We start from the raw sequence: 269,556 nt of genomic DNA on the forward strand, positions 1-269,556 counted from the left end.
GATTAAAAGGGGAGATCCCTTCAGAAAGACAGAAACAATAGCAAAGACAAAAAACACTTTTGGAATCTGCTTTTAGTCAACACATAAGGAAAGGGTGCACCGGTCCTGGAAATACTGCAATACCAGGTCAATGCGTGGAGTGGACAGAGCAAGCTCTATTTCCATCTCCCTGTTCTAAAAATCCATTTAATATATGGTCCCCAGATAGGGGACGTATCAGATATTAAACTGATAAGAACAGATACTACACTTGATCTTAGCCAAAAGGCCGAGAAGCGATAACCCGAACGGGCCGCGCGTTGCCCGAGCCTGCCCGATACTGCTGTTCAGCCCTTGCAGCGATTCAGCCTACTTCTAGGCAATTCCATGGGGCCCTGCAGGCTCACACACTCACAGCTACACGGGAGGTGAATAAAGGCCGGAGAGGAAGCCAGACAGGATTTGCTTCTTTTGCTTGCACCACAATGCAGTGCTGAAAGAGGAGGAATCTACATAAAAACGCCTTCCTGGCAACGCCCAAATGCCCTGCTGCCATGCAGATAAACACTGGCAGCGGCAGCAAGTGCATGCCCACAGCCACCCCTTGTTCCTTCACACCTTGTATCAGCTGTAATCCAGTCCAGTCCAGTGCTGCCTGCTGAGCAGCACTGACCAACACTGCCTGGGCCCAGGCTTTTATCTCTGAGGCCCCATTATGATGTCAGAAAGCTGGCTCTGGAATCCTGAGGGCTCCACTATGACACGTGCAAAGTTCCGTCTGAACTTTATATAAGACGGTGAGGCTCAGTCAGTCACTCAGTGTTGCCTGAGAGGGCAACACTGCAACAGCCGGCCGCCAGGCTGTCTTTTTTTTGCACAGCTAGTTGCCTCCAGGAGGCCACAAGAGGGAGACAAGGGACTGCAAAATGGAAAATAGGCATCCACCAACTTTACAGACAACTTCTCCTTGCTCCTACAACCTCCATCCTTGCACAGTTTGTTATTCTTCTAGGTAACATAGTAACAAATCCAAATTGCTGCTCTCTTTGTAGGCAAGCAAGGCTTTGTTGCAACTGCAATTCTTACTTCTTCTTGAAATGTAGGGACGACAGTACATTCCATCACATCCATCTAGTGTACACAGGTAGGTCCATTGTGGCGGGCAGGCGAGCGGGCGGGCTGCTTTATTGGCTGTTTGCTGTTCCCCTACTCCACTCCACTATTTGACTGTTGTGCTGCATCAATCAATCAATCAATCAATCAATCAATCAATCAATCAATCAATCAGTGGCTGGCTCAGGTGCAGCTCTTTAACTTACCTAAAAGGGAGGGCGGAGAGAAGACAAGGAAGGTGAATGAGGTGTTCCAATGTGAAATGCCGGAAACACAGAAACACAGACGACACACAACAAGAGGTGGCAATCTATTCATTAATTGCATTTAATCAATGAGCTCATTATCACTCATGCATTGTCCAACAGGTGTTGAAATAATGGGATTAAAAGGGGAGATCCCTTCAGAAAGACAGAAACAATAGCAAAGACAAAAAACACTTTTGGAATCTGCTTTTAGTCAACACATAAGGAAAGGGTGCACCGGTCCTGGAAATACTGCAATACCAGGTCAATGCGTGGAGTGGACAGAGCAAGCTCTATTTCCATCTCCCTGTTCTAAAAATCCATTTAATATATGGTCCCCAGATAGGGGACGTATCAGATATTAAACTGATAAGAACAGATACTACACTTGATCTTAGCCAAAAGGCCGAGAAGCGATAACCCGAACGGGCCGCGCGTTGCCCGAGCCTGCCCGATACTGCTGTTCAGCCCTTGCAGCGATTCAGCCTACTTCTAGGCAATTCCATGGGGCCCTGCAGGCTCACACACTCACAGCTACACGGGAGGTGAATAAAGGCCGGAGAGGAAGCCAGACAGGATTTGCTTCTTTTGCTTGCACCACAATGCAGTGCTGAAAGAGGAGGAATCTACATAAAAACGCCTTCCTGGCAACGCCCAAATGCCCTGCTGCCATGCAGATAAACACTGGCAGCGGCAGCAAGTGCATGCCCACAGCCACCCCTTGTTCCTTCACACCTTGTATCAGCTGTAATCCAGTCCAGTCCAGTGCTGCCTGCTGAGCAGCACTGACCAACACTGCCTGGGCCCAGGCTTTTATCTCTGAGGCCCCATTATGATGTCAGAAAGCTGGCTCTGGAATCCTGAGGGCTCCACTATGACACGTGCAAAGTTCCGTCTGAACTTTATATAAGACGGTGAGGCTCAGTCAGTCACTCAGTGTTGCCTGAGAGGGCAACACTGCAACAGCCGGCCGCCAGGCTGTCTTTTTTTTGCACAGCTAGTTGCCTCCAGGAGGCCACAAGAGGGAGACAAGGGACTGCAAAATGGAAAATAGGCATCCACCAACTTTACAGACAACTTCTCCTTGCTCCTACAACCTCCATCTTTGCACAGTTTGTTATTCTTCTAGGTAACATAGTAACAAATCCAAATTGCTGCTCTCTTTGTAGGCAAGCAAGGCTTTGTTGCAACTGCAATTCTTACTTCTTCTTGAAATGTAGGGACGACAGTACATTCCATCACATCCATCTAGTGTACACAGGTAGGTCCATTGTGGCGGGCAGGCGAGCGGGCGGGCTGCTTTATTGGCTGTTTGCTGTTCCCCTACTCCACTCCACTATTTGACTGTTGTGCTGCATCAATCAATCAATCAATCAATCAATCAATCAATCAATCAATCAATCAATCAATCAATCAATCAGTGGCTGGCTCAGGTGCAGCTCTTTAACTTACCTAAAAGGGAGGGCGGAGAGAAGACAAGGAAGGTGAATGAGGTGTTCCAATGTGAAATGCCGGAAACACAGAAACACAGACGACACACAACAAGAGGTGGCAATCTATTCATTAATTGCATTTAATCAATGAGCTCATTATCACTCATGCATTGTCCAACAGGTGTTGAAATAATGGGATTAAAAGGGGAGATCCCTTCAGAAAGACAGAAACAATAGCAAAGACAAAAAACACTTTTGGAATCTGCTTTTAGTCAACACATAAGGAAAGGGTGCACCAGTCCTGGAAATACTGCAATACCAGGTCAATGCGTGGAGTGGACAGAGCAAGCTCTATTTCCATCTCCCTGTTCTAAAAATCCATTTAATATATGGTCCCCAGATAGGGGACGTATCAGATATTAAACTGATAAGAACAGATACTACACTTGATCTTAGCCAAAAGGCCGAGAAGCGATAACCCGAACGGGCCGCGCGTTGCCCGAGCCTGCCCGATACTGCTGTTCAGCCCTTGCAGCGATTCAGCCTACTTCTAGGCAATTCCATGGGGCCCTGCAGGCTCACACACTCACAGCTACACGGGAGGTGAATAAAGGCCGGAGAGGAAGCCAGACAGGATTTGCTTATTTTGCTTGCACCACAATGCAGTGCTGAAAGAGGAGGAATCTACATAAAAACGCCTTCCTGGCAACGCCCAAATGCCCTGCTGCCATGCAGATAAACACTGGCAGCGGCAGCAAGTGCATGCCCACAGCCACCCCTTGTTCCTTCACACCTTGTATCAGCTGTAATCCAGTCCAGTCCAGTGCTGCCTGATGAGCAGCACTGACCAACACTGCCTGGGCCCAGGCTTTTATCTCTGAGGCCCCATTATGATGTCAGAAAGCTGGCTCTGGAATCCTGAGGGCTCCACTATGACACGTGCAAAGTTCCGTCTGAACTTTATATAAGACGGTGAGGCTCAGTCAGTCACTCAGTGTTGCCTGAGAGGGCAACACTGCAACAGCCGGCCGCCAGGCTGTCTTTTTTTTGCACAGCTAGTTGCCTCCAGGAGGCCACAAGAGGGAGACAAGGGACTGCAAAATGGAAAATAGGCATCCACCAACTTTACAGACAACTTCTCCTTGCTCCTACAACCTCCATCCTTGCACAGTTTGTTATTCTTCTAGGTAACATAGTAACAAATCCAAATTGCTGCTCTCTTTGTAGGCAAGCAAGGCTTTGTTGCAACTGCAATTCTTACTTCTTCTTGAAATGTAGGGACGACAGTACATTCCATCACATCCATCTAGTGTACACAGGTAGGTCCATTGTGGCGGGCAGGCGAGCGGGCGGGCTGCTTTATTGGCTGTTTGCTGTTCCCCTACTCCACTCCACTATTTGACTGTTGTGCTGCATCAATCAATCAATCAATCAATCAATCAATCAATCAATCAGTGGCTGGCTCAGGTGCAGCTCTTTAACTTACCTAAAAGGGAGGGCGGAGAGAAGACAAGGAAGGTGAATGAGGTGTTCCAATGTGAAATGCCGGAAACACAGAAACACAGACGACACACAACAAGAGGTGGCAATCTATTCATTAATTGCATTTAATCAATGAGCTCATTATCACTCATGCATTGTCCAACAGGTGTTGAAATAATGGGATTAAAAGGGGAGATCCCTTCAGAAAGACAGAAACAATAGCAAAGACAAAAAACACTTTTGGAATCTGCTTTTAGTCAACACATAAGGAAAGGGTGCACCGGTCCTGGAAATACTGCAATACCAGGTCAATGCGTGGAGTGGACAGAGCAAGCTCTATTTCCATCTCCCTGTTCTAAAAATCCATTTAATATATGGTCCCCAGATAGGGGACGTATCAGATATTAAACTGATAAGAACAGATACTACACTTGATCTTAGCCAAAAGGCCGAGAAGCGATAACCCGAACGGGCCGCGCGTTGCCCGAGCCTGCCCGATACTGCTGTTCAGCCCTTGCAGCGATTCAGCCTACTTCTAGGCAATTCCATGGGGCCCTGCAGGCTCACACACTCACAGCTACACGGGAGGTGAATAAAGGCCGGAGAGGAAGCCAGACAGGATTTGCTTCTTTTGCTTGCACCACAATGCAGTGCTGAAAGAGGAGGAATCTACATAAAAACGCCTTCCTGGCAACGCCCAAATGCCCTGCTGCCATGCAGATAAACACTGGCAGCGGCAGCAAGTGCATGCCCACAGCCACCCCTTGTTCCTTCACACCTTGTATCAGCTGTAATCCAGTCCAGTCCAGTGCTGCCTGCTGAGCAGCACTGACCAACACTGCCTGGGCCCAGGCTTTTATCTCTGAGGCCCCATTATGATGTCAGAAAGCTGGCTCTGGAATCCTGAGGGCTCCACTATGACACGTGCAAAGTTCCGTCTGAACTTTATATAAGACGGTGAGGCTCAGTCAGTCACTCAGTGTTGCCTGAGAGGGCAACACTGCAACAGCCGGCCGCCAGGCTGTCTTTTTTTTGCACAGCTAGTTGCCTCCAGGAGGCCACAAGAGGGAGACAAGGGACTGCAAAATGGAAAATAGGCATCCACCAACTTTACAGACAACTTCTCCTTGCTCCTACAACCTCCATCCTTGCACAGTTTGTTATTCTTCTAGGTAACATAGTAACAAATCCAAATTGCTGCTCTCTTTGTAGGCAAGCAAGGCTTTGTTGCAACTGCAATTCTTACTTCTTCTTGAAATGTAGGGACGACAGTACATTCCATCACATCCATCTAGTGTACACAGGTAGGTCCATTGTGGCGGGCAGGCGAGCGGGCGGGCTGCTTTATTGGCTGTTTGCTGTTCCCCTACTCCACTCCACTATTTGACTGTTGTGCTGCATCAATCAATCAATCAATCAATCAATCAATCAATCAATCAGTGGCTGGCTCAGGTGCAGCTCTTTAACTTACCTAAAAGGGAGGGCGGAGAGAAGACAAGGAAGGTGAATGAGGTGTTCCAATGTGAAATGCCGGAAACACAGAAACACAGACGACACACAACAAGAGGTGGCAATCTATTCATTAATTGCATTTAATCAATGAGCTCATTATCACTCATGCATTGTCCAACAGGTGTTGAAATAATGGGATTAAAAGGGGAGATCCCTTCAGAAAGACAGAAACAATAGCAAAGACAAAAAACACTTTTGGAATCTGCTTTTAGTCAACACATAAGGAAAGGGTGCACCGGTCCTGGAAATACTGCAATACCAGGTCAATGCGTGGAGTGGACAGAGCAAGCTCTATTTCCATCTCCCTGTTCTAAAAATCCATTTAATATATGGTCCCCAGATAGGGGACGTATCAGATATTAAACTGATAAGAACAGATACTACACTTGATCTTAGCCAAAAGGCCGAGAAGCGATAACCCGAACGGGCCGCGCGTTGCCCGAGCCTGCCCGATACTGCTGTTCAGCCCTTGCAGCGATTCAGCCTACTTCTAGGCAATTCCATGGGGCCCTGCAGGCTCACACACTCACAGCTACACGGGAGGTGAATAAAGGCCGGAGAGGAAGCCAGACAGGATTTGCTTCTTTTGCTTGCACCACAATGCAGTGCTGAAAGAGGAGGAATCTACATAAAAACGCCTTCCTGGCAACGCCCAAATGCCCTGCTGCCATGCAGATAAACACTGGCAGCGGCAGCAAGTGCATGCCCACAGCCACCCCTTGTTCCTTCACACCTTGTATCAGCTGTAATCCAGTCCAGTCCAGTGCTGCCTGCTGAGCAGCACTGACCAACACTGCCTGGGCCCAGGCTTTTATCTCTGAGGCCCCATTATGATGTCAGAAAGCTGGCTCTGGAATCCTGAGGGCTCCACTATGACACGTGCAAAGTTCCGTCTGAACTTTATATAAGACGGTGAGGCTCAGTCAGTCACTCAGTGTTGCCTGAGAGGGCAACACTGCAACAGCCGGCCGCCAGGCTGTCTTTTTTTTGCACAGCTAGTTGCCTCCAGGAGGCCACAAGAGGGAGACAAGGGACTGCAAAATGGAAAATAGGCATCCACCAACTTTACAGACAACTTCTCCTTGCTCCTACAACCTCCATCCTTGCACAGTTTGTTATTCTTCTAGGTAACATAGTAACAAATCCAAATTGCTGCTCTCTTTGTAGGCAAGCAAGGCTTTGTTGCAACTGCAATTCTTACTTCTTCTTGAAATGTAGGGACGACAGTACATTCCATCACATCCATCTAGTGTACACAGGTAGGTCCATTGTGGCGGGCAGGCGAGCGGGCGGGCTGCTTTATTGGCTGTTTGCTGTTCCCCTACTCCACTCCACTATTTGACTGTTGTGCTGCATCAATCAATCAATCAATCAATCAATCAATCAATCAATCAATCAATCAATCAGTGGCTGGCTCAGGTGCAGCTCTTTAACTTACCTAAAAGGGAGGGCGGAGAGAAGACAAGGAAGGTGAATGAGGTGTTCCAATGTGAAATGCCGGAAACACAGAAACACAGACGACACACAACAAGAGGTGGCAATCTATTCATTAATTGCATTTAATCAATGAGCTCATTATCACTCATGCATTGTCCAACAGGTGTTGAAATAATGGGATTAAAAGGGGAGATCCCTTCAGAAAGACAGAAACAATAGCAAAGACAAAAAACACTTTTGGAATCTGCTTTTAGTCAACACATAAGGAAAGGGTGCACCGGTCCTGGAAATACTGCAATACCAGGTCAATGCGTGGAGTGGACAGAGCAAGCTCTATTTCCATCTCCCTGTTCTAAAAATCCATTTAATATATGGTCCCCAGATAGGGGACGTATCAGATATTAAACTGATAAGAACAGATACTACACTTGATCTTAGCCAAAAGGCCGAGAAGCGATAACCCGAACGGGCCGCGCGTTGCCCGAGCCTGCCCGATACTGCTGTTCAGCCCTTGCAGCGATTCAGCCTACTTCTAGGCAATTCCATGGGGCCCTGCAGGCTCACACACTCACAGCTACACGGGAGGTGAATAAAGGCCGGAGAGGAAGCCAGACAGGATTTGCTTCTTTTGCTTGCACCACAATGCAGTGCTGAAAGAGGAGGAATCTACATAAAAACGCCTTCCTGGCAACGCCCAAATGCCCTGCTGCCATGCAGATAAACACTGGCAGCGGCAGCAAGTGCATGCCCACAGCCACCCCTTGTTCCTTCACACCTTGTATCAGCTGTAATCCAGTCCAGTCCAGTGCTGCCTGCTGAGCAGCACTGACCAACACTGCCTGGGCCCAGGCTTTTATCTCTGAGGCCCCATTATGATGTCAGAAAGCTGGCTCTGGAATCCTGAGGGCTCCACTATGACACGTGCAAAGTTCCGTCTGAACTTTATATAAGACGGTGAGGCTCAGTCAGTCACTCAGTGTTGCCTGAGAGGGCAACACTGCAACAGCCGGCCGCCAGGCTGTCTTTTTTTTGCACAGCTAGTTGCCTCCAGGAGGCCACAAGAGGGAGACAAGGGACTGCAAAATGGAAAATAGGCATCCACCAACTTTACAGACAACTTCTCCTTGCTCCTACAACCTCCATCTTTGCACAGTTTGTTATTCTTCTAGGTAACATAGTAACAAATCCAAATTGCTGCTCTCTTTGTAGGCAAGCAAGGCTTTGTTGCAACTGCAATTCTTACTTCTTCTTGAAATGTAGGGACGACAGTACATTCCATCACATCCATCTAGTGTACACAGGTAGGTCCATTGTGGCGGGCAGGCGAGCGGGCGGGCTGCTTTATTGGCTGTTTGCTGTTCCCCTACTCCACTCCACTATTTGACTGTTGTGCTGCATCAATCAATCAATCAATCAATCAATCAATCAATCAATCAATCAATCAATCAATCAATCAATCAATCAGTGGCTGGCTCAGGTGCAGCTCTTTAACTTACCTAAAACGGAGGGCGGAGAGAAGACAAGGAAGGTGAATGAGGTGTTCCAATGTGAAATGCCGGAAACACAGAAACACAGACGACACACAACAAGAGGTGGCAATCTATTCATTAATTGCATTTAATCAATGAGCTCATTATCACTCATGCATTGTCCAACAGGTGTTGAAATAATGGGATTAAAAGGGGAGATCCCTTCAGAAAGACAGAAACAATAGCAAAGACAAAAAACACTTTTGGAATCTGCTTTTAGTCAACACATAAGGAAAGGGTGCACCGGTCCTGGAAATACTGCAATACCAGGTCAATGCGTGGAGTGGACAGAGCAAGCTCTATTTCCATCTCCCTGTTCTAAAAATCCATTTAATATATGGTCCCCAGATAGGGGACGTATCAGATATTAAACTGATAAGAACAGATACTACACTTGATCTTAGCCAAAAGGCCGAGAAGCGATAACCCGAACGGGCCGCGCGTTGCCCGAGCCTGCCCGATACTGCTGTTCAGCCCTTGCAGCGATTCAGCCTACTTCTAGGCAATTCCATGGGGCCCTGCAGGCTCACACACTCACAGCTACACGGGAGGTGAATAAAGGCCGGAGAGGAAGCCAGACAGGATTTGCTTCTTTTGCTTGCACCACAATGCAGTGCTGAAAGAGGAGGAATCTACATAAAAACGCCTTCCTGGCAACGCCCAAATGCCCTGCTGCCATGCAGATAAACACTGGCAGCGGCAGCAAGTGCATGCCCACAGCCACCCCTTGTTCCTTCACACCTTGTATCAGCTGTAATCCAGTCCAGTCCAGTGCTGCCTGCTGAGCAGCACTGACCAACACTGCCTGGGCCCAGGCTTTTATCTCTGAGGCCCCATTATGATGTCAGAAAGCTGGCTCTGGAATCCTGAGGGCTCCACTATGACACGTGCAAAGTTCCGTCTGAACTTTATATAAGACGGTGAGGCTCAGTCAGTCACTCAGTGTTGCCTGAGAGGGCAACACTGCAACAGCCGGCCGCCAGGCTGTCTTTTTTTTGCACAGCTAGTTGCCTCCAGGAGGCCACAAGAGGGAGACAAGGGACTGCAGAATGGAAAATAGGCATCCACCAACTTTACAGACAACTTCTCCTTGCTCCTACAACCTCCATCCTTGCACAGTTTGTTATTCTTCTAGGTAACATAGTAACAAATCCAAATTGCTGCTCTCTTTGTAGGCAAGCAAGGCTTTGTTGCAACTGCAATTCTTACTTCTTCTTGAAATGTAGGGACGACAGTACATTCCATCACATCCATCTAGTGTACACAGGTAGGTCCATTGTGGCGGGCAGGCGAGCGGGCGGGCTGCTTTATTGGCTGTTTGCTGTTCCCCTACTCCACTCCACTATTTGACTGTTGTGCTGCATCAATCAATCAATCAATCAATCAATCAATCAATCAATCAATCAATCAATCAGTGGCTGGCTCAGGTGCAGCTCTTTAACTTACCTAAAAGGGAGGGCGGAGAGAAGACAAGGAAGGTGAATGAGGTGTTCCAATGTGAAATGCCGGAAACACAGAAACACAGACGACACACAACAAGAGGTGGCAATCTATTCATTAATTGCATTTAATCAATGAGCTCATTATCACTCATGCATTGTCCAACAGGTGTTGAAATAATGGGATTAAAAGGGGAGATCCCTTCAGAAAGACAGAAACAATAGCAAAGACAAAAAACACTTTTGGAATCTGCTTTTAGTCAACACATAAGGAAAGGGTGCACCGGTCCTGGAAATACTGCAATACCAGGTCAATGCGTGGAGTGGACAGAGCAAGCTCTATTTCCATCTCCCTGTTCTAAAAATCCATTTAATATATGGTCCCCAGATAGGGGACGTATCAGATATTAAACTGATAAGAACAGATACTACACTTGATCTTAGCCAAAAGGCCGAGAAGCGATAACCCGAACGGGCCGCGCGTTGCCCGAGCCTGCCCGATACTGCTGTTCAGCCCTTGCAGCGATTCAGCCTACTTCTAGGCAATTCCATGGGGCCCTGCAGGCTCACACACTCACAGCTACACGGGAGGTGAATAAAGGCCGGAGAGGAAGCCAGACAGGATTTGCTTCTTTTGCTTGCACCACAATGCAGTGCTGAAAGAGGAGGAATCTACATAAAAACGCCTTCCTGGCAACGCCCAAATGCCCTGCTGCCATGCAGATAAACATTGGCAGCGGCAGCAAGTGCATGCCCACAGCCACCCCTTGTTCCTTCACACCTTGTATCAGCTGTAATCCAGTCCAGTCCAGTGCTGCCTGCTGAGCAGCACTGACCAACACTGCCTGGGCCCAGGCTTTTATCTCTGAGGCCCCATTATGATGTCAGAAAGCTGGCTCTGGAATCCTGAGGGCTCCACTATGACACGTGCAAAGTTCCGTCTGAACTCTATATAAGACGGTGAGGCTCAGTCAGTCACTCAGTGTTGCCTGAGAGGGCAACACTGCAACAGCCGGCCGCCAGGCTGTCTTTTTTTTGCACAGCTAGTTGCCTCCAGGAGGCCACAAGAGGGAGACAAGGGACTGCAAAATGGAAAATAGGCATCCACCAACTTTACAGACAACTTCTCCTTGCTCCTACAACCTCCATCCTTGCACAGTTTGTTATTCTTCTAGGTAACATAGTAACAAATCCAAATTGCTGCTCTCTTTGTAGGCAAGCAAGGCTTTGTTGCAACTGCAATTCTTACTTCTTCTTGAAATGTAGGGACGACAGTACATTCCATCACATCCATCTAGTGTACACAGGTAGGTCCATTGTGGCGGGCAGGCGAGCGGGCGGGCTGCTTTATTGGCTGTTTGCTGTTCCCCTACTCCACTCCACTATTTGACTGTTGTGCTGCATCAATCAATCAATCAATCAATCAATCAATCAATCAATCAATCAATCAATCAATCAATCAATCAATCAATCAATCATCAGTGGCTGGCTCAGGTGCAGCTCTTTAACTTACCTAAAAGGGAGGGCGGAGAGAAGACAAGGAAGGTGAATGAGGTGTTCCAATGTGAAATGCCGGAAACACAGAAACACAGACGACACACAACAAGAGGTGGCAATCTATTCATTAATTGCATTTAATCAATGAGCTCATTATCACTCATGCATTGTCCAACAGGTGTTGAAATAATGGGATTAAAAGGGGAGATCCCTTCAGAAAGACAGAAACAATAGCAAAGACAAAAAACACTTTTGGAATCTGCTTTTAGTCAACACATAAGGAAAGGGTGCACCGGTCCTGGAAATACTGCAATACCAGGTCAATGCGTGGAGTGGACAGAGCAAGCTCTATTTCCATCTCCCTGTTCTAAAAATCCATTTAATATATGGTCCCCAGATAGGGGACGTATCAGATATTAAACTGATAAGAACAGATACTACACTTGATGTTAGCCAAAAGGCCGAGAAGCGATAACCCGAACGGGCCGCGCGTTGCCCGAGCCTGCCCGATACTGCTGTTCAGCCCTTGCAGCGATTCAGCCTACTTCTAGGCAATTCCATGGGGCCCTGCAGGCTCACACACTCACAGCTACACGGGAGGTGAATAAAGGCCGGAGAGGAAGCCAGACAGGATTTGCTTCTTTTGCTTGCACCACAATGCAGTGCTGAAAGAGGAGGAATCTACATAAAAACGCCTTCCTGGCAACGCCCAAATGCCCTGCTGCCATGCAGATAAACACTGGCAGCGGCAGCAAGTGCATGCCCACAGCCACCCCTTGTTCCTTCACACCTTGTATCAGCTGTAATCCAGTCCAGTCCAGTGCTGCCTGCTGAGCAGCACTGACCAACACTGCCTGGGCCCAGGCTTTTATCTCTGAGGCCCCATTATGATGTCAGAAAGCTGGCTCTGGAATCCTGAGGGCTCCACTATGACACGTGCAAAGTTCCGTCTGAACTTTATATAAGACGGTGAGGCTCAGTCAGTCACTCAGTGTTGCCTGAGAGGGCAACAATGCAACAGCCGGCCGCCAGGCTGTCTTTTTTTTGCACAGCTAGTTGCCTCCAGGAGGCCACAAGAGGGAGACAAGGGACTGCAAAATGGAAAATAGGCATCCACCAACTTAACAGACAACTTCTCCTTGCTCCTACAACCTCCATCCTTGCACAGTTTGTTATTCTTCTAGGTAACATAGTAACAAATCCAAATTGCTGCTCTCTTTGTAGGCAAGCAAGGCTTTGTTGCAACTGCAATTCTTACTTCTTCTTGAAATGTAGGGACGACAGTACATTCCATCACATCCATCTAGTGTACACAGGTAGGTCCATTGTGGCGGGCAGGCGAGCGGGCGGGCTGCTTTATTGGCTGTTTGCTGTTCCCCTACTCCACTCCACTATTTGACTGTTGTGCTGCATCAATCAATCAATCAATCAATCAATCAATCAATCAATCAATCAATCAATCAATCAATCAATCAGTGGCTGGCTCAGGTGCAGCTCTTTAACTTACCTAAAAGGGAGGGCGGAGAGAAGACAAGGAAGGTGAATGAGGTGTTCCAATGTGAAATGCCGGAAACACAGAAACACAGACGACACACAACAAGAGGTGGCAATCTATTCATTAATTGCATTTAATCAATGAGCTCATTATCACTCATGCATTGTCCAACAGGTGTTGAAATAATGGGATTAAAAGGGGAGATCCCTTCAGAAAGACAGAAACAATAGCAAAGACAAAAAACACTTTTGGAATCTGCTTTTAGTCAACACATAAGGAAAGGGTGCACCGGTCCTGGAAATACTGCAATACCAGGTCAATGCGTGGAGTGGACAGAGCAAGCTCTATTTCCATCTCCCTGTTCTAAAAATCCATTTAATATATGGTCCCCAGATAGGGGACGTATCAGATATTAAACTGATAAGAACAGATACTACACTTGATCTTAGCCAAAAGGCCGAGAAGCGATAACCCGAACGGGCCGCGCGTTGCCCGAGCCTGCCCGATACTGCTGTTCAGCCCTTGCAGCGATTCAGCCTACTTCTAGGCAATTCCATGGGGCCCTGCAGGCTCACACACTCACAGCTACACGGGAGGTGAATAAAGGCCGGAGAGGAAGCCAGACAGGATTTGCTTCTTTTGCTTGCACCACAATGCAGTGCTGAAAGAGGAGGAATCTACATAAAAACGCCTTCCTGGCAACGCCCAAATGCCCTGCTGCCATGCAGATAAACACTGGCAGCGGCAGCAAGTGCATGCCCACAGCCACCCCTTGTTCCTTCACACCTTGTATCAGCTGTAATCCAGTCCAGTCCAGTGCTGCCTGCTGAGCAGCACTGTCCAACACTGCCTGGGCCCAGGCTTTTATCTCTGAGGCCCCATTATGATGTCAGAAAGCTGGCTCTGGAATCCTGAGGGCTCCACTATGACACGTGCAAAGTTCCGTCTGAACTTTATATAAGACGGTGAGGCTCAGTCAGTCACTCAGTGTTGCCTGAGAGGGCAACACTGCAACAGCCGGCCGCCAGGCTGTCTTTTTTTTGCACAGCTAGTTGCCTCCAGGAGGCCACAAGAGGGAGACAAGGGACTGCAAAATGGAAAATAGGCATCCACCAACTTTACAGACAACTTCTCCTTGCTCCTACAACCTCCATCCTTGCACAGTTTGTTATTCTTCTAGGTAACATAGTAACAAATCCAAATTGCTGCTCTCTTTGTAGGCAAGCAAGGCTTTGTTGCAACTGCAATTCTTACTTCTTCTTGAAATGTAGGGACGACAGTACATTCCATCACATCCATCTAGTGTACACAGGTAGGTCCATTGTGGCGGGCAGGCGAGCGGGCGGGCTGCTTTATTGGCTGTTTGCTGTTCCCCTACTCCACTCCACTATTTGACTGTTGTGCTGCATCAATCAATCAATCAATCAATCAATCAATCAATCAATCAATCAGTGGCTGGCTCAGGTGCAGCTCTTTAACTTACCTAAAAGGGAGGGCGGAGAGAAGACAAGGAAGGTGAATGAGGTGTTCCAATGTGAAATGCCGGAAACACAGAAACACAGACGACACACAACAAGAGGTGGCAATCTATTCATTAATTGCATTTAATCAATGAGCTCATTATCACTCATGCATTGTCCAACAGGTGTTGAAATAATGGGATTAAAAGGGGAGATCCCTTCAGAAAGACAGAAACAATAGCAAAGACAAAAAACACTTTTGGAATCTGCTTTTAGTCAACACATAAGGAAAGGGTGCACCGGTCCTGGAAATACTGCAATACCAGGTCAATGCGTGGAGTGGACAGAGCAAGCTCTATTTCCATCTCCCTGTTCTAAAAATCCATTTAATATATGGTCCCCAGATAGGGGACGTATCAGATATTAAACTGATAAGAACAGATACTACACTTGATCTTAGCCAAAAGGCCGAGAAGCGATAACCCGAACGGGCCGCGCGTTGCCCGAGCCTGCCCGATACTGCTGTTCAGCCCTTGCAGCGATTCAGCCTACTTCTAGGCAATTCCATGGGGCCCTGCAGGCTCACACACTCACAGCTACACGGGAGGTGAATAAAGGCCGGAGAGGAAGCCAGACAGGATTTGCTTCTTTTGCTTGCACCACAATGCAGTGCTGAAAGAGGAGGAATCTACATAAAAACGCCTTCCTGGCAACGCCCAAATGCCCTGCTGCCATGCAGATAAACACTGGCAGCGGCAGCAAGTGCATGCCCACAGCCACCCCTTGTTCCTTCACACCTTGTATCAGCTGTAATCCAGTCCAGTCCAGTGCTGCCTGCTGAGCAGCACTGACCAACACTGCCTGGGCCCAGGCTTTTATCTCTGAGGCCCCATTATGATGTCAGAAAGCTGGCTCTGGAATCCTGAGGGCTCCACTATGACACGTGCAAAGTTCCGTCTGAACTTTATATAAGACGGTGAGGCTCAGTCAGTCACTCAGTGTTGCCTGAGAGGGCAACACTGCAACAGCCGGCCGCCAGGCTGTCTTTTTTTTGCACAGCTAGTTGCCTCCAGGAGGCCACAAGAGGGAGACAAGGGACTGCAAAATGGAAAATAGGCATCCACCAACTTTACAGACAACTTCTCCTTGCTCCTACAACCTCCATCCTTGCACAGTTTGTTATTCTTCTAGGTAACATAGTAACAAATCCAAATTGCTGCTCTCTTTGTAGGCAAGCAAGGCTTTGTTGCAACTGCAATTCTTACTTCTTCTTGAAATGTAGGGACGACAGTACATTCCATCACATCCATCTAGTGTACACAGGTAGGTCCATTGTGGCGGGCAGGCGAGCGGGCGGGCTGCTTTATTGGCTGTTTGCTGTTCCCCTACTCCACTCCACTATTTGACTGTTGTGCTGCATCAATCAATCAATCAATCAATCAATCAATCAATCAATCAATCAATCAATCAATCAATCAATCAGTGGCTGGCTCAGGTGCAGCTCTTTAACTTACCTAAAAGGGAGGGCGGAGAGAAGACAAGGAAGGTGAATGAGGTGTTCCAATGTGAAATGCCGGAAACACAGAAACACAGACGACACACAACAAGAGGTGGCAATCTATTCATTAATTGCATTTAATCAATGAGCTCATTATCACTCATGCATTGTCCAACAGGTGTTGAAATAATGGGATTAAAAGGGGAGATCCCTTCAGAAAGACAGAAACAATAGCAAAGACAAAAAACACTTTTGGAATCTGCTTTTAGTCAACACATAAGGAAAGGGTGCACCGGTCCTGGAAATACTGCAATACCAGGTCAATGCGTGGAGTGGACAGAGCAAGCTCTATTTCCATCTCCCTGTTCTAAAAATCCATTTAATATATGGTCCCCAGATAGGGGACGTATCAGATATTAAACTGATAAGAACAGATACTACACTTGATCTTAGCCAAAAGGCCGAGAAGCGATAACCCGAACGGGCCGCGCGTTGCCCGAGCCTGCCCGATACTGCTGTTCAGCCCTTGCAGCGATTCAGCCTACTTCTAGGCAATTCCATGGGGCCCTGCAGGCTCACACACTCACAGCTACACGGGAGGTGAATAAAGGCCGGAGAGGAAGCCAGACAGGATTTGCTTCTTTTGCTTGCACCACAATGCAGTGCTGAAAGAGGAGGAATCTACATAAAAACGCCTTCCTGGCAACGCCCAAATGCCCTGCTGCCATGCAGATAAACACTGGCAGCGGCAGCAAGTGCATGCCCACAGCCACCCCTTGTTCCTTCACACCTTGTATCAGCTGTAATCCAGTCCAGTCCAGTGCTGCCTGCTGAGCAGCACTGACCAACACTGCCTGGGCCCAGGCTTTTATCTCTGAGGCCCCATTATGATGTCAGAAAGCTGGCTCTGGAATCCTGAGGGCTCCACTATGACACGTGCAAAGTTCCGTCTGAACTTTATATAAGACGGTGAGGCTCAGTCAGTCACTCAGTGTTGCCTGAGAGGGCAACACTGCAACAGCCGGCCGCCAGGCTGTCTTTTTTTTGCACAGCTAGTTGCCTCCAGGAGGCCACAAGAGGGAGACAAGGGACTGCAAAATGGAAAATAGGCATCCACCAACTTTACAGACAACTTCTCCTTGCTCCTACAACCTCCATCCTTGCACAGTTTGTTATTCTTCTAGGTAACATAGTAACAAATCCAAATTGCTGCTCTCTTTGTAGGCAAGCAAGGCTTTGTTGCAACTGCAATTCTTACTTCTTCTTGAAATGTAGGGACGACAGTACATTCCATCACATCCATCTAGTGTACACAGGTAGGTCCATTGTGGCGGGCAGGCGAGCGGGCGGGCTGCTTTATTGGCTGTTTGCTGTTCCCCTACTCCACTCCACTATTTGACTGTTGTGCTGCATCAATCAATCAATCAATCAATCAATCAATCAATCAATCAATCAAGTGGCTGGCTCAGGTGCAGCTCTTTAACTTACCTAAAAGGGAGGGCGGAGAGAAGACAAGGAAGGTGAATGAGGTGTTCCAATGTGAAATGCCGGAAACACAGAAACACAGACGACACACAACAAGAGGTGGCAATCTATTCATTAATTGCATTTAATCAATGAGCTCATTATCACTCATGCATTGTCCAACAGGTGTTGAAATAATGGGATTAAAAGGGGAGATCCCTTCAGAAAGACAGAAACAATAGCAAAGACAAAAAACACTTTTGGAATCTGCTTTTAGTCAACACATAAGGAAAGGGTGCACCGGTCCTGGAAATACTGCAATACCAGGTCAATGCGTGGAGTGGACAGAGCAAGCTCTATTTCCATCTCCCTGTTCTAAAAATCCATTTAATATATGGTCCCCAGATAGGGGACGTATCAGATATTAAACTGATAAGAACAGATACTACACTTGATCTTAGCCAAAAGGCCGAGAAGCGATAACCCGAACGGGCCGCGCGTTGCCCGAGCCTGCCCGATACTGCTGTTCAGCCCTTGCAGCGATTCAGCCTACTTCTAGGCAATTCCATGGGGCCCTGCAGGCTCACACACTCACAGCTACACGGGAGGTGAATAAAGGCCGGAGAGGAAGCCAGACAGGATTTGCTTCTTTTGCTTGCACCACAATGCAGTGCTGAAAGAAGAGGAATCTACATAAAAACGCCTTCCTGGCAACGCCCAAATGCCCTGCTGCCATGCAGATAAACACTGGCAGCGGCAGCAAGTGCATGCCCACAGCCACCCCTTGTTCCTTCACACCTTGTATCAGCTGTAATCCAGTCCAGTCCAGTGCTGCCTGCTGAGCAGCACTGACCAACACTGCCTGGGCCCAGGCTTTTATCTCTGAGGCCCCATTATGATGTCAGAAAGCTGGCTCTGGAATCCTGAGGGCTCCACTATGACACGTGCAAAGTTCCGTCTGAACTTTATATAAGACGGTGAGGCTCAGTCAGTCACTCAGTGTTGCCTGAGAGGGCAACACTGCAACAGCCGGCCGCCAGGCTGTCTTTTTTTTGCACAGCTAGTTGCCTCCAGGAGGCCACAAGAGGGAGACAAGGGACTGCAAAATGGAAAATAGGCATCCACCAACTTTACAGACAACTTCTCCTTGCTCCTACAACCTCCATCCTTGCACAGTTTGTTATTCTTCTAGGTAACATAGTAACAAATCCAAATTGCTGCTCTCTTTGTAGGCAAGCAAGGCTTTGTTGCAACTGCAATTCTTACTTCTTCTTGAAATGTAGGGACGACAGTACATTCCATCACATCCATCTAGTGTACACAGGTAGGTCCATTGTGGCGGGCAGGCGAGCGGGCGGGCTGCTTTATTGGCTGTTTGCTGTTCCCCTACTCCACTCCACTATTTGACTGTTGTGCTGCATCAATCAATCAATCAATCAATCAATCAATCAATCAATCAATCAATCAATCAATCAATCAATCAGTGGCTGGCTCAGGTGCAGCTCTTTAACTTACCTAAAAGGGAGGGCGGAGAGAAGACAAGGAAGGTGAATGAGGTGTTCCAATGTGAAATGCCGGAAACACAGAAACACAGACGACACACAACAAGAGGTGGCAATCTATTCATTAATTGCATTTAATCAATGAGCTCATTATCACTCATGCATTGTCCAACAGGTGTTGAAATAATGGGATTAAAAGGGGAGATCCCTTCAGAAAGACAGAAACAATAGCAAAGACAAAAAACACTTTTGGAATCTGCTTTTAGTCAACACATAAGGAAAGGGTGCACCGGTCCTGGAAATACTGCAATACCAGGTCAATGCGTGGAGTGGACAGAGCAAGCTCTATTTCCATCTCCCTGTTCTAAAAATCCATTTAATATATGGTCCCCAGATAGGGGACGTATCAGATATTAAACTGATAAGATACTACACTTGATCTTAGCCAAAAGGCCGAGAAGCGATAACCCGAACGGGCCGCGCGTTGCCCGAGCCTGCCCGATACTGCTGTTCAGCCCTTGCAGCGATTCAGCCTACTTCTAGGCAATTCCATGGGGCCCTGCAGGCTCACACACTCACAGCTACACGGGAGGTGAATAAAGGCCGGAGAGGAAGCCAGACAGGATTTGCTTCTTTTGCTTGCACCACAATGCAGTGCTGAAAGAGGAGGAATCTACATAAAAACGCCTTCCTGGCAACGCCCAAATGCCCTGCTGCCATGCAGATAAACACTGGCAGCGGCAGCAAGTGCATGCCCACAGCCACCCCTTGTTCCTTCACACCTTGTATCAGCTGTAATCCAGTCCAGTCCAGTGCTGCCTGCTGAGCAGCACTGACCAACACTGCCTGGGCCCAGGCTTTTATCTCTGAGGCCCCATTATGATGTCAGAAAGCTGGCTCTGGAATCCTGAGGGCTCCACTATGACACGTGCAAAGTTCCGTCTGAACTTTATATAAGACGGTGAGGCTCAGTCAGTCACTCAGTGTTGCCTGAGAGGGCAACACTGCAACAGCCGGCCGCCAGGCTGTCTTTTTTTTGCACAGCTAGTTGCCTCCAGGAGGCCACAAGAGGGGGACAAGGGACTGCAAAATGGAAAATAGGCATCCACCAACTTTACAGACAACTTCTCCTTGCTCCTACAACCTCCATCCTTGCACAGTTTGTTATTCTTCTAGGTAACATAGTAACAAATCCAAATTGCTGCTCTCTTTGTAGGCAAGCAAGGCTTTGTTGCAACTGCAATTCTTACTTCTTCTTGAAATGTAGGGACGACAGTACATTCCATCACATCCATCTAGTGTACACAGGTAGGTCCATTGTGGCGGGCAGGCGAGCGGGCGGGCTGCTTTATTGGCTGTTTGCTGTTCCCCTACTCCACTCCACTATTTGACTGTTGTGCTGCATCAATCAATCAATCAATCAATCAATCAATCAATCAATCAATCAATCAATCAATCAGTGGCTGGCTCAGGTGCAGCTCTTTAACTTACCTAAAAGGGAGGGCGGAGAGAAGACAAGGAAGGTGAATGAGGTGTTCCAATGTGAAATGCCGGAAACACAGAAACACAGACGACACACAACAAGAGGTGGCAATCTATTCATTAATTGCATTTAATCAATGAGCTCATTATCACTCATGCATTGTCCAACAGGTGTTGAAATAATGGGATTAAAAGGGGAGATCCCTTCAGAAAGACAGAAACAATAGCAAAGACAAAAAACACTTTTGGAATCTGCTTTTAGTCAACACATAAGGAAAGGGTGCACCGGTCCTGGAAATACTGCAATACCAGGTCAATGCGTGGAGTGGACAGAGCAAGCTCTATTTCCATCTCCCTGTTCTAAAAATCCATTTAATATATGGTCCCCAGATAGGGGACGTATCAGATATTAAACTGATAAGAACAGATACTACACTTGATCTTAGCCAAAAGGCCGAGAAGCGATAACCCGAACGGGCCGCGCGTTGCCCGAGCCTGCCCGATACTGCTGTTCAGCCCTTGCAGCGATTCAGCCTACTTCTAGGCAATTCCATGGGGCCCTGCAGGCTCACACACTCACAGCTACACGGGAGGTGAATAAAGGCCGGAGAGGAAGCCAGACAGGATTTGCTTCTTTTGCTTGCACCACAATGCAGTGCTGAAAGAGGAGGAATCTACATAAAAACGCCTTCCTGGCAACGCCCAAATGCCCTGCTGCCATGCAGATAAACACTGGCAGCGGCAGCAAGTGCATGCCCACAGCCACCCCTTGTTCCTTCACACCTTGTATCAGCTGTAATCCAGTCCAGTCCAGTGCTGCCTGCTGAGCAGCACTGACCAACACTGCCTGGGCCCAGGCTTTTATCTCTGAGGCCCCATTATGATGTCAGAAAGCTGGCTCTGGAATCCTGAGGGCTCCACTATGACACGTGCAAAGTTCCGTCTGAACTTTATATAAGACGGTGAGGCTCAGTCAGTCACTCAGTGTTGCCTGAGAGGGCAACACTGCAACAGCCGGCCGCCAGGCTGTCTTTTTTTTGCACAGCTAGTTGCCTCCAGGAGGCCACAAGAGGGAGACAAGGGACTGCAAAATGGAAAATAGGCATCCACCAACTTTACAGACAACTTCTCCTTGCTCCTACAACCTCCATCCTTGCACAGTTTGTTATTCTTCTAGGTAACATAGTAACAAATCCAAATTGCTGCTCTCTTTGTAGGCAAGCAAGGCTTTGTTGCAACTGCAATTCTTACTTCTTCTTGAAATGTAGGGACGACAGTACATTCCATCACATCCATCTAGTGTACACAGGTAGGTCCATTGTGGCGGGCAGGCGAGCGGGCGGGCTGCTTTATTGGCTGTTTGCTGTTCCCCTACTCCACTCCACTATTTGACTGTTGTGCTGCATCAATCAATCAATCAATCAATCAATCAATCAATCAATCAATCAATCAGTGGCTGGCTCAGGTGCAGCTCTTTAACTTACCTAAAAGGGAGGGCGGAGAGAAGACAAGGAAGGTGAATGAGGTGTTCCAATGTGAAATGCCGGAAACACAGAAACACAGACGACACACAACAAGACGTGGCAATCTATTCATTAATTGCATTTAATCAATGAGCTCATTATCACTCATGCATTGTCCAACAGGTGTTGAAATAATGGGATTAAAAGGGGAGATCCCTTCAGAAAGACAGAAACAATAGCAAAGACAAAAAACACTTTTGGAATCTGCTTTTAGTCAACACATAAGGAAAGGGTGCACCGGTCCTGGAAATACTGCAATACCAGGTCAATGCGTGGAGTGGACAGAGCAAGCTCTATTTCCATCTCCCTGTTCTAAAAATCCATTTAATATATGGTCCCCAGATAGGGGACGTATCAGATATTAAACTGATAAGAACAGATACTACACTTGATCTTAGCCAAAAGGCCGAGAAGCGATAACCCGAACGGGCCGCGCGTTGCCCGAGCCTGCCCGATACTGCTGTTCAGCCCTTGCAGCGATTCAGCCTACTTCTAGGCAATTCCATGGGGCCCTGCAGGCTCACACACTCACAGCTACACGGGAGGTGAATAAAGGCCGGAGAGGAAGCCAGACAGGATTTGCTTCTTTTGCTTGCACCACAATGCAGTGCTGAAAGAGGAGGAATCTACATAAAAACGCCTTCCTGGCAACGCCCAAATGCCCTGCTGCCATGCAGATAAACACTGGCAGCGGCAGCAAGTGCATGCCCACAGCCACCCCTTGTTCCTTCACACCTTGTATCAGCTGTAATCCAGTCCAGTCCAGTGCTGCCTGCTGAGCAGCACTGACCAACACTGCCTGGGCCCAGGCTTTTATCTCTGAGGCCCCATTATGATGTCAGAAAGCTGGCTCTGGAATCCTGAGGGCTCCACTATGACACGTGCAAAGTTCCGTCTGAACTTTATATAAGACGGTGAGGCTCAGTCAGTCACTCAGTGTTGCCTGAGAGGGCAACACTGCAACAGCCGGCCGCCAGGCTGTCTTTTTTTTGCACAGCTAGTTGCCTCCAGGAGGCCACAAGAGGGAGACAAGGGACTGCAAAATGGAAAATAGGCATCCACCAACTTTACAGACAACTTCTCCTTGCTCCTACAACCTCCATCCTTGCACAGTTTGTTATTCTTCTAGGTAACATAGTAACAAATCCAAATTGCTGCTCTCTTTGTAGGCAAGCAAGGCTTTGTTGCAACTGCAATTCTTACTTCTTCTTGAAATGTAGGGACGACAGTACATTCCATCACATCCATCTAGTGTACACAGGTAGGTCCATTGTGGCGGGCAGGCGAGCGGGCGGGCTGCTTTATTGGCTGTTTGCTGTTCCCCTACTCCACTCCACTATTTGACTGTTGTGCTGCATCAATCAATCAATCAATCAATCAATCAATCAATCAATCAATCAGTGGCTGGCTCAGGTGCAGCTCTTTAACTTACCTAAAAGGGAGGGCGGAGAGAAGACAAGGAAGGTGAATGAGGTGTTCCAATGTGAAATGCCGGAAACACAGAAACACAGACGACACACAACAAGAGGTGGCAATCTATTCATTAATTGCATTTAATCAATGAGCTCATTATCACTCATGCATTGTCCAACAGGTGTTGAAATAATGGGATTAAAAGGGGAGATCCCTTCAGAAAGACAGAAACAATAGCAAAGACAAAAAACACTTTTGGAATCTGCTTTTAGTCAACACATAAGGAAAGGGTGCACCGGTCCTGGAAATACTGCAATACCAGGTCAATGCGTGGAGTGGACAGAGCAAGCTCTATTTCCATCTCCCTGTTCTAAAAATCCATTTAATATATGGTCCCCAGATAGGGGACGTATCAGATATTAAACTGATAAGAACAGATACTACACTTGATCTTAGCCAAAAGGCCGAGAAGCGATAACCCGAACGGGCCGCGCGTTGCCCGAGCCTGCCCGATACTGCTGTTCAGCCCTTGCAGCGATTCAGCCTACTTCTAGGCAATTCCATGGGGCCCTGCAGGCTCACACACTCACAGCTACACGGGAGGTGAATAAAGGCCGGAGAGGAAGCCAGACAGGATTTGCTTCTTTTGCTTGCACCACAATGCAGTGCTGAAAGAGGAGGAATCTACATAAAAACGCCTTCCTGGCAACGCCCAAATGCCCTGCTGCCATGCAGATAAACACTGGCAGCGGCAGCAAGTGCATGCCCACAGCCACCCCTTGTTCCTTCACACCTTGTATCAGCTGTAATCCAGTCCAGTCCAGTGCTGCCTGCTGAGCAGCACTGACCAACACTGCCTGGGCCCAGGCTTTTATCTCTGAGGCCCCATTATGATGTCAGAAAGCTGGCTCTGGAATCCTGAGGGCTCCACTATGACACGTGCAAAGTTCCGTCTGAACTTTATATAAGACGGTGAGGCTCAGTCAGTCACTCAGTGTTGCCTGAGAGGGCAACACTGCAACAGCCGGCCGCCAGGCTGTCTTTTTTTTGCACAGCTAGTTGCCTCCAGGAGGCCACAAGAGGGGGACAAGGGACTGCAAAATGGAAAATAGGCATCCACCAACTTTACAGACAACTTCTCCTTGCTCCTACAACCTCCATCCTTGCACAGTTTGTTATTCTTCTAGGTAACATAGTAACAAATCCAAATTGCTGCTCTCTTTGTAGGCAAGCAAGGCTTTGTTGCAACTGCAATTCTTACTTCTTCTTGAAATGTAGGGACGACAGTACATTCCATCACATCCATCTAGTGTACACAGGTAGGTCCATTGTGGCGGGCAGGCGAGCGGGCGGGCTGCTTTATTGGCTGTTTGCTGTTCCCCTACTCCACTCCACTATTTGACTGTTGTGCTGCATCAATCAATCAATCAATCAATCAATCAATCAATCAATCAATCAATCAATCAATCAGTGGCTGGCTCAGGTGCAGCTCTTTAACTTACCTAAAAGGGAGGGCGGAGAGAAGACAAGGAAGGTGAATGAGGTGTTCCAATGTGAAATGCCGGAAACACAGAAACACAGACGACACACAACAAGAGGTGGCAATCTATTCATTAATTGCATTTAATCAATGAGCTCATTATCACTCATGCATTGTCCAACAGGTGTTGAAATAATGGGATTAAAAGGGGAGATCCCTTCAGAAAGACAGAAACAATAGCAAAGACAAAAAACACTTTTGGAATCTGCTTTTAGTCAACACATAAGGAAAGGGTGCACCGGTCCTGGAAATACTGCAATACCAGGTCAATGCGTGGAGTGGACAGAGCAAGCTCTATTTCCATCTCCCTGTTCTAAAAATCCATTTAATATATGGTCCCCAGATAGGGGACGTATCAGATATTAAACTGATAAGAACAGATACTACACTTGATCTTAGCCAAAAGGCCGAGAAGCGATAACCCGAACGGGCCGCGCGTTGCCCGAGCCTGCCCGATACTGCTGTTCAGCCCTTGCAGCGATTCAGCCTACTTCTAGGCAATTCCATGGGGCCCTGCAGGCTCACACACTCACAGCTACACGGGAGGTGAATAAAGGCCGGAGAGGAAGCCAGACAGGATTTGCTTCTTTTGCTTGCACCACAATGCAGTGCTGAAAGAGGAGGAATCTACATAAAAACGCCTTCCTGGCAACGCCCAAATGCCCTGCTGCCATGCAGATAAACACTGGCAGCGGCAGCAAGTGCATGCCCACAGCCACCCCTTGTTCCTTCACACCTTGTATCAGCTGTAATCCAGTCCAGTCCAGTGCTGCCTGCTGAGCAGCACTGACCAACACTGCCTGGGCCCAGGCTTTTATCTCTGAGGCCCCATTATGATGTCAGAAAGCTGGCTCTGGAATCCTGAGGGCTCCACTATGACACGTGCAAAGTTCCGTCTGAACTTTATATAAGACGGTGAGGCTCAGTCAGTCACTCAGTGTTGCCTGAGAGGGCAACACTGCAACAGCCGGCCGCCAGGCTGTCTTTTTTTTGCACAGCTAGTTGCCTCCAGGAGGCCACAAGAGGGAGACAAGGGACTGCAAAATGGAAAATAGGCATCCACCAACTTTACAGACAACTTCTCCTTGCTCCTACAACCTCCATCCTTGCACAGTTTGTTATTCTTCTAGGTAACATAGTAACAAATCCAAATTGCTGCTCTCTTTGTAGGCAAGCAAGGCTTTGTTGCAACTGCAATTCTTACTTCTTCTTGAAATGTAGGGACGACAGTACATTCCATCACATCCATCTAGTGTACACAGGTAGGTCCATTGTGGCGGGCAGGCGAGCGGGCGGGCTGCTTTATTGGCTGTTTGCTGTTCCCCTACTCCACTCCACTATTTGACTGTTGTGCTGCATCAATCAATCAATCAATCAATCAATCAATCAATCAATCAATCAATCAATCAATCAATCAGTGGCTGGCTCAGGTGCAGCTCTTTAACTTACCTAAAAGGGAGGGCGGAGAGAAGACAAGGAAGGTGAATGAGGTGTTCCAATGTGAAATGCCGGAAACACAGACGACACACAACAAGAGGTGGCAATCTATTCATTAATTGCATTTAATCAATGAGCTCATTATCACTCATGCATTGTCCAACAGGTGTTGAAATAATGGGATTAAAAGGGGAGATCCCTTCAGAAAGACAGAAACAATAGCAAAGACAAAAAACACTTTTGGAATCTGCTTTTAGTCAACACATAAGGAAAGGGTGCACCGGTCCTGGAAATACTGCAATACCAGGTCAATGCGTGGAGTGGACAGAGCAAGCTCTATTTCCATCTCCCTGTTCTAAAAATCCATTTAATATATGGTCCCCAGATAGGGGACGTATCAGATATTAAACTGATAAGAACAGATACTACACTTGATCTTAGCCAAAAGGCCGAGAAGCGATAACCCGAACGGGCCGCGCGTTGCCCGAGCCTGCCCGATACTGCTGTTCAGCCCTTGCAGCGATTCAGCCTACTTCTAGGCAATTCCATGGGGCCCTGCAGGCTCACACACTCACAGCTACACGGGAGGTGAATAAAGGCCGGAGAGGAAGCCAGACAGGATTTGCTTCTTTTGCTTGCACCACAATGCAGTGCTGAAAGAGGAGGAATCTACATAAAAACGCCTTCCTGGCAACGCCCAAATGCCCTGCTGCCATGCAGATAAACACTGGCAGCGGCAGCAAGTGCATGCCCACAGCCACCCCTTGTTCCTTCACACCTTGTATCAGCTGTAATCCAGTCCAGTCCAGTGCTGCCTGCTGAGCAGCACTGACCAACACTGCCTGGGCCCAGGCTTTTATCTCTGAGGCCCCATTATGATGTCAGAAAGCTGGCTCTGGAATCCTGAGGGCTCCACTATGACACGTGCAAAGTTCCGTCTGAACTTTATATAAGACGGTGAGGCTCAGTCAGTCACTCAGTGTTGCCTGAGAGGGCAACACTGCAACAGCCGGCCGCCAGGCTGTCTTTTTTTTGCACAGCTAGTTGCCTCCAGGAGGCCACAAGAGGGAGACAAGGGACTGCAAAATGGAAAATAGGCATCCACCAACTTTACAGACAACTTCTCCTTGCTCCTACAACCTCCATCCTTGCACAGTTTGTTATTCTTCTAGGTAACATAGTAACAAATCCAAATTGCTGCTCTCTTTGTAGGCAAGCAAGGCTTTGTTGCAACTGCAATTCTTACTTCTTCTTGAAATGTAGGGACGACAGTACATTCCATCACATCCATCTAGTGTACACAGGTAGGTCCATTGTGGCGGGCAGGCGAGCGGGCGGGCTGCTTTATTGGCTGTTTGCTGTTCCCCTACTCCACTCCACTATTTGACTGTTGTGCTGCATCAATCAATCAATCAATCAATCAATCAATCAATCAATCAATCAATCAATCAATCAATCAATCAGTGGCTGGCTCAGGTGCAGCTCTTTAACTTACCTAAAAGGGAGGGCGGAGAGAAGACAAGGAAGGTGAATGAGGTGTTCCAATGTGAAATGCCGGAAACACAGAAACACAGACGACACACAACAAGAGGTGGCAATCTATTCATTAATTGCATTTAATCAATGAGCTCATTATCACTCATGCATTGTCCAACAGGTGTTGAAATAATGGGATTAAAAGGGGAGATCCCTTCAGAAAGACAGAAACAATAGCAAAGACAAAAAACACTTTTGGAATCTGCTTTTAGTCAACACATAAGGAAAGGGTGCACCGGTCCTGGAAATACTGCAATACCAGGTCAATGCGTGGAGTGGACAGAGCAAGCTCTATTTCCATCTCCCTGTTCTAAAAATCCATTTAATATATGGTCCCCAGATAGGGGACGTATCAGATATTAAACTGATAAGAACAGATACTACACTTGATCTTAGCCAAAAGGCCGAGAAGCGATAACCCGAACGGGCAGCGCGTTGCCCGAGCCTGCCCGATACTGCTGTTCAGCCCTTGCAGCGATTCAGCCTACTTCTAGGCAATTCCATGGGGCCCTGCAGGCTCACACACTCACAGCTACACGGGAGGTGAATAAAGGCCGGAGAGGAAGCCAGACAGGATTTGCTTCTTTTGCTTGCACCACAATGCAGTGCTGAAAGAGGAGGAATCTACATAAAAACGCCTTCCTGGCAACGCCCAAATGCCCTGCTGCTATGCAGATAAACACTGGCAGCGGCAGCAAGTGCATGCCCACAGCCACCCCTTGTTCCTTCACACCTTGTATCAGCTGTAATCCAGTCCAGTCCAGTGCTGCCTGCTGAGCAGCACTGACCAACACTGCCTGGGCCCAGGCTTTTATCTCTGAGGCCCCATTATGATGTCAGAAAGCTGGCTCTGGAATCCTGAGGGCTCCACTATGACACGTGCAAAGTTCCGTCTGAACTTTATATAAGACGGTGAGGCTCAGTCAGTCACTCAGTGTTGCCTGAGAGGGCAACACTGCAACAGCCGGCCGCCAGGCTGTCTTTTTTTTGCACAGCTAGTTGCCTCCAGGAGGCCACAAGAGGGAGACAAGGGACTGCAAAATGGAAAATAGGCATCCACCAACTTTACAGACAACTTCTCCTTGCTCCTACAACCTCCATCCTTGCACAGTTTGTTATTCTTCTAGGTAACATAGTAACAAATCCAAATTGCTGCTCTCTTTGTAGGCAAGCAAGGCTTTGTTGCAACTGCAATTCTTACTTCTTCTTGAAATGTAGGGACGACAGTACATTCCATCACATCCATCTAGTGTACACAGGTAGGTCCATTGTGGCGGGCAGGCGAGCGGGCGGGCTGCTTTATTGGCTGTTTGCTGTTCCCCTACTCCACTCCACTATTTGACTGTTGTGCTGCATCAATCAATCAATCAATCAATCAATCAATCAATCAATCAATCAATCAATCAATCAGTGGCTGGCTCAGGTGCAGCTCTTTAACTTACCTAAAAGGGAGGGCGGAGAGAAGACAAGGAAGGTGAATGAGGTGTTCCAATGTGAAATGCCGGAAACACAGAAACACAGACGACACACAACAAGAGGTGGCAATCTATTCATTAATTGCATTTAATCAATGAGCTCATTATCACTCATGCATTGTCCAACAGGTGTTGAAATAATGGGATTAAAAGGGGAGATCCCTTCAGAAAGACAGAAACAATAGCAAAGACAAAAAACACTTTTGGAATCTGCTTTTAGTCAACACATAAGGAAAGGGTGCACCGGTCCTGGAAATACTGCAATACCAGGTCAATGCGTGGAGTGGACAGAGCAAGCTCTATTTCCATCTCCCTGTTCTAAAAATCCATTTAATATATGGTCCCCAGATAGGGGACGTATCAGATATTAAACTGATAAGAACAGATACTACACTTGATCTTAGCCAAAAGGCCGAGAAGCGATAACCCGAACGGGCCGCGCGTTGCCCGAGCCTGCCCGATACTGCTGTTCAGCCCTTGCAGCGATTCAGCCTACTTCTAGGCAATTCCATGGGGCCCTGCAGGCTCACACACTCACAGCTACACGGGAGGTGAATAAAGGCCGGAGAGGAAGCCAGACAGGATTTGCTTCTTTTGCTTGCACCACAATGCAGTGCTGAAAGAGGAGGAATCTACATAAAAACGCCTTCCTGGCAACGCCCAAATGCCCTGCTGCCATGCAGATAAACACTGGCAGCGGCAGCAAGTGCATGCCCACAGCCACCCCTTGTTCCTTCACACCTTGTATCAGCTGTAATCCAGTCCAGTCCAGTGCTGCCTGCTGAGCAGCACTGACCAACACTGCCTGGGCCCAGGCTTTTATCTCTGAGGCCCCATTATGATGTCAGAAAGCTGGCTCTGGAATCCTGAGGGCTCCACTATGACACGTGCAAAGTTCCGTCTGAACTTTATATAAGACGGTGAGGCTCAGTCAGTCACTCAGTGTTGCCTAAGAGGGCAACACTGCAACAGCCGGCCGCCAGGCTGTCTTTTTTTTGCACAGCTAGTTGCCTCCAGGAGGCCACAAGAGGGAGACAAGGGACTGCAAAATGGAAAATAGGCATCCACCAACTTTACAGACAACTTCTCCTTGCTCCTACAACCTCCATCCTTGCACAGTTTGTTATTCTTCTAGGTAACATAGTAACAAATCCAAATTGCTGCTCTCTTTGTAGGCAAGCAAGGCTTTGTTGCAACTGCAATTCTTACTTCTTCTTGAAATGTAGGGACGACAGTACATTCCATCACATCCATCTAGTGTACACAGGTAGGTCCATTGTGGCGGGCAGGCGAGCGGGCTGGCTGCTTTATTGGCTGTTTGCTGTTCCCCTACTCCACTCCACTATTTGACTGTTGTGCTGCATCAATCAATCAATCAATCAATCAATCAATCAATCAATCAATCAGTGGCTGGCTCAGGTGCAGCTCTTTAACTTACCTAAAAGGGAGGGCGGAGAGAAGACAAGGAAGGTGAATGAGGTGTTCCAATGTGAAATGCCGGAAACACAGAAACACAGACGACACACAACAAGAGGTGGCAATCTATTCATTAATTGCATTTAATCAATGAGCTCATTATCACTCATGCATTGTCCAACAGGTGTTGAAATAATGGGATTAAAAGGGGAGATCCCTTCAGAAAGACAGAAACAATAGCAAAGACAAAAAACACTTTTGGAATCTGCTTTTAGTCAACACATAAGGAAAGGGTGCACCGGTCCTGGAAATACTGCAATACCAGGTCAATGCGTGGAGTGGACAGAGCAAGCTCTATTTCCATCTCCCTGTTCTAAAAATCCATTTAATATATGGTCCCCAGATAGGGGACGTATCAGATATTAAACTGATAAGAACAGATACTACACTTGATCTTAGCCAAAAGGCCGAGAAGCGATAACCCGAACGGGCCGCGCGTTGCCCGAGCCTGCCCGATACTGCTGTTCAGCCCTTGCAGCGATTCAGCCTACTTCTAGGCAATTCCATGGGGCCCTGCAGGCTCACACACTCACAGCTACACGGGAGGTGAATAAAGGCCGGAGAGGAAGCCAGACAGGATTTGCTTCTTTTGCTTGCACCACAATGCAGTGCTGAAAGAGGAGGAATCTACATAAAAACGCCTTCCTGGCAACGCCCAAATGCCCTGCTGCCATGCAGATAAACACTGGCAGCGGCAGCAAGTGCATGCCCACAGCCACCCCTTGTTCCTTCACACCTTGTATCAGCTGTAATCCAGTCCAGTCCAGTGCTGCCTGCTGAGCAGCACTGACCAACACTGCCTGGGCCCAGGCTTTTATCTCTGAGGCCCCATTATGATGTCAGAAAGCTGGCTCTGGAATCCTGAGGGCTCCACTATGACACGTGCAAAGTTCCGTCTGAACTTTATATAAGACGGTGAGGCTCAGTCAGTCACTCAGTGTTGCCTGAGAGGGCAACACTGCAACAGCCGGCCGCCAGGCTGTCTTTTTTTTGCACAGCTAGTTGCCTCCAGGAGGCCACAAGAGGGAGACAAGGGACTGCAAAATGGAAAATAGGCATCCACCAACTTTACAGACAACTTCTCCTTGCTCCTACAACCTCCATCCTTGCACAGATTGTTATTCTTCTAGGTAACATAGTAACAAATCCAAATTGCTGCTCTCTTTGTAGGCAAGCAAGGCTTTGTTGCAACTGCAATTCTTACTTCTTCTTGAAATGTAGGGACGACAGTACATTCCATCACATCCATCTAGTGTACACAGGTAGGTCCATTGTGGCGGGCAGGCGAGCGGGCGGGCTGCTTTATTGGCTGTTTGCTGTTCCCCTACTCCACTCCACTATTTGACTGTTGTGCTGCATCAATCAATCAATCAATCAATCAATCAATCAATCAATCAATCAATCAATCAATCAATCAGTGGCTGGCTCAGGTGCAGCTCTTTAACTTACCTAAAAGGGAGGGCGGAGAGAAGACAAGGAAGGTGAATGAGGTGTTCCAATGTGAAATGCCGGAAACACAGAAACACAGACGACACACAACAAGAGGTGGCAATCTATTCATTAATTGCATTTAATCAATGAGCTCATTATCACTCATGCATTGTCCAACAGGTGTTGAAATAATGGGATTAAAAGGGGAGATCCCTTCAGAAAGACAGAAACAATAGCAAAGACAAAAAACACTTTTGGAATCTGCTTTTAGTCAACACATAAGGAAAGGGTGCACCGGTCCTGGAAATACTGCAATACCAGGTCAATGCGTGGAGTGGACAGAGCAAGCTCTATTTCCATCTCCCTGTTCTAAAAATCCATTTAATATATGGTCCCCAGATAGGGGACGTATCAGATATTAAACTGATAAGAACAGATACTACACTTGATCTTAGCCAAAAGGCCGAGAAGCGATAACCCGAACGGGCCGCGCGTTGCCCGAGCCTGCCCGATACTGCTGTTCAGCCCTTGCAGCGATTCAGCCTACTTCTAGGCAATTCCATGGGGCCCTGCAGGCTCACACACTCACAGCTACACGGGAGGTGAATAAAGGCCGGAGAGGAAGCCAGACAGGATTTGCTTCTTTTGCTTGCACCACAATGCAGTGCTGAAAGAGGAGGAATCTACATAAAAACGCCTTCCTGGCAACGCCCAAATGCCCTGCTGCCATGCAGATAAACACTGGCAGCGGCAGCAAGTGCATGCCCACAGCCACCCCTTGTTCCTTCACACCTTGTATCAGCTGTAATCCAGTCCAGTCCAGTGCTGCCTGCTGAGCAGCACTGACCAACACTGCCTGGGCCCAGGCTTTTATCTCTGAGGCCCCATTATGATGTCAGAAAGCTGGCTCTGGAATCCTGAGGGCTCCACTATGACACGTGCAAAGTTCCGTCTGAACTTTATATAAGACGGTGAGGCTCAGTCAGTCACTCAGTGTTGCCTGAGAGGGCAACACTGCAACAGCCGGCCGCCAGGCTGTCTTTTTTTTGCACAGCTAGTTGCCTCCAGGAGGCCACAAGAGGGAGACAAGGGACTGCAAAATGGAAAATAGGCATCCACCAACTTTACAGACAACTTCTCCTTGCTCCTACAACCTCCATCCTTGCACAGTTTGTTATTCTTCTAGGTAACATAGTAACAAATCCAAATTGCTGCTCTCTTTGTAGGCAAGCAAGGCTTTGTTGCAACTGCAATTCTTACTTCTTCTTGAAATGTAGGGACGACAGTACATTCCATCACATCCATCTAGTGTACACAGGTAGGTCCATTGTGGCGTGCAGGCGAGCGGGCGGGCTGCTTTATTGGCTGTTTGCTGTTCCCCTACTCCACTCCACTATTTGACTGTTGTGCTGCATCAATCAATCAATCAATCAATCAATCAATCAATCAATCAATCAATCAGTGGCTGGCTCAGGTGCAGCTCTTTAACTTACCTAAAAGGGAGGGCGGAGAGAAGACAAGGAAGGTGAATGAGGTGTTCCAATGTGAAATGCCGGAAACACAGAAACACAGACGACACACAACAAGAGGTGGCAATCTATTCATTAATTGCATTTAATCAATGAGCTCATTATCACTCATGCATTGTCCAACAGGTGTTGAAATAATGGGATTAAAAGGGGAGATCCCTTCAGAAAGACAGAAACAATAGCAAAGACAAAAAACACTTTTGGAATCTGCTTTTAGTCAACACATAAGGAAAGGGTGCACCGGTCCTGGAAATACTGCAATACCAGGTCAATGCGTGGAGTGGACAGAGCAAGCTCTATTTCCATCTCCCTGTTCTAAAAATCCATTTAATATATGGTCCCCAGATAGGGGACGTATCAGATATTAAACTGATAAGAACAGATACTACACTTGATCTTAGCCAAAAGGCCGAGAAGCGATAACCCGAACGGGCCGCGCGTTGCCCGAGCCTGCCCGATACTGCTGTTCAGCCCTTGCAGCGATTCAGCCTACTTCTAGGCAATTCCATGGGGCCCTGCAGGCTCACACACTCACAGCTACACGGGAGGTGAATAAAGGCCGGAGAGGAAGCCAGACAGGATTTGCTTCTTTTGCTTGCACCACAATGCAGTGCTGAAAGAGGAGGAATCTACATAAAAACGCCTTCCTGGCAACGCCCAAATGCCCTGCTGCCATGCAGATAAACACTGGCAGCGGCAGCAAGTGCATGCCCACAGCCACCCCTTGTTCCTTCACACCTTGTATCAGCTGTAATCCAGTCCAGTCCAGTGCTGCCTGCTGAGCAGCACTGACCAACACTGCCTGGGCCCAGGCTTTTATCTCTGAGGCCCCATTATGATGTCAGAAAGCTGGCTCTGGAATCCTGAGGGCTCCACTATGACACGTGCAAAGTTCCGTCTGAACTTTATATAAGACGGTGAGGCTCAGTCAGTCACTCAGTGTTGCCTGAGAGGGCAACACTGCAACAGCCGGCCGCCAGGCTGTCTTTTTTTTGCACAGCTAGTTGCCTCCAGGAGGCCACAAGAGGGAGACAAGGGACTGCAAAATGGAAAATAGGCATCCACCAACTTTACAGACAACTTCTCCTTGCTCCTACAACCTCCATCCTTGCACAGTTTGTTATTCTTCTAGGTAACATAGTAACAAATCCAAATTGCTGCTCTCTTTGTAGGCAAGCAAGGCTTTGTTGCAACTGCAATTCTTACTTCTTCTTGAAATGTAGGGACGACAGTACATTCCATCACATCCATCTAGTGTACACAGGTAGGTCCATTGTGGCGGGCAGGCGAGCGGGCGGGCTGCTTTATTGGCTGTTTGCTGTTCCCCTACTCCACTCCACTATTTGACTGTTGTGCTGCATCAATCAATCAATCAATCAATCAATCAATCAATCAATCAATCAGTGGCTGGCTCAGGTGCAGCTCTTTAACTTACCTAAAAGGGAGGGCGGAGAGAAGACAAGGAAGGTGAATGAGGTGTTCCAATGTGAAATGCCGGAAACACAGAAACACAGACGACACACAACAAGAGGTGGCAATCTATTCATTAATTGCATTTAATCAATGAGCTCATTATCACTCATGCATTGTCCAACAGGTGTTGAAATAATGGGATTAAAAGGGGAGATCCCTTCAGAAAGACAGAAACAATAGCAAAGACAAAAAACACTTTTGGAATCTGCTTTTAGTCAACACATAAGGAAAGGGTGCACCGGTCCTGGAAATACTGCAATACCAGGTCAATGCGTGGAGTGGACAGAGCAAGCTCTATTTCCATCTCCCTGTTCTAAAAATCCATGTAATATATGGTCCCCAGATAGGGGACGTATCAGATATTAAACTGATAAGAACAGATACTACACTTGATCTTAGCCAAAAGGCCGAGAAGCGATAACCCGAACGGGCCGCGCGTTGCCCGAGCCTGCCCGATACTGCTGTTCAGCCCTTGCAGCGATTCAGCCTACTTCTAGGCAATTCCATGGGGCCCTGCAGGCTCACACACTCACAGCTACACGGGAGGTGAATAAAGGCCGGAGAGGAAGCCAGACAGGATTTGCTTCTTTTGCTTGCACCACAATGCAGTGCTGAAAGAGGAGGAATCTACATAAAAACGCCTTCCTGGCAACGCCCAAATGCCCTGCTGCCATGCAGATAAACACTGGCAGCGGCAGCAAGTGCATGCCCACAGCCACCCCTTGTTCCTTCACACCTTGTATCAGCTGTAATCCAGTCCAGTCCAGTGCTGCCTGCTGAGCAGCACTGACCAACACTGCCTGGGCCCAGGCTTTTATCTCTGAGGCCCCATTATGATGTCAGAAAGCTGGCTCTGGAATCCTGAGGGCTCCACTATGACACGTGCAAAGTTCCGTCTGAACTTTATATAAGACGGTGAGGCTCAGTCAGTCACTCAGTGTTGCCTGAGAGGGCAACACTGCAACAGCCGGCCGCCAGGCTGTCTTTTTTTTGCACAGCTAGTTGCCTCCAGGAGGCCACAAGAGGGAGACAAGGGACTGCAAAATGGAAAATAGGCATCCACCAACTTTACAGACAACTTCTCCTTGCTCCTACAACCTCCATCCTTGCACAGTTTGTTATTCTTCTAGGTAACATAGTAACAAATCCAAATTGCTGCTCTCTTTGTAGGCAAGCAAGGCTTTGTTGCAACTGCAATTCTTACTTCTTCTTGAAATGTAGGGACGACAGTACATTCCATCACATCCATCTAGTGTACACAGGTAGGTCCATTGTGGCGGGCAGGCGAGCGGGCGGGCTGCTTTATTGGCTGTTTGCTGTTCCCCTACTCCACTCCACTATTTGACTGTTGTGCTGCATCAATCAATCAATCAATCAATCAATCAATCAATCAATCAATCAATCAATCAATCAATCAGTGGCTGGCTCAGGTGCAGCTCTTTAACTTACCTAAAAGGGAGGGCGGAGAGAAGACAAGGAAGGTGAATGAGGTGTTCCAATGTGAAATGCCGGAAACACAGAAACACAGACGACACACAACAAGAGGTGGCAATCTATTCATTAATTGCATTTAATCAATGAGCTCATTATCACTCATGCATTGTCCAACAGGTGTTGAAATAATGGGATTAAAAGGGGAGATCCCTTCAGAAAGACAGAAACAATAGCAAAGACAAAAAACACTTTTGGAATCTGCTTTTAGTCAACACATAAGGAAAGGGTGCACCGGTCCTGGAAATACTGCAATACCAGGTCAATGCGTGGAGTGGACAGAGCAAGCTCTATTTCCATCTCCCTGTTCTAAAAATCCATTTAATATATGGTCCCCAGATAGGGGACGTATCAGATATTAAACTGATAAGAACAGATACTACACTTGATCTTAGCCAAAAGGCCGAGAAGCGATAACCCGAACGGGCCGCGCGTTGCCCGAGCCTGCCCGATACTGCTGTTCAGCCCTTGCAGCGATTCAGCCTACTTCTAGGCAATTCCATGGGGCCCTGCAGGCTCACACACTCACAGCTACACGGGAGGTGAATAAAGGCCGGAGAGGAAGCCAGACAGGATTTGCTTCTTTTGCTTGCACCACAATGCAGTGCTGAAAGAGGAGGAATCTACATAAAAACGCCTTCCTGGCAACGCCCAAATGCCCTGCTGCCATGCAGATAAACACTGGCAGCGGCAGCAAGTGCATGCCCACAGCCACCCCTTGTTCCTTCACACCTTGTATCAGCTGTAATCCAGTCCAGTCCAGTGCTGCCTGCTGAGCAGCACTGACCAACACTGCCTGGGCCCAGGCTTTTATCTCTGAGGCCCCATTATGATGTCAGAAAGCTGGCTCTGGAATCCTGAGGGCTCCACTATGACACGTGCAAAGTTCCGTCTGAACTTTATATAAGACGGTGAGGCTCAGTCAGTCACTCAGTGTTGCCTGAGAGGGCAACACTGCAACAGCCGGCCGCCAGGCTGTCTTTTTTTTGCACAGCTAGTTGCCTCCAGGAGGCCACAAGAGGGAGACAAGGGACTGCAAAATGGAAAATAGGCATCCACCAACTTTACAGACAACTTCTCCTTGCTCCTACAACCTCCATCCTTGCACAGTTTGTTATTCTTCTAGGTAACATAGTAACAAATCCAAATTGCTGCTCTCTTTGTAGGCAAGCAAGGCTTTGTTGCAACTGCAATTCTTACTTCTTCTTGAAATGTAGGGACGACAGTACATTCCATCACATCCATCTAGTGTACACAGGTAGGTCCATTGTGGCGGGCAGGCGAGCGGGCGGGCTGCTTTATTGGCTGTTTGCTGTTCCCCTACTCCACTCCACTATTTGACTGTTGTGCTGCATCAATCAATCAATCAATCAATCAATCAATCAATCAATCAATCAATCAATCAATCAATCAGTGGCTGGCTCAGGTGCAGCTCTTTAACTTACCTAAAAGGGAGGGCGGAGAGAAGACAAGGAAGGTGAATGAGGTGTTCCAATGTGAAATGCCGGAAACACAGACGACACACAACAAGAGGTGGCAATCTATTCATTAATTGCATTTAATCAATGAGCTCATTATCACTCATGCATTGTCCAACAGGTGTTGAAATAATGGGATTAAAAGGGGAGATCCCTTCAGAAAGACAGAAACAATAGCAAAGACAAAAAACACTTTTGGAATCTGCTTTTAGTCAACACATAAGGAAAGGGTGCACCGGTCCTGGAAATACTGCAATACCAGGTCAATGCGTGGAGTGGACAGAGCAAGCTCTATTTCCATCTCCCTGTTCTAAAAATCCATTTAATATATGGTCCCCAGATAGGGGACGTATCAGATATTAAACTGATAAGAACAGATACTACACTTGATCTTAGCCAAAAGGCCGAGAAGCGATAACCCGAACGGGCCGCGCGTTGCCCGAGCCTGCCCGATACTGCTGTTCAGCCCTTGCAGCGATTCAGCCTACTTCTAGGCAATTCCATGGGGCCCTGCAGGCTCACACACTCACAGCTACACGGGAGGTGAATAAAGGCCGGAGAGGAAGCCAGACAGGATTTGCTTCTTTTGCTTGCACCACAATGCAGTGCTGAAAGAGGAGGAATCTACATAAAAACGCCTTCCTGGCAACGCCCAAATGCCCTGCTGCCATGCAGATAAACACTGGCAGCGGCAGCAAGTGCATGCCCACAGCCACCCCTTGTTCCTTCACACCTTGTATCAGCTGTAATCCAGTCCAGTCCAGTGCTGCCTGCTGAGCAGCACTGACCAACACTGCCTGGGCCCAGGCTTTTATCTCTGAGGCCCCATTATGATGTCAGAAAGCTGGCTCTGGAATCCTGAGGGCTCCACTATGACACGTGCAAAGTTCCGTCTGAACTTTATATAAGACGGTGAGGCTCAGTCAGTCACTCAGTGTTGCCTGAGAGGGCAACACTGCAACAGCCGGCCGCCAGGCTGTCTTTTTTTTGCACAGCTAGTTGCCTCCAGGAGGCCACAAGAGGGAGACAAGGGACTGCAAAATGGAAAATAGGCATCCACCAACTTTACAGACAACTTCTCCTTGCTCCTACAACCTCCATCCTTGCACAGTTTGTTATTCTTCTAGGTAACATAGTAACAAATCCAAATTGCTGCTCTCTTTGTAGGCAAGCAAGGCTTTGTTGCAACTGCAATTCTTACTTCTTCTTGAAATGTAGGGACGACAGTACATTCCATCACATCCATCTAGTGTACACAGGTAGGTCCATTGTGGCGGGCAGGCGAGCGGGCGGGCTGCTTTATTGGCTGTTTGCTGTTCCCCTACTCCACTCCACTATTTGACTGTTGTGCTGCATCAATCAATCAATCAATCAATCAATCAATCAATCAATCAATCAATCAATCAATCAATCAGTGGCTGGCTCAGGTGCAGCTCTTTAACTTACCTAAAAGGGAGGGCGGAGAGAAGACAAGGAAGGTGAATGAGGTGTTCCAATGTGAAATGCCGGAAACACAGAAACACAGACGACACACAACAAGAGGTGGCAATCTATTCATTAATTGCATTTAATCAATGAGCTCATTATCACTCATGCATTGTCCAACAGGTGTTGAAATAATGGGATTAAAAGGGGAGATCCCTTCAGAAAGACAGAAACAATAGCAAAGACAAAAAACACTTTTGGAATCTGCTTTTAGTCAACACATAAGGAAAGGGTGCACCGGTCCTGGAAATACTGCAATACCAGGTCAATGCGTGGAGTGGACAGAGCAAGCTCTATTTCCATCTCCCTGTTCTAAAAATCCATTTAATATATGGTCCCCAGATAGGGGACGTATCAGATATTAAACTGATAAGAACAGATACTACACTTGATCTTAGCCAAAAGGCCGAGAAGCGATAACCCGAACGGGCAGCGCGTTGCCCGAGCCTGCCCGATACTGCTGTTCAGCCCTTGCAGCGATTCAGCCTACTTCTAGGCAATTCCATGGGGCCCTGCAGGCTCACACACTCACAGCTACACGGGAGGTGAATAAAGGCCGGAGAGGAAGCCAGACAGGATTTGCTTCTTTTGCTTGCACCACAATGCAGTGCTGAAAGAGGAGGAATCTACATAAAAACGCCTTCCTGGCAACGCCCAAATGCCCTGCTGCCATGCAGATAAACACTGGCAGCGGCAGCAAGTGCATGCCCACAGCCACCCCTTGTTCCTTCACACCTTGTATCAGCTGTAATCCAGTCCAGTCCAGTGCTGCCTGCTGAGCAGCACTGACCAACACTGCCTGGGCCCAGGCTTTTATCTCTGAGGCCCCATTATGATGTCAGAAAGCTGGCTCTGGAATCCTGAGGGCTCCACTATGACACGTGCAAAGTTCCGTCTGAACTTTATATAAGACGGTGAGGCTCAGTCAGTCACTCAGTGTTGCCTGAGAGGGCAACACTGCAACAGCCGGCCGCCAGGCTGTCTTTTTTTTGCACAGCTAGTTGCCTCCAGGAGGCCACAAGAGGGAGACAAGGGACTGCAAAATGGAAAATAGGCATCCACCAACTTTACAGACAACTTCTCCTTGCTCCTACAACCTCCATCCTTGCACAGTTTGTTATTCTTCTAGGTAACATAGTAACAAATCCAAATTGCTGCTCTCTTTGTAGGCAAGCAAGGCTTTGTTGCAACTGCAATTCTTACTTCTTCTTGAAATGTAGGGACGACAGTACATTCCATCACATCCATCTAGTGTACACAGGTAGGTCCATTGTGGCGGGCAGGCGAGCGGGCGGGCTGCTTTATTGGCTGTTTGCTGTTCCCCTACTCCACTCCACTATTTGACTGTTGTGCTGCATCAATCAATCAATCAATCAATCAATCAATCAATCAATCAATCAATCAATCAATCAGTGGCTGGCTCAGGTGCAGCTCTTTAACTTACCTAAAAGGGAGGGCGGAGAGAAGACAAGGAAGGTGAATGAGGTGTTCCAATGTGAAATGCCGGAAACACAGAAACACAGACGACACACAACAAGAGGTGGCAATCTATTCATTAATTGCATTTAATCAATGAGCTCATTATCACTCATGCATTGTCCAACAGGTGTTGAAATAATGGGATTAAAAGGGGAGATCCCTTCAGAAAGACAGAAACAATAGCAAAGACAAAAAACACTTTTGGAATCTGCTTTTAGTCAACACATAAGGAAAGGGTGCACCGGTCCTGGAAATACTGCAATACCAGGTCAATGCGTGGAGTGGACAGAGCAAGCTCTATTTCCATCTCCCTGTTCTAAAAATCCATTTAATATATGGTCCCCAGATAGGGGACGTATCAGATATTAAACTGATAAGAACAGATACTACACTTGATCTTAGCCAAAAGGCCGAGAAGCGATAACCCGAACGGGCCGCGCGTTGCCCGAGCCTGCCCGATACTGCTGTTCAGCCCTTGCAGCGATTCAGCCTACTTCTAGGCAATTCCATGGGGCCCTGCAGGCTCACACACTCACAGCTACACGGGAGGTGAATAAAGGCCGGAGAGGAAGCCAGACAGGATTTGCTTCTTTTGCTTGCACCACAATGCAGTGCTGAAAGAGGAGGAATCTACATAAAAACGCCTTCCTGGCAACGCCCAAATGCCCTGCTGCCATGCAGATAAACACTGGCAGCGGCAGCAAGTGCATGCCCACAGCCACCCCTTGTTCCTTCACACCTTGTATCAGCTGTAATCCAGTCCAGTCCAGTGCTGCCTGCTGAGCAGCACTGACCAACACTGCCTGGGCCCAGGCTTTTATCTCTGAGGCCCCATTATGATGTCAGAAAGCTGGCTCTGGAATCCTGAGGGCTCCACTATGACACGTGCAAAGTTCCGTCTGAACTTTATATAAGACGGTGAGGCTCAGTCAGTCACTCAGTGTTGCCTGAGAGGGCAACACTGCAACAGCCGGCCGCCAGGCTGTCTTTTTTTTGCACAGCTAGTTACAAGAGGGAGACAAGGGACTGCAAAATGGAAAATAGGCATCCACCAACTTTACAGACAACTTCTCCTTGCTCCTACAACCTCCATCCTTGCACAGTTTGTTATTCTTCTAGGTAACATAGTAACAAATCCAAATTGCTGCTCTCTTTGTAGGCAAGCAAGGCTTTGTTGCAACTGCAATTCTTACTTCTTCTTGAAATGTAGGGACGACAGTACATTCCATCACATCCATCTAGTGTACACAGGTAGGTCCATTGTGGCGGGCAGGCGAGCGGGCGGGCTGCTTTATTGGCTGTTTGCTGTTCCCCTACTCCACTCCACTATTTGACTGTTGTGCTGCATCAATCAATCAATCAATCAATCAATCAATCAATCAATCAATCAAACAATCAATCAATCAGTGGCTGGCTCAGGTGCAGCTCTTTAACTTACCTAAAAGGGAGGGCGGAGAGAAGACAAGGAAGGTGAATGAGGTGTTCCAATGTGAAATGCCGGAAACACAGAAACACAGACGACACACAACAAGAGGTGGCAATCTATTCATTAATTGCATTTAATCAATGAGCTCATTATCACTCATGCATTGTCCAACAGGTGTTGAAATAATGGGATTAAAAGGGGAGATCCCTTCAGAAAGACAGAAACAATAGCAAAGACAAAAAACACTTTTGGAATCTGCTTTTAGTCAACACATAAGGAAAGGGTGCACCGGTCCTGGAAATACTGCAATACCAGGTCAATGCGTGGAGTGGACAGAGCAAGCTCTATTTCCATCTCCCTGTTCTAAAAATCCATTTAATATATGGTCCCCAGATAGGGGACGTATCAGATATTAAACTGATAAGAACAGATACTACACTTGATCTTAGCCAAAAGGCCGAGAAGCGATAACCCGAACGGGCCGCGCGTTGCCCGAGCCTGCCCGATACTGCTGTTCAGCCCTTGCAGCGATTCAGCCTACTTCTAGGCAATTCCATGGGGCCCTGCAGGCTCACACACTCACAGCTACACGGGAGGTGAATAAAGGCCGGAGAGGAAGCCAGACAGGATTTGCTTCTTTTGCTTGCACCACAATGCAGTGCTGAAAGAGGAGGAATCTACATAAAAACGCCTTCCTGGCAACGCCCAAATGCCCTGCTGCCATGCAGATAAACACTGGCAGCGGCAGCAAGTGCATGCCCACAGCCACCCCTTGTTCCTTCACACCTTGTATCAGCTGTAATCCAGTCCAGTCCAGTGCTGCCTGCTGAGCAGCACTGACCAACACTGCCTGGGCCCAGGCTTTTATCTCTGAGGCCCCATTATGATGTCAGAAAGCTGGCTCTGGAATCCTGAGGGCTCCACTATGACACGTGCAAAGTTCCGTCTGAACTTTATATAAGACGGTGAGGCTCAGTCAGTCACTCAGTGTTGCCTGAGAGGGCAACACTGCAACAGCCGGCCGCCAGGCTGTCTTTTTTTTGCACAGCTAGTTGCCTCCAGGAGGCCACAAGAGGGAGACAAGGGACTGCAAAATGGAAAATAGGCATCCACCAACTTTACAGACAACTTCTCCTTGCTCCTACAACCTCCATCCTTGCACAGTTTGTTATTCTTCTAGGTAACAAAGTAACAAATCCAAATTGCTGCTCTCTTTGTAGGCAAGCAAGGCTTTGTTGCAACTGCAATTCTTACTTCTTCTTGAAATGTAGGGACGACAGTACATTCCATCACATCCATCTAGTGTACACAGGTAGGTCCATTGTGGCGGGCAGGCGAGCGGGCGGGCTGCTTTATTGGCTGTTTGCTGTTCCCCTACTCCACTCCACTATTTGACTGTTGTGCTGCATCAATCAATCAATCAATCAATCAATCAATCAATCAATCAATCAATCAATCAATCAGTGGCTGGCTCAGGTGCAGCTCTTTAACTTACCTAAAAGGGAGGGCGGAGAGAAGACAAGGAAGGTGAATGAGGTGTTCCAATGTGAAATGCCGGAAACACAGAAACACAGACGACACACAACAAGAGGTGGCAATCTATTCATTAATTGCATTTAATCAATGAGCTCATTATCACTCATGCATTGTCCAACAGGTGTTGAAATAATGGGATTAAAAGGGGAGATCCCTTCAGAAAGACAGAAACAATAGCAAAGACAAAAAACACTTTTGGAATCTGCTTTTAGTCAACACATAAGGAAAGGGTGCACCGGTCCTGGAAATACTGCAATACCAGGTCAATGCGTGGAGTGGACAGAGCAAGCTCTATTTCCATCTCCCTGTTCTAAAAATCCATTTAATATATGGTCCCCAGATAGGGGACGTATCAGATATTAAACTGATAAGAACAGATACTACACTTGATCTTAGCCAAAAGGCCGAGAAGCGATAACCCGAACGGGCCGCGCGTTGCCCGAGCCTGCCCGATACTGCTGTTCAGCCCTTGCAGCGATTCAGCCTACTTCTAGGCAATTCCATGGGGCCCTGCAGGCTCACACACTCACAGCTACACGGGAGGTGAATAAAGGCCGGAGAGGAAGCCAGACAGGATTTGCTTCTTTTGCTTGCACCACAATGCAGTGCTGAAAGAGGAGGAATCTACATAAAAACGCCTTCCTGGCAACGCCCAAATGCCCTGCTGCCATGCAGATAAACACTGGCAGCGGCAGCAAGTGCATGCCCACAGCCACCCCTTGTTCCTTCACACCTTGTATCAGCTGTAATCCAGTCCAGTCCAGTGCTGCCTGCTGAGCAGCACTGACCAACACTGCCTGGGCCCAGGCTTTTATCTCTGAGGCCCCATTATGATGTCAGAAAGCTGGCTCTGGAATCCTGAGGGCTCCACTATGACACGTGCAAAGTTCCGTCTGAACTTTATATAAGACGGTGAGGCTCAGTCAGTCACTCAGTGTTGCCTGAGAGGGCAACACTGCAACAGCCGGCCGCCAGGCTGTCTTTTTTTTGCACAGCTAGTTGCCTCCAGGAGGCCACAAGAGGGAGACAAGGGACTGCAAAATGGAAAATAGGCATCCACCAACTTTACAGACAACTTCTCCTTGCTCCTACAACCTCCATCCTTGCACAGTTTGTTATTCTTCTAGGTAACATAGTAACAAATCCAAATTGCTGCTCTCTTTGTAGGCAAGCAAGGCTTTGTTGCAACTGCAATTCTTACTTCTTCTTGAAATGTAGGGACGACAGTACATTCCATCACATCCATCTAGTGTACACAGGTAGGTCCATTGTGGCGGGCAGGCGAGCGGGCGGGCTGCTTTATTGGCTGTTTGCTGTTCCCCTACTCCACTCCACTATTTGACTGTTGTGCTGCATCAATCAATCAATCAATCAATCAATCAATCAATCAATCAATCAGTGGCTGGCTCAGGTGCAGCTCTTTAACTTACCTAAAAGGGAGGGCGGAGAGAAGACAAGGAAGGTGAATGAGGTGTTCCAATGTGAAATGCCGGAAACACAGAAACACAGACGACACACAACAAGAGGTGGCAATCTATTCATTAATTGCATTTAATCAATGAGCTCATTATCACTCATGCATTGTCCAACAGGTGTTGAAATAATGGGATTAAAAGGGGAGATCCCTTCAGAAAGACAGAAACAATAGCAAAGACAAAAAACACTTTTGGAATCTGCTTTTAGTCAACACATAAGGAAAGGGTGCACCGGTCCTGGAAATACTGCAATACCAGGTCAATGCGTGGAGTGGACAGAGCAAGCTCTATTTCCATCTCCCTGTTCTAAAAATCCATTTAATATATGGTCCCCAGATAGGGGACGTATCAGATATTAAACTGATAAGAACAGATACTACACTTGATCTTAGCCAAAAGGCCGAGAAGCGATAACCCGAACGGGCCGCGCGTTGCCCGAGCCTGCCCGATACTGCTGTTCAGCCCTTGCAGCGATTCAGCCTACTTCTAGGCAATTCCATGGGGCCCTGCAGGCTCACACACTCACAGCTACACGGGAGGTGAATAAAGGCCGGAGAGGAAGCCAGACAGGATTTGCTTCTTTTGCTTGCACCACAATGCAGTGCTGAAAGAGGAGGAATCTACATAAAAACGCCTTCCTGGCAACGCCCAAATGCCCTGCTGCCATGCAGATAAACACTGGCAGCGGCAGCAAGTGCATGCCCACAGCCACCCCTTGTTCCTTCACACCTTGTATCAGCTGTAATCCAGTCCAGTCCAGTGCTGCCTGCTGAGCAGCACTGACCAACACTGCCTGGGCCCAGGCTTTTATCTCTGAGGCCCCATTATGATGTCAGAAAGCTGGCTCTGGAATCCTGAGGGCTCCACTATGACACGTGCAAAGTTCCGTCTGAACTTTATATAAGACGGTGAGGCTCAGTCAGTCACTCAGTGTTGCCTGAGAGGGCAACACTGCAACAGCCGGCCGCCAGGCTGTCTTTTTTTTGCACAGCTAGTTGCCTCCAGGAGGCCACAAGAGGGAGACAAGGGACTGCAAAATGGAAAATAGGCATCCACCAACTTTACAGACAACTTCTCCTTGCTCCTACAACCTCCATCCTTGCACAGTTTGTTATTCTTCTAGGTAACAAAGTAACAAATCCAAATTGCTGCTCTCTTTGTAGGCAAGCAAGGCTTTGTTGCAACTGCAATTCTTACTTCTTCTTGAAATGTAGGGACGACAGTACATTCCATCACATCCATCTAGTGTACACAGGTAGGTCCATTGTGGCGGGCAGGCGAGCGGGCGGGCTGCTTTATTGGCTGTTTGCTGTTCCCCTACTCCACTCCACTATTTGACTGTTGTGCTGCATCAATCAATCAATCAATCAATCAATCAATCAATCAATCAATCAATCAATCAATCAATCAGTGGCTGGCTCAGGTGCAGCTCTTTAACTTACCTAAAAGGGAGGGCGGAGAGAAGACAAGGAAGGTGAATGAGGTGTTCCAATGTGAAATGCCGGAAACACAGAAACACAGACGACACACAACAAGAGGTGGCAATCTATTCATTAATTGCATTTAATCAATGAGCTCATTATCACTCATGCATTGTCCAACAGGTGTTGAAATAATGGGATTAAAAGGGGAGATCCCTTCAGAAAGACAGAAACAATAGCAAAGACAAAAAACACTTTTGGAATCTGCTTTTAGTCAACACATAAGGAAAGGGTGCACCGGTCCTGGAAATACTGCAATACCAGGTCAATGCGTGGAGTGGACAGAGCAAGCTCTATTTCCATCTCCCTGTTCTAAAAATCCATTTAATATATGGTCCCCAGATAGGGGACGTATCAGATATTAAACTGATAAGAACAGATACTACACTTGATCTTAGCCAAAAGGCCGAGAAGCGATAACCCGAACGGGCCGCGCGTTGCCCGAGCCTGCCCGATACTGCTGTTCAGCCCTTGCAGCGATTCAGCCTACTTCTAGGCAATTCCATGGGGCCCTGCAGGCTCACACACTCACAGCTACACGGGAGGTGAATAAAGGCCGGAGAGGAAGCCAGACAGGATTTGCTTCTTTTGCTTGCACCACAATGCAGTGCTGAAAGAGGAGGAATCTACATAAAAACGCCTTCCTGGCAACGCCCAAATGCCCTGCTGCCATGCAGATAAACACTGGCAGCGGCAGCAAGTGCATGCCCACAGCCACCCCTTGTTCCTTCACACCTTGTATCAGCTGTAATCCAGTCCAGTCCAGTGCTGCCTGCTGAGCAGCACTGACCAACACTGCCTGGGCCCAGGCTTTTATCTCTGAGGCCCCATTATGATGTCAGAAAGCTGGCTCTGGAATCCTGAGGGCTCCACTATGACACGTGCAAAGTTCCGTCTGAACTTTATATAAGACGGTGAGGCTCAGTCAGTCACTCAGTGTTGCCTGAGAGGGCAACACTGCAACAGCCGGCCGCCAGGCTGTCTTTTTTTTGCACAGCTAGTTGCCTCCAGGAGGCCACAAGAGGGAGACAAGGGACTGCAAAATGGAAAATAGGCATCCACCAACTTTACAGACAACTTCTCCTTGCTCCTACAACCTCCATCCTTGCACAGTTTGTTATTCTTCTAGGTAACATAGTAACAAATCCAAATTGCTGCTCTCTTTGTAGGCAAGCAAGGCTTTGTTGCAACTGCAATTCTTACTTCTTCTTGAAATGTAGGGACGACAGTACATTCCATCACATCCATCTAGTGTACACAGGTAGGTCCATTGTGGCGGGCAGGCGAGCGGGCGGGCTGCTTTATTGGCTGTTTGCTGTTCCCCTACTCCACTCCACTATTTGACTGTTGTGCTGCATCAATCAATCAATCAATCAATCAATCAATCAATCAGTGGCTGGCTCAGGTGCAGCTCTTTAACTTACCTAAAAGGGAGGGCGGAGAGAAGACAAGGAAGGTGAATGAGGTGTTCCAATGTGAAATGCCGGAAACACAGAAACACAGACGACACACAACAAGAGGTGGCAATCTATTCATTAATTGCATTTAATCAATGAGCTCATTATCACTCATGCATTGTCCAACAGGTGTTGAAATAATGGGATTAAAAGGGGAGATCCCTTCAGAAAGACAGAAACAATAGCAAAGACAAAAAACACTTTTGGAATCTGCTTTTAGTCAACACATAAGGAAAGGGTGCACCGGTCCTGGAAATACTGCAATACCAGGTCAATGCGTGGAGTGGACAGAGCAAGCTCTATTTCCATCTCCCTGTTCTAAAAATCCATTTAATATATGGTCCCCAGATAGGGGACGTATCAGATATTAAACTGATAAGAACAGATACTACACTTGATCTTAGCCAAAAGGCCGAGAAGCGATAACCCGAACGGGCCGCGCGTTGCCCGAGCCTGCCCGATACTGCTGTTCAGCCCTTGCAGCGATTCAGCCTACTTCTAGGCAATTCCATGGGGCCCTGCAGGCTCACACACTCACAGCTACACGGGAGGTGAATAAAGGCCGGAGAGGAAGCCAGACAGGATTTGCTTCTTTTGCTTGCACCACAATGCAGTGCTGAAAGAGGAGGAATCTACATAAAAACGCCTTCCTGGCAACGCCCAAATGCCCTGCTGCCATGCAGATAAACACTGGCAGCGGCAGCAAGTGCATGCCCACAGCCACCCCTTGTTCCTTCACACCTTGTATCAGCTGTAATCCAGTCCAGTCCAGTGCTGCCTGCTGAGCAGCACTGACCAACACTGCCTGGGCCCAGGCTTTTATCTCTGAGGCCCCATTATGATGTCAGAAAGCTGGCTCTGGAATCCTGAGGGCTCCACTATGACACGTGCAAAGTTCCGTCTGAACTTTATATAAGACGGTGAGGCTCAGTCAGTCACTCAGTGTTGCCTGAGAGGGCAACACTGCAACAGCCGGCCGCCAGGCTGTCTTTTTTTTGCACAGCTAGTTGCCTCCAGGAGGCCACAAGAGGGAGACAAGGGACTGCAAAATGGAAAATAGGCATCCACCAACTTTACAGACAACTTCTCCTTGCTCCTACAACCTCCATCCTTGCACAGTTTGTTATTCTTCTAGGTAACATAGTAACAAATCCAAATTGCCGCTCTCTTTGTAGGCAAGCAAGGCTTTGTTGCAACTGCAATTCTTACTTCTTCTTGAAATGTAGGGACGACAGTACATTCCATCACATCCATCTAGTGTACACAGGTAGGTCCATTGTGGCGGGCAGGCGAGCGGGCGGGCTGCTTTATTGGCTGTTTGCTGTTCCCCTACTCCACTCCACTATTTGACTGTTGTGCTGCATCAATCAATCAATCAATCAATCAATCAATCAATCAATCAATCAATCAGTGGCTGGCTCAGGTGCAGCTCTTTAACTTACCTAAAAGGGAGGGCGGAGAGAAGACAAGGAAGGTGAATGAGGTGTTCCAATGTGAAATGCCGGAAACACAGAAACACAGACGACACACAACAAGAGGTGGCAATCTATTCATTAATTGCATTTAATCAATGAGCTCATTATCACTCATGCATTGTCCAACAGGTGTTGAAATAATGGGATTAAAAGGGGAGATCCCTTCAGAAAGACAGAAACAATAGCAAAGACAAAAAACACTTTTGGAATCTGCTTTTAGTCAACACATAAGGAAAGGGTGCACCGGTCCTGGAAATACTGCAATACCAGGTCAATGCGTGGAGTGGACAGAGCAAGCTCTATTTCCATCTCCCTGTTCTAAAAATCCATTTAATATATGGTCCCCAGATAGGGGACGTATCAGATATTAAACTGATAAGAACAGATACTACACTTGATCTTAGCCAAAAGGCCGAGAAGCGATAACCCGAACGGGCCGCGCGTTGCCCGAGCCTGCCCGATACTGCTGTTCAGCCCTTGCAGCGATTCAGCCTACTTCTAGGCAATTCCATGGGGCCCTGCAGGCTCACACACTCACAGCTACACGGGAGGTGAATAAAGGCCGGAGAGGAAGCCAGACAGGATTTGCTTCTTTTGCTTGCACCACAATGCAGTGCTGAAAGAGGAGGAATCTACATAAAAACGCCTTCCTGGCAACGCCCAAATGCCCTGCTGCCATGCAGATAAACACTGGCAGCGGCAGCAAGTGCATGCCCACAGCCACCCCTTGTTCCTTCACACCTTGTATCAGCTGTAATCCAGTCCAGTCCAGTGCTGCCTGCTGAGCAGCACTGACCAACACTGCCTGGGCCCAGGCTTTTATCTCTGAGGCCCCATTATGATGTCAGAAAGCTGGCTCTGGAATCCTGAGGGCTCCACTATGACACGTGCAAAGTTCCGTCTGAACTTTATATAAGACGGTGAGGCTCAGTCAGTCACTCAGTGTTGCCTGAGAGGGCAACACTGCAACAGCCGGCCGCCAGGCTGTCTTTTTTTTGCACAGCTAGTTGCCTCCAGGAGGCCACAAGAGGGAGACAAGGGACTGCAAAATGGAAAATAGGCATCCACCAACTTTACAGACAACTTCTCCTTGCTCCTACAACCTCCATCCTTGCACAGTTTGTTATTCTTCTAGGTAACATAGTAACAAATCCAAATTGCTGCTCTCTTTGTAGGCAAGCAAGGCTTTGTTGCAACTGCAATTCTTACTTCTTCTTGAAATGTAGGGACGACAGTACATTCCATCACATCCATCTAGTGTACACAGGTAGGTCCATTGTGGCGGGCAGGCGAGCGGGCGGGCTGCTTTATTGGCTGTTTGCTGTTCCCCTACTCCACTCCACTATTTGACTGTTGTGCTGCATCAATCAATCAATCAATCAATCAATCAATCAATCAATCAATCAATCAATCAATCAATCAGTGGCTGGCTCAGGTGCAGCTCTTTAACTTACCTAAAAGGGAGGGCGGAGAGAAGACAAGGAAGGTGAATGAGGTGTTCCAATGTGAAATGCCGGAAACACAGAAACACAGACGACACACAACAAGAGGTGGCAATCTATTCATTAATTGCATTTAATCAATGAGCTCATTATCACTCATGCATTGTCCAACAGGTGTTGAAATAATGGGATTAAAAGGGGAGATCCCTTCAGAAAGACAGAAACAATAGCAAAGACAAAAAACACTTTTGGAATCTGCTTTTAGTCAACACATAAGGAAAGGGTGCACCGGTCCTGGAAATACTGCAATACCAGGTCAATGCGTGGAGTGGACAGAGCAAGCTCTATTTCCATCTCCCTGTTCTAAAAATCCATTTAATATATGGTCCCCAGATAGGGGACGTATCAGATATTAAACTGATAAGAACAGATACTACACTTGATCTTAGCCAAAAGGCCGAGAAGCGATAACCCGAACGGGCCGCGCGTTGCCCGAGCCTGCCCGATACTGCTGTTCAGCCCTTGCAGCGATTCAGCCTACTTCTAGGCAATTCCATGGGGCCCTGCAGGCTCACACACTCACAGCTACACGGGAGGTGAATAAAGGCCGGAGAGGAAGCCAGACAGGATTTGCTTCTTTTGCTTGCACCACAATGCAGTGCTGAAAGAGGAGGAATCTACATAAAAACGCCTTCCTGGCAACGCCCAAATGCCCTGCTGCCATGCAGATAAACACTGGCAGCGGCAGCAAGTGCATGCCCACAGCCACCCCTTGTTCCTTCACACCTTGTATCAGCTGTAATCCAGTCCAGTCCAGTGCTGCCTGCTGAGCAGCACTGACCAACACTGCCTGGGCCCAGGCTTTTATCTCTGAGGCCCCATTATGATGTCAGAAAGCTGGCTCTGGAATCCTGAGGGCTCCACTATGAGACGTGCAAAGTTCCGTCTGAACTTTATATAAGACGGTGAGGCTCAGTCAGTCACTCAGTGTTGCCTGAGAGGGCAACACTGCAACAGCCGGCCGCCAGGCTGTCTTTTTTTTGCACAGCTAGTTGCCTCCAGGAGGCCACAAGAGGGAGACAAGGGACTGCAAAATGGAAAATAGGCATCCACCAACTTTACAGACAACTTCTCCTTGCTCCTACAACCTCCATCCTTGCACAGTTTGTTATTCTTCTAGGTAACATAGTAACAAATCCAAATTGCTGCTCTCTTTGTAGGCAAGCAAGGCTTTGTTGCAACTGCAATTCTTACTTCTTCTTGAAATGTAGGGACGACAGTACATTCCATCACATCCATCTAGTGTACACAGGTAGGTCCATTGTGGCGGGCAGGCGAGCGGGCGGGCTGCTTTATTGGCTGTTTGCTGTTCCCCTACTCCACTCCACTATTTGACTGTTGTGCTGCATCAATCAATCAATCAATCAATCAATCAATCAATCAATCAATCAATCAATCAGTGGCTGGCTCAGGTGCAGCTCTTTAACTTACCTAAAAGGGAGGGCGGAGAGAAGACAAGGAAGGTGAATGAGGTGTTCCAATGTGAAATGCCGGAAACACAGAAACACAGACGACACACAACAAGAGGTGGCAATCTATTCATTAATTGCATTTAATCAATGAGCTCATTATCACTCATGCATTGTCCAACAGGTGTTGAAATAATGGGATTAAAAGGGGAGATCCCTTCAGAAAGACAGAAACAATAGCAAAGACAAAAAACACTTTTGGAATCTGCTTTTAGTCAACACATAAGGAAAGGGTGCACCGGTCCTGGAAATACTTCAATACCAGGTCAATGCGTGGAGTGGACAGAGCAAGCTCTATTTCCATCTCCCTGTTCTAAAAATCCATTTAATATATGGTCCCCAGATAGGGGACGTATCAGATATTAAACTGATAAGAACAGATACTACACTTGATCTTAGCCAAAAGGCCGAGAAGCGATAACCCGAACGGGCCGCGCGTTGCCCGAGCCTGCCCGATACTGCTGTTCAGCCCTTGCAGCGATTCAGCCTACTTCTAGGCAATTCCATGGGGCCCTGCAGGCTCACACACTCACAGCTACACGGGAGGTGAATAAAGGCCGGAGAGGAAGCCAGACAGGATTTGCTTCTTTTGCTTGCACCACAATGCAGTGCTGAAAGAGGAGGAATCTACATAAAAACGCCTTCCTGGCAACGCCCAAATGCCCTGCTGCCATGCAGATAAACACTGGCAGCGGCAGCAAGTGCATGCCCACAGCCACCCCTTGTTCCTTCACACCTTGTATCAGCTGTAATCCAGTCCAGTCCAGTGCTGCCTGCTGAGCAGCACTGACCAACACTGCCTGGGCCCAGGCTTTTATCTCTGAGGCCCCATTATGATGTCAGAAAGCTGGCTCTGGAATCCTGAGGGCTCCACTATGACACGTGCAAAGTTCCGTCTGAACTTTATATAAGACGGTGAGGCTCAGTCAGTCACTCAGTGTTGCCTGAGAGGGCAACACTGCAACAGCCGGCCGCCAGGCTGTCTTTTTTTTTGCACAGCTAGTTGCCTCCAGGAGGCCACAAGAGGGAGACAAGGGACTGCAAAATGGAAAATAGGCATCCACCAACTTTACAGACAACTTCTCCTTGCTCCTACAACCTCCATCCTTGCACAGTTTGTTATTCTTCTAGGTAACATAGTAACAAATCCAAATTGCTGCTCTCTTTGTAGGCAAGCAAGGCTTTGTTGCAACTGCAATTCTTACTTCTTCTTGAAATGTAGGGACGACAGTACATTCCATCACATCCATCTAGTGTACACAGGTAGGTCCATTGTGGCGGGCAGGCGAGCGGGCGGGCTGCTTTATTGGCTGTTTGCTGTTCCCCTACTCCACTCCACTATTTGACTGTTGTGCTGCATCAATCAATCAATCAATCAATCAATCAATCAATCAATCAATCAATCAATCAATCAATCAATCAATCAGTGGCTGGCTCAGGTGCAGCTCTTTAACTTACCTAAAAGGGAGGGCGGAGAGAAGACAAGGAAGGTGAATGAGGTGTTCCAATGTGAAATGCCGGAAACACAGAAACACAGACGACACACAACAAGAGGTGGCAATCTATTCATTAATTGCATTTAATCAATGAGCTCATTATCACTCATGCATTGTCCAACAGGTGTTGAAATAATGGGATTAAAAGGGGAGATCCCTTCAGAAAGACAGAAACAATAGCAAAGACAAAAAACACTTTTGGAATCTGCTTTTAGTCAACACATAAGGAAAGGGTGCACCGGTCCTGGAAATACTGCAATACCAGGTCAATGCGTGGAGTGGACAGAGCAAGCTCTATTTCCATCTCCCTGTTCTAAAAATCCATTTAATATATGGTCCCCAGATAGGGGACGTATCAGATATTAAACTGATAAGAACAGATACTACACTTGATCTTAGCCAAAAGGCCGAGAAGCGATAACCCGAACGGGCCGCGCGTTGCCCGAGCCTGCCCGATACTGCTGTTCAGCCCTTGCAGCGATTCAGCCTACTTCTAGGCAATTCCATGGGGCCCTGCAGGCTCACACACTCACAGCTACACGGGAGGTGAATAAAGGCCGGAGAGGAAGCCAGACAGGATTTGCTTCTTTTGCTTGCACCACAATGCAGTGCTGAAAGAGGAGGAATCTACATAAAAACGCCTTCCTGGCAACGCCCAAATGCCCTGCTGCCATGCAGATAAACACTGGCAGCGGCAGCAAGTGCATGCCCACAGCCACCCCTTGTTCCTTCACACCTTGTATCAGCTGTAATCCAGTCCAGTCCAGTGCTGCCTGCTGAGCAGCACTGACCAACACTGCCTGGGCCCAGGCTTTTATCTCTGAGGCCCCATTATGATGTCAGAAAGCTGGCTCTGGAATCCTGAGGGCTCCACTATGACACGTGCAAAGTTCCGTCTGAACTTTATATAAGACGGTGAGGCTCAGTCAGTCACTCAGTGTTGCCTGAGAGGGCAACACTGCAACAGCCGGCCGCCAGGCTGTCTTTTTTTTGCACAGCTAGTTGCCTCCAGGAGGCCACAAGAGGGAGACAAGGGACTGCAAAATGGAAAATAGGCATCCACCAACTTTACAGACAACTTCTCCTTGCTCCTACAACCTCCATCCTTGCACAGTTTGTTATTCTTCTAGGTAACATAGTAACAAATCCAAATTGCTGCTCTCTTTGTAGGCAAGCAAGGCTTTGTTGCAACTGCAATTCTTACTTCTTCTTGAAATGTAGGGACGACAGTACATTCCATCACATCCATCTAGTGTACACAGGTAGGTCCATTGTGGCGGGCAGGCGAGCGGGCGGGCTGCTTTATTGGCTGTTTGCTGTTCCCCTACTCCACTCCACTATTTGACTGTTGTGCTGCATCAATCAATCAATCAATCAATCAATCAATCAATCAATCAATCAGTGGCTGGCTCAGGTGCAGCTCTTTAACTTACCTAAAAGGGAGGGCGGAGAGAAGACAAGGAAGGTGAATGAGGTGTTCCAATGTGAAATGCCGGAAACACAGAAACACAGACGACACACAACAAGAGGTGGCAATCTATTCATTAATTGCATTTAATCAATGAGCTCATTATCACTCATGCATTGTCCAACAGGTGTTGAAATAATGGGATTAAAAGGGGAGATCCCTTCAGAAAGACAGAAACAATAGCAAAGACAAAAAACACTTTTGGAATCTGCTTTTAGTCAACACATAAGGAAAGGGTGCACCGGTCCTGGAAATACTGCAATACCAGGTCAATGCGTGGAGTGGACAGAGCAAGCTCTATTTCCATCTCCCTGTTCTAAAAATCCATTTAATATATGGTCCCCAGATAGGGGACGTATCAGATATTAAACTGATAAGAACAGATACTACACTTGATCTTAGCCAAAAGGCCGAGAAGCGATAACCCGAACGGGCCGCGCGTTGCCCGAGCCTGCCCGATACTGCTGTTCAGCCCTTGCAGCGATTCAGCCTACTTCTAGGCAATTCCATGGGGCCCTGCAGGCTCACACACTCACAGCTACACGGGAGGTGAATAAAGGCCGGAGAGGAAGCCAGACAGGATTTGCTTCTTTTGCTTGCACCACAATGCAGTGCTGAAAGAGGAGGAATCTACATAAAAACGCCTTCCTGGCAACGCCCAAATGCCCTGCTGCCATGCAGATAAACACTGGCAGCGGCAGCAAGTGCATGCCCACAGCCACCCCTTGTTCCTTCACACCTTGTATCAGCTGTAATCCAGTCCAGTCCAGTGCTGCCTGCTGAGCAGCACTGACCAACACTGCCTGGGCCCAGGCTTTTATCTCTGAGGCCCCATTATGATGTCAGAAAGCTGGCTCTGGAATCCTGAGGGCTCCACTATGACACGTGCAAAGTTCCGTCTGAACTTTATATAAGACGGTGAGGCTCAGTCAGTCACTCAGTGTTGCCTGAGAGGGCAACACTGCAACAGCCGGCCGCCAGGCTGTCTTTTTTTTGCACAGCTAGTTGCCTCCAGGAGGCCACAAGAGGGAGACAAGGGACTGCAAAATGGAAAATAGGCATCCACCAACTTTACAGACAACTTCTCCTTGCTCCTACAACCTCCATCCTTGCACAGTTTGTTATTCTTCTAGGTAACATAGTAACAAATCCAAATTGCTGCTCTCTTTGTAGGCAAGCAAGGCTTTGTTGCAACTGCAATTCTTACTTCTTCTTGAAATGTAGGGACGACAGTACATTCCATCACATCCATCTAGTGTACACAGGTAGGTCCATTGTGGCGGGCAGGCGAGCGGGCGGGCTGCTTTATTGGCTGTTTGCTGTTCCCCTACTCCACTCCACTATTTGACTGTTGTGCTGCATCAATCAATCAATCAATCAATCAATCAATCAATCAATCAATCAATCAATCAATCAATCAGTGGCTGGCTCAGGTGCAGCTCTTTAACTTACCTAAAAGGGAGGGCGGAGAGAAGACAAGGAAGGTGAATGAGGTGTTCCAATGTGAAATGCCGGAAACACAGAAACACAGACGACACACAACAAGAGGTGGCAATCTATTCATTAATTGCATTTAATCAATGAGCTCATTATCACTCATGCATTGTCCAACAGGTGTTGAAATAATGGGATTAAAAGGGGAGATCCCTTCAGAAAGACAGAAACAATAGCAAAGACAAAAAACACTTTTGGAATCTGCTTTTAGTCAACACATAAGGAAAGGGTGCACCGGTCCTGGAAATACTGCAATACCAGGTCAATGCGTGGAGTGGACAGAGCAAGCTCTATTTCCATCTCCCTGTTCTAAAAATCCATTTAATATATGGTCCCCAGATAGGGGACGTATCAGATATTAAACTGATAAGAACAGATACTACACTTGATCTTAGCCAAAAGGCCGAGAAGCGATAACCCGAACGGGCCGCGCGTTGCCCGAGCCTGCCCGATACTGCTGTTCAGCCCTTGCAGCGATTCAGCCTACTTCTAGGCAATTCCATGGGGCCCTGCAGGCTCACACACTCACAGCTACACGGGAGGTGAATAAAGGCCGGAGAGGAAGCCAGACAGGATTTGCTTCTTTTGCTTGCACCACAATGCAGTGCTGAAAGAGGAGGAATCTACATAAAAACGCCTTCCTGGCCCAAATGCCCTGCTGCCATGCAGATAAACACTGGCAGCGGCAGCAAGTGCATGCCCACAGCCACCCCTTGTTCCTTCACACCTTGTATCAGCTGTAATCCAGTCCAGTCCAGTGCTGCCTGCTGAGCAGCACTGACCAACACTGCCTGGGCCCAGGCTTTTATCTCTGAGGCCCCATTATGATGTCAGAAAGCTGGCTCTGGAATCCTGAGGGCTCCACTATGACACGTGCAAAGTTCCGTCTGAACTTTATATAAGACGGTGAGGCTCAGTCAGTCACTCAGTGTTGCCTGAGAGGGCAACACTGCAACAGCCGGCCGCCAGGCTGTCTTTTTTTTGCACAGCTAGTTGCCTCCAGGAGGCCACAAGAGGGAGACAAGGGACTGCAAAATGGAAAATAGGCATCCACCAACTTTACAGACAACTTCTCCTTGCTCCTACAACCTCCATCCTTGCACAGTTTGTTATTCTTCTAGGTAACATAGTAACAAATCCAAATTGCTGCTCTCTTTGTAGGCAAGCAAGGCTTTGTTGCAACTGCAATTCTTACTTCTTCTTGAAATGTAGGGACGACAGTACATTCCATCACATCCATCTAGTGTACACAGGTAGGTCCATTGTGGCGGGCAGGCGAGCGGGCGGGCTGCTTTATTGGCTGTTTGCTGTTCCCCTACTCCACTCCACTATTTGACTGTTGTGCTGCATCAATCAATCAATCAATCAATCAATCAATCAATCAATCAATCAATCAATCAATCAGTGGCTGGCTCAGGTGCAGCTCTTTAACTTACCTAAAAGGGAGGGCGGAGAGAAGACAAGGAAGGTGAATGAGGTGTTCCAATGTGAAATGCCGGAAACACAGAAACACAGACGACACACAACAAGAGGTGGCAATCTATTCATTAATTGCATTTAATCAATGAGCTCATTATCACTCATGCATTGTCCAACAGGTGTTGAAATAATGGGATTAAAAGGGGAGATCCCTTCAGAAAGACAGAAACAATAGCAAAGACAAAAAACACTTTTGGAATCTGCTTTTAGTCAACACATAAGGAAAGGGTGCACCGGTCCTGGAAATACTGCAATACCAGGTCAATGCGTGGAGTGGACAGAGCAAGCTCTATTTCCATCTCCCTGTTCTAAAAATCCATTTAATATATGGTCCCCAGATAGGGGACGTATCAGATATTAAACTGATAAGAACAGATACTACACTTGATCTTAGCCAAAAGGCCGAGAAGCGATAACCCGAACGGGCCGCGCGTTGCCCGAGCCTGCCCGATACTGCTGTTCAGCCCTTGCAGCGATTCAGCCTACTTCTAGGCAATTCCATGGGGCCCTGCAGGCTCACACACTCACAGCTACACGGGAGGTGAATAAAGGCCGGAGAGGAAGCCAGACAGGATTTGCTTCTTTTGCTTGCACCACAATGCAGTGCTGAAAGAGGAGGAATCTACATAAAAACGCCTTCCTGGCAACGCCCAAATGCCCTGCTGCCATGCAGATAAACACTGGCAGCGGCAGCAAGTGCATGCCCACAGCCACCCCTTGTTCCTTCACACCTTGTATCAGCTGTAATCCAGTCCAGTCCAGTGCTGCCTGCTGAGCAGCACTGACCAACACTGCCTGGGCCCAGGCTTTTATCTCTGAGGCCCCATTATGATGTCAGAAAGCTGGCTCTGGAATCCTGAGGGCTCCACTATGACACGTGCAAAGTTCCGTCTGAACTTTATATAAGACGGTGAGGCTCAGTCAGTCACTCAGTGTTGCCTGAGAGGGCAACACTGCAACAGCCGGCCGCCAGGCTGTCTTTTTTTTGCACAGCTAGTTGCCTCCAGGAGGCCACAAGAGGGAGACAAGGGACTGCAAAATGGAAAATAGGCATCCACCAACTTTACAGACAACTTCTCCTTGCTCCTACAACCTCCATCCTTGCACAGTTTGTTATTCTTCTAGGTAACATAGTAACAAATCCAAATTGCTGCTCTCTTTGTAGGCAAGCAAGGCTTTGTTGCAACTGCAATTCTTACTTCTTCTTGAAATGTAGGGACGACAGTACATTCCATCACATCCATCTAGTGTACACAGGTAGGTCCATTGTGGCGGGCAGGCGAGCGGGCGGGCTGCTTTATTGGCTGTTTGCTGTTCCCCTACTCCACTCCACTATTTGACTGTTGTGCTGCATCAATCAATCAATCAATCAATCAATCAATCAATCAATCAATCAATCAATCAGTGGCTGGCTCAGGTGCAGCTCTTTAACTTACCTAAAAGGGAGGGCGGAGAGAAGACAAGGAAGGTGAATGAGGTGTTCCAATGTGAAATGCCGGAAACACAGAAACACAGACGACACACAACAAGAGGTGGCAATCTATTCATTAATTGCATTTAATCAATGAGCTCATTATCACTCATGCATTGTCCAACAGGTGTTGAAATAATGGGATTAAAAGGGGAGATCCCTTCAGAAAGACAGAAACAATAGCAAAGACAAAAAACACTTTTGGAATCTGCTTTTAGTCAACACATAAGGAAAGGGTGCACCGGTCCTGGAAATACTGCAATACCAGGTCAATGCGTGGAGTGGACAGAGCAAGCTCTATTTCCATCTCCCTGTTCTAAAAATCCATTTAATATATGGTCCCCAGATAGGGGACGTATCAGATATTAAACTGATAAGAACAGATACTACACTTGATCTTAGCCAAAAGGCCGAGAAGCGATAACCCGAACGGGCCGCGCGTTGCCCGAGCCTGCCCGATACTGCTGTTCAGCCCTTGCAGCGATTCAGCCTACTTCTAGGCAATTCCATGGGGCCCTGCAGGCTCACACACTCACAGCTACACGGGAGGTGAATAAAGGCCGGAGAGGAAGCCAGACAGGATTTGCTTCTTTTGCTTGCACCACAATGCAGTGCTGAAAGAGGAGGAATCTACATAAAAACGCCTTCCTGGCAACGCCCAAATGCCCTGCTGCCATGCAGATAAACACTGGCAGCGGCAGCAAGTGCATGCCCACAGCCACCCCTTGTTCCTTCACACCTTGTATCAGCTGTAATCCAGTCCAGTCCAGTGCTGCCTGCTGAGCAGCACTGACCAACACTGCCTGGGCCTTTTATCTCTGAGGCCCCATTATGATGTCAGAAAGCTGGCTCTGGAATCCTGAGGGCTCCACTATGACACGTGCAAAGTTCCGTCTGAACTTTATATAAGACGGTGAGGCTCAGTCAGTCACTCAGTGTTGCCTGAGAGGGCAACACTGCAACAGCCGGCCGCCAGGCTGTCTTTTTTTTGCACAGCTAGTTGCCTCCAGGAGGCCACAAGAGGGAGACAAGGGACTGCAAAATGGAAAATAGGCATCCACCAACTTTACAGACAACTTCTCCTTGCTCCTACAACCTCCATCCTTGCACAGTTTGTTATTCTTCTAGGTAACATAGTAACAAATCCAAATTGCTGCTCTCTTTGTAGGCAAGCAAGGCTTTGTTGCAACTGCAATTCTTACTTCTTCTTGAAATGTAGGGACGACAGTACATTCCATCACATCCATCTAGTGTACACAGGTAGGTCCATTGTGGCGGGCAGGCGAGCGGGCGGGCTGCTTTATTGGCTGTTTGCTGTTCCCCTACTCCACTCCACTATTTGACTGTTGTGCTGCATCAATCAATCAATCAATCAATCAATCAATCAATCAATCAATCAATCAATCAATCAGTGGCTGGCTCAGGTGCAGCTCTTTAACTTACCTAAAAGGGAGGGCGGAGAGAAGACAAGGAAGGTGAATGAGGTGTTCCAATGTGAAATGCCGGAAACACAGAAACACAGACGACACACAACAAGAGGTGGCAATCTATTCATTAATTGCATTTAATCAATGAGCTCATTATCACTCATGCATTGTCCAACAGGTGTTGAAATAATGGGATTAAAAGGGGAGATCCCTTCAGAAAGACAGAAACAATAGCAAAGACAAAAAACACTTTTGGAATCTGCTTTTAGTCAACACATAAGGAAAGGGTGCACCGGTCCTGGAAATACTGCAATACCAGGTCAATGCGTGGAGTGGACAGAGCAAGCTCTATTTCCATCTCCCTGTTCTAAAAATCCATTTAATATATGGTCCCCAGATAGGGGACGTATCAGATATTAAACTGATAAGAACAGATACTACACTTGATCTTAGCCAAAAGGCCGAGAAGCGATAACCCGAACGGGCCGCGCGTTGCCCGAGCCTGCCCGATACTGCTGTTCAGCCCTTGCAGCGATTCAGCCTACTTCTAGGCAATTCCATGGGGCCCTGCAGGCTCACACACTCACAGCTACACGGGAGGTGAATAAAGGCCGGAGAGGAAGCCAGACAGGATTTGCTTCTTTTGCTTGCACCACAATGCAGTGCTGAAAGAGGAGGAATCTACATAAAAACGCCTTCCTGGCAACGCCCAAATGCCCTGCTGCCATGCAGATAAACACTGGCAGCGGCAGCAAGTGCATGCCCACAGCCACCCCTTGTTCCTTCACACCTTGTATCAGCTGTAATCCAGTCCAGTCCAGTGCTGCCTGCTGAGCAGCACTGACCAACACTGCCTGGGCCCAGGCTTTTATCTCTGAGGCCCCATTATGATGTCAGAAAGCTGGCTCTGGAATCCTGAGGGCTCCACTATGACACGTGCAAAGTTCCGTCTGAACTTTATATAAGACGGTGAGGCTCAGTCAGTCACTCAGTGTTGCCTGAGAGGGCAACACTGCAACAGCCGGCCGCCAGGCTGTCTTTTTTTTGCACAGCTAGTTGCCTCCAGGAGGCCACAAGAGGGAGACAAGGGACTGCAAAATGGAAAATAGGCATCCACCAACTTTACAGACAACTTCTCCTTGCTCCTACAACCTCCATCCTTGCACAGTTTGTTATTCTTCTAGGTAACATAGTAACAAATCCAAATTGCTGCTCTCTTTGTAGGCAAGCAAGGCTTTGTTGCAACTGCAATTCTTACTTCTTCTTGAAATGTAGGGACGACAGTACATTCCATCACATCCATCTAGTGTACACAGGTAGGTCCATTGTGGCGGGCAGGCGAGCGGGCGGGCTGCTTTATTGGCTGTTTGCTGTTCCCCTACTCCACTCCACTATTTGACTGTTGTGCTGCATCATCAATCAATCAATCAATCAATCAATCAATCAATCAATCAATCAATCAATCAATCAGTGGCTGGCTCAGGTGCAGCTCTTTAACTTACCTAAAAGGGAGGGCGGAGAGAAGACAAGGAAGGTGAATGAGGTGTTCCAATGTGAAATGCCGGAAACACAGAAACACAGACGACACACAACAAGAGGTGGCAATCTATTCATTAATTGCATTTAATCAATGAGCTCATTATCACTCATGCATTGTCCAACAGGTGTTGAAATAATGGGATTAAAAGGGGAGATCCCTTCAGAAAGACAGAAACAATAGCAAAGACAAAAAACACTTTTGGAATCTGCTTTTAGTCAACACATAAGGAAAGGGTGCACCGGTCCTGGAAATACTGCAATACCAGGTCAATGCGTGGAGTGGACAGAGCAAGCTCTATTTCCATCTCCCTGTTCTAAAAATCCATTTAATATATGGTCCCCAGATAGGGGACGTATCAGATATTAAACTGATAAGAACAGATACTACACTTGATCTTAGCCAAAAGGCCGAGAAGCGATAACCCGAACGGGCCGCGCGTTGCCCGAGCCTGCCCGATACTGCTGTTCAGCCCTTGCAGCGATTCAGCCTACTTCTAGGCAATTCCATGGGGCCCTGCAGGCTCACACACTCACAGCTACACGGGAGGTGAATAAAGGCCGGAGAGGAAGCCAGACAGGATTTGCTTCTTTTGCTTGCACCACAATGCAGTGCTGAAAGAGGAGGAATCTACATAAAAACGCCTTCCTGGCAACGCCCAAATGCCCTGCTGCCATGCAGATAAACACTGGCAGCGGCAGCAAGTGCATGCCCACAGCCACCCCTTGTTCCTTCACACCTTGTATCAGCTGTAATCCAGTCCAGTCCAGTGCTGCCTGCTGAGCAGCACTGACCAACACTGCCTGGGCCCAGGCTTTTATCTCTGAGGCCCCATTATGATGTCAGAAAGCTGGCTCTGGAATCCTGAGGGCTCCACTATGACACGTGCAAAGTTCCGTCTGAACTTTATATAAGACGGTGAGGCTCAGTCAGTCACTCAGTGTTGCCTGAGAGGGCAACACTGCAACAGCCGGCCGCCAGGCTGTCTTTTTTTTGCACAGCTAGTTGCCTCCAGGAGGCCACAAGAGGGAGACAAGGGACTGCAAAATGGAAAATAGGCATCCACCAACTTTACAGACAACTTCTCCTTGCTCCTACAACCTCCATCCTTGCACAGTTTGTTATTCTTCTAGGTAACATAGTAACAAATCCAAATTGCTGCTCTCTTTGTAGGCAAGCAAGGCTTTGTTGCAACTGCAATTCTTACTTCTTCTTGAAATGTAGGGACGACAGTACATTCCATCACATCCATCTAGTGTACACAGGTAGGTCCATTGTGGCGGGCAGGCGAGCGGGCGGGCTGCTTTATTGGCTGTTTGCTGTTCCCCTACTCCACTCCACTATTTGACTGTTGTGCTGCATCAATCAATCAATCAATCAATCAATCAATCAATCAATCAATCAATCAATCAATCAGTGGCTGGCTCAGGTGCAGCTCTTTAACTTACCTAAAAGGGAGGGCGGAGAGAAGACAAGGAAGGTGAATGAGGTGTTCCAATGTGAAATGCCGGAAACACAGAAACACAGACGACACACAACAAGAGGTGGCAATCTATTCATTAATTGCATTTAATCAATGAGCTCATTATCACTCATGCATTGTCCAACAGGTGTTGAAATAATGGGATTAAAAGGGGAGATCCCTTCAGAAAGACAGAAACAATAGCAAAGACAAAAAACACTTTTGGAATCTGCTTTTAGTCAACACATAAGGAAAGGGTGCACCGGTCCTGGAAATACTGCAATACCAGGTCAATGCGTGGAGTGGACAGAGCAAGCTCTATTTCCATCTCCCTGTTCTAAAAATCCATTTAATATATGGTCCCCAGATAGGGGACGTATCAGATATTAAACTGATAAGAACAGATACTACACTTGATCTTAGCCAAAAGGCCGAGAAGCGATAACCCGAACGGGCCGCGCGTTGCCCGAGCCTGCCCGATACTGCTGTTCAGCCCTTGCAGCGATTCAGCCTACTTCTAGGCAATTCCATGGGGCCCTGCAGGCTCACACACTCACAGCTACACGGGAGGTGAATAAAGGCCGGAGAGGAAGCCAGACAGGATTTGCTTCTTTTGCTTGCACCACAATGCAGTGCTGAAAGAGGAGGAATCTACATAAAAACGCCTTCCTGGCAACGCCCAAATGCCCTGCTGCCATGCAGATAAACACTGGCAGCGGCAGCAAGTGCATGCCCACAGCCACCCCTTGTTCCTTCACACCTTGTATCAGCTGTAATCCAGTCCAGTCCAGTGCTGCCTGCTGAGCAGCACTGACCAACACTGCCTGGGCCCAGGCTTTTATCTCTGAGGCCCCATTATGATGTCAGAAAGCTGGCTCTGGAATCCTGAGGGCTCCACTATGACACGTGCAAAGTTCCGTCTGAACTTTATATAAGACGGTGAGGCTCAGTCAGTCACTCAGTGTTGCCTGAGAGGGCAACACTGCAACAGCCGGCCGCCAGGCTGTCTTTTTTTTGCACAGCTAGTTGCCTCCAGGAGGCCACAAGAGGGAGACAAGGGACTGCAAAATGGAAAATAGGCATCCACCAACTTTACAGACAACTTCTCCTTGCTCCTACAACCTCCATCCTTGCACAGTTTGTTATTCTTCTAGGTAACATAGTAACAAATCCAAATTGCTGCTCTCTTTGTAGGCAAGCAAGGCTTTGTTGCAACTGCAATTCTTACTTCTTCTTGAAATGTAGGGACGACAGTACATTCCATCACATCCATCTAGTGTACACAGGTAGGTCCATTGTGGCGGGCAGGCGAGCGGGCGGGCTGCTTTATTGGCTGTTTGCTGTTCCCCTACTCCACTCCACTATTTGACTGTTGTGCTGCAATCAATCAATCAATCAATCAATCAATCAATCAATCAATCAATCAATCAATCAATCAGTGGCTGGCTCAGGTGCAGCTCTTTAACTTACCTAAAAGGGAGGGCGGAGAGAAGACAAGGAAGGTGAATGAGGTGTTCCAATGTGAAATGCCGGAAACACAGAAACACAGACGACACACAACAAGAGGTGGCAATCTATTCATTAATTGCATTTAATCAATGAGCTCATTATCACTCATGCATTGTCCAACAGGTGTTGACATAATGGGATTAAAAGGGGAGATCCCTTCAGAAAGACAGAAACAATAGCAAAGACAAAAAACACTTTTGGAATCTGCTTTTAGTCAACACATAAGGAAAGGGTGCACCGGTCCTGGAAATACTGCAATACCAGGTCAATGCGTGGAGTGGACAGAGCAAGCTCTATTTCCATCTCCCTGTTCTAAAAATCCATTTAATATATGGTCCCCAGATAGGGGACGTATCAGATATTAAACTGATAAGAACAGATACTACACTTGATCTTAGCCAAAAGGCCGAGAAGCGATAACCCGAACGGGCCGCGCGTTGCCCGAGCCTGCCCGATACTGCTGTTCAGCCCTTGCAGCGATTCAGCCTACTTCTAGGCAATTCCATGGGGCCCTGCAGGCTCACACACTCACAGCTACACGGGAGGTGAATAAAGGCCGGAGAGGAAGCCAGACAGGATTTGCTTCTTTTGCTTGCACCACAATGCAGTGCTGAAAGAGGAGGAATCTACATAAAAACGCCTTCCTGGCAACGCCCAAATGCCCTGCTGCCATGCAGATAAACACTGGCAGCGGCAGCAAGTGCATGCCCACAGCCACCCCTTGTTCCTTCACACCTTGTATCAGCTGTAATCCAGTCCAGTCCAGTGCTGCCTGCTGAGCAGCACTGACCAACACTGCCTGGGCCCAGGCTTTTATCTCTGAGGCCCCATTATGATGTCAGAAAGCTGGCTCTGGAATCCTGAGGGCTCCACTATGACACGTGCAAAGTTCCGTCTGAACTTTATATAAGACGGTGAGGCTCAGTCAGTCACTCAGTGTTGCCTGAGAGGGCAACACTGCAACAGCCGGCCGCCAGGCTGTCTTTTTTTTGCACAGCTAGTTGCCTCCAGGAGGCCACAAGAGGGAGACAAGGGACTGCAAAATGGAAAATAGGCATCCACCAACTTTACAGACAACTTCTCCTTGCTCCTACAACCTCCATCCTTGCACAGTTTGTTATTCTTCTAGGTAACATAGTAACAAATCCAAATTGCTGCTCTCTTTGTAGGCAAGCAAGGCTTTGTTGCAACTGCAATTCTTACTTCTTCTTGAAATGTAGGGACGACAGTACATTCCATCACATCCATCTAGTGTACACAGGTAGGTCCATTGTGGCGGGCAGGCGAGCGGGCGGGCTGCTTTATTGGCTGTTTGCTGTTCCCCTACTCCACTCCACTATTTGACTGTTGTGCTGCATCAATCAATCAATCAATCAATCAATCAATCAATCAATCAGTGGCTGGCTCAGGTGCAGCTCTTTAACTTACCTAAAAGGGAGGGCGGAGAGAAGACAAGGAAGGTGAATGAGGTGTTCCAATGTGAAATGCCGGAAACACAGAAACACAGACGACACACAACAAGAGGTGGCAATCTATTCATTAATTGCATTTAATCAATGAGCTCATTATCACTCATGCATTGTCCAACAGGTGTTGAAATAATGGGATTAAAAGGGGAGATCCCTTCAGAAAGACAGAAACAATAGCAAAGACAAAAAACACTTTTGGAATCTGCTTTTAGTCAACACATAAGGAAAGGGTGCACCGGTCCTGGAAATACTGCAATACCAGGTCAATGCGTGGAGTGGACAGAGCAAGCTCTATTTCCATCTCCCTGTTCTAAAAATCCATTTAATATATGGTCCCCAGATAGGGGACGTATCAGATATTAAACTGATAAGAACAGATACTACACTTGATCTTAGCCAAAAGGCCGAGAAGCGATAACCCGAACGGGCCGCGCGTTGCCCGAGCCTGCCCGATACTGCTGTTCAGCCCTTGCAGCGATTCAGCCTACTTCTAGGCAATTCCATGGGGCCCTGCAGGCTCACACACTCACAGCTACACGGGAGGTGAATAAAGGCCGGAGAGGAAGCCAGACAGGATTTGCTTCTTTTGCTTGCACCACAATGCAGTGCTGAAAGAGGAGGAATCTACATAAAAACGCCTTCCTGGCAACGCCCAAATGCCCTGCTGCCATGCAGATAAACACTGGCAGCGGCAGCAAGTGCATGCCCACAGCCACCCCTTGTTCCTTCACACCTTGTATCAGCTGTAATCCAGTCCAGTCCAGTGCTGCCTGCTGAGCAGCACTGACCAACACTGCCTGGGCCCAGGCTTTTATCTCTGAGGCCCCATTATGATGTCAGAAAGCTGGCTCTGGAATCCTGAGGGCTCCACTATGACACGTGCAAAGTTCCGTCTGAACTTTATATAAGACGGTGAGGCTCAGTCAGTCACTCAGTGTTGCCTGAGAGGGCAACACTGCAACAGCCGGCCGCCAGGCTGTCTTTTTTTTGCACAGCTAGTTGCCTCCAGGAGGCCACAAGAGGGAGACAAGGGACTGCAAAATGGAAAATAGGCATCCACCAACTTTACAGACAACTTCTCCTTGCTCCTACAACCTCCATCCTTGCACAGTTTGTTATTCTTCTAGGTAACATAGTAACAAATCCAAATTGCTGCTCTCTTTGTAGGCAAGCAAGGCTTTGTTGCAACTGCAATTCTTACTTCTTCTTGAAATGTAGGGACGACAGTACATTCCATCACATCCATCTAGTGTACACAGGTAGGTCCATTGTGGCGGGCAGGCGAGCGGGCGGGCTGCTTTATTGGCTGTTTGCTGTTCCCCTACTCCACTCCACTATTTGACTGTTGTGCTGCATCAATCAATCAATCAATCAATCAATCAATCAATCAATCAATCAATCAATCAATCAGTGGCTGGCTCAGGTGCAGCTCTTTAACTTACCTAAAAGGGAGGGCGGAGAGAAGACAAGGAAGGTGAATGAGGTGTTCCAATGTGAAATGCCGGAAACACAGAAACACAGACGACACACAACAAGAGGTGGCAATCTATTCATTAATTGCATTTAATCAATGAGCTCATTATCACTCATGCATTGTCCAACAGGTGTTGACATAATGGGATTAAAAGGGGAGATCCCTTCAGAAAGACAGAAACAATAGCAAAGACAAAAAACACTTTTGGAATCTGCTTTTAGTCAACACATAAGGAAAGGGTGCACCGGTCCTGGAAATACTGCAATACCAGGTCAATGCGTGGAGTGGACAGAGCAAGCTCTATTTCCATCTCCCTGTTCTAAAAATCCATTTAATATATGGTCCCCAGATAGGGGACGTATCAGATATTAAACTGATAAGAACAGATACTACACTTGATCTTAGCCAAAAGGCCGAGAAGCGATAACCCGAACGGGCCGCGCGTTGCCCGAGCCTGCCCGATACTGCTGTTCAGCCCTTGCAGCGATTCAGCCTACTTCTAGGCAATTCCATGGGGCCCTGCAGGCTCACACACTCACAGCTACACGGGAGGTGAATAAAGGCCGGAGAGGAAGCCAGACAGGATTTGCTTCTTTTGCTTGCACCACAATGCAGTGCTGAAAGAGGAGGAATCTACATAAAAACGCCTTCCTGGCAACGCCCAAATGCCCTGCTGCCATGCAGATAAACACTGGCAGCGGCAGCAAGTGCATGCCCACAGCCACCCCTTGTTCCTTCACACCTTGTATCAGCTGTAATCCAGTCCAGTCCAGTGCTGCCTGCTGAGCAGCACTGACCAACACTGCCTGGGCCCAGGCTTTTATCTCTGAGGCCCCATTATGATGTCAGAAAGCTGGCTCTGGAATCCTGAGGGCTCCACTATGACACGTGCAAAGTTCCGTCTGAACTTTATATAAGACGGTGAGGCTCAGTCAGTCACTCAGTGTTGCCTGAGAGGGCAACACTGCAACAGCCGGCCGCCAGGCTGTCTTTTTTTTGCACAGCTAGTTGCCTCCAGGAGGCCACAAGAGGGAGACAAGGGACTGCAAAATGGAAAATAGGCATCCACCAACTTTACAGACAACTTCTCCTTGCTCCTACAACCTCCATCCTTGCACAGTTTGTTATTCTTCTAGGTAACATAGTAACAAATCCAAATTGCTGCTCTCTTTGTAGGCAAGCAAGGCTTTGTTGCAACTGCAATTCTTACTTCTTCTTGAAATGTAGGGACGACAGTACATTCCATCACATCCATCTAGTGTACACAGGTAGGTCCATTGTGGCGGGCAGGCGAGCGGGCGGGCTGCTTTATTGGCTGTTTGCTGTTCCCCTACTCCACTCCACTATTTGACTGTTGTGCTGCATCAATCAATCAATCAATCAATCAATCAATCAATCAATCAATCAATCAGTGGCTGGCTCAGGTGCAGCTCTTTAACTTACCTAAAAGGGAGGGCGGAGAGAAGACAAGGAAGGTGAATGAGGTGTTCCAATGTGAAATGCCGGAAACACAGAAACACAGACGACACACAACAAGAGGTGGCAATCTATTCATTAATTGCATTTAATCAATGAGCTCATTATCACTCATGCATTGTCCAACAGGTGTTGAAATAATGGGATTAAAAGGGGAGATCCCTTCAGAAAGACAGAAACAATAGCAAAGACAAAAAACACTTTTGGAATCTGCTTTTAGTCAACACATAAGGAAAGGGTGCACCGGTCCTGGAAATACTGCAATACCAGGTCAATGCGTGGAGTGGACAGAGCAAGCTCTATTTCCATCTCCCTGTTCTAAAAATCCATTTAATATATGGTCCCCAGATAGGGGACGTATCAGATATTAAACTGATAAGAACAGATACTACACTTGATCTTAGCCAAAAGGCCGAGAAGCGATAACCCGAACGGGCCGCGCGTTGCCCGAGCCTGCCCGATACTGCTGTTCAGCCCTTGCAGCGATTCAGCCTACTTCTAGGCAATTCCATGGGGCCCTGCAGGCTCACACACTCACAGCTACACGGGAGGTGAATAAAGGCCGGAGAGGAAGCCAGACAGGATTTGCTTCTTTTGCTTGCACCACAATGCAGTGCTGAAAGAGGAGGAATCTACATAAAAACGCCTTCCTGGCAACGCCCAAATGCCCTGCTGCCATGCAGATAAACACTGGCAGCGGCAGCAAGTGCATGCCCACAGCCACCCCTTGTTCCTTCACACCTTGTATCAGCTGTAATCCAGTCCAGTCCAGTGCTGCCTGCTGAGCAGCACTGACCAACACTGCCTGGGCCCAGGCTTTTATCTCTGAGGCCCCATTATGATGTCAGAAAGCTGGCTCTGGAATCCTGAGGGCTCCACTATGACACGTGCAAAGTTCCGTCTGAACTTTATATAAGACGGTGAGGCTCAGTCAGTCACTCAGTGTTGCCTGAGAGGGCAACACTGCAACAGCCGGCCGCCAGGCTGTCTTTTTTTTGCACAGCTAGTTGCCTCCAGGAGGCCACAAGAGGGAGACAAGGGACTGCAAAATGGAAAATAGGCATCCACCAACTTTACAGACAACTTCTCCTTGCTCCTACAACCTCCATCCTTGCACAGTTTGTTATTCTTCTAGGTAACATAGTAACAAATCCAAATTGCTGCTCTCTTTGTAGGCAAGCAAGGCTTTGTTGCAACTGCAATTCTTACTTCTTCTTGAAATGTAGGGACGACAGTACATTCCATCACATCCATCTAGTGTACACAGGTAGGTCCATTGTGGCGGGCAGGCGAGCGGGCGGGCTGCTTTATTGGCTGTTTGCTGTTCCCCTACTCCACTCCACTATTTGACTGTTGTGCTGCATCAATCAATCAATCAATCAATCAATCAATCAATCAATCAATCAATCAATCAATCAATCAATGGCTGGCTCAGGTGCAGCTCTTTAACTTACCTAAAAGGGAGGGCGGAGAGAAGACAAGGAAGGTGAATGAGGTGTTCCAATGTGAAATGCCGGAAACACAGAAACACAGACGACACACAACAAGAGGTGGCAATCTATTCATTAATTGCATTTAATCAATGAGCTCATTATCACTCATGCATTGTCCAACAGGTGTTGAAATAATGGGATTAAAAGGGGAGATCCCTTCAGAAAGACAGAAACAATAGCAAAGACAAAAAACACTTTTGGAATCTGCTTTTAGTCAACACATAAGGAAAGGGTGCACCGGTCCTGGAAATACTGCAATACCAGGTCAATGCGTGGAGTGGACAGAGCAAGCTCTATTTCCATCTCCCTGTTCTAAAAATCCATTTAATATATGGTCCCCAGATAGGGGACGTATCAGATATTAAACTGATAAGAACAGATACTACACTTGATCTTAGCCAAAAGGCCGAGAAGCGATAACCCGAACGGGCCGCGCGTTGCCCGAGCCTGCCCGATACTGCTGTTCAGCCCTTGCAGCGATTCAGCCTACTTCTAGGCAATTCCATGGGGCCCTGCAGGCTCACACACTCACAGCTACACGGGAGGTGAATAAAGGCCGGAGAGGAAGCCAGACAGGATTTGCTTCTTTTGCTTGCACCACAATGCAGTGCTGAAAGAGGAGGAATCTACATAAAAACGCCTTCCTGGCAACGCCCAAATGCCCTGCTGCCATGCAGATAAACACTGGCAGCGGCAGCAAGTGCATGCCCACAGCCACCCCTTGTTCCTTCACACCTTGTATCAGCTGTAATCCAGTCCAGTCCAGTGCTGCCTGCTGAGCAGCACTGACCAACACTGCCTGGGCCCAGGCTTTTATCTCTGAGGCCCCATTATGATGTCAGAAAGCTGGCTCTGGAATCCTGAGGGCTCCACTATGAAACGTGCAAAGTTCCGTCTGAACTTTATATAAGACGGTGAGGCTCAGTCAGTCACTCAGTGTTGCCTGAGAGGGCAACACTGCAACAGCCGGCCGCCAGGCTGTCTTTTTTTTGCACAGCTAGTTGCCTCCAGGAGGCCACAAGAGGGAGACAAGGGACTGCAAAATGGAAAATAGGCATCCACCAACTTTACAGACAACTTCTCCTTGCTCCTACAACCTCCATCCTTGCACAGTTTGTTATTCTTCTAGGTAACATAGTAACAAATCCAAATTGCTGCTCTCTTTGTAGGCAAGCAAGGCTTTGTTGCAACTGCAATTCTTACTTCTTCTTGAAATGTAGGGACGACAGTACATTCCATCACATCCATCTAGTGTACACAGGTAGGTCCATTGTGGCGGGCAGGCGAGCGGGCGGGCTGCTTTATTGGCTGTTTGCTGTTCCCCTACTCCACTCCACTATTTGACTGTTGTGCTGCATCAATCAATCAATCAATCAATCAATCAATCAATCAATCAATCAATCAATCAATCAATCAATCAGTGGCTGGCTCAGGTGCAGCTCTTTAACTTACCTAAAAGGGAGGGCGGAGAGAAGACAAGGAAGGTGAATGAGGTGTTCCAATGTGAAATGCCGGAAACACAGAAACACAGACGACACACAACAAGAGGTGGCAATCTATTCATTAATTGCATTTAATCAATGAGCTCATTATCACTCATGCATTGTCCAACAGGTGTTGAAATAATGGGATTAAAAGGGGAGATCCCTTCAGAAAGACAGAAACAATAGCAAAGACAAAAAACACTTTTGGAATCTGCTTTTAGTCAACACATAAGGAAAGGGTGCACCGGTCCTGGAAATACTGCAATACCAGGTCAATGCGTGGAGTGGACAGAGCAAGCTCTATTTCCATCTCCCTGTTCTAAAAATCCATTTAATATATGGTCCCCAGATAGGGGACGTATCAGATATTAAACTGATAAGAACAGATACTACACTTGATCTTAGCCAAAAGGCCGAGAAGCGATAACCCGAACGGGCCGCGCGTTGCCCGAGCCTGCCCGATACTGCTGTTCAGCCCTTGCAGCGATTCAGCCTACTTCTAGGCAATTCCATGGGGCCCTGCAGGCTCACACATTCACAGCTACACGGGAGGTGAATAAAGGCCGGAGAGGAAGCCAGACAGGATTTGCTTCTTTTGCTTGCACCACAATGCAGTGCTGAAAGAGGAGGAATCTACATAAAAACGCCTTCCTGGCAACGCCCAAATGCCCTGCTGCCATGCAGATAAACACTGGCAGCGGCAGCAAGTGCATGCCCACAGCCACCCCTTGTTCCTTCACACCTTGTATCAGCTGTAATCCAGTCCAGTCCAGTGCTGCCTGCTGAGCAGCACTGACCAACACTGCCTGGGCCCAGGCTTTTATCTCTGAGGCCCCATTATGATGTCAGAAAGCTGGCTCTGGAATCCTGAGGGCTCCACTATGACACGTGCAAAGTTCCGTCTGAACTTTATATAAGACGGTGAGGCTCAGTCAGTCACTCAGTGTTGCCTGAGAGGGCAACACTGCAACAGCCGGCCGCCAGGCTGTCTTTTTTTTGCACAGCTAGTTGCCTCCAGGAGGCCACAAGAGGGAGACAAGGGACTGCAAAATGGAAAATAGGCATCCACCAACTTTACAGACAACTTCTCCTTGCTCCTACAACCTCCATCCTTGCACAGTTTGTTATTCTTCTAGGTAACATAGTAACAAATCCAAATTGCTGCTCTCTTTGTAGGCAAGCAAGGCTTTGTTGCAACTGCAATTCTTACTTCTTCTTGAAATGTAGGGACGACAGTACATTCCATCACATCCATCTAGTGTACACAGGTAGGTCCATTGTGGCGGGCAGGCGAGCGGGCGGGCTGCTTTATTGGCTGTTTGCTGTTCCCCTACTCCACTCCACTATTTGACTGTTGTGCTGCATCAATCAATCAATCAATCAATCAATCAATCAATCAATCAATCAATCAATCAATCAGTGGCTGGCTCAGGTGCAGCTCTTTAACTTACCTAAAAGGGAGGGCGGAGAGAAGACAAGGAAGGTGAATGAGGTGTTCCAATGTGAAATGCCGGAAACACAGAAACACAGACGACACACAACAAGAGGTGGCAATCTATTCATTAATTGCATTTAATCAATGAGCTCATTATCACTCATGCATTGTCCAACAGGTGTTGAAATAATGGGATAAAAAGGGGAGATCCCTTCAGAAAGACAGAAACAATAGCAAAGACAAAAAACACTTTTGGAATCTGCTTTTAGTCAACACATAAGGAAAGGGTGCACCGGTCCTGGAAATACTGCAATACCAGGTCAATGCGTGGAGTGGACAGAGCAAGCTCTATTTCCATCTCCCTGTTCTAAAAATCCATTTAATATATGGTCCCCAGATAGGGGACGTATCAGATATTAAACTGATAAGAACAGATACTACACTTGATCTTAGCCAAAAGGCCGAGAAGCGATAACCCGAACGGGCCGCGCGTTGCCCGAGCCTGCCCGATACTGCTGTTCAGCCCTTGCAGCGATTCAGCCTACTTCTAGGCAATTCCATGGGGCCCTGCAGGCTCACACACTCACAGCTACACGGGAGGTGAATAAAGGCCGGAGAGGAAGCCAGACAGGATTTGCTTCTTTTGCTTGCACCACAATGCAGTGCTGAAAGAGGAGGAATCTACATAAAAACGCCTTCCTGGCAACGCCCAAATGCCCTGCTGCCATGCAGATAAAAACTGGCAGCGGCAGCAAGTGCATGCCCACAGCCACCCCTTGTTCCTTCACACCTTGTATCAGCTGTAATCCAGTCCAGTCCAGTGCTGCCTGCTGAGCAGCACTGACCAACACTGCCTGGGCCCAGGCTTTTATCTCTGAGGCCCCATTATGATGTCAGAAAGCTGGCTCTGGAATCCTGAGGGCTCCACTATGACACGTGCAAAGTTCCGTCTGAACTTTATATAAGACGGTGAGGCTCAGTCAGTCACTCAGTGTTGCCTGAGAGGGCAACACTGCAACAGCCGGCCGCCAGGCTGTCTTTTTTTTGCACAGCTAGTTGCCTCCAGGAGGCCACAAGAGGGAGACAAGGGACTGCAAAATGGAAAATAGGCATCCACCAACTTTACAGACAACTTCTCCTTGCTCCTACAACCTCCATCCTTGCACAGTTTGTTATTCTTCTAGGTAACATAGTAACAAATCCAAATTGCTGCTCTCTTTGTAGGCAAGCAAGGCTTTGTTGCAACTGCAATTCTTACTTCTTCTTGAAATGTAGGGACGACAGTACATTCCATCACATCCATCTAGTGTACACAGGTAGGTCCATTGTGGCGGGCAGGCGAGCGGGCGGGCTGCTTTATTGGCTGTTTGCTGTTCCCCTACTCCACTCCACTATTTGACTGTTGTGCTGCATCAATCAATCAATCAATCAATCAATCAATCAATCAATCAATCAATCAGTGGCTGGCTCAGGTGCAGCTCTTTAACTTACCTAAAAGGGAGGGCGGAGAGAAGACAAGGAAGGTGAATGAGGTGTTCCAATGTGAAATGCCGGAAACACAGAAACACAGACGACACACAACAAGAGGTGGCAATCTATTCATTAATTGCATTTAATCAATGAGCTCATTATCTATCACTCATGCATTGTCCAACAGGTGTTGAAATAATGGGATTAAAAGGGGAGATCCCTTCAGAAAGACAGAAACAATAGCAAAGACAAAAAACACTTTTGGAATCTGCTTTTAGTCAACACATAAGGAAAGGGTGCACCGGTCCTGGAAATACTGCAATACCAGGTCAATGCGTGGAGTGGACAGAGCAAGCTCTATTTCCATCTCCCTGTTCTAAAAATCCATTTAATATATGGTCCCCAGATAGGGGACGTATCAGATATTAAACTGATAAGAACAGATACTACACTTGATCTTAGCCAAAAGGCCGAGAAGCGATAACCCGAACGGGCCGCGCGTTGCCCGAGCCTGCCCGATACTGCTGTTCAGCCCTTGCAGCGATTCAGCCTACTTCTAGGCAATTCCATGGGGCCCTGCAGGCTCACACACTCACAGCTACACGGGAGGTGAATAAAGGCCGGAGAGGAAGCCAGACAGGATTTGCTTCTTTTGCTTGCACCACAATGCAGTGCTGAAAGAGGAGGAATCTACATAAAAACGCCTACCTGGCAACGCCCAAATGCCCTGCTGCCATGCAGATAAACACTGGCAGCGGCAGCAAGTGCATGCCCACAGCCACCCCTTGTTCCTTCACACCTTGTATCAGCTGTAATCCAGTCCAGTCCAGTGCTGCCTGCTGAGCAGCACTGACCAACACTGCCTGGGCCCAGGCTTTTATCTCTGAGGCCCCATTATGATGTCAGAAAGCTGGCTCTGGAATCCTGAGGGCTCCACTATGACACGTGCAAAGTTCCGTCTGAACTTTATATAAGACGGTGAGGCTCAGTCAGTCACTCAGTGTTGCCTGAGAGGGCAACACTGCAACAGCCGGCCGCCAGGCTGTCTTTTTTTTGCACAGCTAGTTGCCTCCAGGAGGCCACAAGAGGGAGACAAGGGACTGCAAAATGGAAAATAGGCATCCACCAACTTTACAGACAACTTCTCCTTGCTCCTACAACCTCCATCCTTGCACAGTTTGTTATTCTTCTAGGTAACATAGTAACAAATCCAAATTGCTGCTCTCTTTGTAGGCAAGCAAGGCTTTGTTGCAACTGCAATTCTTACTTCTTCTTGAAATGTAGGGACGACAGTACATTCCATCACATCCATCTAGTGTACACAGGTAGGTCCATTGTGGCGGGCAGGCGAGCGGGCGGGCTGCTTTATTGGCTGTTTGCTGTTCCCCTACTCCACTCCACTATTTGACTGTTGTGCTGCATCAATCAATCAATCAATCAATCAATCAATCAATCAATCAATCAATCAATCAATCAATCAAGTGGCTGGCTCAGGTGCAGCTCTTTAACTTACCTAAAAGGGAGGGCGGAGAGAAGACAAGGAAGGTGAATGAGGTGTTCCAATGTGAAATGCCGGAAACACAGAAACACAGACGACACACAACAAGAGGTGGCAATCTATTCATTAATTGCATTTAATCAATGAGCTCATTATCACTCATGCATTGTCCAACAGGTGTTGAAATAATGGGATTAAAAGGGGAGATCCCTTCAGAAAGACAGAAACAATAGCAAAGACAAAAAACAAAAAACACTTTTGGAATCTGCTTTTAGTCAACACATAAGGAAAGGGTGCACCGGTCCTGGAAATACTGCAATACCAGGTCAATGCGTGGAGTGGACAGAGCAAGCTCTATTTCCATCTCCCTGTTCTAAAAATCCATTTAATATATGGTCCCCAGATAGGGGACGTATCAGATATTAAACTGATAAGAACAGATACTACACTTGATCTTAGCCAAAAGGCCGAGAAGCGATAACCCGAACGGGCCGCGCGTTGCCCGAGCCTGCCCGATACTGCTGTTCAGCCCTTGCAGCGATTCAGCCTACTTCTAGGCAATTCCATGGGGCCCTGCAGGCTCACACACTCACAGCTACACGGGAGGTGAATAAAGGCCGGAGAGGAAGCCAGACAGGATTTGCTTCTTTTGCTTGCACCACAATGCAGTGCTGAAAGAGGAGGAATCTACATAAAAACGCCTTCCTGGCAACGCCCAAATGCCCTGCTGCCATGCAGATAAACACTGGCAGCGGCAGCAAGTGCATGCCCACAGCCACCCCTTGTTCCTTCACACCTTGTATCAGCTGTAATCCAGTCCAGTCCAGTGCTGCCTGCTGAGCAGCACTGACCAACACTGCCTGGGCCCAGGCTTTTATCTCTGAGGCCCCATTATGATGTCAGAAAGCTGGCTCTGGAATCCTGAGGGCTCCACTATGACACGTGCAAAGTTCCGTCTGAACTTTATATAAGACGGTGAGGCTCAGTCAGTCACTCAGTGTTGCCTGAGAGGGCAACACTGCAACAGCCGGCCGCCAGGCTGTCTTTTTTTTGCACAGCTAGTTGCCTCCAGGAGGCCACAAGAGGGAGACAAGGGACTAAAAAATGGAAAATAGGCATCCACCAACTTTACAGACAACTTCTCCTTGCTCCTACAACCTCCATCCTTGCACAGTTTGTTATTCTTCTAGGTAACATAGTAACAAATCCAAATTGCTGCTCTCTTTGTAGGCAAGCAAGGCTTTGTTGCAACTGCAATTCTTACTTCTTCTTGAAATGTAGGGACGACAGTACATTCCATCACATCCATCTAGTGTACACAGGTAGGTCCATTGTGGCGGGCAGGCGAGCGGGCGGGCTGCTTTATTGGCTGTTTGCTGTTCCCCTACTCCACTCCACTATTTGACTGTTGTGCTGCATCAATCAATCAATCAATCAATCAATCAATCAATCAATCAATCAGTGGCTGGCTCAGGTGCAGCTCTTTAACTTACCTAAAAGGGAGGGTGGAGAGAAGACAAGGAAGGTGAATGAGGTGTTCCAATGTGAAATGCCGGAAACACAGAAACACAGACGACACACAACAAGAGGTGGCAATCTATTCATTAATTGCATTTAATCAATGAGCTCATTATCACTCATGCATTGTCCAACAGGTGTTGAAATAATGGGATTAAAAGGGGAGATCCCTTCAGAAAGACAGAAACAATAGCAAAGACAAAAAACACTTTTGGAATCTGCTTTTAGTCAACATATAAGGAAAGGGTGCACCGGTCCTGGAAATACTGCAATACCAGGTCAATGCGTGGAGTGGACAGAGCAAGCTCTATTTCCATCTCCCTGTTCTAAAAATCCATTTAATATATGGTCCCCAGATAGGGGACGTATCAGATATTAAACTGATAAGAACAGATACTACACTTGATCTTAGCCAAAAGGCCGAGAAGCGATAACCCGAACGGGCCGCGCGTTGCCCGAGCCTGCCCGATACTGCTGTTCAGCCCTTGCAGCGATTCAGCCTACTTCTAGGCAATTCCATGGGGCCCTGCAGGCTCACACACTCACAGCTACACGGGAGGTGAATAAAGGCCGGAGAGGAAGCCAGACAGGATTTGCTTCTTTTGCTTGCACCACAATGCAGTGCTGAAAGAGGAGGAATCTACATAAAAACGCCTTCCTGGCAACGCCCAAATGCCCTGCTGCCATGCAGATAAACACTGGCAGCGGCAGCAAGTGCATGCCCACAGCCACCCCTTGTTCCTTCACACCTTGTATCAGCTGTAATCCAGTCCAGTCCAGTGCTGCCTGCTGAGCAGCACTGACCAACACTGCCTGGGCCCAGGCTTTTATCTCTGAGGCCCCATTATGATGTCAGAAAGCTGGCTCTGGAATCCTGAGGGCTCCACTATGACACGTGCAAAGTTCCGTCTGAACTTTATATAAGACGGTGAGGCTCAGTCAGTCACTCAGTGTTGCCTGAGAGGGCAACACTGCAACAGCCGGCCGCCAGGCTGTCTTTTTTTTGCACAGCTAGTTGCCTCCAGGAGGCCACAAGAGGGAGACAAGGGACTGCAAAATGGAAAATAGGCATCCACCAACTTTACAGACAACTTCTCCTTGCTCCTACAACCTCCATCCTTGCACAGTTTGTTATTCTTCTAGGTAACATAGTAACAAATCCAAATTGCTGCTCTCTTTGTAGGCAAGCAAGGCTTTGTTGCAACTGCAATTCTTACTTCTTCTTGAAATGTAGGGACGACAGTACATTCCATCACATCCATCTAGTGTACACAGGTAGGTCCATTGTGGCGGGCAGGCGAGCGGGCGGGCTGCTTTATTGGCTGTTTGCTGTTCCCCTACTCCACTCCACTATTTGACTGTTGTGCTGCATCAATCAATCAATCAATCAATCAATCAATCAATCAGTGGCTGGCTCAGGTGCAGCTCTTTAACTTACCTAAAAGGGAGGGCGGAGAGAAGACAAGGAAGGTGAATGAGGTGTTCCAATGTGAAATGCCGGAAACACAGAAACACAGACGACACACAACAAGAGGTGGCAATCTATTCATTAATTGCATTTAATCAATGAGCTCATTATCACTCATGCATTGTCCAACAGGTGTTGAAATAATGGGATTAAAAGGGGAGATCCCTTCAGAAAGACAGAAACAATAGCAAAGACAAAAAACACTTTTGGAATCTGCTTTTAGTCAACACATAAGGAAAGGGTGCACCGGTCCTGGAAATACTGCAATACCAGGTCAATGCGTGGAGTGGACAGAGCAAGCTCTATTTCCATCTCCCTGTTCTAAAAATCCATTTAATATATGGTCCCCAGATAGGGGACGTATCAGATATTAAACTGATAAGAACAGATACTACACTTGATCTTAGCCAAAAGGCCGAGAAGCGATAACCCGAACGGGCCGCGCGTTGCCCGAGCCTGCCCGATACTGCTGTTCAGCCCTTGCAGCGATTCAGCCTACTTCTAGGCAATTCCATGGGGCCCTGCAGGCTCACACACTCACAGCTACACGGGAGGTGAATAAAGGCCGGAGAGGAAGCCAGACAGGATTTGCTTCTTTTGCTTGCACCACAATGCAGTGCTGAAAGAGGAGGAATCTACATAAAAACGCCTTCCTGGCAACGCCCAAATGCCCTGCTGCCATGCAGATAAACACTGGCAGCGGCAGCAAGTGCATGCCCACAGCCACCCCTTGTTCCTTCACACCTTGTATCAGCTGTAATCCAGTCCAGTCCAGTGCTGCCTGCTGAGCAGCACTGACCAACACTGCCTGGGCCCAGGCTTTTATCTCTGAGGCCCCATTATGATGTCAGAAAGCTGGCTCTGGAATCCTGAGGGCTCCACTATGACACGTGCAAAGTTCCGTCTGAACTTTATATAAGACGGTGAGGCTCAGTCAGTCACTCAGTGTTGCCTGAGAGGGCAACACTGCAATAGCCGGCCGCCAGGCTGTCTTTTTTTTGCACAGCTAGTTGCCTCCAGGAGGCCACAAGAGGGAGACAAGGGACTGCAAAATGGAAAATAGGCATCCACCAACTTTACAGACAACTTCTCCTTGCTCCTACAACCTCCATCCTTGCACAGTTTGTTATTCTTCTAGGTAACATAGTAACAAATCCAAATTGCTGCTCTCTTTGTAGGCAAGCAAGGCTTTGTTGCAACTGCAATTCTTACTTCTTCTTGAAATGTAGGGACGACAGTACATTCCATCACATCCATCTAGTGTACACAGGTAGGTCCATTGTGGCGGGCAGGCGAGCGGGCGGGCTGCTTTATTGGCTGTTTGCTGTTCCCCTACTCCACTCCACTATTTGACTGTTGTGCTGCATCAATCAATCAATCAATCAATCAATCAATCAATCAATCAATCAATCAATCAATCAATCAATCAGTGGCTGGCTCAGGTGCAGCTCTTTAACTTACCTAAAAGGGAGGGTGGAGAGAAGACAAGGAAGGTGAATGAGGTGTTCCAATGTGAAATGCCGGAAACACAGAAACACAGACGACACACAACAAGAGGTGGCAATCTATTCATTAATTGCATTTAATCAATGAGCTCATTATCACTCATGCATTGTCCAACAGGTGTTGAAATAATGGGATTAAAAGGGGAGATCCCTTCAGAAAGACAGAAACAATAGCAAAGACAAAAAACACTTTTGGAATCTGCTTTTAGTCAACACATAAGGAAAGGGTGCACCGGTCCTGGAAATACTGCAATACCAGGTCAATGCGTGGAGTGGACAGAGCAAGCTCTATTTCCATCTCCCTGTTCTAAAAATCCATTTAATATATGGTCCCCAGATAGGGGACGTATCAGATATTAAACTGATAAGAACAGATACTACACTTGATCTTAGCCAAAAGGCCGAGAAGCGATAACCCGAACGGGCCGCGCGTTGCCCGAGCCTGTCCGATACTGCTGTTCAGCCCTTGCAGCGATTCAGCCTACTTCTAGGCAATTCCATGGGGCCCTGCAGGCTCACACACTCACAGCTACACGGGAGGTGAATAAAGGCCGGAGAGGAAGCCAGACAGGATTTGCTTCTTTTGCTTGCACCACAATGCAGTGCTGAAAGAGGAGGAATCTACATAAAAACGCCTTCCTGGCAACGCCCAAATGCCCTGCTGCCATGCAGATAAACACTGGCAGCGGCAGCAAGTGCATGCCCACAGCCACCCCTTGTTCCTTCACACCTTGTATCAGCTGTAATCCAGTCCAGTCCAGTGCTGCCTGCTGAGCAGCACTGACCAACACTGCCTGGGCCCAGGCTTTTATCTCTGAGGCCCCATTATGATGTCAGAAAGCTGGCTCTGGAATCCTGAGGGCTCCACTATGACACGTGCAAAGTTCCGTCTGAACTTTATATAAGACGGTGAGGCTCAGTCAGTCACTCAGTGTTGCCTGAGAGGGCAACACTGCAACAGCCGGCCGCCAGGCTGTCTTTTTTTTGCACAGCTAGTTGCCTCCAGGAGGCCACAAGAGGGAGACAAGGGACTAAAAAATGGAAAATAGGCATCCACCAACTTTACAGACAACTTCTCCTTGCTCCTACAACCTCCATCCTTGCACAGTTTGTTATTCTTCTAGGTAACATAGTAACAAATCCAAATTGCTGCTCTCTTTGTAGGCAAGCAAGGCTTTGTTGCAACTGCAATTCTTACTTCTTCTTGAAATGTAGGGACGACAGTACATTCCATCACATCCATCTAGTGTACACAGGTAGGTCCATTGTGGCGGGCAGGCGAGCGGGCGGGCTGCTTTATTGGCTGTTTGCTGTTCCCCTACTCCACTCCACTATTTGACTGTTGTGCTGCATCAATCAATCAATCAATCAATCAATCAATCAATCAATCAGTGGCTGGCTCAGGTGCAGCTCTTTAACTTACCTAAAAGGGAGGGCGGAGAGAAGACAAGGAAGGTGAATGAGGTGTTCCAATGTGAAATGCCGGAAACACAGAAACACAGACGACACACAACAAGAGGTGGCAATCTATTCATTAATTGCATTTAATCAATGAGCTCATTATCACTCATGCATTGTCCAACAGGTGTTGAAATAATGGGATTAAAAGGGGAGATCCCTTCAGAAAGACAGAAACAATAGCAAAGACAAAAAACACTTTTGGAATCTGCTTTTAGTCAACACATAAGGAAAGGGTGCACCGGTCCTGGAAATACTGCAATACCAGGTCAATGCGTGGAGTGGACAGAGCAAGCTCTATTTCCATCTCCCTGTTCTAAAAATCCATTTAATATATGGTCCCCAGATAGGGGACGTATCAGATATTAAACTGATAAGAACAGATACTACACTTGATCTTAGCCAAAAGGCCGAGAAGCGATAACCCGAACGGGCCGCGCGTTGCCCGAGCCTGCCCGATACTGCTGTTCAGCCCTTGCAGCGATTCAGCCTACTTCTAGGCAATTCCATGGGGCCCTGCAGGCTCACACACTCACAGCTACACGGGAGGTGAATAAAGGCCGGAGAGGAAGCCAGACAGGATTTGCTTCTTTTGCTTGCACCACAATGCAGTGCTGAAAGAGGAGGAATCTACATAAAAACGCCTTCCTGGCAACGCCCAAATGCCCTGCTGCCATGCAGATAAACACTGGCAGCGGCAGCAAGTGCATGCCCACAGCCACCCCTTGTTCCTTCACACCTTGTATCAGCTGTAATCCAGTCCAGTCCAGTGCTGCCTGCTGAGCAGCACTGACCAACACTGCCTGGGCCCAGGCTTTTATCTCTGAGGCCCCATTATGATGTCAGAAAGCTGGCTCTGGAATCCTGAGGGCTCCACTATGACACGTGCAAAGTTCCGTCTGAACTTTATATAAGACGGTGAGGCTCAGTCAGTCACTCAGTGTTGCCTGAGAGGGCAACACTGCAACAGCCGGCCGCCAGGCTGTCTTTTTTTTGCACAGCTAGTTGCCTCCAGGAGGCCACAAGAGGGAGACAAGGAACTAAAAAATGGAAAATAGGCATCCACCAACTTTACAGACAACTTCTCCTTGCTCCTACAACCTCCATCCTTGCACAGTTTGTTATTCTTCTAGGTAACATAGTAACAAATCCAAATTGCTGCTCTCTTTGTAGGCAAGCAAGGCTTTGTTGCAACTGCAATTCTTACTTCTTCTTGAAATGTAGGGACGACAGTACATTCCATCACATCCATCTAGTGTACACAGGTAGGTCCATTGTGGCGGGCAGGCGAGCGGGCGGGCTGCTTTATTGGCTGTTTGCTGTTCCCCTACTCCACTCCACTATTTGACTGTTGTGCTGCATCAATCAATCAATCAATCAATCAATCAATCAATCAATCAGTGGCTGGCTCAGGTGCAGCTCTTTAACTTACCTAAAAGGGAGGGCGGAGAGAAGACAAGGAAGGTGAATGAGGTGTTCCAATGTGAAATGCCGGAAACACAGAAACACAGACGACACACAACAAGAGGTGGCAATCTATTCATTAATTGCATTTAATCAATGAGCTCATTATCACTCATGCATTGTCCAACAGGTGTTGAAATAATGGGATTAAAAGGGGAGATCCCTTCAGAAAGACAGAAACAATAGCAAAGACAAAAAACACTTTTGGAATCTGCTTTTAGTCAACACATAAGGAAAGGGTGCACCGGTCCTGGAAATACTGCAATACCAGGTCAATGCGTGGAGTGGACAGAGCAAGCTCTATTTCCATCTCCCTGTTCTAAAAATCCATTTAATATATGGTCCCCAGATAGGGGACGTATCAGATATTAAACTGATAAGAACAGATACTACACTTGATCTTAGCCAAAAGGCCGAGAAGCGATAACCCGAACGGGCCGTGCGTTGCCCGAGCCTGCCCGATACTGCTGTTCAGCCCTTGCAGCGATTCAGCCTACTTCTAGGCAATTCCATGGGGCCCTGCAGGCTCACACACTCACAGCTACACGGGAGGTGAATAAAGGCCGGAGAGGAAGCCAGACAGGATTTGCTTCTTTTGCTTGCACCACAATGCAGTGCTGAAAGAGGAGGAATCTACATAAAAACGCCTTCCTGGCAACGCCCAAATGCCCTGCTGCCATGCAGATAAACACTGGCAGCGGCAGCAAGTGCATGCCCACAGCCACCCCTTGTTCCTTCACACCTTGTATCAGCTGTAATCCAGTCCAGTCCAGTGCTGCCTGCTGAGCAGCACTGACCAACACTGCCTGGGCCCAGGCTTTTATCTCTGAGGCCCCATTATGATGTCAGAAAGCTGGCTCTGGAATCCTGAGGGCTCCACTATGACACGTGCAAAGTTCCGTCTGAACTTTATATAAGACGGTGAGGCTCAGTCAGTCACTCAGTGTTGCCTGAGAGGGCAACACTGCAACAGCCGGCCGCCAGGCTGTCTTTTTTTTGCACAGCTAGTTGCCTCCAGGAGGCCACAAGAGGGAGACAAGGGACTGCAAAATGGAAAATAGGCATCCACCAACTTTACAGACAACTTCTCCTTGCTCCTACAACCCCCATCCTTGCACAGTTTGTTATTCTTCTAGGTAACATAGTAACAAATCCAAATTGCTGCTCTCTTTGTAGGCAAGCAAGGCTTTGTTGCAACTGCAATTCTTACTTCTTCTTGAAATGTAGGGACGACAGTACATTCCATCACATCCATCTAGTGTACACAGGTAGGTCCATTGTGGCGGGCAGGCGAGCGGGCGGGCTGCTTTATTGGCTGTTTGCTGTTCCCCTACTCCACTCCACTATTTGACTGTTGTGCTGCATCAATCAATCAATCAATCAATCAATCAATCAGTGGCTGGCTCAGGTGCAGCTCTTTAACTTACCTAAAAGGGAGGGCGGAGAGAAGACAAGGAAGGTGAATGAGGTGTTCCAATGTGAAATGCCGGAAACACAGAAACACAGACGACACACAACAAGAGGTGGCAATCTATTCATTAATTGCATTTAATCAATGAGCTCATTATCACTCATGCATTGTCCAACAGGTGTTGAAATAATGGGATTAAAAGGGGAGATCCCTTCAGAAAGACAGAAACAATAGCAAAGACAAAAAACACTTTTGGAATCTGCTTTTAGTCAACACATAAGGAAAGGGTGCACCGGTCCTGGAAATACTGCAATACCAGGTCAATGCGTGGAGTGGACAGAGCAAGCTCTATTTCCATCTCCCTGCTCTAAAAATCCATTTAATATATGGTCCCCAGATAGGGGACGTATCAGATATTAAACTGATAAGAACAGATACTACACTTGATCTTAGCCAAAAGGCCGAGAAGCGATAACCCGAACGGGCCGCGCGTTGCCCGAGCCTGCCCGATACTGCTGTTCAGCCCTTGCAGCGATTCAGCCTACTTCTAGGCAATTCCATGGGGCCCTGCAGGCTCACACACTCACAGCTACACGGGAGGTGAATAAAGGCCGGAGAGGAAGCCAGACAGGATTTGCTTCTTTTGCTTGCACCACAATGCAGTGCTGAAAGAGGAGGAATCTACATAAAAATGCCTTCCTGGCAACGCCCAAATGCCCTGCTGCCATGCAGATAAACACTGGCAGCGGCAGCAAGTGCATGCCCACAGACACCCCTTGTTCCTTCACACCTTGTATCAGCTGTAATCCAGTCCAGTCCAGTGCTGCCTGCTGAGCAGCACTGACCAACACTGCCTGGGCCCAGGCTTTTATCTCTGAGGCCCCATTATGATGTCAGAAAGCTGGCTCTGGAATCCTGAGGGCTCCACTATGACACGTGCAAAGTTCCGTCTGAACTTTATATAAGACGGTGAGGCTCAGTCAGTCACTCAGTGTTGCCTGAGAGGGCAACACTGCAACAGCCGGCCGCCAGGCTGTCTTTTTTTTGCACAGCTAGTTGCCTCCAGGAGGCCACAAGAGGGAGACAAGGGACTGCAAAATGGAAAATAGGCATCCACCAACTTTACAGACAACTTCTCCTTGCTCCTACAACCTCCATCCTTGCACAGTTTGTTATTCTTCTAGGTAACATAGTAACAAATCCAAATTGCTGCTCTCTTTGTAGGCAAGCAAGGCTTTGTTGCAACTGCAATTCTTACTTCTTCTTGAAATGTAGGGACGACAGTACATTCCATCACATCCATCTAGTGTACACAGGTAGGTCCATTGTGGCGGGCAGGCGAGCGGGCGGGCTGCTTTATTGGCTGTTTGCTGTTCCCCTACTCCACTCCACTATTTGACTGTTGTGCTGCATCAATCAATCAATCAATCAATCAATCAATCAATCAATCAATCAATCAGTGGCTGGCTCAGGTGCAGCTCTTTAACTTACCTAAAAGGGAGGGCGGAGAGAAGACAAGGAAGGTGAATGAGGTGTTCCAATGTGAAATGCCGGAAACACAGAAACACAGACGACACACAACAAGAGGTGGCAATCTATTCATTAATTGCATTTAATCAATGAGCTCATTATCACTCATGCATTGTCCAACAGGTGTTGAAATAATGGGATTAAAAGGGGAGATCCCTTCAGAAAGACAGAAACAATAGCAAAGACAAAAAACACTTTTGGAATCTGCTTTTAGTCAACACATAAGGAAAGGGTGCACCGGTCCTGGAAATACTGCAATACCAGGTCAATGCGTGGAGTGGACAGAGCAAGCTCTATTTCCATCTCCCTGTTCTAAAAATCCATTTAATATATGGTCCCCAGATAGGGGACGTATCAGATATTAAACTGATAAGAACAGATACTACACTTGATCTTAGCCAAAAGGCCGAGAAGCGATAACCCGAACGGGCCGCGCGTTGCCCGAGCCTGCCCGATACTGCTGTCCAGCCCTTGCAGCGATTCAGCCTACTTCTAGGCAATTCCATGGGGCCCTGCAGGCTCACACACTCACAGCTACACGGGAGGTGAATAAAGGCCGGAGAGGAAGCCAGACAGGATTTGCTTCTTTTGCTTGCACCACAATGCAGTGCTGAAAGAGGAGGAATCTACATAAAAACGCCTTCCTGGCAACGCCCAAATGCCCTGCTGCCATGCAGATAAACACTGGCAGCGGCAGCAAGTGCATGCCCACAGCCACCCCTTGTTCCTTCACACCTTGTATCAGCTGTAATCCAGTCCAGTCCAGTGCTGCCTGCTGAGCAGCACTGACCAACACTGCCTGGGCCCAGGCTTTTATCTCTGAGGCCCCATTATGATGTCAGAAAGCTGGCTCTGGAATCCTGAGGGCTCCACTATGACATGTGCAAAGTTCCGTCTGAACTTTATATAAGACGGTGAGGCTCAGTCAGTCACTCAGTGTTGCCTGAGAGGGCAACACTGCAACAGCCGGCCGCCAGGCTGTCTTTTTTTTGCACAGCTAGTTGCCTCCAGGAGGCCACAGGAGGGAGACAAGGGACTGCAAAATGGAAAATAGGCATCCACCAACTTTACAGACAACTTCTCCTTGCTCCTACAACCTCCATCCTTGCACAGTTTGTTATTCTTCTAGGTAACATAGTAACAAATCCAAATTGCTGCTCTCTTTGTAGGCAAGCAAGGCTTTGTTGCAACTGCAATTCTTACTTCTTCTTGAAATGTAGGGACGACAGTACATTCCATCACATCCATCTAGTGTACACAGGTAGGTCCATTGTGGCGGGCAGGCGAGCGGGCGGGCTGCTTTATTGGCTGTTTGCTGTTCCCCTACTCCACTCCACTATTTGACTGTTGTGCTGCATCAATCAATCAATCAATCAATCAATCAATCAATCAATCAGTGGCTGGCTCAGGTGCAGCTCTTTAACTTACCTAAAAGGGAGGGCGGAGAGAAGACAAGGAAGGTGAATGAGGTGTTCCAATGTGAAATGCCGGAAACACAGAAACACAGACGACACACAACAAGAGGTGGCAATCTATTCATTAATTGCATTTAATCAATGAGCTCATTATCACTCATGCATTGTCCAACAGGTGTTGAAATAATGGGATTAAAAGGGGAGATCCCTTCAGAAAGACAGAAACAATAGCAAAGACAAAAAACACTTTTGGAATCTGCTTTTAGTCAACACATAAGGAAAGGGTGCACCGGTCCTGGAAATACTGCAATACCAGGTCAATGCGTGGAGTGGACAGAGCAAGCTCTATTTCCATCTCCCTGTTCTAAAAATCCATTTAATATATGGTCCCCAGATAGGGGACGTATCCGATATTAAACTGATAAGAACAGATACTACACTTGATCTTAGCCAAAAGGCCGAGAAGCGATAACCCGAACGGGCCGCGCGTTGCCCGAGCCTGCCCGATACTGCTGTTCAGCCCTTGCAGCGATTCAGCCTACTTCTAGGCAATTCCATGGGGCCCTGCAGGCTCACACACTCACAGCTACACGGGAGGTGAATAAAGGCCGGAGAGGAAGCCAGACAGGATTTGCTTCTTTTGCTTGCACCACAATGCAGTGCTGAAAGAGGAGGAATCTACATAAAAACGCCTTCCTGGCAACGCCCAAATGCCCTGCTGCCATGCAGATAAACACTGGCAGCGGCAGCAAGTGCATGCCCACAGCCACCCCTTGTTCCTTCACACCTTGTATCAGCTGTAATCCAGTCCAGTCCAGTGCTGCCTGCTGAGCAGCACTGACCAACACTGCCTGGGCCCAGGCTTTTATCTCTGAGGCCCCATTATGATGTCAGAAAGCTGGCTCTGGAATCCTGAGGGCTCCACTATGACACGTGCAAAGTTCCGTCTGAACTTTATATAAGACGGTGAGGCTCAGTCAGTCACTCAGTGTTGCCTGAGAGGGCAACACTGCAACAGCCGGCCGCCAGGCTGTCTTTTTTTTGCACAGCTAGTTGCCTCCAGGAGGCCACAAGAGGGAGACAAGGGACTGCAAAATGGAAAATAGGCATCCACCAACTTTACAGACAACTTCTCCTTGCTCCTACAACCTCCATCCTTGCACAGTTTGTTATTCTTCTAGGTAACATAGTAACAAATCCAAATTGCTGCTCTCTTTGTAGGCAAGCAAGGCTTTGTTGCAACTGCAATTCTTACTTCTTCTTGAAATGTAGGGACGACAGTACATTCCATCACATCCATCTAGTGTACACAGGTAGGTCCATTGTGGCGGGCAGGCGAGCGGGCGGGCTGCTTTATTGGCTGTTTGCTGTTCCCCTACTCCACTCCACTATTTGACTGTTGTGCTGCATCAATCAATCAATCAATCAATCAATCAATCAATCAATCAATCAATCAATCAATCAATCAGTGGCTGGCTCAGGTGCAGCTCTTTAACTTACCTAAAAGGGAGGGCGGAGAGAAGACAAGGAAGGTGAATGAGGTGTTCCAATGTGAAATGCCGGAAACACAGAAACACAGACGACACACAACAAGAGGTGGCAATCTATTCATTAATTGCATTTAATCAATGAGCTCATTATCACTCATGCATTGTCCAACAGGTGTTGAAATAATGGGATTAAAAGGGGAGATCCCTTCAGAAAGACAGAAACAATAGCAAAGACAAAAAACACTTTTGGAATCTGCTTTTAGTCAACACATAAGGAAAGGGTGCACCGGTCCTGGAAATACTGCAATACCAGGTCAATGCGTGGAGTGGACAGAGCAAGCTCTATTTCCATCTCCCTGTTCTAAAAATCCATTTAATATATGGTCCCCAGATAGGGGACGTATCAGATATTAAACTGATAAGAACAGATACTACACTTGATCTTAGCCAAAAGGCCGAGAAGCGATAACCCGAACGGGCCGCGCGTTGCCCGAGCCTGCCCAATACTGCTGTTCAGCCCTTGCAGCGATTCAGCCTACTTCTAGGCAATTCCATGGGGCCCTGCAGGCTCACACACTCACAGCTACACGGGAGGTGAATAAAGGCCGGAGAGGAAGCCAGACAGGATTTGCTTCTTTTGCTTGCACCACAATGCAGTGCTGAAAGAGGAGGAATCTACATAAAAACGCCTTCCTGGCAACGCCCAAATGCCCTGCTGCCATGCAGATAAACACTGGCAGTGGCAGCAAGTGCATGCCCACAGCCACCCCTTGTTCCTTCACACCTTGTATCAGCTGTAATCCAGTCCAGTCCAGTGCTGCCTGCTGAGCAGCACTGACCAACACTGCCTGGGCCCAGGCTTTTATCTCTGAGGCCCCATTATGATGTCAGAAAGCTGGCTCTGGAATCCTGAGGGCTCCACTATGACACGTGCAAAGTTCCGTCTGAACTTTATATAAGACGGTGAGGCTCAGTCAGTCACTCAGTGTTGCCTGAGAGGGCAACACTGCAACAGCCGGCCGCCAGGCTGTCTTTTTTTTGCACAGCTAGTTGCCTCCAGGAGGCCACAAGAGGGAGACAAGGGACTGCAAAATGGAAAATAGGCATCCACCAACTTTACAGACAACTTCTCCTTGCTCCTACAACCTCCATCCTTGCACAGTTTGTTATTCTTCTAGGTAACATAGTAACAAATCCAAATTGCTGCTCTCTTTGTAGGCAAGCAAGGCTTTGTTGCAACTGCAATTCTTACTTCTTCTTGAAATGTAGGGACGACAGTACATTCCATCACATCCATCTAGTGTACACAGGTAGGTCCATTGTGGCGGGCAGGCGAGCGGGCGGGCTGCTTTATTGGCTGTTTGCTGTTCCCCTACTCCACTCCACTATTTGACTGTTGTGCTGCATCAATCAATCAATCAATCAATCAATCAATCAATCAATCAATCAATCAAGCAATCAATCAGTGGCTGGCTCAGGTGCAGCTCTTTAACTTACCTAAAAGGGAGGGCGGAGAGAAGACAAGGAAGGTGAATGAGGTGTTCCAATGTGAAATGCCGGAAACACAGAAACACAGACGACACACAACAAGAGGTGGCAATCTATTCATTAATTGCATTTAATCAATGAGCTCATTATCACTCATGCATTGTCCAACAGGTGTTGAAATAATGGGATTAAAAGGGGAGATCCCTTCAGAAAGACAGAAACAATAGCAAAGACAAAAAACACTTTTGGAATCTGCTTTTAGTCAACACATAAGGAAAGGGTGCACCGGTCCTGGAAATACTGCAATACCAGGTCAATGCGTGGAGTGGACAGAGCAAGCTCTATTTCCATCTCCCTGTTCTAAAAATCCATTTAATATATGGTCCCCAGATAGGGGACGTATCAGATATTAAACTGATAAGAACAGATACTACACTTGATCTTAGCCAAAAGGCCGAGAAGCGATAACCCGAACGGGCCGCGCGTTGCCCGAGCCTGCCCGATACTGCTGTTCAGCCCTTGCAGCGATTCAGCCTACTTCTAGGCAATTCCATGGGGCCCTGCAGGCTCACACACTCACAGCTACACGGGAGGTGAATAAAGGCCGGAGAGGAAGCCAGACAGGATTTGCTTCTTTTGCTTGCACCACAATGCAGTGCTGAAAGAGGAGGAATCTACATAAAAACGCCTTCCTGGCAACGCCCAAATGCCCTGCTGCCATGCAGATAAACACTGGCAGCGGCAGCAAGTGCATGCCCACAGCCACCCCTTGTTCCTTCACACCTTGTATCAGCTGTAATCCAGTCCAGTCCAGTGCTGCCTGCTGAGCAGCACTGACCAACACTGCCTGGGCCCAGGCTTTTATCTCTGAGGCCCCATTATGATGTCAGAAAGCTGGCTCTGGAATCCTGAGGGCTCCACTATGACACGTGCAAAGTTCCGTCTGAACTTTATATAAGACGGTGAGGCTCAGTCAGTCACTCAGTGTTGCCTGAGAGGGCAACACTGCAACAGCCGGCCGCCAGGCTGTCTTTTTTTTGCACAGCTAGTTGCCTCCAGGAGGCCACAAGAGGGAGACAAGGGACTGCAAAATGGAAAATAGGCATCCACCAACTTTACAGACAACTTCTCCTTGCTCCTACAACCTCCATCCTTGCACAGTTTGTTATTCTTCTAGGTAACATAGTAACAAATCCAAATTGCTGCTCTCTTTGTAGGCAAGCAAGGCTTTGTTGCAACTGCAATTCTTACTTCTTCTTGAAATGTAGGGACGACAGTACATTCCATCACATCCATCTAGTGTACACAGGTAGGTCCATTGTGGCGGGCAGGCGAGCGGGCGGGCTGCTTTATTGGCTGTTTGCTGTTCCCCTACTCCACTCCACTATTTGACTGTTGTGCTGCATCAATCAATCAATCAATCAATCAATCAATCAATCAATCAATCAATCAGTGGCTGGCTCAGGTGCAGCTCTTTAACTTACCTAAAAGGGAGGGCGGAGAGAAGACAAGGAAGGTGAATGAGGTGTTCCAATGTGAAATGCCGGAAACACAGAAACACAGACGACACACAACAAGAGGTGGCAATCTATTCATTAATTGCATTTAATCAATGAGCTCATTATCACTCATGCATTGTCCAACAGGTGTTGAAATAATGGGATTAAAAGGGGAGATCCCTTCAGAAAGACAGAAACAATAGCAAAGACAAAAAACACTTTTGGAATCTGCTTTTAGTCAACACATAAGGAAAGGGTGCACCGGTCCTGGAAATACTGCAATACCAGGTCAATGCGTGGAGTGGACAGAGCAAGCTCTATTTCCATCTCCCTGTTCTAAAAATCCATTTAATATATGGTCCCCAGATAGGGGACGTATCAGATATTAAACTGATAAGAACAGATACTACACTTGATCTTAGCCAAAAGGCCGAGAAGCGATAACCCGAACGGGCCACGCGTTGCCCGAGCCTGCCCGATACTGCTGTTCAGCCCTTGCAGCGATTCAGCCTACTTCTAGGCAATTCCATGGGGCCCTGCAGGCTCACACACTCACAGCTACACGGGAGGTGAATAAAGGCCGGAGAGGAAGCCAGACAGGATTTGCTTCTTTTGCTTGCACCACAATGCAGTGCTGAAAGAGGAGGAATCTACATAAAAACGCCTTCCTGGCAACGCCCAAATGCCCTGCTGCCATGCAGATAAACACTGGCAGCGGCAGCAAGTGCATGCCCACAGCCACCCCTTGTTCCTTCACACCTTGTATCAGCTGTAATCCAGTCCAGTCCAGTGCTGCCTGCTGAGCAGCACTGACCAACACTGCCTGGGCCCAGGCTTTTATCTCTGAGGCCCCATTATGATGTCAGAAAGCTGGCTCTGGAATCCTGAGGGCTCCACTATGACACGTGCAAAGTTCCGTCTGAACTTTATATAAGACGGTGAGGCTCAGTCAGTCACTCAGTGTTGCCTGAGAGGGCAACACTGCAACAGCCGGCCGCCAGGCTGTCTTTTTTTTGCACAGCTAGTTGCCTCCAGGAGGCCACAAGAGGGAGACAAGGGACTGCAAAATGGAAAATAGGCATCCACCAACTTTACAGACAACTTCTCCTTGCTCCTACAACCTCCATCCTTGCACAGTTTGTTATTCTTCTAGGTAACATAGTAACAAATCCAAATTGCTGCTCTCTTTGTAGGCAAGCAAGGCTTTGTTGCAACTGCAATTCTTACTTCTTCTTGAAATGTAGGGACGACAGTACATTCCATCACATCCATCTAGTGTACACAGGTAGGTCCATTGTGGCGGGCAGGCGAGCGGGCGGGCTGCTTTATTGGCTGTTTGCTGTTCCCCTACTCCACTCCACTATTTGACTGTTGTGCTGCATCAATCAATCAATCAATCAATCAATCAATCAATCAATCAATCAATCAATCAGTGGCTGGCTCAGGTGCAGCTCTTTAACTTACCTAAAAGGGAGGGCGGAGAGAAGACAAGGAAGGTGAATGAGGTGTTCCAATGTGAAATGCCGGAAACACAGAAACACAGACGACACACAACAAAAGGTGGCAATCTATTCATTAATTGCATTTAATCAATGAGCTCATTATCACTCATGCATTGTCCAACAGGTGTTGAAATAATGGGATTAAAAGGGGAGATCCCTTCAGAAAGACAGAAACAATAGCAAAGATAAAAAACACTTTTGGAATCTGCTTTTAGTCAACACATAAGGAAAGGGTGCACCGGTCCTGGAAATACTGCAATACCAGGTCAATGCGTGGAGTGGACAGAGCAAGCTCTATTTCCATCTCCCTGTTCTAAAAATCCATTTAATATATGGTCCCCAGATAGGGGACGTATCAGATATTAAACTGATAAGAACAGATACTACACTTGATCTTAGCCAAAAGGCCGAGAAGCGATAACCCGAACGGGCCGCGCGTTGCCCGAGCCTGCCCGATACTGCTGTTCAGCCCTTGCAGCGATTCAGCCTACTTCTAGGCAATTCCATGGGGCCCTGCAGGCTCACACACTCACAGCTACACGGGAGGTGAATAAAGGCCGGAGAGGAAGCCAGACAGGATTTGCTTCTTTTGCTTGCACCACAATGCAGTGCTGAAAGAGGAGGAATCTACATAAAAACGCCTTCCTGGCAACGCCCAAATGCCCTGCTGCCATGCAGATAAACACTGGCAGCGGCAGCAAGTGCATGCCCACAGCCACCCCTTGTTCCTTCACACCTTGTATCAGCTGTAATCCAGTCCAGTCCAGTGCTGCCTGCTGAGCAGCACTGACCAACACTGCCTGGGCCCAGGCTTTTATCTCTGAGGCCCCATTATGATGTCAGAAAGCTGGCTCTGGAATCCTGAGGGCTCCACTATGACACGTGCAAAGTTCCGTCTGAACTTTATATAAGACGGTGAGGCTCAGTCAGTCACTCAGTGTTGCCTGAGAGGGCAACACTGCAACAGCCGGCCGCCAGGCTGTCTTTTTTTTGCACAGCTAGTTGCCTCCAGGAGGCCACAAGAGGGAGACAAGGGACTGCAAAATGGAAAATAGGCATCCACCAACTTTACAGACAACTTCTCCTTGCTCCTACAACCTCCATCCTTGCACAGTTTGTTATTCTTCTAGGTAACATAGTAACAAATCCAAATTGCTGCTCTCTTTGTAGGCAAGCAAGGCTTTGTTGCAACTGCAATTCTTACTTCTTCTTGAAATGTAGGGACGACAGTACATTCCATCACATCCATCTAGTGTACACAGGTAGGTCCATTGTGGCGGGCAGGCGAGCGGGCGGGCTGCTTTATTGGCTGTTTGCTGTTCCCCTACTCCACTCCACTATTTGACTGTTGTGCTGCATCAATCAATCAATCAATCAATCAATCAATCAATCAATCAATCAATCAATCAATCAATCAAGTGGCTGGCTCAGGTGCAGCTCTTTAACTTACCTAAAAGGGAGGGCGGAGAGAAGACAAGGAAGGTGAATGAGGTGTTCCAATGTGAAATGCCGGAAACACAGAAACACAGACGACACACAACAAGAGGTGGCAATCTATTCATTAATTGCATTTAATCAATGAGCTCATTATCACTCATGCATTGTCCAACAGGTGTTGAAATAATGGGATTAAAAGGGGAGATCCCTTCAGAAAGACAGAAACAATAGCAAAGACAAAAAACACTTTTGGAATCTGCTTTTAGTCAACACATAAGGAAAGGGTGCACCGGTCCTGGAAATACTGCAATACCAGGTCAATGCGTGGAGTGGACAGAGCAAGCTCTATTTCCATCTCCCTGTTCTAAAAATCCATTTAATATATGGTCCCCAGATAGGGGACGTATCAGATATTAAACTGATAAGAACAGATACTACACTTGATCTTAGCCAAAAGGCCGAGAAGCGATAACCCGAACGGGCCGCGCGTTGCCCGAGCCTGCCCGATACTGCTGTTCAGCCCTTGCAGCGATTCAGCCTACTTCTAGGCAATTCCATGGGGCCCTGCAGGCTCACACACTCACAGCTACACGGGAGGTGAATAAAGGCCGGAGAGGAAGCCAGACAGGATTTGCTTCTTTTGCTTGCACCACAATGCAGTGCTGAAAGAGGAGGAATCTACATAAAAACGCCTTCCTGGCAACGCCCAAATGCCCTGCTGCCATGCAGATAAACACTGGCAGCGGCAGCAAGTGCATGCCCACAGCCACCCCTTGTTCCTTCACACCTTGTATCAGCTGTAATCCAGTCCAGTCCAGTGCTGCCTGCTGAGCAGCACTGACCAACACTGCCTGGGCCCAGGCTTTTATCTCTGAGGCCCCATTATGATGTCAGAAAGCTGGCTCTGGAATCCTGAGGGCTCCACTATGACACGTGCAAAGTTCCGTCTGAACTTTATATAAGACGGTGAGGCTCAGTCAGTCACTCAGTGTTGCCTGAGAGGGCAACACTGCAACAGCCGGCCGCCAGGCTGTCTTTTTTTTGCACAGCTAGTTGCCTCCAGGAGGCCACAAGAGGGAGACAAGGGACTGCAAAATGGAAAATAGGCATCCACCAACTTTACAGACAACTTCTCCTTGCTCCTACAACCTCCATCCTTGCACAGTTTGTTATTCTTCTAGGTAACATAGTAACAAATCCAAATTGCTGCTCTCTTTGTAGGCAAGCAAGGCTTTGTTGCAACTGCAATTCTTACTTCTTCTTGAAATGTAGGGACGACAGTACATTCCATCACATCCATCTAGTGTACACAGGTAGGTCCATTGTGGCGGGCAGGCGAGCGGGCGGGCTGCTTTATTGGCTGTTTGCTGTTCCCCTACTCCACTCCACTATTTGACTGTTGTGCTGCATCAATCAATCAATCAATCAATCAATCAATCAATCAGTGGCTGGCTCAGGTGCAGCTCTTTAACTTACCTAAAAGGGAGGGCGGAGAGAAGACAAGGAAGGTGAATGAGGTGTTCCAATGTGAAATGCCGGAAACACAGAAACACAGACGACACACAACAAGAGGTGGCAATCTATTCATTAATTGCATTTAATCAATGAGCTCATTATCACTCATGCATTGTCCAACAGGTGTTGAAATAATGGGATTAAAAGGGGAGATCCCTTCAGAAAGACAGAAACAATAGCAAAGACAAAAAACACTTTTGGAATCTGCTTTTAGTCAACACATAAGGAAAGGGTGCACCGGTCCTGGAAATACTGCAATACCAGGTCAATGCGTGGAGTGGACAGAGCAAGCTCTATTTCCATCTCCCTGTTCTAAAAATCCATTTAATATATGGTCCCCAGATAGGGGACGTATCAGATATTAAACTGATAAGAACAGATACTACACTTGATCTTAGCCAAAAGGCCGAGAAGCGATAACCCGAACGGGCCGCGCGTTGCCCGAGCCTGCCCGATACTGCTGTTCAGCCCTTGCAGCGATTCAGCCTACTTCTAGGCAATTCCATGGGGCCCTGCAGGCTCACACACTCACAGCTACACGGGAGGTGAATAAAGGCCGGAGAGGAAGCCAGACAGGATTTGCTTCTTTTGCTTGCACCACAATGCAGTGCTGAAAGAGGAGGAATCTACATAAAAACGCCTTCCTGGCAACGCCCAAATGCCCTGCTGCCATGCAGATAAACACTGGCAGCGGCAGCAAGTGCATGCCCACAGCCACCCCTTGTTCCTTCACACCTTGTATCAGCTGTAATCCAGTCCAGTCCAGTGCTGCCTGCTGAGCAGCACTGACCAACACTGCCTGGGCCCAGGCTTTTATCTCTGAGGCCCCATTATGATGTCAGAAAGCTGGCTCTGGAATCCTGAGGGCTCCACTATGACACGTGCAAAGTTCCGTCTGAACTTTATATAAGACGGTGAGGCTCAGTCAGTCACTCAGTGTTGCCTGAGAGGGCAACACTGCAACAGCCGGCCGCCAGGCTGTCTTTTTTTTGCACAGCTAGTTGCCTCCAGGAGGCCACAAGAGGGAGACAAGGGACTGCAAAATGGAAAATAGGCATCCACCAACTTTACAGACAACTTCTCCTTGCTCCTACAACCTCCATCCTTGCACAGTTTGTTATTCTTCTAGGTAACATAGTAACAAATCCAAATTGCTGCTCTCTTTGTAGGCAAGCAAGGCTTTGTTGCAACTGCAATTCTTACTTCTTCTTGAAATGTAGGGACGACAGTACATTCCATCACATCCATCTAGTGTACACAGGTAGGTCCATTGTGGCGGGCAGGCGAGCGGGCGGGCTGCTTTATTGGCTGTTTGCTGTTCCCCTACTCCACTCCACTATTTGACTGTTGTGCTGCATCAATCAATCAATCAATCAATCAATCAATCAATCAATCAATCAATCAATCAATCAATCAATCAGTGGCTGGCTCAGGTGCAGCTCTTTAACTTACCTAAAAGGGAGGGCGGAGAGAAGACAAGGAAGGTGAATGAGGTGTTCCAATGTGAAATGCCGGAAACACAGAAACACAGACGACACACAACAAGAGGTGGCAATCTATTCATTAATTGCATTTAATCAATGAGCTCATTATCACTCATGCATTGTCCAACAGGTGTTGAAATAATGGGATTAAAAGGGGAGATCCCTTCAGAAAGACAGAAACAATAGCAAAGACAAAAAACACTTTTGGAATCTGCTTTTAGTCAACACATAAGGAAAGGGTGCACCGGTCCTGGAAATACTGCAATACCAGGTCAATGCGTGGAGTGGACAGAGCAAGCTCTATTTCCATCTCCCTGTTCTAAAAATCCATTTAATATATGGTCCCCAGATAGGGGACGTATCAGATATTAAACTGATAAGAACAGATACTACACTTGATCTTAGCCAAAAGGCCGAGAAGCGATAACCCGAACGGGCCGCGCGTTGCCCGAGCCTGCCCGATACTGCTGTTCAGCCCTTGCAGCGATTCAGCCTACTTCTAGGCAATTCCATGGGGCCCTGCAGGCTCACACACTCACAGCTACACGGGAGGTGAATAAAGGCCGGAGAGGAAGCCAGACAGGATTTGCTTCTTTTGCTTGCACCACAATGCAGTGCTGAAAGAGGCATAAAAACGCCTTCCTGGCAACGCCCAAATGCCCTGCTGCCATGCAGATAAACACTGGCAGCGGCAGCAAGTGCATGCCCACAGCCACCCCTTGTTCCTTCACACCTTGTATCAGCTGTAATCCAGTCCAGTCCAGTGCTGCCTGCTGAGCAGCACTGACCAACACTGCCTGGGCCCAGGCTTTTATCTCTGAGGCCCCATTATGATGTCAGAAAGCTGGCTCTGGAATCCTGAGGGCTCCACTATGACACGTGCAAAGTTCCGTCTGAACTTTATATAAGACGGTGAGGCTCAGTCAGTCACTCAGTGTTGCCTGAGAGGGCAACACTGCAACAGCCGGCCGCCAGGCTGTCTTTTTTTTGCACAGCTAGTTGCCTCCAGGAGGCCACAAGAGGGAGACAAGGGACTGCAAAATGGAAAATAGGCATCCACCAACTTTACAGACAACTTCTCCTTGCTCCTACAACCTCCATCCTTGCACAGTTTGTTATTCTTCTAGGTAACATAGTAACAAATCCAAATTGCTGCTCTCTTTGTAGGCAAGCAAGGCTTTGTTGCAACTGCAATTCTTACTTCTTCTTGAAATGTAGGGACGACAGTACATTCCATCACATCCATCTAGTGTACACAGGTAGGTCCATTGTGGCGGGCAGGCGAGCGGGCGGGCTGCTTTATTGGCTGTTTGCTGTTCCCCTACTCCACTCCACTATTTGACTGTTGTGCTGCATCAATCAATCAATCAATCAATCAATCAATCAATCAATCAATCAATCAATCAGTGGCTGGCTCAGGTGCAGCTCTTTAACTTACCTAAAAGGGAGGGCGGAGAGAAGACAAGGAAGGTGAATGAGGTGTTCCAATGTGAAATGCCGGAAACACAGAAACACAGACGACACACAACAAGAGGTGGCAATCTATTCATTAATTGCATTTAATCAATGAGCTCATTATCACTCATGCATTGTCCAACAGGTGTTGAAATAATGGGATTAAAAGGGGAGATCCCTTCAGAAAGACAGAAACAATAGCAAAGACAAAAAACACTTTTGGAATCTGCTTTTAGTCAACACATAAGGAAAGGGTGCACCGGTCCTGGAAATACTGCAATACCAGGTCAATGCGTGGAGTGGACAGAGCAAGCTCTATTTCCATCTCCCTGTTCTAAAAATCCATTTAATATATGGTCCCCAGATAGGGGACGTATCAGATATTAAACTGATAAGAACAGATACTACACTTGATCTTAGCCAAAAGGCCGAGAAGCGATAACCCGAACGGGCCGCGCGTTGCCCGAGCCTGCCCGATACTGCTGTTCAGCCCTTGCAGCGATTCAGCCTACTTCTAGGCAATTCCATGGGGCCCTGCAGGCTCACACACTCACAGCTACACGGGAGGTGAATAAAGGCCGGAGAGGAAGCCAGACAGGATTTGCTTCTTTTGCTTGCACCACAATGCAGTGCTGAAAGAGGAGGAATCTACATAAAAACGCCTTCCTGGCAACGCCCAAATGCCCTGCTGCCATGCAGATAAACACTGGCAGCGGCAGCAAGTGCATGCCCACAGCCACCCCTTGTTCCTTCACACCTTGTATCAGCTGTAATCCAGTCCAGTCCAGTGCTGCCTGCTGAGCAGCACTGACCAACACTGCCTGGGCCCAGGCTTTTATCTCTGAGGCCCCATTATGATGTCAGAAAGCTGGCTCTGGAATCCTGAGGGCTCCACTATGACACGTGCAAAGTTCCGTCTGAACTTTATATAAGACGGTGAGGCTCAGTCAGTCACTCAGTGTTGCCTGAGAGGGCAACACTGCAACAGCCGGCCGCCAGGCTGTCTTTTTTTTGCACAGCTAGTTGCCTCCAGGAGGCCACAAGAGGGAGACAAGGGACTGCAAAATGGAAAATAGGCATCCACCAACTTTACAGACAACTTCTCCTTGCTCCTACAACCTCCATCCTTGCACAGTTTGTTATTCTTCTAGGTAACATAGTAACAAATCCAAATTGCTGCTCTCTTTGTAGGCAAGCAAGGCTTTGTTGCAACTGCAATTCTTACTTGTTCTTGAAATGTAGGGACGACAGTACATTCCATCACATCCATCTAGTGTACACAGGTAGGTCCATTGTGGCGGGCAGGCGAGCGGGCGGGCTGCTTTATTGGCTGTTTGCTGTTCCCCTACTCCACTCCACTATTTGACTGTTGTGCTGCATCAATCAATCAATCAATCAATCAATCAATCAATCAATCAATCAATCAATCAATCAATCAATCAGTGGCTGGCTCAGGTGCAGCTCTTTAACTTACCTAAAAGGGAGGGCGGAGAGAAGACAAGGAAGGTGAATGAGGTGTTCCAATGTGAAATGCCGGAAACACAGAAACACAGACGACACACAACAAGAGGTGGCAATCTATTCATTAATTGCATTTAATCAATGAGCTCATTATCACTCATGCATTGTCCAACAGGTGTTGAAATAATGGGATTAAAAGGGGAGATCCCTTCAGAAAGACAGAAACAATAGCAAAGACAAAAAACACTTTTGGAATCTGCTTTTAGTCAACACATAAGGAAAGGGTGCACCGGTCCTGGAAATACTGCAATACCAGGTCAATGCGTGGAGTGGACAGAGCAAGCTCTATTTCCATCTCCCTGTTCTAAAAATCCATTTAATATATGGTCCCCAGATAGGGGACGTATCAGATATTAAACTGATAAGAACAGATACTACACTTGATCTTAGCCAAAAGGCCGAGAAGCGATAACCCGAACGGGCCGCGCGTTGCCCGAGCCTGCCCGATACTGCTGTTCAGCCCTTGCAGCGATTCAGCCTACTTCTAGGCAATTCCATGGGGCCCTGCAGGCTCACACACTCACAGCTACACGGGAGGTGAATAAAGGCCGGAGAGGAAGCCAGACAGGATTTGCTTCTTTTGCTTGCACCACAATGCAGTGCTGAAAGAGGAGGAATCTACATAAAAACGCCTTCCTGGCAACGCCCAAATGCCCTGCTGCCATGCAGATAAACACTGGCAGCGGCAGCAAGTGCATGCCCACAGCCACCCCTTGTTCCTTCACACCTTGTATCAGCTGTAATCCAGTCCAGTCCAGTGCTGCCTGCTGAGCAGCACTGACCAACACTGCCTGGGCCCAGGCTTTTATCTCTGAGGCCCCATTATGATGTCAGAAAGCTGGCTCTGGAATCCTGAGGGCTCCACTATGACACGTGCAAAGTTCCATCTGAACTTTATATAAGACGGTGAGGCTCAGTCAGTCACTCAGTGTTGCCTGAGAGGGCAACACTGCAACAGCCGGCCGCCAGGCTGTCTTTTTTTTGCACAGCTAGTTGCCTCCAGGAGGCCACAAGAGGGAGACAAGGGACTGCAAAATGGAAAATAGGCATCCACCAACTTTACAGACAACTTCTCCTTGCTCCTACAACCTCCATCCTTGCACAGTTTGTTATTCTTCTAGGTAACATAGTAACAAATCCAAATTGCTGCTCTCTTTGTAGGCAAGCAAGGCTTTGTTGCAACTGCAATTCTTACTTCTTCTTGAAATGTAGGGACGACAGTACATTCCATCACATCCATCTAGTGTACACAGGTAGGTCCATTGTGGCGGGCAGGCGAGAGGGCGGGCTGCTTTATTGGCTGTTTGCTGTTCCCCTACTCCACTCCACTATTTGACTGTTGTGCTGCATCAATCAATCAATCAATCAATCAATCAATCAATCAATCAGTGGCTGGCTCAGGTGCAGCTCTTTAACTTACCTAAAAGGGAGGGCGGAGAGAAGACAAGGAAGGTGAATGAGGTGTTCCAATGTGAAATGCCGGAAACACAGAAACACAGACGACACACAACAAGAGGTGGCAATCTATTCATTAATTGCATTTAATCAATGAGCTCATTATCACTCATGCATTGTCCAACAGGTGTTGAAATAATGGGATTAAAAGGGGAGATCCCTTCAGAAAGACAGAAACAATAGCAAAGACAAAAAACACTTTTGGAATCTGCTTTTAGTCAACACATAAGGAAAGGGTGCACCGGTCCTGGAAATACTGCAATACCAGGTCAATGCGTGGAGTGGACAGAGCAAGCTCTATTTCCATCTCCCTGTTCTAAAAATCCATTTAATATATGGTCCCCAGATAGGGGACGTATCAGATATTAAACTGATAAGAACAGATACTACACTTGATCTTAGCCAAAAGGCCGAGAAGCGATAACCCGAACGGGCCGCGCGTTGCCCGAGCCTGCCCGATACTGCTGTTCAGCCCTTGCAGCGATTCAGCCTACTTCTAGGCAATTCCATGGGGCCCTGCAGGCTCACACACTCACAGCTACACGGGAGGTGAATAAAGGCCGGAGAGGAAGCCAGACAGGATTTGCTTCTTTTGCTTGCACCACAATGCAGTGCTGAAAGAGGAGGAATCTACATAAAAACGCCTTCCTGGCAACGCCCAAATGCCCTGCTGCCATGCAGATAAACACTGGCAGCGGCAGCAAGTGCATGCCCACAGCCACCCCTTGTTCCTTCACACCTTGTATCAGCTGTAATCCAGTCCAGTCCAGTGCTGCCTGCTGAGCAGCACTGACCAACACTGCCTGAGCCCAGGCTTTTATCTCTGAGGCCCCATTATGATGTCAGAAAGCTGGCTCTGGAATCCTGAGGGCTCCACTATGACACGTGCAAAGTTCCGTCTGAACTTTATATAAGACGGTGAGGCTCAGTCAGTCACTCAGTGTTGCCTGAGAGGGCAACACTGCAACAGCCGGCCGCCAGGCTGTCTTTTTTTTGCACAGCTAGTTGCCTCCAGGAGGCCACAAGAGGGAGACAAGGGACTGCAAAATGGAAAATAGGCATCCACCAACTTTACAGACAACTTCTCCTTGCTCCTACAACCTCCATCCTTGCACAGTTTGTTATTCTTCTAGGTAACATAGTAACAAATCCAAATTGCTGCTCTCTTTGTAGGCAAGCAAGGCTTTGTTGCAACTGCAATTCTTACTTCTTCTTGAAATGTAGGGACGACAGTACATTCCATCACATCCATCTAGTGTACACAGGTAGGTCCATTGTGGCGGGCAGGCGAGCGGGCGGGCTGCTTTATTGGCTGTTTGCTGTTCCCCTACTCCACTCCACTATTTGACTGTTGTGCTGCATCAATCAATCAATCAATCAATCAATCAATCAATCAATCAATCAATCAATCAGTGGCTGGCTCAGTTGCAGCTCTTTAACTTACCTAAAAGGGAGGGCGGAGAGAAGACAAGGAAGGTGAATGAGGTGTTCCAATGTGAAATGCCGGAAACACAGAAACACAGACGACACACAACAAGAGGTGGCAATCTATTCATTAATTGCATTTAATCAATGAGCTCATTATCACTCATGCATTGTCCAACAGGTGTTGAAATAATGGGATTAAAAGGGGAGATCCCTTCAGAAAGACAGAAACAATAGCAAAGACAAAAAACACTTTTGGAATCTGCTTTTAGTCAACACATAAGGAAAGGGTGCACCGGTCCTGGAAATACTGCAATACCAGGTCAATGCGTGGAGTGGACAGAGCAAGCTCTATTTCCATCTCCCTGTTCTAAAAAATCCATTTAATATATGGTCCCCAGATAGGGGACGTATCAGATATTAAACTGATAAGAACAGATACTACACTTGATCTTAGCCAAAAGGCCGAGAAGCGATAACCCGAACGGGCCGCGCGTTGCCCGAGCCTGCCCGATACTGCTGTTCAGCCCTTGCAGCGATTCAGCCTACTTCTAGGCAATTCCATGGGGCCCTGCAGGCTCACACACTCACAGCTACACGGGAGGTGAATAAAGGCCGGAGAGGAAGCCAGACAGGATTTGCTTCTTTTGCTTGCACCACAATGCAGTGCTGAAAGAGGAGGAATCTACATAAAAACGCCTTCCTGGCAACGCCCAAATGCCCTGCTGCCATGCAGATAAACACTGGCAGCGGCAGCAAGTGCATGCCCACAGCCACCCCTTGTTCCTTCACACCTTGTATCAGCTGTAATCCAGTCCAGTCCAGTGCTGCCTGCTGAGCAGCACTGACCAACACTGCCTGGGCCCAGGCTTTTATCTCTGAGGCCCCATTATGATGTCAGAAAGCTGGCTCTGGAATCCTGAGGGCTCCACTATGACACGTGCAAAGTTCCGTCTGAACTTTATATAAGACGGTGAGGCTCAGTCAGTCACTCAGTGTTGCCTGAGAGGGCAACACTGCAACAGCCGGCCGCCAGGCTGTCTTTTTTTTGCACAGCTAGTTGCCTCCAGGAGGCCACAAGAGGGAGACAAGGGACTGCAAAATGGAAAATAGGCATCCACCAACTTTACAGACAACTTCTCCTTGCTCCTACAACCTCCATCCTTGCACAGTTTGTTATTCTTCTAGGTAACATAGTAACAAATCCAAATTGCTGCTCTCTTTGTAGGCAAGCAAGGCTTTGTTGCAACTGCAATTCTTACTTCTTCTTGAAATGTAGGGACGACAGTACATTCCATCACATCCATCTAGTGTACACAGGTAGGTCCATTGTGGCGGGCAGGCGAGCGGGCGGGCTGCTTTATTGGCTGTTTGCTGTTCCCCTACTCCACTCCACTATTTGACTGTTGTGCTGCATCAATCAATCAATCAATCAATCAATCAATCAATCAATCAATCAATCAATCAATCAATCAATCAATCAGTGGCTGGCTCAGGTGCAGCTCTTTAACTTACCTAAAAGGGAGGGCGGAGAGAAGACAAGGAAGGTGAATGAGGTGTTCCAATGTGAAATGCCGGAAACACAGAAACACAGACGACACACAACAAGAGGTGGCAATCTATTCATTAATTGCATTTAATCAATGAGCTCATTATCACTCATGCATTGTCCAACAGGTGTTGAAATAATGGGATTAAAAGGGGAGATCCCTTCAGAAAGACAGAAACAATAGCAAAGACAAAAAACACTTTTGGAATCTGCTTTTAGTCAACACATAAGGAAAGGGTGCACCGGTCCTGGAAATACTGCAATACCAGGTCAATGCGTGGAGTGGACAGAGCAAGCTCTATTTCCATCTCCCTGTTCTAAAAATCCATTTAATATATGGTCCCCAGATAGGGGACGTATCAGATATTAAACTGATAAGAACAGATACTACACTTGATCTTAGCCAAAAGGCCGAGAAGCGATAACCCGAACGGGCCGCGCGTTGCCCGAGCCTGCCCGATACTGCTGTTCAGCCCTTGCAGCGATTCAGCCTACTTCTAGGCAATTCCATGGGGCCCTGCAGGCTCACACACTCACAGCTACACGGGAGGTGAATAAAGGCCGGAGAGGAAGCCAGACAGGATTTGCTTCTTTTGCTTGCACCACAATGCAGTGCTGAAAGAGGAGGAATCTACATAAAAACGCCTTCCTGGCAACGCCCAAATGCCCTGCTGCCATGCAGATAAACACTGGCAGCGGCAGCAAGTGCATGCCCACAGCCACCCCTTGTTCCTTCACACCTTGTATCAGCTGTAATCCAGTCCAGTCCAGTGCTGCCTGCTGAGCAGCACTGACCAACACTGCCTGGGCCCAGGCTTTTATCTCTGAGGCCCCATTATGATGTCAGAAAGCTGGCTCTGGAATCCTGAGGGCTCCACTATGACACGTGCAAAGTTCCGTCTGAACTTTATATAAGACGGTGAGGCTCAGTCAGTCACTCAGTGTTGCCTGAGAGGGCAACACTGCAACAGCCGGCCGCCAGGCTGTCTTTTTTTTGCACAGCTAGTTGCCTCCAGGAGGCCACAAGAGGGAGACAAGGGACTGCAAAATGGAAAATAGGCATCCACCAACTTTACAGACAACTTCTCCTTGCTCCTACAACCTCCATCCTTGCACAGTTTGTTATTCTTCTAGGTAACATAGTAACAAATCCAAATTGCTGCTCTCTTTGTAGGCAAGCAAGGCTTTGTTGCAACTGCAATTCTTACTTCTTCTTGAAATGTAGGGACGACAGTACATTCCATCACATCCATCTAGTGTACACAGGTAGGTCCATTGTGGCGGGCAGGCGAGCGGGCGGGCTGCTTTATTGGCTGTTTGCTGTTCCCCTACTCCACTCCACTATTTGACTGTTGTGCTGCATCAATCAATCAATAAATCAATCAATCAATCAATCAATCAATCAATCAATCAATCAATCAATCAATCAGTGGCTGGCTCAGGTGCAGCTCTTTAACTTACCTAAAAGGGAGGGCGGAGAGAAGACAAGGAAGGTGAATGAGGTGTTCCAATGTGAAATGCCGGAAACACAGAAACACAGACGACACACAACAAGAGGTGGCAATCTATTCATTAATTGCATTTAATCAATGAGCTCATTATCACTCATGCATTGTCCAACAGGTGTTGAAATAATGGGATTAAAAGGGGAGATCCCTTCAGAAAGACAGAAACAATAGCAAAGACAAAAAACACTTTTGGAATCTGCTTTTAGTCAACACATAAGGAAAGGGTGCACCGGTCCTGGAAATACTGCAATACCAGGTCAATGCGTGGAGTGGACAGAGCAAGCTCTATTTCCATCTCCCTGTTCTAAAAATCCATTTAATATATGGTCCCCAGATAGGGGACGTATCAGATATTAAACTGATAAGAACAGATACTACACTTGATCTTAGCCAAAAGGCCGAGAAGCGATAACCCGAACGGGCCGCGCGTTGCCCGAGCCTGCCCGATACTGCTGTTCAGCCCTTGCAGCGATTCAGCCTACTTCTAGGCAATTCCATGGGGCCCTGCAGGCTCACACACTCACAGCTACACGGGAGGTGAATAAAGGCCGGAGAGGAAGCCAGACAGGATTTGCTTCTTTTGCTTGCACCACAATGCAGTGCTGAAAGAGGAGGAATCTACATAAAAACGCCTTCCTGGCAACGCCCAAATGCCCTGCTGCCATGCAGATAAACACTGGCAGCGGCAGCAAGTGCATGCCCACAGCCACCAATTGTTCCTTCACACCTTGTATCAGCTGTAATCCAGTCCAGTCCAGTGCTGCCTGCTGAGCAGCACTGACCAACACTGCCTGGGCCCAGGCTTTTATCTCTGAGGCCCCATTATGATGTCAGAAAGCTGGCTCTGGAATCCTGAGGGCTCCACTATGACACGTGCAAAGTTCCGTCTGAACTTTATATAAGACGGTGAGGCTCAGTCAGTCACTCAGTGTTGCCTGAGAGGGCAACACTGCAACAGCCGGCCGCCAGGCTGTCTTTTTTTTGCACAGCTAGTTGCCTCCAGGAGGCCACAAGAGGGAGACAAGGGACTGCAAAATGGAAAATAGGCATCCACCAACTTTACAGACAACTTCTCCTTGCTCCTACAACCTCCATCCTTGCACAGTTTGTTATTCTTCTAGGTAACATAGTAACAAATCCAAATTGCTGCTCTCTTTGTAGGCAAGCAAGGCTTTGTTGCAACTGCAATTCTTACTTCTTCTTGAAATGTAGGGACGACAGTACATTCCATCACATCCATCTAGTGTACACAGGTAGGTCCATTGTGGCGGGCAGGCGAGCGGGCGGGCTGCTTTATTGGCTGTTTGCTGTTCCCCTACTCCACTCCACTATTTGACTGTTGTGCTGCATCAATCAATCAATCAATCAATCAATCAATCAATCAATCAATCAATCAATCAATCAATCAGTGGCTGGCTCAGGTGCAGCTCTTTAACTTACCTAAAAGGGAGGGCGGAGAGAAGACAAGGAAGGTGAATGAGGTGTTCCAATGTGAAATGCCGGAAACACAGAAACACAGACGACACACAACAAGAGGTGGCAATCTATTCATTAATTGCATTTAATCAATGAGCTCATTATCACTCATGCATTGTCCAACAGGTGTTGAAATAATGGGATTAAAAGGGGAGATCCCTTCAGAAAGACAGAAACAATAGCAAAGACAAAAAACACTTTTGGAATCTGCTTTTAGTCAACACATAAGGAAAGGGTGCACCGGTCCTGGAAATACTGCAATACCAGGTCAATGCGTGGAGTGGACAGAGCAAGCTCTATTTCCATCTCCCTGTTCTAAAAATCCATTTAATATATGGTCCCCAGATAGGGGATGTATCAGATATTAAACTGATAAGAACAGATACTACACTTGATCTTAGCCAAAAGGCCGAGAAGCGATAACCCGAACGGGCCGCGCGTTGCCCGAGCCTGCCCGATACTGCTGTTCAGCCCTTGCAGCGATTCAGCCTACTTCTAGGCAATTCCATGGGGCCCTGCAGGCTCACACACTCACAGCTACACGGGAGGTGAATAAAGGCCGGAGAGGAAGCCAGACAGGATTTGCTTCTTTTGCTTGCACCACAATGCAGTGCTGAAAGAGGAGGAATCTACATAAAAACGCCTTCCTGGCAACGCCCAAATGCCCTGCTGCCATGCAGATAAACACTGGCAGCGGCAGCAAGTGCATGCCCACAGCCACCCCTTGTTCCTTCACACCTTGTATCAGCTGTAATCCAGTCCAGTCCAGTGCTGCCTGCTGAGCAGCACTGACCAACACTGCCTGGGCCCAGGCTTTTATCTCTGAGGCCCCATTATGATGTCAGAAAGCTGGCTCTGGAATCCTGAGGGCTCCACTATGACACGTGCAAAGTTCCGTCTGAACTTTATATAAGACGGTGAGGCTCAGTCAGTCACTCAGTGTTGCCTGAGAGGGCAACACTGCAACAGCCGGCCGCCAGGCTGTCTTTTTTTTGCACAGCTAGTTGCCTCCAGGAGGCCACAAGAGGGAGACAAGGGACTGCAAAATGGAAAATAGGCATCCACCAACTTTACAGACAACTTCTCCTTGCTCCTACAACCTCCATCCTTGCACAGTTTGTTATTCTTCTAGGTAACATAGTAACAAATCCAAATTGCTGCTCTCTTTGTAGGCAAGCAAGGCTTTGTTGCAACTGCAATTCTTACTTCTTCTTGAAATGTAGGGACGACAGTACATTCCATCACATCCATCTAGTGTACACAGGTAGGTCCATTGTGGCGGGCAGGCGAGCGGGCGGGCTGCTTTATTGGCTGTTTGCTGTTCCCCTACTCCACTCCACTATTTGACTGTTGTGCTGCATCAATCAATCAATCAATCAATCAATCAATCAATCAATCAATCAATCAATCAATCAATCAATCAGTGGCTGGCTCAGGTGCAGCTCTTTAACTTACCTAAAAGGGAGGGCGGAGAGAAGACAAGGAAGGTGAATGAGGTGTTCCAATGTGAAATGCCGGAAACACAGAAACACAGACGACACACAACAAGAGGTGGCAATCTATTCATTAATTGCATTTAATCAATGAGCTCATTATCACTCATGCATTGTCCAACAGGTGTTGAAATAATGGGATTAAAAGGGGAGATCCCTTCAGAAAGACAGAAACAATAGCAAAGACAAAAAACACTTTTGGAATCTGCTTTTAGTCAACACATAAGGAAAGGGTGCACCGGTCCTGGAAATACTGCAATACCAGGTCAATGCGTGGAGTGGACAGAGCAAGCTCTATTTCCATCTCCCTGTTCTAAAAATCCATTTAATATATGGTCCCCAGATAGGGGACGTATCAGATATTAAACTGATAAGAACAGATACTACACTTGATCTTAGCCAAAAGGCCGAGAAGCGATAACCCGAACGGGCCGCGCGTTGCCCGAGCCTGCCCGATACTGCTGTTCAGCCCTTGCAGCGATTCAGCCTACTTCTAGGCAATTCCATGGGGCCCTGCAGGCTCACACACTCACAGCTACACGGGAGGTGAATAAAGGCCGGAGAGGAAGCCAGACAGGATTTGCTTCTTTTGCTTGCACCACAATGCAGTGCTGAAAGAGGAGGAATCTACATAAAAACGCCTTCCTGGCAACGCCCAAATGCCCTGCTGCCATGCAGATAAACACTGGCAGCGGCAGCAAGTGCATGCCCACAGCCACCCCTTGTTCCTTCACACCTTGTATCAGCTGTAATCCAGTCCAGTCCAGTGCTGCCTGCTGAGCAGCACTGACCAACACTGCCTGGGCCCAGGCTTTTATCTCTGAGGCCCCATTATGATGTCAGAAAGCTGGCTCTGGAATCCTGAGGGCTCCACTATGACACGTGCAAAGTTCCGTCTGAACTTTATATAAGACGGTGAGGCTCAGTCAGTCACTCAGTGTTGCCTGAGAGGGCAACACTGCAACAGCCGGCCGCCAGGCTGTCTTTTTTTTGCACAGCTAGTTGCCTCCAGGAGGCCACAAGAGGGAGACAAGGGACTGCAAAATGGAAAATAGGCATCCACCAACTTTACAGACAACTTCTCCTTGCTCCTACAACCTCCATCCTTGCACAGTTTGTTATTCTTCTAGGTAACATAGTAACAAATCCAAATTGCTGCTCTCTTTGTAGGCAAGCAAGGCTTTGTTGCAACTGCAATTCTTACTTCTTCTTGAAATGTAGGGACGACAGTACATTCCATCACATCCATCTAGTGTACACAGGTAGGTCCATTGTGGCGGGCAGGCGAGCGGGCGGGCTGCTTTATTGGCTGTTTGCTGTTCCCCTACTCCACTCCACTATTTGACTGTTGTGCTGCATCAATCAATCAATCAATCAATCAATCAATCAATCAATCAATCAATCAATCAATCAATCAGTGGCTGGCTCAGGTGCAGCTCTTTAACTTACCTAAAAGGGAGGGCGGAGAGAAGACAAGGAAGGTGAATGAGGTGTTCCAATGTGAAATGCCGGAAACACAGAAACACAGACGACACACAACAAGAGGTGGCAATCTATTCATTAATTGCATTTAATCAATGAGCTCATTATCACTCATGCATTGTCCAACAGGTGTTGAAATAATGGGATTAAAAGGGGAGATCCCTTCAGAAAGACAGAAACAATAGCAAAGACAAAAAACACTTTTGGAATCTGCTTTTAGTCAACACATAAGGAAAGGGTGCACCGGTCCTGGAAATACTGCAATACCAGGTCAATGCGTGGAGTGGACAGAGCAAGCTCTATTTCCATCTCCCTGTTCTAAAAATCCATTTAATATATGGTCCCCAGATAGGGGATGTATCAGATATTAAACTGATAAGAACAGATACTACACTTGATCTTAGCCAAAAGGCCGAGAAGCGATAACCCGAACGGGCCGCGCGTTGCCCGAGCCTGCCCGATACTGCTGTTCAGCCCTTGCAGCGATTCAGCCTACTTCTAGGCAATTCCATGGGGCCCTGCAGGCTCACACACTCACAGCTACACGGGAGGTGAATAAAGGCCGGAGAGGAAGCCAGACAGGATTTGCTTCTTTTGCTTGCACCACAATGCAGTGCTGAAAGAGGAGGAATCTACATAAAAACGCCTTCCTGGCAACGCCCAAATGCCCTGCTGCCATGCAGATAAACACTGGCAGCGGCAGCAAGTGCATGCCCACAGCCACCCCTTGTTCCTTCACACCTTGTATCAGCTGTAATCCAGTCCAGTCCAGTGCTGCCTGCTGAGCAGCACTGACCAACACTGCCTGGGCCCAGGCTTTTATCTCTGAGGCCCCATTATGATGTCAGAAAGCTGGCTCTGGAATCCTGAGGGCTCCACTATGACACGTGCAAAGTTCCGTCTGAACTTTATATAAGACGGTGAGGCTCAGTCAGTCACTCAGTGTTGCCTGAGAGGGCAACACTGCAACAGCCGGCCGCCAGGCTGTCTTTTTTTTGCACAGCTAGTTGCCTCCAGGAGGCCACAAGAGGGAGACAAGGGACTGCAAAATGGAAAATAGGCATCCACCAACTTTACAGACAACTTCTCCTTGCTCCTACAACCTCCATCCTTGCACAGTTTGTTATTCTTCTAGGTAACATAGTAACAAATCCAAATTGCTGCTCTCTTTGTAGGCAAGCAAGGCTTTGTTGCAACTGCAATTCTTACTTCTTCTTGAAATGTAGGGACGACAGTACATTCCATCACATCCATCTAGTGTACACAGGTAGGTCCATTGTGGCGGGCAGGCGAGCGGGCGGGCTGCTTTATTGGCTGTTTGCTGTTCCCCTACTCCACTCCACTATTTGACTGTTGTGCTGCATCAATCAATCAATCAATCAATCAATCAATCAATCAATCAATCAATCAATCAATCAATCAATCAGTGGCTGGCTCAGGTGCAGCTCTTTAACTTACCTAAAAGGGAGGGCGGAGAGAAGACAAGGAAGGTGAATGAGGTGTTCCAATGTGAAATGCCGGAAACACAGAAACACAGACGACACACAACAAGAGGTGGCAATCTATTCATTAATTGCATTTAATCAATGAGCTCATTATCACTCATGCATTGTCCAACAGGTGTTGAAATAATGGGATTAAAAGGGGAGATCCCTTCAGAAAGACAGAAACAATAGCAAAGACAAAAAACACTTTTGGAATCTGCTTTTAGTCAACACATAAGGAAAGGGTGCACCGGTCCTGGAAATACTGCAATACCAGGTCAATGCGTGGAGTGGACAGAGCAAGCTCTATTTCCATCTCCCTGTTCTAAAAATCCATTTAATATATGGTCCCCAGATAGGGGACGTATCAGATATTAAACTGATAAGAACAGATACTACACTTGATCTTAGCCAAAAGGCCGAGAAGCGATAACCCGAACGGGCCGCGCGTTGCCCGAGCCTGCCCGATACTGCTGTTCAGCCCTTGCAGCGATTCAGCCTACTTCTAGGCAATTCCATGGGGCCCTGCAGGCTCACACACTCACAGCTACACGGGAGGTGAATAAAGGCCGGAGAGGAAGCCAGACAGGATTTGCTTCTTTTGCTTGCACCACAATGCAGTGCTGAAAGAGGAGGAATCTACATAAAAACGCCTTCCTGGCAACGCCCAAATGCCCTGCTGCCATGCAGATAAACACTGGCAGCGGCAGCAAGTGCATGCCCACAGCCACCCCTTGTTCCTTCACACCTTGTATCAGCTGTAATCCAGTCCAGTCCAGTGCTGCCTGCTGAGCAGCACTGACCAACACTGCCTGGGCCCAGGCTTTTATCTCTGAGGCCCCATTATGATGTCAGAAAGCTGGCTCTGGAATCCTGAGGGCTCCACTATGACACGTGCAAAGTTCCGTCTGAACTTTATATAAGACGGTGAGGCTCAGTCAGTCACTCAGTGTTGCCTGAGAGGGCAACACTGCAACAGCCGGCCGCCAGGCTGTCTTTTTTTTGCACAGCTAGTTGCCTCCAGGAGGCCACAAGAGGGAGACAAGGGACTGCAAAATGGAAAATAGGCATCCACCAACTTTACAGACAACTTCTCCTTGCTCCTACAACCTCCATCCTTGCACAGTTTGTTATTCTTCTAGGTAACATAGTAACAAATCCAAATTGCTGCTCTCTTTGTAGGCAAGCAAGGCTTTGTTGCAACTGCAATTCTTACTTCTTCTTGAAATGTAGGGACGACAGTACATTCCATCACATCCATCTAGTGTACACAGGTAGGTCCATTGTGGCGGGCAGGCGAGCGGGCGGGCTGCTTTATTGGCTGTTTGCTGTTCCCCTACTCCACTCCACTATTTGACTGTTGTGCTGCATCAATCAATCAATCAATCAATCAATCAATCAATCAATCAATCAATCAATCAATCAGTGGCTGGCTCAGGTGCAGCTCTTTAACTTACCTAAAAGGGAGGGCGGAGAGAAGACAAGGAAGGTGAATGAGGTGTTCCAATGTGAAATGCCGGAAACACAGAAACACAGACGACACACAACAAGAGGTGGCAATCTATTCATTAATTGCATTTAATCAATGAGCTCATTATCACTCATGCATTGTCCAACAGGTGTTGAAATAATGGGATTAAAAGGGGAGATCCCTTCAGAAAGACAGAAACAATAGCAAAGACAAAAAACACTTTTGGAATCTGCTTTTAGTCAACACATAAGGAAAGGGTGCACCGGTCCTGGAAATACTGCAATACCAGGTCAATGCGTGGAGTGGACAGAGCAAGCTCTATTTCCATCTCCCTGTTCTAAAAATCCATTTAATATATGGTCCCCAGATAGGGGACGTATCAGATATTAAACTGATAAGAACAGATACTACACTTGATCTTAGCCAAAAGGCCGAGAAGCGATAACCCGAACGGGCCGCGCGTTGCCCGAGCCTGCCCGATACTGCTGTTCAGCCCTTGCAGCGATTCAGCCTACTTCTAGGCAATTCCATGGGGCCCTGCAGGCTCACACACTCACAGCTACACGGGAGGTGAATAAAGGCCGGAGAGGAAGCCAGACAGGATTTGCTTCTTTTGCTTGCACCACAATGCAGTGCTGAAAGAGGAGGAATCTACATAAAAACGCCTTCCTGGCAACGCCCAAATGCCCTGCTGCCATGCAGATAAACACTGGCAGCGGCAGCAAGTGCATGCCCACAGCCACCCCTTGTTCCTTCACACCTTGTATCAGCTGTAATCCAGTCCAGTCCAGTGCTGCCTGCTGAGCAGCACTGACCAACACTGCCTGGGCCCAGGCTTTTATCTCTGAGGCCCCATTATGATGTCAGAAAGCTGGCTCTGGAATCCTGAGGGCTCCACTATGACACGTGCAAAGTTCCGTCTGAACTTTATATAAGACGGTGAGGCTCAGTCAGTCACTCAGTGTTGCCTGAGAGGGCAACACTGCAACAGCCGGCCGCCAGGCTGTCTTTTTTTTGCACAGCTAGTTGCCTCCAGGAGGCCACAAGAGGGAGACAAGGGACTGCAAAATGGAAAATAGGCATCCACCAACTTTACAGACAACTTCTCCTTGCTCCTACAACCTCCATCCTTGCACAGTTTGTTATTCTTCTAGGTAACATAGTAACAAATCCAAATTGCTGCTCTCTTTGTAGGCAAGCAAGGCTTTGTTGCAACTGCAATTCTTACTTCTTCTTGAAATGTAGGGACGACAGTACATTCCATCACATCCATCTAGTGTACACAGGTAGGTCCATTGTGGCGGGCAGGCGAGAGGGCGGGCTGCTTTATTGGCTGTTTGCTGTTCCCCTACTCCACTCCACTATTTGACTGTTGTGCTGCATCAATCAATCAATCAATCAATCAATCAATCAATCAATCAATCAATCAATCAGTGGCTGGCTCAGGTGCAGCTCTTTAACTTACCTAAAAGGGAGGGCGGAGAGAAGACAAGGAAGGTGAATGAGGTGTTCCAATGTGAAATGCCGGAAACACAGAAACACAGACGACACACAACAAGAGGTGGCAATCTATTCATTAATTGCATTTAATCAATGAGCTCATTATCACTCATGCATTGTCCAACAGGTGTTGAAATAATGGGATTAAAAGGGGAGATCCCTTCAGAAAGACAGAAACAATAGCAAAGACAAAAAACACTTTTGGAATCTGCTTTTAGTCAACACATAAGGAAAGGGTGCACCGGTCCTGGAAATACTGCAATACCAGGTCAATGCGTGGAGTGGACAGAGCAAGCTCTATTTCCATCTCCCTGTTCTAAAAATCCATTTAATATATGGTCCCCAGATAGGGGACGTATCAGATATTAAACTGATAAGAACAGATACTACACTTGATCTTAGCCAAAAGGCCGAGAAGCGATAACCCGAACGGGCCGCGCGTTGCCCGAGCCTGCCCGATACTGCTGTTCAGCCCTTGCAGCGATTCAGCCTACTTCTAGGCAATTCCATGGGGCCCTGCAGGCTCACACACTCACAGCTACACGGGAGGTGAATAAAGGCCGGAGAGGAAGCCAGACAGGATTTGCTTCTTTTGCTTGCACCACAATGCAGTGCTGAAAGAGGAGGAATCTACATAAAAATGCCTTCCTGGCAACGCCCAAATGCCCTGCTGCCATGCAGATAAACACTGGCAGCGGCAGCAAGTGCATGCCCACAGCCACCCCTTGTTCCTTCACACCTTGTATCAGCTGTAATCCAGTCCAGTCCAGTGCTGCCTGCTGAGCAGCACTGACCAACACTGCCTGGGCCCAGGCTTTTATCTCTGAGGCCCCATTATGATGTCAGAAAGCTGGCTCTGGAATCCTGAGGGCTCCACTATGACACGTGCAAAGTTCCGTCTGAACTTTATATAAGACGGTGAGGCTCAGTCAGTCACTCAGTGTTGCCTGAGAGGGCAACACTGCAACAGCCGGCCGCCAGGCTGTCTTTTTTTTGCACAGCTAGTTGCCTCCAGGAGGCCACAAGAGGGAGACAAGGGACTGCAAAATGGAAAATAGGCATCCACCAACTTTACAGACAACTTCTCCTTGCTCCTACAACCTCCATCCTTGCACAGTTTGTTATTCTTCTAGGTAACATAGTAACAAATCCAAATTGCTGCTCTCTTTGTAGGCAAGCAAGGCTTTGTTGCAACTGCAATTCTTACTTCTTCTTGAAATGTAGGGACGACAGTACATTCCATCACATCCATCTAGTGTACACAGGTAGGTCCATTGTGGCGGGCAGGCGAGAGGGCGGGCTGCTTTATTGGCTGTTTGCTGTTCCCCTACTCCACTCCACTATTTGACTGTTGTGCTGCATCAATCAATCAATCAATCAATCAATCAATCAATCAATCAATCAATCAATCAATCAATCAGTGGCTGGCTCAGGTGCAGCTCTTTAACTTACCTAAAAGGGAGGGCGGAGAGAAGACAAGGAAGGTGAATGAGGTGTTCCAATGTGAAATGCCGGAAACACAGAAACACAGACGACACACAACAAGAGGTGGCAATCTATTCATTAATTGCATTTAATCAATGAGCTCATTATCACTCATGCATTGTCCAACAGGTGTTGAAATAATGGGATTAAAAGGGGAGATCCCTTCAGAAAGACAGAAACAATAGCAAAGACAAAAAACACTTTTGGAATCTGCTTTTAGTCAACACATAAGGAAAGGGTGCACCGGTCCTGGAAATACTGCAATACCAGGTCAATGCGTGGAGTGGACAGAGCAAGCTCTATTTCCATCTCCCTGTTCTAAAAATCCATTTAATATATGGTCCCCAGATAGGGGACGTATCAGATATTAAACTGATAAGAACAGATACTACACTTGATCTTAGCCAAAAGGCCGAGAAGCGATAACCCGAACGGGCCGCGCGTTGCCCGAGCCTGCCCGATACTGCTGTTCAGCCCTTGCAGCGATTCAGCCTACTTCTAGGCAATTCCATGGGGCCCTGCAGGCTCACACACTCACAGCTACACGGGAGGTGAATAAAGGCCGGAGAGGAAGCCAGACAGGATTTGCTTCTTTTGCTTGCACCACAATGCAGTGCTGAAAGAGGAGGAATCTACATAAAAACGCCTTCCTGGCAACGCCCAAATGCCCTGCTGCCATGCAGATAAACACTGGCAGCGGCAGCAAGTGCATGCCCACAGCCACCCCTTGTTCCTTCACACCTTGTATCAGCTGTAATCCAGTCCAGTCCAGTGCTGCCTGCTGAGCAGCACTGACCAACACTGCCTGAGCCCAGGCTTTTATCTCTGAGGCCCCATTATGATGTCAGAAAGCTGGCTCTGGAATCCTGAGGGCTCCACTATGACACGTGCAAAGTTCCGTCTGAACTTTATATAAGACGGTGAGGCTCAGTCAGTCACTCAGTGTTGCCTGAGAGGGCAACACTGCAACAGCCGGCCGCCAGGCTGTCTTTTTTTTGCACAGCTAGTTGCCTCCAGGAGGCCACAAGAGGGAGACAAGGGACTGCAAAATGGAAAATAGGCATCCACCAACTTTACAGACAACTTCTCCTTGCTCCTACAACCTCCATCCTTGCACAGTTTGTTATTCTTCTAGGTAACATAGTAACAAATCCAAATTGCTGCTCTCTTTGTAGGCAAGCAAGGCTTTGTTGCAACTGCAATTCTTACTTCTTCTTGAAATGTAGGGACGACAGTACATTCCATCACATCCATCTAGTGTACACAGGTAGGTCCATTGTGGCGGGCAGGCGAGCGGGCGGGCTGCTTTATTGGCTGTTTGCTGTTCCCCTACTCCACTCCACTATTTGACTGTTGTGCTGCATCAATCAATCAATCAATCAATCAATCAATCAATCAATCAATCAATCAATCAATCAGTGGCTGGCTCAGGTGCAGCTCTTTAACTTACCTAAAAGGGAGGGCGGAGAGAAGACAAGGAAGGTGAATGAGGTGTTCCAATGTGAAATGCCGGAAACACAGAAACACAGACGACACACAACAAGAGGTGGCAATCTATTCATTAATTGCATTTAATCAATGAGCTCATTATCACTCATGCATTGTCCAACAGGTGTTGAAATAATGGGATTAAAAGGGGAGATCCCTTCAGAAAGACAGAAACAATAGCAAAGACAAAAAACACTTTTGGAATCTGCTTTTAGTCAACACATAAGGAAAGGGTGCACCGGTCCTGGAAATACTGCAATACCAGGTCAATATGTGGAGTGGACAGAGCAAGCTCTATTTCCATCTCCCTGTTCTAAAAAATCCATTTAATATATGGTCCCCAGATAGGGGACGTATCAGATATTAAACTGATAAGAACAGATACTACACTTGATCTTAGCCAAAAGGCCGAGAAGCGATAACCCGAACGGGCCGCGCGTTGCCCGAGCCTGCCCGATACTGCTGTTCAGCCCTTGCAGCGATTCAGCCTACTTCTAGGCAATTCCATGGGGCCCTGCAGGCTCACACACTCACAGCTACACGGGAGGTGAATAAAGGCCGGAGAGGAAGCCAGACAGGATTTGCTTCTTTTGCTTGCACCACAATGCAGTGCTGAAAGAGGAGGAATCTACATAAAAACGCCTTCCTGGCAACGCCCAAATGCCCTGCTGCCATGCAGATAAACACTGGCAGCGGCAGCAAGTGCATGCCCACAGCCACCCCTTGTTCCTTCACACCTTGTATCAGCTGTAATCCAGTCCAGTCCAGTGCTGCCTGCTGAGCAGCACTGACCAACACTGCCTGGGCCCAGGCTTTTATCTCTGAGGCCCCATTATGATGTCAGAAAGCTGGCTCTGGAATCCTGAGGGCTCCACTATGACACGTGCAAAGTTCCGTCTGAACTTTATATAAGACGGTGAGGCTCAGTCAGTCACTCAGTGTTGCCTGAGAGGGCAACACTGCAACAGCCGGCCGCCAGGCTGTCTTTTTTTTGCACAGCTAGTTGCCTCCAGGAGGCCACAAGAGGGAGACAAGGGACTGCAAAATGGAAAATAGGCATCCACCAACTTTACAGACAACTTCTCCTTGCTCCTACAACCTCCATCCTTGCACAGTTTGTTATTCTTCTAGGTAACATAGTAACAAATCCAAATTGCTGCTCTCTTTGTAGGCAAGCAAGGCTTTGTTGCAACTGCAATTCTTACTTCTTCTTGAAATGTAGGGACGACAGTACATTCCATCACATCCATCTAGTGTACACAGGTAGGTCCATTGTGGCGGGCAGGCGAGCGGGCGGGCTGCTTTATTGGCTGTTTGCTGTTCCCCTACTCCACTCCACTATTTGACTGTTGTGCTGCATCAATCAATCAATCAATCAATCAATCAATCAATCAATCAATCAATCAATCAATCAATCAATCAGTGGCTGGCTCAGGTGCAGCTCTTTAACTTACCTAAAAGGGAGGGCGGAGAGAAGACAAGGAAGGTGAATGAGGTGTTCCAATGTGAAATGCCGGAAACACAGAAACACAGACGACACACAACAAGAGGTGGCAATCTATTCATTAATTGCATTTAATCAATGAGCTCATTATCACTCATGCATTGTCCAACAGGTGTTGAAATAATGGGATTAAAAGGGGAGATCCCTTCAGAAAGACAGAAACAATAGCAAAGACAAAAAACACTTTTGGAATCTGCTTTTAGTCAACACATAAGGAAAGGGTGCACCGGTCCTGGAAATACTGCAATACCAGGTCAATGCGTGGAGTGGACAGAGCAAGCTCTATTTCCATCTCCCTGTTCTAAAAATCCATTTAATATATGGTCCCCAGATAGGGGACGTATCAGATATTAAACTGATAAGAACAGATACTACACTTGATCTTAGCCAAAAGGCCGAGAAGCGATAACCCGAACGGGCCGCGCGTTGCCCGAGCCTGCCCGATACTGCTGTTCAGCCCTTGCAGCGATTCAGCCTACTTCTAGGCAATTCCATGGGGCCCTGCAGGCTCACACACTCACAGCTACACGGGAGGTGAATAAAGGCCGGAGAGGAAGCCAGACAGGATTTGCTTCTTTTGCTTGCACCACAATGCAGTGCTGAAAGAGGAGGAATCTACATAAAAACGCCTTCCTGGCAACGCCCAAATGCCCTGCTGCCATGCAGATAAACACTGGCAGCGGCAGCAAGTGCATGCCCACAGCCACCCCTTGTTCCTTCACACCTTGTATCAGCTGTAATCCAGTCCAGTCCAGTGCTGCCTGCTGAGCAGCACTGACCAACACTGCCTGGGCCCAGGCTTTTATCTCTGAGGCCCCATTATGATGTCAGAAAGCTGGCTCTGGAATCCTGAGGGCTCCACTATGACACGTGCAAAGTTCCGTCTGAACTTTATATAAGACGGTGAGGCTCAGTCAGTCACTCAGTGTTGCCTGAGAGGGCAACACTGCAACAGCCGGCCGCCAGGCTGTCTTTTTTTTGCACAGCTAGTTGCCTCCAGGAGGCCACAAGAGGGAGACAAGGGACTGCAAAATGGAAAATAGGCATCCACCAACTTTACAGACAACTTCTCCTTGCTCCTACAACCTCCATCCTTGCACAGTTTGTTATTCTTCTAGGTAACATAGTAACAAATCCAAATTGCTGCTCTCTTTGTAGGCAAGCAAGGCTTTGTTGCAACTGCAATTCTTACTTCTTCTTGAAATGTAGGGACGACAGTACATTCCATCACATCCATCTAGTGTACACAGGTAGGTCCATTGTGGCGGGCAGGCGAGCGGGCGGGCTGCTTTATTGGCTGTTTGCTGTTCCCCTACTCCACTCCACTATTTGACTGTTGTGCTGCATCAATCAATCAATAAATCAATCAATCAATCAATCAATCAATCAATCAATCAATCAATCAATCAGTGGCTGGCTCAGGTGCAGCTCTTTAACTTACCTAAAAGGGAGGGCGGAGAGAAGACAAGGAAGGTGAATGAGGTGTTCCAATGTGAAATGCCGGAAACACAGAAACACAGACGACACACAACAAGAGGTGGCAATCTATTCATTAATTGCATTTAATCAATGAGCTCATTATCACTCATGCATTGTCCAACAGGTGTTGAAATAATGGGATTAAAAGGGGAGATCCCTTCAGAAAGACAGAAACAATAGCAAAGACAAAAAACACTTTTGGAATCTGCTTTTAGTCAACACATAAGGAAAGGGTGCACCGGTCCTGGAAATACTGCAATACCAGGTCAATGCGTGGAGTGGACAGAGCAAGCTCTATTTCCATCTCCCTGTTCTAAAAATCCATTTAATATATGGTCCCCAGATAGGGGACGTATCAGATATTAAACTGATAAGAACAGATACTACACTTGATCTTAGCCAAAAGGCCGAGAAGCGATAACCCGAACGGGCCGCGCGTTGCCCGAGCCTGCCCGATACTGCTGTTCAGCCCTTGCAGCGATTCAGCCTACTTCTAGGCAATTCCATGGGGCCCTGCAGGCTCACACACTCACAGCTACACGGGAGGTGAATAAAGGCCGGAGAGGAAGCCAGACAGGATTTGCTTCTTTTGCTTGCACCACAATGCAGTGCTGAAAGAGGAGGAATCTACATAAAAACGCCTTCCTGGCAACACCCAAATGCCCTGCTGCCATGCAGATAAACACTGGCAGCGGCAGCAAGTGCATGCCCACAGCCACCCCTTGTTCCTTCACACCTTGTATCAGCTGTAATCCAGTCCAGTCCAGTGCTGCCTGCTGAGCAGCACTGACCAACACTGCCTGGGCCCAGGCTTTTATCTCTGAGGCCCCATTATGATGTCAGAAAGCTGGCTCTGGAATCCTGAGGGCTCCACTATGACACGTGCAAAGTTCCGTCTGAACTGTATATAAGACGGTGAGGCTCAGTCAGTCACTCAGTGTTGCCTGAGAGGGCAACACTGCAACAGCCGGCCGCCAGGCTGTCTTTTTTTTGCACAGCTAGTTGCCTCCAGGAGGCCACAAGAGGGAGACAAGGGACTGCAAAATGGAAAATAGGCATCCACCAACTTTACAGACAACTTCTCCTTGCTCCTACAACCTCCATCCTTGCACAGTTTGTTATTCTTCTAGGTAACATAGTAACAAATCCAAATTGCTGCTCTCTTTGTAGGCAAGCAAGGCTTTGTTGCAACTGCAATTCTTACTTCTTCTTGAAATGTAGGGACGACAGTACATTCCATCACATCCATCTAGTGTACACAGGTAGGTCCATTGTGGCGGGCAGGCGAGCGGGCGGGCTGCTTTATTGGCTGTTTGCTGTTCCCCTACTCCACTCCACTATTTGACTGTTGTGCTGCATCAATCAATCAATCAATCAATCAATCAATCAATCAATCAATCAATCAATCAATCAATCAATCAATCAGTGGCTGGCTCAGGTGCAGCTCTTTAACTTACCTAAAAGGGAGGGCGGAGAGAAGACAAGGAAGGTGAATGAGGTGTTCCAATGTGAAATGCCGGAAACACAGAAACACAGACGACACACAACAAGAGGTGGCAATCTATTCATTAATTGCATTTAATCAATGAGCTCATTATCACTCATGCATTGTCCAACAGGTGTTGAAATAATGGGATTAAAAGGGGAGATCCCTTCAGAAAGACAGAAACAATAGCAAAGACAAAAAACACTTTTGGAATCTGCTTTTAGTCAACACATAAGGAAAGGGTGCACCGGTCCTGGAAATACTGCAATACCAGGTCAATGCGTGGAGTGGACAGAGCAAGCTCTATTTCCATCTCCCTGTTCTAAAAATCCATTTAATATATGGTCCCCAGATAGGGGATGTATCAGATATTAAACTGATAAGAACAGATACTACACTTGATCTTAGCCAAAAGGCCGAGAAGCGATAACCCGAACGGGCCGCGCGTTGCCCGAGCCTGCCCGATACTGCTGTTCAGCCCTTGCAGCGATTCAGCCTACTTCTAGGCAATTCCATGGGGCCCTGCAGGCTCACACACTCACAGCTACACGGGAGGTGAATAAAGGCCGGAGAGGAAGCCAGACAGGATTTGCTTCTTTTGCTTGCACCACAATGCAGTGCTGAAAGAGGAGGAATCTACATAAAAACGCCTTCCTGGCAACGCCCAAATGCCCTGCTGCCATGCAGATAAACACTGGCAGCGGCAGCAAGTGCATGCCCACAGCCACCCCTTGTTCCTTCACACCTTGTATCAGCTGTAATCCAGTCCAGTCCAGTGCTGCCTGCTGAGCAGCACTGACCAACACTGCCTGGGCCCAGGCTTTTATCTCTGAGGCCCCATTATGATGTCAGAAAGCTGGCTCTGGAATCCTGAGGGCTCCACTATGACACGTGCAAAGTTCCGTCTGAACTTTATATAAGACGGTGAGGCTCAGTCAGTCACTCAGTGTTGCCTGAGAGGGCAACACTGCAACAGCCGGCCGCCAGGCTGTCTTTTTTTTGCACAGCTAGTTGCCTCCAGGAGGCCACAAGAGGGAGACAAGGGACTGCAAAATGGAAAATAGGCATCCACCAACTTTACAGACAACTTCTCCTTGCTCCTACAACCTCCATCCTTGCACAGTTTGTTATTCTTCTAGGTAACATAGTAACAAATCCAAATTGCTGCTCTCTTTGTAGGCAAGCAAGGCTTTGTTGCAACTGCAATTCTTACTTCTTCTTGAAATGTAGGGACGACAGTACATTCCATCACATCCATCTAGTGTACACAGGTAGGTCCATTGTGGCGGGCAGGCGAGCGGGCGGGCTGCTTTATTGGCTGTTTGCTGTTCCCCTACTCCACTCCACTATTTGACTGTTGTGCTGCATCAATCAATCAATAAATCAATCAATCAATCAATCAATCAATCAATCAATCAATCAATCAGTGGCTGGCTCAGGTGCAGCTCTTTAACTTACCTAAAAGGGAGGGCGGAGAGAAGACAAGGAAGGTGAATGAGGTGTTCCAATGTGAAATGCCGGAAACACAGAAACACAGACGACACACAACAAGAGGTGGCAATCTATTCATTAATTGCATTTAATCAATGAGCTCATTATCACTCATGCATTGTCCAACAGGTGTTGAAATAATGGGATTAAAAGGGGAGATCCCTTCAGAAAGACAGAAACAATAGCAAAGACAAAAAACACTTTTGGAATCTGCTTTTAGTCAACACATAAGGAAAGGGTGCACCGGTCCTGGAAATACTGCAATACCAGGTCAATGCGTGGAGTGGACAGAGCAAGCTCTATTTCCATCTCCCTGTTCTAAAAATCCATTTAATATATGGTCCCCAGATAGGGGACGTATCAGATATTAAACTGATAAGAACAGATACTACACTTGATCTTAGCCAAAAGGCCGAGAAGCGATAACCCGAACGGGCCGCGCGTTGCCCGAGCCTGCCCGATACTGCTGTTCAGCCCTTGCAGCGATTCAGCCTACTTCTAGGCAATTCCATGGGGCCCTGCAGGCTCACACACTCACAGCTACACGGGAGGTGAATAAAGGCCGGAGAGGAAGCCAGACAGGATTTGCTTCTTTTGCTTGCACCACAATGCAGTGCTGAAAGAGGAGGAATCTACATAAAAACGCCTTCCTGGCAACGCCCAAATGCCCTGCTGCCATGCAGATAAACACTGGCAGCGGCAGCAAGTGCATGCCCACAGCCACCCCTTGTTCCTTCACACCTTGTATCAGCTGTAATCCAGTCCAGTCCAGTGCTGCCTGCTGAGCAGCACTGACCAACACTGCCTGGGCCCAGGCTTTTATCTCTGAGGCCCCATTATGATGTCAGAAAGCTGGCTCTGGAATCCTGAGGGCTCCACTATGACACGTGCAAAGTTCCGTCTGAACTTTATATAAGACGGTGAGGCTCAGTCAGTCACTCAGTGTTGCCTGAGAGGGCAACACTGCAACAGCCGGCCGCCAGGCTGTCTTTTTTTTGCACAGCTAGTTGCCTCCAGGAGGCCACAAGAGGGAGACAAGGGACTGCAAAATGGAAAATAGGCATCCACCAACTTTACAGACAACTTCTCCTTGCTCCTACAACCTCCATCCTTGCACAGTTTGTTATTCTTCTAGGTAACATAGTAACAAATCCAAATTGCTGCTCTCTTTGTAGGCAAGCAAGGCTTTGTTGCAACTGCAATTCTTACTTCTTCTTGAAATGTAGGGACGACAGTACATTCCATCACATCCATCTAGTGTACACAGGTAGGTCCATTGTGGCGGGCAGGCGAGCGGGCGGGCTGCTTTATTGGCTGTTTGCTGTTCCCCTACTCCACTCCACTATTTGACTGTTGTGCTGCATCAATCAATCAATCAATCAATCAATCAATTAATCAATCAATCAATCAATCAATCAATCAATCAGTGGCTGGCTCAGGTGCAGCTCTTTAACTTACCTAAAAGGGAGGGCGGAGAGAAGACAAGGAAGGTGAATGAGGTGTTCCAATGTGAAATGCCGGAAACACAGAAACACAGACGACAGACAACAAGAGGTGGCAATCTATTCATTAATTGCATTTAATCAATGAGCTCATTATCACTCATGCATTGTCCAACAGGTGTTGAAATAATGGGATTAAAAGGGGAGATCCCTTCAGAAAGACAGAAACAATAGCAAAGACAAAAAACACTTTTGGAATCTGCTTTTAGTCAACACATAAGGAAAGGGTGCACCGGTCCTGGAAATACTGCAATACCAGGTCAATGCGTGGAGTGGACAGAGCAAGCTCTATTTCCATCTCCCTGTTCTAAAAATCCATTTAATATATGGTCCCCAGATAGGGGACGTATCAGATATTAAACTGATAAGAACAGATACTACACTTGATCTTAGCCAAAAGGCCGAGAAGCGATAACCCGAACGGGCCGCGCGTTGCCCGAGCCTGCCCGATACTGCTGTTCAGCCCTTGCAGCGATTCAGCCTACTTCTAGGCAATTCCATGGGGCCCTGCAGGCTCACACACTCACAGCTACACGGGAGGTGAATAAAGGCCGGAGAGGAAGCCAGACAGGATTTGCTTCTTTTGCTTGCACCACAATGCAGTGCTGAAAGAGGAGGAATCTACATAAAAACGCCTTCCTGGCAACGCCCAAATGCCCTGCTGCCATGCAGATAAACACTGGCAGCGGCAGCAAGTGCATGCCCACAGCCACCCCTTGTTCCTTCACACCTTGTATCAGCTGTAATCCAGTCCAGTCCAGTGCTGCCTGCTGAGCAGCACTGACCAACACTGCCTGGGCCCAGGCTTTTATCTCTGAGGCCCCATTATGATGTCAGAAAGCTGGCTCTGGAATCCTGAGGGCTCCACTATGACACGTGCAAAGTTCCGTCTGAACTTTATATAAGACGGTGAGGCTCAGTCAGTCACTCAGTGTTGCCTGAGAGGGCAACACTGCAACAGCCGGCCGCCAGGCTGTCTTTTTTTTGCACAGCTAGTTGCCTCCAGGAGGCCACAAGAGGGAGACAAGTGACGGCAAAATGGAAAATAGGCATCCACCAACTTTACAGACAACTTCTCCTTGCTCCTACAACCTCCATCCTTGCACAGTTTGTTATTCTTCTAGGTAACATAGTAACAAATCCAAATTGCTGCTCTCTTTGTAGGCAAGCAAGGCTTTGTTGCAACTGCAATTCTTACTTCTTCTTGAAATGTAGGGACGACAGTACATTCCATCACATCCATCTAGTGTACACAGGTAGGTCCATTGTGGCGGGCAGGCGAGCGGGCGGGCTGCTTTATTGGCTGTTTGCTGTTCCCCTACTCCACTCCACTATTTGACTGTTGTGCTGCATCAATCAATCAATCAATCAATCAATCAATCAATCAATCAATCAATCAATCAATCAGTGGCTGGCTCAGGTGCAGCTCTTTAACTTACCTAAAAGGGAGGGCGGAGAGAAGACAAGGAAGGTGAATGAGGTGTTCCAATGTGAAATGCCGGAAACACAGAAACACAGACGACACACAACAAGAGGTGGCAATCTATTCATTAATTGCATTTAATCAATGAGCTCATTATCACTCATGCATTGTCCAACAGGTGTTGAAATAATGGGATTAAAAGGGGAGATCCCTTCAGAAAGACAGAAACAATAGCAAAGACAAAAAACACTTTTGGAATCTGCTTTTAGTCAACACATAAGGAAAGGGTGCACCGGTCCTGGAAATACTGCAATACCAGGTCAATGCGTGGAGTGGACAGAGCAAGCTCTATTTCCATCTCCCTGTTCTAAAAATCCATTTAATATATGGTCCCCAGATAGGGGATGTATCAGATATTAAACTGATAAGAACAGATACTACACTTGATCTTAGCCAAAAGGCCGAGAAGCGATAACCCGAACGGGCCGCGCGTTGCCCGAGCCTGCCCGATACTGCTGTTCAGCCCTTGCAGCGATTCAGCCTACTTCTAGGCAATTCCATGGGGCCCTGCAGGCTCACACACTCACAGCTACACGGGAGGTGAATAAAGGCCGGAGAGGAAGCCAGACAGGATTTGCTTCTTTTGCTTGCACCACAATGCAGTGCTGAAAGAGGAGGAATCTACATAAAAACGCCTTCCTGGCAACGCCCAAATGCCCTGCTGCCATGCAGATAAACACTGGCAGCGGCAGCAAGTGCATGCCCACAGCCACCCCTTGTTCCTTCACACCTTGTATCAGCTGTAATCCAGTCCAGTCCAGTGCTGCCTGCTGAGCAGCACTGACCAACACTGCCTGGGCCCAGGCTTTTATCTCTGAGGCCCCATTATGATGTCAGAAAGCTGGCTCTGGAATCCTGAGGGCTCCACTATGACACGTGCAAAGTTCCGTCTGAACTTTATATAAGACGGTGAGGCTCAGTCAGTCACTCAGTGTTGCCTGAGAGGGCAACACTGCAACAGCCGGCCGCCAGGCTGTCTTTTTTTTGCACAGCTAGTTGCCTCCAGGAGGCCACAAGAGGGAGACAAGGGACTGCAAAATGGAAAATAGGCATCCACCAACTTTACAGACAACTTCTCCTTGCTCCTACAACCTCCATCCTTGCACAGTTTGTTATTCTTCTAGGTAACATAGTAACAAATCCAAATTGCTGCTCTCTTTGTAGGCAAGCAAGGCTTTGTTGCAACTGCAATTCTTACTTCTTCTTGAAATGTAGGGACGACAGTACATTCCATCACATCCATCTAGTGTACACAGGTAGGTCCATTGTGGCGGGCAGGCGAGCGGGCGGGCTGCTTTATTGGCTGTTTGCTGTTCCCCTACTCCACTCCACTATTTGACTGTTGTGCTGCATCAATCAATCAATAAATCAATCAATCAATCAATCAATCAATCAATCAATCAATCAATCAATCAGTGGCTGGCTCAGGTGCAGCTCTTTAACTTACCTAAAAGGGAGGGCGGAGAGAAGACAAGGAAGGTGAATGAGGTGTTCCAATGTGAAATGCCGGAAACACAGAAACACAGACGACACACAACAAGAGGTGGCAATCTATTCATTAATTGCATTTAATCAATGAGCTCATTATCACTCATGCATTGTCCAACAGGTGTTGAAATAATGGGATTAAAAGGGGAGATCCCTTCAGAAAGACAGAAACAATAGCAAAGACAAAAAACACTTTTGGAATCTGCTTTTAGTCAACACATAAGGAAAGGGTGCACCGGTCCTGGAAATACTGCAATACCAGGTCAATGCGTGGAGTGGACAGAGCAAGCTCTATTTCCATCTCCCTGTTCTAAAAATCCATTTAATATATGGTCCCCAGATAGGGGACGTATCAGATATTAAACTGATAAGAACAGATACTACACTTGATCTTAGCCAAAAGGCCGAGAAGCGATAACCCGAACGGGCCGCGCGTTGCCCGAGCCTGCCCGATACTGCTGTTCAGCCCTTGCAGCGATTCAGCCTACTTCTAGGCAATTCCATGGGGCCCTGCAGGCTCACACACTCACAGCTACACGGGAGGTGAATAAAGGCCGGAGAGGAAGCCAGACAGGATTTGCTTCTTTTGCTTGCACCACAATGCAGTGCTGAAAGAGGAGGAATCTACATAAAAACGCCTTCCTGGCAACGCCCAAATGCCCTGCTGCCATGCAGATAAACACTGGCAGCGGCAGCAAGTGCATGCCCACAGCCACCCCTTGTTCCTTCACACCTTGTATCAGCTGTAATCCAGTCCAGTCCAGTGCTGCCTGCTGAGCAGCACTGACCAACACTGCCTGGGCCCAGGCTTTTATCTCTGAGGCCCCATTATGATGTCAGAAAGCTGGCTCTGGAATCCTGAGGGCTCCACTATGACACGTGCAAAGTTCCGTCTGAACTTTATATAAGACGGTGAGGCTCAGTCAGTCACTCAGTGTTGCCTGAGAGGGCAACACTGCAACAGCCGGCCGCCAGGCTGTCTTTTTTTTGCACAGCTAGTTGCCTCCAGGAGGCCACAAGAGGGAGACAAGGGACTGCAAAATGGAAAATAGGCATCCACCAACTTTACAGACAACTTCTCCTTGCTCCTACAACCTCCATCCTTGCACAGTTTGTTATTCTTCTAGGTAACATAGTAACAAATCCAAATTGCTGCTCTCTTTGTAGGCAAGCAAGGCTTTGTTGCAACTGCAATTCTTACTTCTTCTTGAAATGTAGGGACGACAGTACATTCCATCACATCCATCTAGTGTACACAGGTAGGTCCATTGTGGCGGGCAGGCGAGCGGGCGGGCTGCTTTATTGGCTGTTTGCTGTTCCCCTACTCCACTCCACTATTTGACTGTTGTGCTGCATCAATCAATCAATCAATCAATCAATCAATCAATCAATCAATCAATCAATCAATCAGTGGCTGGCTCAGGTGCAGCTCTTTAACTTACCTAAAAGGGAGGGCGGAGAGAAGACAAGGAAGGTGAATGAGGTGTTCCAATGTGAAATGCCGGAAACACAGAAACACAGACGACACACAACAAGAGGTGGCAATCTATTCATTAATTGCATTTAATCAATGAGCTCATTATCACTCATGCATTGTCCAACAGGTGTTGAAATAATGGGATTAAAAGGGGAGATCCCTTCAGAAAGACAGAAACAATAGCAAAGACAAAAAACACTTTTGGAATCTGCTTTTAGTCAACACATAAGGAAAGGGTGCACCGGTCCTGGAAATACTGCAATACCAGGTCAATGCGTGGAGTGGACAGAGCAAGCTCTATTTCCATCTCCCTGTTCTAAAAATCCATTTAATATATGGTCCCCAGATAGGGGACGTATCAGATATTAAACTGATAAGAACAGATACTACACTTGATCTTAGCCAAAAGGCCGAGAAGCGATAACCCGAACGGGCCGCGCGTTGCCCGAGCCTGCCCGATACTGCTGTTCAGCCCTTGCAGCGATTCAGCCTACTTCTAGGCAATTCCATGGGGCCCTGCAGGCTCACACACTCACAGCTACACGGGAGGTGAATAAAGGCCGGAGAGGAAGCCAGACAGGATTTGCTTCTTTTGCTTGCACCACAATGCAGTGCTGAAAGAGGAGGAATCTACATAAAAACGCCTTCCTGGCAACGCCCAAATGCCCTGCTGCCATGCAGATAAACACTGGCAGCGGCAGCAAGTGCATGCCCACAGCCACCCCTTGTTCCTTCACACCTTGTATCAGCTGTAATCCAGTCCAGTCCAGTGCTGCCTGCTGAGCAGCACTGACCAACACTGCCTGGGCCCAGGCTTTTATCTCTGAGGCCCCATTATGATGTCAGAAAGCTGGCTCTGGAATCCTGAGGGCTCCACTATGACACGTGCAAAGTTCCGTCTGAACTTTATATAAGACGGTGAGGCTCAGTCAGTCACTCAGTGTTGCCTGAGAGGGCAACACTGCAACAGCCGGCCGCCAGGCTGTCTTTTTTTTGCACAGCTAGTTGCCTCCAGGAGGCCACAAGAGGGAGACAAGGGACTGCAAAATGGAAAATAGGCATCCACCAACTTTACAGACAACTTCTCCTTGCTCCTACAACCTCCATCCTTGCACAGTTTGTTATTCTTCTAGGTAACATAGTAACAAATCCAAATTGCTGCTCTCTTTGTAGGCAAGCAAGGCTTTGTTGCAACTGCAATTCTTACTTCTTCTTGAAATGTAGGGACGACAGTACATTCCATCACATCCATCTAGTGTACACAGGTAGGTCCATTGTGGCGGGCAGGCGAGAGGGCGGGCTGCTTTATTGGCTGTTTGCTGTTCCCCTACTCCACTCCACTATTTGACTGTTGTGCTGCATCAATCAATCAATCAATCAATCAATCAATCAATCAATCAATCAATCAATCAATCAATCAATCAGTGGCTGGCTCAGGTGCAGCTCTTTAACTTACCTAAAAGGGAGGGCGGAGAGAAGACAAGGAAGGTGAATGAGGTGTTCCAATGTGAAATGCCGGAAACACAGAAACACAGACGACACACAACAAGAGGTGGCAATCTATTCATTAATTGCATTTAATCAATGAGCTCATTATCACTCATGCATTGTCCAACAGGTGTTGAAATAATGGGATTAAAAGGGGAGATCCCTTCAGAAAGACAGAAACAATAGCAAAGACAAAAAACACTTTTGGAATCTGCTTTTAGTCAACACATAAGGAAAGGGTGCACCGGTCCTGGAAATACTGCAATACCAGGTCAATGCGTGGAGTGGACAGAGCAAGCTCTATTTCCATCTCCCTGTTCTAAAAATCCATTTAATATATGGTCCCCAGATAGGGGACGTATCAGATATTAAACTGATAAGAACAGATACTACACTTGATCTTAGCCAAAAGGCCGAGAAGCGATAACCCGAACGGGCCGCGCGTTGCCCGAGCCTGCCCGATACTGCTGTTCAGCCCTTGCAGCGATTCAGCCTACTTCTAGGCAATTCCATGGGGCCCTGCAGGCTCACACACTCACAGCTACACGGGAGGTGAATAAAGGCCGGAGAGGAAGCCAGACAGGATTTGCTTCTTTTGCTTGCACCACAATGCAGTGCTGAAAGAGGAGGAATCTACATAAAAACGCCTTCCTGGCAACGCCCAAATGCCCTGCTGCCATGCAGATAAACACTGGCAGCGGCAGCAAGTGCATGCCCACAGCCACCCACCCCTTGTTCCTTCACACCTTGTATCAGCTGTAATCCAGTCCAGTCCAGTGCTGCCTGCTGAGCAGCACTGACCAACACTGCCTGAGCCCAGGCTTTTATCTCTGAGGCCCCATTATGATGTCAGAAAGCTGGCTCTGGAATCCTGAGGGCTCCACTATGACACGTGCAAAGTTCCGTCTGAACTTTATATAAGACGGTGAGGCTCAGTCAGTCACTCAGTGTTGCCTGAGAGGGCAACACTGCAACAGCCGGCCGCCAGGCTGTCTTTTTTTTGCACAGCTAGTTGCCTCCAGGAGGCCACAAGAGGGAGACAAGGGACTGCAAAATGGAAAATAGGCATCCACCAACTTTACAGACAACTTCTCCTTGCTCCTACAACCTCCATCCTTGCACAGTTTGTTATTCTTCTAGGTAACATAGTAACAAATCCAAATTGCTGCTCTCTTTGTAGGCAAGCAAGGCTTTGTTGCAACTGCAATTCTTACTTCTTCTTGAAATGTAGGGACGACAGTACATTCCATCACATCCATCTAGTGTACACAGGTAGGTCCATTGTGGCGGGCAGGCGAGCGGGCGGGCTGCTTTATTGGCTGTTTGCTGTTCCCCTACTCCACTCCACTATTTGACTGTTGTGCTGCATCAATCAATCAATCAATCAATCAATCAATCAATCAATCAATCAGTGGCTGGCTCAGGTGCAGCTCTTTAACTTACCTAAAAGGGAGGGCGGAGAGAAGACAAGGAAGGTGAATGAGGTGTTCCAATGTGAAATGCCGGAAACACAGAAACACAGACGACACACAACAAGAGGTGGCAATCTATTCATTAATTGCATTTAATCAATGAGCTCATTATCACTCATGCATTGTCCAACAGGTGTTGAAATAATGGGATTAAAAGGGGAGATCCCTTCAGAAAGACAGAAACAATAGCAAAGACAAAAAACACTTTTGGAATCTGCTTTTAGTCAACACATAAGGAAAGGGTGCACCGGTCCTGGAAATACTGCAATACCAGGTCAATGCGTGGAGTGGACAGAGCAAGCTCTATTTCCATCTCCCTGTTCTAAAAATCCATTTAATATATGGTCCCCAGATAGGGGACGTATCAGATATTAAACTGATAAGAACAGATACTACACTTGATCTTAGCCAAAAGGCCGAGAAGCGATAACCCGAACGGGCCGCGCGTTGCCCGAGCCTGCCCGATACTGCTGTTCAGCCCTTGCAGCGATTCAGCCTACTTCTAGGCAATTCCATGGGGCCCTGCAGGCTCACACACTCACAGCTACACGGGAGGTGAATAAAGGCCGGAGAGGAAGCCAGACAGGATTTGCTTCTTTTGCTTGCACCACAATGCAGTGCTGAAAGAGGAGGAATCTACATAAAAACGCCTTCCTGGCAACGCCCAAATGCCCTGCTGCCATGCAGATAAACACTGGCAGCGGCAGCAAGTGCATGCCCACAGCCACCCCTTGTTCCTTCACACCTTGTATCAGCTGTAATCCAGTCCAGTCCAGTGCTGCCTGCTGAGCAGCACTGACCAACACTGCCTGGGCCCAGGCTTTTATCTCTGAGGCCCCATTATGATGTCAGAAAGCTGGCTCTGGAATCCTGAGGGCTCCACTATGACACGTGCAAAGTTCCGTCTGAACTTTATATAAGACGGTGAGGCTCAGTCAGTCACTCAGTGTTGCCTGAGAGGGCAACACTGCAACAGCCGGCCGCCAGGCTGTCTTTTTTTTGCACAGCTAGTTGCCTCCAGGAGGCCACAAGAGGGAGACAAGGGACTGCAAAATGGAAAATAGGCATCCACCAACTTTACAGACAACTTCTCCTTGCTCCTACAACCTCCATCCTTGCACAGTTTGTTATTCTTCTAGGTAACATAGTAACAAATCCAAATTGCTGCTCTCTTTGTAGGCAAGCAAGGCTTTGTTGCAACTGCAATTCTTACTTCTTCTTGAAATGTAGGGACGACAGTACATTCCATCACATCCATCTAGTGTACACAGGTAGGTCCATTGTGGCGGGCAGGCGAGCGGGCGGGCTGCTTTATTGGCTGTTTGCTGTTCCCCTACTCCACTCCACTATTTGACTGTTGTGCTGCATCAATCAATCAATCAATCAATCAATCAATCAGTGGCTGGCTCAGGTGCAGCTCTTTAACTTACCTAAAAGGGAGGGCGGAGAGAAGACAAGGAAGGTGAATGAGGTGTTCCAATGTGAAATGCCGGAAACACAGAAACACAGACGACACACAACAAGAGGTGGCAATCTATTCATTAATTGCATTTAATCAATGAGCTCATTATCACTCATGCATTGTCCAACAGGTGTTGAAATAATGGGATTAAAAGGGGAGATCCCTTCAGAAAGACAGAAACAATAGCAAAGACAAAAAACACTTTTGGAATCTGCTTTTAGTCAACACATAAGGAAAGGGTGCACCGGTCCTGGAAATACTGCAATACCAGGTCAATGCGTGGAGTGGACAGAGCAAGCTCTATTTCCATCTCCCTGTTCTAAAAATCCATTTAATATATGGTCCCCAGATAGGGGACGTATCAGATATTAAACTGATAAGAACAGATACTACACTTGATCTTAGCCAAAAGGCCGAGAAGCGATAACCCGAACGGGCCGCGCGTTGCCCGAGCCTGCCCGATACTGCTGTTCAGCCCTTGCAGCGATTCAGCCTACTTCTAGGCAATTCCATGGGGCCCTGCAGGCTCACACACTCACAGCTACACGGGAGGTGAATAAAGGCCGGAGAGGAAGCCAGACAGGATTTGCTTCTTTTGCTTGCACCACAATGCAGTGCTGAAAGAGGAGGAATCTACATAAAAACGCCTTCCTGGCAACGCCCAAATGCCCTGCTGCCATGCAGATAAACACTGGCAGCGGCAGCAAGTGCATGCCCACAGCCACCCCTTGTTCCTTCACACCTTGTATCAGCTGTAATCCAGTCCAGTCCAGTGCTGCCTGCTGAGCAGCACTGACCAACACTGCCTGGGCCCAGGCTTTTATCTCTGAGGCCCCATTATGATGTCAGAAAGCTGGCTCTGGAATCCTGAGGGCTCCACTATGACACGTGCAAAGTTCCGTCTGAACTTTATATAAGACGGTGAGGCTCAGTCAGTCACTCAGTGTTGCCTGAGAGGGCAACACTGCAACAGCCGGCCGCCAGGCTGTCTTTTTTTTGCACAGCTAGTTGCCTCCAGGAGGCCACAAGAGGGAGACAAGGGACTGCAAAATGGAAAATAGGCATCCACCAACTTTACAGACAACTTCTCCTTGCTCCTACAACCTCCATCCTTGCACAGTTTGTTATTCTTCTAGGTAACATAGTAACAAATCCAAATTGCTGCTCTCTTTGTAGGCAAGCAAGGCTTTGTTGCAACTGCAATTCTTACTTCTTCTTGAAATGTAGGGACGACAGTACATTCCATCACATCCATCTAGTGTACACAGGTAGGTCCATTGTGGCGGGCAGGCGAGCGGGCGGGCTGCTTTATTGGCTGTTTGCTGTTCCCCTACTCCACTCCACTATTTGACTGTTGTGCTGCATCAATCAATCAATCAATCAATCAATCAATCAATCAATCAATCAATCAATCAATCAATCAATCAGTGGCTGGCTCAGGTGCAGCTCTTTAACTTACCTAAAAGGGAGGGCGGAGAGAAGACAAGGAAGGTGAATGAGGTGTTCCAATGTGAAATGCCGGAAACACAGAAACACAGACGACACACAACAAGAGGTGGCAATCTATTCATTAATTGCATTTAATCAATGAGCTCATTATCACTCATGCATTGTCCAACAGGTGTTGAAATAATGGGATTAAAAGGGGAGATCCCTTCAGAAAGACAGAAACAATAGCAAAGACAAAAAACACTTTTGGAATCTGCTTTTAGTCAACACATAAGGAAAGCGTGCACCGGTCCTGGAAATACTGCAATACCAGGTCAATGCGTGGAGTGGACAGAGCAAGCTCTATTTCCATCTCCCTGTTCTAAAAATCCATTTAATATATGGTCCCCAGATAGGGGACGTATCAGATATTAAACTGATAAGAACAGATACTACACTTGATCTTAGCCAAAAGGCCGAGAAGCGATAACCCGAACGGGCCGCGCGTTGCCCGAGCCTGCCCGATACTGCTGTTCAGCCCTTGCAGCGATTCAGCCTACTTCTAGGCAATTCCATGGGGCCCTGCAGGCTCACACACTCACAGCTACACGGGAGGTGAATAAAGGCCGGAGAGGAAGCCAGACAGGATTTGCTTCTTTTGCTTGCACCACAATGCAGTGCTGAAAGAGGAGGAATCTACATAAAAACGCCTTCCTGGCAACGCCCAAATGCCCTGCTGCCATGCAGATAAACACTGGCAGCGGCAGCAAGTGCATGCCCACAGCCACCCCTTGTTCCTTCACACCTTGTATCAGCTGTAATCCAGTCCAGTCCAGTGCTGCCTGCTGAGCAGCACTGACCAACACTGCCTGGGCCCAGGCTTTTATCTCTGAGGCCCCATTATGATGTCAGAAAGCTGGCTCTGGAATCCTGAGGGCTCCACTATGACACGTGCAAAGTTCCGTCTGAACTTTATATAAGACGGTGAGGCTCAGTCAGTCACTCAGTGTTGCCTGAGAGGGCAACACTGCAACAGCCGGCCGCCAGGCTGTCTTTTTTTTGCACAGCTAGTTGCCTCCAGGAGGCCACAAGAGGGAGACAAGGGACTGCAAAATGGAAAATAGGCATCCACAAACTTTACAGACAACTTCTCCTTGCTCCTACAACCTCCATCCTTGCACAGTTTGTTATTCTTCTAGGTAACATAGTAACAAATCCAAATTGCTGCTCTCTTTGTAGGCAAGCAAGGCTTTGTTGCAACTGCAATTCTTACTTCTTCTTGAAATGTAGGGACGACAGTACATTCCATCACATCCATCTAGTGTACACAGGTAGGTCCATTGTGGCGGGCAGGCGAGCGGGCGGGCTGCTTTATTGGCTGTTTGCTGTTCCCCTACTCCACTCCACTATTTGACTGTTGTGCTGCATCAATCAATCAATCAATCAATCAATCAATCAATCAATCAATCAATCAGTGGCTGGCTCAGGTGCAGCTCTTTAACTTACCTAAAAGGGAGGGCGGAGAGAAGACAAGGAAGGTGAATGAGGTGTTCCAATGTGAAATGCCGGAAACACAGAAACACAGACGACACACAACAAGAGGTGGCAATCTATTCATTAATTGCATTTAATCAATGAGCTCATTATCACTCATGCATTGTCCAACAGGTGTTGAAATAATGGGATTAAAAGGGGAGATCCCTTCAGAAAGACAGAAACAATAGCAAAGACAAAAAACACTTTTGGAATCTGCTTTTAGTCAACACATAAGGAAAGGGTGCACCGGTCCTGGAAATACTGCAATACCAGGTCAATGCGTGGAGTGGACAGAGCAAGCTCTATTTCCATCTCCCTGTTCTAAAAATCCATTTAATATATGGTCCCCAGATAGGGGACGTATCAGATATTAAACTGATAAGAACAGATACTACACTTGATCTTAGCCAAAAGGCCGAGAAGCGATAACCCGAACGGGCCGCGCGTTGCCCGAGCCTGCCCGATACTGCTGTTCAGCCCTTGCAGCGATTCAGCCTACTTCTAGGCAATTCCATGGGGCCCTGCAGGCTCACACACTCACAGCTACACGGGAGGTGAATAAAGGCCGGAGAGGAAGCCAGACAGGATTTGCTTCTTTTGCTTGCACCACAATGCAGTGCTGAAAGAGGAGGAATCTACATAAAAACGCCTTCCTGGCAACGCCCAAATGCCCTGCTGCCATGCAGATAAACACTGGCAGCGGCAGCAAGTGCATGCCCACAGCCACCCCTTGTTCCTTCACACCTTGTATCAGCTGTAATCCAGTCCAGTCCAGTGCTGCCTGCTGAGCAGCACTGACCAACACTGCCTGGGCCCAGGCTTTTATCTCTGAGGCCCCATTATGATGTCAGAAAGCTGGCTCTGGAATCCTGAGGGCTCCACTATGACACGTGCAAAGTTCCGTCTGAACTTTATATAAGACGGTGAGGCTCAGTCAGTCACTCAGTGTTGCCTGAGAGGGCAACACTGCAACAGCCGGCCGCCAGGCTGTCTTTTTTTTGCACAGCTAGTTGCCTCCAGGAGGCCACAAGAGGGAGACAAGGGACTGCAAAATGGAAAATAGGCATCCACCAACTTTACAGACAACTTCTCCTTGCTCCTACAACCTCCATCCTTGCACAGTTTGTTATTCTTCTAGGTAACATAGTAACAAATCCAAATTGCTGCTCTCTTTGTAGGCAAACAAGGCTTTGTTGCAACTGCAATTCTTACTTCTTCTTGAAATGTAGGGACGACAGTACATTCCATCACATCCATCTAGTGTACACAGGTAGGTCCATTGTGGCGGGCAGGCGAGCGGGCGGGCTGCTTTATTGGCTGTTTGCTGTTCCCCTACTCCACTCCACTATTTGACTGTTGTGCTGCATCAATCAATCAATCAATCAATCAATCAATCAATCAATCAATCAATCAATCAATCAATCAATCAGTGGCTGGCTCAGGTGCAGCTCTTTAACTTACCTAAAAGGGAGGGCGGAGAGAAGACAAGGAAGGTGAATGAGGTGTTCCAATGTGAAATGCCGGAAACACAGAAACACAGACGACACACAACAAGAGGTGGCAATCTATTCATTAATTGCATTTAATCAATGAGCTCATTATCACTCATGCATTGTCCAACAGGTGTTGAAATAATGGGATTAAAAGGGGAGATCCCTTCAGAAAGACAGAAACAATAGCAAAGACAAAAAACACTTTTGGAATCTGCTTTTAGTCAACACATAAGGAAAGGGTGCACCGGTCCTGGAAATACTGCAATACCAGGTCAATGCGTGGAGTGGACAGAGCAAGCTCTATTTCCATCTCCCTGTTCTAAAAATCCATTTAATATATGGTCCCCAGATAGGGGACGTATCAGATATTAAACTGATAAGAACAGATACTACACTTGATCTTAGCCAAAAGGCCGAGAAGCGATAACCCGAACGGGCCGCGCGTTGCCCGAGCCTGCCCGATACTGCTGTTCAGCCCTTGCAGCGATTCAGCCTACTTCTAGGCAATTCCATGGGGCCCTGCAGGCTCACACACTCACAGCTACACGGGAGGTGAATAAAGGCCGGAGAGGAAGCCAGACAGGATTTGCTTCTTTTGCTTGCACCACAATGCAGTGCTGAAAGAGGAGGAATCTACATAAAAACGCCTTCCTGGCAACGCCCAAATGCCCTGCTGCCATGCAGATAAACACTGGCAGCGGCAGCAAGTGCATGCCCACAGCCACCCCTTGTTCCTTCACACCTTGTATCAGCTGTAATCCAGTCCAGTCCAGTGCTGCCTGCTGAGCAGCACTGACCAACACTGCCTGGGCCCAGGCTTTTATCTCTGAGGCCCCATTATGATGTCAGAAAGCTGGCTCTGGAATCCTGAGGGCTCCACTATGACACGTGCAAAGTTCCGTCTGAACTTTATATAAGACGGTGAGGCTCAGTCAGTCACTCAGTGTTGCCTGAGAGGGCAACACTGCAACAGCCGGCCGCCAGGCTGTCTTTTTTTTGCACAGCTAGTTGCCTCCAGGAGGCCACAAGAGGGAGACAAGGGACTGCAAAATGGAAAATAGGCATCCACCAACTTTACAGACAACTTCTCCTTGCTCCTACAACCTCCATCCTTGCACAGTTTGTTATTCTTCTAGGTAACATAGTAACAAATCTAAATTGCTGCTCTCTTTGTAGGCAAGCAAGGCTTTGTTGCAACTGCAATTCTTACTTCTTCTTGAAATGTAGGGACGACAGTACATTCCATCACATCCATCTAGTGTACACAGGTAGGTCCATTGTGGCGGGCAGGCGAGCGGGCGGGCTGCTTTATTGGCTGTTTGCTGTTCCCCTACTCCACTCCACTATTTGACTGTTGTGCTGCATCAATCAATCAATCAATCAATCAATCAATCAATCAATCAATCAATCAATCAATCAATCAATCAGTGGCTGGCTCAGGTGCAGCTCTTTAACTTACCTAAAAGGGAGGGCGGAGAGAAGACAAGGAAGGTGAATGAGGTGTTCCAATGTGAAATGCCGGAAACACAGAAACACAGACGACACACAACAAGAGGTGGCAATCTATTCATTAATTGCATTTAATCAATGAGCTCATTATCACTCATGCATTGTCCAACAGGTGTTGAAATAATGGGATTAAAAGGGGAGATCCCTTCAGAAAGACAGAAACAATAGCAAAGACAAAAAACACTTTTGGAATCTGCTTTTAGTCAACACATAAGGAAAGGGTGCACCGGTCCTGGAAATACTGCAATACCAGGTCAATGCGTGGAGTGGACAGAGCAAGCTCTATTTCCATCTCCCTGTTCTAAAAATCCATTTAATATATGGTCCCCAGATAGGGGACGTATCAGATATTAAACTGATAAGAACAGATACTACACTTGATCTTAGCCAAAAGGCCGAGAAGCGATAACCCGAACGGGCCGCGCGTTGCCCGAGCCTGCCCGATACTGCTGTTCAGCCCTTGCAGCGATTCAGCCTACTTCTAGGCAATTCCATGGGGCCCTGCAGGCTCACACACTCACAGCTACACGGGAGGTGAATAAAGGCCGGAGAGGAAGCCAGACAGGATTTGCTTCTTTTGCTTGCACCACAATGCAGTGCTGAAAGAGGAGGAATCTACATAAAAACGCCTTCCTGGCAACGCCCAAATGCCCTGCTGCCATGCAGATAAACACTGGCAGCGGCAGCAAGTGCATGCCCACAGCCACCCCTTGTTCCTTCACACCTTGTATCAGCTGTAATCCAGTCCAGTCCAGTGCTGCCTGCTGAGCAGCACTGACCAACACTGCCTGGGCCCAGGCTTTTATCTCTGAGGCCCCATTATGATGTCAGAAAGCTGGCTCTGGAATCCTGAGGGCTCCACTATGACACGTGCAAAGTTCCGTCTGAACTTTATATAAGACGGTGAGGCTCAGTCAGTCACTCAGTGTTGCCTGAGAGGGCAACACTGCAACAGCCGGCCGCCAGGCTGTCTTTTTTTTGCACAGCTAGTTGCCTCCAGGAGGCCACAAGAGGGAGACAAGGGACTGCAAAATGGAAAATAGGCATCCACCAACTTTACAGACAACTTCTCCTTGCTCCTACAACCTCCATCCTTGCACAGTTTGTTATTCTTCTAGGTAACATAGTAACAAATCCAAATTGCTGCTCTCTTTGTAGGCAAGCAAGGCTTTGTTGCAACTGCAATTCTTACTTCTTCTTGAAATGTAGGGACGACAGTACATTCCATCACATCCATCTAGTGTACACAGGTAGGTCCATTGTGGCGGGCAGGCGAGCGGGCGGGCTGCTTTATTGGCTGTTTGCTGTTCCCCTACTCCACTCCACTATTTGACTGTTGTGCTGCATCAATCAATCAATCAATCAATCAATCAATCAATCAATCAATCAATCAATCAATCAATCAATCAGTGGCTGGCTCAGGTGCAGCTCTTTAACTTACCTAAAAGGGAGGGCGGAGAGAAGACAAGGAAGGTGAATGAGGTGTTCCAATGTGAAATGCCGGAAACACAGAAACACAGACGACACACAACAAGAGGTGGCAATCTATTCATTAATTGCATTTAATCAATGAGCTCATTATCACTCATGCATTGTCCAACAGGTGTTGAAATAATGGGATTAAAAGGGGAGATCCCTTCAGAAAGACAGAAACAATAGCAAAGACAAAAAACACTTTTGGAATCTGCTTTTAGTCAACACATAAGGAAAGGGTGCACCGGTCCTGGAAATACTGCAATACCAGGTCAATGCGTGGAGTGGACAGAGCAAGCTCTATTTCCATCTCCCTGTTCTAAAAATCCATTTAATATATGGTCCCCAGATAGGGGACGTATCAGATATTAAACTGATAAGAACAGATACTACACTTGATCTTAGCCAAAAGGCCGAGAAGCGATAACCCGAACGGGCCGCGCGTTGCCCGAGCCTGCCCGATACTGCTGTTCAGCCCTTGCAGCGATTCAGCCTACTTCTAGGCAATTCCATGGGGCCCTGCAGGCTCACACACTCACAGCTACACGGGAGGTGAATAAAGGCCGGAGAGGAAGCCAGACAGGATTTGCTTCTTTTGCTTGCACCACAATGCAGTGCTGAAAGAGGAGGAATCTACATAAAAACGCCTTCCTGGCAACGCCCAAATGCCCTGCTGCCATGCAGATAAACACTGGCAGCGGCAGCAAGTGCATGCCCACAGCCACCCCTTGTTCCTTCACACCTTGTATCAGCTGTAATCCAGTCCAGTCCAGTGCTGCCTGCTGAGCAGCACTGACCAACACTGCCTGGGCCCAGGCTTTTATCTCTGAGGCCCCATTATGATGTCAGAAAGCTGGCTCTGGAATCCTGAGGGCTCCACTATGACACGTGCAAAGTTCCGTCTGAACTTTATATAAGACGGTGAGGCTCAGTCAGTCACTCAGTGTTGCCTGAGAGGGCAACACTGCAACAGCCGGCCGCCAGGCTGTCTTTTTTTTGCACAGCTAGTTGCCTCCAGGAGGCCACAAGAGGGAGACAAGGGACTGCAAAATGGAAAATAGGCATCCACCAACTTTACAGACAACTTCTCCTTGCTCCTACAACCTCCATCCTTGCATAGTTTGTTATTCTTCTAGGTAACATAGTAACAAATCCAAATTGCTGCTCTCTTTGTAGGCAAGCAAGGCTTTGTTGCAACTGCAATTCTTACTTCTTCTTGAAATGTAGGGACGACAGTACATTCCATCACATCCATCTAGTGTACACAGGTAGGTCCATTGTGGCGGGCAGGCGAGCGGGCGGGCTGCTTTATTGGCTGTTTGCTGTTCCCCTACTCCACTCCACTATTTGACTGTTGTGCTGCATCAATCAATCAATCAATCAATCAATCAATCAATCAATCAATCAATCAATCAATCAATCAATCAGTGGCTGGCTCAGGTGCAGCTCTTTAACTTACCTAAAAGGGAGGGCGGAGAGAAGACAAGGAAGGTGAATGAGGTGTTCCAATGTGAAATGCCGGAAACACAGAAACACAGACGACACACAACAAGAGGTGGCAATCTATTCATTAATTGCATTTAATCAATGAGCTCATTATCACTCATGCATTGTCCAACAGGTGTTGAAATAATGGGATTAAAAGGGGAGATCCCTTCAGAAAGACAGAAACAATAGCAAAGACAAAAAACACTTTTGGAATCTGCTTTTAGTCAACACATAAGGAAAGGGTGCACCGGTCCTGGAAATACTGCAATACCAGGTCAATGCGTGGAGTGGACAGAGCAAGCTCTATTTCCATCTCCCTGTTCTAAAAATCCATTTAATATATGGTCCCCAGATAGGGGACGTATCAGATATTAAACTGATAAGAACAGATACTACACTTGATCTTAGCCAAAAGGCCGAGAAGCGATAACCCGAACGGGCCGCGCGTTGCCCGAGCCTGCCCGATACTGCTGTTCAGCCCTTGCAGCGATTCAGCCTACTTCTAGGCAATTCCATGGGGCCCTGCAGGCTCACACACTCACAGCTACACGGGAGGTGAATAAAGGCCGGAGAGGAAGCCAGACAGGATTTGCTTCTTTTGCTTGCACCACAATGCAGTGCTGAAAGAGGAGGAATCTACATAAAAACGCCTTCCTGGCAACGCCCAAATGCCCTGCTGCCATGCAGATAAACACTGGCAGCGGCAGCAAGTGCATGCCCACAGCCACCCCTTGTTCCTTCACACCTTGTATCAGCTGTAATCCAGTCCAGTCCAGTGCTGCCTGCTGAGCAGCACTGACCAACACTGCCTGGGCCCAGGCTTTTATCTCTGAGGCCCCATTATGATGTCAGAAAGCTGGCTCTGGAATCCTGAGGGCTCCACTATGACACGTGCAAAGTTCCGTCTGAACTTTATATAAGACGGTGAGGCTCAGTCAGTCACTCAGTGTTGCCTGAGAGGGCAACACTGCAACAGCCGGCCGCCAGGCTGTCTTTTTTTTGCACAGCTAGTTGCCTCCAGGAGGCCACAAGAGGGAGACAAGGGACTGCAAAATGGAAAATAGGCATCCACCAACTTTACAGACAACTTCTCCTTGCTCCTACAACCTCCATCCTTGCACAGTTTGTTATTCTTCTAGGTAACATAGTAACAAATCCAAATTGCTGCTCTCTTTGTAGGCAAGCAAGGCTTTGTTGCAACTGCAATTCTTACTTCTTCTTGAAATGTAGGGACGACAGTACATTCCATCACATCCATCTAGTGTACACAGGTAGGTCCATTGTGGCGGGCAGGCGAGCGGGCGGGCTGCTTTATTGGCTGTTTGCTGTTCCCCTACTCCACTCCACTATTTGACTGTTGTGCTGCATCAATCAATCAATCAATCAATCAATCAATCAATCAATCAATCAATCAATCAATCAGTGGCTGGCTCAGGTGCAGCTCTTTAACTTACCTAAAAGGGAGGGCGGAGAGAAGACAAGGAAGGTGAATGAGGTGTTCCACAGAAACACAGACGACACACAACAAGAGGTGGCAATCTATTCATTAATTGCATTTAATCAATGAGCTCATTATCACTCATGCATTGTCCAACAGGTGTTGAAATAATGGGATTAAAAGGGGAGATCCCTTCAGAAAGACAGAAACAATAGCAAAGACAAAAAACACTTTTGGAATCTGCTTTTAGTCAACACATAAGGAAAGGGTGCACCGATCCTGGAAATACTGCAATACCAGGTCAATGCGTGGAGTGGACAGAGCAAGCTCTATTTCCATCTCCCTGTTCTAAAAATCCATTTAATATATGGTCCCCAGATAGGGGACGTATCAGATATTAAACTGATAAGAACAGATACTACACTTGATCTTAGCCAAAAGGCCGAGAAGCGATAACCCGAACGGGCCGCGCGTTGCCCGAGCCTGCCCGATACTGCTGTTCAGCCCTTGCAGCGATTCAGCCTACTTCTAGGCAATTCCATGGGGCCCTGCAGGCTCACACACTCACAGCTACACGGGAGGTGAATAAAGGCCGGAGAGGAAGCCAGACAGGATTTGCTTCTTTTGCTTGCACCACAATGCAGTGCTGAAAGAGGAGGAATCTACATAAAAACGCCTTCCTGGCAACGCCCAAATGCCCTGCTGCCATGCAGATAAACACTGGCAGCGGCAGCAAGTGCATGCCCACAGCCACCCCTTGTTCCTTCACACCTTGTATCAGCTGTAATCCAGTCCAGTCCAGTGCTGCCTGCTGAGCAGCACTGACCAACACTGCCTGGGCCCAGGCTTTTATCTCTGAGGCCCCATTATGATGTCAGAAAGCTGGCTCTGGAATCCTGAGGGCTTCACTATGACACGTGCAAAGTTCCGTCTGAACTTTATATAAGACGGTGAGGCTCAGTCAGTCACTCAGTGTTGCCTGAGAGGGCAACACTGCAACAGCCGGCCGCCAGGCTGTCTTTTTTTTGCACAGCTAGTTGCCTCCAGGAGGCCACAAGAGGGAGACAAGGGACTGCAAAATGGAAAATAGGCATCCACCAACTTTACAGACAACTTCTCCTTGCTCCTACAACCTCCATCCTTGCACAGTTTGTTATTTTTCTAGGTAACATAGTAACAAATCCAAATTGCTGCTCTCTTTGTAGGCAAGCAAGGCTTTGTTGCAACTGCAATTCTTACTTCTTCTTGAAATGTAGGGACGACAGTACATTCCATCACATCCATCTAGTGTACACAGGTAGGTCCATTGTGGCGGGCAGGCGAGCGGGCGGGCTGCTTTATTGGCTGTTTGCTGTTCCCCTACTCCACTCCACTATTTGACTGTTGTGCTGCATCAATCAATCAATCAATCAATCAATCAATCAATCAATCAGTGGCTGGCTCAGGTGCAGCTCTTTAACTTACCTAAAAGGGAGGGCGGAGAGAAGACAAGGAAGGTGAATGAGGTGTTCCAATGTGAAATGCCGGAAACACAGAAACACAGACGACACACAACAAGAGGTGGCAATCTATTCATTAATTGCATTTAATCAATGAGCTCATTATCACTCATGCATTGTCCAACAGGTGTTGAAATAATGGGATTAAAAGGGGAGATCCCTTCAGAAAGACAGAAACAATAGCAAAGACAAAAAACACTTTTGGAATCTGCTTTTAGTCAACACATAAGGAAAGGGTGCACCGGTCCTGGAAATACTGCAATACCAGGTCAATGCGTGGAGTGGACAGAGCAAGCTCTATTTCCATCTCCCTGTTCTAAAAATCCATTTAATATATGGTCCCCAGATAGGGGACGTATCAGATATTAAACTGATAAGAACAGATACTACACTTGATCTTAGCCAAAAGGCCGAGAAGCGATAACCCGAACGGGCCGCGCGTTGCCCGAGCCTGCCCGATACTGCTGTTCAGCCCTTGCAGCGATTCAGCCTACTTCTAGGCAATTCCATGGGGCCCTGCAGGCTCACACACTCACAGCTACACGGGAGGTGAATAAAGGCCGGAGAGGAAGCCAGACAGGATTTGCTTCTTTTGCTTGCACCACAATGCAGTGCTGAAAGAGGAGGAATCTACATAAAAACGCCTTCCTGGCAACGCCCAAATGCCCTGCTGCCATGCAGATAAACACTGGCAGCGGCAGCAAGTGCATGCCCACAGCCACCCCTTGTTCCTTCACACCTTGTATCAGCTGTAATCCAGTCCAGTCCAGTGCTGCCTGCTGAGCAGCACTGACCAACACTGCCTGGGCCCAGGCTTTTATCTCTGAGGCCCCATTATGATGTCAGAAAGCTGGCTCTGGAATCCTGAGGGCTCCACTATGACACGTGCAAAGTTCCGTCTGAACTTTATATAAGACGGTGAGGCTCAGTCAGTCACTCAGTGTTGCCTGAGAGGGCAACACTGCAACAGCCGGCCGCCAGGCTGTCTTTTTTTTGCACAGCTAGTTGCCTCCAGGAGGCCACAAGAGGGAGACAAGGGACTGCAAAATGGAAAATAGGCATCCACCAACTTTACAGACAACTTCTCCTTGCTCCTACAACCTCCATCCTTGCACAGTTTGTTATTCTTCTAGGTAACATAGTAACAAATCCAAATTGCTGCTCTCTTTGTAGGCAAGCAAGGCTTTGTTGCAACTGCAATTCTTACTTCTTCTTGAAATGTAGGGACGACAGTACATTCCATCACATCCATCTAGTGTACACAGGTAGGTCCATTGTGGCGGGCAGGCGAGCGGGCGGGCTGCTTTATTGGCTGTTTGCTGTTCCCCTACTCCACTCCACTATTTGACTGTTGTGCTGCATCAATCAATCAATCAATCAATCAATCAATCAATCAATCAATCAATCAATCAATCAATCAATCAGTGGCTGGCTCAGGTGCAGCTCTTTAACTTACCTAAAAGGGAGGGCGGAGAGAAGACAAGGAAGGTGAATGAGGTGTTCCAATGTGAAATGCCGGAAACACAGAAACACAGACGACACACAACAAGAGGTGGCAATCTATTCATTAATTGCATTTAATCAATGAGCTCATTATCACTCATGCATTGTCCAACAGGTGTTGAAATAATGGGATTAAAAGGGGAGATCCCTTCAGAAAGACAGAAACAATAGCAAAGACAAAAAACACTTTTGGAATCTGCTTTTAGTCAACACATAAGGAAAGGGTGCACCGGTCCTGGAAATACTGCAATACCAGGTCAATGCGTGGAGTGGACAGAGCAAGCTCTATTTCCATCTCCCTGTTCTAAAAATCCATTTAATATATGGTCCCCAGATAGGGGACGTATCAGATATTAAACTGATAAGAACAGATACTACACTTGATCTTAGCCAAAAGGCCGAGAAGCGATAACCCGAACGGGCCGCGCGTTGCCCGAGCCTGCCCGATACTGCTGTTCAGCCCTTGCAGCGATTCAGCCTACTTCTAGGCAATTCCATGGGGCCCTGCAGGCTCACACACTCACAGCTACACGGGAGGTGAATAAAGGCCGGAGAGGAAGCCAGACAGGATTTGCTTCTTTTGCTTGCACCACAATGCAGTGCTGAAAGAGGAGGAATCTACATAAAAACGCCTTCCTGGCAACGCCCAAATGCCCTGCTGCCATGCAGATAAACACTGGCAGCGGCAGCAAGTGCATGCCCACAGCCACCCCTTGTTCCTTCACACCTTGTATCAGCTGTAATCCAGTCCAGTCCAGTGCTGCCTGCTGAGCAGCACTGACCAACACTGCCTGGGCCCAGGCTTTTATCTCTGAGGCCCCATTATGATGTCAGAAAGCTGGCTCTGGAATCCTGAGGGCTCCACTATGACACGTGCAAAGTTCCGTCTGAACTTTATATAAGACGGTGAGGCTCAGTCAGTCACTCAGTGTTGCCTGAGAGGGCAACACTGCAACAGCCGGCCGCCAGGCTGTCTTTTTTTTGCACAGCTAGTTGCCTCCAGGAGGCCACAAGAGGGAGACAAGGGACTGCAAAATGGAAAATAGGCATCCACCAACTTTACAGACAACTTCTCCTTGCTCCTACAACCTCCATCCTTGCACAGTTTGTTATTCTTCTAGGTAACATAGTAACAAATCCAAATTGCTGCTCTCTTTGTAGGCAAGCAAGGCTTTGTTGCAACTGCAATTCTTACTTCTTCTTGAAATGTAGGGACGACAGTACATTCCATCACATCCATCTAGTGTACACAGGTAGGTCCATTGTGGCGGGCAGGCGAGCGGGCGGGCTGCTTTATTGGCTGTTTGCTGTTCCCCTACTCCACTCCACTATTTGACTGTTGTGCTGCATCAATCAATCAATCAATCAATCAATCAATCAATCAATCAATCAATCAATCAATCAATCAGTGGCTGGCTCAGGTGCAGCTCTTTAACTTACCTAAAAGGGAGGGCGGAGAGAAGACAAGGAAGGTGAATGAGGTGTTCCAATGTGAAATGCCGGAAACACAGAAACACAGACGACACACAACAAGAGGTGGCAATCTATTCATTAATTGCATTTAATCAATGAGCTCATTATCACTCATGCATTGTCCAACAGGTGTTGAAATAATGGGATTAAAAGGGGAGATCCCTTCAGAAAGACAGAAACAATAGCAAAGACAAAAAACACTTTTGGAATCTGCTTTTAGTCAACACATAAGGAAAGGGTGCACCGGTCCTGGAAATACTGCAATACCAGGTCAATGCGTGGAGTGGACAGAGCAAGCTCTATTTCCATCTCCCTGTTCTAAAAATCCATTTAATATATGGTCCCCAGATAGGGGACGTATCAGATATTAAACTGATAAGAACAGATACTACACTTGATCTTAGCCAAAAGGCCGAGAAGCGATAACCCGAACGGGCCGCGCGTTGCCCGAGCCTGCCCGATACTGCTGTTCAGCCCTTGCAGCGATTCAGCCTACTTCTAGGCAATTCCATGGGGCCCTGCAGGCTCACACACTCACAGCTACACGGGAGGTGAATAAAGGCCGGAGAGGAAGCCAGACAGGATTTGCTTCTTTTGCTTGCACCACAATGCAGTGCTGAAAGAGGAGGAATCTACATAAAAACGCCTTCCTGGCAACGCCCAAATGCCCTGCTGCCATGCAGATAAACACTGGCAGCGGCAGCAAGTGCATGCCCACAGCCACCCCTTGTTCCTTCACACCTTGTATCAGCTGTAATCCAGTCCAGTCCAGTGCTGCCTGCTGAGCAGCACTGACCAACACTGCCTGGGCCCAGGCTTTTATCTCTGAGGCCCCATTATGATGTCAGAAAGCTGGCTCTGGAATCCTGAGGGCTCCACTATGACACGTGCAAAGTTCCGTCTGAACTTTATATAAGACGGTGAGGCTCAGTCAGTCACTCAGTGTTGCCTGAGAGGGCAACACTGCAACAGCCGGCCGCCAGGCTGTCTTTTTTTTGCACAGCTAGTTGCCTCCAGGAGGCCACAAGAGGGAGACAAGGGACTGCAAAATGGAAAATAGGCATCCACCAACTTTACAGACAACTTCTCCTTGCTCCTACAACCTCCATCCTTGCACAGTTTGTTATTCTTCTAGGTAACATAGTAACAAATCCAAATTGCTGCTCTCTTTGTAGGCAAGCAAGGCTTTGTTGCAACTGCAATTCTTACTTCTTCTTGAAATGTAGGGACGACAGTACATTCCATCACATCCATCTAGTGTACACAGGTAGGTCCATTGTGGCGGGCAGGCGAGCGGGCGGGCTGCTTTATTGGCTGTTTGCTGTTCCCCTACTCCACTCCACTATTTGACTGTTGTGCTGCATCAATCAATCAATCAATCAATCAATCAATCAATCAATCAATCAATCAATCAATCAATCAATCAATCAGTGGCTGGCTCAGGTGCAGCTCTTTAACTTACCTAAAAGGGAGGGCGGAGAGAAGACAAGGAAGGTGAATGAGGTGTTCCAATGTGAAATGCCGGAAACACAGAAACACAGACGACACACAACAAGAGGTGGCAATCTATTCATTAATTGCATTTAATCAATGAGCTCATTATCACTCATGCATTGTCCAACAGGTGTTGAAATAATGGGATTAAAAGGGGAGATCCCTTCAGAAAGACAGAAACAATAGCAAAGACAAAAAACACTTTTGGAATCTGCTTTTAGTCAACACATAAGGAAAGGGTGCACCGGTCCTGGAAATACTGCAATACCAGGTCAATGCGTGGAGTGGACAGAGCAAGCTCTATTTCCATCTCCCTGTTCTAAAAATCCATTTAATATATGGTCCCCAGATAGGGGACGTATCAGATATTAAACTGATAAGAACAGATACTACACTTGATCTTAGCCAAAAGGCCGAGAAGCGATAACCCGAACGGGCCGCGCGTTGCCCGAGCCTGCCCGATACTGCTGTTCAGCCCTTGCAGCGATTCAGCCTACTTCTAGGCAATTCCATGGGGCCCTGCAGGCTCACACACTCACAGCTAGAAGCCAGACAGGATTTGCTTCTTTTGCTTGCACCACAATGCAGTGCTGAAAGAGGAGGAATCTACATAAAAACGCCTTCCTGGCAACGCCCAAATGCCCTGCTGCCATGCAGATAAACACTGGCAGCGGCAGCAAGTGCATGCCCACAGCCACCCCTTGTTCCTTCACACCTTGTATCAGCTGTAATCCAGTCCAGTCCAGTGCTGCCTGCTGAGCAGCACTGACCAACACTGCCTGGGCCCAGGCTTTTATCTCTGAGGCCCCATTATGATGTCAGAAAGCTGGCTCTGGAATCCTGAGGGCTCCACTATGACACGTGCAAAGTTCCGTCTGAACTTTATATAAGACGGTGAGGCTCAGTCAGTCACTCAGTGTTGCCTGAGAGGGCAACACTGCAACAGCCGGCCGCCAGGCTGTCTTTTTTTTGCACAGCTAGTTGCCTCCAGGAGGCCACAAGAGGGAGACAAGGGACTGCAAAATGGAAAATAGGCATCCACCAACTTTACAGACAACTTCTCCTTGCTCCTACAACCTCCATCCTTGCACAGTTTGTTATTCTTCTAGGTAACATAGTAACAAATCCAAATTGCTGCTCTCTTTGTAGGCAAGCAAGGCTTTGTTGCAACTGCAATTCTTACTTCTTCTTGAAATGTAGGGACGACAGTACATTCCATCACATCCATCTAGTGTACACAGGTAGGTCCATTGTGGCGGGCAGGCGAGCGGGCGGGCTGCTTTATTGGCTGTTTGCTGTTCCCCTACTCCACTCCACTATTTGACTGTTGTGCTGCATCAATCAATCAATCAATCAATCAATCAATCAATCAATCAGTGGCTGGCTCAGGTGCAGCTCTTTAACTTACCTAAAAGGGAGGGCGGAGAGAAGACAAGGAAGGTGAATGAGGTGTTCCAATGTGAAATGTCGGAAACACAGAAACACAGACGACACACAACAAGAGGTGGCAATCTATTCATTAATTGCATTTAATCAATGAGCTCATTATCACTCATGCATTGTCCAACAGGTGTTGAAATAATGGGATTAAAAGGGGAGATCCCTTCAGAAAGACAGAAACAATAGCAAAGACAAAAAACACTTTTGGAATCTGCTTTTAGTCAACACATAAGTAAAGGGTGCACCGGTCCTGGAAATACTGCAATACCAGGTCAATGCGTGGAGTGGACAGAGCAAGCTCTATTTCCATCTCCCTGTTCTAAAAATCCATTTAATATATGGTCCCCAGATAGGGGACGTATCAGATATTAAACTGATAAGAACAGATACTACACTTGATCTTAGCCAAAAGGCCGAGAAGCGATAACCCGAACGGGCCGCGCGTTGCCCGAGCCTGCCCGATACTGCTGTTCAGCCCTTGCAGCGATTCAGCCTACTTCTAGGCAATTCCATGGGGCCCTGCAGGCTCACACACTCACAGCTACACGGGAGGTGAATAAAGGCCGGAGAGGAAGCCAGACAGGATTTGCTTCTTTTGCTTGCACCACAATGCAGTGCTGAAAGAGGAGGAATCTACATAAAAACGCCTTCCTGGCAACGCCCAAATGCCCTGCTGCCATGCAGATAAACACTGGCAGCGGCAGCAAGTGCATGCCCACAGCCACCCCTTGTTCCTTCACACCTTGTATCAGCTGTAATCCAGTCCAGTCCAGTGCTGCCTGCTGAGCAGCACTGACCAACACTGCCTGGGCCCAGGCTTTTATCTCTGAGGCCCCATTATGATGTCAGAAAGCTGGCTCTGGAATCCTGAGGGCTCCACTATGACACGTGCAAAGTTCCGTCTGAACTTTATATAAGACGGTGAGGCTCAGTCAGTCACTCAGTGTTGCCTGAGAGGGCAACACTGCAACAGCCGGCCGCCAGGCTGTCTTTTTTTTGCACAGCTAGTTGCCTCCAGGAGGCCACAAGAGGGAGACAAGGGACTGCAAAATGGAAAATAGGCATCCACCAACTTTACAGACAACTTCTCCTTGCTCCTACAACCTCCATCCTTGCACAGTTTGTTATTCTTCTAGGTAACATAGTAACAAATCTAAATTGCTGCTCTCTTTGTAGGCAAGCAAGGCTTTGTTGCAACTGCAATTCTTACTTCTTCTTGAAATGTAGGGACGACAGTACATTCCATCACATCCATCTAGTGTACACAGGTAGGTCCATTGTGGCGGGCAGGCGAGCGGGCGGGCTGCTTTATTGGCTGTTTGCTGTTCCCCTACTCCACTCCACTATTTGACTGTTGTGCTGCATCAATCAATCAATCAATCAATCAATCAATCAATCAATCAATCAATCAGTGGCTGGCTCAGGTGCAGCTCTTTAACTTACCTAAAAGGGAGGGCGGAGAGAAGACAAGGAAGGTGAATGAGGTGTTCCAATGTGAAATGCCGGAAACACAGAAACACAGACGACACACAACAAGAGGTGGCAATCTATTCATTAATTGCATTTAATCAATGAGCTCATTATCACTCATGCATTGTCCAACAGGTGTTGAAATAATGGGATTAAAAGGGGAGATCCCTTCAGAAAGACAGAAACAATAGCAAAGACAAAAAACACTTTTGGAATCTGCTTTTAGTCAACACATAAGGAAAGGGTGCACCGGTCCTGGAAATACTGCAATACCAGGTCAATGCGTGGAGTGGACAGAGCAAGCTCTATTTCCATCTCCCTGTTCTAAAAATCCATTTAATATATGGTCCCCAGATAGGGGACGTATCAGATATTAAACTGATAAGAACAGATACTACACTTGATCTTAGCCAAAAGGCCGAGAAGCGATAACCCGAACGGGCCGCGCGTTGCCCGAGCCTGCCCGATACTGCTGTTCAGCCCTTGCAGCGATTCAGCCTACTTCTAGGCAATTCCATGGGGCCCTGCAGGCTCACACACTCACAGCTACACGGGAGGTGAATAAAGGCCGGAGAGGAAGCCAGACAGGATTTGCTTCTTTTGCTTGCACCACAATGCAGTGCTGAAAGAGGAGGAATCTACATAAAAACGCCTTCCTGGCAACGCCCAAATGCCCTGCTGCCATGCAGATAAACACTGGCAGCGGCAGCAAGTGCATGCCCACAGCCACCCCTTGTTCCTTCACACCTTGTATCAGCTGTAATCCAGTCCAGTCCAGTGCTGCCTGCTGAGCAGCACTGACCAACACTGCCTGGGCCCAGGCTTTTATCTCTGAGGCCCCATTATGATGTCAGAAAGCTGGCTCTGGAATCCTGAGGGCTCCACTATGACACGTGCAAAGTTCCGTCTGAACTTTATATAAGACGGTGAGGCTCAGTCAGTCACTCAGTGTTGCCTGAGAGGGCAACACTGCAACAGCCGGCCGCCAGGCTGTCTTTTTTTTGCACAGCTAGTTGCCTCCAGGAGGCCACAAGAGGGAGACAAGGGACTGCAAAATGGAAAATAGGCATCCACCAACTTTACAGACAACTTCTCCTTGCTCCTACAACCTCCATCCTTGCACAGTTTGTTATTCTTCTAGGTAACATAGTAACAAATCCAAATTGCTGCTCTCTTTGTAGGCAAGCAAGGCTTTGTTGCAACTGCAATTCTTACTTCTTCTTGAAATGTAGGGACGACAGTACATTCCATCACATCCATCTAGTGTACACAGGTAGGTCCATTGTGGCGGGCAGGCGAGCGGGCGGGCTGCTTTATTGGCTGTTTGCTGTTCCCCTACTCCACTCCACTATTTGACTGTTGTGCTGCATCAATCAATCAATCAATCAATCAATCAATCAATCAATCAATCAATCAATCAATCAATCAGTGGCTGGCTCAGGTGCAGCTCTTTAACTTACCTAAAAGGGAGGGCGGAGAGAAGACAAGGAAGGTGAATGAGGTGTTCCAATGTGAAATGCCGGAAACACAGAAACACAGACGACACACAACAAGAGGTGGCAATCTATTCATTAATTGCATTTAATCAATGAGCTCATTATCACTCATGCATTGTCCAACAGGTGTTGAAATAATGGGATTAAAAGGGGAGATCCCTTCAGAAAGACAGAAACAATAGCAAAGACAAAAAACACTTTTGGAATCTGCTTTTAGTCAACACATAAGGAAAGGGTGCACCGGTCCTGGAAATACTGCAATACCAGGTCAATGCGTGGAGTGGACAGAGCAAGCTCTAGTTCCATCTCCCCGTTCTAAAAATCCATTTAATATATGGTCCCCAGATAGGGGACGTATCAGATATTAAACTGATAAGAACAGATACTACACTTGATCTTAGCCAAAAGGCCGAGAAGCGATAACCCGAACGGGCCGCGCGTTGCCCGAGCCTGCCCGATACTGCTGTTCAGCCCTTGCAGCGATTCAGCCTACTTCTAGGCAATTCCATGGGGCCCTGCAGGCTCACACACTCACAGCTAGAAGCCAGACAGGATTTGCTTCTTTTGCTTGCACCACAATGCAGTGCTGAAAGAGGAGGAATCTACATAAAAAACGCCTTCCTGGCAACGCCCAAATGCCCTGCTGCCATGCAGATAAACACTGGCAGCGGCAGCAAGTGCATGCCCACAGCCACCCCTTGTTCCTTCACACCTTGTATCAGCTGTAATCCAGTCCAGTCCAGTGCTGCCTGCTGAGCAGCACTGACCAACACTGCCTGGGCCCAGGCTTTTATCTCTGAGGCCCCATTATGATGTCAGAAAGCTGGCTCTGGAATCCTGAGGGCTCCACTATGACACGTGCAAAGTTCCGTCTGAACTTTATATAAGACGGTGAGGCTCAGTCAGTCACTCAGTGTTGCCTGAGAGGGCAACACTGCAACAGCCGGCCGCCAGGCTGTCTTTTTTTTGCACAGCTAGTTGCCTCCAGGAGGCCACAAGAGGGAGACAAGGGACTGCAAAATGGAAAATAGGCATCCACCAACTTTACAGACAACTTCTCCTTGCTCCTACAACCTCCATCCTTGCACAGTTTGTTATTCTTCTAGGTAACATAGTAACAAATCCAAATTGCTGCTCTCTTTGTAGGCAAGCAAGGCTTTGTTGCAACTGCAATTCTTACTTCTTCTTGAAATGTAGGGACGACAGTACATTCCATCACATCCATCTAGTGTACACAGGTAGGTCCATTGTGGCGGGCAGGCGAGCGGGCGGGCTGCTTTATTGGCTGTTTGCTGTTCCCCTACTCCACTCCACTATTTGACTGTTGTGCTGCATCAATCAATCAATCAATCAATCAATCAATCAATCAATCAATCAGTGGCTGGCTCAGGTGCAGCTCTTTAACTTACCTAAAAGGGAGGGCGGAGAGAAGACAAGGAAGGTGAATGAGGTGTTCCAATGTGAAATGCCGGAAACACAGAAACACAGACGACACACAACAAGAGGTGGCAATCTATTCATTAATTGCATTTAATCAATGAGCTCATTATCACTCATGCATTGTCCAACAGGTGTTGAAATAATGGGATTAAAAGGGGAGATCCCTTCAGAAAGACAGAAACAATAGCAAAGACAAAAAACACTTTTGGAATCTGCTTTTAGTCAACACATAAGGAAAGGGTGCACCGGTCCTGGAAATACTGCAATACCAGGTCAATGCGTGGAATGGACAGAGCAAGCTCTATTTCCATCTCCCTGTTCTAAAAATCCATTTAATATATGGTCCCCAGATAGGGGACGTATCAGATATTAAACTGATAAGAACAGATACTACACTTGATCTTAGCCAAAAGGCCGAGAAGCGATAACCCGAACGGGCCGCGCGTTGCCCGAGCCTGCCCGATACTGCTGTTCAGCCCTTGCAGCGATTCAGCCTACTTCTAGGCAATTCCATGGGGCCCTGCAGGCTCACACACTCACAGCTACACGGGAGGTGAATAAAGGCCGGAGAGGAAGCCAGACAGGATTTGCTTCTTTTGCTTGCACCACAATGCAGTGCTGAAAGAGGAGGAATCTACATAAAAACGCCTTCCTGGCAACGCCCAAATGCCCTGCTGCCATGCAGATAAACACTGGCAGCGGCAGCAAGTGCATGCCCACAGCCACCCCTTGTTCCTTCACACCTTGTATCAGCTGTAATCCAGTCCAGTCCAGTGCTGCCTGCTGAGCAGCACTGACCAACACTGCCTGGGCCCAGGCTTTTATCTCTGAGGCCCCATTATGATGTCAGAAAGCTGGCTCTGGAATCCTGAGGGCTCCACTATGACACGTGCAAAGTTCCGTCTGAACTTTATATAAGACGGTGAGGCTCAGTCAGTCACTCAGTGTTGCCTGAGAGGGCAACACTGCAACAGCCGGCCGCCAGGCTGTCTTTTTTTTGCACAGCTAGTTGCCTCCAGGAGGCCACAAGAGGGAGACAAGGGACTGCAAAATGGAAAATAGGCATCCACCAACTTTACAGACAACTTCTCCTTGCTCCTACAACCTCCATCCTTGCACAGTTTGTTATTCTTCTAGGTAACATAGTAACAAATCCAAATTGCTGCTCTCTTTGTAGGCAAGCAAGGCTTTGTTGCAACTGCAATTCTTACTTCTTCTTGAAATGTAGGGACGACAGTACATTCCATCACATCCATCTAGTGTACACAGGTAGGTCCATTGTGGCGGGCAGGCGAGCGGGCGGGCTGCTTTATTGGCTGTTTGCTGTTCCCCTACTCCACTCCACTATTTGACTGTTGTGCTGCATCAATCAATCAATCAATCAATCAATCAATCAATCAATCAATCAATCAATCAATCAATCAATCAATCAATCAATCAGTGGCTGGCTCAGGTGCAGCTCTTTAACTTACCTAAAAGGGAGGGCGGAGAGAAGACAAGGAAGGTGAATGAGGTGTTCCAATGTGAAATGCCGGAAACACAGAAACACAGACGACACACAACAAGAGGTGGCAATCTATTCATTAATTGCATTTAATCAATGAGCTCATTATCACTCATGCATTGTCCAACAGGTGTTGAAATAATGGGATTAAAAGGGGAGATCCCTTCAGAAAGACAGAAACAATAGCAAAGACAAAAAACACTTTTGGAATCTGCTTTTAGTCAACACATAAGGAAAGGGTGCACCGGTCCTGGAAATACTGCAATACCAGGTCAATGCGTGGAGTGGACAGAGCAAGCTCTATTTCCATCTCCCTGTTCTAAAAATCCATTTAATATATGGTCCCCAGATAGGGGACGTATCAGATATTAAACTGATAAGAACAGATACTACACTTGATCTTAGCCAAAAGGCCGAGAAGCGATAACCCGAACGGGCCGCGCGTTGCCCGAGCCTGCCCGATACTGCTGTTCAGCCCTTGCAGCGATTCAGCCTACTTCTAGGCAATTCCATGGGGCCCTGCAGGCTCACACACTCACAGCTAGAAGCCAGACAGGATTTGCTTCTTTTGCTTGCACCACAATGCAGTGCTGAAAGAGGAGGAATCTACATAAAAACGCCTTCCTGGCAACGCCCAAATGCCCTGCTGCCATGCAGATAAACACTGGCAGCGGCAGCAAGTGCATGCCCACAGCCACCCCTTGTTCCTTCACACCTTGTATCAGCTGTAATCCAGTCCAGTCCAGTGCTGCCTGCTGAGCAGCACTGACCAACACTGCCTGGGCCCAGGCTTTTATCTCTGAGGCCCCATTATGATGTCAGAAAGCTGGCTCTGGAATCCTGAGGGCTCCACTATGACACGTGCAAAGTTCCGTCTGAACTTTATATAAGACGGTGAGGCTCAGTCAGTCACTCAGTGTTGCCTGAGAGGGCAACACTGCAACAGCCGGCCGCCAGGCTGTCTTTTTTTTGCACAGCTAGTTGCCTCCAGGAGGCCACAAGAGGGAGACAAGGGACTGCAAAATGGAAAATAGGCATCCACCAACTTTACAGACAACTTCTCCTTGCTCCTACAACCTCCATCCTTGCACAGTTTGTTATTCTTCTAGGTAACATAGTAACAAATCCAAATTGCTGCTCTCTTTGTAGGCAAGCAAGGCTTTGTTGCAACTGCAATTCTTACTTCTTCTTGAAATGTAGGGACGACAGTACATTCCATCACATCCATCTAGTGTACACAGGTAGGTCCATTGTGGCGGGCAGGCGAGCGGGCGGGCTGCTTTATTGGCTGTTTGCTGTTCCCCTACTCCACTCCACTATTTGACTGTTGTGCTGCATCAATCAATCAATCAATCAATCAATCAATCAATCAATCAATCAGTGGCTGGCTCAGGTGCAGCTCTTTAACTTACCTAAAAGGGAGGGCGGAGAGAAGACAAGGAAGGTGAATGAGGTGTTCCAATGTGAAATGCCGGAAACACAGAAACACAGACGACACACAACAAGAGGTGGCAATCTATTCATTAATTGCATTTAATCAATGAGCTCATTATCACTCATGCATTGTCCAACAGGTGTTGAAATAATGGGATTAAAAGGGGAGATCCCTTCAGAAAGACAGAAACAATAGCAAAGACAAAAAACACTTTTGGAATCTGCTTTTAGTCAACACATAAGGAAAGGGTGCACCGGTCCTGGAAATACTGCAATACCAGGTCAATGCGTGGAGTGGACAGAGCAAGCTCTATTTCCATCTCCCTGTTCTAAAAATCCATTTAATATATGGTCCCCAGATAGGGGACGTATCAGATATTAAACTGATAAGAACAGATACTACACTTGATCTTAGCCAAAAGGCCGAGAAGCGATAACCCGAACGGGCCGCGCGTTGCCCGAGCCTGCCCGATACTGCTGTTCAGCCCTTGTAGCGATTCAGCCTACTTCTAGGCAATTCCATGGGGCCCTGCAGGCTCACACACTCACAGCTACACGGGAGGTGAATAAAGGCCGGAGAGGAAGCCAGACAGGATTTGCTTCTTTTGCTTGCACCACAATGCAGTGCTGAAAGAGGAGGAATCTACATAAAAACGCCTTCCTGGCAACGCCCAAATGCCCTGCTGCCATGCAGATAAACACTGGCAGCGGCAGCAAGTGCATGCCCACAGCCACCCCTTGTTCCTTCACACCTTGTATCAGCTGTAATCCAGTCCAGTCCAGTGCTGCCTGCTGAGCAGCACTGACCAACACTGCCTGGGCCCAGGCTTTTATCTCTGAGGCCCCATTATGATGTCAGAAAGCTGGCTCTGGAATCCTGAGGGCTCCACTATGACACGTGCAAAGTTCCGTCTGAACTTTATATAAGACGGTGAGGCTCAGTCAGTCACTCAGTGTTGCCTGAGAGGGCAACACTGTAACAGCCGGCCGCCAGGCTGTCTTTTTTTTGCACAGCTAGTTGCCTCCAGGAGGCCACAAGAGGGAGACAAGGGACTGCAAAATGGAAAATAGGCATCCACCAACTTTACAGACAACTTCTCCTTGCTCCTACAACCTCCATCCTTGCACAGTTTGTTATTCTTCTAGGTAACATAGTAACAAATCCAAATTGCTGCTCTCTTTGTAGGCAAGCAAGGCTTTGTTGCAACTGCAATTCTTACTTCTTCTTGAAATGTAGGGACGACAGTACATTCCATCACATCCATCTAGTGTACACAGGTAGGTCCATTGTGGCGGGCAGGCGAGCGGGCGGGCTGCTTTATTGGCTGTTTGCTGTTCCCCTACTCCACTCCACTATTTGACTGTTGTGCTGCATCAATCAATCAATCAATCAATCAATCAATCAATCAGTGGCTGGCTCAGGTGCAGCTCTTTAACTTACCTAAAAGGGAGGGCGGAGAGAAGACAAGGAAGGTGAATGAGGTGTTCCAATGTGAAATGCCGGAAACACAGAAACACAGACGACACACAACAAGAGGTGGCAATCTATTCATTAATTGCATTTAATCAATGAGCTCATTATCACTCATGCATTGTCCAACAGGTGTTGAAATAATGGGATTAAAAGGGGAGATCCCTTCAGAAAGACAGAAACAATAGCAAAGACAAAAAACACTTTTGGAATCTGCTTTTAGTCAACACATAAGGAAAGGGTGCACCGGTCCTGGAAATACTGCAATACCAGGTCAATGCGTGGAGTGGACAGAGCAAGCTCTATTTCCATCTCCCTGTTCTAAAAATCCATTTAATATATGGTCCCCAGATAGGGGACGTATCAGATATTAAACTGATAAGAACAGATACTACACTTGATCTTAGCCAAAAGGCCGAGAAGCGATAACCCGAACGGGCCGCGCGTTGCCCGAGCCTGCCCGATACTGCTGTTCAGCCCTTGCAGCGATTCAGCCTACTTCTAGGCAATTCCATGGGGCCCTGCAGGCTCACACACTCACAGCTACACGGGAGGTGAATAAAGGCCGGAGAGGAAGCCAGACAGGATTTGCTTCTTTTGCTTGCACCACAATGCAGTGCTGAAAGAGGAGGAATCTACATAAAAACGCCTTCCTGGCAACGCCCAAATGCCCTGCTGCCATGCAGATAAACACTGGCAGCGGCAGCAAGTGCATGCCCACAGCCACCCCTTGTTCCTTCACACCTTGTATCAGCTGTAATCCAGTCCAGTCCAGTGCTGCCTGCTGAGCAGCACTGACCAACACTGCCTGGGCCCAGGCTTTTATCTCTGAGGCCCCATTATGATGTCAGAAAGCTGGCTCTGGAATCCTGAGGGCTCCACTATGACACGTGCAAAGTTCCGTCTGAACTTTATATAAGACGGTGAGGCTCAGTCAGTCACTCAGTGTTGCCTGAGAGGGCAACACTGTAACAGCCGGCCGCCAGGCTGTCTTTTTTTTGCACAGCTAGTTGCCTCCAGGAGGCCACAAGAGGGAGACAAGGGACTGCAAAATGGAAAATAGGCATCCACCAACTTTACAGACAACTTCTCCTTGCTCCTACAACCTCCATCCTTGCACAGTTTGTTATTCTTCTAGGTAACATAGTAACAAATCCAAATTGCTGCTCTCTTTGTAGGCAAGCAAGGCTTTGTTGCAACTGCAATTCTTACTTCTTCTTGAAATGTAGGGACGACAGTACATTCCATCACATCCATCTAGTGTACACAGGTAGGTCCATTGTGGCGGGCAGGCGAGCGGGCGGGCTGCTTTATTGGCTGTTTGCTGTTCCCCTACTCCACTCCACTATTTGACTGTTGTGCTGCATCAATCAATCAATCAATCAATCAATCAATCAATCAATCAATCAATCAATCAATCAATCAGTGGCTGGCTCAGGTGCAGCTCTTTAACTTACCTAAAAGGGAGGGCGGAGAGAAGACAAGGAAGGTGAATGAGGTGTTCCAATGTGAAATGCCGGAAACACAGAAACACAGACGACACACAACAAGAGGTGGCAATCTATTCATTAATTGCATTTAATCAATGAGCTCATTATCACTCATGCATTGTCCAACAGGTGTTGAAATAATGGGATTAAAAGGGGAGATCCCTTCAGAAAGATAGAAACAATAGCAAAGACAAAAAACACTTTTGGAATCTGCTTTTAGTCAACACATAAGGAAAGGGTGCACCGGTCCTGGAAATACTGCAATACCAGGTCAATGCGTGGAGTGGACAGAGCAAGCTCTATTTCCATCTCCCTGTTCTAAAAATCCATTTAATATATGGTCCCCAGATAGGGGACGTATCAGATATTAAACTGATAAGAACAGATACTACACTTGATCTTAGCCAAAAGGCCGAGAAGCGATAACCCGAACGGGCCGCGCGTTGCCCGAGCCTGCCCGATACTGCTGTTCAGCCCTTGCAGCGATTCAGCCTACTTCTAGGCAATTCCATGGGGCCCTGCAGGCTCACACACTCACAGCTACACGGGAGGTGAATAAAGGCCGGAGAGGAAGCCAGACAGGATTTGCTTCTTTTGCTTGCACCACAATGCAGTGCTGAAAGAGGAGGAATCTACATAAAAACGCCTTCCTGGCAACGCCCAAATGCCCTGCTGCCATGCAGATAAACACTGGCAGCGGCAGCAAGTGCATGCCCACAGCCACCCCTTGTTCCTTCACACCTTGTATCAGCTGTAATCCAGTCCAGTCCAGTGCTGCCTGCTGAGCAGCACTGACCAACACTGCCTGGGCCCAGGCTTTTATCTCTGAGGCCCCATTATGATGTCAGAAAGCTGGCTCTGGAATCCTGAGGGCTCCACTATGACACGTGCAAAGTTCCGTCTGAACTTTATATAAGACGGTGAGGCTCAGTCAGTCACTCAGTGTTGCCTGAGAGGGCAACACTGCAACAGCCGGCCGCCAGGCTGTCTTTTTTTTGCACAGCTAGTTGCCTCCAGGAGGCCACAAGAGGGAGACAAGGGACTGCAAAATGGAAAATAGGCATCCACCAACTTTACAGACAACTTCTCCTTGCTCCTACAACCTCCATCCTTGCACAGTTTGTTATTCTTCTAGGTAACATAGTAACAAATCCAAATTGCTGCTCTCTTTGTAGGCAAGCAAGGCTTTGTTGCAACTGCAATTCTTACTTCTTCTTGAAATGTAGGGACGACAGTACATTCCATCACATCCATCTAGTGTACACAGGTAGGTCCATTGTGGCGGGCAGGCGAGCGGGCGGGCTGCTTTATTGGCTGTTTGCTGTTCCCCTACTCCACTCCACTATTTGACTGTTGTGCTGCATCAATCAATCAATCAATCAATCAATCAATCAATCAATCAATCAATCAATCAATCAATCAATCAGTGGCTGGCTCAGGTGCAGCTCTTTAACTTACCTAAAAGGGAGGGCGGAGAGAAGACAAGGAAGGTGAATGAGGTGTTCCAATGTGAAATGCCGGAAACACAGAAACACAGACGACACACAACAAGAGGTGGCAATCTATTCATTAATTGCATTTAATCAATGAGCTCATTATCACTCATGCATTGTCCAACAGGTGTTGAAATAATGGGATTAAAAGGGGAGATCCCTTCAGAAAGACAGAAACAATAGCAAAGACAAAAAACACTTTTGGAATCTGCTTTTAGTCAACACATAAGGAAAGGGTGCACCGGTCCTGGAAATACTGCAATACCAGGTCAATGCGTGGAGTGGACAGAGCAAGCTCTATTTCCATCTCCCTGTTCTAAAAATCCATTTAATATATGGTCCCCAGATAGGGGACGTATCAGATATTAAACTGATAAGAACAGATACTACACTTGATCTTAGCCAAAAGGCCGAGAAGCGATAACCCGAACGGGCCGCGCGTTGCCCGAGCCTGCCCGATACTGCTGTTCAGCCCTTGCAGCGATTCAGCCTACTTCTAGGCAATTCCATGGGGCCCTGCAGGCTCACACACTCACAGCTACACGGGAGGTGAATAAAGGCCGGAGAGGAAGCCAGACAGGATTTGCTTCTTTTGCTTGCACCACAATGCAGTGCTGAAAGAGGAGGAATCTACATAAAAACGCCTTCCTGGCAACGCCCAAATGCCCTGCTGCCATGCAGATAAACACTGGCAGCGGCAGCAAGTGCATGCCCACAGCCACCCCTTGTTCCTTCACACCTTGTATCAGCTGTAATCCAGTCCAGTCCAGTGCTGCCTGCTGAGCAGCACTGACCAACACTGCCTGGGCCCAGGCTTTTATCTCTGAGGCCCCATTATGATGTCAGAAAGCTGGCTCTGGAATCCTGAGGGCTCCACTATGACACGTGCAAAGTTCCGTCTGAACTTTATATAAGACGGTGAGGCTCAGTCAGTCACTCAGTGTTGCCTGAGAGGGCAACACTGCAACAGCCGGCCGCCAGGCTGTCTTTTTTTTGCACAGCTAGTTGCCTCCAGGAGGCCACAAGAGGGAGACAAGGGACTGCAAAATGGAAAATAGGCATCCACCAACTTTACAGACAACTTCTCCTTGCTCCTACAACCTCCATCCTTGCACAGTTTGTTATTCTTCTAGGTAACATAGTAACAAATCCAAATTGCTGCTCTCTTTGTAGGCAAGCAAGGCTTTGTTGCAACTGCAATTCTTACTTCTTCTTGAAATGTAGGGACGACAGTACATTCCATCACATCCATCTAGTGTACACAGGTAGGTCCATTGTGGCGGGCAGGCGAGCGGGCGGGCTGCTTTATTGGCTGTTTGCTGTTCCCCTACTCCACTCCACTATTTGACTGTTGTGCTGCATCAATCAATCAATCAATCAATCAATCAATCAATCAATCAATCAATCAATCAATCAATCAGTGGCTGGCTCAGGTGCAGCTCTTTAACTTACCTAAAAGGGAGGGCGGAGAGAAGACAAGGAAGGTGAATGAGGTGTTCCAATGTGAAATGCCGGAAACACAGAAACACAGAAGACACACAACAAGAGGTGGCAATCTATTCATTAATTGCATTTAATCAATGAGCTCATTATCACTCATGCATTGTCCAACAGGTGTTGAAATAATGGGATTAAAAGGGGAGATCCCTTCAGAAAGACAGAAACAATAGCAAAGACAAAAAACACTTTTGGAATCTGCTTTTAGTCAACACATAAGGAAAGGGTGCACCGGTCCTGGAAATACTGCAATACCAGGTCAATGCGTGGAGTGGACAGAGCAAGCTCTATTTCCATCTCCCTGTTCTAAAAATCCATTTAATATATGGTCCCCAGATAGGGGACGTATCAGATATTAAACTGATAAGAACAGATACTACACTTGATCTTAGCCAAAAGGCCGAGAAGCGATAACCCGAACGGGCCGCGCGTTGCCCGAGCCTGCCCGATACTGCTGTTCAGCCCTTGCAGCGATTCAGCCTACTTCTAGGCAATTCCATGGGGCCCTGCAGGCTCACACACTCACAGCTACACGGGAGGTGAATAAAGGCCGGAGAGGAAGCCAGACAGGATTTGCTTCTTTTGCTTGCACCACAATGCAGTGCTGAAAGAGGAGGAATCTACATAAAAACGCCTTCCTGGCAACGCCCAAATGCCCTGCTGCCATGCAGATAAACACTGGCAGCGGCAGCAAGTGCATGCCCACAGCCACCCCTTGTTCCTTCACACCTTGTATCAGCTGTAATCCAGTCCAGTCCAGTGCTGCCTGCTGAGCAGCACTGACCAACACTGCCTGGGCCCAGGCTTTTATCTCTGAGGCCCCATTATGATGTCAGAAAGCTGGCTCTGGAATCCTGAGGGCTCCACTATGACACGTGCAAAGTTCCGTCTGAACTTTATATAAGACGGTGAGGCTCAGTCAGTCACTCAGTGTTGCCTGAGAGGGCAACACTGCAACAGCCGGCCGCCAGGCTGTCTTTTTTTTGCACAGCTAGTTGCCTCCAGGAGGCCACAAGAGGGAGACAAGGGACTGCAAAATGGAAAATAGGCATCCACCAACTTTACAGACAACTTCTCCTTGCTCCTACAACCTCCATCCTTGCACAGTTTGTTATTCTTCTAGGTAACATAGTAACAAATCCAAATTGCTGCTCTCTTTGTAGGCAAGCAAGGCTTTGTTGCAACTGCAATTCTTACTTCTTCTTGAAATGTAGGGACGACAGTACATTCCATCACATCCATCTAGTGTACACAGGTAGGTCCATTGTGGCGGGCAGGCGAGCGGGCGGGCTGCTTTATTGGCTGTTTGCTGTTCCCCTACTCCACTCCACTATTTGACTGTTGTGCTGCATCAATCAATCAATCAATCAATCAATCAATCAATCAATCAATCAATCAGTGGCTGGCTCAGGTGCAGCTCTTTAACTTACCTAAAAGGGAGGGCGGAGAGAAGACAAGGAAGGTGAATGAGGTGTTCCAATGTGAAATGCCGGAAACACAGAAACACAGACGACACACAACAAGAGGTGGCAATCTATTCATTAATTGCATTTAATCAATGAGCTCATTATCACTCATGCATTGTCCAACAGGTGTTGAAATAATGGGATTAAAAGGGGAGATCCCTTCAGAAAGACAGAAACAATAGCAAAGACAAAAAACACTTTTGGAATCTGCTTTTAGTCAACACATAAGGAAAGGGTGCACCGGTCCTGGAAATACTGCAATACCAGGTCAATGCGTGGAGTGGACAGAGCAAGCTCTATTTCCATCTCCCTGTTCTAAAAATCCATTTAATATATGGTCCCCAGATAGGGGACGTATCAGATATTAAACTGATAAGAACAGATACTACACTTGATCTTAGCCAAAAGGCCGAGAAGCGATAACCCGAACGGGCCGCGCGTTGCCCGAGCCTGCCCGATACTGCTGTTCAGCCCTTGCAGCGATTCAGCCTACTTCTAGGCAATTCCATGGGGCCCTGCAGGCTCACACACTCACAGCTACACGGGAGGTGAATAAAGGCCGGAGAGGAAGCCAGACAGGATTTGCTTCTTTTGCTTGCACCACAATGCAGTGCTGAAAGAGGAGGAATCTACATAAAAACGCCTTCCTGGCAACGCCCAAATGCCCTGCTGCCATGCAGATAAACACTGGCAGCGGCAGCAAGTGCATGCCCACAGCCACCCCTTGTTCCTTCACACCTTGTATCAGCTGTAATCCAGTCCAGTCCAGTGCTGCCTGCTGAGCAGCACTGACCAACACTGCCTGGGCCCAGGCTTTTATCTCTGAGGCCCCATTATGATGTCAGAAAGCTGGCTCTGGAATCCTGAGGGCTCCACTATGACACGTGCAAAGTTCCGTCTGAACTTTATATAAGACGGTGAGGCTCAGTCAGTCACTCAGTGTTGCCTGAGAGGGCAACACTGCAACAGCCGGCCGCCAGGCTGTCTTTTTTTTGCACAGCTAGTTGCCTCCAGGAGGCCACAAGAGGGAGACAAGGGACTGCAAAATGGAAAATAGGCATCCACCAACTTTACAGACAACTTCTCCTTGCTCCTACAACCTCCATCCTTGCACAGTTTGTTATTCTTCTAGGTAACATAGTAACAAATCCAAATTGCTGCTCTCTTTGTAGGCAAGCAAGGCTTTGTTGCAACTGCAATTCTTACTTCTTCTTGAAATGTAGGGACGACAGTACATTCCATCACATCCATCTAGTGTACACAGGTAGGTCCATTGTGGCGGGCAGGCGAGCGGGCGGGCTGCTTTATTGGCTGTTTGCTGTTCCCCTACTCCACTCCACTATTTGACTGTTGTGCTGCATCAATCAATCAATCAATCAATCAATCAATCAATCAATCAATCAATCAATCAATCAATCAATCAGTGGCTGGCTCAGGTGCAGCTCTTTAACTTACCTAAAAGGGAGGGCGGAGAGAAGACAAGGAAGGTGAATGAGGTGTTCCAATGTGAAATGCCGGAAACACAGAAACACAGACGACACACAACAAGAGGTGGCAATCTATTCATTAATTGCATTTAATCAATGAGCTCATTATCACTCATGCATTGTCCAACAGGTGTTGAAATAATGGGATTAAAAGGGGAGATCCCTTCAGAAAGACAGAAACAATAGCAAAGACAAAAAACACTTTTGGAATCTGCTTTTAGTCAACACATAAGGAAAGGGTGCACCGGTCCTGGAAATACTGCAATACCAGGTCAATGCGTGGAGTGGACAGAGCAAGCTCTATTTCCATCTCCCTGTTCTAAAAATCCATTTAATATATGGTCCCCAGATAGGGGACGTATCAGATATTAAACTGATAAGAACAGATACTACACTTGATCTTAGCCAAAAGGCCGAGAAGCGATAACCCGAACGGGCCGCGCGTTGCCCGAGCCTGCCCGATACTGCTGTTCAGCCCTTGCAGCGATTCAGCCTACTTCTAGGCAATTCCATGGGGCCCTGCAGGCTCACACACTCACAGCTACACGGGAGGTGAATAAAGGCCGGAGAGGAAGCCAGACAGGATTTGCTTCTTTTGCTTGCACCACAATGCAGTGCTGAAAGAGGAGGAATCTACATAAAAACGCCTTCCTGGCAACGCCCAAATGCCCTGCTGCCATGCAGATAAACACTGGCAGCGGCAGCAAGTGCATGCCCACAGCCACCCCTTGTTCCTTCACACCTTGTATCAGCTGTAATCCAGTCCAGTCCAGTGCTGCCTGCTGAGCAGCACTGACCAACACTGCCTGGGCCCAGGCTTTTATCTCTGAGGCCCCATTATGATGTCAGAAAGCTGGCTCTGGAATCCTGAGGGCTCCACTATGACACGTGCAAAGTTCCGTCTGAACTTTATATAAGACGGTGAGGCTCAGTCAGTCACTCAGTGTTGCCTGAGAGGGCAACACTGCAACAGCCGGCCGCCAGGCTGTCTTTTTTTTGCACAGCTAGTTGCCTCCAGGAGGCCACAAGAGGGAGACAAGGGACTGCAAAATGGAAAATAGGCATCCACCAACTTTACAGACAACTTCTCCTTGCTCCTACAACCTCCATCCTTGCACAGTTTGTTATTCTTCTAGGTAACATAGTAACAAATCCAAATTGCTGCTCTCTTTGTAGGCAAGCAAGGCTTTGTTGCAACTGCAATTCTTACTTGTTCTTGAAATGTAGGGACGACAGTACATTCCATCACATCCATCTAGTGTACACAGGTAGGTCCATTGTGGCGGGCAGGCGAGCGGGCGGGCTGCTTTATTGGCTGTTTGCTGTTCCCCTACTCCACTCCACTATTTGACTGTTGTGCTGCATCAATCAATCAATCAATCAATCAATCAATCAATCAATCAATCAGTGGCTGGCTCAGGTGCAGCTCTTTAACTTACCTAAAAGGGAGGGCGGAGAGAAGACAAGGAAGGTGAATGAGGTGTTCCAATGTGAAATGCCGGAAACACAGAAACACAGACGACACACAACAAGAGGTGGCAATCTATTCATTAATTGCATTTAATCAATGAGCTCATTATCACTCATGCATTGTCCAACAGGTGTTGAAATAATGGGATTAAAAGGGGAGATCCCTTCAGAAAGACAGAAACAATAGCAAAGACAAAAAACACTTTTGGAATCTGCTTTTAGTCAACACATAAGGAAAGGGTGCACCGGTCCTGGAAATACTGCAATACCAGGTCAATGCGTGGAGTGGACAGAGCAAGCTCTATTTCCATCTCCCTGTTCTAAAAATCCATTTAATATATGGTCCCCAGATAGGGGACGTATCAGATATTAAACTGATAAGAACAGATACTACACTTGATCTTAGCCAAAAGGCCGAGAAGCGATAACCCGAACGGGCCGCGCGTTGCCCGAGCCTGCCCGATACTGCTGTTCAGCCCTTGCAGCGATTCAGCCTACTTCTAGGCAATTCCATGGGGCCCTGCAGGCTCACACACTCACAGCTACACGGGAGGTGAATAAAGGCCGGAGAGGAAGCCAGACAGGATTTGCTTCTTTTGCTTGCACCACAATGCAGTGCTGAAAGAGGAGGAATCTACATAAAAACGCCTTCCTGGCAACGCCCAAATGCCCTGCTGCCATGCAGATAAACACTGGCAGCGGCAGCAAGTGCATGCCCACAGCCACCCCTTGTTCCTTCACACCTTGTATCAGCTGTAATCCAGTCCAGTCCAGTGCTGCCTGCTGAGCAGCACTGACCAACACTGCCTGGGCCCAGGCTTTTATCTCTGAGGCCCCATTATGATGTCAGAAAGCTGGCTCTGGAATCCTGAGGGCTCCACTATGACACGTGCAAAGTTCCGTCTGAACTTTATATAAGACGGTGAGGCTCAGTCAGTCACTCAGTGTTGCCTGAGAGGGCAACACTGCAACAGCCGGCCGCCAGGCTGTCTTTTTTTTGCACAGCTAGTTGCCTCCAGGAGGCCACAAGAGGGAGACAAGGGACTGCAAAATGGAAAATAGGCATCCACCAACTTTACAGACAACTTCTCCTTGCTCCTACAACCTCCATCCTTGCACAGTTTGTTATTCTTCTAGGTAACATAGTAACAAATCCAAATTGCTGCTCTCTTTGTAGGCAAGCAAGGCTTTGTTGCAACTGCAATTCTTACTTCTTCTTGAAATGTAGGGACGACAGTACATTCCATCACATCCATCTAGTGTACACAGGTAGGTCCATTGTGGCGGGCAGGCGAGCGGGCGGGCTGCTTTATTGGCTGTTTGCTGTTCCCCTACTCCACTCCACTATTTGACTGTTGTGCTGCATCAATCAATCAATCAATCAATCAATCAATCAATCAATCAATCAATCAATCAGTGGCTGGCTCAGGTGCAGCTCTTTAACTTACCTAAAAGGGAGGGCGGAGAGAAGACAAGGAAGGTGAATGAGGTGTTCCAATGTGAAATGCCGGAAACACAGAAACACAGACGACACACAACAAGAGGTGGCAATCTATTCATTAATTGCATTTAATCAATGAGCTCATTATCACTCATGCATTGTCCAACAGGTGTTGAAATAATGGGATTAAAAGGGGAGATCCCTTCAGAAAGACAGAAACAATAGCAAAGACAAAAAACACTTTTGGAATCTGCTTTTAGTCAACACATAAGGAAAGGGTGCACCGGTCCTGGAAATACTGCAATACCAGGTCAATGCGTGGAGTGGACAGAGCAAGCTCTATTTCCATCTCCCTGTTCTAAAAATCCATTTAATATATGGTCCCCAGATAGGGGACGTATCAGATATTAAACTGATAAGAACAGATACTACACTTGATCTTAGCCAAAAGGCCGAGAAGCGATAACCCGAACGGGCCGCGCGTTGCCCGAGCCTGCCCGATACTGCTGTTCAGCCCTTGCAGCGATTCAGCCTACTTCTAGGCAATTCCATGGGGCCCTGCAGGCTCACACACTCACAGCTACACGGGAGGTGAATAAAGGCCGGAGAGGAAGCCAGACAGGATTTGCTTCTTTTGCTTGCACCACAATGCAGTGCTGAAAGAGGAGGAATCTACATAAAAACGCCTTCCTGGCAACGCCCAAATGCCCTGCTGCCATGCAGATAAACACTGGCAGCGGCAGCAAGTGCATGCCCACAGCCACCCCTTGTTCCTTCACACCTTGTATCAGCTGTAATCCAGTCCAGTCCAGTGCTGCCTGCTGAGCAGCACTGACCAACACTGCCTGGGCCCAGGCTTTTATCTCTGAGGCCCCATTATGATGTCAGAAAGCTGGCTCTGGAATCCTGAGGGCTCCACTATGACACGTGCAAAGTTCCGTCTGAACTTTATATAAGACGGTGAGGCTCAGTCAGTCACTCAGTGTTGCCTGAGAGGGCAACACTGCAACAGCCGGCCGCCAGGCTGTCTTTTTTTTGCACAGCTAGTTGCCTCCAGGAGGCCACAAGAGGGAGACAAGGGACTGCAAAATGGAAAATAGGCATCCACCAACTTTACAGACAACTTCTCCTTGCTCCTACAACCTCCATCCTTGCACAGTTTGTTATTCTTCTAGGTAACATAGTAACAAATCCAAATTGCTGCTCTCTTTGTAGGCAAGCAAGGCTTTGTTGCAACTGCAATTCTTACTTCTTCTTGAAATGTAGGGACGACAGTACATTCCATCACATCCATCTAGTGTACACAGGTAGGTCCATTGTGGCGGGCAGGCGAGCGGGCGGGCTGCTTTATTGGCTGTTTGCTGTTCCCCTACTCCACTCCACTATTTGACTGTTGTGCTGCAATCAATCAATCAATCAATCAATCAATCAATCAATCAATCAATCAATCAATCAATCAATCAGTGGCTGGCTCAGGTGCAGCTCTTTAACTTACCTAAAAGGGAGGGCGGAGAGAAGACAAGGAAGGTGAATGAGGTGTTCCAATGTGAAATGCCGGAAACACAGAAACACAGACGACACACAACAAGAGGTGGCAATCTATTCATTAATTGCATTTAATCAATGAGCTCATTATCACTCATGCATTGTCCAACAGGTGTTGAAATAATGGGATTAAAAGGGGAGATCCCTTCAGAAAGACAGAAACAATAGCAAAGACAAAAAACACTTTTGGAATCTGCTTTTAGTCAACACATAAGGAAAGGGTGCACCGGTCCTGGAAATACTGCAATACCAGGTCAATGCGTGGAGTGGACAGAGCAAGCTCTATTTCCATCTCCCTGTTCTAAAAATCCATTTAATATATGGTCCCCAGATAGGGGACGTATCAGATATTAAACTGATAAGAACAGATACTACACTTGATCTTAGCCAAAAGGCCGAGAAGCGATAACCCGAACGGGCCGCGCGTTGCCCGAGCCTGCCCGATACTGCTGTTCAGCCCTTGCAGCGATTCAGCCTACTTCTAGGCAATTCCATGGGGCCCTGCAGGCTCACACACTCACAGCTACACGGGAGGTGAATAAAGGCCGGAGAGGAAGCCAGACAGGATTTGCTTCTTTTGCTTGCACCACAATGCAGTGCTGAAAGAGGAGGAATCTACATAAAAACGCCTTCCTGGCAACGCCCAAATGCCCTGCTGCCATGCAGATAAACACTGGCAGCGGCAGCAAGTGCATGCCCACAGCCACCCCTTGTTCCTTCACACCTTGTATCAGCTGTAATCCAGTCCAGTCCAGTGCTGCCTGCTGAGCAGCACTGACCAACACTGCCTGGGCCCAGGCTTTTATCTCTGAGGCCCCATTATGATGTCAGAAAGCTGGCTCTGGAATCCTGAGGGCTCCACTATGACACGTGCAAAGTTCTGTCTGAACTTTATATAAGACGGTGAGGCTCAGTCAGTCACTCAGTGTTGCCTGAGAGGGCAACACTGCAACAGCCGGCCGCCAGGCTGTCTTTTTTTTGCACAGCTAGTTGCCTCCAGGAGGCCACAAGAGGGAGACAAGGGACTGCAAAATGGAAAATAGGCATCCACCAACTTTACAGACAACTTCTCCTTGCTCCTACAACCTCCATCCTTGCACAGTTTGTTATTCTTCTAGGTAACATAGTAACAAATCCAAATTGCTGCTCTCTTTGTAGGCAAGCAAGGCTTTGTTGCAACTGCAATTCTTACTTCTTCTTGAAATGTAGGGACGACAGTACATTCCATCACATCCATCTAGTGTACACAGGTAGGTCCATTGTGGCGGGCAGGCGAGCGGGCGGGCTGCTTTATTGGCTGTTTGCTGTTCCCCTACTCCACTCCACTATTTGACTGTTGTGCTGCATCAATCAATCAATCAATCAATCAATCAATCAATCAATCAATCAATCAATCAATCAGTGGCTGGCTCAGGTGCAGCTCTTTAACTTACCTAAAAGGGAGGGCGGAGAGAAGACAAGGAAGGTGAATGAGGTGTTCCAATGTGAAATGCCGGAAACACAGAAACACAGACGACACACAACAAGAGGTGGCAATCTATTCATTAATTGCATTTAATCAATGAGCTCATTATCACTCATGCATTGTCCAACAGGTGTTGAAATAATGGGATTAAAAGGGGAGATCCCTTCAGAAAGACAGAAACAATAGCAAAGACAAAAAACACTTTTGGAATCTGCTTTTAGTCAACACATAAGGAAAGGGTGCACCGGTCCTGGAAATACTGCAATACCAGGTCAATGCGTGGAGTGGACAGAGCAAGCTCTATTTCCATCTCCCTGTTCTAAAAATCCATTTAATATATGGTCCCCAGATAGGGGACGTATCAGATATTAAACTGATAAGAACAGATACTACACTTGATCTTAGCCAAAAGGCCGAGAAGCGATAACCCGAACGGGCCGCGCGTTGCCCGAGCCTGCCCGATACTGCTGTTCAGCCCTTGCAGCGATTCAGCCTACTTCTAGGCAATTCCATGGGGCCCTGCAGGCTCACACACTCACAGCTACACGGGAGGTGAATAAAGGCCGGAGAGGAAGCCAGACAGGATTTGCTTCTTTTGCTTGCACCACAATGCAGTGCTGAAAGAGGAGGAATCTACATAAAAACGCCTTCCTGGCAACGCCCAAATGCCCTGCTGCCATGCAGATAAACACTGGCAGCGGCAGCAAGTGCATGCCCACAGCCACCCCTTGTTCCTTCACACCTTGTATCAGCTGTAATCCAGTCCAGTCCAGTGCTGCCTGCTGAGCAGCACTGACCAACACTGCCTGGGCCCAGGCTTTTATCTCTGAGGCCCCATTATGATGTCAGAAAGCTGGCTCTGGAATCCTGAGGGCTCCACTATGACACGTGCAAAGTTCCGTCTGAACTTTATATAAGACGGTGAGGCTCAGTCAGTCACTCAGTGTTGCCTGAGAGGGCAACACTGCAACAGCCGGCCGCCAGGCTGTCTTTTTTTTGCACAGCTAGTTGCCTCCAGGAGGCCACAAGAGGGAGACAAGGGACTGCAAAATGGAAAATAGGCATCCACCAACTTTACAGACAACTTCTCCTTGCTCCTACAACCTCCATCCTTGCACAGTTTGTTATTCTTCTAGGTAACATAGTAACAAATCCAAATTGCTGCTCTCTTTGTAGGCAAGCAAGGCTTTGTTGCAACTGCAATTCTTACTTCTTCTTGAAATGTAGGGACGACAGTACATTCCATCACATCCATCTAGTGTACACAGGTAGGTCCATTGTGGCGGGCAGGCGAGCGGGCGGGCTGCTTTATTGGCTGTTTGCTGTTCCCCTACTCCACTCCACTATTTGACTGTTGTGCTGCATCAATCAATCAATCAATCAATCAATCAATCAATCAATCAATCAATCAATCAATCAGTGGCTGGCTCAGGTGCAGCTCTTTAACTTACCTAAAAGGGAGGGCGGAGAGAAGACAAGGAAGGTGAATGAGGTGTTCCAATGTGAAATGCCGGAAACACAGAAACACAGACGACACACAACAAGAGGTGGCAATCTATTCATTAATTGCATTTAATCAATGAGCTCATTATCACTCATGCATTGTCCAACAGGTGTTGAAATAATGGGATTAAAAGGGGAGATCCCTTCAGAAAGACAGAAACAATAGCAAAGACAAAAAACACTTTTGGAATCTGCTTTTAGTCAACACATAAGGAAAGGGTGCACCGGTCCTGGAAATACTGCAATACCAGGTCAATGCGTGGAGTGGACAGAGCAAGCTCTATTTCCATCTCCCTGTTCTAAAAATCCATTTAATATATGGTCCCCAGATAGGGGACGTATCAGATATTAAACTGATAAGAACAGATACTACACTTGATCTTAGCCAAAAGGCCGAGAAGCGATAACCCGAACGGGCCGCGCGTTGCCCGAGCCTGCCCGATACTGCTGTTCAGCCCTTGCAGCGATTCAGCCTACTTCTAGGCAATTCCATGGGGCCCTGCAGGCTCACACACTCACAGCTACACGGGGAGGTGAATAAAGGCCGGAGAGGAAGCCAGACAGGATTTGCTTATTTTGCTTGCACCACAATGCAGTGCTGAAAGAGGAGGAATCTACATAAAAACACCTTCCTGGCAACGCCCAAATGCCCTGCTGCCATGCAGATAAACACTGGCAGCGGCAGCAAGTGCATGCCCACAGCCACCCCTTGTTCCTTCACACCTTGTATCAGCTGTAATCCAGTCCAGTCCAGTGCTGCCTGCTGAGCAGCACTGACCAACACTGCCTGGGCCCAGGCTTTTATCTCTGAGGCCCCATTATGATGTCAGAAAGCTGGCTCTGGAATCCTGAGGGCTCCACTATGACACGTGCAAAGTTCCGTCTGAACTTTATATAAGACGGTGAGGCTCAGTCAGTCACTCAGTGTTGCCTGAGAGGGCAACACTGCAACAGCCGGCCGCCAGGCTGTCTTTTTTTTGCACAGCTAGTTGCCTCCAGGAGGCCACAAGAGGGAGACAAGGGACTGCAAAATGGAAAATAGGCATCCACCAACTTTACAGACAACTTCTCCTTGCTCCTACAACCTCCATCCTTGCACAGTTTGTTATTCTTCTAGGTAACATAGTAACAAATCCAAATTGCTGCTCTCTTTGTAGGCAAGCAAGGCTTTGTTGCAACTGCAATTCTTACTTCTTCTTGAAATGTAGGGACGACAGTACATTCCATCACATCCATCTAGTGTACACAGGTAGGTCCATTGTGGCGGGCAGGCGAGCGGGCGGGCTGCTTTATTGGCTGTTTGCTGTTCCCCTACTCCACTCCACTATTTGACTGTTGTGCTGCATCAATCAATCAATCAATCAATCAATCAATCAATCAATCAATCAATCAATCAATCAATCAGTGGCTGGCTCAGGTGCAGCTCTTTAACTTACCTAAAAGGGAGGGCGGAGAGAAGACAAGGAAGGTGAATGAGGTGTTCCAATGTGAAATGCCGGAAACACAGAAACACAGACGACACACAACAAGAGGTGGCAATCTATTCATTAATTGCATTTAATCAATGAGCTCATTATCACTCATGCATTGTCCAACAGGTGTTGAAATAATGGGATTAAAAGGGGAGATCCCTTCAGAAAGACAGAAACAATAGCAAAGACAAAAAACACTTTTGGAATCTGCTTTTAGTCAACACATAAGGAAAGGGTGCACCGGTCCTGGAAATACTGCAATACCAGGTCAATGCGTGGAGTGGACAGAGCAAGCTCTATTTCCATCTCCCTGTTCTAAAAATCCATTTAATATATGGTCCCCAGATAGGGGACGTATCAGATATTAAACTGATAAGAACAGATACTACACTTGATCTTAGCCAAAAGGCCGAGAAGCGATAACCCGAACGGGCCGCGCGTTGCCCGAGCCTGCCCGATACTGCTGTTCAGCCCTTGCAGCGATTCAGCCTACTTCTAGGCAATTCCATGGGGCCCTGCAGGCTCACACACTCACAGCTACACGGGAGGTGAATAAAGGCCGGAGAGGAAGCCAGACAGGATTTGCTTCTTTTGCTTGCACCACAATGCAGTGCTGAAAGAGGAGGAATCTACATAAAAACGCCTTCCTGGCAACGCCCAAATGCCCTGCTGCCATGCAAATAAACACTGGCAGCGGCAGCAAGTGCATGCCCACAGCCACCCCTTGTTCCTTCACACCTTGTATCAGCTGTAATCCAGTCCAGTCCAGTGCTGCCTGCTGAGCAGCACTGACCAACACTGCCTGGGCCCAGGCTTTTATCTCTGAGGCCCCATTATGATGTCAGAAAGCTGGCTCTGGAATCCTGAGGGCTCCACTATGACACGTGCAAAGTTCCGTCTGAACTTTATATAAGACGGTGAGGCTCAGTCAGTCACTCAGTGTTGCCTGAGAGGGCAACACTGCAACAGCCGGCCGCCAGGCTGTCTTTTTTTTGCACAGCTAGTTGCCTCCAGGAGGCCACAAGAGGGAGACAAGGGACTGCAAAATGGAAAATAGGCATCCACCAACTTTACAGACAACTTCTCCTTGCTCCTACAACCTCCATCCTTGCACAGTTTGTTATTCTTCTAGGTAACATAGTAACAAATCCAAATTGCTGCTCTCTTTGTAGGCAAGCAAGGCTTTGTTGCAACTGCAATTCTTACTTCTTCTTGAAATGTAGGGACGACAGTACATTCCATCACATCCATCTAGTGTACACAGGTAGGTCCATTGTGGCGGGCAGGCGAGCGGGCGGGCTGCTTTATTGGCTGTTTGCTGTTCCCCTACTCCACTCCACTATTTGACTGTTGTGCTGCATCAATCAATCAATCAATCAATCAATCAATCAATCAATCAGTGGCTGGCTCAGGTGCAGCTCTTTAACTTACCTAAAAGGGAGGGCGGAGAGAAGACAAGGAAGGTGAATGAGGTGTTCCAATGTGAAATGCCGGAAACACAGAAACACAGACGACACACAACAAGAGGTGGCAATCTATTCATTAATTGCATTTAATCAATGAGCTCATTATCACTCATGCATTGTCCAACAGGTGTTGAAATAATGGGATTAAAAGGGGAGATCCCTTCAGAAAGACAGAAACAATAGCAAAGACAAAAAACACTTTTGGAATCTGCTTTTAGTCAGCACATAAGGAAAGGGTGCACCGGTCCTGGAAATACTGCAATACCAGGTCAATGCGTGGAGTGGACAGAGCAAGCTCTATTTCCATCTCCCTGTTCTAAAAATCCATTTAATATATGGTCCCCAGATAGGGGACGTATCAGATATTAAACTGATAAGAACAGATACTACACTTGATCTTAGCCAAAAGGCCGAGAAGCGATAACCCGAACGGGCCGCGCGTTGCCCGAGCCTGCCCGATACTGCTGTTCAGCCCTTGCAGCGATTCAGCCTACTTCTAGGCAATTCCATGGGGCCCTGCAGGCTCACACACTCACAGCTACACGGGAGGTGAATAAAGGCCGGAGAGGAAGCCAGACAGGATTTGCTTCTTTTGCTTGCACCACAATGCAGTGCTGAAAGAGGAGGAATCTACATAAAAACGCCTTCCTGGCAACGCCCAAATGCCCTGCTGCCATGCAGATAAACACTGGCAGCGGCAGCAAGTGCATGCCCACAGCCACCCCTTGTTCCTTCACACCTTGTATCAGCTGTAATCCAGTCCAGTCCAGTGCTGCCTGCTGAGCAGCACTGACCAACACTGCCTGGGCCCAGGCTTTTATCTCTGAGGCCCCATTATGATGTCAGAAAGCTGGCTCTGGAATCCTGAGGGCTCCACTATGACACGTGCAAAGTTCCGTCTGAACTTTATATAAGACGGTGAGGCTCAGTCAGTCACTCAGTGTTGCCTGAGAGGGCAACACTGCAACAGCCGGCCGCCAGGCTGTCTTTTTTTTGCACAGCTAGTTGCCTCCAGGAGGCCACAAGAGGGAGACAAGGGACTGCAAAATGGAAAATAGGCATCCACCAACTTTACAGACAACTTCTCCTTGCTCCTACAACCTCCATCCTTGCACAGTTTGTTATTCTTCTAGGTAACATAGTAACAAATCCAAATTGCTGCTCTCTTTGTAGGCAAGCAAGGCTTTGTTGCAACTGCAATTCTTACTTCTTCTTGAAATGTAGGGACGACAGTACATTCCATCACATCCATCTAGTGTACACAGGTAGGTCCATTGTGGCGGGCAGGCGAGCGGGCGGGCTGCTTTATTGGCTGTTTGCTGTTCCCCTACTCCACTCCACTATTTGACTGTTGTGCTGCATCAATCAATCAATCAATCAATCAATCAATCAATCAATCAATCAATCAATCAATCAATCAATCAGTGGCTGGCTCAGGTGCAGCTCTTTAACTTACCTAAAAGGGAGGGCGGAGAGAAGACAAGGAAGGTGAATGAGGTGTTCCAATGTGAAATGCCGGAAACACAGAAACACAGACGACACACAACAAGAGGTGGCAATCTATTCATTAATTGCATTTAATCAATGAGCTCATTATCACTCATGCATTGTCCAACAGGTGTTGAAATAATGGGATTAAAAGGGGAGATCCCTTCAGAAAGACAGAAACAATAGCAAAGACAAAAAACACTTTTGGAATCTGCTTTTAGTCAACACATAAGGAAAGGGTGCACCGGTCCTGGAAATACTGCAATACCAGGTCAATGCGTGGAGTGGACAGAGCAAGCTCTATTTCCATCTCCCTGTTCTAAAAATCCATTTAATATATGGTCCCCAGATAGGGGACGTATCAGATATTAAACTGATAAGAACAGATACTACACTTGATCTTAGCCAAAAGGCCGAGAAGCGATAACCCGAACGGGCCGCGCGTTGCCCGAGCCTGCCCGATACTGCTGTTCAGCCCTTGCAGCGATTCAGCCTACTTCTAGGCAATTCCATGGGGCCCTGCAGGCTCACACACTCACAGCTACACGGGAGGTGAATAAAGGCCGGAGAGGAAGCCAGACAGGATTTGCTTCTTTTGCTTGCACCACAATGCAGTGCTGAAAGAGGAGGAATCTACATAAAAACGCCTTCCTGGCAACGCCCAAATGCCCTGCTGCCATGCAGATAAACACTGGCAGCGGCAGCAAGTGCATGCCCACAGCCACCCCTTGTTCCTTCACACCTTGTATCAGCTGTAATCCAGTCCAGTCCAGTGCTGCCTGCTGAGCAGCACTGACCAACACTGCCTGGGCCCAGGCTTTTATCTCTGAGGCCCCATTATGATGTCAGAAAGCTGGCTCTGGAATCCTGAGGGCTCCACTATGACACGTGCAAAGTTCCGTCTGAACTTTATATAAGACGGTGAGGCTCAGTCAGTCACTCAGTGTTGCCTGAGAGGGCAACACTGCAACAGCCGGCCGCCAGGCTGTCTTTTTTTTGCACAGCTAGTTGCCTCCAGGAGGCCACAAGAGGGAGACAAGGGACTGCAAAATGGAAAATAGGCATCCACCAACTTTACAGACAACTTCTCCTTGCTCCTACAACCTCCATCCTTGCACAGTTTGTTATTCTTCTAGGTAACATAGTAACAAATCCAAATTGCTGCTCTCTTTGTAGGCAAGCAAGGCTTTGTTGCAACTGCAATTCTTACTTCTTCTTGAAATGTAGGGACGACAGTACATTCCATCACATCCATCTAGTGTACACAGGTAGGTCCATTGTGGCGGGCAGGCGAGCGGGCGGGCTGCTTTATTGGCTGTTTGCTGTTCCCCTACTCCACTCCACTATTTGACTGTTGTGCTGCATCAATCAATCAATCAATCAATCAATCAATCAATCAATCAATCAATCAGTGGCTGGCTCAGGTGCAGCTCTTTAACTTACCTAAAAGGGAGGGCGGAGAGAAGACAAGGAAGGTGAATGAGGTGTTCCAATGTGAAATGCCGGAAACACAGAAACACAGACGACACACAACAAGAGGTGGCAATCTATTCATTAATTGCATTTAATCAATGAGCTCATTATCACTCATGCATTGTCCAACAGGTGTTGAAATAATGGGATTAAAAGGGGAGATCCCTTCAGAAAGACAGAAACAATAGCAAAGACAAAAAACACTTTTGGAATCTGCTTTTAGTCAACACATAAGGAAAGGGTGCACCGGTCCTGGAAATACTGCAATACCAGGTCAATGCGTGGAGTGGACAGAGCAAGCTCTATTTCCATCTCCCTGTTCTAAAAATCCATTTAATATATGGTCCCCAGATAGGGGACGTATCAGATATTAAACTGATAAGAACAGATACTACACTTGATCTTAGCCAAAAGGCCGAGAAGCGATAACCCGAACGGGCCGCGCGTTGCCCGAGCCTGCCCGATACTGCTGTTCAGCCCTTGCAGCGATTCAGCCTACTTCTAGGCAATTCCATGGGGCCCTGCAGGCTCACACACTCACAGCTACACGGGAGGTGAATAAAGGCCGGAGAGGAAGCCAGACAGGATTTGCTTCTTTTGCTTGCACCACAATGCAGTGCTGAAAGAGGAGGAATCTACATAAAAACGCCTTCCTGGCAACGCCCAAATGCCCTGCTGCCATGCAAATAAACACTGGCAGCGGCAGCAAGTGCATGCCCACAGCCACCCCTTGTTCCTTCACACCTTGTATCAGCTGTAATCCAGTCCAGTCCAGTGCTGCCTGCTGAGCAGCACTGACCAACACTGCCTGGGCCCAGGCTTTTATCTCTGAGGCCCCATTATGATGTCAGAAAGCTGGCTCTGGAATCCTGAGGGCTCCACTATGACACGTGCAAAGTTCCGTCTGAACTTTATATAAGACGGTGAGGCTCAGTCAGTCACTCAGTGTTGCCTGAGAGGGCAACACTGCAACAGCCGGCCGCCAGGCTGTCTTTTTTTTGCACAGCTAGTTGCCTCCAGGAGGCCACAAGAGGGAGACAAGGGACTGCAAAATGGAAAATAGGCATCCACCAACTTTACAGACAACTTCTCCTTGCTCCTACAACCTCCATCCTTGCACAGTTTGTTATTCTTCTAGGTAACATAGTAACAAATCCAAATTGCTGCTCTCTTTGTAGGCAAGCAAGGCTTTGTTGCAACTGCAATTCTTACTTCTTCTTGAAATGTAGGGACGACAGTACATTCCATCACATCCATCTAGTGTACACAGGTAGGTCCATTGTGGCGGGCAGGCGAGCGGGCGGGCTGCTTTATTGGCTGTTTGCTGTTCCCCTACTCCACTCCACTATTTGACTGTTGTGCTGCATCAATCAATCAATCAATCAATCAATCAATCAATCAATCAATCAATCAATCAATCAGTGGCTGGCTCAGGTGCAGCTCTTTAACTTACCTAAAAGGGAGGGCGGAGAGAAGACAAGGAAGGTGAATGAGGTGTTCCAATGTGAAATGCCGGAAACACAGAAACACAGACGACACACAACAAGAGGTGGCAATCTATTCATTAATTGCATTTAATCAATGAGCTCATTATCACTCATGCATTGTCCAACAGGTGTTGAAATAATGGGATTAAAAGGGGAGATCCCTTCAGAAAGACAGAAACAATAGCAAAGACAAAAAACACTTTTGGAATCTGCTTTTAGTCAACACATAAGGAAAGGGTGCACCGGTCCTGGAAATACTGCAATACCAGGTCAATGCGTGGAGTGGACAGAGCAAGCTCTATTTCCATCTCCCTGTTCTAAAAATCCATTTAATATATGGTCCCCAGATAGGGGACGTATCAGATATTAAACTGATAAGAACAGATACTACACTTGATCTTAGCCAAAAGGCCGAGAAGCGATAACCCGAACGGGCCGCGCGTTGCCCGAGCCTGCCCGATACTGCTGTTCAGCCCTTGCAGCGATTCAGCCTACTTCTAGGCAATTCCATGGGGCCCTGCAGGCTCACACACTCACAGCTACACGGGAGGTGAATAAAGGCCGGAGAGGAAGCCAGACAGGATTTGCTTCTTTTGCTTGCACCACAATGCAGTGCTGAAAGAGGAGGAATCTACATAAAAACGCCTTCCTGGCAACGCCCAAATGCCCTGCTGCCATGCAGATAAACACTGGCAGCGGCAGCAAGTGCATGCCCACAGCCACCCCTTGTTCCTTCACACCTTGTATCAGCTGTAATCCAGTCCAGTCCAGTGCTGCCTGCTGAGCAGCACTGACCAACACTGCCTGGGCCCAGGCTTTTATCTCTGAGGCCCCATTATGATGTCAGAAAGCTGGCTCTGGAATCCTGAGGGCTCCACTATGACACGTGCAAAGTTCCGTCTGAACTTTATATAAGACGGTGAGGCTCAGTCAGTCACTCAGTGTTGCCTGAGAGGGCAACACTGCAACAGCCGGCCGCCAGGCTGTCTTTTTTTTGCACAGCTAGTTGCCTCCAGGAGGCCACAAGAGGGAGACAAGGGACTGCAAAATGGAAAATAGGCATCCACCAACTTTACAGACAACTTCTCCTTGCTCCTACAACCTCCATCCTTGCACAGTTTGTTATTCTTCTAGGTAACATAGTAACAAATCCAAATTGCTGCTCTCTTTGTAGGCAAGCAAGGCTTTGTTGCAACTGCAATTCTTACTTCTTCTTGAAATGTAGGGACGACAGTACATTCCATCACATCCATCTAGTGTACACAGGTAGGTCCATTGTGGCGGGCAGGCGAGCGGGCGGGCTGCTTTATTGGCTGTTTGCTGTTCCCCTACTCCACTCCACTATTTGACTGTTGTGCTGCATCAATCAATCAATCAATCAATCAATCAATCAATCAATCAATCAATCAATCAGTGGCTGGCTCAGGTGCAGCTCTTTAACTTACCTAAAAGGGAGGGCGGAGAGAAGACAAGGAAGGTGAATGAGGTGTTCCAATGTGAAATGCCGGAAACACAGAAACACAGACGACACACAACAAGAGGTGGCAATCTATTCATTAATTGCATTTAATCAATGAGCTCATTATCACTCATGCATTGTCCAACAGGTGTTGAAATAATGGGATTAAAAGGGGAGATCCCTTCAGAAAGACAGAAACAATAGCAAAGACAAAAAACACTTTTGGAATCTGCTTTTAGTCAACACATAAGGAAAGGGTGCACCGGTCCTGGAAATACTGCAATACCAGGTCAATGCGTGGAGTGGACAGAGCAAGCTCTATTTCCATCTCCCTGTTCTAAAAATCCATTTAATATATGGTCCCCAGATAGGGGACGTATCAGATATTAAACTGATAAGAACAGATACTACACTTGATCTTAGCCAAAAGGCCGAGAAGCGATAACCCGAACGGGCCGCGCGTTGCCCGAGCCTGCCCGATACTGCTGTTCAGCCCTTGCAGCGATTCAGCCTACTTCTAGGCAATTCCATGGGGCCCTGCAGGCTCACACACTCACAGCTACACGGGAGGTGAATAAAGGCCGGAGAGGAAGCCAGACAGGATTTGCTTCTTTTGCTTGCACCACAATGCAGTGCTGAAAGAGGAGGAATCTACATAAAAACGCCTTCCTGGCAACGCCCAAATGCCCTGCTGCCATGCAAATAAACACTGGCAGCGGCAGCAAGTGCATGCCCACAGCCACCCCTTGTTCCTTCACACCTTGTATCAGCTGTAATCCAGTCCAGTCCAGTGCTGCCTGCTGAGCAGCACTGACCAACACTGCCTGGGCCCAGGCTTTTATCTCTGAGGCCCCATTATGATGTCAGAAAGCTGGCTCTGGAATCCTGAGGGCTCCACTATGACACGTGCAAAGTTCCGTCTGAACTTTATATAAGACGGTGAGGCTCAGTCAGTCACTCAGTGTTGCCTGAGAGGGCAACACTGCAACAGCCGGCCGCCAGGCTGTCTTTTTTTTGCACAGCTAGTTGCCTCCAGGAGGCCACAAGAGGGAGACAAGGGACTGCAAAATGGAAAATAGGCATCCACCAACTTTACAGACAACTTCTCCTTGCTCCTACAACCTCCATCCTTGCACAGTTTGTTATTCTTCTAGGTAACATAGTAACAAATCCAAATTGCTGCTCTCTTTGTAGGCAAGCAAGGCTTTGTTGCAACTGCAATTCTTACTTCTTCTTGAAATGTAGGGACGACAGTACATTCCATCACATCCATCTAGTGTACACAGGTAGGTCCATTGTGGCGGGCAGGCGAGCGGGCGGGCTGCTTTATTGGCTGTTTGCTGTTCCCCTACTCCACTCCACTATTTGACTGTTGTGCTGCATCAATCAATCAATCAATCAATCAATCAATCAATCAATCAATCAATCAATCAGTGGCTGGCTCAGGTGCAGCTCTTTAACTTACCTAAAAGGGAGGGCGGAGAGAAGACAAGGAAGGTGAATGAGGTGTTCCAATGTGAAATGCCGGAAACACAGAAACACAGACGACACACAACAAGAGGTGGCAATCTATTCATTAATTGCATTTAATCAATGAGCTCATTATCACTCATGCATTGTCCAACAGGTGTTGAAATAATGGGATTAAAAGGGGAGATCCCTTCAGAAAGACAGAAACAATAGCAAAGACAAAAAACACTTTTGGAATCTGCTTTTAGTCAACACATAAGGAAAGGGTGCACCGGTCCTGGAAATACTGCAATACCAGGTCAATGCGTGGAGTGGACAGAGCAAGCTCTATTTCCATCTCCCTGTTCTAAAAATCCATTTAATATATGGTCCCCAGATAGGGGACGTATCAGATATTAAACTGATAAGAACAGATACTACACTTGATCTTAGCCAAAAGGCCGAGAAGCGATAACCCGAACGGGCCGCGCGTTGCCCGAGCCTGCCCGATACTGCTGTTCAGCCCTTGCAGCGATTCAGCCTACTTCTAGGCAATTCCATGGGGCCCTGCAGGCTCACACACTCACAGCTACACGGGAGGTGAATAAAGGCCGGAGAGGAAGCCAGACAGGATTTGCTTCTTTTGCTTGCACCACAATGCAGTGCTGAAAGAGGAGGAATCTACATAAAAACGCCTTCCTGGCAACGCCCAAATGCCCTGCTGCCATGCAAATAAACACTGGCAGCGGCAGCAAGTGCATGCCCACAGCCACCCCTTGTTCCTTCACACCTTGTATCAGCTGTAATCCAGTCCAGTCCAGTGCTGCCTGCTGAGCAGCACTGACCAACACTGCCTGGGCCCAGGCTTTTATCTCTGAGGCCCCATTATGATGTCAGAAAGCTGGCTCTGGAATCCTGAGGGCTCCACTATGACACGTGCAAAGTTCCGTCTGAACTTTATATAAGACGGTGAGGCTCAGTCAGTCACTCAGTGTTGCCTGAGAGGGCAACACTGCAACAGCCGGCCGCCAGGCTGTCTTTTTTTTGCACAGCTAGTTGCCTCCAGGAGGCCACAAGAGGGAGACAAGGGACTGCAAAATGGAAAATAGGCATCCACCAACTTTACAGACAACTTCTCCTTGCTCCTACAACCTCCATCCTTGCACAGTTTGTTATTCTTCTAGGTAACATAGTAACAAATCCAAATTGCTGCTCTCTTTGTAGGCAAGCAAGGCTTTGTTGCAACTGCAATTCTTACTTCTTCTTGAAATGTAGGGACGACAGTACATTCCATCACATCCATCTAGTGTACACAGGTAGGTCCATTGTGGCGGGCAGGCGAGCGGGCGGGCTGCTTTATTGGCTGTTTGCTGTTCCCCTACTCCACTCCACTATTTGACTGTTGTGCTGCATCAATCAATCAATCAATCAATCAATCAATCAATCAATCAATCAATCAGTGGCTGGCTCAGGTGCAGCTCTTTAACTTACCTAAAAGGGAGGGCGGAGAGAAGACAAGGAAGGTGAATGAGGTGTTCCAATGTGAAATGCCGGAAACACAGAAACACAGACGACACACAACAAGAGGTGGCAATCTATTCATTAATTGCATTTAATCAATGAGCTCATTATCACTCATGCATTGTCCAACAGGTGTTGAAATAATGGGATTAAAAGGGGAGATCCCTTCAGAAAGACAGAAACAATAGCAAAGACAAAAAACACTTTTGGAATCTGCTTTTAGTCAGCACATAAGGAAAGGGTGCACCGGTCCTGGAAATACTGCAATACCAGGTCAATGCGTGGAGTGGACAGAGCAAGCTCTATTTCCATCTCCCTGTTCTAAAAATCCATTTAATATATGGTCCCCAGATAGGGGACGTATCAGATATTAAACTGATAAGAACAGATACTACACTTGATCTTAGCCAAAAGGCCGAGAAGCGATAACCCGAACGGGCCGCGCGTTGCCCGAGCCTGCCCGATACTGCTGTTCAGCCCTTGCAGCGATTCAGCCTACTTCTAGGCAATTCCATGGGGCCCTGCAGGCTCACACACTCACAGCTACACGGGAGGTGAATAAAGGCCGGAGAGGAAGCCAGACAGGATTTGCTTCTTTTGCTTGCACCACAATGCAGTGCTGAAAGAGGAGGAATCTACATAAAAACGCCTTCCTGGCAACGCCCAAATGCCCTGCTGCCATGCAGATAAACACTGGCAGCGGCAGCAAGTGCATGCCCACAGCCACCCCTTGTTCCTTCACACCTTGTATCAGCTGTAATCCAGTCCAGTCCAGTGCTGCCTGCTGAGCAGCACTGACCAACACTGCCTGGGCCCAGGCTTTTATCTCTGAGGCCCCATTATGATGTCAGAAAGCTGGCTCTGGAATCCTGAGGGCTCCACTATGACACGTGCAAAGTTCCGTCTGAACTTTATATAAGACGGTGAGGCTCAGTCAGTCACTCAGTGTTGCCTGAGAGGGCAACACTGCAACAGCCGGCCGCCAGGCTGTCTTTTTTTTGCACAGCTAGTTGCCTCCAGGAGGCCACAAGAGGGAGACAAGGGACTGCAAAATGGAAAATAGGCATCCACCAACTTTACAGACAACTTCTCCTTGCTCCTACAACCTCCATCCTTGCACAGTTTGTTATTCTTCTAGGTAACATAGTAACAAATCCAAATTGCTGCTCTCTTTGTAGGCAAGCAAGGCTTTGTTGCAACTGCAATTCTTACTTCTTCTTGAAATGTAGGGACGACAGTACATTCCATCACATCCATCTAGTGTACACAGGTAGGTCCATTGTGGCGGGCAGGCGAGCGGGCGGGCTGCTTTATTGGCTGTTTGCTGTTCCCCTACTCCACTCCACTATTTGACTGTTGTGCTGCATCAATCAATCAATCAATCAATCAATCAATCAATCAATCAATCAATCAATCAATCAATCAATCAATCAATCAGTGGCTGGCTCAGGTGCAGCTCTTTAACTTACCTAAAAGGGAGGGCGGAGAGAAGACAAGGAAGGTGAATGAGGTGTTCCAATGTGAAATGCCGGAAACACAGAAACACAGACGACACACAACAAGAGGTGGCAATCTATTCATTAATTGCATTTAATCAATGAGCTCATTATCACTCATGCATTGTCCAACAGGTGTTGAAATAATGGGATTAAAAGGGGAGATCCCTTCAGAAAGACAGAAACAATAGCAAAGACAAAAAACACTTTTGGAATCTGCTTTTAGTCAACACATAAGGAAAGGGTGCACCGGTCCTGGAAATACTGCAATACCAGGTCAATGCGTGGAGTGGACAGAGCAAGCTCTATTTCCATCTCCCTGTTCTAAAAATCCATTTAATATATGGTCCCCAGATAGGGGACGTATCAGATATTAAACTGATAAGAACAGATACTACACTTGATCTTAGCCAAAAGGCCGAGAAGCGATAACCCAAACGGGCCGCGCGTTGCCCGAGCCTGCCCGATACTGCTGTTCAGCCCTTGCAGCGATTCAGCCTACTTCTAGGCAATTCCATGGGGCCCTGCAGGCTCACACACTCACAGCTACACGGGAGGTGAATAAAGGCCGGAGAGGAAGCCAGACAGGATTTGCTTCTTTTGCTTGCACCACAATGCAGTGCTGAAAGAGGAGGAATCTACATAAAAACGCCTTCCTGGCAACGCCCAAATGCCCTGCTGCCATGCAGATAAACACTGGCAGCGGCAGCAAGTGCATGCCCACAGCCACCCCTTGTTCCTTCACACCTTGTATCAGCTGTAATCCAGTCCAGTCCAGTGCTGCCTGCTGAGCAGCACTGACCAACACTGCCTGGGCCCAGGCTTTTATCTCTGAGGCCCCATTATGATGTCAGAAAGCTGGCTCTGGAATCCTGAGGGCTCCACTATGACACGTGCAAAGTTCCGTCTGAACTTTATATAAGACGGTGAGGCTCAGTCAGTCACTCAGTGTTGCCTGAGAGGGCAACACTGCAACAGCCGGCCGCCAGGCTGTCTTTTTTTTGCACAGCTAGTTGCCTCCAGGAGGCCACAAGAGGGAGACAAGGGACTGCAAAATGGAAAATAGGCATCCACCAACTTTACAGACAACTTCTCCTTGCTCCTACAACCTCCATCCTTGCACAGTTTGTTATTCTTCTAGGTAACATAGTAACAAATCCAAATTGCTGCTCTCTTTGTAGGCAAGCAAGGCTTTGTTGCAACTGCAATTCTTACTTCTTCTTGAAATGTAGGGACGACAGTACATTCCATCACATCCATCTAGTGTACACAGGTAGGTCCATTGTGGCGGGCAGGCGAGCGGGCGGGCTGCTTTATTGGCTGTTTGCTGTTCCCCTACTCCACTCCACTATTTGACTGTTGTGCTGCATCAATCAATCAATCAATCAATCAATCAATCAATCAATCAATCAATCAATCAATCAATCAATCAATCAATTAGTGGCTGGCTCAGGTGCAGCTCTTTAACTTACCTAAAAGGGAGGGCGGAGAGAAGACAAGGAAGGTGAATGAGGTGTTCCAATGTGAAATGCCGGAAACACAGAAACACAGACGACACACAACAAGAGGTGGCAATCTATTCATTAATTGCATTTAATCAATGAGCTCATTATCACTCATGCATTGTCCAACAGGTGTTGAAATAATGGGATTAAAAGGGGAGATCCCTTCAGAAAGACAGAAACAATAGCAAAGACAAAAAACACTTTTGGAATCTGCTTTTAGTCAACACATAAGGAAAGGGTGCACCGGTCCTGGAAATACTGCAATACCAGGTCAATGCGTGGAGTGGACAGAGCAAGCTCTATTTCCATCTCCCTGTTCTAAAAATCCATTTAATATATGGTCCCCAGATAGGGGACGTATCAGATATTAAACTGATAAGAACAGATACTACACTTGATCTTAGCCAAAAGGCCGAGAAGCGATAACCCGAACGGGCCGCGCGTTGCCCGAGCCTGCCCGATACTGCTGTTCAGCCCTTGCAGCGATTCAGCCTACTTCTAGGCAATTCCATGGGGCCCTGCAGGCTCACACACTCACAGCTACACGGGAGGTGAATAAAGGCCGGAGAGGAAGCCAGACAGGATTTGCTTCTTTTGCTTGCACCACAATGCAGTGCTGAAAGAGGAGGAATCTACATAAAAACGCCTTCCTGGCAACGCCCAAATGCCCTGCTGCCATGCAGATAAACACTGGCAGCGGCAGCAAGTGCATGCCCACAGCCACCCCTTGTTCCTTCACACCTTGTATCAGCTGTAATCCAGTCCAGTCCAGTGCTGCCTGCTGAGCAGCACTGACCAACACTGCCTGGGCCCAGGCTTTTATCTCTGAGGCCCCATTATGATGTCAGAAAGCTGGCTCTGGAATCCTGAGGGCTCCACTATGACACGTGCAAAGTTCCGTCTGAACTTTATATAAGACGGTGAGGCTCAGTCAGTCACTCAGTGTTGCCTGAGAGGGCAACACTGCAACAGCCGGCCGCCAGGCTGTCTTTTTTTTGCACAGCTAGTTGCCTCCAGGAGGCCACAAGAGGGAGACAAGGGACTGCAAAATGGAAAATAGGCATCCACCAACTTTACAGACAACTTCTCCTTGCTCCTACAACCTCCATCCTTGCACAGTTTGTTATTCTTCTAGGTAACATAGTAACAAATCCAAATTGCTGCTCTCTTTGTAGGCAAGCAAGGCTTTGTTGCAACTGCAATTCTTACTTCTTCTTGAAATGTAGGGACGACAGTACATTCCATCACATCCATCTAGTGTACACAGGTAGGTCCATTGTGGCGGGCAGGCGAGCGGGCGGGCTGCTTTATTGGCTGTTTGCTGTTCCCCTACTCCACTCCACTATTTGACTGTTGTGCTGCATCAATCAATCAATCAATCAATCAATCAATCAATCAATCAATCAATCAATCAATCAATCAATCAATCAGTGGCTGGCTCAGGTGCAGCTCTTTAACTTACCTAAAAGGGAGGGCGGAGAGAAGACAAGGAAGGTGAATGAGGTGTTCCAATGTGAAATGCCGGAAACACAGAAACACAGACGACACACAACAAGAGGTGGCAATCTATTCATTAATTGCATTTAATCAATGAGCTCATTATCACTCATGCATTGTCCAACAGGTGTTGAAATAATGGGATTAAAAGGGGAGATCCCTTCAGAAAGACAGAAACAATAGCAAAGACAAAAAACACTTTTGGAATCTGCTTTTAGTCAACACATAAGGAAAGGGTGCACCGGTCCTGGAAATACTGCAATACCAGGTCAATGCGTGGAGTGGACAGAGCAAGCTCTATTTCCATCTCCCTGTTCTAAAAATCCATTTAATATATGGTCCCCAGATAGGGGACGTATCAGATATTAAACTGATAAGAACAGATACTACACTTGATCTTAGCCAAAAGGCCGAGAAGCGATAACCCGAACGGGCCGCGCGTTGCCCGAGCCTGCCCGATACTGCTGTTCAGCCCTTGCAGCGATTCAGCCTACTTCTAGGCAATTCCATGGGGCCCTGCAGGCTCACACACTCACAGCTACACGGGAGGTGAATAAAGGCCGGAGAGGAAGCCAGACAGGATTTGCTTCTTTTGCTTGCACCACAATGCAGTGCTGAAAGAGGAGGAATCTACATAAAAACGCCTTCCTGGCAACGCCCAAATGCCCTGCTGCCATGCAGATAAACACTGGCAGCGGCAGCAAGTGCATGCCCACAGCCACCCCTTGTTCCTTCACACCTTGTATCAGCTGTAATCCAGTCCAGTCCAGTGCTGCCTGCTGAGCAGCACTGACCAACACTGCCTGGGCCCAGGCTTTTATCTCTGAGGCCCCATTATGATGTCAGAAAGCTGGCTCTGGAATCCTGAGGGCTCCACTATGACACGTGCAAAGTTCCGTCTGAACTTTATATAAGACGGTGAGGCTCAGTCAGTCACTCAGTGTTGCCTGAGAGGGCAACACTGCAACAGCCGGCCGCCAGGCTGTCTTTTTTTTGCACAGCTAGTTGCCTCCAGGAGGCCACAAGAGGGAGACAAGGGACTGCAAAATGGAAAATAGGCATCCACCAACTTTACAGACAACTTCTCCTTGCTCCTACAACCTCCATCCTTGCACAGTTTGTTATTCTTCTAGGTAACATAGTAACAAATCCAAATTGCTGCTCTCTTTGTAGGCAAGCAAGGCTTTGTTGCAACTGCAATTCTTACTTCTTCTTGAAATGTAGGGACGACAGTACATTCCATCACATCCATCTAGTGTACACAGGTAGGTCCATTGTGGCGGGCAGGCGAGCGGGCGGGCTGCTTTATTGGCTGTTTGCTGTTCCCCTACTCCACTCCACTATTTGACTGTTGTGCTGCATCAATCAATCAATCAATCAATCAATCAATCAATCAATCAATCAATCAATCAATCAATTAGTGGCTGGCTCAGGTGCAGCTCTTTAACTTACCTAAAAGGGAGGGCGGAGAGAAGACAAGGAAGGTGAATGAGGTGTTCCAATGTGAAATGCCGGAAACACAGAAACACAGACGACACACAACAAGAGGTGGCAATCTATTCATTAATTGCATTTAATCAATGAGCTCATTATCACTCATGCATTGTCCAACAGGTGTTGAAATAATGGGATTAAAAGGGGAGATCCCTTCAGAAAGACAGAAACAATAGCAAAGACAAAAAACACTTTTGGAATCTGCTTTTAGTCAACACATAAGGAAAGGGTGCACCGGTCCTGGAAATACTGCAATACCAGGTCAATGCGTGGAGTGGACAGAGCAAGCTCTATTTCCATCTCCCTGTTCTAAAAATCCATTTAATATATGGTCCCCAGATAGGGGACGTATCAGATATTAAACTGATAAGAACAGATACTACACTTGATCTTAGCCAAAAGGCCGAGAAGCGATAACCCGAACGGGCCGCGCGTTGCCCGAGCCTGCCCGATACTGCTGTTCAGCCCTTGCAGCGATTCAGCCTACTTCTAGGCAATTCCATGGGGCCCTGCAGGCTCACACACTCACAGCTACACGGGAGGTGAATAAAGGCCGGAGAGGAAGCCAGACAGGATTTGCTTCTTTTGCTTGCACCACAATGCAGTGCTGAAAGAGGAGGAATCTACATAAAAACGCCTTCCTGGCAACGCCCAAATGCCCTGCTGCCATGCAGATAAACACTGGCAGCGGCAGCAAGTGCATGCCCACAGCCACCCCTTGTTCCTTCACACCTTGTATCAGCTGTAATCCAGTCCAGTCCAGTGCTGCCTGCTGAGCAGCACTGACCAACACTGCCTGGGCCCAGGCTTTTATCTCTGAGGCCCCATTATGATGTCAGAAAGCTGGCTCTGGAATCCTGAGGGCTCCACTATGACACGTGCAAAGTTCCGTCTGAACTTTATATAAGACGGTGAGGCTCAGTCAGTCACTCAGTGTTGCCTGAGAGGGCAACACTGCAACAGCCGGCCGCCAGGCTGTCTTTTTTTTGCACAGCTAGTTGCCTCCAGGAGGCCACAAGAGGGAGACAAGGGACTGCAAAATGGAAAATAGGCATCCACCAACTTTACAGACAACTTCTCCTTGCTCCTACAACCTCCATCCTTGCACAGTTTGTTATTCTTCTAGGTAACATAGTAACAAATCCAAATTGCTGCTCTCTTTGTAGGCAAGCAAGGCTTTGTTGCAACTGCAATTCTTACTTCTTCTTGAAATGTAGGGACGACAGTACATTCCATCACATCCATCTAGTGTACACAGGTAGGTCCATTGTGGCGGGCAGGCGAGCGGGCGGGCTGCTTTATTGGCTGTTTGCTGTTCCCCTACTCCACTCCACTATTTGACTGTTGTGCTGCATCAATCAATCAATCAATCAATCAATCAATCAATCAATCAATCAATCAATCAATCAATCAATCAATCAATCAATCAGTGGCTGGCTCAGGTGCAGCTCTTTAACTTACCTAAAAGGGAGGGCGGAGAGAAGACAAGGAAGGTGAATGAGGTGTTCCAATGTGAAATGCCGGAAACACAGAAACACAGACGACACACAACAAGAGGTGGCAATCTATTCATTAATTGCATTTAATCAATGAGCTCATTATCACTCATGCATTGTCCAACAGGTGTTGAAATAATGGGATTAAAAGGGGAGATCCCTTCAGAAAGACAGAAACAATAGCAAAGACAAAAAACACTTTTGGAATCTGCTTTTAGTCAACACATAAGGAAAGGGTGCACCGGTCCTGGAAATACTGCAATACCAGGTCAATGCGTGGAGTGGACAGAGCAAGCTCTATTTCCATCTCCCTGTTCTAAAAATCCATTTAATATATGGTCCCCAGATAGGGGACGTATCAGATATTAAACTGATAAGAACAGATACTACACTTGATCTTAGCCAAAAGGCCGAGAAGCGATAACCCGAACGGGCCGCGCGTTGCCCGAGCCTGCCCGATACTGCTGTTCAGCCCTTGCAGCGATTCAGCCTACTTCTAGGCAATTCCATGGGGCCCTGCAGGCTCACACACTCACAGCTACACGGGAGGTGAATAAAGGCCGGAGAGGAAGCCAGACAGGATTTGCTTCTTTTGCTTGCACCACAATGCAGTGCTGAAAGAGGAGGAATCTACATAAAAACGCCTTCCTGGCAACGCCCAAATGCCCTGCTGCCATGCAGATAAACACTGGCAGCGGCAGCAAGTGCATGCCCACAGCCACCCCTTGTTCCTTCACACCTTGTATCAGCTGTAATCCAGTCCAGTCCAGTGCTGCCTGCTGAGCAGCACTGACCAACACTGCCTGGGCCCAGGCTTTTATCTCTGAGGCCCCATTATGATGTCAGAAAGCTGGCTCTGGAATCCTGAGGGCTCCACTATGACACGTGCAAAGTTCCGTCTGAACTTTATATAAGACGGTGAGGCTCAGTCAGTCACTCAGTGTTGCCTGAGAGGGCAACACTGCAACAGCCGGCCGCCAGGCTGTCTTTTTTTTTGCACAGCTAGTTGCCTCCAGGAGGCCACAAGAGGGAGACAAGGGACTGCAAAATGGAAAATAGGCATCCACCAACTTTACAGACAACTTCTCCTTGCTCCTACAACCTCCATCCTTGCACAGTTTGTTATTCTTCTAGGTAACATAGTAACAAATCCAAATTGCTGCTCTCTTTGTAGGCAAGCAAGGCTTTGTTGCAACTGCAATTCTTACTTCTTCTTGAAATGTAGGGACGACAGTACATTCCATCACATCCATCTAGTGTACACAGGTAGGTCCATTGTGGCGGGCAGGCGAGCGGGCGGGCTGCTTTATTGGCTGTTTGCTGTTCCCCTACTCCACTCCACTATTTGACTGTTGTGCTGCATCAATCAATCAATCAATCAATCAATCAATCAATCAATCAGTGGCTGGCTCAGGTGCAGCTCTTTAACTTACCTAAAAGGGAGGGCGGAGAGAAGACAAGGAAGGTGAATGAGGTGTTCCAATGTGAAATGCCGGAAACACAGAAACACAGACGACACACAACAAGAGGTGGCAATCTATTCATTAATTGCATTTAATCAATGAGCTCATTATCACTCATGCATTGTCCAACAGGTGTTGAAATAATGGGATTAAAAGGGGAGATCCCTTCAGAAAGACAGAAACAATAGCAAAGACAAAAAACACTTTTGGAATCTGCTTTTAGTCAACACATAAGGAAAGGGTGCACCGGTCCTGGAAATACTGCAATACCAGGTCAATGCGTGGAGTGGACAGAGCAAGCTCTATTTCCATCTCCCTGTTCTAAAAATCCATTTAATATATGGTCCCCAGATAGGGGACGTATCAGATATTAAACTGATAAGAACAGATACTACACTTGATCTTAGCCAAAAGGCCGAGAAGCGATAACCCGAACGGGCCGCGCGTTGCCCGAGCCTGCCCGATACTGCTGTTCAGCCCTTGCAGCGATTCAGCCTACTTCTAGGCAATTCCATGGGGCCCTGCAGGCTCACACACTCACAGCTACACGGGAGGTGAATAAAGGCCGGAGAGGAAGCCAGACAGGATTTGCTTCTTTTGCTTGCACCACAATGCAGTGCTGAAAGAGGAGGAATCTACATAAAAACGCCTTCCTGGCAACGCCCAAATGCCCTGCTGCCATGCAGATAAACACTGGCAGCGGCAGCAAGTGCATGCCCACAGCCACCCCTTGTTCCTTCACACCTTGTATCAGCTGTAATCCAGTCCAGTCCAGTGCTGCCTGCTGAGCAGCACTGACCAACACTGCCTGGGCCCAGGCTTTTATCTCTGAGGCCCCATTATGATGTCAGAAAGCTGGCTCTGGAATCCTGAGGGCTCCACTATGACACGTGCAAAGTTCCGTCTGAACTTTATATAAGACGGTGAGGCTCAGTCAGTCACTCAGTGTTGCCTGAGAGGGCAACACTGCAACAGCCGGCCGCCAGGCTGTCTTTTTTTTGCACAGCTAGTTGCCTCCAGGAGGCCACAAGAGGGAGACAAGGGACTGCAAAATGGAAAATAGGCATCCACCAACTTTACAGACAACTTCTCCTTGCTCCTACAACCTCCATCCTTGCACAGTTTGTTATTCTTCTAGGTAACATAGTAACAAATCCAAATTGCTGCTCTCTTTGTAGGCAAGCAAGGCTTTGTTGCAACTGCAATTCTTACTTCTTCTTGAAATGTAGGGACGACAGTACATTCCATCACATCCATCTAGTGTACACAGGTAGGTCCATTGTGGCGGGCAGGCGAGCGGGCGGGCTGCTTTATTGGCTGTTTGCTGTTCCCCTACTCCACTCCACTATTTGACTGTTGTGCTGCATCAATCAATCAATCAATCAATCAATCAATCAATCAATCAATCAATCAATCAATCAATCAATCAGTGGCTGGCTCAGGTGCAGCTCTTTAACTTACCTAAAAGGGAGGGCGGAGAGAAGACAAGGAAGGTGAATGAGGTGTTCCAATGTGAAATGCCGGAAACACAGAAACACAGACGACACACAACAAGAGGTGGCAATCTATTCATTAATTGCATTTAATCAATGAGCTCATTATCACTCATGCATTGTCCAACAGGTGTTGAAATAATGGGATTAAAAGGGGAGATCCCTTCAGCAAGACAGAAACAATAGCAAATACAAAAAACACTTTTGGAATCTGCTTTTAGTCAACACATAAGGAAAGGGTGCACCGGTCCTGGAAATACTGCAATACCAGGTCAATGCGTGGAGTGGACAGAGCAAGCTCTATTTCCATCTCCCTGTTCTAAAAATCCATTTAATATATGGTCCCCAGATAGGGGACGTATCAGATATTAAACTGATAAGAACAGATACTACACTTGATCTTAGCCAAAAGGCCGAGAAGCGATAACCCGAACGGGCCGCGCGTTGCCCGAGCCTGCCCGATACTGCTGTTCAGCCCTTGCAGCGATTCAGCCTACTTCTAGGCAATTCCATGGGGCCCTGCAGGCTCACACACTCACAGCTACACGGGAGGTGAATAAAGGCCGGAGAGGAAGCCAGACAGGATTTGCTTCTTTTGCTTGCACCACAATGCAGTGCTGAAAGAGGAGGAATCTACATAAAAACGCCTTCCTGGCAACGCCCAAATGCCCTGCTGCCATGCAGATAAACACTGGCAGCGGCAGCAAGTGCATGCCCACAGCCACCCCTTGTTCCTTCACACCTTGTATCAGCTGTAATCCAGTCCAGTCCAGTGCTGCCTGCTGAGCAGCACTGACCAACACTGCCTGGGCCCAGGCTTTTATCTCTGAGGCCCCATTATGATGTCAGAAAGCTGGCTCTGGAATCCTGAGGGCTCCACTATGACACGTGCAAAGTTCTGTCTGAACTTTATATAAGACGGTGAGGCTCAGTCAGTCACTCAGTGTTGCCTGAGAGGGCAACACTGCAACAGCCGGCCGCCAGGCTGTCTTTTTTTTGCACAGCTAGTTGCCTCCAGGAGGCCACAAGAGGGAGACAAGGGACTGCAAAATGGAAAATAGGCATCCACCAACTTTACAGACAACTTCTCCTTGCTCCTACAACCTCCATCCTTGCACAGTTTGTTATTCTTCTAGGTAACATAGTAACAAATCCAAATTGCTGCTCTCTTTGTAGGCAAGCAAGGCTTTGTTGCAACTGCAATTCTTACTTCTTCTTGAAATGTAGGGACGACAGTACATTCCATCACATCCATCTAGTGTACACAGGTAGGTCCATTGTGGCGGGCAGGCGAGCGGGCGGGCTGCTTTATTGGCTGTTTGCTGTTCCCCTACTCCACTCCACTATTTGACTGTTGTGCTGCATCAATCAATCAATCAATCAATCAATCAATCAATCAATCAATCAATCAATCAATCAATCAATCAGTGGCTGGCTCAGGTGCAGCTCTTTAACTTACCTAAAAGGGAGGGCGGAGAGAAGACAAGGAAGGTGAATGAGGTGTTCCAATGTGAAATGCCGGAAACACAGAAACACAGACGACACACAACAAGAGGTGGCAATCTATTCATTAATTGCATTTAATCAATGAGCTCATTATCACTCATGCATTGTCCAACAGGTGTTGAAATAATGGGATTAAAAGGGGAGATCCCTTCAGAAAGACAGAAACAATAGCAAAGACAAAAAACACTTTTGGAATCTGCTTTTAGTCAACACATAAGGAAAGGGTGCACCGGTCCTGGAAATACTGCAATACCAGGTCAATGCGTGGAGTGGACAGAGCAAGCTCTATTTCCATCTCCCTGTTCTAAAAATCCATTTAATATATGGTCCCCAGATAGGGGACGTATCAGATATTAAACTGATAAGAACAGATACTACACTTGATCTTAGCCAAAAGGCCGAGAAGCGATAACCCGAACGGGCCGCGCGTTGCCCGAGCCTGCCCGATACTGCTGTTCAGCCCTTGCAGCGATTCAGCCTACTTCTAGGCAATTCCATGGGGCCCTGCAGGCTCACACACTCACAGCTACACGGGAGGTGAATAAAGGCCGGAGAGGAAGCCAGACAGGATTTGCTTCTTTTGCTTGCACCACAATGCAGTGCTGAAAGAGGAGGAATCTACATAAAAACGCCTTCCTGGCAACGCCCAAATGCCCTGCTGCCATGCAGATAAACACTGGCAGCGGCAGCAAGTGCATGCCCACAGCCACCCCTTGTTCCTTCACACCTTGTATCAGCTGTAATCCAGTCCAGTCCAGTGCTGCCTGCTGAGCAGCACTGACCAACACTGCCTGGGCCCAGGCTTTTATCTCTGAGGCCCCATTATGATGTCAGAAAGCTGGCTCTGGAATCCTGAGGGCTCCACTATGACACGTGCAAAGTTCCGTCTGAACTTTATATAAGACGGTGAGGCTCAGTCAGTCACTCAGTGTTGCCTGAGAGGGCAACACTGCAACAGCCGGCCGCCAGGCTGTCTTTTTTTTGCACAGCTAGTTGCCTCCAGGAGGCCACAAGAGGGAGACAAGGGACTGCAAAATGGAAAATAGGCATCCACCAACTTTACAGACAACTTCTCCTTGCTCCTACAACCTCCATCCTTGCACAGTTTGTTATTCTTCTAGGTAACATAGTAACAAATCCAAATTGCTGCTCTCTTTGTAGGCAAGCAAGGCTTTGTTGCAACTGCAATTCTTACTTCTTCTTGAAATGTAGGGACGACAGTACATTCCATCACATCCATCTAGTGTACACAGGTAGGTCCATTGTGGCGGGCAGGCGAGCGGGCGGGCTGCTTTATTGGCTGTTTGCTGTTCCCCTACTCCACTCCACTATTTGACTGTTGTGCTGCATCAATCAATCAATCAATCAATCAATCAATCAATCAATCAATCAATCAATCAATCAATCAATTAGTGGCTGGCTCAGGTGCAGCTCTTTAACTTACCTAAAAGGGAGGGCGGAGAGAAGACAAGGAAGGTGAATGAGGTGTTCCAATGTGAAATGCCGGAAACACAGAAACACAGACGACACACAACAAGAGGTGGCAATCTATTCATTAATTGCATTTAATCAATGAGCTCATTATCACTCATGCATTGTCCAACAGGTGTTGAAATAATGGGATTAAAAGGGGAGATCCCTTCAGAAAGACAGAAACAATAGCAAAGACAAAAAACACTTTTGGAATCTGCTTTTAGTCAACACATAAGGAAAGGGTGCACCGGTCCTGGAAATACTGCAATACCAGGTCAATGCGTGGAGTGGACAGAGCAAGCTCTATTTCCATCTCCCTGTTCTAAAAATCCATTTAATATATGGTCCCCAGATAGGGGACGTATCAGATATTAAACTGATAAGAACAGATACTACACTTGATCTTAGCCAAAAGGCCGAGAAGCGATAACCCGAACGGGCCGCGCGTTGCCCGAGCCTGCCCGATACTGCTGTTCAGCCCTTGCAGCGATTCAGCCTACTTCTAGGCAATTCCATGGGGCCCTGCAGGCTCACACACTCACAGCTACACGGGAGGTGAATAAAGGCCGGAGAGGAAGCCAGACAGGATTTGCTTCTTTTGCTTGCACCACAATGCAGTGCTGAAAGAGGAGGAATCTACATAAAAACGCCTTCCTGGCAACGCCCAAAAGCCCTGCTGCCGTGCAGATAAACACTGGCAGCGGCAGCAAGTGCATGCCCACAGCCACCCCTTGTTCCTTCACACCTTGTATCAGCTGTAATCCAGTCCAGTCCAGTGCTGCCTGCTGAGCAGCACTGACCAACACTGCCTGGGCCCAGGCTTTTATCTCTGAGGCCCCATTATGATGTCAGAAAGCTGGCTCTGGAATCCTGAGGGCTCCACTATGACACGTGCAAAGTTCCGTCTGAACTTTATATAAGACGGTGAGGCTCAGTCAGTCACTCAGTGTTGCCTGAGAGGGCAACACTGCAACAGCCGGCCGCCAGGCTGTCTTTTTTTTGCACAGCTAGTTGCCTCCAGGAGGCCACAAGAGGGAGACAAGGGACTGCAAAATGGAAAATAGGCATCCACCAACTTTACAGACAACTTCTCCTTGCTCCTACAACCTCCATCCTTGCACAGTTTGTTATTCTTCTAGGTAACATAGTAACAAATCCAAATTGCTGCTCTCTTTGTAGGCAAGCAAGGCTTTGTTGCAACTGCAATTCTTACTTCTTCTTGAAATGTAGGGACGACAGTACATTCCATCACATCCATCTAGTGTACACAGGTAGGTCCATTGTGGCGGGCAGGCGAGCGGGCGGGCTGCTTTATTGGCTGTTTGCTGTTCCCCTACTCCACTCCACTATTTGACTGTTGTGCTGCATCAATCAATCAATCAATCAATCAATCAATCAATCAATCAATCAATCAGTGGCTGGCTCAGGTGCAGCTCTTTAACTTACCTAAAAGGGAGGGCGGAGAGAAGACAAGGAAGGTGAATGAGGTGTTCCAATGTGAAATGCCGGAAACACAGAAACACAGACGACACACAACAAGAGGTGGCAATCTATTCATTAATTGCATTTAATCAATGAGCTCATTATCACTCATGCATTGTCCAACAGGTGTTGAAATAATGGGATTAAAAGGGGAGATCCCTTCAGAAAGACAGAAACAATAGCAAAGACAAAAAACACTTTTGGAATCTGCTTTTAGTCAACACATAAGGAAAGGGTGCACCGGTCCTGGAAATACTGCAATACCAGGTCAATGCGTGGAGTGGACAGAGCAAGCTCTATTTCCATCTCCCTGTTCTAAAAATCCATTTAATATATGGTCCCCAGATAGGGGACGTATCAGATATTAAACTGATAAGAACAGATACTACACTTGATCTTAGCCAAAAGGCCGAGAAGCGATAACCCGAACGGGCCGCGCGTTGCCCGAGCCTGCCCGATACTGCTGTTCAGCCCTTGCAGCGATTCAGCCTACTTCTAGGCAATTCCATGGGGCCCTGCAGGCTCACACACTCACAGCTACACGGGAGGTGAATAAAGGCCGGAGAGGAAGCCAGACAGGATTTGCTTCTTTTGCTTGCACCACAATGCAGTGCTGAAAGAGGAGGAATCTACATAAAAACGCCTTCCTGGCAACGCCCAAATGCCCTGCTGCCATGCAGATAAACACTGGCAGCGGCAGCAAGTGCATGCCCACAGCCACCCCTTGTTCCTTCACACCTTGTATCAGCTGTAATCCAGTCCAGTCCAGTGCTGCCTGCTGAGCAGCACTGACCAACACTGCCTGGGCCCAGGCTTTTATCTCTGAGGCCCCATTATGATGTCAGAAAGCTGGCTCTGGAATCCTGAGGGCTCCACTATGACACGTGCAAAGTTCCGTCTGAACTTTATATAAGACGGTGAGGCTCAGTCAGTCACTCAGTGTTGCCTGAGAGGGCAACACTGCAACAGCCGGCCGCCAGGCTGTCTTTTTTTTGCACAGCTAGTTGCCTCCAGGAGGCCACAAGAGGGAGACAAGGGACTGCAAAATGGAAAATAGGCATCCACCAACTTTACAGACAACTTCTCCTTGCTCCTACAACCTCCATCCTTGCACAGTTTGTTATTCTTCTAGGTAACATAGTAACAAATCCAAATTGCTGCTCTCTTTGTAGGCAAGCAAGGCTTTGTTGCAACTGCAATTCTTACTTCTTCTTGAAATGTAGGGACGACAGTACATTCCATCACATCCATCTAGTGTACACAGGTAGGTCCATTGTGGCGGGCAGGCGAGCGGGCGGGCTGCTTTATTGGCTGTTTGCTGTTCCCCTACTCCACTCCACTATTTGACTGTTGTGCTGCATCAATCAATCAATCAATCAATCAATCAATCAATCAATCAATCAATCAATCAATCAATCAATCAATCAATCAGTGGCTGGCTCAGGTGCAGCTCTTTAACTTACCTAAAAGGGAGGGCGGAGAGAAGACAAGGAAGGTGAATGAGGTGTTCCAATGTGAAATGCCGGAAACACAGAAACACAGACGACACACAACAAGAGGTGGCAATCTATTCATTAATTGCATTTAATCAATGAGCTCATTATCACTCATGCATTGTCCAACAGGTGTTGAAATAATGGGATTAAAAGGGGAGATCCCTTCAGAAAGACAGAAACAATAGCAAAGACAAAAAACACTTTTGGAATCTGCTTTTAGTCAACACATAAGGAAAGGGTGCACCGGTCCTGGAAATACTGCAATACCAGGTCAATGCGTGGAGTGGACAGAGCAAGCTCTATTTCCATCTCCCTGTTCTAAAAATCCATTTAATATATGGTCCCCAGATAGGGGACGTATCAGATATTAAACTGATAAGAACAGATACTACACTTGATCTTAGCCAAAAGGCCGAGAAGCGATAACCCGAACGGGCCGCGCGTTGCCCGAGCCTGCCCGATACTGCTGTTCAGCCCTTGCAGCGATTCAGCCTACTTCTAGGCAATTCCATGGGGCCCTGCAGGCTCACACACTCACAGCTACACGGGAGGTGAATAAAGGCCGGAGAGGAAGCCAGACAGGATTTGCTTCTTTTGCTTGCACCACAATGCAGTGCTGAAAGAGGAGGAATCTACATAAAAACGCCTTCCTGGCAACGCCCAAATGCCCTGCTGCCATGCAGATAAACACTGGCAGCGGCAGCAAGTGCATGCCCACAGCCACCCCTTGTTCCTTCACACCTTGTATCAGCTGTAATCCAGTCCAGTCCAGTGCTGCCTGCTGAGCAGCACTGACCAACACTGCCTGGGCCCAGGCTTTTATCTCTGAGGCCCCATTATGATGTCAGAAAGCTGGCTCTGGAATCCTGAGGGCTCCACTATGACACGTGCAAAGTTCCGTCTGAACTTTATATAAGACGGTGAGGCTCAGTCAGTCACTCAGTGTTGCCTGAGAGGGCAACACTGCAACAGCCGGCCGCCAGGCTGTCTTTTTTTTGCACAGCTAGTTGCCTCCAGGAGGCCACAAGAGGGAGACAAGGGACTGCAAAATGGAAAATAGGCATCCACCAACTTTACAGACAACTTCTCCTTGCTCCTACAACCTCCATCCTTGCACAGTTTGTTATTCTTCTAGGTAACATAGTAACAAATCCAAATTGCTGCTCTCTTTGTAGGCAAGCAAGGCTTTGTTGCAACTGCAATTCTTACTTCTTCTTGAAATGTAGGGACGACAGTACATTCCATCACATCCATCTAGTGTACACAGGTAGGTCCATTGTGGCGGGCAGGCGAGCGGGCGGGCTGCTTTATTGGCTGTTTGCTGTTCCCCTACTCCACTCCACTATTTGACTGTTGTGCTGCATCAATCAATCAATCAATCAATCAATCAATCAATCAATCAATCAATCAATCAATCAATCAGTGGCTGGCTCAGGTGCAGCTCTTTAACTTACCTAAAAGGGAGGGCGGAGAGAAGACAAGGAAGGTGAATGAGGTGTTCCAATGTGAAATGCCGGAAACACAGAAACACAGACGACACACAACAAGAGGTGGCAATCTATTCATTAATTGCATTTAATCAATGAGCTCATTATCACTCATGCATTGTCCAACAGGTGTTGAAATAATGGGATTAAAAGGGGAGATCCCTTCAGAAAGACAGAAACAATAGCAAAGACAAAAAACACTTTTGGAATCTGCTTTTAGTCAACACATAAGGAAAGGGTGCACCGGTCCTGGAAATACTGCAATACCAGGTCAATGCGTGGAGTGGACAGAGCAAGCTCTATTTCCATCTCCCTGTTCTAAAAATCCATTTAATATATGGTCCCCAGATAGGGGACGTATCAGATATTAAACTGATAAGAACAGATACTACACTTGATCTTAGCCAAAAGGCCGAGAAGCGATAACCCGAACGGGCCGCGCGTTGCCCGAGCTTGCCCGATACTGCTGTTCAGCCCTTGCAGCGATTCAGCCTACTTCTAGGCAATTCCATGGGGCCCTGCAGGCTCACACACTCACAGCTACACGGGAGGTGAATAAAGGCCGGAGAGGAAGCCAGACAGGATTTGCTTCTTTTGCTTGCACCACAATGCAGTGCTGAAAGAGGAGGAATCTACATAAAAACGCCTTCCTGGCAACGCCCAAATGCCCTGCTGCCATGCAGATAAACACTGGCAGCGGCAGCAAGTGCATGCCCACAGCCACCCCTTGTTCCTTCACACCTTGTATCAGCTGTAATCCAGTCCAGTCCAGTGCTGCCTGCTGAGCAGCACTGACCAACACTGCCTGGGCCCAGGCTTTTATCTCTGAGGCCCCATTATGATGTCAGAAAGCTGGCTCTGGAATCCTGAGGGCTCCACTATGACACGTGCAAAGTTCCGTCTGAACTTTATATAAGACGGTGAGGCTCAGTCAGTCACTCAGTGTTGCCTGAGAGGGCAACACTGCAACAGCCGGCCGCCAGGCTGTCTTTTTTTTGCACAGCTAGTTGCCTCCAGGAGGCCACAAGAGGGAGACAAGGGACTGCAAAATGGAAAATAGGCATCCACCAACTTTACAGACAACTTCTCCTTGCTCCTACAACCTCCATCCTTGCACAGTTTGTTATTCTTCTAGGTAACATAGTAACAAATCCAAATTGCTGCTCTCTTTGTAGGCAAGCAAGGCTTTGTTGCAACTGCAATTCTTACTTCTTCTTGAAATGTAGGGACGACAGTACATTCCATCACATCCATCTAGTGTACACAGGTAGGTCCATTGTGGCGGGCAGGCGAGCGGGCGGGCTGCTTTATTGGCTGTTTGCTGTTCCCCTACTCCACTCCACTATTTGACTGTTGTGCTGCATCAATCAATCAATCAATCAATCAATCAATCAATCAATCAATCAATCAATCAATCAATCAGTGGCTGGCTCAGGTGCAGCTCTTTAACTTACCTAAAAGGGAGGGCGGAGAGAAGACAAGGAAGGTGAATGAGGTGTTCCAATGTGAAATGCCGGAAACACAGAAACACAGACGACACACAACAAGAGGTGGCAATCTATGCATTAATTGCATTTAATCAATGAGCTCATTATCACTCATGCATTGTCCAACAGGTGTTGAAATAATGGGATTAAAAGGGGAGATCCCTTCAGAAAGACAGAAACAATAGCAAAGACAAAAAACACTTTTGGAATCTGCTTTTAGTCAACACATAAGGAAAGGGTGCACCGGTCCTGGAAATACTGCAATACCAGGTCAATGCGTGGAGTGGACAGAGCAAGCTCTATTTCCATCTCCCTGTTCTAAAAATCCATTTAATATATGGTCCCCAGATAGGGGACGTATCAGATATTAAACTGATAAGAACAGATACTACACTTGATCTTAGCCAAAAGGCCGAGAAGCGATAACCCGAACGGGCCGCGCGTTGCCCGAGCCTGCCCGATACTGCTGTTCAGCCCTTGCAGCGATTCAGCCTACTTCTAGGCAATTCCATGGGGCCCTGCAGGCTCACACACTCACAGCTACACGGGAGGTGAATAAAGGCCGGAGAGGAAGCCAGACAGGATTTGCTTCTTTTGCTTGCACCACAATGCAGTGCTGAAAGAGGAGGAATCTACATAAAAACGCCTTCCTGGCAACGCCCAAATGCCCTGCTGCCATGCAGATAAAAACTGGCAGCGGCAGCAAGTGCATGCCCACAGCCACCCCTTGTTCCTTCACACCTTGTATCAGCTGTAATCCAGTCCAGTCCAGTGCTGCCTGCTGAGCAGCACTGACCAACACTGCCTGGGCCCAGGCTTTTATCTCTGAGGCCCCATTATGATGTCAGAAAGCTGGCTCTGGAATCCTGAGGGCTCCACTATGACACGTGCAAAGTTCCGTCTGAACTTTATATAAGACGGTGAGGCTCAGTCAGTCACTCAGTGTTGCCTGAGAGGGCAACACTGCAACAGCCGGCCGCCAGGCTGTCTTTTTTTTGCACAGCTAGTTGCCTCCAGGAGGCCACAAGAGGGAGACAAGGGACTGCAAAATGGAAAATAGGCATCCACCAACTTTACAGACAACTTCTCCTTGCTCCTACAACCTCCATCCTTGCACAGTTTGTTATTCTTCTAGGTAACATAGTAACAAATCCAAATTGCTGCTCTCTTTGTAGGCAAGCAAGGCTTTGTTGCAACTGCAATTCTTACTTCTTCTTGAAATGTAGGGACGACAGTACATTCCATCACATCCATCTAGTGTACACAGGTAGGTCCATTGTGGCGGGCAGGCGAGCGGGCGGGCTGCTTTATTGGCTGTTTGCTGTTCCCCTACTCCACTCCACTATTTGACTGTTGTGCTGCATCAATCAATCAATCAATCAATCAATCAATCAATCAATCAATCAATCAGTGGCTGGCTCAGGTGCAGCTCTTTAACTTACCTAAAAGGGAGGGCGGAGAGAAGACAAGGAAGGTGAATGAGGTGTTCCAATGTGAAATGCCGGAAACACAGAAACACAGACGACACACAACAAGAGGTGGCAATCTATTCATTAATTGCATTTAATCAATGAGCTCATTATCACTCATGCATTGTCCAACAGGTGTTGAAATAATGGGATTAAAAGGGGAGATCCCTTCAGAAAGACAGAAACAATAGCAAAGACAAAAAACACTTTTGGAATCTGCTTTTAGTCAACACATAAGGAAAGGGTGCACCGGTCCTGGAAATACTGCAATACCAGGTCAATGCGTGGAGTGGACAGAGCAAGCTCTATTTCCATCTCCCTGTTCTAAAAATCCATTTAATATATGGTCCCCAGATAGGGGACGTATCAGATATTAAACTGATAAGAACAGATACTACACTTGATCTTAGCCAAAAGGCCGAGAAGCGATAACCCGAACGGGCCGCGCGTTGCCCGAGCCTGCCCGATACTGCTGTTCAGCCCTTGCAGCGATTCAGCCTACTTCTAGGCAATTCCATGGGGCCCTGCAGGCTCACACACTCACAGCTACACGGGAGGTGAATAAAGGCCGGAGAGGAAGCCAGACAGGATTTGCTTCTTTTGCTTGCACCACAATGCAGTGCTGAAAGAGGAGGAATCTACATAAAAACGCCTTCCTGGCAACGCCCAAATGCCCTGCTGCCATGCAGATAAACACTGGCAGCGGCAGCAAGTGCATGCCCACAGCCACCCCTTGTTCCTTCACACCTTGTATCAGCTGTAATCCAGTCCAGTCCAGTGCTGCCTGCTGAGCAGCACTGACCAACACTGCCTGGGCCCAGGCTTTTATCTCTGAGGCCCCATTATGATGTCAGAAAGCTGGCTCTGGAATCCTGAGGGCTCCACTATGACACGTGCAAAGTTCCGTCTGAACTTTATATAAGACGGTGAGGCTCAGTCAGTCACTCAGTGTTGCCTGAGAGGGCAACACTGCAACAGCCGGCCGCCAGGCTGTCTTTTTTTTGCACAGCTAGTTGCCTCCAGGAGGCCACAAGAGGGAGACAAGGGACTGCAAAATGGAAAATAGGCATCCACCAACTTTACAGACAACTTCTCCTTGCTCCTACAACCTCCATCCTTGCACAGTTTGTTATTCTTCTAGGTAACATAGTAACAAATCCAAATTGCTGCTCTCTTTGTAGGCAAGCAAGGCTTTGTTGCAACTGCAATTCTTACTTCTTCTTGAAATGTAGGGACGACAGTACATTCCATCACATCCATCTAGTGTACACAGGTAGGTCCATTGTGGCGGGCAGGCGAGCGGGCGGGCTGCTTTATTGGCTGTTTGCTGTTCCCCTACTCCACTCCACTATTTGACTGTTGTGCTGCATCAATCAATCAATCAATCAATCAATCAATCAATCAATCAATCAATCAATCAATCAGTGGCTGGCTCAGGTGCAGCTCTTTAACTTACCTAAAAGGGAGGGCGGAGAGAAGACAAGGAAGGTGAATGAGGTGTTCCAATGTGAAATGCCGGAAACACAGAAACACAGACGACACACAACAAGAGGTGGCAATCTATTCATTAATTGCATTTAATCAATGAGCTCATTATCACTCATGCATTGTCCAACAGGTGTTGAAATAATGGGATTAAAAGGGGAGATCCCTTCAGAAAGACAGAAACAATAGCAAAGACAAAAAACACTTTTGGAATCTGCTTTTAGTCAACACATAAGGAAAGGGTGCACCGGTCCTGGAAATACTGCAATACCAGGTCAATGCGTGGAGTGGACAGAGCAAGCTCTATTTCCATCTCCCTGTTCTAAAAATCCATTTAATATATGGTCCCCAGATAGGGGACGTATCAGATATTAAACTGATAAGAACAGATACTACACTTGATCTTAGCCAAAAGGCCGAGAAGCGATAACCCGAACGGGCCGCGCGTTGCCCGAGCCTGCCCGATACTGCTGTTCAGCCCTTGCAGCGATTCAGCCTACTTCTAGGCAATTCCATGGGGCCCTGCAGGCTCACACACTCACAGCTACACGGGAGGTGAATAAAGGCCGGAGAGGAAGCCAGACAGGATTTGCTTCTTTTGCTTGCACCACAATGCAGTGCTGAAAGAGGAGGAATCTACATAAAAACGCCTTCCTGGCAACGCCCAAATGCCCTGCTGCCATGCAGATAAACACTGGCAGCGGCAGCAAGTGCATGCCCACAGCTACCCCTTGTTCCTTCACACCTTGTATCAGCTGTAATCCAGTCCAGTCCAGTGCTGCCTGCTGAGCAGCACTGACCAACACTGCCTGGGCCCAGGCTTTTATCTCTGAGGCCCCATTATGATGTCAGAAAGCTGGCTCTGGAATCCTGAGGGCTCCACTATGACACGTGCAAAGTTCCGTCTGAACTTTATATAAGACGGTGAGGCTCAGTCAGTCACTCAGTGTTGCCTGAGAGGGCAACACTGCAACAGCCGGCCGCCAGGCTGTCTTTTTTTTGCACAGCTAGTTGCCTCCAGGAGGCCACAAGAGGGAGACAAGGGACTGCAAAATGGAAAATAGGCATCCACCAACTTTACAGACAACTTCTCCTTGCTCCTACAACCTCCATCCTTGCACAGTTTGTTATTCTTCTAGGTAACATAGTAACAAATCCAAATTGCTGCTCTCTTTGTAGGCAAGCAAGGCTTTGTTGCAACTGCAATTCTTACTTCTTCTTGAAATGTAGGGACGACAGTACATTCCATCACATCCATCTAGTGTACACAGGTAGGTCCATTGTGGCGGGCAGGCGAGCGGGCGGGCTGCTTTATTGGCTGTTTGCTGTTCCCCTACTCCACTCCACTATTTGACTGTTGTGCTGCATCAATCAATCAATCAATCAATCAATCAATCAATCAATCAATCAATCAGTGGCTGGCTCAGGTGCAGCTCTTTAACTTACCTAAAAGGGAGGGCGGAGAGAAGACAAGGAAGGTGAATGAGGTGTTCCAATGTGAAATGCCGGAAACACAGAAACACAGACGACACACAACAAGAGGTGGCAATCTATTCATTAATTGCATTTAATCAATGAGCTCATTATCACTCATGCATTGTCCAACAGGTGTTGAAATAATGGGATTAAAAGGGGAGATCCCTTCAGAAAGACAGAAACAATAGCAAAGACAAAAAACACTTTTGGAATCTGCTTTTAGTCAACACATAAGGAAAGGGTGCACCGGTCCTGGAAATACTGCAATACCAGGTCAATGCGTGGAGTGGACAGAGCAAGCTCTATTTCCATCTCCCTGTTCTAAAAATCCATTTAATATATGGTCCCCAGATAGGGGACGTATCAGATATTAAACTGATAAGAACAGATACTACACTTGATCTTAGCCAAAAGGCCGAGAAGCGATAACCCGAACGGGCCGCGCGTTGCCCGAGCCTGCCCGATACTGCTGTTCAGCCCTTGCAGCGATTCAGCCTACTTCTAGGCAATTCCATGGGGCCCTGCAGGCTCACACACTCACAGCTACACGGGAGGTGAATAAAGGCCGGAGAGGAAGCCAGACAGGATTTGCTTCTTTTGCTTGCACCACAATGCAGTGCTGAAAGAGGAGGAATCTACATAAAAACGCCTTCCTGGCAACGCCCAAATGCCCTGCTGCCATGCAGATAAACACTGGCAGCGGCAGCAAGTGCATGCCCACAGCCACCCCTTGTTCCTTCACACCTTGTATCAGCTGTAATCCAGTCCAGTCCAGTGCTGCCTGCTGAGCAGCACTGACCAACACTGCCTGGGCCCAGGCTTTTATCTCTGAGGCCCCATTATGATGTCAGAAAGCTGGCTCTGGAATCCTGAGGGCTCCACTATGACACGTGCAAAGTTCCGTCTGAACTTTATATAAGACGGTGAGGCTCAGTCAGTCACTCAGTGTTGCCTGAGAGGGCAACACTGCAACAGCCGGCCGCCAGGCTGTCTTTTTTTTGCACAGCTAGTTGCCTCCAGGAGGCCACAAGAGGGAGACAAGGGACTGCAAAATGGAAAATAGGCATCCACCAACTTTACAGACAACTTCTCCTTGCTCCTACAACCTCCATCCTTGCACAGTTTGTTATTCTTCTAGGTAACATAGTAACAAATCCAAATTGCTGCTCTCTTTGTAGGCAAGCAAGGCTTTGTTGCAACTGCAATTCTTACTTCTTCTTGAAATGTAGGGACGACAGAAGAGGCTGGACGCAGCTGCAGGCTTGAGGGAAGCCGACATGACCGTCCTGGTAGGGAAAGGGTTAATGTTAAGAGGTGAGGGAAAGGTGAAGGAGCTGAAGGAGGGACGGGGAGGAGCTAGGGGGGACGGGGGGGCCGTTACTGCGCTTCCCGCTGTTTCTCGGCATTGAGCCGGAAGCAGCGGGAGGAGTAATACACAAGAAGCAAAGCTCCCCGTTGCCCGGCTTTTTAGTATGGCAGAGGCCCTGATTTTAGAGCGGCTGCGTGCCGCTGCTGTGCACCACGGTCCCGGATGGCTGGAGGAGACCGTGGCTGCATTAACGCGGATCCCGGACGCCGTTTCGCCACGTCGGGCACGGCGTTCGGGGTCTGTTGTAAGGGACAGGCTCCCCTCCCCCGGCCCCCCTACGAGCATGGCTATGGCGGCGGGGGGGGAGTCGGCAACAACCGCTCCTGCGCTGGGCAGGCAGAGAGCGGTAGCAGGGGTGACGGCGATGCAGGCTGTGTCGACCCGTCCCTCTCGGCGGTCCCGACCTCCAGAGCGCCTGAGTCCGGAGGTAGTCCCGCGGACACGGCGTCGCAGAGGGAGCCCGATCCCGGACGCTGCAGGCCAGGCAGCTGGGAGGACCGCCCCTTCCCAGGCCCTGCGTCCTGGCAGGAATCCCAGGCCGCGACGGGGTCCGGCGGTAAGCAGGGAGTCGCAGGCCGGGCTCCCTGTCACCCCTCCCCCATCAGATGGAAGATGTCGAGAGCAAGGTACGGCCGCCCCGCATGGTGATGTTCCGGCCAGGGGGCAGGCTTCGTCAGGATCGTCTAGACGGACGACTAGATCTGCAGCGACGTCGAGGCAACAGGTCCGGTCGGAAGTCTGGGTCCCGGCGGTCGGGCGGCAGGTTGCCGGCCCATCGGTCAGCGCGTCCTCATCCCCTTTCCGAAGAGGTCGTTGGGAGGGACAGTCGTCGGCGAGAGAAGAACTGGAGGAAGGTGAACTGGACGTCTATCGTCGAGGTCAGGATGGTCCGGCTGACGGGAACACAGCGCCTGTGCAGCCCGGTGAGTGTATAACTCCATTATTGTCTTATCCAGCGATTTTTATGTCGGGTGTCGGCGGGGGGGCTGCTAGCATAGCATCGGGGGCCGGTAGTGGCGCGGGCGGACGCGACGGAGCGGGTTTGGCAGATTTAGTGGGTTGCTTACGGGAGCTGGTGGGGCGCCTGGATAGGGCCGCGGCGCCGGTAGTAACGGAAGTGTCCCCTGCGGTAGTTTGGGAAGGCCCCAGGGAAGTGGGATCGTTGCAGGCGCGTCCTGTGGTGGCGGTTAGAGAGGCGGTCGCGGTGTCGGTGCAGACTGAGGCACAGAAGGACGGCGATCGAGTGCGCATGGACGATCGTGCTCGGGGGGAGGTGTATGTTTGTTTTGAGGGTCCGTTGGGGGCGCATTTAAAGCAGGAGGTGCGTGATCGGATCTGGAAAGATGAATATGTTGAAATTTTTTCTCTCTTGCCGCTGGCTAAATTCAATTTGGATAAGAGCAAGCGGGATGAGAGTAAAAAGGACGAGGAGGAACGGCGGCGGTATAGGCTTATCCCGCAGACGTTCGTTAATTGGTCGCAGGCGTTCGCCATATTGGCTAGTGTGATAGGGGAAAAGGCGCCGGAAAATTGTTCGGCGTTATTTTGTTATTTTGATGCTATTGGGGAGGCTCATAGGGCGTATGGGGGTCAGGCGTGGCTGCGATATGATGAGCAATTCCGTCAGCGGAAGGCGGTTCGGCCGGCGATTCGGTGGGACCAGAAGGATATTGCTCTCTGGTTACGGGTTACGGCTCCGGTTAGGCAGCCCTTTCCCGGGAGCGGTGGCCAGGGAGGCCAGACTAGTCAGAGTGGACCAAGCGGCGGGGGAAAGGCGGGGTTTTGCTGGCAATTCAATGAAGGCCAGTGCAAGTTCGGGGCCACGTGCAAGTTCAAGCACGTGTGCTCCGAGTGTAATGGGGCATCACACGGGGCGGCAAAATGTCTGCGGAAAAAGAGGTCCGGGAACCAGCACGGGGCTGGTCAAGGGGGTGTCGCCGGTGAGGGTGGAAAGGATGGCCCCTTATCTAAATGAGTATCCGGATAGGGCGGCAGCTAAGTTGCTTTATGAAGGGTTTAGTGTTGGTTTTGTTATTCCTCCGCCTCCTTATGAGGTTCCGGTTACGCGGAGAAATTTAAAATCGGCTTACTTGCATGCGGAAGTCGTGTCGGAAAAGTTGTTAAAAGAAGTTTCGTTGGGGCGCATGTCGGGGCCATTTGTGGAGTCGCCGGTGAAAGATTTAGTTGTGTCCCCTTTGGGTATTGTCCCTAAACGCGAGCCCGGAAAGTTTCGTTTGATTCAACATTTATCGTATCCCAAAGGTTCGTCGGTAAATGACGGGATTGATCACGAGTTGTGTTCCGTAGTTTATACCTCATTCGATAAGGCGGTGGGGTTAGTGCGGGCTGCGGGTCCGGGGGCGCTGCTAGCAAAAACCGACATCGAGGCGGCGTTCAGGTTGTTGCCGGTGCATCCAGAAAGCCAACGGCTGTTGGGTTGTTTTTGGAATGGGGCCTTTTACGTGGATCGGTGCCTTCCGATGGGGTGTTCTCTTTCTTGTGCATACTTCGAGGCGTTTAGTAGCTTCGTGGAGTGGGTAACGAGGGGAGTATCCGGGGTCGATTCGTTGATCCATTACTTAGATGATTTTTTGTGCGTTGGCCCGGGGGGTTCGCCGGTTTGCGGTAACTTGCTTCATGCCCTGCAGAAGGTGGCGAGGGATTTTGGGATCACTTTGGCGCCGGAAAAAAAGGAGGGCCCGGTAGCGACGATTTGTTTCTTGGGAATCGAAATTGACTCGGTGGCAATGGAGTGTCGGCTCCCGGCGGATAAGTTGGGTGCTTTGAGGCTGGAGGTGCGACGGGCTTGTAGAAGGAAGAAAATGTCGCTGAGGGAGCTTCAGTCGCTGCTGGGGAAGTTGAATTTCGCCTGCCGGATTATGCCGATGGGGAGGGTGTTTGGTAGAAGGTTGGCGGCGGCAACGGCGGGAGTGCGGGCGCCGCATCATTTTGTGAGGCTCAAGGAGGAGCACCGAGCTGATCTTCAGGTTTGGGATGACTTCTTGGGCCAGTACAATGGTCGCTCGCTATGGATGGCCCCAGCGCAGGATACGAGTGATCTGAATATTTTCACGGATGCGGCTGGGGCGGGTGGCTTTGGAGCTTACGGGGGAGGTCCGTGGTGCGCAGGTCAATGGCCGGCTAGCTGGGTGTCCAGTGGATTGACGCGGAATCTGGCCCTGCTCGAGCTGTTTCCCATCGTGGTGGCGGCTACCATTTGGGGGGACAGGCTCAGGGATAAGAAGGTCCGTTTTTACTGCGACAACATGGGGGTGGTGCTTGCCATTAATAACATCACGGCGTCCTCTCCTCCGGTAGTTCAATTGTTGCGACATTTAGTGTTGGTGTGTTTGTCGCTGAACGCGTGGGTGGTGGCGGTGCATGTCCCGGGTGTACGGAATTGTGTTGCTGATGCTCTTTCTCGCTCGCAGTGGGACCGGTTTCGGCAATTGGCCCCGGGAGCGGAACGTCTCGGTTTGGCGTGTCCGGATCATCTATGGGATCTGGTATCGGTCCCGTAGAGCAGCTGTTACAAAGGTCTTTGGCGCGCACGACGTGGAGGGCTTATGCTGCTTGTTGGAGGCAGTGGGAGGAGTGGGTAAGAGAGTTGGGTGATGTTAATACGGATAGAGACAGGTTGGTGGCACTTTTGTATTGGTTAGGGGATGCCTGGGAGGGGGGGTTTTCAGTAGCGAAGGTGAACCGGTTTATATCCGCGGTGGCGTTTGGGCTTAAGTTGCGGGGCTTGCGGGATGTATCGAAGGAATTTCTGGTATCGCAGGCTTTGAAGGGGTTGCGCAGAGGTAGGGTGGAGGCGGATAGTAGAAGGCCGGTGTCGTTTGCTTTGCTGGGCTTGTTGGGCGGTTCATTGGCATCGGTATGTCGTTCTTCAGATGAAATGGATTTGTTTCGGTTGGCTTTCTCGTTGGCGTTCTTCGGAGCATTTAGAATAGGTGAGTTGGTGTCGCCAAGTACTAAACAGGCAGGGGGGCTGAGATCTGGGGAGGTGAGCCTTTTTGCAGATCGGTTGGAGGTATGGTTGCGTAGATCAAAAACTGACCAATTAGGGAAGGGAAAACTGATAGTTTTGTTCGCTCTCCCGGGGTCGGTCATGTGCCCAGTAGAGTGCATGCGGGGTTTTACAAAAAACAGGGGGTCTCCAGATTTGCCTTTGTTACGTCATGTGGACGGGTCGTTCTTGTCCAGGTTTCAGTTTGGAGCTGTTTTTAAAAAATGTTTGACGGCGGTTGGGGTTGCGGCAGGCTCATATTCATCTCATTCCTTCCGGATTGGCGCAGCAACGGAAGCAGGGCGCTGGGGGTTGGATGATGAGGGGGTGAGGCGTATTGGTCGTTGGGAGTCAAAAAGGTTTAAGTCCTATGTCCGCCCCCATATGTTGTAATTTTGTTGTTTATGCTTGCAAATGTTATATGGTGGTGCCTAACTGTGTTTTCCGTTTCAGATTCGCCTCCTTGTCTGGTGTGGTTGATGGGTCATTCGTACGTGCACTGGGGGGCTTTGAGGGCGGACGTCCGCCCGGATGGTCGCCAGTTGCGCATTCCGCGACAGGATGCGGTTGTGCATTGGCTGGGGTTTAGAGGTATGTCGTGGAACAGGGTGTTGGCGGAATTCCAGACATATGTGCGGCTTGATAGGGTTCCGGAGGTTTTAGTGTTGCACGTGGGTGGGAATGACTTAGGAGTCCGCCCTTTTCGTGAGTTGGTGCGGGATATCAAACATGATTTGTTGTGTTTGTGGGTATCTTATCCCAAGTTGGTGGTAGTGTGGTCGGACATAGTCCCAAGGAAGCATTGGCGGTTAGCTAGATCGGTGGAGAGAGTCAATAAAGCTCGGATAAAAGTTAACCGGGCGGTGTCCCGTTTTGTGGCAAAGAACGGGGGCATTTGCGTGAGGCATAGGGATTTGGAGTCAGGATTGGGGAATTTCTGGAGGAGTGACGGGGTTCATCTGACCGAGGTTGGCATTGATATTTGGAGCTTGGCTATAGCAGAAGGCATAGAAAGGGCGGTGGTGGTGTGGAGGAACTCACAGGCTTAAGGTGGTCAAGGCCTGTTTCGCGGTGGCGGGGGGAGTCCTTGAGGCCAGTCAGTACAAAATGGTGGGGGGGTCGCATCGGGGGTATGCGTCCCCCAAAAAAGGTACATGGTTGAAGACTTCATCGGGTGTTATCCCTTTGAAGTGGTCTTCTGGTAGAAGGTATGTCACTTGAAGGCTTCATCGGGTGTTATCCCTTTGAAGTGGACTTCTAGTGGTCGGTATATCACTTGAGGGCTTCAACGGGTGTTATCCCCTTGAAGTGGACTTCTAGTGGTTGGAGCCATCTGCAGAGGTGAACGGTGCTTCCGAGCTGGTTTACGGCTGGAGGTAATTAGTGGTTTGCAGATGGCTAATTCGGTGTGTTCTTGAAAGGAACATCTGAAGGGGCTTCAAGGACTTCCTCTGCTCGGGTTAATGTTAACGTTTAATTGTTATTTATGATTCTGACCCATGTTGGGTCATGTGAATTATTAGGAGGAATTCTCTGGTGGATTCCTAACTAGTTATCCGAATGTTTCGGATTTAAATTGTTTTTATAAAACTGTGAAATTAATAAACGGCTGCTGTGGCCATTTCACATCCAACCTCGGTGTCATGTGTCGTTACTAAATGGGGGTGGGGGATAGTATGGTTTAAGGTTAACACACGACTCTACCTAGGCAGGTCAAGAAGAGGCTGGACGCAGCTGCAGGCTTGAGGGAAGCCGACATGACCGTCCTGGTAGGGAAAGGGTTAATGTTAAGAGGTGAGGGAAAGGTGAAGGAGCTGAAGGAGGGACGGGGAGGAGCTAGGGGGGACGGGGGGGCCGTTACTGCGCTTCCCGCTGTTTCTCGGCATTGAGCCGGAAGCAGCGGGAGGAGTAATACACAAGAAGCAAAGCTCCCACCCTCCCACCCTTGTTTTGTTACTCCTTAGGTCTTCTGTACGTCCGTATATGAGCGTTGTGTTTTATTTTGTGTGTTTATTTAACATGTTTTTCTTTTTTCCGGAGTAGGTTCTGTTGTCATGGCAGCTGGCGGGGGGAGTCCTTGAGGCCAGTCAGTACAAAATGGTGGGGGGGTCGCATCGGGGGTATGCGTCCCCCAAAAAAGGTACATGGTTGAAGACTTCATCGGGTGTTATCCCTTTGAAGTGGTCTTCTGGTAGAAGGTATGTCACTTGAAGGCTTCATCGGGTGTTATCCCTTTGAAGTGGACTTCTAGTGGTCGGTATATCACTTGAGGGCTTCAACGGGTGTTATCCCCTTGAAGTGGACTTCTAGTGGTTGGAGCCATCTGCAGAGGTGAACGGTGCTTCCGAGCTGGTTTACGGCTGGAGGTAATTAGTGGTTTGCAGATGGCTAATTCGGTGTGTTCTTGAAAGGAACATCTGAAGGGGCTTCAAGGACTTCCTCTGCTCGGGTTAATGTTAACGTTTAATTGTTATTTATGATTCTGACCCATGTTGGGTCATGTGAATTATTAGGAGGAATTCTCTGGTGGATTCCTAACTAGTTATCCGAATGTTTCGGATTTAAATTGTTTTTATAAAACTGTGAAATTAATAAACGGCTGCTGTGGCCATTTCACATCCAACCTCGGTGTCATGTGTCGTTACTAAATGGGGGTGGGGGATAGTATGGTTTAAGGTTAACACACGACTCTACCTAGGCAGGTCAAGTACATTCCATCACATCCATCTAGTGTACACAGGTAGGTCCATTGTGGCGGGCAGGCGAGCGGGCGGGCTGCTTTATTGGCTGTTTGCTGTTCCCCTACTCCACTCCACTATTTGACTGTTGTGCTGCATCAATCAATCAATCAATCAATCAATCAATCAATCAATCAATCAATCAATCAATCAATCAGTGGCTGGCTCAGGTGCAGCTCTTTAACTTACCTAAAAGGGAGGGCGGAGAGAAGACAAGGAAGGTGAATGAGGTGTTCCAATGTGAAATGCCGGAAACACAGAAACACAGACGACACACAACAAGAGGTGGCAATCTATTCATTAATTGCATTTAATCAATGAGCTCATTATCACTCATGCATTGTCCAACAGGTGTTGAAATAATGGGATTAAAAGGGGAGATCCCTTCAGAAAGACAGAAACAATAGCAAAGACAAAAAACACTTTTGGAATCTGCTTTTAGTCAACACATAAGGAAAGGGTGCACCGGTCCTGGAAATACTGCAATACCAGGTCAATGCGTGGAGTGGACAGAGCAAGCTCTATTTCCATCTCCCTGTTCTAAAAATCCATTTAATATATGGTCCCCAGATAGGGGACGTATCAGATATTAAACTGATAAGAACAGATACTACACTTGATCTTAGCCAAAAGGCCGAGAAGCGATAACCCGAACGGGCCGCGCGTTGCCCGAGCCTGCCCGGTTCAGCCCTTGCAGCGATTCAGCCTACTTCTAGGCAATTCCATGGGGCCCTGCAGGCTCACACACTCACAGCTACACGGGAGGTGAATAAAGGCCGGAGAGGAAGCCAGACAGGATTTGCTTCTTTTGCTTGCACCACAATGCAGTGCTGAAAGAGGAGGAATCTACATAAAAACGCCTTCCTGGCAACGCCCAAATGCCCTGCTGCCATGCAGATAAACACTGGCAGCGGCAGCAAGTGCATGCCCACAGCCACCCCTTGTTCCTTCACACCTTGTATCAGCTGTAATCCAGTCCAGTCCAGTGCTGCCTGCTGAGCAGCACTGACCAACACTGCCTGGGCCCAGGCTTTTATCTCTGAGGCCCCATTATGATGTCAGAAAGCTGGCTCTGGAATCCTGAGGGCTCCACTATGACACGTGCAAAGTTCCGTCTGAACTTTATATAAGACGGTGAGGCTCAGTCAGTCACTCAGTGTTGCCTGAGAGGGCAACACTGCAACAGCCGGCCGCCAGGCTGTCTTTTTTTTGCACAGCTAGTTGCCTCCAGGAGGCCACAAGAGGGAGACAAGGGACTGCAAAATGGAAAATAGGCATCCACCAACTTTACAGACAACTTCTCCTTGCTCCTACAACCTCCATCCTTGCACAGTTTGTTATTCTTCTAGGTAACATAGTAACAAATCCAAATTGCTGCTCTCTTTGTAGGCAAGCAAGGCTTTGTTGCAACTGCAATTCTTACTTCTTCTTGAAATGTAGGGACGACAGTACATTCCATCACATCCATCTAGTGTACACAGGTAGGTCCATTGTGGCGGGCAGGCGAGCGGGCGGGCTGCTTTATTGGCTGTTTGCTGTTCCCCTACTCCACTCCACTATTTGACTGTTGTGCTGCATCAATCAATCAATCAATCAATCAATCAATCAATCAATCAATCAATCAATCAATCAGTGGCTGGCTCAGGTGCAGCTCTTTAACTTACCTAAAAGGGAGGGCGGAGAGAAGACAAGGAAGGTGAATGAGGTGTTCCAATGTGAAATGCCGGAAACACAGAAACACAGACGACACACAACAAGAGGTGGCAATCTATTCATTAATTGCATTTAATCAATGAGCTCATTATCACTCATGCATTGTCCAACAGGTGTTGAAATAATGGGATTAAAAGGGGAGATCCCTTCAGAAAGACAGAAACAATAGCAAAGACAAAAAACACTTTTGGAATCTGCTTTTAGTCAACACATAAGGAAAGGGTGCACCGGTCCTGGAAATACTGCAATACCAGGTCAATGCGTGGAGTGGACAGAGCAAGCTCTATTTCCATCTCCCTGTTCTAAAAATCCATTTAATATATGGTCCCCAGATAGGGGACGTATCAGATATTAAACTGATAAGAACAGATACTACACTTGATCTTAGCCAAAAGGCCGAGAAGCGATAACCCGAACGGGCCGCGCGTTGCCCGAGCCTGCCCGATACTGCTGTTCAGCCCTTGCAGCGATTCAGCCTACTTCTAGGCAATTCCATGGGGCCCTGCAGGCTCACACACTCACAGCTACACGGGAGGTGAATAAAGGCCGGAGAGGAAGCCAGACAGGATTTGCTTCTTTTGCTTGCACCACAATGCAGTGCTGAAAGAGGAGGAATCTACATAAAAACACCTTCCTGGCAACGCCCAAATGCCCTGCTGCCATGCAGATAAACACTGGCAGCGGCAGCAAGTGCATGCCCACAGCCACCCCTTGTTCCTTCACACCTTGTATCAGCTGTAATCCAGTCCAGTCCAGTGCTGCCTGCTGAGCAGCACTGACCAACACTGCCTGGGCCCAGGCTTTTATCTCTGAGGCCCCATTATGATGTCAGAAAGCTGGCTCTGGAATCCTGAGGGCTCCACTATGACACGTGCAAAGTTCCGTCTGAACTTTATATAAGACGGTGAGGCTCAGTCAGTCACTCAGTGTTGCCTGAGAGGGCAACACTGCAACAGCCGGCCGCCAGGCTGTCTTTTTTTTGCACAGCTAGTTGCCTCCAGGAGGCCACAAGAGGGAGACAAGGGACTGCAAAATGGAAAATAGGCATCCACCAACTTTACAGACAACTTCTCCTTGCTCCTACAACCTCCATCCTTGCACAGTTTGTTATTCTTCTAGGTAACATAGTAACAAATCCAAATTGCTGCTCTCTTTGTAGGCAAGCAAGGCTTTGTTGCAACTGCAATTCTTACTTCTTCTTGAAATGTAGGGACGACAGTACATTCCATCACATCCATCTAGTGTACACAGGTAGGTCCATTGTGGCGGGCAGGCGAGCGGGCGGGCTGCTTTATTGGCTGTTTGCTGTTCCCCTACTCCACTCCACTATTTGACTGTTGTGCTGCATCAATCAATCAATCAATCAATCAATCAATCAATCAATCAATCAATCAATCAATCAGTGGCTGGCTCAGGTGCAGCTCTTTAACTTACCTAAAAGGGAGGGCGGAGAGAAGACAAGGAAGGTGAATGAGGTGTTCCAATGTGAAATGCCGGAAACACAGAAACACAGACGACACACAACAAGAGGTGGCAATCTATTCATTAATTGCATTTAATCAATGAGCTCATTATCACTCATGCATTGTCCAACAGGTGTTGAAATAATGGGATTAAAAGGGGAGATCCCTTCAGAAAGACAGAAACAATAGCAAAGACAAAAAACACTTTTGGAATCTGCTTTTAGTCAACACATAAGGAAAGGGTGCACCGGTCCTGGAAATACTGCAATACCAGGTCAATGCGTGGAGTGGACAGAGCAAGCTCTATTTCCATCTCCCTGTTCTAAAAATCCATTTAATATATGGTCCCCAGATAGGGGACGTATCAGATATTAAACTGATAAGAACAGATACTACACTTGATCTTAGCCAAAAGGCCGAGAAGCGATAACCCGAACGGGCCGCGCGTTGCCCGAGCCTGCCCGATACTGCTGTTCAGCCCTTGCAGCGATTCAGCCTACTTCTAGGCAATTCCATGGGGCCCTGCAGGCTCACACACTCACAGCTACACGGGAGGTGAATAAAGGCCGGAGAGGAAGCCAGACAGGATTTGCTTCTTTTGCTTGCACCACAATGCAGTGCTGAAAGAGGAGGAATCTACATAAAAACGCCTTCCTGGCAACGCCCAAATGCCCTGCTGCCATGCAGATAAACACTGGCAGCGGCAGCAAGTGCATGCCCACAGCCACCCCTTGTTCCTTCACACCTTGTATCAGCTGTAATCCAGTCCAGTCCAGTGCTGCCTGCTGAGCAGCACTGACCAACACTGCCTGGGCCCAGGCTTTTATCTCTGAGGCCCCATTATGATGTCAGAAAGCTGGCTCTGGAATCCTGAGGGCTCCACTATGACACGTGCAAAGTTCCGTCTGAACTTTATATAAGACGGTGAGGCTCAGTCAGTCACTCAGTGTTGCCTGAGAGGGCAACACTGCAACAGCCGGCCGCCAGGCTGTCTTTTTTTTGCACAGCTAGTTGCCTCCAGGAGGCCACAAGAGGGAGACAAGGGACTGCAAAATGGAAAATAGGCATCCACCAACTTTACAGACAACTTCTCCTTGCTCCTACAACCTCCATCCTTGCACAGTTTGTTATTCTTCTAGGTAACATAGTAACAAATCCAAATTGCTGCTCTCTTTGTAGGCAAGCAAGGCTTTGTTGCAACTGCAATTCTTACTTCTTCTTGAAATGTAGGGACGACAGTACATTCCATCACATCCATCTAGTGTACACAGGTAGGTCCATTGTGGCGGGCAGGCGAGCGGGCGGGCTGCTTTATTGGCTGTTTGCTGTTCCCCTACTCCACTCCACTATTTGACTGTTGTGCTGCATCAATCAATCAATCAATCAATCAATCAATCAATCAATCAATCAATCAATCAATCAGTGGCTGGCTCAGGTGCAGCTCTTTAACTTACCTAAAAGGGAGGGCGGAGAGAAGACAAGGAAGGTGAATGAGGTGTTCCAATGTGAAATGCCGGAAACACAGAAACACAGACGACACACAACAAGAGGTGGCAATCTATTCATTAATTGCATTTAATCAATGAGCTCATTATCACTCATGCATTGTCCAACAGGTGTTGAAATAATGGGATTAAAAGGGGAGATCCCTTCAGAAAGACAGAAACAATAGCAAAGACAAAAAACACTTTTGGAATCTGCTTTTAGTCAACACATAAGGAAAGGGTGCACCGGTCCTGGAAATACTGCAATACCAGGTCAATGCGTGGAGTGGACAGAGCAAGCTCTATTTCCATCTCCCTGTTCTAAAAATCCATTTAATATATGGTCCCCAGATAGGGGACGTATCAGATATTAAACTGATAAGAACAGATACTACACTTGATCTTAGCCAAAAGGCCGAGAAGCGATAACCCGAACGGGCCGCGCGTTGCCCGAGCCTGCCCGATACTGCTGTTCAGCCCTTGCAGCGATTCAGCCTACTTCTAGGCAATTCCATGGGGCCCTGCAGGCTCACACACTCACAGCTACACGGGAGGTGAATAAAGGCCGGAGAGGAAGCCAGACAGGATTTGCTTCTTTTGCTTGCACCACAATGCAGTGCTGAAAGAGGAGGAATCTACATAAAAACGCCTTCCTGGCAACGCCCAAATGCCCTGCTGCCATGCAGATAAACACTGGCAGCGGCAGCAAGTGCATGCCCACAGCCACCCCTTGTTCCTTCACACCTTGTATCAGCTGTAATCCAGTCCAGTCCAGTGCTGCCTGCTGAGCAGCACTGACCAACACTGCCTGGGCCCAGGCTTTTATCTCTGAGGCCCCATTATGATGTCAGAAAGCTGGCTCTGGAATCCTGAGGGCTCCACTATGACACGTGCAAAGTTCCGTCTGAACTTTATATAAGACGGTGAGGCTCAGTCAGTCACTCAGTGTTGCCTGACCGGCCGCCAGGCTGTCTTTTTTTTGCACAGCTAGTTGCCTCCAGGAGGCCACAAGAGGGAGACAAGGGACTGCAAAATGGAAAATAGGCATCCACCAACTTTACAGACAACTTCTCCTTGCTCCTACAACCTCCATCCTTGCACAGTTTGTTATTCTTCTAGGTAACATAGTAACAAATCCAAATTGCTGCTCTCTTTGTAGGCAAGCAAGGCTTTGTTGCAACTGCAATTCTTACTTCTTCTTGAAATGTAGGGACGACAGTACATTCCATCACATCCATCTAGTGTACACAGGTAGGTCCATTGTGGCGGGCAGGCGAGCGGGCGGGCTGCTTTATTGGCTGTTTGCTGTTCCCCTACTCCACTCCACTATTTGACTGTTGTGCTGCATCAATCAATCAATCAATCAATCAATCAATCAATCAATCAATCAAGTGGCTGGCTCAGGTGCAGCTCTTTAACTTACCTAAAAGGGAGGGCGGAGAGAAGACAAGGAAGGTGAATGAGGTGTTCCAATGTGAAATGCCGGAAACACAGAAACACAGACGACACACAACAAGAGGTGGCAATCTATTCATTAATTGCATTTAATCAATGAGCTCATTATCACTCATGCATTGTCCAACAGGTGTTGAAATAATGGGATTAAAAGGGGAGATCCCTTCAGAAAGACAGAAACAATAGCAAAGACAAAAAACACTTTTGGAATCTGCTTTTAGTCAACACATAAGGAAAGGGTGCACCGGTCCTGGAAATACTGCAATACCAGGTCAATGCGTGGAGTGGACAGAGCAAGCTCTATTTCCATCTCCCTGTTCTAAAAATCCATTTAATATATGGTCCCCAGATAGGGGACGTATCAGATATTAAACTGATAAGAACAGATACTACACTTGATCTTAGCCAAAAGGCCGAGAAGCGATAACCCGAACGGGCCGCGCGTTGCCCGAGCCTGCCCGATACTGCTGTTCAGCCCTTGCAGCGATTCAGCCTACTTCTAGGCAATTCCATGGGGCCCTGCAGGCTCACACACTCACAGCTACACGGGAGGTGAATAAAGGCCGGAGAGGAAGCCAGACAGGATTTGCTTCTTTTGCTTGCACCACAATGCAGTGCTGAAAGAGGAGGAATCTACATAAAAACGCCTTCCTGGCAACGCCCAAATGCCCTGCTGCCATGCAGATAAACACTGGCAGCGGCAGCAAGTGCATGCCCACAGCCACCCCTTGTTCCTTCACACCTTGTATCAGCTGTAATCCAGTCCAGTCCAGTGCTGCCTGCTGAGCAGCACTGACCAACACTGCCTGGGCCCAGGCTTTTATCTCTGAGGCCCCATTATGATGTCAGAAAGCTGGCTCTGGAATCCTGAGGGCTCCACTATGACACGTGCAAAGTTCCGTCTGAACTTTATATAAGACGGTGAGGCTCAGTCAGTCACTCAGTGTTGCCTGAGAGGGCAACACTGCAACAGCCGGCCGCCAGGCTGTCTTTTTTTTGCACAGCTAGTTGCCTCCAGGAGGCCACAAGAGGGAGACAAGGGACTGCAAAATGGAAAATAGGCATCCACCAACTTTACAGACAACTTCTCCTTGCTCCTACAACCTCCATCCTTGCACAGTTTGTTATTCTTCTAGGTAACATAGTAACAAATCCAAATTGCTGCTCTCTTTGTAGGCAAGCAAGGCTTTGTTGCAACTGCAATTCTTACTTCTTCTTGAAATGTAGGGACGACAGTACATTCCATCACATCCATCTAGTGTACACAGGTAGGTCCATTGTGGCGGGCAGGCGAGCGGGCGGGCTGCTTTATTGGCTGTTTGCTGTTCCCCTACTCCACTCCACTATTTGACTGTTGTGCTGCACAATCAATCAATCAATCAATCAATCAATCAATCAATCAATCAATCAATCAATCAATCAGTGGCTGGCTCAGGTGCAGCTCTTTAACTTACCTAAAAGGGAGGGCGGAGAGAAGACAAGGAAGGTGAATGAGGTGTTCCAATGTGAAATGCCGGAAACACAGAAACACAGACGACACACAACAAGAGGTGGCAATCTATTCATTAATTGCATTTAATCAATGAGCTCATTATCACTCATGCATTGTCCAACAGGTGTTGAAATAATGGGATTAAAAGGGGAGATCCCTTCAGAAAGACAGAAACAATAGCAAAGACAAAAAACACTTTTGGAATCTGCTTTTAGTCAACACATAAGGAAAGGGTGCACCGGTCCTGGAAATACTGCAATACCAGGTCAATGCGTGGAGTGGACAGAGCAAGCTCTATTTCCATCTCCCTGTTCTAAAAATCCATTTAATATATGGTCCCCAGATAGGGGACGTATCAGATATTAAACTGATAAGAACAGATACTACACTTGATCTTAGCCAAAAGGCCGAGAAGCGATAACCCGAACGGGCCGCGCGTTGCCCGAGCCTGCCCGATACTGCTGTTCAGCCCTTGCAGCGATTCAGCCTACTTCTAGGCAATTCCATGGGGCCCTGCAGGCTCACACACTCACAGCTACACGGGAGGTGAATAAAGGCCGGAGAGGAAGCCAGACAGGATTTGCTTCTTTTGCTTGCACCACAATGCAGTGCTGAAAGAGGAGGAATCTACATAAAAACGCCTTCCTGGCAACGCCCAAATGCCCTGCTGCCATGCAGATAAACACTGGCAGCGGCAGCAAGTGCATGCCCACAGCCACCCCTTGTTCCTTCACACCTTGTATCAGCTGTAATCCAGTCCAGTCCAGTGCTGCCTGCTGAGCAGCACTGACCAACACTGCCTGGGCCCAGGCTTTTATCTCTGAGGCCCCATTATGATGTCAGAAAGCTGGCTCTGGAATCCTGAGGGCTCCACTATGACACGTGCAAAGTTCCGTCTGAACTTTATATAAGACGGTGAGGCTCAGTCAGTCACTCAGTGTTGCCTGAGAGGGCAACACTGCAACAGCCGGCCGCCAGGCTGTCTTTTTTTTGCACAGCTAGTTGCCTCCAGGAGGCCACAAGAGGGAGACAAGGGACTGCAAAATGGAAAATAGGCATCCACCAACTTTACAGACAACTTCTCCTTGCTCCTACAACCTCCATCCTTGCACAGTTTGTTATTCTTCTAGGTAACATAGTAACAAATCCAAATTGCTGCTCTCTTTGTAGGCAAGCAAGGCTTTGTTGCAACTGCAATTCTTACTTCTTCTTGAAATGTAGGGACGACAGTACATTCCATCACATCCATCTAGTGTACACAGGTAGGTCCATTGTGGCGGGCAGGCGAGCGGGCGGGCTGCTTTATTGGCTGTTTGCTGTTCCCCTACTCCACTCCACTATTTGACTGTTGTGCTGCATCAATCAATCAATCAATCAATCAATCAATCAATCAATCAATCAATCAATCAATCAGTGGCTGGCTCAGGTGCAGCTCTTTAACTTACCTAAAAGGGAGGGCGGAGAGAAGACAAGGAAGGTGAATGAGGTGTTCCAATGTGAAATGCCGGAAACACAGAAACACAGACGACACACAACAAGAGGTGGCAATCTATTCATTAATTGCATTTAATCAATGAGCTCATTATCACTCATGCATTGTCCAACAGGTGTTGAAATAATGGGATTAAAAGGGGAGATCCCTTCAGAAAGACAGAAACAATAGCAAAGACAAAAAACACTTTTGGAATCTGCTTTTAGTCAACACATAAGGAAAGGGTGCACCGGTCCTGGAAATACTGCAATACCAGGTCAATGCGTGGAGTGGACAGAGCAAGCTCTATTTCCATCTCCCTGTTCTAAAAATCCATTTAATATATGGTCCCCAGATAGGGGACGTATCAGATATTAAACTGATAAGAACAGATACTACACTTGATCTTAGCCAAAAGGCCGAGAAGCGATAACCCGAACGGGCCGCGCGTTGCCCGAGCCTGCCCGATACTGCTGTTCAGCCCTTGCAGCGATTCAGCCTACTTCTAGGCAATTCCATGGGGCCCTGCAGGCTCACACACTCACAGCTACACGGGAGGTGAATAAAGGCCGGAGAGGAAGCCAGACAGGATTTGCTTCTTTTGCTTGCACCACAATGCAGTGCTGAAAGAGGAGGAATCTACATAAAAACGCCTTCCTGGCAACGCCCAAATGCCCTGCTGCCATGCAGATAAACACTGGCAGCGGCAGCAAGTGCATGCCCACAGCCACCCCTTGTTCCTTCACACCTTGTATCAGCTGTAATCCAGTCCAGTCCAGTGCTGCCTGCTGAGCAGCACTGACCAACACTGCCTGGGCCCAGGCTTTTATCTCTGAGGCCCCATTATGATGTCAGAAAGCTGGCTCTGGAATCCTGAGGGCTCCACTATGACACGTGCAAAGTTCCGTCTGAACTTTATATAAGACGGTGAGGCTCAGTCAGTCACTCAGTGTTGCCTGAGAGGGCAACACTGCAACAGCCGGCCGCCAGGCTGTCTTTTTTTTGCACAGCTAGTTGCCTCCAGGAGGCCACAAGAGGGAGACAAGGGACTGCAAAATGGAAAATAGGCATCCACCAACTTTACAGACAACTTCTCCTTGCTCCTACAACCTCCATCCTTGCACAGTTTGTTATTCTTCTAGGTAACATAGTAACAAATCCAAATTGCTGCTCTCTTTGTAGGCAAGCAAGGCTTTGTTGCAACTGCAATTCTTACTTCTTCTTGAAATGTAGGGACGACAGTACATTCCATCACATCCATCTAGTGTACACAGGTAGGTCCATTGTGGCGGGCAGGCGAGCGGGCGGGCTGCTTTATTGGCTGTTTGCTGTTCCCCTACTCCACTCCACTATTTGACTGTTGTGCTGCATCAATCAATCAATCAATCAATCAATCAATCAATCAATCAATCAATCAATCAATCAGTGGCTGGCTCAGGTGCAGCTCTTTAACTTACCTAAAAGGGAGGGCGGAGAGAAGACAAGGAAGGTGAATGAGGTGTTCCAATGTGAAATGCCGGAAACACAGAAACACAGACGACACACAACAAGAGGTGGCAATCTATTCATTAATTGCATTTAATCAATGAGCTCATTATCACTCATGCATTGTCCAACAGGTGTTGAAATAATGGGATTAAAAGGGGAGATCCCTTCAGAAAGACAGAAACAATAGCAAAGACAAAAAACACTTTTGGAATCTGCTTTTAGTCAACACATAAGGAAAGGGTGCACCGGTCCTGGAAATACTGCAATACCAGGTCAATGCGTGGAGTGGACAGAGCAAGCTCTATTTCCATCTCCCTGTTCTAAAAATCCATTTAATATATGGTCCCCAGATAGGGGACGTATCAGATATTAAACTGATAAGAACAGATACTACACTTGATCTTAGCCAAAAGGCCGAGAAGCGATAACCCGAACGGGCCGCGCGTTGCCCGAGCCTGCCCGATACTGCTGTTCAGCCCTTGCAGCGATTCAGCCTACTTCTAGGCAATTCCATGGGGCCCTGCAGGCTCACACACTCACAGCTACACGGGAGGTGAATAAAGGCCGGAGAGGAAGCCAGACAGGATTTGCTTCTTTTGCTTGCACCACAATGCAGTGCTGAAAGAGGAGGAATCTACATAAAAACGCCTTCCTGGCAACGCCCAAATGCCCTGCTGCCATGCAGATAAACACTGGCAGCGGCAGCAAGTGCATGCCCACAGCCACCCCTTGTTCCTTCACACCTTGTATCAGCTGTAATCCAGTCCAGTCCAGTGCTGCCTGCTGAGCAGCACTGACCAACACTGCCTGGGCCCAGGCTTTTATCTCTGAGGCCCCATTATGATGTCAGAAAGCTGGCTCTGGAATCCTGAGGGCTCCACTATGACACGTGCAAAGTTCCGTCTGAACTTTATATAAGACGGTGAGGCTCAGTCAGTCACTCAGTGTTGCCTGAGAGGGCAACACTGCAACAGCCGGCCGCCAGGCTGTCTTTTTTTTGCACAGCTAGTTGCCTCCAGGAGGCCACAAGAGGGAGACAAGGGACTGCAAAATGGAAAATAGGCATCCACCAACTTTACAGACAACTTCTCCTTGCTCCTACAACCTCCATCCTTGCACAGTTTGTTATTCTTCTAGGTAACATAGTAACAAATCCAAATTGCTGCTCTCTTTGTAGGCAAGCAAGGCTTTGTTGCAACTGCAATTCTTACTTCTTCTTGAAATGTAGGGACGACAGTACATTCCATCACATCCATCTAGTGTACACAGGTAGGTCCATTGTGGCGGGCAGGCGAGCGGGCGGGCTGCTTTATTGGCTGTTTGCTGTTCCCCTACTCCACTCCACTATTTGACTGTTGTGCTGCAATCAATCAATCAATCAATCAATCAATCAATCAATCAATCAATCAATCAATCAATCAGTGGCTGGCTCAGGTGCAGCTCTTTAACTTACCTAAAAGGGAGGGCGGAGAGAAGACAAGGAAGGTGAATGAGGTGTTCCAATGTGAAATGCCGGAAACACAGAAACACAGACGACACACAACAAGAGGTGGCAATCTATTCATTAATTGCATTTAATCAATGAGCTCATTATCACTCATGCATTGTCCAACAGGTGTTGAAATAATGGGATTAAAAGGGGAGATCCCTTCAGAAAGACAGAAACAATAGCAAAGACAAAAAACACTTTTGGAATCTGCTTTTAGTCAACACATAAGGAAAGGGTGCACCGGTCCTGGAAATACTGCAATACCAGGTCAATGCGTGGAGTGGACAGAGCAAGCTCTATTTCCATCTCCCTGTTCTAAAAATCCATTTAATATATGGTCCCCAGATAGGGGACGTATCAGATATTAAACTGATAAGAACAGATACTACACTTGATCTTAGCCAAAAGGCCGAGAAGCGATAACCCGAACGGGCCGCGCGTTGCCCGAGCCTGCCCGATACTGCTGTTCAGCCCTTGCAGCGATTCAGCCTACTTCTAGGCAATTCCATGGGGCCCTGCAGGCTCACACACTCACAGCTACACGGGAGGTGAATAAAGGCCGGAGAGGAAGCCAGACAGGATTTGCTTCTTTTGCTTGCACCACAATGCAGTGCTGAAAGAGGAGGAATCTACATAAAAACGCCTTCCTGGCAACGCCCAAATGCCCTGCTGCCATGCAGATAAACACTGGCAGCGGCAGCAAGTGCATGCCCACAGCCACCCCTTGTTCCTTCACACCTTGTATCAGCTGTAATCCAGTCCAGTCCAGTGCTGCCTGCTGAGCAGCACTGACCAACACTGCCTGGGCCCAGGCTTTTATCTCTGAGGCCCCATTATGATGTCAGAAAGCTGGCTCTGGAATCCTGAGGGCTCCACTATGACACGTGCAAAGTTCCGTCTGAACTTTATATAAGACGGTGAGGCTCAGTCAGTCACTCAGTGTTGCCTGAGAGGGCAACACTGCAACAGCCGGCCGCCAGGCTGTCTTTTTTTTGCACAGCTAGTTGCCTCCAGGAGGCCACAAGAGGGAGACAAGGGACTGCAAAATGGAAAATAGGCATCCACCAACTTTACAGACAACTTCTCCTTGCTCCTACAACCTCCATCCTTGCACAGTTTGTTATTCTTCTAGGTAACATAGTAACAAATCCAAATTGCTGCTCTCTTTGTAGGCAAGCAAGGCTTTGTTGCAACTGCAATTCTTACTTCTTCTTGAAATGTAGGGACGACAGTACATTCCATCACATCCATCTAGTGTACACAGGTAGGTCCATTGTGGCGGGCAGGCGAGCGGGCGGGCTGCTTTATTGGCTGTTTGCTGTTCCCCTACTCCACTCCACTATTTGACTGTTGTGCTGCATCAATCAATCAATCAATCAATCAATCAATCAATCAATCAATCAATCAATCAATCAATCAGTGGCTGGCTCAGGTGCAGCTCTTTAACTTACCTAAAAGGGAGGGCGGAGAGAAGACAAGGAAGGTGAATGAGGTGTTCCAATGTGAAATGCCGGAAACACAGAAACACAGACGACACACAACAAGAGGTGGCAATCTATTCATTAATTGCATTTAATCAATGAGCTCATTATCACTCATGCATTGTCCAACAGGTGTTGAAATAATGGGATTAAAAGGGGAGATCCCTTCAGAAAGACAGAAACAATAGCAAAGACAAAAAACACTTTTGGAATCTGCTTTTAGTCAACACATAAGGAAAGGGTGCACCGGTCCTGGAAATACTGCAATACCAGGTCAATGCGTGGAGTGGACAGAGCAAGCTCTATTTCCATCTCCCTGTTCTAAAAATCCATTTAATATATGGTCCCCAGATAGGGGACGTATCAGATATTAAACTGATAAGAACAGATACTACACTTGATCTTAGCCAAAAGGCCGAGAAGCGATAACCCGAACGGGCCGCGCGTTGCCCGAGCCTGCCCGATACTGCTGTTCAGCCCTTGCAGCGATTCAGCCTACTTCTAGGCAATTCCATGGGGCCCTGCAGGCTCACACACTCACAGCTACACGGGAGGTGAATAAAGGCCGGAGAGGAAGCCAGACAGGATTTGCTTCTTTTGCTTGCACCACAATGCAGTGCTGAAAGAGGAGGAATCTACATAAAAACGCCTTCCTGGCAACGCCCAAATGCCCTGCTGCCATGCAGATAAACACTGGCAGCGGCAGCAAGTGCATGCCCACAGCCACCCCTTGTTCCTTCACACCTTGTATCAGCTGTAATCCAGTCCAGTCCAGTGCTGCCTGCTGAGCAGCACTGACCAACACTGCCTGGGCCCAGGCTTTTATCTCTGAGGCCCCATTATGATGTCAGAAAGCTGGCTCTGGAATCCTGAGGGCTCCACTATGACACGTGCAAAGTTCCGTCTGAACTTTATATAAGACGGTGAGGCTCAGTCAGTCACTCAGTGTTGCCTGAGAGGGCAACACTGCAACAGCCGGCCGCCAGGCTGTCTTTTTTTTGCACAGCTAGTTGCCTCCAGGAGGCCACAAGAGGGAGACAAGGGACTGCAAAATGGAAAATAGGCATCCACCAACTTTACAGACAACTTCTCCTTGCTCCTACAACCTCCATCCTTGCACAGTTTGTTATTCTTCTAGGTAACATAGTAACAAATCCAAATTGCTGCTCTCTTTGTAGGCAAGCAAGGCTTTGTTGCAACTGCAATTCTTACTTCTTCTTGAAATGTAGGGACGACAGTACATTCCATCACATCCATCTAGTGTACACAGGTAGGTCCATTGTGGCGGGCAGGCGAGCGGGCGGGCTGCTTTATTGGCTGTTTGCTGTTCCCCTACTCCACTCCACTATTTGACTGTTGTGCTGCATCAATCAATCAATCAATCAATCAATCAATCAATCAATCAATCAATCAATCAATCAGTGGCTGGCTCAGGTGCAGCTCTTTAACTTACCTAAAAGGGAGGGCGGAGAGAAGACAAGGAAGGTGAATGAGGTGTTCCAATGTGAAATGCCGGAAACACAGAAACACAGACGACACACAACAAGAGGTGGCAATCTATTCATTAATTGCATTTAATCAATGAGCTCATTATCACTCATGCATTGTCCAACAGGTGTTGAAATAATGGGATTAAAAGGGGAGATCCCTTCAGAAAGACAGAAACAATAGCAAAGACAAAAAACACTTTTGGAATCTGCTTTTAGTCAACACATAAGGAAAGGGTGCACCGGTCCTGGAAATACTGCAATACCAGGTCAATGCGTGGAGTGGACAGAGCAAGCTCTATTTCCATCTCCCTGTTCTAAAAATCCATTTAATATAATGGTCCCCAGATAGGGGACGTATCAGATATTAAACTGATAAGAACAGATACTACACTTGATCTTAGCCAAAAGGCCGAGAAGCGATAACCCGAACGGGCCGCGCGTTGCCCGAGCCTGCCCGATACTGCTGTTCAGCCCTTGCAGCGATTCAGCCTACTTCTAGGCAATTCCATGGGGCCCTGCAGGCTCACACACTCACAGCTACACGGGAGGTGAATAAAGGCCGGAGAGGAAGCCAGACAGGATTTGCTTCTTTTGCTTGCACCACAATGCAGTGCTGAAAGAGGAGGAATCTACATAAAAACGCCTTCCTGGCAACGCCCAAATGCCCTGCTGCCATGCAGATAAACACTGGCAGCGGCAGCAAGTGCATGCCCACAGCCACCCCTTGTTCCTTCACACCTTGTATCAGCTGTAATCCAGTCCAGTCCAGTGCTGCCTGCTGAGCAGCACTGACCAACACTGCCTGGGCCCAGGCTTTTATCTCTGAGGCCCCATTATGATGTCAGAAAGCTGGCTCTGGAATCCTGAGGGCTCCACTATGACACGTGCAAAGTTCCGTCTGAACTTTATATAAGACGGTGAGGCTCAGTCAGTCACTCAGTGTTGCCTGAGAGGGCAACACTGCAACAGCCGGCCGCCAGGCTGTCTTTTTTTTGCACAGCTAGTTGCCTCCAGGAGGCCACAAGAGGGAGACAAGGGACTGCAAAATGGAAAATAGGCATCCACCAACTTTACAGACAACTTCTCCTTGCTCCTACAACCTCCATCCTTGCACAGTTTGTTATTCTTCTAGGTAACATAGTAACAAATCCAAATTGCTGCTCTCTTTGTAGGCAAGCAAGGCTTTGTTGCAACTGCAATTCTTACTTCTTCTTGAAATGTAGGGACGACAGTACATTCCATCACATCCATCTAGTGTACACAGGTAGGTCCATTGTGGCGGGCAGGCGAGCGGGCGGGCTGCTTTATTGGCTGTTTGCTGTTCCCCTACTCCACTCCACTATTTGACTGTTGTGCTGCATCAATCAATCAATCAATCAATCAATCAATCAATCAATCAATCAATCAATCAATCAGTGGCTGGCTCAGGTGCAGCTCTTTAACTTACCTAAAAGGGAGGGCGGAGAGAAGACAAGGAAGGTGAATGAGGTGTTCCAATGTGAAATGCCGGAAACACAGAAACACAGACGACACACAACAAGAGGTGGCAATCTATTCATTAATTGCATTTAATCAATGAGCTCATTATCACTCATGCATTGTCCAACAGGTGTTGAAATAATGGGATTAAAAGGGGAGATCCCTTCAGAAAGACAGAAACAATAGCAAAGACAAAAAACACTTTTGGAATCTGCTTTTAGTCAACACATAAGGAAAGGGTGCACCGGTCCTGGAAATACTGCAATACCAGGTCAATGCGTGGAGTGGACAGAGCAAGCTCTATTTCCATCTCCCTGTTCTAAAAATCCATTTAATATATGGTCCCCAGATAGGGGACGTATCAGATATTAAACTGATAAGAACTGATACTACACTTGATCTTAGCCAAAAGGCCGAGAAGCGATAACCCGAACGGGCCGCGCGTTGCCCGAGCCTGCCCGATACTGCTGTTCAGCCCTTGCAGCGATTCAGCCTACTTCTAGGCAATTCCATGGGGCCCTGCAGGCTCACACACTCACAGCTACACGGGAGGTGAATAAAGGCCGGAGAGGAAGCCAGACAGGATTTGCTTCTTTTGCTTGCACCACAATGCAGTGCTGAAAGAGGAGGAATCTACATAAAAACGCCTTCCTGGCAACGCCCAAATGCCCTGCTGCCATGCAGATAAACACTGGCAGCGGCAGCAAGTGCATGCCCACAGCCACCCCTTGTTCCTTCACACCTTGTATCAGCTGTAATCCAGTCCAGTCCAGTGCTGCCTGTTGAGCAGCACTGACCAACACTGCCTGGGCCCAGGCTTTTATCTCTGAGGCCCCATTATGATGTCAGAAAGCTGGCTCTGGAATCCTGAGGGCTCCACTATGACACGTGCAAAGTTCCGTCTGAACTTTATATAAGACGGTGAGGCTCAGTCAGTCACTCAGTGTTGCCTGAGAGGGCAACACTGCAACAGCCGGCCGCCAGGCTGTCTTTTTTTTGCACAGCTAGTTGCCTCCAGGAGGCCACAAGAGGGAGACAAGGGACTGCAAAATGGAAAATAGGCATCCACCAACTTTACAGACAACTTCTCCTTGCTCCTACAACCTCCATCCTTGCACAGTTTGTTATTCTTCTAGGTAACATAGTAACAAATCCAAATTGCTGCTCTCTTTGTAGGCAAGCAAGGCTTTGTTGCAACTGCAATTCTTACTTCTTCTTGAAATGTAGGGACGACAGTACATTCCATCACATCCATCTAGTGTACACAGGTAGGTCCATTGTGGCGGGCAGGCGAGCGGGCGGGCTGCTTTATTGGCTGTTTGCTGTTCCCCTACTCCACTCCACTATTTGACTGTTGTGCTGCATCAATCAATCAATCAATTCAATCAGTGGCTGGCTCAGGTGCAGCTCTTTAACTTACCTAAAAGGGAGGGCGGAGAGAAGACAAGGAAGGTGAATGAGGTGTTCCAATGTGAAATGCCGGAAACACAGAAACACAGACGACACACAACAAGAGGTGGCAATCTATTCATTAATTGCATTTAATCAATGAGCTCATTATCACTCATGCATTGTCCAACAGGTGTTGAAATAATGGGATTAAAAGGGGAGATCCCTTCAGAAAGACAGAAACAATAGCAAAGACAAAAAACACTTTTGGAATCTGCTTTTAGTCAACACATAAGGAAAGGGTGCACCGGTCCTGGAAATACTGCAATACCAGGTCAATGCGTGGAGTGGACAGAGCAAGCTCTATTTCCATCTCCCTGTTCTAAAAATCATATATGGTCCCCAGATAGGGGACGTATCAGATATTAAACTGATAAGAACAGATACTACACTTGATCTTAGCCAAAAGGCCGAGAAGCGATAACCCGAACGGGCCGCGCGTTGCCCGAGCCTGCCCGATACTGCTGTTCAGCGCAGCGATTCAGCCTACTTCTAGGCAATTCCATGGGGCCCTGCAGGCTCACACACATTTACAGCTACTAAGCGGGAGGGAGGTGAATAAAGGCCGGAGAGGAAGCTACACAGGATTTGCTTCTTTTGCTTGCACCACAATGCAGTGCTGAAAGAGGAGGAATCTACATAAAAACGCCTTCCTGGCAACGCCCAAATGCCCTCCTGCCATGCAGATAAACACTGGCAGCGGCAGCAAGTGCATGCCCACAGCCACCCCTTGTTCCTTCACACCTTGTATCAGCTTTAATCCAGTCCAGTGCTGCCTGCTGAGCAGCACTGACCAACACTGCCTGGGCCCAGGCTTTTATCTATCTCTGAGGCCCCATTATGATGTCAGAAAGCTGGCTCTGGAATCCTGAGGGCTCCACTATGACACGTGCAAAGTTCCGTCTGAACTTTATATAAGACGGTGAGGCTCAGTCAGTCACTCAGTGTTGCCTGAGAGGGCAACACTGCAACAGCCGGCCGCCAGGCTGTCTTTTTTTGCACATTTATTTGCCTCCAGGAGGCCACAAGAGGGAGACAAGGGACTGCAAAATGGAAAATAAGCATCCACCAACTTTACAGACAACTTCTCCTTGCTCCTACAACCTCCATCCTTGCACAGTTTGTTATTCTTCCAGGTAACAAAGTAACAAATCCAAATTGCTGCTCTCTTTGTAGGCAAGCAAGGGTTTGTTGCAACTGCAATTCTTACTTCTTCTTGAAATGTAGGGACGACAGTACATTCCATCACATCCATCTAGTGTACACAGGTAGGTCCATTGTGGCGGGTAGGCGGCTGGCTGCTTTAATGGCTGTTTGCTGTTCCCCTACTCCACTCCACTCCACTATTTGACTGTGGTGCTGCATCAATCAGTGGCTGGCTCAGGTGCAGCTCTTTAACTTACCTAGGAGGGAGGGCGGAGAGAAGACAAGGAAGGTGAATGAGCTGTTCCAATGTGAAATGCCGGAAACACAGAAACACAGAAGACACACACACACACACACACACACACAACAAGAGGTGGCAATGTATTCATTAATTGCATTTAATAAATGAGCTCATTATCACACATGACTGTACAAATGCATTGTCCAACAGGTGTTGAAATAATGGGATTAAAAGGGGAGATCCCATCAGAAAGACAAAAACAATAGCAAACACAAATAGCACTTTTGGAATCTGATTTTAGTCAACACATAAGGGAAGGGTGCACCGGTCCTGGAAATACTGCAATACCAGGTCAATGCGTGGAGTGGACAGAGCAAGCTCTATTTCCATCTCCCTGTTCTAAAAATCCATTTAATATATGGTCCCCAGATAGGGGACGTATCAGATATTAAACTGATAAGAACAGATTTTTTTTTTTTTTTTTTTTTTCTTTTATTGAAAGCCCGCGTCGTGCTTTCTATCACCCAAGTGCATAAAAAGTGCAGAGGTGCCACACAAAAAGTGCACAAGGATGCGGTCTATCGCAGCCCTTCTCTTAAAAGAGAGAGGCCCCGCATAACCATTCCCTGACCCTCCAAACCATAGGCCTAGAGGATCAAGGATCGATGGTCCCCCCTCGCCGAAGCTTAGGGAGACCCAAACACACTCCTAGGCTTCTACCTAGGAGCCTGCATCCTAGTTGCACCTCCCCTCCGAAGAAGGGAGGCCGGGTTGCAGGGGAAAAAGGAACCAGAAGGCCACACATTTTCCCCCTAGACCTCAGGAGGGTCCCAAAAGGGCACCGCATCCCAAAATCCTTGTGACAAACGTGACAAACACACAGTGAAAAACAAAATTAAATAAGTGGATGTGCGCTGTGATACAGCCTGGACATCCGCCAGGTATAAAAAAATTCCTCATCTCCCAGCCAGAAGGCCGGGAGAATAAAGGTGTGTGCTCATATAGCGTGAAAGAGAGTGCGTGCAAGTGTGCCTTCACTCAGTGGGATCCCACCCCCAGTGAGTTAGGGCACCCCAGGGTCACCAGCCCTGGGGCACATAGCAACTCGGGCTTCCAAACTACCCGGCCTAATGACCTCGATCCGGCGGTCGCCTGGTCACCTACAAATGGTACCTTTAAACCAAATGCGTACACCAGAGCGATGACCGTTGTGGTTCCCTGCCCTCACCTCGGCGTTCTGTCATCCCCCTACGATGGCCCACGTACCACCGGCAGGGATGATTACTAACCTCAGCTTGAGCAGGTACTACACTTGATCTTAGCCAAAAGGCCGAGAAGCGATAACCCGAGCGGCCCTTGCCTTGCCCGAGCCTGTCCCATACTGCTGTTCACCCCTTGCAGCGATTGATTCAGCCTACTCCTAGGCAATTCCATGGGGCCCTGCAGGCTCACACACATTTACAGCTACTAAGCGGGAGGGAGGTGAATAAAGGCCGGAGAGGAAGCTACACAGGATTTGCTTCTTTTGCTTGCACCACAATGCAGTGCTGAAAGAGGAGGAATCTACATAAAAACGCCTTCCTGGCAACGCCCAAATGCCCTCCTGCCATGCAGATAAACACTGGCAGCGGCAGCAAGTGCATGCCCACAGCCACCCCTTGTTCCTTCACACCTTGTATCAGCTTTAATCCAGTCCAGTGCTGCCTGCTGAGCAGCACTGACCAACACTGCCTGGGCCCAGGCTTTTATCTATCTCTGAGGCCCCATTATGATGTCAGAAAGCTGGCTCTGGAATCCTGAGGGCTCCACTATGACACGTGCAAAGTTCCGTCTGAACTTTATATAAGACGGTGAGGCTCAGTCAGTCACTCAGTGTTGCCTGAGAGGGCAACACTGCAACAGCCGGCCGCCAGGCTGTCTTTTTTTTGCACATTTATTTGCCTCCAGGAGGCCACAAGAGGGAGACAAGGGACTGCAAAATGGAAAATAAGCATCCACCAACTTTACAGACAACTTCTCCTTGCTCCTACAACCTCCATCCTTGCACAGTTTGTTATTCTTCCAGGTAACAAAGTAACAAATCCAAATTGCTGCTCTCTTTGTAGGCAAGCAAGGGTTTGTTGCAACTGCAATTCTTACTTCTTCTTGAAATGTAGGGACGACAGTACATTCCATCACATCCATCTAGTGTACACAGGTAGGTCCATTGTGGCGGGTAGGCGGCTGGCTGCTTTAATGGCTGTTTGCTGTTCCCCTACTCCACTCCACTCCACTATTTGACTGTGGTGCTGCATCAATCAGTGGCTGGCTCAGGTGCAGCTCTTTAACTTACCTAGGAGGGAGGGCGGAGAGAAGACAAGGAAGGTGAATGAGCTGTTCCAATGTGAAATGCCGGAAACACAGAAACACAGAAGACACACACACACACACACACACACACACACAACAAGAGGTGGCAATGTATTCATTAATTGCATTTAATAAATGAGCTCATTATCACACATGACTGTACAAATGCATTGTCCAACAGGTGTTGAAATAATGGGATTAAAAGGGGAGATCCCATCAGAAAGACAAAAACAATAGCAAACACAAATAGCACTTTTGGAATCTGATTTTAGTCAACACATAAGGGAAGGGTGCACCGGTCCTGGAAATACTGCAATACCAGGTCAATGCGTGGAGTGGACAGAGCAAGCTCTATTTCCATCTCCCTGTTCTAAAAATCCATTTAATATATGGTCCCCAGATAGGGGACGTATCAGATATTAAACTGATAAGAACAGATTTTTTTTTTTTTTTTTTTTTTTTTTTTTTTTTTTTTTTTTATTAAACCATTCAGGTTTTTTTGAATAAAACCGAGAACTGTAGTTGTTCAAACCACCTCTCTATTTTTCAAAAAATCTCATCACTCTGGTTCATTATTTTATTTTTCCATCAAATACAAGATAAATCAAACAAAATTCCTCAAACTAAATACCTCCATTTTAACATTCGCCATATCCCTTCCGCATCCATACCTCTTTCTAGATCCCATTTATAATAAAAATACAATTTAGCCAATACCATACTAACCACATCCTCCATCTCAAATACTTCTCTTTTATACACATTCAAATTCCTCGTATTCCACAATACTTCTTTCACACAAGTCAGAAAAATCCACAACACTCTATCCTTTTCACTACCCAAACTACACAAACCAAACAAGACAATTTCATACGTCAAAACCTTCAAACCAGTCAATTCTTCACACAACCCACTCAACTTTTTCCAAACATCCTTTGCATGCTTACACGACCAAAACACATGACTCACATCCTCATCATCCCCACAACCTTCTCTCGGACACCTTTCAGACGCAACCAAACCTCTTCTTTTCTGAACACTCCTTACAGGCAACACTCCATGTACCGACATCCATAACAAATCTTTCTGCTTATTTGACACCTCATACGTAACAATCTTCTTCCACACAGACTTAGACTCCATCGAATTCAAACCATTTACAGAACACATCACATTATTCATACACATACTTCTCACAACATTCTTTTCTCTCAAAAATCTCTCCATTCTTACATCCTCTAGCTGGAACTTTTTGATAAATTTTTCTACATACAAATACCACCCCGTGCACTGGAAAGCAATTGGTTTACATAAATTTCTTTTTTCCCAACTTAGACGCTGAATCACCGTTCCAGCTAGATACTTAGACATTCTGGAAGCCTTGGATTCCTTAAATAAAAGCTCTACAAAAAAACGTACACAATTAATTCCAATGAAAATCTCCAAATTTGGGAAATCAAGGCCTCCATTACGTCTGCTTTTCATTAGAATTTCTCTCCTTGCCTTCTCAATCCCGCTCCCCCATAGAAAAAGGAACAAAACTCTATTCACTTTTTTTAACATAGCAACAGCAGGAGGAAAAACCAGAGCAACATATAAAATCATAGGTAGAATAATACTTTTGACAATTAAAACCTTCCCCGAAAAAGAAAGATCCCTCATTCTCCACATTTCCAACTTTCTCACAATCCTACCACCTAACTCATCCCAACTTTCTTTCCCTTTCAGCTCATCATCAAACACAATACCCAAAATTTTCACACCATTCACCTGTTCCATATCAGAATCACACACTCGCTCATTACTGAAAAAAATTTTAAATTTGCTCTTACCCCAATTTATTTTAAAAGCAGACGCAATACAAAACATATTTACAATCAACTTCACTCTGGACATATCATACACTGAATCACACAATACACAAATATCATCCATATATCCCAAAGCTTTCACACGCTTTCCATCACACCCGGGCACCACCAAACCTTTCACAACCTTATCATTTCTAATCATTTGCAACAATGGTTCAATCGCACAAATAAAAAGGATGGGAGACAACGGACAACCCTGTCGCACACCAGACATAATACTAAATGATTCTGAAAAAAACCCATTCACCTGCACACAACTCTTTGCATTCGCGTATAATTTCTTCAACAAACTCACAAACTGAACCGGAAAACCCATTCTCTCTAACACTTTGAACAAAAACACATGCGCCACACGATCAAACGCTTTCTCAAAATCTAACGCACACACAATCACCTTCTTATTCCGACCCTTACAATCCTCAAGCATGTCCCGCACCAACGCCACGTTCTCATGCAATTTCCTTTTCGGTACCGCACATACCTGATCCTCATCAATTACACACCCAATCACATCTCTCATACGATTCGCAATCAGCTTGGCAAAAATTTTATAATCCGTATTCAGCAAAGTAATTGGTCGCCAGTTTTCTAACCGTCTCTTATCTCCTTTTTTATGCAACAGAACTACCATACCCTTCTTCATCACATCACACATATTCGTCCCAGAAAACAACACTCTCATAACATCAATAACATCCTTCCCAATTATATCCCAATATTTCCCATAGAAATCAGCTGGTATTCCATCGATCCCTGGAGACTTATTTTTGGCCATACTTCCCACCACATCCTTTACTTCACCATCCATAATCTCACCAAGCAAAAGCTCACATTCACTTTCAGGAACAAAATTACACACAATATCCAAAAACTCATCATCGTCACCCAGATCACACTTCTTCACATCATACAGTTGTTTATAAAAATCAGACACCACATCAATCACATCCTTACCAAACACCTCTTTATCATCCTTATCCAATAACACATTCATACCACTTTTCCCACCACACATTTTTTTAAAGAAAAATCTAGTGCACTTCTCGTGATTATCTCTAACCTCCACCTTAGACCTAAATATTATTTCTTTCCCTTTCTCTCGGAACCACTCCTTAATATCTTTTTTTGTTTTTTCTAAATCGTGTCTTACATCCATACCCAAATTTTTACATTGATGAAGGAACGTCATCCGCATATTAAAGCGTGAATATTGCAATATTTTCCTTCTCGCTCTTCTATATCCTATCTGTCTAAAAAACCCACCAATCTTTTTTTTCACCCATACCCACCATTCACACACATTAGAGAAAGAACTTTTCTTCCTAACCCAAAACCCATATTTTTTCCCAAACCTAGTTTTTACCCTTTCATCACTCAGAAAACTGACATTCATCTTCCATACCCCTCTACCATAAAAGAAATTATTTATAACAAAAACCCCCAACAAACACTCGTGATCTGAAAACCACACTCTCTCCTGCGCATAATCTACACATTTCATTGCTGAAGTAGAAAAAAAGAAAAAGTCCAGACGAGAATCCGTTCTTCCGTCATCGGCATGGTAAGTAAATGGACCTGGTTTCCTGGTGACAGCGTCCTGCAAAGCAAAGTCCTGCAAAATTTTATTCCACAAACTTCCGGTAGCGTCCACATTAGACTCTGTGGATCCAGCTCGGGCCTGCTTCTCCAGGATACAGTTAATATCACCGACAATAATAACAGGAACTTTACCATGTAGAAAAAATTTTAAACTATCAAAAAGTGCCAACCTATCAGTTTTCACAGCATGGCCATAGATATTGATAAGCCTAAACTGCCATCCCTTATAGGATAGTAACACACAGACACATCTTCCTTCCTGAATGATTTGAGTCTGTTTGATGACAAACTCATTATTTTTGAAGAGAATACCAATTCCATCATTCCTATTTGTGGAAGAAAAGGACCAAATTGCTTCCCCAAACTTCCATTCTTCTTTCCTAGGCATTTTTGATAAACCACATTCTTGTACGCAAACAATGTCACTGCCCTTAGAGGCCAAAAAGTCCAGGACTGCAGCACGCTTGTGAGCAGAGGAGAACACCCGTACATTTTGAGAGACAATCTTTAATCTCAAAGACATGCGGGCATAGTATGGTTAGTGGAAAAGAAAGCCATGAGAAAACCAGAACATATCACGTCCCAGGGAAATACATAGCTCTTTCCAGATTCGCCACATTGGCTTCACTGAGGAAACCTTCCCCAGGAGAGCTGGGTACTTCTGAGGCCACCTCAGATGACTTAGGGCTACAACTAGAGTCACTGTCCAGCAATGAGAAAGGATTTGCATGAGCAGAATCTTCCAACAAACCTATCTTCAGTCTCTTCACCGCCTTTCCAGACTTCCCCCTTTTTGAGACAACTTTGTGGAAAATTTCCGCACTAGTGGCACTAGGCATCCTGGCCTCCTTCTCGTCCTCCTCCGATATTGACCACTCCACTTTAGCTGAGTCTTCCGTTTTTGACTCTGGGCTAGAGAAAGACAAAATTTGCATACTTGCACCATTATCAGGGTATGCACACCCACTAGGTGGCGCTGTGTCTTCACCTTCCATAGGTATAACCACAGGTGTCTCATCAACAGTTGGCTCTGCAGGAGGGACCACACCCAACTCCATGCTATCAGTATGTGAGGTTAGAACCTCTCCAAATCCAGCTTTCCCAGGGTCCTGAGAAGCAGCCACAGAAACACTGCCAGCAGGCTCTGAAATTACATCAGAAGAGGCAGCAAGGGAACCTGTTGTTCTCACCTGTCTGCCCCATGTCCTTCTCTCTTGCCCTAAGAAGGGAAACACCTTTGGGCATTTTCTACAGGTATGACCAGGCAAACCACAAATGTCACACCTGGATGGGGAAATACATGCACTAGCCTCATGTCCTGTTTCTTTACAATTCCTGCATACCTTGCCTTTGCATGCATCTTTGGTATGCCCGTAGGAAAAACATGATCTACAAAAGCATGGCATATCTTGGTAGTAAAGATATCCCTTATTACCACCAATTGAAAAATTAGCAGGAGGATTCATCACTCCTCCAATACAGCTGGAGTCAGGTTTCAGCCTGACCCAGTACTTGATATCACCATTGAAAACTCCCCATAGATTCTTCTGCTCCACACCACCTCTAACATGGGTACAGTAGTGAGCTAAAAAGGCCCTAACCAGCCTTCTATCCAGAAATGGGTTATACATGTGGATTGTGATACATTTCTCCACTGCTGAAAAAAGAGGTTGCACTTCAATAGATGTTAAAGCCTCATGCATGTGTTTCTCCTTGAGCAACTGAAAAACATTTAGACAGTAGGCGGCCTCAAAAAAGGATACGTCATACGTAGCAATATTACTGAAAGCTTGGATACAGAATACCTCTACCAACTTAACTCCAGCCAGGTCCAGAAGGATGTTCTCAATGATGTGCCCAGTATCCACTTCGTCTCTCCTCTGCTCATTTACCACAAAACGAATAGTATTCCGCACAGCTGCCATCTTGATATGGAATGCCCAACGGCACGGTGATCGCTCCCAAAAACGTCGGAGAGGACTCCACGAAAGACCGAACCCCCGGCCCAGACCAGGCAATAAACCTGATCTGAGCCAAAAGGCCGAGAAGCGATAACCCGAGCGGCCCTTGCCTTGCCCGAGCCTGTCCCATACTGCTGTTCACCCCTTGCAGCGATTGATTCAGCCTACTCCTAGGCAATTCCATGGGGCCCTGCAGGCTCACACACATTTACAGCTACTAAGCGGGAGGGAGGTGAATAAAGGCCGGAGAGGAAGCTACACAGGATTTGCTTCTTTTGCTTGCACCACAATGCAGTGCTGAAAGAGGAGGAATCTACATAAAAACGCCTTCCTGGCAACGCCCAAATGCCCTCCTGCCATGCAGATAAACACTGGCAGCGGCAGCAAGTGCATGCCCACAGCCACCCCTTGTTCCTTCACACCTTGTATCAGCTTTAATCCAGTCCAGTGCTGCCTGCTGAGCAGCACTGACCAACACTGCCTGGGCCCAGGCTTTTATCTATCTCTGAGGCCCCATTATGATGTCAGAAAGCTGGCTCTGGAATCCTGAGGGCTCCACTATGACACGTGCAAAGTTCCGTCTGAACTTTATATAAGACGGTGAGGCTCAGTCAGTCACTCAGTGTTGCCTGAGAGGGCAACACTGCAACAGCCGGCCGCCAGGCTGTCTTTTTTTTGCACATTTATTTGCCTCCAGGAGGCCACAAGAGGGAGACAAGGGACTGCAAAATGGAAAATAAGCATCCACCAACTTTACAGACAACTTCTCCTTGCTCCTACAACCTCCATCCTTGCACAGTTTGTTATTCTTCCAGGTAACAAAGTAACAAATCCAAATTGCTGCTCTCTTTGTAGGCAAGCAAGGGTTTGTTGCAACTGCAATTCTTACTTCTTCTTGAAATGTAGGGACGACAGTACATTCCATCACATCCATCTAGTGTACACAGGTAGGTCCATTGTGGCGGGTAGGCGGCTGGCTGCTTTAATGGCTGTTTGCTGTTCCCCTACTCCACTCCACTCCACTATTTGACTGTGGTGCTGCATCAATCAGTGGCTGGCTCAGGTGCAGCTCTTTAACTTACCTAGGAGGGAGGGCGGAGAGAAGACAAGGAAGGTGAATGAGCTGTTCCAATGTGAAATGCCGGAAACACAGAAACACAGAAGACACACACACACACACACACACACACACAACAAGAGGTGGCAATGTATTCATTAATTGCATTTAATAAATGAGCTCATTATCACACATGACTGTACAAATGCATTGTCCAACAGGTGTTGAAATAATGGGATTAAAAGGGGAGATCCCATCAGAAAGACAAAAACAATAGCAAACACAAATAGCACTTTTGGAATCTGATTTTAGTCAACACATAAGGGAAGGGTGCACCGGTCCTGGAAATACTGCAATACCAGGTCAATGCGTGGAGTGGACAGAGCAAGCTCTATTTCCATCTCCCTGTTCTAAAAATCCATTTAATATATGGTCCCCAGATAGGGGACGTATCAGATATTAAACTGATAAGAACAGATTTTTTTTTTTTTTTTTTTTTTTTTTTTAATCATTCAGATCACGTCTTAAAAATCATAAAATTCAAAATAAAAAAGACTTAGATCATCACAATGAAAACTGAAAACGTATAATTAACTTTTGTTTTCCTCTTTCCTTTTTTCCTTTTAAGAAATCAAAAAAACATTCCTTTTTTAACAGCAATAGTTCCTAACATATCCACTAAATGTTCCTGCAAATCATTACCATCCCATTCACAGTTTACAATGCACGCTAACCACGTTGGCACACCATACCGTTCAAGAAACCCTGGTAAATTTTCTCTTACACAGAGCCGCACCCTTCTCCGCATTTTTTCAAAATTAATTTTACTACGTAACTGCTCTACTTCTTCCAGTAACCTGTCTCTTTCTGCTCTTTCCTCTTCTGAAATGACACTTTTTTTCTTTCTCTCTGCTTTTTTCCTTTTTTTCTCATCACTTTGCCCACTTCCTTCCAATTTCTGAAGCTTTCCTTCTTCCAAACTAACTTCCGCTTCCTTTCTTTTGACTATCTTCTTATTTTCGTCTTGTACCTCACGTTTGCTTTTCTTTGGGCATGATTTGAATATGTGCCCCTCCTCTCCACACATATTACATACTTTCCCTTTCTGACATTCATTATACTTATGTCCCTCTTGCAGACATTTTGTACACATTACTTTCTCACACGTTTCTCTCTCATGACCATAATCTTTACAATTCAAACAAAACATATCCATTCCCAAAAAAAATAAATTTCCACATGCACTTCCAATCTTAAACCGCGCTGGAGGAAACAATAGGTTTCCAGATTCACCAATTCTTGCAAATTTACAAAGAAATTTCCATTTCCCAGTCCAAAATCCAAAGGGGTTAAACACTTTCCCCTTTCCCACCACCTCCTCACAAAACTTAGTGAGAAATGACTTAATGTCCTCTTCTTCCACGTAAGGCGAAAACATCTTTACGACCACCAACTTCTTGTTTGGCACAAAATGTGGTGTTACCTTCACACCCACAAGTCTTGGGTCCCTTTTACCTTCCTTCAAGCGTTCCAAAAAATCAGAATAAATTTCTTCTGTAGCGAAGGTAACGTCAAAGCACCCTCTCCTCGGATAGTCCATCACCGCCAAAATGCACGATCTCTCCAGCTGAAAGAAATCCAACAAAAGGACCTTCGTGATGAACTCCAAATCCTTCCTTTGCCTCTCAGATTCCTCCACGAAAAACCGGACCGCATTCCTGGTTCGCATATGTTCGGGAATTTCCTCCATCCTGCTCCAAAAGAATTCCAGCAATCTCCAAAGAAATACCTTCAGTACCGGAGTACCAGGCAGGTGATCGCTCCCCGTTGCCCTGGACTAATCCTCCTCCCCAATAGCAGCAGAGGGGTGAAGTCTCTCCTAAGAGAAACGATCCCCCCAGGCCAAGGAAAAGGGTACCAGGGCACCTCCTGACCAAGAAACAAGGCAATACCCTAAAGTACTACACTTGATCTTAGCCAAAAGGCCGAGAAGCGATAACCCGAGCGGCCCTTGCCTTGCCCGAGCCTGTCCCATACTGCTGTTCACCCCTTGCAGCGATTGATTCAGCCTACTCCTAGGCAATTCCATGGGGCCCTGCAGGCTCACACACATTTACAGCTACTAAGCGGGAGGGAGGTGAATAAAGGCCGGAGAGGAAGCTACACAGGATTTGCTTCTTTTGCTTGCACCACAATGCAGTGCTGAAAGAGGAGGAATCTACATAAAAACGCCTTCCTGGCAACGCCCAAATGCCCTCCTGCCATGCAGATAAACACTGGCAGCGGCAGCAAGTGCATGCCCACAGCCACCCCTTGTTCCTTCACACCTTGTATCAGCTTTAATCCAGTCCAGTGCTGCCTGCTGAGCAGCACTGACCAACACTGCCTGGGCCCAGGCTTTTATCTATCTCTGAGGCCCCATTATGATGTCAGAAAGCTGGCTCTGGAATCCTGAGGGCTCCACTATGACACGTGCAAAGTTCCGTCTGAACTTTATATAAGACGGTGAGGCTCAGTCAGTCACTCAGTGTTGCCTGAGAGGGCAACACTGCAACAGCCGGCCGCCAGGCTGTCTTTTTTTTGCACATTTATTTGCCTCCAGGAGGCCACAAGAGGGAGACAAGGGACTGCAAAATGGAAAATAAGCATCCACCAACTTTACAGACAACTTCTCCTTGCTCCTACAACCTCCATCCTTGCACAGTTTGTTATTCTTCCAGGTAACAAAGTAACAAATCCAAATTGCTGCTCTCTTTGTAGGCAAGCAAGGGTTTGTTGCAACTGCAATTCTTACTTCTTCTTGAAATGTAGGGACGACAGTACATTCCATCACATCCATCTAGTGTACACAGGTAGGTCCATTGTGGCGGGTAGGCGGCTGGCTGCTTTAATGGCTGTTTGCTGTTCCCCTACTCCACTCCACTCCACTATTTGACTGTGGTGCTGCATCAATCAGTGGCTGGCTCAGGTGCAGCTCTTTAACTTACCTAGGAGGGAGGGCGGAGAGAAGACAAGGAAGGTGAATGAGCTGTTCCAATGTGAAATGCCGGAAACACAGAAACACAGAAGACACACACACACACACACACACACACAACAAGAGGTGGCAATGTATTCATTAATTGCATTTAATAAATGAGCTCATTATCACACATGACTGTACAAATGCATTGTCCAACAGGTGTTGAAATAATGGGATTAAAAGGGGAGATCCCATCAGAAAGACAAAAACAATAGCAAACACAAATAGCACTTTTGGAATCTGATTTTAGTCAACACATAAGGGAAGGGTGCACCGGTCCTGGAAATACTGCAATACCAGGTCAATGCGTGGAGTGGACAGAGCAAGCTCTATTTCCATCTCCCTGTTCTAAAAATCCATTTAATATATGGTCCCCAGATAGGGGACGTATCAGATATTAAACTGATAAGAACAGATAAGGTTTCAACAAAGTTTTTTATTGGCAAAAATATTATATTTTACAGACTTTTTTTTAAAATTGAAACCACAAGATAAAATCAATGGCATAATACATAAATATTCATACATTTAAATGAATACAAAAGTAATAATAATAAGACCAGTAATACAGATGTTATAATAAAAGTACAGAACAATAGCAGGATAAAATTTATACAGGGCATAAAAGACATAAAAGAATAAAACCATTTTTATTTACAATGTTATGGTATTCCACATTTGCAAACACCACATGGATGTTGCTTCTTTTACCCCTAGCTGCTTTTTGTCCCTAAGATAATAAATGTACATTTCACTTAGGGCATATTTGACACAATTTTTAACATCAATAAAATCATGTTTAAAAAGCAGAATGTTCCTAACCTTCCAGATGGCATTCTTAAAACAGTTTAAAATGATCCAACAGACCATTTGCTGTTTAAAACTTGGGCAGTTAAAAAGACCATAAAACACGTATTCAAATTTAAGATCTTTAAGACCGCAGGCCCATTTCAACAATGGGCCTACCTTCCTCCAAACCTCCTGTGCATATGGGCAGTTCCAAAACAGGTGCATTACCGTCTCGTCGTCACCACACCTGTCTCTCGGGCACTTGGCTCTCGCCACCAGTCCTCGCCTATGCTGGAATTCACGGGTAGGGAGGCACTGGTGAACGATTGCCCAGGCAAGGTCCTTGTGCACATTTGCCATAAATTTCCCGAAAACGTTCCGCCACACCACCTTGGACCTTGCCTGTGAGAAATTTGAAACTGCCAGTGTATCCTCCTGCCGCCTACAGGAGAGTGACACTTTTTTCTGGTCCCCCAATATGTCAGGCTCCAATTCTTGGAGACCTAGGAGCCTGACAGTTTTTTCGAGCACCGCATATTGTTTTGGGGGACACAGAAGCACAGGAGAATTCAAAGGGACACGAAACCATCGTTTAAAAATCATGCCCGTAGCGTACTTTAAAAAGTAGCTAAAAATACCATCAGAATTATACATTTTAAAACAGAAGCAAAAGTATTTAATGTAAAAGAAGTTAAAAAGGTTAGGAACATCTCTCCCGCCATTGTCCTTACATCTGTACATAAAATCACGTTTTAGTTTTTCCATTTTGGAACCCCATAAAAACATAAAACAGATCCTGGTCACTTTTTTAATATATAAAATTGTTGGAGGGAAAACCATAGCTACATAAAGCATTATGGGTAATAAAACAGATTTAATTATTAAAACTTTTCCCTCCATGGTGAGATTTCTCAAATTCCACATTAAAACCTTTTTTTCCATTTTGGCAATTACTGAATCCCAATTGGGTCTCCCATCGTTTTCTTGATTAAAAACAATTCCTAAAATTTTTATCTGATCCTGCTGCATGTTAACTCCTGGTGTCACAGAGGAATCCCATACACCAGTATAAAAACAGTCACATTTATCAACGTTTAATTTAAAACCAGAGGCTTCACAAAAAAAGCCGGTGTTCCTCAATGCCCTTCTCATAGAAGCGGCGTCTGGGCATAGGATGGTGGCGTCATCCATATAGCCTAGGATTTTTACCTGGTTCCCCCTTCCTCCAGGTATGGGCACGCCTCTGATGACTTTATCATCTCTTATTAGGGTGAACAGAGGTTCAATGGCACAAATAAAAAGGAGCGGAGACAACGGGCACCCCTGTTTCACCCCTGATAAAAGAGGAACACCTTTAGTTAAAAATCCGTTGATAGAAATTTGGCTAAAACAGGATCGATATAAAAGCTTAATACGTGTTAAAATAATTTCAGGAACAGCCATCTTTTTAAGAACCATAAAAAGATATTCATGGGAGACCCGGTCAAAAGCCTTCTCGAAATCTAAGGATAAAATAGCAAGGCTTTGACCCCTTTCTTTAAAATACCAAATGATGTCACGTAAAATATTCAGGGACTCAGTAATTGACCTCCCAGGTACCCCACATACCTGGTTTGGATGGATTAATTTATGAATAAAAGGTTTAAAACGGATTGTTATTAGTTTAGCTAAAATTTTACAATCAACGTTTAAAAGAGTAATAGGGCGCCAGTTTTTTAACTGGTCCTTCTCACCTTTTTTAAAAATTAAGGACACAATCCCCCTCCTCCAGGAAGGGGGCAGCTCTTCAGTAATAAAAACTTCCTTATACAATAAAAACATGTCATTCTTTAAAATTTCCCAAAAAGCATGATAAAATTCGATGGGCAGACCATCTTCCCCAGGAGCTTTCCCATTAGAAAAACTTTTAAAAGCAAATAAAAGTTCCTCCAAGGTAATATTACGGGATAAAACTTCCTGGTCTAAAATATCTAGCTTGGCATCAAGGGAATTAAGAACATGTTCTAAAAAGGAAGGATCAATATTTTTCTTGTTAAAAAGAGATTGGTAGAAATTAAAAGCAGAATTTAAAATGCCGACCATAGTGGTTTCTCCTTCAAGGTTTAAAATGACATCTCGTTTATCCATTACCTTTTTGAAGAAGAACCGGGAACACTTCTCGCCATCCTCGAGGTACTTTACATGTGAATTAAAAATTATTTGTTTCCCTTTCTCTTCTATGGCATGTTTTATTTCAGCTTTAAGATTTAAAATATCATCATCAACATCCATACCAATCTCCTTCAATTTAAAAAGTACATGTAAACGTTTATTAAGAACATAAAACCATTGTTTTTTCTCTTTTGCTTTCTTCTTACCTGCTCGAATAAAAAAAGCTCTGATTTTGGGTTTAATGCCCTCCCACCAGTGTAGCATAGGCTGACTGGGCGCTCTATGGGACTGCCAACACTGGTAGGTCCGCACAAACTCCTCTTTAATGATGGGGTCCTCCAGGAGTGTGGTGTTTAGTCTCCAGGGACCCCTACAAGCTTTTTGCTCTCCCTCTAGCTCCAGGTGCACCGAAAGGAGCTTGTGATCAGATAAAATATTTGTTAAAAGCAAACATTTTTTGGGAATAAAACTATTAGAAGTGAAAATAAAATCAATTCTGGAGCTCACTCTTCCATTGGACCAGGTGGGGCCTGGGTCCGCAGGCAAGAGTTCCCTCCAGCAATCTTTCAATTTAAAATCACCAATAAAATTCTTGAGCAGGTAAGAAGTACGGTCAATTTTTCGATTAAAATCCCCACCCTGCCGGTGTTCTCCATCACGTACACAGTTAAAATCACCACCCACCAGCAGGGGGGTAGACCCAACACAAAACAATGGTAAAATCTCTAATAGTTCTGCCCTCTCCTGTTTGGTAGGAGGGGCATAAACGTTTAAAACACGAATTAAAATTCCATTAAAAAGCAAATGTATTAAAATAGCTCTGCCGGGCATGATTTCAGTCACTGTTTGGATGGAGATAAAACGACCTCGGCAGAGCAATCCAACCCCCGCAGAGCGACAGTCATTTCCACCAGACCAGACTGAGGGGCCTAGTTTCCAGTCCATCTTTAAATCTTGATATTCCAAGTCATTAGGGATTCCACATTCTTGAAGCAGGCAAAGGTCAAAGTCCACAGTCTCTAAAAATGAAAATAAAGCAGTCCTGCGGACAGGGCTCTTTAGGGACCTCACATTTAGTGAGGCGACTTTGATAGGAACCAACATAGTCTTAGTTGAGGTCAGAGTCCGAACCAGAAGAGTCGTACTCGGAGATCAGCTGCGAGTCTGGACCCCCTTTTTGAGGGGTCAATAAATCTTGGATGTTGGTAGGGTCAGAGCCAGATACGTGGGCGGCTCCAACCCCCACACTGCTCTCATCCGAACTCCGATAGGCAGCTTTCCTCCGAACTCCGGACTCCTCTTCCTCTCGCTGTCTCTTTGCAGAATGGCTCCTATCCATCTCCTCGAAGTCGCTCTCACCCATCTCTGGCCCCTGGCTGAAGATATCGCTGATGTCCTTACTGGGCAGCTGCACAGGGGCCTGTGAGGTCCCATCACTCTTGGCAACCTTTGCCTGCTTACGGGGAGCCTTCATCGCAAGCCCCTCCACAACCGCAGTGGAGGAACTTTGCTCCGACCCCCCCGTTGACCGGTAATGGTCAAAACGAGGCTCCAATCCAGCATATTTTAGGGTTTTCTTAATGGAGCCCTCGTCTGACACAGAGTGTCTCCGCTCCATGCCCACACTCTTGGGACAGGCGTCAGGTCCTACTGCAGAACCTACGGAGCCACGACGCCTGTCGCTAACCACTGCCTCAACAGGGTCCACTGCAGGCGGAGCAGAGGACCTGTTTGCAGAGGTGCCGGTCAACTTATGTCCAGCAGAGTCAGAATTCCTCCTGCTCTGCCTGGACCCGGTGGAATCCCTATGGCCGTCCCTCGAGGCTGACATCGGTGGGCCCCCCGATGGAGCTGTGAAGGACTTTGGCCTGGACCCCTCAGTCGTCAATGCTCGTTTTGGGGCATTACCAGCGGCGTCTGCACATGTTGCAAACTGCCGCTCTGGCCCTGGTCTGGGTGGCCCAGATTTCGCTCTGCGGGGGCAATCTTTAAAAGCATGCCCAGTCATGCCGCACAGATTGCACAACACCTCGGAACTGCATTTTGCCGCCACGTGTCCAACCTGGCCACACCTGTTACACTGCACCACATGGGGCCGGTCACAATGTTCTCTGGTGTGGCCATATCTCAAGCAGTTCCGGCAGGCTATTGGCATCTGGGGGTAAAATAAGAATCCTCGATTCTTCCCAATGGCAAAGTTCTGGGGTGGGTGATGTAAGCCTCCAATGCCATTGGGATCCTGGCGGAACTTCACCCAATATTTCCTTTTGCCGTTCCAGAAGCTCTGGGTGTTCAAGATTTTGTGTGAGAAGCGGACCTCCCTGCAGTAACGACTGAGGAAGGTTTCAATGTCACACTCTGAGACAAATGGACTGAACATGCACATCACGAGCGGGACTTCTTCCTCCCCGTAGAGGAATAAAAAGTTCAGTCCATTTAGCCGCTCCTCACTCTGGTCCGCATCAGACAATCTTTTGTGCATGTTGTCGCAACATGCCGCGGCCGTAAAGGATATGGTGTACCGACCGCGGCTTTCCTGGTCATTGAGACACAGGATGTCCGCCCGCTTGAGCCCCAGGAAGTCCAGCAGAATCACCTCCACAATGAAGCGAAGGTTCTTCCGCTGGCGATGGCCTTCTTCCACCTCGATGCGGACGGACTGGCGCAACCGGGTGTCCCCGGATGCAAATCCAAATGTAAATGGCATTTTCAGTGCCTGGGGGCTAAGCCTGTCCCTTATAGCAGCAAGGGCTCAGATTCCACAATTAAGTGGAACCCTCCCCCAAGGCCAAGGATTAGGGTACCCCAGACACCTACGAAGCCCGATAAACGCCCTCGGAACGCTCTTAGAAAAACGCCTCAAGGCCGGTTGACCTCTTGGGTAAGGCGCGATCGCAACTCGTTGTCCGGGGGCTAAGCCCACTCCCCAAATAGCAGCAAGGGGGTGAAGTCTCTCTGTGAAAAGAGACGATCCCCCAAGGCCAAGGAGCAGGGTACCCCGGACACCTCCCAACAAAACCAGATGCAGAAATACTACACCTGATCTTGCCAAAAGGCCGAGAAGCGATAACCCGAGCGGCCCTTGCCTTGCCCGAGCCTGTCCCATACTGCTGTTCACCCCTTGCAGCGATTGATTCAGCCTACTCCTAGGCAATTCCATGGGGCCCTGCAGGCTCACACACATTTACAGCTACTAAGCGGGAGGGAGGTGAATAAAGGCCGGAGAGGAAGCTACACAGGATTTGCTTCTTTTGCTTGCACCACAATGCAGTGCTGAAAGAGGAGGAATCTACATAAAAACGCCTTCCTGGCAACGCCCAAATGCCCTCCTGCCATGCAGATAAACACTGGCAGCGGCAGCAAGTGCATGCCCACAGCCACCCCTTGTTCCTTCACACCTTGTATCAGCTTTAATCCAGTCCAGTGCTGCCTGCTGAGCAGCACTGACCAACACTGCCTGGGCCCAGGCTTTTATCTATCTCTGAGGCCCCATTATGATGTCAGAAAGCTGGCTCTGGAATCCTGAGGGCTCCACTATGACACGTGCAAAGTTCCGTCTGAACTTTATATAAGACGGTGAGGCTCAGTCAGTCACTCAGTGTTGCCTGAGAGGGCAACACTGCAACAGCCGGCCGCCAGGCTGTCTTTTTTTTGCACATTTATTTGCCTCCAGGAGGCCACAAGAGGGAGACAAGGGACTGCAAAATGGAAAATAAGCATCCACCAACTTTACAGACAACTTCTCCTTGCTCCTACAACCTCCATCCTTGCACAGTTTGTTATTCTTCCAGGTAACAAAGTAACAAATCCAAATTGCTGCTCTCTTTGTAGGCAAGCAAGGGTTTGTTGCAACTGCAATTCTTACTTCTTCTTGAAATGTAGGGACGACAGTACATTCCATCACATCCATCTAGTGTACACAGGTAGGTCCATTGTGGCGGGTAGGCGGCTGGCTGCTTTAATGGCTGTTTGCTGTTCCCCTACTCCACTCCACTCCACTATTTGACTGTGGTGCTGCATCAATCAGTGGCTGGCTCAGGTGCAGCTCTTTAACTTACCTAGGAGGGAGGGCGGAGAGAAGACAAGGAAGGTGAATGAGCTGTTCCAATGTGAAATGCCGGAAACACAGAAACACAGAAGACACACACACACACACACACACACACACAACAAGAGGTGGCAATGTATTCATTAATTGCATTTAATAAATGAGCTCATTATCACACATGACTGTACAAATGCATTGTCCAACAGGTGTTGAAATAATGGGATTAAAAGGGGAGATCCCATCAGAAAGACAAAAACAATAGCAAACACAAATAGCACTTTTGGAATCTGATTTTAGTCAACACATAAGGGAAGGGTGCACCGGTCCTGGAAATACTGCAATACCAGGTCAATGCGTGGAGTGGACAGAGCAAGCTCTATTTCCATCTCCCTGTTCTAAAAATCCATTTAATATATGGTCCCCAGATAGGGGACGTATCAGATATTAAACTGATAAGAACAGATTTTTTTTTTTTTTTTTTTTTTTTTTTCTATTTAACTTAAAGCAACAGTACACAAACCATTTTGCATTTTAAGGCATAAGTTGCCTTAGTCGTACATCATCATGGCTATTTTATTCCAAACAATAATAATCAAGACACAGAAAGGATTGTGAAGAACAAAAATAAAACAGGAATAAATCTTATCAATTAGCTATATTTCACCAACCTCCTCCACTTCTTAAATTTCCATATCCCCTCTGCGTCTATACCACCACCGCACTGACTATCCCAACGATAGACTACGTATAGTCTTGACAAAACCATCCTCACACACTCACCAATGGGTACCCACTTATGTTTGAAAACACCTAAATTACGTACATCCCATAAGCTTTCCATTATACACACCATAATCAACCATAAAATCCTATCACTTACTCTGTTACAAGCCCCTATAGCAAACATCGCAACCTTCCAATCCACAAACTTCACCCCAGCTAACTCCTTACAGACGCCACCCATCCTCCTCCATACCTCATACGAATAATTGCAGTCCCAAAAAAGATGCCTAACAGTCTCCCGTGAATTACACCCAACCCTTGGACACACCTCAAATCTAACTAGCATTCTCCTCCTCTGCACATCTCTAACAGGCAATATATCATGCAACGCCATCCACACTATGTCCTTTTGTCTATTGGACATACCTCTCACGCCTAACTTCTTCCAAGTATCCACAACATCCTCTCCTCGCAAACCCACAATGTTACACACAACCTCATTCACACACAATCTTTTTAGCACAGCCTTCTTATCCAGAAACCCACCCATAGGCACTGCAATCAAATCATATTTCCTAATGAACCTTTCAATCACAACATACCATACCGGACATACATAAGCAACAGGCACAGTAGCGTCTCTCTTAAACCAATTTAACCCATAAAGCATCCAACCGGCCATATACCTTACCATATACGCACTCTTATTTCCTTTCCCCAAGAGCCCCACCACTGTTTTAATATAATTTAACCCAAGAAAGACCTCCACATTCGGAAAATCCAAACCTCCATTCTCACAAGACTTATAAACATACTCACGCTTCAACTTTTCCATTTGACTTCCCCACAGAAAGGTAAACACCATTTTCTCTGACTTTTTGATTTTCCTACTAGCGGAGGGAAAAATACTAGCCACAAAAACCAAAATAGGCAAAATCACTGTCTTAATTATCAACACCTTCCCTGATAAAGTCAGGTCTCTAAGTCTCCAAAAATTCAATTTCTTCTCAATCCTCTTGCCACATTCATCCCAACTCTCATTCCCTCTCAAGTCCTCATTAAACTGTATCCCCAACACTTTTACTGCACCCACTTCATTCCTCACTCCCTCCATACTTACCCTCCTATCCCCAAAGCACTTAAAGACACACTTATCCCAATTCACCTTAAAAGCTGATGCCCCACAAAAAAAATCCAACCATAATTTTGCTCTATTCAACCCAGCCATACAATCACTCATAACCACAACATCATCCATATAACCCAGAATTTTAACGTATTTACCTCCACTCCCTGGGATCAAAAAACCTTTCACCACTTTATCTTTTCTTACCAAACACATCAAACTTTCGATCACACAAATAAACAAAACTGGGGACATAGGGCACCCCTGTCTTACCCCAGATCTCACACATACTTTTGAACTTAAATTACCATTCACCAACACTTCACTTGACACATCCCTATACAAACACTTCACACCTTCCAAAAACCTCACTGGGAAGCCCATCCTAACAAGTACAGCAAACATAAACACATGCGACACTCTATCAAACGCCTTTTCGAAATCTAACGCAAGCATCATACACTTCTGTTTCCTACTCATACAGTCCCCAATCAAATCTCTCAGCAAAACCAAATTATCAGACATACTCCTACCTGGCACAGCACAGACTTGGTCTTCACCCACAACCTTTCCTACCACCTCACGCATACGATTAGCCAAAATTTTACTAAAACATTTATAATCCACATTCAGCAGTGAAATCGGTCTCCAATTACCCAAACACTTCTTATCCCCTTTCTTATAAATCAAAACAATCACACCCTCTTTCATAGACTCACACAAAACCCCCTTATCCCATATAAACTTACATACTTCCACCAAATCCAACCCTATTATCTCCCAGGCCTTCACATAAAATTCCACAGGAATGCCATCTTTACCAGGTGTTTTATTTTTCCCCGCACTCATTATCACTTTCTTTACTTCTTCAGACGTTACATCCTCATTCAACCCCACACAATCCTCCTCTCTAAGAACATTTTCCAAACCATTCAAAACTTCATCCATCAACCCGATATCAATCCACTTTTTGCCATATAGTTCTGAATAAAACGATTCCACCACTTTTAACACATCCATACCCACTATACGCTCCCCCTTCGCATTAACAATTTCATCCATATCATCTTTCTTACCACACATTTTCTTGAAAAAAAACCTTGTGCATTTTTCATTTTTATCTAAGAACTCCACTTTAGACCTAAAAATAATCTCCTTTCCCTTTCTTTCCAAAACTTGCTTTAACTCGTTCCTTGCCTCCTCTAGCAAATCACTCAAATCAATTCCCTTCTCACCCATCTTCCGCAACCATTCTATCCTAATATTCAATTCCTTATACTGGTTACGTTTCCTAGCAGCCTGCTTGTATCCCCATCTCACAAAAAAATTTTTAATCTGCCCTTTCATCCAATCCCACCATTTAAGCACATCCACAAAACTATCTTTTTCTCCCTTCCACACATCATACTTTCGTTTGAACTCATCCATCACTTCAACATCCTCCAATAATCTAGTATTCAACTTCCACACCCCTTTCCCAAAACAAAATTTACTACTTACCTCCACCCATACCCGTAAATATACATGGTCTGAAAAAGGTACCTCATTCTGAACCATCTTATTACACACTAAACCCTTAGATATGCAAATACGATCAATTCTTGACTCAATACCCCCTCTATCTGATTTATATGTTGGCGGTGGTGGTTTACCCAATGACAATTCGGCTGCATCTATAAAAGAAAAATCAGATATAAGTTGGTTAAGCTTTTTCCCAGTTACATCCAGACCATCCCCATCAAAAGAACAATTAAAGTCTCCCAAAAAAAAGGTAGGAATCCTTCCAGGTAAGAACAAACTTAGCTTTTCCAACAACGCCAGCCTTTTTGCTCTATCTATAGGACAATAAGTATTCACCACCCTAACCCTAACTCCCCTGCAACATACCACTGCAATTACACATCTACCTGTTTCCACCACTGTATAACTCTCCAGATCCATACCCATATTTCCTAATAGGATCCCCACCCCATCATTCTTATTGGAAGTAGATCCTGACCAGACATACTGCCCATATGGCCAATCCCCCTCCCCCAGTGACTCAGATATACCACACTCTTGCAGGCATATGATCTCTGCCCCAAGATTCCTAACATAGTCCAGCACAACAGCACGTCTAGGCTTTGATGTAATTTGCCTGACATTCAAGGATAAGACATTAAGTGTAATTTTGGGGTCCATATTTTGATCTTTTTCCGTAGATATCCACCAATACCCCACTGTTTAATCAGCCTACACCTCCTGGTGGCTGACAACCGGACACAAAGATAGCTTTGTCCACGTCTTCTCCTAAAAAAGGAAAGTCCTCAGGAAAGTGAGAAATGGGGTAGACTCCCCTATCCGGGCTCACTCCATCTTCACTCAGAGGAGACAACATGGTGCGAAGTCTCTTAGAAGATGAACCTCCTTCCTCCTCCTCAGAAGGCCTCACAAGTGCAGTTGAAAAGTCCCCTTGACCACCTTCACCTTGTTGTTCCACCAGAATTCCTTCCCAGGAAAAGACAGGCGATTTGGATATAGAACCATCCACTTCCCCATCACCTCTCAACCCAGTCAGGTCATCAGAGGGGTGAGGCAGGTCTTTCTCAACAGGTGCTACCTCCATTTCATCAGCCAGCGTATTTCCAGACCGATTTAACTCAAGGAGAGTCCCATCAGACACCAGGGCAGGCACCGACTCCTCAGTTCCCTGGGCAGCTGGGCCCTGAATCACATTAGACCTCATACTGCCAGGTTCACCTGCAACTACTTCCGCCAGAGTCCTAACCCTTCTGTTTTTAGCACGCTCTGGACAGTCTTTAAAGGCATGACCCACAATGCTGCACATGTTACACACAATTGGGTTTTTGCAATCCTTGGCCAGGTGACCGTCCTGATTACATTTGTTACAGGTAACACCTTCTTGCGTACAATCTTCGTGAACATGGCCATACCTTTTACATTTCCTGCAAAACACAGGAGGCTGGGGAAAAAATAAGTAGCCTTTGTCCCGGCCGATGGCAAAATTCCTAGGAGGGTATTTCACACCCAGAGGCCCTGAAGGATCCTCCTCAAATCTCACAAAAAATTTATGCTTCCCTGTCCAGAGGGACTCAGCATTTAACACCTGGTGAGAATAGCTGACGTAAGAGCAGTACTTCTTTAAGAAGGAAGTAATATCATCCACCATCACATAAGGATTGTACATCAAAACAACCAGTGGAACATCGTTGTTATATAAAACGGTGAAGATAAGTCCATCCAACCCAGGGTTTTGCAAGTTAGCATTAATCGCGGCATACAAGTTGTAACAAGCATTCAAACTTTTAAGAACCAAAGTGAAGCGATTACCTCTGGGATCTTGAAGACAAAGGATGTCGTTCCTACTCACGTTGAGGGTCTTGAAAATGACTTCATTCACCAGGTGTTTCAATGAAAAAAGGTCCTTCTTGTTCAAGGGTACGTCAATGCCAAATCCATTCTTGATCCGGGTTTCCCCGATCCCAGCGTATCGAAGCCTAGCTCCCATGATCGCTCGACAGTTGATCACCCAGCCTACCCCCTTATAGCAGCAGTTGGCTTAAGCCACCGAAGTGGCGATGCCAAAAGGCCAAGGGCATGACATGCTGACCTCCTCTTGACACGGGATCGTGCCAAAAGGCCGAGAAGCGATAACCCGAGCGGCCCTTGCCTTGCCCGAGCCTGTCCCATACTGCTGTTCACCCCTTGCAGCGATTGATTCAGCCTACTCCTAGGCAATTCCATGGGGCCCTGCAGGCTCACACACATTTACAGCTACTAAGCGGGAGGGAGGTGAATAAAGGCCGGAGAGGAAGCTACACAGGATTTGCTTCTTTTGCTTGCACCACAATGCAGTGCTGAAAGAGGAGGAATCTACATAAAAACGCCTTCCTGGCAACGCCCAAATGCCCTCCTGCCATGCAGATAAACACTGGCAGCGGCAGCAAGTGCATGCCCACAGCCACCCCTTGTTCCTTCACACCTTGTATCAGCTTTAATCCAGTCCAGTGCTGCCTGCTGAGCAGCACTGACCAACACTGCCTGGGCCCAGGCTTTTATCTATCTCTGAGGCCCCATTATGATGTCAGAAAGCTGGCTCTGGAATCCTGAGGGCTCCACTATGACACGTGCAAAGTTCCGTCTGAACTTTATATAAGACGGTGAGGCTCAGTCAGTCACTCAGTGTTGCCTGAGAGGGCAACACTGCAACAGCCGGCCGCCAGGCTGTCTTTTTTTTGCACATTTATTTGCCTCCAGGAGGCCACAAGAGGGAGACAAGGGACTGCAAAATGGAAAATAAGCATCCACCAACTTTACAGACAACTTCTCCTTGCTCCTACAACCTCCATCCTTGCACAGTTTGTTATTCTTCCAGGTAACAAAGTAACAAATCCAAATTGCTGCTCTCTTTGTAGGCAAGCAAGGGTTTGTTGCAACTGCAATTCTTACTTCTTCTTGAAATGTAGGGACGACAGTACATTCCATCACATCCATCTAGTGTACACAGGTAGGTCCATTGTGGCGGGTAGGCGGCTGGCTGCTTTAATGGCTGTTTGCTGTTCCCCTACTCCACTCCACTCCACTATTTGACTGTGGTGCTGCATCAATCAGTGGCTGGCTCAGGTGCAGCTCTTTAACTTACCTAGGAGGGAGGGCGGAGAGAAGACAAGGAAGGTGAATGAGCTGTTCCAATGTGAAATGCCGGAAACACAGAAACACAGAAGACACACACACACACACACACACACACAACAAGAGGTGGCAATGTATTCATTAATTGCATTTAATAAATGAGCTCATTATCACACATGACTGTACAAATGCATTGTCCAACAGGTGTTGAAATAATGGGATTAAAAGGGGAGATCCCATCAGAAAGACAAAAACAATAGCAAACACAAATAGCACTTTTGGAATCTGATTTTAGTCAACACATAAGGGAAGGGTGCACCGGTCCTGGAAATACTGCAATACCAGGTCAATGCGTGGAGTGGACAGAGCAAGCTCTATTTCCATCTCCCTGTTCTAAAAATCCATTTAATATATGGTCCCCAGATAGGGGACGTATCAGATATTAAACTGATAAGAACAGATTTTTTTTTTTTTTTTTATTGAAAGCCCGAGCCGTGCTTTCTATCACCCAAGTGCATAAAAAGTGCAGAGGTGCCACACAAAAAGTGCACAAGGATGCGGTCTATCGCAGCCCTTCTCTTAAAAGAGAGAGGCCCCGCATAACCATTCCCTGACCCTCCAAACCATAGGCCTAGAGGATCAAGGATCGATGGTCCCCCCTCGCCGAAGCTTAGGGAGACCCAAACACACTCCTAGGCTTCTACCTGGGCTGCCACCCCAGTGTCCACCTAGGAGCCTGCATCCTAGTTGCACCTCCCCTCCGAAGAAGGGAGGCCGGGTTGCAGGGGAAAAAGGAACCAGAAGGCCACACATTTTCCCCCTAGACCTCAGGAGGGTCCCAAAAGGGCACCGCATCCCAAAATCCTTGTGACAAACGTGACAAACACACAGTGAAAAACAAAATTAAATAAGTGGATGTGCGCTGTGATACAGCCTGGACATCCGCCAGGTATATAAAAATTCCTCATCTCCCAGCCAGAAGGCCGGGAGAATAAAGGTGTGTGCTTAAAAGTGTGAAAGAAGAGTGCGTGCAAGTGTGCCTTCACTCAGTGGGATCCCACCCCCAGTGAGTTAGGGCACCCCAGGGTCACCAGCCCTGGGGCACATAGCAACTCGGGCTTTCAAACTACCCGACCTCCTGACCTCGATCCGGCGGTCGCCTGGTCACCTACAAATGGTACCTTTAAACCAAATGCGTACACCAGAGCGATGACCGTTGTGGTTCCCTGCCCTCACCTCGGCGTTCTGTCATCCCCCTACGATGGCCCACGTACCACCGGCAGGGATGATTACTAACCTCAGCTTGAGCAGGTACTACACTTGATCTTAGCCAAAAGGCCGAGAAGCGATAACCCGAGCGGCCCTTGCCTTGCCCGAGCCTGTCCCATACTGCTGTTCACCCCTTGCAGCGATTGATTCAGCCTACTCCTAGGCAATTCCATGGGGCCCTGCAGGCTCACACACATTTACAGCTACTAAGCGGGAGGGAGGTGAATAAAGGCCGGAGAGGAAGCTACACAGGATTTGCTTCTTTTGCTTGCACCACAATGCAGTGCTGAAAGAGGAGGAATCTACATAAAAACGCCTTCCTGGCAACGCCCAAATGCCCTCCTGCCATGCAGATAAACACTGGCAGCGGCAGCAAGTGCATGCCCACAGCCACCCCTTGTTCCTTCACACCTTGTATCAGCTTTAATCCAGTCCAGTGCTGCCTGCTGAGCAGCACTGACCAACACTGCCTGGGCCCAGGCTTTTATCTATCTCTGAGGCCCCATTATGATGTCAGAAAGCTGGCTCTGGAATCCTGAGGGCTCCACTATGACACGTGCAAAGTTCCGTCTGAACTTTATATAAGACGGTGAGGCTCAGTCAGTCACTCAGTGTTGCCTGAGAGGGCAACACTGCAACAGCCGGCCGCCAGGCTGTCTTTTTTTTGCACATTTATTTGCCTCCAGGAGGCCACAAGAGGGAGACAAGGGACTGCAAAATGGAAAATAAGCATCCACCAACTTTACAGACAACTTCTCCTTGCTCCTACAACCTCCATCCTTGCACAGTTTGTTATTCTTCCAGGTAACAAAGTAACAAATCCAAATTGCTG

General features: G+C 47.6%; 162 non-coding genes and 6 pseudogenes across 162 annotated transcripts; all 168 read right to left on the reverse strand.

Annotated features, from left to right (window-relative positions):
- Positions 1-89: 89 nt before the first annotated feature.
- On the reverse strand, positions 90-280 carry LOC142690682 (U2 spliceosomal RNA). The gene has a single exon (XR_012859379.1). It is a non-coding gene; the product is annotated as a U2 spliceosomal RNA (small nuclear RNA).
- A 1,284-nt stretch (positions 281-1,564) lies between these two features.
- Positions 1,565-1,755, reverse strand: LOC142690694 (U2 spliceosomal RNA). Its single transcript, XR_012859390.1, has one exon. It is a non-coding gene; the product is annotated as a U2 spliceosomal RNA (small nuclear RNA).
- Positions 1,756-3,055: 1,300 nt separating this feature from the next.
- On the reverse strand, positions 3,056-3,246 carry LOC142690526 (U2 spliceosomal RNA). The gene has a single exon (XR_012859291.1). It is a non-coding gene; the product is annotated as a U2 spliceosomal RNA (small nuclear RNA).
- Positions 3,247-4,522: 1,276 nt separating this feature from the next.
- Positions 4,523-4,713, reverse strand: LOC142690396 (U2 spliceosomal RNA). The gene has a single exon (XR_012859173.1). It is a non-coding gene; the product is annotated as a U2 spliceosomal RNA (small nuclear RNA).
- A 1,276-nt stretch (positions 4,714-5,989) lies between these two features.
- On the reverse strand, positions 5,990-6,180 carry LOC142690408 (U2 spliceosomal RNA). The gene has a single exon (XR_012859184.1). It is a non-coding gene; the product is annotated as a U2 spliceosomal RNA (small nuclear RNA).
- A 1,288-nt stretch (positions 6,181-7,468) lies between these two features.
- Positions 7,469-7,659, reverse strand: LOC142690420 (U2 spliceosomal RNA). Its single transcript, XR_012859195.1, has one exon. It is a non-coding gene; the product is annotated as a U2 spliceosomal RNA (small nuclear RNA).
- A 1,304-nt stretch (positions 7,660-8,963) lies between these two features.
- LOC142690432 (U2 spliceosomal RNA) lies at positions 8,964-9,154 on the reverse strand. Its single transcript, XR_012859206.1, has one exon. It is a non-coding gene; the product is annotated as a U2 spliceosomal RNA (small nuclear RNA).
- Positions 9,155-10,442: 1,288 nt separating this feature from the next.
- Positions 10,443-10,633, reverse strand: LOC142690445 (U2 spliceosomal RNA). Its single transcript, XR_012859217.1, has one exon. It is a non-coding gene; the product is annotated as a U2 spliceosomal RNA (small nuclear RNA).
- Positions 10,634-11,948: 1,315 nt separating this feature from the next.
- LOC142690538 (U2 spliceosomal RNA) lies at positions 11,949-12,139 on the reverse strand. The gene has a single exon (XR_012859302.1). It is a non-coding gene; the product is annotated as a U2 spliceosomal RNA (small nuclear RNA).
- A 1,300-nt stretch (positions 12,140-13,439) lies between these two features.
- Positions 13,440-13,630, reverse strand: LOC142690457 (U2 spliceosomal RNA). Its single transcript, XR_012859228.1, has one exon. It is a non-coding gene; the product is annotated as a U2 spliceosomal RNA (small nuclear RNA).
- A 1,280-nt stretch (positions 13,631-14,910) lies between these two features.
- Positions 14,911-15,101, reverse strand: LOC142690469 (U2 spliceosomal RNA). The gene has a single exon (XR_012859239.1). It is a non-coding gene; the product is annotated as a U2 spliceosomal RNA (small nuclear RNA).
- A 1,300-nt stretch (positions 15,102-16,401) lies between these two features.
- On the reverse strand, positions 16,402-16,592 carry LOC142690481 (U2 spliceosomal RNA). The gene has a single exon (XR_012859250.1). It is a non-coding gene; the product is annotated as a U2 spliceosomal RNA (small nuclear RNA).
- A 1,281-nt stretch (positions 16,593-17,873) lies between these two features.
- LOC142690493 (U2 spliceosomal RNA) lies at positions 17,874-18,064 on the reverse strand. The gene has a single exon (XR_012859261.1). It is a non-coding gene; the product is annotated as a U2 spliceosomal RNA (small nuclear RNA).
- A 1,300-nt stretch (positions 18,065-19,364) lies between these two features.
- On the reverse strand, positions 19,365-19,550 carry LOC142690544 (U2 spliceosomal RNA). Its single transcript, XR_012859307.1, has one exon. It is a non-coding gene; the product is annotated as a U2 spliceosomal RNA (small nuclear RNA).
- Positions 19,551-20,842: 1,292 nt separating this feature from the next.
- On the reverse strand, positions 20,843-21,033 carry LOC142690505 (U2 spliceosomal RNA). Its single transcript, XR_012859272.1, has one exon. It is a non-coding gene; the product is annotated as a U2 spliceosomal RNA (small nuclear RNA).
- A 1,284-nt stretch (positions 21,034-22,317) lies between these two features.
- On the reverse strand, positions 22,318-22,508 carry LOC142690518 (U2 spliceosomal RNA). Its single transcript, XR_012859284.1, has one exon. It is a non-coding gene; the product is annotated as a U2 spliceosomal RNA (small nuclear RNA).
- A 1,280-nt stretch (positions 22,509-23,788) lies between these two features.
- On the reverse strand, positions 23,789-23,979 carry LOC142690530 (U2 spliceosomal RNA). Its single transcript, XR_012859295.1, has one exon. It is a non-coding gene; the product is annotated as a U2 spliceosomal RNA (small nuclear RNA).
- Positions 23,980-25,271: 1,292 nt separating this feature from the next.
- LOC142690542 (U2 spliceosomal RNA) lies at positions 25,272-25,462 on the reverse strand. Its single transcript, XR_012859306.1, has one exon. It is a non-coding gene; the product is annotated as a U2 spliceosomal RNA (small nuclear RNA).
- A 1,288-nt stretch (positions 25,463-26,750) lies between these two features.
- Positions 26,751-26,941, reverse strand: LOC142690555 (U2 spliceosomal RNA). Its single transcript, XR_012859310.1, has one exon. It is a non-coding gene; the product is annotated as a U2 spliceosomal RNA (small nuclear RNA).
- Positions 26,942-28,241: 1,300 nt separating this feature from the next.
- Positions 28,242-28,432, reverse strand: LOC142690568 (U2 spliceosomal RNA). The gene has a single exon (XR_012859321.1). It is a non-coding gene; the product is annotated as a U2 spliceosomal RNA (small nuclear RNA).
- A 1,292-nt stretch (positions 28,433-29,724) lies between these two features.
- On the reverse strand, positions 29,725-29,915 carry LOC142690580 (U2 spliceosomal RNA). The gene has a single exon (XR_012859327.1). It is a non-coding gene; the product is annotated as a U2 spliceosomal RNA (small nuclear RNA).
- A 1,280-nt stretch (positions 29,916-31,195) lies between these two features.
- LOC142690592 (U2 spliceosomal RNA) lies at positions 31,196-31,386 on the reverse strand. Its single transcript, XR_012859334.1, has one exon. It is a non-coding gene; the product is annotated as a U2 spliceosomal RNA (small nuclear RNA).
- A 1,296-nt stretch (positions 31,387-32,682) lies between these two features.
- LOC142690604 (U2 spliceosomal RNA) lies at positions 32,683-32,873 on the reverse strand. The gene has a single exon (XR_012859341.1). It is a non-coding gene; the product is annotated as a U2 spliceosomal RNA (small nuclear RNA).
- Positions 32,874-34,157: 1,284 nt separating this feature from the next.
- On the reverse strand, positions 34,158-34,348 carry LOC142690616 (U2 spliceosomal RNA). Its single transcript, XR_012859347.1, has one exon. It is a non-coding gene; the product is annotated as a U2 spliceosomal RNA (small nuclear RNA).
- A 1,280-nt stretch (positions 34,349-35,628) lies between these two features.
- On the reverse strand, positions 35,629-35,819 carry LOC142690525 (U2 spliceosomal RNA). The gene has a single exon (XR_012859290.1). It is a non-coding gene; the product is annotated as a U2 spliceosomal RNA (small nuclear RNA).
- Positions 35,820-37,115: 1,296 nt separating this feature from the next.
- Positions 37,116-37,306, reverse strand: LOC142690628 (U2 spliceosomal RNA). The gene has a single exon (XR_012859357.1). It is a non-coding gene; the product is annotated as a U2 spliceosomal RNA (small nuclear RNA).
- Positions 37,307-38,594: 1,288 nt separating this feature from the next.
- On the reverse strand, positions 38,595-38,785 carry LOC142690641 (U2 spliceosomal RNA). Its single transcript, XR_012859366.1, has one exon. It is a non-coding gene; the product is annotated as a U2 spliceosomal RNA (small nuclear RNA).
- Positions 38,786-40,081: 1,296 nt separating this feature from the next.
- LOC142690653 (U2 spliceosomal RNA) lies at positions 40,082-40,272 on the reverse strand. Its single transcript, XR_012859370.1, has one exon. It is a non-coding gene; the product is annotated as a U2 spliceosomal RNA (small nuclear RNA).
- Positions 40,273-41,564: 1,292 nt separating this feature from the next.
- LOC142690666 (U2 spliceosomal RNA) lies at positions 41,565-41,755 on the reverse strand. Its single transcript, XR_012859371.1, has one exon. It is a non-coding gene; the product is annotated as a U2 spliceosomal RNA (small nuclear RNA).
- A 1,282-nt stretch (positions 41,756-43,037) lies between these two features.
- LOC142690674 (U2 spliceosomal RNA) lies at positions 43,038-43,228 on the reverse strand. Its single transcript, XR_012859372.1, has one exon. It is a non-coding gene; the product is annotated as a U2 spliceosomal RNA (small nuclear RNA).
- A 1,292-nt stretch (positions 43,229-44,520) lies between these two features.
- On the reverse strand, positions 44,521-44,711 carry LOC142690675 (U2 spliceosomal RNA). Its single transcript, XR_012859373.1, has one exon. It is a non-coding gene; the product is annotated as a U2 spliceosomal RNA (small nuclear RNA).
- A 1,280-nt stretch (positions 44,712-45,991) lies between these two features.
- LOC142690677 (U2 spliceosomal RNA) lies at positions 45,992-46,182 on the reverse strand. The gene has a single exon (XR_012859374.1). It is a non-coding gene; the product is annotated as a U2 spliceosomal RNA (small nuclear RNA).
- Positions 46,183-47,478: 1,296 nt separating this feature from the next.
- On the reverse strand, positions 47,479-47,669 carry LOC142690678 (U2 spliceosomal RNA). Its single transcript, XR_012859375.1, has one exon. It is a non-coding gene; the product is annotated as a U2 spliceosomal RNA (small nuclear RNA).
- A 1,272-nt stretch (positions 47,670-48,941) lies between these two features.
- Positions 48,942-49,132, reverse strand: LOC142690679 (U2 spliceosomal RNA). The gene has a single exon (XR_012859376.1). It is a non-coding gene; the product is annotated as a U2 spliceosomal RNA (small nuclear RNA).
- Positions 49,133-50,416: 1,284 nt separating this feature from the next.
- On the reverse strand, positions 50,417-50,607 carry LOC142690680 (U2 spliceosomal RNA). The gene has a single exon (XR_012859377.1). It is a non-coding gene; the product is annotated as a U2 spliceosomal RNA (small nuclear RNA).
- Positions 50,608-51,903: 1,296 nt separating this feature from the next.
- LOC142690681 (U2 spliceosomal RNA) lies at positions 51,904-52,094 on the reverse strand. The gene has a single exon (XR_012859378.1). It is a non-coding gene; the product is annotated as a U2 spliceosomal RNA (small nuclear RNA).
- Positions 52,095-53,382: 1,288 nt separating this feature from the next.
- On the reverse strand, positions 53,383-53,573 carry LOC142690535 (U2 spliceosomal RNA). Its single transcript, XR_012859299.1, has one exon. It is a non-coding gene; the product is annotated as a U2 spliceosomal RNA (small nuclear RNA).
- A 1,305-nt stretch (positions 53,574-54,878) lies between these two features.
- LOC142690683 (U2 spliceosomal RNA) lies at positions 54,879-55,069 on the reverse strand. The gene has a single exon (XR_012859380.1). It is a non-coding gene; the product is annotated as a U2 spliceosomal RNA (small nuclear RNA).
- Positions 55,070-56,349: 1,280 nt separating this feature from the next.
- On the reverse strand, positions 56,350-56,540 carry LOC142690684 (U2 spliceosomal RNA). The gene has a single exon (XR_012859381.1). It is a non-coding gene; the product is annotated as a U2 spliceosomal RNA (small nuclear RNA).
- Positions 56,541-57,836: 1,296 nt separating this feature from the next.
- Positions 57,837-58,027, reverse strand: LOC142690685 (U2 spliceosomal RNA). The gene has a single exon (XR_012859382.1). It is a non-coding gene; the product is annotated as a U2 spliceosomal RNA (small nuclear RNA).
- Positions 58,028-59,314: 1,287 nt separating this feature from the next.
- LOC142690686 (U2 spliceosomal RNA) lies at positions 59,315-59,505 on the reverse strand. Its single transcript, XR_012859383.1, has one exon. It is a non-coding gene; the product is annotated as a U2 spliceosomal RNA (small nuclear RNA).
- Positions 59,506-60,793: 1,288 nt separating this feature from the next.
- Positions 60,794-60,984, reverse strand: LOC142690688 (U2 spliceosomal RNA). Its single transcript, XR_012859384.1, has one exon. It is a non-coding gene; the product is annotated as a U2 spliceosomal RNA (small nuclear RNA).
- Positions 60,985-62,271: 1,287 nt separating this feature from the next.
- On the reverse strand, positions 62,272-62,462 carry LOC142690689 (U2 spliceosomal RNA). The gene has a single exon (XR_012859385.1). It is a non-coding gene; the product is annotated as a U2 spliceosomal RNA (small nuclear RNA).
- Positions 62,463-63,757: 1,295 nt separating this feature from the next.
- Positions 63,758-63,948, reverse strand: LOC142690690 (U2 spliceosomal RNA). The gene has a single exon (XR_012859386.1). It is a non-coding gene; the product is annotated as a U2 spliceosomal RNA (small nuclear RNA).
- Positions 63,949-65,240: 1,292 nt separating this feature from the next.
- LOC142690691 (U2 spliceosomal RNA) lies at positions 65,241-65,431 on the reverse strand. The gene has a single exon (XR_012859387.1). It is a non-coding gene; the product is annotated as a U2 spliceosomal RNA (small nuclear RNA).
- Positions 65,432-66,724: 1,293 nt separating this feature from the next.
- On the reverse strand, positions 66,725-66,915 carry LOC142690692 (U2 spliceosomal RNA). Its single transcript, XR_012859388.1, has one exon. It is a non-coding gene; the product is annotated as a U2 spliceosomal RNA (small nuclear RNA).
- A 1,276-nt stretch (positions 66,916-68,191) lies between these two features.
- Positions 68,192-68,382, reverse strand: LOC142690693 (U2 spliceosomal RNA). Its single transcript, XR_012859389.1, has one exon. It is a non-coding gene; the product is annotated as a U2 spliceosomal RNA (small nuclear RNA).
- A 1,292-nt stretch (positions 68,383-69,674) lies between these two features.
- LOC142690695 (U2 spliceosomal RNA) lies at positions 69,675-69,865 on the reverse strand. Its single transcript, XR_012859391.1, has one exon. It is a non-coding gene; the product is annotated as a U2 spliceosomal RNA (small nuclear RNA).
- Positions 69,866-71,149: 1,284 nt separating this feature from the next.
- On the reverse strand, positions 71,150-71,340 carry LOC142690696 (U2 spliceosomal RNA). Its single transcript, XR_012859392.1, has one exon. It is a non-coding gene; the product is annotated as a U2 spliceosomal RNA (small nuclear RNA).
- A 1,296-nt stretch (positions 71,341-72,636) lies between these two features.
- On the reverse strand, positions 72,637-72,827 carry LOC142690697 (U2 spliceosomal RNA). Its single transcript, XR_012859393.1, has one exon. It is a non-coding gene; the product is annotated as a U2 spliceosomal RNA (small nuclear RNA).
- Positions 72,828-74,127: 1,300 nt separating this feature from the next.
- On the reverse strand, positions 74,128-74,318 carry LOC142690699 (U2 spliceosomal RNA). The gene has a single exon (XR_012859394.1). It is a non-coding gene; the product is annotated as a U2 spliceosomal RNA (small nuclear RNA).
- Positions 74,319-75,610: 1,292 nt separating this feature from the next.
- On the reverse strand, positions 75,611-75,801 carry LOC142690700 (U2 spliceosomal RNA). Its single transcript, XR_012859395.1, has one exon. It is a non-coding gene; the product is annotated as a U2 spliceosomal RNA (small nuclear RNA).
- Positions 75,802-77,089: 1,288 nt separating this feature from the next.
- On the reverse strand, positions 77,090-77,280 carry LOC142690391 (U2 spliceosomal RNA). The gene has a single exon (XR_012859168.1). It is a non-coding gene; the product is annotated as a U2 spliceosomal RNA (small nuclear RNA).
- Positions 77,281-78,584: 1,304 nt separating this feature from the next.
- On the reverse strand, positions 78,585-78,775 carry LOC142690392 (U2 spliceosomal RNA). Its single transcript, XR_012859169.1, has one exon. It is a non-coding gene; the product is annotated as a U2 spliceosomal RNA (small nuclear RNA).
- Positions 78,776-80,055: 1,280 nt separating this feature from the next.
- On the reverse strand, positions 80,056-80,246 carry LOC142690393 (U2 spliceosomal RNA). The gene has a single exon (XR_012859170.1). It is a non-coding gene; the product is annotated as a U2 spliceosomal RNA (small nuclear RNA).
- Positions 80,247-81,518: 1,272 nt separating this feature from the next.
- On the reverse strand, positions 81,519-81,709 carry LOC142690394 (U2 spliceosomal RNA). Its single transcript, XR_012859171.1, has one exon. It is a non-coding gene; the product is annotated as a U2 spliceosomal RNA (small nuclear RNA).
- A 1,300-nt stretch (positions 81,710-83,009) lies between these two features.
- Positions 83,010-83,200, reverse strand: LOC142690395 (U2 spliceosomal RNA). Its single transcript, XR_012859172.1, has one exon. It is a non-coding gene; the product is annotated as a U2 spliceosomal RNA (small nuclear RNA).
- Positions 83,201-84,476: 1,276 nt separating this feature from the next.
- On the reverse strand, positions 84,477-84,667 carry LOC142690397 (U2 spliceosomal RNA). The gene has a single exon (XR_012859174.1). It is a non-coding gene; the product is annotated as a U2 spliceosomal RNA (small nuclear RNA).
- A 1,276-nt stretch (positions 84,668-85,943) lies between these two features.
- On the reverse strand, positions 85,944-86,134 carry LOC142690398 (U2 spliceosomal RNA). The gene has a single exon (XR_012859175.1). It is a non-coding gene; the product is annotated as a U2 spliceosomal RNA (small nuclear RNA).
- A 1,268-nt stretch (positions 86,135-87,402) lies between these two features.
- LOC142690502 (U2 spliceosomal RNA) lies at positions 87,403-87,593 on the reverse strand. The gene has a single exon (XR_012859269.1). It is a non-coding gene; the product is annotated as a U2 spliceosomal RNA (small nuclear RNA).
- A 1,284-nt stretch (positions 87,594-88,877) lies between these two features.
- Positions 88,878-89,068, reverse strand: LOC142690399 (U2 spliceosomal RNA). The gene has a single exon (XR_012859176.1). It is a non-coding gene; the product is annotated as a U2 spliceosomal RNA (small nuclear RNA).
- A 1,276-nt stretch (positions 89,069-90,344) lies between these two features.
- Positions 90,345-90,535, reverse strand: LOC142690539 (U2 spliceosomal RNA). Its single transcript, XR_012859303.1, has one exon. It is a non-coding gene; the product is annotated as a U2 spliceosomal RNA (small nuclear RNA).
- Positions 90,536-91,831: 1,296 nt separating this feature from the next.
- Positions 91,832-92,022, reverse strand: LOC142690401 (U2 spliceosomal RNA). Its single transcript, XR_012859177.1, has one exon. It is a non-coding gene; the product is annotated as a U2 spliceosomal RNA (small nuclear RNA).
- A 1,296-nt stretch (positions 92,023-93,318) lies between these two features.
- LOC142690402 (U2 spliceosomal RNA) lies at positions 93,319-93,509 on the reverse strand. The gene has a single exon (XR_012859178.1). It is a non-coding gene; the product is annotated as a U2 spliceosomal RNA (small nuclear RNA).
- A 1,284-nt stretch (positions 93,510-94,793) lies between these two features.
- LOC142690403 (U2 spliceosomal RNA) lies at positions 94,794-94,984 on the reverse strand. Its single transcript, XR_012859179.1, has one exon. It is a non-coding gene; the product is annotated as a U2 spliceosomal RNA (small nuclear RNA).
- Positions 94,985-96,272: 1,288 nt separating this feature from the next.
- LOC142690404 (U2 spliceosomal RNA) lies at positions 96,273-96,463 on the reverse strand. Its single transcript, XR_012859180.1, has one exon. It is a non-coding gene; the product is annotated as a U2 spliceosomal RNA (small nuclear RNA).
- Positions 96,464-97,760: 1,297 nt separating this feature from the next.
- LOC142690405 (U2 spliceosomal RNA) lies at positions 97,761-97,951 on the reverse strand. Its single transcript, XR_012859181.1, has one exon. It is a non-coding gene; the product is annotated as a U2 spliceosomal RNA (small nuclear RNA).
- Positions 97,952-99,223: 1,272 nt separating this feature from the next.
- LOC142690406 (U2 spliceosomal RNA) lies at positions 99,224-99,414 on the reverse strand. Its single transcript, XR_012859182.1, has one exon. It is a non-coding gene; the product is annotated as a U2 spliceosomal RNA (small nuclear RNA).
- Positions 99,415-100,714: 1,300 nt separating this feature from the next.
- On the reverse strand, positions 100,715-100,905 carry LOC142690407 (U2 spliceosomal RNA). The gene has a single exon (XR_012859183.1). It is a non-coding gene; the product is annotated as a U2 spliceosomal RNA (small nuclear RNA).
- A 1,279-nt stretch (positions 100,906-102,184) lies between these two features.
- LOC142690409 (U2 spliceosomal RNA) lies at positions 102,185-102,375 on the reverse strand. The gene has a single exon (XR_012859185.1). It is a non-coding gene; the product is annotated as a U2 spliceosomal RNA (small nuclear RNA).
- Positions 102,376-103,675: 1,300 nt separating this feature from the next.
- On the reverse strand, positions 103,676-103,866 carry LOC142690410 (U2 spliceosomal RNA). The gene has a single exon (XR_012859186.1). It is a non-coding gene; the product is annotated as a U2 spliceosomal RNA (small nuclear RNA).
- A 1,276-nt stretch (positions 103,867-105,142) lies between these two features.
- Positions 105,143-105,333, reverse strand: LOC142690412 (U2 spliceosomal RNA). The gene has a single exon (XR_012859187.1). It is a non-coding gene; the product is annotated as a U2 spliceosomal RNA (small nuclear RNA).
- A 1,288-nt stretch (positions 105,334-106,621) lies between these two features.
- Positions 106,622-106,813, reverse strand: LOC142690537 (U2 spliceosomal RNA). Its single transcript, XR_012859301.1, has one exon. It is a non-coding gene; the product is annotated as a U2 spliceosomal RNA (small nuclear RNA).
- Positions 106,814-108,117: 1,304 nt separating this feature from the next.
- LOC142690413 (U2 spliceosomal RNA) lies at positions 108,118-108,308 on the reverse strand. Its single transcript, XR_012859188.1, has one exon. It is a non-coding gene; the product is annotated as a U2 spliceosomal RNA (small nuclear RNA).
- Positions 108,309-109,612: 1,304 nt separating this feature from the next.
- On the reverse strand, positions 109,613-109,803 carry LOC142690414 (U2 spliceosomal RNA). Its single transcript, XR_012859189.1, has one exon. It is a non-coding gene; the product is annotated as a U2 spliceosomal RNA (small nuclear RNA).
- A 1,296-nt stretch (positions 109,804-111,099) lies between these two features.
- On the reverse strand, positions 111,100-111,290 carry LOC142690529 (U2 spliceosomal RNA). Its single transcript, XR_012859294.1, has one exon. It is a non-coding gene; the product is annotated as a U2 spliceosomal RNA (small nuclear RNA).
- A 1,300-nt stretch (positions 111,291-112,590) lies between these two features.
- LOC142690415 (U2 spliceosomal RNA) lies at positions 112,591-112,781 on the reverse strand. The gene has a single exon (XR_012859190.1). It is a non-coding gene; the product is annotated as a U2 spliceosomal RNA (small nuclear RNA).
- Positions 112,782-114,077: 1,296 nt separating this feature from the next.
- Positions 114,078-114,268, reverse strand: LOC142690531 (U2 spliceosomal RNA). The gene has a single exon (XR_012859296.1). It is a non-coding gene; the product is annotated as a U2 spliceosomal RNA (small nuclear RNA).
- Positions 114,269-115,568: 1,300 nt separating this feature from the next.
- Positions 115,569-115,759, reverse strand: LOC142690416 (U2 spliceosomal RNA). Its single transcript, XR_012859191.1, has one exon. It is a non-coding gene; the product is annotated as a U2 spliceosomal RNA (small nuclear RNA).
- Positions 115,760-117,051: 1,292 nt separating this feature from the next.
- On the reverse strand, positions 117,052-117,242 carry LOC142690417 (U2 spliceosomal RNA). The gene has a single exon (XR_012859192.1). It is a non-coding gene; the product is annotated as a U2 spliceosomal RNA (small nuclear RNA).
- Positions 117,243-118,530: 1,288 nt separating this feature from the next.
- LOC142690418 (U2 spliceosomal RNA) lies at positions 118,531-118,721 on the reverse strand. Its single transcript, XR_012859193.1, has one exon. It is a non-coding gene; the product is annotated as a U2 spliceosomal RNA (small nuclear RNA).
- Positions 118,722-120,017: 1,296 nt separating this feature from the next.
- Positions 120,018-120,208, reverse strand: LOC142690419 (U2 spliceosomal RNA). Its single transcript, XR_012859194.1, has one exon. It is a non-coding gene; the product is annotated as a U2 spliceosomal RNA (small nuclear RNA).
- A 1,292-nt stretch (positions 120,209-121,500) lies between these two features.
- Positions 121,501-121,692, reverse strand: LOC142690540 (U2 spliceosomal RNA). The gene has a single exon (XR_012859304.1). It is a non-coding gene; the product is annotated as a U2 spliceosomal RNA (small nuclear RNA).
- Positions 121,693-122,992: 1,300 nt separating this feature from the next.
- On the reverse strand, positions 122,993-123,183 carry LOC142690421 (U2 spliceosomal RNA). The gene has a single exon (XR_012859196.1). It is a non-coding gene; the product is annotated as a U2 spliceosomal RNA (small nuclear RNA).
- A 1,300-nt stretch (positions 123,184-124,483) lies between these two features.
- LOC142690423 (U2 spliceosomal RNA) lies at positions 124,484-124,674 on the reverse strand. Its single transcript, XR_012859197.1, has one exon. It is a non-coding gene; the product is annotated as a U2 spliceosomal RNA (small nuclear RNA).
- Positions 124,675-125,978: 1,304 nt separating this feature from the next.
- On the reverse strand, positions 125,979-126,169 carry LOC142690533 (U2 spliceosomal RNA). The gene has a single exon (XR_012859297.1). It is a non-coding gene; the product is annotated as a U2 spliceosomal RNA (small nuclear RNA).
- A 1,296-nt stretch (positions 126,170-127,465) lies between these two features.
- LOC142690424 (U2 spliceosomal RNA) lies at positions 127,466-127,656 on the reverse strand. The gene has a single exon (XR_012859198.1). It is a non-coding gene; the product is annotated as a U2 spliceosomal RNA (small nuclear RNA).
- A 1,300-nt stretch (positions 127,657-128,956) lies between these two features.
- Positions 128,957-129,147, reverse strand: LOC142690425 (U2 spliceosomal RNA). Its single transcript, XR_012859199.1, has one exon. It is a non-coding gene; the product is annotated as a U2 spliceosomal RNA (small nuclear RNA).
- Positions 129,148-130,439: 1,292 nt separating this feature from the next.
- LOC142690534 (U2 spliceosomal RNA) lies at positions 130,440-130,630 on the reverse strand. Its single transcript, XR_012859298.1, has one exon. It is a non-coding gene; the product is annotated as a U2 spliceosomal RNA (small nuclear RNA).
- Positions 130,631-131,930: 1,300 nt separating this feature from the next.
- On the reverse strand, positions 131,931-132,121 carry LOC142690426 (U2 spliceosomal RNA). Its single transcript, XR_012859200.1, has one exon. It is a non-coding gene; the product is annotated as a U2 spliceosomal RNA (small nuclear RNA).
- A 1,292-nt stretch (positions 132,122-133,413) lies between these two features.
- Positions 133,414-133,604, reverse strand: LOC142690427 (U2 spliceosomal RNA). The gene has a single exon (XR_012859201.1). It is a non-coding gene; the product is annotated as a U2 spliceosomal RNA (small nuclear RNA).
- Positions 133,605-134,904: 1,300 nt separating this feature from the next.
- On the reverse strand, positions 134,905-135,095 carry LOC142690428 (U2 spliceosomal RNA). The gene has a single exon (XR_012859202.1). It is a non-coding gene; the product is annotated as a U2 spliceosomal RNA (small nuclear RNA).
- A 1,284-nt stretch (positions 135,096-136,379) lies between these two features.
- On the reverse strand, positions 136,380-136,570 carry LOC142690429 (U2 spliceosomal RNA). Its single transcript, XR_012859203.1, has one exon. It is a non-coding gene; the product is annotated as a U2 spliceosomal RNA (small nuclear RNA).
- A 1,268-nt stretch (positions 136,571-137,838) lies between these two features.
- LOC142690430 (U2 spliceosomal RNA) lies at positions 137,839-138,029 on the reverse strand. The gene has a single exon (XR_012859204.1). It is a non-coding gene; the product is annotated as a U2 spliceosomal RNA (small nuclear RNA).
- Positions 138,030-139,329: 1,300 nt separating this feature from the next.
- Positions 139,330-139,520, reverse strand: LOC142690527 (U2 spliceosomal RNA). The gene has a single exon (XR_012859292.1). It is a non-coding gene; the product is annotated as a U2 spliceosomal RNA (small nuclear RNA).
- A 1,284-nt stretch (positions 139,521-140,804) lies between these two features.
- LOC142690431 (U2 spliceosomal RNA) lies at positions 140,805-140,995 on the reverse strand. The gene has a single exon (XR_012859205.1). It is a non-coding gene; the product is annotated as a U2 spliceosomal RNA (small nuclear RNA).
- A 1,300-nt stretch (positions 140,996-142,295) lies between these two features.
- Positions 142,296-142,486, reverse strand: LOC142690434 (U2 spliceosomal RNA). The gene has a single exon (XR_012859207.1). It is a non-coding gene; the product is annotated as a U2 spliceosomal RNA (small nuclear RNA).
- Positions 142,487-143,786: 1,300 nt separating this feature from the next.
- On the reverse strand, positions 143,787-143,977 carry LOC142690435 (U2 spliceosomal RNA). The gene has a single exon (XR_012859208.1). It is a non-coding gene; the product is annotated as a U2 spliceosomal RNA (small nuclear RNA).
- A 1,300-nt stretch (positions 143,978-145,277) lies between these two features.
- On the reverse strand, positions 145,278-145,468 carry LOC142690436 (U2 spliceosomal RNA). The gene has a single exon (XR_012859209.1). It is a non-coding gene; the product is annotated as a U2 spliceosomal RNA (small nuclear RNA).
- Positions 145,469-146,768: 1,300 nt separating this feature from the next.
- LOC142690437 (U2 spliceosomal RNA) lies at positions 146,769-146,959 on the reverse strand. Its single transcript, XR_012859210.1, has one exon. It is a non-coding gene; the product is annotated as a U2 spliceosomal RNA (small nuclear RNA).
- Positions 146,960-148,232: 1,273 nt separating this feature from the next.
- LOC142690512 (U2 spliceosomal RNA) lies at positions 148,233-148,423 on the reverse strand. Its single transcript, XR_012859278.1, has one exon. It is a non-coding gene; the product is annotated as a U2 spliceosomal RNA (small nuclear RNA).
- Positions 148,424-149,699: 1,276 nt separating this feature from the next.
- LOC142690438 (U2 spliceosomal RNA) lies at positions 149,700-149,890 on the reverse strand. The gene has a single exon (XR_012859211.1). It is a non-coding gene; the product is annotated as a U2 spliceosomal RNA (small nuclear RNA).
- Positions 149,891-151,190: 1,300 nt separating this feature from the next.
- Positions 151,191-151,381, reverse strand: LOC142690439 (U2 spliceosomal RNA). Its single transcript, XR_012859212.1, has one exon. It is a non-coding gene; the product is annotated as a U2 spliceosomal RNA (small nuclear RNA).
- Positions 151,382-152,677: 1,296 nt separating this feature from the next.
- On the reverse strand, positions 152,678-152,868 carry LOC142690440 (U2 spliceosomal RNA). The gene has a single exon (XR_012859213.1). It is a non-coding gene; the product is annotated as a U2 spliceosomal RNA (small nuclear RNA).
- A 1,304-nt stretch (positions 152,869-154,172) lies between these two features.
- On the reverse strand, positions 154,173-154,363 carry LOC142690441 (U2 spliceosomal RNA). Its single transcript, XR_012859214.1, has one exon. It is a non-coding gene; the product is annotated as a U2 spliceosomal RNA (small nuclear RNA).
- A 1,249-nt stretch (positions 154,364-155,612) lies between these two features.
- On the reverse strand, positions 155,613-155,803 carry LOC142690442 (U2 spliceosomal RNA). Its single transcript, XR_012859215.1, has one exon. It is a non-coding gene; the product is annotated as a U2 spliceosomal RNA (small nuclear RNA).
- A 1,284-nt stretch (positions 155,804-157,087) lies between these two features.
- Positions 157,088-157,278, reverse strand: LOC142690443 (U2 spliceosomal RNA). Its single transcript, XR_012859216.1, has one exon. It is a non-coding gene; the product is annotated as a U2 spliceosomal RNA (small nuclear RNA).
- Positions 157,279-158,574: 1,296 nt separating this feature from the next.
- Positions 158,575-158,765, reverse strand: LOC142690635 (U2 spliceosomal RNA). The gene has a single exon (XR_012859363.1). It is a non-coding gene; the product is annotated as a U2 spliceosomal RNA (small nuclear RNA).
- A 1,254-nt stretch (positions 158,766-160,019) lies between these two features.
- LOC142690528 (U2 spliceosomal RNA) lies at positions 160,020-160,210 on the reverse strand. Its single transcript, XR_012859293.1, has one exon. It is a non-coding gene; the product is annotated as a U2 spliceosomal RNA (small nuclear RNA).
- A 1,312-nt stretch (positions 160,211-161,522) lies between these two features.
- LOC142690446 (U2 spliceosomal RNA) lies at positions 161,523-161,713 on the reverse strand. Its single transcript, XR_012859218.1, has one exon. It is a non-coding gene; the product is annotated as a U2 spliceosomal RNA (small nuclear RNA).
- Positions 161,714-162,966: 1,253 nt separating this feature from the next.
- Positions 162,967-163,157, reverse strand: LOC142690447 (U2 spliceosomal RNA). Its single transcript, XR_012859219.1, has one exon. It is a non-coding gene; the product is annotated as a U2 spliceosomal RNA (small nuclear RNA).
- A 1,272-nt stretch (positions 163,158-164,429) lies between these two features.
- LOC142690448 (U2 spliceosomal RNA) lies at positions 164,430-164,620 on the reverse strand. The gene has a single exon (XR_012859220.1). It is a non-coding gene; the product is annotated as a U2 spliceosomal RNA (small nuclear RNA).
- Positions 164,621-165,916: 1,296 nt separating this feature from the next.
- Positions 165,917-166,107, reverse strand: LOC142690449 (U2 spliceosomal RNA). Its single transcript, XR_012859221.1, has one exon. It is a non-coding gene; the product is annotated as a U2 spliceosomal RNA (small nuclear RNA).
- Positions 166,108-167,407: 1,300 nt separating this feature from the next.
- On the reverse strand, positions 167,408-167,598 carry LOC142690450 (U2 spliceosomal RNA). The gene has a single exon (XR_012859222.1). It is a non-coding gene; the product is annotated as a U2 spliceosomal RNA (small nuclear RNA).
- A 1,296-nt stretch (positions 167,599-168,894) lies between these two features.
- LOC142690451 (U2 spliceosomal RNA) lies at positions 168,895-169,085 on the reverse strand. The gene has a single exon (XR_012859223.1). It is a non-coding gene; the product is annotated as a U2 spliceosomal RNA (small nuclear RNA).
- Positions 169,086-170,369: 1,284 nt separating this feature from the next.
- LOC142690452 (U2 spliceosomal RNA) lies at positions 170,370-170,560 on the reverse strand. The gene has a single exon (XR_012859224.1). It is a non-coding gene; the product is annotated as a U2 spliceosomal RNA (small nuclear RNA).
- A 1,300-nt stretch (positions 170,561-171,860) lies between these two features.
- LOC142690453 (U2 spliceosomal RNA) lies at positions 171,861-172,051 on the reverse strand. Its single transcript, XR_012859225.1, has one exon. It is a non-coding gene; the product is annotated as a U2 spliceosomal RNA (small nuclear RNA).
- Positions 172,052-173,331: 1,280 nt separating this feature from the next.
- Positions 173,332-173,522, reverse strand: LOC142690454 (U2 spliceosomal RNA). Its single transcript, XR_012859226.1, has one exon. It is a non-coding gene; the product is annotated as a U2 spliceosomal RNA (small nuclear RNA).
- A 1,288-nt stretch (positions 173,523-174,810) lies between these two features.
- LOC142690456 (U2 spliceosomal RNA) lies at positions 174,811-175,001 on the reverse strand. Its single transcript, XR_012859227.1, has one exon. It is a non-coding gene; the product is annotated as a U2 spliceosomal RNA (small nuclear RNA).
- Positions 175,002-176,298: 1,297 nt separating this feature from the next.
- LOC142690458 (U2 spliceosomal RNA) lies at positions 176,299-176,489 on the reverse strand. The gene has a single exon (XR_012859229.1). It is a non-coding gene; the product is annotated as a U2 spliceosomal RNA (small nuclear RNA).
- Positions 176,490-177,781: 1,292 nt separating this feature from the next.
- Positions 177,782-177,972, reverse strand: LOC142690459 (U2 spliceosomal RNA). Its single transcript, XR_012859230.1, has one exon. It is a non-coding gene; the product is annotated as a U2 spliceosomal RNA (small nuclear RNA).
- Positions 177,973-179,264: 1,292 nt separating this feature from the next.
- LOC142690460 (U2 spliceosomal RNA) lies at positions 179,265-179,455 on the reverse strand. Its single transcript, XR_012859231.1, has one exon. It is a non-coding gene; the product is annotated as a U2 spliceosomal RNA (small nuclear RNA).
- A 1,297-nt stretch (positions 179,456-180,752) lies between these two features.
- On the reverse strand, positions 180,753-180,943 carry LOC142690461 (U2 spliceosomal RNA). The gene has a single exon (XR_012859232.1). It is a non-coding gene; the product is annotated as a U2 spliceosomal RNA (small nuclear RNA).
- Positions 180,944-182,219: 1,276 nt separating this feature from the next.
- Positions 182,220-182,410, reverse strand: LOC142690462 (U2 spliceosomal RNA). The gene has a single exon (XR_012859233.1). It is a non-coding gene; the product is annotated as a U2 spliceosomal RNA (small nuclear RNA).
- Positions 182,411-183,710: 1,300 nt separating this feature from the next.
- On the reverse strand, positions 183,711-183,901 carry LOC142690463 (U2 spliceosomal RNA). The gene has a single exon (XR_012859234.1). It is a non-coding gene; the product is annotated as a U2 spliceosomal RNA (small nuclear RNA).
- Positions 183,902-185,185: 1,284 nt separating this feature from the next.
- LOC142690464 (U2 spliceosomal RNA) lies at positions 185,186-185,376 on the reverse strand. Its single transcript, XR_012859235.1, has one exon. It is a non-coding gene; the product is annotated as a U2 spliceosomal RNA (small nuclear RNA).
- Positions 185,377-186,668: 1,292 nt separating this feature from the next.
- Positions 186,669-186,859, reverse strand: LOC142690465 (U2 spliceosomal RNA). The gene has a single exon (XR_012859236.1). It is a non-coding gene; the product is annotated as a U2 spliceosomal RNA (small nuclear RNA).
- A 1,288-nt stretch (positions 186,860-188,147) lies between these two features.
- Positions 188,148-188,338, reverse strand: LOC142690467 (U2 spliceosomal RNA). Its single transcript, XR_012859237.1, has one exon. It is a non-coding gene; the product is annotated as a U2 spliceosomal RNA (small nuclear RNA).
- A 1,288-nt stretch (positions 188,339-189,626) lies between these two features.
- Positions 189,627-189,817, reverse strand: LOC142690468 (U2 spliceosomal RNA). The gene has a single exon (XR_012859238.1). It is a non-coding gene; the product is annotated as a U2 spliceosomal RNA (small nuclear RNA).
- Positions 189,818-191,101: 1,284 nt separating this feature from the next.
- On the reverse strand, positions 191,102-191,292 carry LOC142690470 (U2 spliceosomal RNA). The gene has a single exon (XR_012859240.1). It is a non-coding gene; the product is annotated as a U2 spliceosomal RNA (small nuclear RNA).
- A 1,308-nt stretch (positions 191,293-192,600) lies between these two features.
- Positions 192,601-192,791, reverse strand: LOC142690471 (U2 spliceosomal RNA). Its single transcript, XR_012859241.1, has one exon. It is a non-coding gene; the product is annotated as a U2 spliceosomal RNA (small nuclear RNA).
- Positions 192,792-194,099: 1,308 nt separating this feature from the next.
- LOC142690472 (U2 spliceosomal RNA) lies at positions 194,100-194,290 on the reverse strand. The gene has a single exon (XR_012859242.1). It is a non-coding gene; the product is annotated as a U2 spliceosomal RNA (small nuclear RNA).
- A 1,304-nt stretch (positions 194,291-195,594) lies between these two features.
- Positions 195,595-195,785, reverse strand: LOC142690473 (U2 spliceosomal RNA). The gene has a single exon (XR_012859243.1). It is a non-coding gene; the product is annotated as a U2 spliceosomal RNA (small nuclear RNA).
- Positions 195,786-197,081: 1,296 nt separating this feature from the next.
- LOC142690474 (U2 spliceosomal RNA) lies at positions 197,082-197,272 on the reverse strand. The gene has a single exon (XR_012859244.1). It is a non-coding gene; the product is annotated as a U2 spliceosomal RNA (small nuclear RNA).
- A 1,312-nt stretch (positions 197,273-198,584) lies between these two features.
- LOC142690475 (U2 spliceosomal RNA) lies at positions 198,585-198,775 on the reverse strand. Its single transcript, XR_012859245.1, has one exon. It is a non-coding gene; the product is annotated as a U2 spliceosomal RNA (small nuclear RNA).
- A 1,277-nt stretch (positions 198,776-200,052) lies between these two features.
- Positions 200,053-200,243, reverse strand: LOC142690476 (U2 spliceosomal RNA). The gene has a single exon (XR_012859246.1). It is a non-coding gene; the product is annotated as a U2 spliceosomal RNA (small nuclear RNA).
- A 1,300-nt stretch (positions 200,244-201,543) lies between these two features.
- Positions 201,544-201,734, reverse strand: LOC142690478 (U2 spliceosomal RNA). The gene has a single exon (XR_012859247.1). It is a non-coding gene; the product is annotated as a U2 spliceosomal RNA (small nuclear RNA).
- A 1,300-nt stretch (positions 201,735-203,034) lies between these two features.
- On the reverse strand, positions 203,035-203,225 carry LOC142690479 (U2 spliceosomal RNA). Its single transcript, XR_012859248.1, has one exon. It is a non-coding gene; the product is annotated as a U2 spliceosomal RNA (small nuclear RNA).
- A 1,300-nt stretch (positions 203,226-204,525) lies between these two features.
- Positions 204,526-204,716, reverse strand: LOC142690480 (U2 spliceosomal RNA). The gene has a single exon (XR_012859249.1). It is a non-coding gene; the product is annotated as a U2 spliceosomal RNA (small nuclear RNA).
- Positions 204,717-206,000: 1,284 nt separating this feature from the next.
- LOC142690482 (U2 spliceosomal RNA) lies at positions 206,001-206,191 on the reverse strand. Its single transcript, XR_012859251.1, has one exon. It is a non-coding gene; the product is annotated as a U2 spliceosomal RNA (small nuclear RNA).
- A 1,308-nt stretch (positions 206,192-207,499) lies between these two features.
- LOC142690483 (U2 spliceosomal RNA) lies at positions 207,500-207,690 on the reverse strand. The gene has a single exon (XR_012859252.1). It is a non-coding gene; the product is annotated as a U2 spliceosomal RNA (small nuclear RNA).
- A 1,296-nt stretch (positions 207,691-208,986) lies between these two features.
- On the reverse strand, positions 208,987-209,177 carry LOC142690484 (U2 spliceosomal RNA). The gene has a single exon (XR_012859253.1). It is a non-coding gene; the product is annotated as a U2 spliceosomal RNA (small nuclear RNA).
- Positions 209,178-210,473: 1,296 nt separating this feature from the next.
- LOC142690485 (U2 spliceosomal RNA) lies at positions 210,474-210,664 on the reverse strand. The gene has a single exon (XR_012859254.1). It is a non-coding gene; the product is annotated as a U2 spliceosomal RNA (small nuclear RNA).
- A 1,284-nt stretch (positions 210,665-211,948) lies between these two features.
- LOC142690486 (U2 spliceosomal RNA) lies at positions 211,949-212,139 on the reverse strand. The gene has a single exon (XR_012859255.1). It is a non-coding gene; the product is annotated as a U2 spliceosomal RNA (small nuclear RNA).
- A 1,292-nt stretch (positions 212,140-213,431) lies between these two features.
- On the reverse strand, positions 213,432-213,622 carry LOC142690487 (U2 spliceosomal RNA). Its single transcript, XR_012859256.1, has one exon. It is a non-coding gene; the product is annotated as a U2 spliceosomal RNA (small nuclear RNA).
- A 1,284-nt stretch (positions 213,623-214,906) lies between these two features.
- LOC142690489 (U2 spliceosomal RNA) lies at positions 214,907-215,097 on the reverse strand. Its single transcript, XR_012859257.1, has one exon. It is a non-coding gene; the product is annotated as a U2 spliceosomal RNA (small nuclear RNA).
- Positions 215,098-223,241: 8,144 nt separating this feature from the next.
- On the reverse strand, positions 223,242-223,432 carry LOC142690490 (U2 spliceosomal RNA). Its single transcript, XR_012859258.1, has one exon. It is a non-coding gene; the product is annotated as a U2 spliceosomal RNA (small nuclear RNA).
- Positions 223,433-224,716: 1,284 nt separating this feature from the next.
- LOC142690491 (U2 spliceosomal RNA) lies at positions 224,717-224,907 on the reverse strand. Its single transcript, XR_012859259.1, has one exon. It is a non-coding gene; the product is annotated as a U2 spliceosomal RNA (small nuclear RNA).
- A 1,292-nt stretch (positions 224,908-226,199) lies between these two features.
- LOC142690492 (U2 spliceosomal RNA) lies at positions 226,200-226,390 on the reverse strand. The gene has a single exon (XR_012859260.1). It is a non-coding gene; the product is annotated as a U2 spliceosomal RNA (small nuclear RNA).
- Positions 226,391-227,682: 1,292 nt separating this feature from the next.
- On the reverse strand, positions 227,683-227,873 carry LOC142690494 (U2 spliceosomal RNA). Its single transcript, XR_012859262.1, has one exon. It is a non-coding gene; the product is annotated as a U2 spliceosomal RNA (small nuclear RNA).
- Positions 227,874-229,135: 1,262 nt separating this feature from the next.
- On the reverse strand, positions 229,136-229,326 carry LOC142690495 (U2 spliceosomal RNA). Its single transcript, XR_012859263.1, has one exon. It is a non-coding gene; the product is annotated as a U2 spliceosomal RNA (small nuclear RNA).
- A 1,295-nt stretch (positions 229,327-230,621) lies between these two features.
- Positions 230,622-230,812, reverse strand: LOC142690496 (U2 spliceosomal RNA). The gene has a single exon (XR_012859264.1). It is a non-coding gene; the product is annotated as a U2 spliceosomal RNA (small nuclear RNA).
- A 1,292-nt stretch (positions 230,813-232,104) lies between these two features.
- LOC142690497 (U2 spliceosomal RNA) lies at positions 232,105-232,295 on the reverse strand. Its single transcript, XR_012859265.1, has one exon. It is a non-coding gene; the product is annotated as a U2 spliceosomal RNA (small nuclear RNA).
- Positions 232,296-233,587: 1,292 nt separating this feature from the next.
- LOC142690498 (U2 spliceosomal RNA) lies at positions 233,588-233,778 on the reverse strand. The gene has a single exon (XR_012859266.1). It is a non-coding gene; the product is annotated as a U2 spliceosomal RNA (small nuclear RNA).
- Positions 233,779-235,071: 1,293 nt separating this feature from the next.
- On the reverse strand, positions 235,072-235,262 carry LOC142690500 (U2 spliceosomal RNA). Its single transcript, XR_012859267.1, has one exon. It is a non-coding gene; the product is annotated as a U2 spliceosomal RNA (small nuclear RNA).
- A 1,296-nt stretch (positions 235,263-236,558) lies between these two features.
- LOC142690501 (U2 spliceosomal RNA) lies at positions 236,559-236,749 on the reverse strand. Its single transcript, XR_012859268.1, has one exon. It is a non-coding gene; the product is annotated as a U2 spliceosomal RNA (small nuclear RNA).
- A 1,292-nt stretch (positions 236,750-238,041) lies between these two features.
- Positions 238,042-238,233, reverse strand: LOC142690390 (U2 spliceosomal RNA). The gene has a single exon (XR_012859167.1). It is a non-coding gene; the product is annotated as a U2 spliceosomal RNA (small nuclear RNA).
- A 1,292-nt stretch (positions 238,234-239,525) lies between these two features.
- On the reverse strand, positions 239,526-239,716 carry LOC142690536 (U2 spliceosomal RNA). The gene has a single exon (XR_012859300.1). It is a non-coding gene; the product is annotated as a U2 spliceosomal RNA (small nuclear RNA).
- A 1,261-nt stretch (positions 239,717-240,977) lies between these two features.
- Positions 240,978-241,162, reverse strand: LOC142690541 (U2 spliceosomal RNA). Its single transcript, XR_012859305.1, has one exon. It is a non-coding gene; the product is annotated as a U2 spliceosomal RNA (small nuclear RNA).
- A 1,279-nt stretch (positions 241,163-242,441) lies between these two features.
- LOC142690624 (U2 spliceosomal RNA) lies at positions 242,442-242,670 on the reverse strand (annotated as a pseudogene).
- Positions 242,671-243,399: 729 nt separating this feature from the next.
- Positions 243,400-243,469, reverse strand: LOC142690668 (U2 spliceosomal RNA; annotated as a pseudogene).
- Positions 243,470-244,761: 1,292 nt separating this feature from the next.
- LOC142690644 (U2 spliceosomal RNA) lies at positions 244,762-244,965 on the reverse strand (annotated as a pseudogene).
- Positions 244,966-251,289: 6,324 nt separating this feature from the next.
- Positions 251,290-251,499, reverse strand: LOC142690594 (U2 spliceosomal RNA; annotated as a pseudogene).
- A 1,351-nt stretch (positions 251,500-252,850) lies between these two features.
- On the reverse strand, positions 252,851-252,961 carry LOC142690658 (U2 spliceosomal RNA; annotated as a pseudogene).
- Positions 252,962-254,249: 1,288 nt separating this feature from the next.
- On the reverse strand, positions 254,250-254,441 carry LOC142690582 (U2 spliceosomal RNA). The gene has a single exon (XR_012859329.1). It is a non-coding gene; the product is annotated as a U2 spliceosomal RNA (small nuclear RNA).
- A 6,843-nt stretch (positions 254,442-261,284) lies between these two features.
- On the reverse strand, positions 261,285-261,483 carry LOC142690602 (U2 spliceosomal RNA). The gene has a single exon (XR_012859340.1). It is a non-coding gene; the product is annotated as a U2 spliceosomal RNA (small nuclear RNA).
- Positions 261,484-267,763: 6,280 nt separating this feature from the next.
- LOC142690608 (U2 spliceosomal RNA) lies at positions 267,764-267,947 on the reverse strand. Its single transcript, XR_012859344.1, has one exon. It is a non-coding gene; the product is annotated as a U2 spliceosomal RNA (small nuclear RNA).
- Positions 267,948-268,735: 788 nt separating this feature from the next.
- On the reverse strand, positions 268,736-268,805 carry LOC142690669 (U2 spliceosomal RNA; annotated as a pseudogene).
- Between the last annotated feature and the right edge of the window lie 751 nt (positions 268,806-269,556).

The sequence above is a fragment of the Rhinoderma darwinii genome, assembly GCF_050947455.1.
Source record: "Rhinoderma darwinii isolate aRhiDar2 chromosome 5 unlocalized genomic scaffold, aRhiDar2.hap1 SUPER_5_unloc_34, whole genome shotgun sequence".
NCBI lineage: Eukaryota > Metazoa > Chordata > Amphibia > Anura > Rhinodermatidae > Rhinoderma > Rhinoderma darwinii.